The 288358-nt window shown below is 36.9% G+C and overlaps 1 protein-coding gene and 2 non-coding genes across 8 annotated transcripts; 1 reads left to right on the top strand and 2 right to left on the bottom strand.

Moving 5' to 3' along the window:
• The first annotated feature begins 25036 nt into the window (after positions 1 to 25036).
• Positions 25037 to 25143, top strand: LOC129401287 (U6 spliceosomal RNA). Its single transcript, XR_008628218.1, has one exon. It is a non-coding gene; the product is annotated as a U6 spliceosomal RNA (small nuclear RNA).
• A 24549-nt stretch (positions 25144 to 49692) lies between these two features.
• Positions 49693 to 231792, bottom strand: MPDZ (multiple PDZ domain crumbs cell polarity complex component). Of its 6 annotated transcripts, XM_055133721.1 has the most exons (49): positions 231595 to 231792; positions 201862 to 201938; positions 199136 to 199302; positions 176844 to 177053; positions 174300 to 174439; positions 172076 to 172289; positions 171146 to 171274; positions 169152 to 169361; positions 166044 to 166158; positions 165604 to 165692; positions 157139 to 157322; positions 156083 to 156151; positions 154879 to 154994; positions 152336 to 152482; positions 150858 to 151022; positions 147908 to 148090; positions 146479 to 146688; positions 142864 to 142980; positions 139047 to 139214; positions 127791 to 128072; positions 127408 to 127531; positions 120561 to 120759; positions 117217 to 117258; positions 114642 to 114746; positions 110868 to 110960; positions 103774 to 103951; positions 100661 to 100771; positions 95762 to 95860; positions 94979 to 95050; positions 92488 to 92647; positions 87916 to 88112; positions 86229 to 86320; positions 85940 to 86030; positions 82524 to 82604; positions 74628 to 74720; positions 74471 to 74545; positions 72087 to 72261; positions 68690 to 68835; positions 67629 to 67712; positions 66063 to 66256; positions 64526 to 64673; positions 61201 to 61287; positions 59974 to 60061; positions 59082 to 59125; positions 57771 to 57893; positions 56406 to 56510; positions 55242 to 55351; positions 53682 to 53805; positions 49693 to 51096 (listed from the first exon to the last, which is right to left on the bottom strand). In XM_055133721.1, the coding sequence occupies exons 2-49, from the start codon at positions 201875 to 201877 to the stop codon at positions 50950 to 50952; spliced, it is 6318 nt and encodes a 2105-aa protein (XP_054989696.1). In that variant the 5' UTR covers positions 201878 to 201938; positions 231595 to 231792; the 3' UTR covers positions 49693 to 50949. The 6 variants fall into 6 exon arrangements, with proteins under 6 accessions (XP_054989696.1, XP_054989703.1, XP_054989707.1 ...); XM_055133728.1 differs by lacking the exon at positions 117217 to 117258 and having other exon boundaries at positions 156065 to 156151; XM_055133732.1 differs by lacking the exon at positions 117217 to 117258.
• LOC129401452 (U6 spliceosomal RNA) lies at positions 228200 to 228308 on the bottom strand. Its single transcript, XR_008628355.1, has one exon. It is a non-coding gene; the product is annotated as a U6 spliceosomal RNA (small nuclear RNA).
• Positions 231793 to 288358: the final 56566 nt, after the last annotated feature.

Raw genomic sequence — 288358 nt, 5'->3', positions numbered from 1 at the left:
AGTTGATAAACTGAAATCTGTTCTGTTTAGATGAGCAAAACTGTCATTGAGGATTTATATCTTTTTCTGTACAAAGGATGGATTCATTCACCCACTTGGTGACACTAATCTACATACAAGCGCCTATCTGACTTAGAGGAGTATCAGCTGATTCTAACATTGTGTTAGTTAGAAAGGGAAAACAATGTCACACTGATGGGAGAAGAAATTAGATGAAGACTTGACGTTTATTTCTTCTCAATCATACTTCAGAATGATTATAAATCTGACCTAAGGAGAAACTGGAAGGCACCTTTGTGATTTCAGTGGTCTCAGTATTTACATTTCTTTGAGGCTCTTTAGATCAATTTAATGAAAAACACATTAAATCTGAGCCATGGCTCTTTCAGACTATTTATTTGAATTTTTTTGTTTTTTGGCTAGGGAGCCATACCCGGTAAGTGCTCAGAAGCTACTCCAGGCTCTGTGCTTAGGAGTGACTCCTGGTGGTGTTTGGTGTTGGGGATTCGAATCAGGGGTGCAGTCACCACAGCTACATGCAAGGCAAGTTCTCTACCTCCTGTATTATCTCTCTGACCCAAAGCCTGCTTTTATATTAAAAGAAACAGATGTTTATTTAAATTTTGAAAACTTTTATCTTCATTGACCAAAATTTTCATAAGTTCTGGAGCAATATTCTTATTGGTATTTTTTTGTGGAGGGCTAACTCTGAAGCCATGTTCAGGGGAGCAGCGAGGCACTCCCAGTGATACTCAGGCAAGGGGAAAAGATGGTTCAGTGTTCAATGTTCAGGCCCAGCAATGAGCACTGACTTGACCCAGGGATACTGGGAGCCACCAGCTATTTCTGGCTGGTGCTCAGGATTCTTGAGGACCATGCCTTGTGGTGTAGGCAAGTGTTTCTGGGGATCAACCCTGGGATCTTTCTCATTTAGGACATATAACCCTGATATCTGAGCTTTCCCATTTGTTTATCAATATTCTTTGGCTCTAATTAATCTGCGTGTTTTCTGACTTTTTAAAAACTAACATCTCTAGGGGGCCATAGTGATAGTATTGCATATAACGCATTTGTCTCGCGTAGGACTGACCTGGGTTTGATCCCCGACATCCTGTATGGTCCACTGAGCCCTGACAAAAGTGATCTCTGAGCGCAGAACCAAGAGCCAGCCCTTGAACACTGCTGGGTGTGGCCTACAATGCAAAAATAAATAAATAACATCTCTAGTTAAAAATAGTGACTAGCAACCATCTTTGAATAAAGTTGGCTCATTTTCTACTAGTTGAATGAAGAGCTTCTTACATGGGCTACTCTAAGACATGAGACATACTTTCCAGTTTACCAAAGTGCCTTAAGGCACAGGATTGAGTGTATGCACAGAATTATTCATTGTATAAAGTAGCCTCCATGGGAGCTCTGCCACTAACCCAATTTTTTATTTCTGTTATTCAAAAATGCACATTGTTCTTTGGGACTATGTTGAATCTGGAGAATTCCAGTCTGCTCACCTTCAGTTCCTCATAGAAAAGTGATACATCTCCTGGATTTCCTTGTTTAGCAAGCACCACATTTGTCAATCTTTAATAAATTTTGTAACTTAGAGAAAAAAAATCACTTACTTAAAGACTAAAGCCATGAGTTTGCGAATACCCTTGTTGTGTTTACATGATTTATGAAATAAGGGAGAAAAATGGACCTCATGTAATAATCTATCAAACGGATCCCTTGCATCTGTGCCTTTCCTATATATATTGTATTAAAAAATCTAGTATTTTGTATTTTTTAAATTAGGGAAAACAATATATACACTCCAATATAATCAACTAATTTTCACCCAAAGAATAAAAGCAAGTCAAAAAAGAAAGGACAGTCTTTTGCATAGAAATTGGGACATTTGGACAATCAAGAAAAATGGGAATATAGACATACATTTTCTATTCCTTCATAAAAGTACCCTCAAAATGATAATAATCTAAAATATATAAGTATGAATTTTCTGCAAAATAACAATGGAGAACTTTTAGGTAACATTTGAGTTTGGTATTTCTAGATACATAATCAACTGAAAATATAAGAAAAAATAAAAAAAAATTACATTAAAGTACAGAGAGATGATATAGTGGGTAGTGTAGGATGACATTACTTTGTCCTTTCCCTCCTTGCCACAAGTAGCTTGTCCCGGTTTTCCCTGGAGTTTAGGCTTACCCCAGTCACACCCATCAAGGTGTTCCCGAATCTCTCCCATCCCTTTGTTTAGCTATAATCACTTCTCCATGCTCTCTTCCCCAAAATAGTTAATCTGCGGCTTTCCCTTAATCTGACTCTGCTAACTTGTAAGGTCAGAACTTCCTAGGATACTGAATTTATATCATATAAGTTAATATTGCCTTTCTCCTCTTCTTGTGCCTTTTGAATAATTTACTTTAAAGCTATGTCTGTTTTGTATAGACACAAGAAGACAATATTATGTTTTTATAACTTGGGAATTAATTGGCCTTGAATATTATTCCCTCCCGGGCATCTGCTTTCTCCACTTAAGCCTCAGTTGCCCTCAGTTCGTAGCACCCCAAAGCAGGGTCCCCGACGTGGGACGGGAAGGATCCAGGGCAAGAGGTGAGTTATGTGCTACCCTGGCATCGAGATGGGCCTGGCCAAAGTGCCTAATTCTTAACTATAAGTTAAGAGCTTGATCATAGACAAATGCTGTCATGATCCAATAGTAATTATGAGATTGGGACCCTGCCAGGGATAGGAAAGACTGATCTGGCCTGAGCACTGTAGTCTGAGATTGAGATGGCCCCAGGAGAGCAATTCTATAAGCTTTAATGCATCTCTTATTGTGTCCATACAAAATAATTAATATTATGAATTCTTATATGTTTGCTGGCTGAGGAGAAGAGAAACACACTCATGGGACTCCGCCCTTGGGTGGATCCTCCTGCTGAAAGAGAATTAAGTCCTAGGAGAAGCATCCCCTGAGGGAAAGGAACCTTACCCTATTGATGGTGACCACACCTATGTGTACGCCCCAACCCCCTCATGCTGTGGAGATTTAACTAGGCTGTAAGAGTGGGTTGGGGGGCCAGATCCACGGGGGCCAGATCCACGGGCCAGATCCATGGGGGCCAGATCCACAGATCCAGAGAGAGACCGAGAGCCGGGAGAGAAGCAGGGAGAGAGAATGAAATAAACTGATCGAGCAACCAGTCTGGCCTTCTTCCATCCGTCGCCTGCCATCGACCGACAGCACACAGCGATTCCGGGGGAACCGGACACTGGGGGTGAGACAGAGCTGCCCGGAGAGCCCGCGAGTGCGCTCGCCCCTCGGCGAGCCTTAGGTTTTTACAGGTAGGATGCTTTGTCTTACATATGACTGATCAGGGTTCAATCCTCAGCACTCATATGGTACTCTTCCAGGAGTGATGCCTGAGCACAGAGCCAGGAGTAAGCCCTGAGCACTGCTGGGTATGGCCTCAATACAAACTAAAAAGAAACAAAGAAAGAGAAATTTACATTAAAAGAAAAATATTCTGTGCAAGATACTCTGGGGGAATGGTGGTTGGAGCAGAACCGGAAGTATTCAAGGCTTATCCTGAATTCACGCTCAGGGATCACCCAGACAGTTTTTATTGGGGATCAAACCTAGGTTGGCCATGTACAAACAAGCATCTTACCTCTGTATTATATCCTCATATCTCTTCAGCCCGTATACTATTTTCTTTTTTGACCCATTGGGTGTCATACAAAGGTTCAGTGCTAGGGATTCCTCCCTAGCGTGCTTGGGATATTATAAATCAGTGCTGAGGATTGAACCTGGGCCTCCTGCATGCAAAGTCTGAACTTTAGCCTAAAAAGATACTGTTAAGAGAATTGAGAGACAAAGCCCAGTTTGGAAGAAAATATTTGTGAAGTCTATATCTTGGTAATTTACTTGTAGAAACATGTCAAGAACCCATAAAATAAGACAATAAGGAAACAAACAACCCAAGTTAAAAATGGGCAGATATGCCACAAGAATATATACAGATGGAAAATTACCATATGAAAATATGCTCAACATCACTAGAGAAATTGCAAATTAAAACAACAGTATACCACTATACACTTGGAAAGGCTAAAATTCAAAATACTGACAATACCAAATGCTGACACAGGTATGGAATTCTCAGTCATTGCTTATAAGAATACAAAACTCTGTAGCCACTTGGAGAAAAATTTACATTGTCTTACAAAACTAAACATACTCTTACTACATAAACCAACAATCAAATACAGTTGAACTAAAGACTTATATTTATACACGTACACTACAAAAAAAAAATCCGGTTATGAATGTTAGGCAGCTTTTCCACAATCATAAAAAATTTCAAACCAATTTTTTTCAACAGGTAGCAAAGAATAGAGGAATTAATAAATTAGTTGTGGCATATTTGTAAATATTAACCTTTTGGTAGTAACTTTTTTTAAAGAATTCAAACATCTTAACCAAGTGAGAACATAAAAAAAAATCTTTGGCTAAGAGTAAAAACTTATCTAAAAAAATCACATATGGTATGATCTAACTTTACAACATTCAGGAAAAGAAAAGATGATAGAAACAATAAAAAGATGAGTAGCTAAGAAGGCAAGGAGAAAGAGACAAATAGAACAGATACTGGGGACTTTTAGGATGGTGACACTACTCTTTTTTTATGTTATAAATAGTAGATAAATGGCACTTTGCCTGTCAAAGCCCATAGAAGTTTTCAACATAGTGGTCCTTAGTGTAAACTGTGGAGTTCAGCTACTAATACTCCATTGGTTCATTAAATGTAACAAATGAACCACATCTATGCAACTTATTAATAATGGGTGAAAGTATAAGTAATTTGGAAATAGACATACTTGAAAATTGTGTTAACTACTCAAAATAGTTTTAGACATCTGATTCTTCTTCAGAGACCTAAGTCTTGGGTAACTGCCATAATTTAAGAACTTTTTTGTTGGCTATTTTTTTCAGATTATAAGACTATAAGAACATTTTTCTTTTATCTGTATGTAATATTAAAAAAACATAAAATTGTTAAGTCATCAGAACTGAATATTTTTGTCTTTTTGGGTCACACCCAGCAATGCACAGGGGTTACTCCTGATTCATGCACTCAGGAATTGCTCCTGGCAGTGCTCAGGGGACCATATGGGATACTGGCACTCAAACCGAGGTTGGCCGCATGCAAGGCAAACACCCTACCCGCAGTGCTATTGCTCCAGCCCCCAAAACTAAAATTTTTATCTATAAAACTGAGCTTATGTGGCTAGAAGGGGCCCTGGGACACTGATGGGAGGAAGCAGACACTATGGTGATGGGTTTGGTGTTCAAATGATGTATGCATGCAAAGTATAATTCATAGTATTGTAAATTCCAGAATTTCAACAAAGTGATAAAAAATATTTATTTATTTGGGAGGAAAGTTTGTGCCACAACTGGTGGTGTTAAGAGACTATTGCTGTTCCTGGCTCTTTGTTCAGAGTGAGTCCTTATGGTGCTAAAAAATAAGCACTACATTTCCTTCTAATTCCTAGAATGGTGAAAAGTCATTGAGGAAAAGAATTGGACCTGTTATTTAAATTTAGGAAATATAATTTTGGTTTTAAAACAAAATATGTCTACTGAATTATCTGTGAAATAGGGATTCTAAATTTAAAGCTTATGAGCAATAACAATGTTACTACCACATTGCATAGTTTCCCAAAATAAGTGTTGTAACAGATCATCTACATGTTCAGATACTGATTTTTAAAGAGAAATATGTCAGCTTATGGTAATCTCGTTCCTTCCATGTCCACATATAAAAAGGGATGTTTGAGGAAGGAATGGAAATGAGGGATAAGGGGGATGGGAATGAGGAACTCAACAGAGGAAAGTGGCAGAGAAAAAAATAAATTGTGAAAATAAGAAAAAAGAAAGCAATATGCACTTGCATATAAGATATTTCATTTCCACTGAAATGCCATGTAATAATAATACGGCATTATAGATTGGCTTAAAGTATGTTTATAATATGTATGATAACTGTTCAATAGAAAACAAATGATATCCTGCTAACTATAGAAAAAGAACCACTTATAAAACAATTTGGGGTGATCATCTTTGTTGACTTAGTTTAGCTTCAGGGTCAAGCTTACATGTCCTTTGTTCATAAAACTTTCTCATAGAATCTATTCAGACTGAACCACACCTTCTGTACTTTAAGTTGCCCTAGAGTGCATGTTAAATCTATGTACAGAGAACCTTTAGATAAGTGATTTAGAAATGGATTAATCAAACAAAGGGTGTTACCTAGTGCATGCCCGTGGCTGTCTGAAGCACAAGCTAGGGCAGAGAGATTAGGATGCAGCGTTTTTGGGAGTGACTTAACATTTTCTTGCCTAAGAACAGTAGAGGATGTAGGATGTAAGTGAACACAGCACTTCCCTTTGAAGAATGAGAATGGTGTTCAGCCATGGAAGGTATTGGGTATCAGTATCATGTCTACATTGCCTTAATATAAATGTATCCCACTGAATTCTTATAGGTACAACACATATTCATAATTCTAAGTTATCTGAACACCACAGATACCTAAATGTTATTGATACTTGCATTCATTAATAGTATTTGTCTTATTTTTCTTTCAGCAATTAAAGAAAAATTTTCTTCAACCCCAGAAGTACTATGTCATCGCTCATACACCCCCCAATATTTTGCCTCATAATACTAATCATAAAGACTTAAACATAGTCTGTGATGAAGAAATGTTTATATAGAAATTTTACAAATTACTTTAAATTAAATCCAATTATTTGTAACATACTTGTAATTATTTGTAAAAACTGCGAGTATTTATTGTAAATACTTGTTATATTTTTCCTTTTCCTTATTATCACGTTAATTTTATTTTAAAATCAATTCAAAATTCTATCTAAATACGTTTTCTTTTTTATCTCTACTTCCTCCAAATGTGTTACAAATGCTCTCATGTTAATCCTATTCTTTCTACTGTAGAGTTTACATAAATGGCCAGGTATATGAGATGATGGTGTTATACTGTATAATCATTAGAAATTTTTAGAATTGATATATGCTATAGATGAATTCTTAGTTTTACTTTTTAAATTTCATCATTAATTTATATTTGAAATCATGTGAAGTATCTAAAAATAAATTATGAAATCTGACAAAATAACAAAACAGACTATATTAGAGTTACCTTTTCACAACACAATTTGCACATATACTTTAAAAAATCCAAATCGTGTTCTATAGCCTTTAAATTTAGGCTATAAAAATAAAGCTGGAGGGGGCCAGAGTGATAGTACAGTGGGTAGGGCTTTTGCCTTGCATGTAGCCAACCTGGATTCAATGCCCAGCATCCCATATGGTCCCCTGAGCACCCCAGAAGTCCTGAGTACAGAGCGAGAAGTAACCCCTGAGCATCACTAAATGTGACCCCAAAACGAAAGCCAAAAAAAAAAAAATAAACCACACACAGAAAAAAGGCTGGAGAGGTATTACATGGGTAAGGCATGCACTTTGCATGGGCTGACTCAAATTCAATCCCCAGCACCATATGTGTTCCCTTGATCCCCATTCCTTGAGCACAGTAAAGAGTAAGCCCTAAAAACCACCAGGTGGCACCCAACTACTGTCCCCCACCCAAAATCATCATCATCATCATCATCATCATCATCACCATCATCATCATCATCATCATCATCATCATTATCATCATCATCCTGTTGATCACCTAATTTCTCGAGCGGTCTCAGTAACATCTCCATTAATCCTACCCTGAGATTTTAGAAGCCTCTTTTAACTTGTTTTTTCCAATGGTGCCTCATTGGAGGCTCTTTCAGGGTCAGGGAATGACACCCATCATTACTACTGGTTTTGACATATAAATACGGCATGAGGAGTTTGCGAGGCTCTCCCATGTGGGCAGGAAAGTCTCAGTAGCTTGCCAGGTTCTCCCAGAGGGAGAACTAGGCTATAAGATGTCTCGAGGCTGCTTTGTGGGGGCGAGCTTCCAGGAGCTAGGTTTTATAGTCTCTGGATGTTGGCTGTTGGTGGATTACATGGCGCCGTGGCAGTCATGTGGGGTATGACCGCCTAGCTACTGGAAAATGAGGAATCTGGGTGGAAGAGGCCCAATCCCAATCCGAGCAGGCTTGGAGGTCTCACCCCAGATCCGACACACCTGGGTTCCTCTGCCAGTTCCTTCATGTGTGAGGCTAATCCGAGCATGTGGAGAGGGGCAGAAAGTCTCTTGCCTCTGTGCCTGGCTGCTTTCCCCCGGGCCCCTTGGAGCGGGTGGGTTTCAGTTTCTCTCCCCGCCCCTTGCAGAGCTCCCTCAGATGAAGACCTCCAGATCCTAGCCACAGCCATGCTGAAGGCCACTCTCCACACATTTGGACAAACCTCATGCATGAAGGAACCAGCAGAGGAACCCAGGTGTGTGGGATCCTGGGCTGAGACCTCCCTCCAAGCTTGTTGGATCAGAACTGGGCCTCTTTTGCCCAGATTCTCCATTTTCCAGTAGCTAGGCTGTCACACCAAGGGACTGCCCCTGGCACTGTGGAATCCCATCAACGGCCAACATCCAGAGACTATAAAACAAAGCTCCTGGAAGAGGGCATGCAGAAAGTCTCTTGCTCCCCATGCCCACCCAAAATAATGTTAATTGACATAACAGTTGTGGTCCTTTTTATTTGGGGGTGTCCGTACCCAGTTGTGTTCAGGGTTTTTATCTGAGTCTGTCCTCAGACATCATTCCTGGTAGTGCTCAGAGGGCCTTATGGGGTGCTGGTGATCCAACCCTGGCAAGTCAAGTTCCCTACCCACAGTACTATCTCTCTGGCCCTACTTTCCTTCTTTTAAAGGTGATAAAGCAAGCCTATAAGTTACAGAAAATATAAGCCATCACTATATTAAAATCATAGATAATAGTGTAGGGTTGGATTACAGAAGAAAAATGTTTCTACAGCTATCCTAATGACAACAATGTCTGCCGTAATACATTTTCTATACCATGGTTCAGGGTAGAACTCAAACAAATCACAGACTTAAAAATATCAGAGTCTGAGGAGGCTAGGATAACAAGAATTTCCAGGTCAATTATGTGAAAAAAATCTTCAGAAATTTGATTAGGATTCTTCATGAACCTAGGTTTGTATACTACATTGCAACTGCATGAGGTAAAACTCCACAAGCAGAGGCCTTGGAACCCTATAAAAGCAAAGCTCACAGAGGGTTAGAAGACAAGTTTGTCTTACTTTCTTTCTTTCATTTTTTTTTTGTCAGTATGCTAGAATAAAGTCATTGTTGAAATCCTGGGTATTCAAAATTGACTCTAAAAAATATATCTCAATAATAAAGTTAAACTCACTGTAGGGTAAGCTATTAAGAATATCCCACCCCCATGGCAGAGCCTGGCAAGCTACCCATGGCGTATTTAATATACCAAAAACAGTAACAACAAGTCTCACAACGAAGATGTTATTGGTGCCTGCTTGAGCAAATCTATGAACAACGGGCTGTTCATAGATTTGTGCAACAGTGCAACAGGGTAAAAGCAAAGTCTTGATCATGCTTAACAGTGGTAAAAGCAAGACTCAAATTGATATATAATTTACTTAACTGTGGAGTAAGTAACTGATATCTAATTTACTTAATTTAATTTACTTAAATTTCACCAGAGCTTACAAAAAGCAATGAAACAGACAATATTAAAAACAATCTATATCAAAACTTTAAAAATGAAAACTTTAAAAAATGTTGGCAGAATGTCCTGACCCCGCACCAGGCTGTCTTCACTGTGGCACCTCAGAGAGGGGAGAGTTGAGTTTCCCTCCCTTCCCCAAGCAGAACTCAGGCAGCCAAAGATCTCCGGAACCCAGCCACAACCATGCTCAAGGTCACCCTTCACGTTCTTGGACAAGCATCACCCAAGTGTAAACCAGAAGAAAAACCCAGATATGTGGGACCCATGACTGAGATCCCCAAGCCTGCTTGGTTCTGGAGTAGGCGTCCTCCCCTCAGCCCCCTAGTTTTTCAGTAGCTTGGCAGTCACACCCACAAACTGCCCCCCCACCCCACCCCCCCGCAGCGCCCCATGTAATCTCATCAACAGCCAAGATCCAGAGGGTATAAACCAAAGCTCTCAGAAGACATTATTGACACAGAATGTCAATAATGGGCCAGCAAGTAAGATGACACAGAATGTCCCACACAACCTCATACTCTAGCCCGTTTAGGTAGCAAAAGTAACACACATTTGTTTGGTTTTAACATACTTGCTTGTATTCTTTTATATATGGGCTTAAATGGCTTCAGAATGAAATACAACAGCCTTCCCACACTTCCCTCTTATTGTGGTGGGAAGGTGCTTGGAGGAGGGATTGGTGTTTGAATGTTATCTGCAATGAACTAATGTGAACTGTTTTATAAAAATATATAAAATTATAAAAAATAGTTGAGGTTTCTACACATAATACAAAATTACTAGACATGAAAGAAGCACAATAATATAAACCAATGTTAAGAAGGATAAATTAGTACTTAAAACATCCAGAAATGAAAATGGCTATATCAGTAATTTTTTTTTTTTTGCCTTTTTTGGTCACACCCAGTATTGCACAGGGGTTACTCCTGGCTCATGCACTCAGGAATTACTCCTGGCGGTGCTCAGGGGACCATATGGGATGCTGGGATTCGAACCTTGCCTACTGTGCTATCACTTCAGCCCCTATCAGTAAGCTTTTTAAATCTATTACATATATGTTTAATTGAAAAGAAACTTAAGGTAAAAATATGCAGTGCTGTTGCATTGTCATCCTGTTGTTCAATGATTTGCTCAAGCAGGCACCAGTAACGTCTCTATTGTGAGACTTGTTGTTACTGTTTTTGGTATATCGAATATGCCACAGGTAGCTTGCCAGGCTCTGCTGTGCGGGCAGGATACTCTTGCCACAGGTAGCTTGCCAGGCTCTCTGAGAGGGATGGAGGAATTAAACTACCTGGTCGGCCTCGAGCAAGGCAAACGCCCTACCCACTGTGCTATCGCTCCAGTCCAAAATAAAAATACATTAAAAATTAACTTTTTAAAATTGAAAATAGTACTCAAATTTTAAAATTTATTGCTTATGGTTAAAGACAGACATTATAAAACTAAATCACTGTATCACTGTCATCCTGTTGCTCATCGATTTGCTCAAGCGGGCACCAGTAACGTCTCCATGGTAAGACTTGTTGTTAATGTTTTTGGCGTATCGGATATGCCACAGGGAGCTTGCCAGGCTCTCCTGTGCCAGCAAGATATTCTCGATAGCTTGGCAAACTCTCTGAGAGGGGCGGAGGAATCGAACCCAGTCAGCCGCGTGCAAGGCAAATGCCCTACCCGCTGTGCTATCGCTTCAGCCCATAAAACTAAAAACCACTAAAATTAAAGGCAGCCAGAGAAATTTATAATTGAAGCATAAAGAAAATATGGGAAAATGAAATGGCTGGAGTATACTAGTAAATGGTCTAGAGACCTTGAGTTCCAGAAAAAGGGTGGATTATAATAATATAATTCAACAATAAAAACTGATTTTTCCTGTATTTGGTGAAATTTATACACTGAACACATAATGCATTAGACACAGAAAAATACTACTAGACAAAATACAGTTTATCTTCTAAATAATCTAGGAATGTAGGCAGAGACTTCCTTCACCTGCTACAGTAAATAAAAATGTATTAAAATGTTATGCATAAAAAATTAGAGACTGTACCAATGCAAAACATTAGTTTTCACCACCTCAAAATTGTTTAGAAAATATAAAATGTATGGCTCGTAAAAATGTGGTTTATAAATAAATGGGTGTATATCACACCCTAAGTTACTCCTGCAAGTGTGGTGCTGAAGGACTAGGTGCAGCAGGAAATCAAAAGGGGTCAGAGGCCATGCAAGGTAAGATCCTTAGTCCCTGTTCTATCTCTCCAGTCCTGTCCACTTAAGTATTATACACAATGTGCTAGCTAAAAATAGTAAAGAATCACAAAGAAGATTTAAAAATATGTATATAGATTTGGGAAGAAAAAAAAATGAATTACTTCTTACCCTTCACAAATACCTTGACTAGCTATATATAAAACTAAAAGTATAACCATCAAATCCACTAAATATTTTGAAAAATTGACACTAGCATATGACCAGGATTCCTATCACTCCACATACTTGAATACTAATGGAGTGGCCCAATGTCAGTGGTGTTGATAGAACTGAGAAAGGGAGATTGGTGCTACAGTGACAGCCATGGTGGCTCAGGACTAAGGAAAAATAGGTGGTGCACAGTATTTTAAAGACAGAAAAGGCCTCCCAGGACCACGTAGAGGCTCCACATAGAGAAGGGTATAATCCAATAGCCTATGGAGTCTTGGTTATCAGACACAGAGATTTTAGTAACTGCGATCTTGGTAGGTTGAATCCTTCTCCCGCACCTTTAAAGCCCAGGGAAGTATGTGTTTGGTAAATCAGTGACAGTCACAGATAATTCATGCTAGTTCTGATGAAGAATATGGGAATGAGAGCTTTGTGCTCAGATTGGGAAAGGGTCCAGCCACAAAGCAGGACGAGAAAGGGAGGAACATATTCATTTATTTAATTACAAAAATTGAATTAGCATGAATTAGAAAGTTACAAAGACATTTATGATTAATTTCAGGCATATATTATTACAACACCAATTACTTCACCAGTGGCAACCACCTTTCACCAATGTCCCCAGTTTCAAGGGAGGCATTTTATTTTATTATTTGTTTTATTTTTTATTTTAACGAATCACTGTGAGATACAGTTACAAACTTACAAACGTTCATGATTGTGTTTCAGACAAACAATGTTCGAGTGCCCATCCCTCCACCAGTGCCCATTCTCCACCACCAATGTTCCCAGTATCCCTCCCCCCAACCCCACCCCTTCCCACCCACTGCCTCTGTGGCAGGCACATTCCATCTTACTCTCTCTCTCCTTTTGTATGTTATGGTTTGCAATACAAGTACAAAGTGGCCATCATGTTTGGTCCATAGTCTACATTCAGCATGCATCTACCATAAGGGAGGGATTTTAAAACCTTTTACCCAGGGCCTGTGACTGAAAAAAAAAACCCACAGATTCCCCACTTACCCCCCAAAATAAAAAATGAAAAACTACAAACACCTACTACAAATCAAAGTAAATGCTGCAAAGGTTAATTCCTGTGGCAAGAAACAAAAATCTTCAGAAGTAACTCTGAACAACATAAAGTAGGCAGTTCAACAGAAATTGAAAATCCAGGCCAGAGAGACTGTACAGTGGGAAAGATGCTTACTTGCACACAGAGACCTGGGTTTGATCCCTAGCACCACATATGGCCTTCCAAGCCTCGAGTGTAGTCCACAGACAAACCAAAAGGACAAATGTGAATATAATATACCTCTTATGTTAAAAATCAGTGAATTACATAAAATCCACCCAAACATACCAAATGCAGAACAAAATATTGATAATAAAGAAGTTAAGAGAAGACATTCTTGGACTTTTGCTTGCTGCGCCACCATCCAGGTGAGCCTTGCCTCTGGCTGCTACCACTGGGCCTATTTGGGGAAGGGAGGCAGAACTCTTCCCTACCGGGTGGGTCCCAACAGCCTCTACACCCAATCTGAGCCATTGTAAGGGCCCATGCCACAGCTCCTGAAGCTTATGAGGCCATATGACATATCTACTCAACACATTCCATCCTACTCATAATTATTCTTCCTATCATCTGTGAGGATGGGCAAAGAAGATAGAACAATCTCCAATTTAATCCCTCAATATTTTCTAGGGGATGTGGGAGGAGCTACAAAAGATTCACCCCCCAGCACAAGAACACTAGGAAACCAATGGCGAAAGCACACAGAAGCCCATTGAGCTCAATGAGCCAAAACATTATGACTGAAGACATAAACAATGCCAGTAAATCCTCAGTGTCTTTAGTGACATTATGATGTCCTAGGATGTTCGATGACAAAGAAATAATAGTACACACAGATAGTTAGGAAAACACAAGTATGAGAGATGAACTGAAACAAACTACTACAATCAGAAATTACAGAAATAAAGTATCTAGATGACATTAAAAAGTCAATAGAGGGGGCTGGAGCGATGGTACAGTGGGTAGGGCGTTTGCCTTGCACACGGCCGACCAGGGTTCGATTCCTAGCATCCCATATGGTCCCGTGAGCACTGCCAGGCATAATTCCTGAGTGCAGAGCCAGGAGTAACCCCTGTGCATCGCCAGGTGTGACCCAAAAGCAAAAAAAAAAGTCAATAGAAACTCTGAGCACAATAATAACAGAAACTGAGCTAAAAGGATCAAAGGTGAGAATATGAAACCTGCTAGCAAACAGCAGAAGGTGGAAAATTGCCTAAAAAGAAATGAACAGTATTCCAGATAACTATGTGACAAGTTTCAGAGGAACAATACAAAAATCATCAGAGTCCCTGAAGAACAGGAAGGCCAATGTGATAAAAATATTAGTTAAAGAATTATCAGGGGCTGGAGTGATAGCACAGTGGGTAGGGCGTTTGCCTTGCACATGGCCGACCCGGGTTCTAATCCCAGCATCCCATATGGTCTCCTGAGCACTGCCGGGAGTGATTCCTGAGTGCAGAGCCAGGAGTAACCCCTGTGCATCGCCGGGTGTGACCCAAAAAGCAAAAAAAAAAAAAAAAAGAATTATCAGTAAGGCCTTCCCAGAGTTGAGGATGATAGGCACCAAGATCCAAGAAGCCTCAGAGAAAAAAGATCTGATTAGGAAAACTCCAAGACACACTATACTCAAAATGACAAGATATAAAGATAGAGATGAATATTGAGTGCAACAAGAGAAATAAAAGAATTTATATGCAAAGAGAAGCCCACCATATGTACAGCAGATCTGTCAAATGAGACCCTACAAGCCAGAAGAATACGAAAGGATGTAATACAAAAACTCAAAGAAAATAACATCCCACCCAAATAACAAAAATACTCAGTCCAGCTAGATTATCATTCAGAATGGAAGGAACGATCAGAGCTTCAGAGCCAACAATTTAGGGAATTCTTAGACTTGAAACTAGTTTTTCAAAAAATGTTATAAAAGCTTCTTTAAAGGACAGGAGAAACTTTCCATCATATTGCAATGAGCATGGCCCTCACTAATGGAGCACATGGTTGTCCTCTACTACATTAAGAAAGATTAAAAACATCTAACAATTCATTATCACAGTTTGACTTTTGTTGATTTATTTTCTGATAATTCTATTTTTCATTCCTTTAATTTTTTGGACCAGGTAATATGAAAATATTTGTTCTGTGACTGTCAAGGGAGTAGGTAGGGGGTGGAAGAGAAACTGGAGATATTGGGTGTTAGAATGTAATATGCCTGGCACAATTCTACTAGGAACAACTTTGTAAATCATGGTGTCTCCATCAACACTCCTGAAAGAAATTAAGGAAAAAAGTTAAAAAGTGAAGTTTTTCACTTACATTATTTAAATAGTCTGTGTATTTAAAAATTCCAATCTATGTAAAAAACACAATAAAGAAAATAAAAAATTCCAGTAACAGCAAGAAGACCCAATAATATAATGTGATCCAATAATATAATGAGAAAATAATTTTAAGATAACATTTCAATAATTACTTGGTGGAAGAGGATAGAGAAATAATATCTTAGAAAAATAAAGCACCTTATGAGATTAGTCTGATTCTATTAAAAGAAAATATATAAGATTAATACCAGGAAGGGAAATGAGAAAGATGAGATCAGGGAACCCAGTCAAATAAATAATAGCTGAGAAGTTCCAAAAACTAAGGAAAGAATTGATCACAGAAGTCAAGGAAACAGATATAAATTTCTACATGCTGAAAGAGTTAAAGCAGGATATACTACTGATAAGTGATCAATAGTCAATAATATTGGTAATATGTAGAAAACGCAGAGGTAATATGCACAGGCAGTCAAATAGGTTGCCATCATGTTTCTAGTAGAAACTACAAGCAAGAGAACATGCTGATGCATTCTCAATTCTAAAAGGTTAAATGATAGCATAGAATATTCTATCCTGAAAAATTAATATTTAGGTATGATGGACAAAGTCTTTCCCAAATACAAAGGTTAATAGGATTTACCATCACCATATCTTATTGCTTACAAGAAACACAGAAAATAGAACTTTTTCATAAAAAGGAAAAATACACAAAACAATCTACTAAGGAAATAAACAATATGGAATTAGAAAAAATAAACTAGAATAAAATGAAACAAAACAAAAATATTAATGGGGGAATAATTTATTTATTTGTTTGTTTGCTTCCTTGGGCCATAGCCAAGCAGTCCTGAGGGCTTATTCCTGGCTGTGCACTTCTGAATCACTCCTGTTCAACTCAGGTAACCATCAAGAGTGCCAAGGATTAATCTCAGGTTGTCAACATGCAAGGCAAGCACACTGTCTGCTGTACTATCTCTCTAGATCCAAAAAAAATATTTAGTCTGTCAATACCAGAACATAAAAAGAACCCCTGTGTACGTACAGAATGATAACAATTTCATAGTAGCCACTGAACAAAAATCTCAACTGTAAATATTTCGATAAGAAAGACATATTAAAAGAATCACTAGGGAATTTCACCCAAATGAAAAGGTATTTAAGGAAACTTGTAGACAAAGACTGTCAATATAAAAACAATAAAAATACAAGACAGAACTCAAGGAGCTGAATATCATATGCCAATAATCAACAACATAAATATAATTTGTCAGAATGCACTGCTCAGAGAACAGTGTAAGTGTGTTCATAAAAGAATAGATTTCATCTATACTATCCATATAAGAGACATATCCATATTGGATCCAAAGATAAACACATGCAAGAAAGGTTAAATATTTCCAGTGTAAGATATTTCACGTGAATAACAGAGAAGGGCAGAAATTGCTATCCTCATAAATTAACTTTCCACTAAAGATATTTGTGAGTTTCAGACTGACATTATCCAATGGACAAGAAAATAAAACATGAAGAAGAAATAACTGTCATTAACTTGTAGACACCCAGTACAGGTGCATTTAAACATGTAAAATAATTAAAACTAAATGAAGATGCAGAAAACAATAATAGTTGGAGATATGAATACACCAATCACATCACTGAATATTTTCTCAGAAAAATTTTGTCTGTCATCTGTAGCACTGTCGTCCCGTTGTTCATTGATTTGCTCGAGCAGGCACCAGTAAAGTTTCCACTGTGTAACTTGTTACTGTTTTTGTCATATCGAATATGCCAAGGGTAGCTTGCCAGGTTCTGCCATGTGAACGGGATACACTTGGTAGCTTGACGGGCTTTCTGAGAGGGACGAAGGAATCGAAACCCAGTTGGCCGTGTGCAAGACAAATGCCCTACTCGCTGTGCTATTGTTCCATCCCAGACAAAAACATTAACAAGAAAATAATGGTTTTATTTTTTTTTTATTTACAAATATCTATTTATTTATTTATTTTTTATTATTTTTTTTTAAATTTATTTATTTTTAATTAGAGAATCACCGTGAGGGTACAGTTACAGATTTATACACTTTTGTGCTTATACTTCCCTCATACAAAGTTTGGAACCCATCCCTTCACCAGTGCCCATTCTCCACCACCCGTAAACCCAGTGTCCCTCCCACCCTCCCCAATCCCATCTCCCCCCCACCCCACCCTGCCACTGTGGCAAGGCATTCCCTTCTGTTTTCTCTCTCTAATTAGCTGTTGTGGTTTGCAATAAAGGTGTTGAGTGGCCGCTGTGCTCAGTCTCTAGCCCTCATTCAGCCCGCAACTCCCTTCCCCCACATGGCCTTCGACTACAATGTAGTTGGTGATCGCTTCTCTGAGTTGACCTTTCCCCGGAATGTGAGGCCAGCCTCGAAGCCATGGAGTCAACCTCCTGGTACTTATTTCTACAGTTCTTGGGTGTTAGTCTCCCACTCTGTTATTCTATATACCATAGATGAGTGCAATCTTTCTATGTCTGTCTCTCTCTTTCTGACTCATTTCACTCAGCATGAAACTTTTCATGCCCATCCACTTGACTACAAAATTCTTGACCTCCTTTTTTCTAACAGCTGCATAGTATTCCATTGTATAGATGTACCAAAGTTTCCTCAACCAGTCATCCGTTCTGGGGCATTCGGGTTTTTTCCAGATTCTGGCTATTGTAAACAGTGCTGCGATGAACATACATGTGCAGATGTTGTTTCGATTGTACTTTTTTGCCTCTCTGGGATATATTCCCAGCAGTGGTATTGCTGGGTCAAATGGGAATTCAATATCTAATTTTTTGAGAGTCGTCCATATTGTTTTCCAGAAGGGCTGAACCAGTCGGCATTCCCACCAGCAGTGAAGAAGGGTCCCTTTCTCCCCACATCCTCTCCAACAGCGGTTGCTTTTGTTCTTTTGGATGTGTGCTAGTCTCTGTGGTGTGAGGTGGTATCTCAAAGTTGTTTTGATCTGCATCTCTCTGATGATTAGTGATGCAGAGCACTTTTTCATGTGCCTTTTGGCCATTTGTATTTCTTCCTTGGTAAAGTTTCTGTTCATTTCTTCGCCCCATTTTTTGATGGGGTTGGATGTTTTCTTCTTGTAGAGTTCAACCAGTGCTTTATATACCATTGATATCAACCCCTTATCTGATGGGTATTGTGTAAATATCCTTTCCCATTCTGTGGATAGTCTTTGGATTCTGGTCACTGTATCTCTTGCGGTGCAGAAGCTTTTTAGTTTAATGTAGTCCCATTTGTTGATCTCTGTTTTTACTAGATTGCTTAGTTCCGTGTCACGTTTGAAGATACCTTTATCTTCAATATCGTGGAGGGTTTCGCCGACCTTGTCTTCAATGTACCTTATGGTTTGTGGTCTAATGTTGAGGTCTTTAATCCATTTTGATCTGACTTTTGTGCATGGTGTCAGGTCAAGGTCTAAACCCATTTTTTTGCATGTGGTTGTCCAGTTGTGCCAGCACCATTTGTTAAAGAGGCTTTCCTTGCTCCACTTCACATCTCTGGCTCCCTTATCAAAGATTAGATGGTCATACATTTGGGGTTGTGTGTAGGGATATTCCACCCTGTTCCATTGGTCTACGGCTCTGCCTTTGTTCCAGTACCATGCTGTTTTAATTGTTACTGCTTTGTAGTAAAGTTTGAGGTTGGGGATGGTGATGCCTCCCATCATCTTTTTCCCAAGAATTGTTTTAGCTATCCTTGGACGTTTGTTATTCCATATGAATTTTAGGATTGCTTGATCCATTTCTTTGAAGAATGTCATGGGTATACTTATAGGGATCGCATTGAATCTGTATAATGCTTTAGGGAGTATTGCCATTTTGACAACATTGATTCTCCCTATCCACGAGCACGGTATATGTTTCCATTTCCTCATGTCCTCTTTGATTTCATGGAGTAGCGTTATGTAGTTTTCTTTGTAAAGGTCTTTTACTTCCTTGGTTAAGCTGATTCCGAGGTACCTGATTTTCTGGGGCACGATTGTGAATGGGATTGCTTTTTTCATGTCCCTTTCCTCTGCCTCATTGTTTGCATATATGAAGGCCATGGATTTTTGGGTATTGATTTTGTAGCCTGCAACTTTACTGTATAAGTCTATTGTTTCTAAGAGTTTCTTAGTAGAGGTTTTAGGCTTCTCTAGATATAGTATCATGTCGTCTGCAAATAGTGAGAGTTTGATTTCTTCCCTTCCTATCTGGATGCCCTTAATCTCTTTTTCTTGTCTAATAGCTATCGCAAGTACTTCCAGTACTATATTGAAGAGCAGTGGTGAGAGTGGGCATCCTTGTCTTGTGCCTGATCTCAGAGGAAAGGCCCTTAGTTTTTCCCCGTTGAGGATAATGCTTGCCGTAGGCTTGTGATAGATGGCTTCGACTATCTTGAGGAAAGTTCCTCCAAACCCCATTTTGGCGAGGGTTTTCATCATGAAAGGATGTTGGATCTTGTCAAATGCTTTCTCTGCATCTATTGATATGATCATATGGTTTTTATCTTTACTTTTGTTGATATGCTGGATTATGTTGATTGATTTCCGAATGTTAAACCATCCTTGCATCCCTGGGATGAATCCCACTTGGTCGTGATGTATGATCTTTTTGATGAGTTGTTGGATCCTATTTGCTAGTATTTTGTTGAGGATCTTCGCATCGGTGTTCATCAGGGAAATTGGTCTGTAATTTTCTTTCTTAGTGGTGTCTTTGTTTGCTTTGGGTATTAGGGAGATATGTGCTTCATAGAAACTGTTTGGGAGAGTTCCTGTTTTTTCAATTTCCTGGAAAAGTTTGAGGAAAACAGGCAATAGGTCTTCTTTAAATGTTTGGAAGAATTCGCCAGTGAAACCATCTGGGCCTGGGCTTTTGTTTTTGGGGAGGTTTTTGATTACCGTTTCAATTTCCTTAACATTGATGGGTCTATTCAGGTATTCCAGGTCTTCTTTCTTCAGTGTTGGGAGATTATAGGAATCAAGGAATCCATCCATTTCTTTTAGGTTCTCCTTTTTTGTGGCGTAAAGACTTTCAAAGTAGTCTCTAATGATCTTTTGAATCTCACTGGTTTCTGTTATGATGTCCCCCTTTTCATTTCTGATTCGATTTATTAGAGTTTTCTCTCTTTCTTTCTTTGTGAGACTTGCTAGCGGTTTATCAATCTTATTTATTTTCTCAAAGAACCAACTCTTTGTTTCATTGATCTTTCGGATTGTTTTTTTGGTTTCGATGTCATTAATTTCTGCTCTAATTTTTATTATTTCTTTCCTTCGGTCTGGTTTGGGGTCCTTTCTCTGGTCCTTTTCTAGGGTCTTGAGTCGTGAAGTCAAGCTATCTATGTGGATCCTTTCTTCCTTCCTGAGGAATGCTTGGAGAGCTATAAATTTTCCCCTTAACACGGCTTTAGCTGCGTCCCATAGGTTTTGGTAGCTCGTGTCTTCATTCTCATTTGTTTCTAAGTATCTTTTGATTTCTTCCTTGATTTCCTTCTTGACCCATTCATTGTTCAACATGGAATTGTTTAATTTCCAGGTGTTTGATTTGATTTTCCGTATTTGTGGGTGGTTAGCTTCTATCTTCAGCGCATCGTGGTCTGAAAAGATGGTTGATACAATTTCTATTTTTCCGATTCTATTGAGGTATGTTCTGGGGCCCAGTACATGGTCTATTTTTGAAAATGTTCCATGTGCACTGGAAAAGAATGTGTATTCTTTCTTTTTGGGGTGTAAGGCCCTGTATAGGTCTATTAGGCCTCTCTCTTCAATTTCTTCATTCAGAGTCAGTGTTTCCTTGTTGAGTTTTGTTCTTGTGGATCTATCTAGAGGTGATAAGGCCATATTGAAGTCTCCGACTACAATTGTGCTGTTAGTGATGTCCTCTTTGAAGTCTGTTAGGAGTTGTTTTAAATATTTAGCCGGTCGTTTGTTAGGAGCATATACGTTTAAGAGTGTGATTTCTTCCTGTTGTACATATCCCTTGATAAACAGAAAATGACCTTCGCTGTCCCTTTTGATCTTTTTCATCCTGAAATCTATGTTGTCGGATACCAGGATGGCCACTCCAGCTTTTTTAAGGGGGTTGTTTGCTTGGAGGATTGTTTTCCATCCTTTGACTTTGAGTCTATGTTTACTCTGTTTGTTCAGGTGTGTTTCTTGCAGGCAACAGAATGTTGGGTTTAATTTCCGGATCCATTTAGCCACTCTGTGTCTTTTGATAGGTGCATTTAGGCCATTGACATTGAGAGAGATTATTGTGATGTGGTTTTGTGTCATCTTTCTGTGGGATTTGTTGTTCTTATGGGGCTCCTCCTTGTCTTACAGTAGCCCCTTTAGACCTTCTTTCAAGATTGGTTTTGAGTCTATGAAGTTCCTGAGCTGTTGTTTATCCGAGAAATAGTGTATGGTTCCTTCGAGTTTGAGTGAGAGTTTAGCCGGATAAAGTATTCTTGGTGAGGCATTCATTTCGTTGAGTTTTTTCACTATGTCCCACCATTGTCTTCGGGCTCGGAGGGTTTCTTCTGACAGATCGGCCGTAAATCTGAGGGGTGCTCCTTTGTATGTGATTTCCCTCTTTGACCTTGCTACTTGTAGTATTGTGTCTCTATCTACAGCATCCGCCATTCTGACTATGATATGCCTTGGAGTCTTTTTATTTGGGTCTCTTTTTGCTGGCACTCTTCGGACTTCTTGTATCTGGACGCCTGCCTTCTCCAGCTCTGGGAATTTCTTAGTGATGATGTCTTTGACTATGTTTTTTTCATTGGGGTTACTTCCCTGTGGTTCTGGTACTCCAATGATTCTTATGTTGTTCCTCTTGAAGTCATCCCCCAGGGCTCTGATTCGCTCTATAGCCATTTTGAGGTCTTTGGCCATTATTTGTTGCTGTCTGTAAGCTTTCTGCAGCTCATCCTCAAGCTCACTGATTCTGTCTTCGGCTGTAGTCATTCTGCTGTTGAGGGCATCTAGTGAGATTTTTATTTCATCTACCGATTGCTTTATTTGTGAGACTTCGGTTCGTAGGTTTGAAATTTCTGCTCTCATTTCTGCTCTCATTTCTTCCTGTATTTTCTTGGTAGACCGTTCCAGTGCTTGATTCATCTCCTCCCTTAATTTATTGGATGTCTGTTCCATAGTTGCTTGGAGTAGGTCGACTCTCCTCCATATTTCCTCTCTGAATTGTTTATCTGAGAGGTCGTAGATGTTGGGAGACTCTTTTGAGGTTTCTAGTATCTTTTGTTCTCCCTCTCTTGGTGGAGGGGATTTTCGCTGTTTCTTCATATTGTCACGGAAGTGCAGAGTTGGCACCTTGTAGTTATTTATTCCTCTTCCTTTTTGTGGGAAGAAGGGGCTCCGATTGTGCTAAACTTCCCTTATTCACTGATAGCTTTTATAGTGTCAGCCTAAGCTACTGGCTATTTTGCGTAAATGTTTGAGATCGCAAAAGTGAGTTTTCAAAGGAATACACAGTACGGATTGAGCTGAGGTAGCAAAGAATAACTGCGGCCGCCGCTCTGGAAAGAGGCCACGCCCACTTTTAGGCCACGCCCCCTGAGATGAGGACACGCCCCTAAGGAGCAGAGTGGGGATTGGTCAGGATCGGACGGCGGCGGCGGAAAGGTGCCAGGCAGGGGCTTCAGGAGAAGCCCCGAGCCGCGGCGGGCAGGGGCGAAAATAATGGTTTTAAATGAACTTATCAAATGGACTTACTAAACATACATGCAAATTCCCACACCAAAAGGAATGAAGATATTTTAATCAAGCATAAACAGAACACTCTCAAGGATATATTATATGTTGACAAACAAATCAAGTTTCACCTAACTTTTAATTATAACAAGCATCTTTTCTGACCACAATGATATGAAACTAGAAATCAACCACAAAAAGAAAGAAGGAGAGATCTCAAACAAGTTGAGACTTAAGAATTTGCTTCTGAGTGACTCCTATGTCAAGAAACAAATCAAAGGAAAAATTAAACATTACCTCAAGAGCAATAAATATGAGGACCAAAAAATATGAACTATCAGAACCTATGGGATGGGCCAGAGAAACAGTACAACAAGTAGGGTTTACATCAAATGACTGGACGCAACCGCACACGTTGACAAGGGTGCGAGGTAAAGGTTTCCTTATGCACTATTTGGAGGGGATGTAAATTAGTGCAGTCTCTATGAAAAGGGGCTTTCTTCAAAAAACTAAAAAGAGAGATACATGTTACTAGTAATATCTTCTTTTGAAGTTTATCCACAGGAAATGAAAATACAAATTTAAAAAAATATATGCACCCCTCACGGCAGAGCCTGGCAAGCTACCCATGGCGTACTCGATATGCCAAAAATAGTGACAACAACGGTCCTCATTCCCCTGATCCTGAAAGAGCCCCCAATACACCATTGGGCTACACTAGCATGCGACAGGTACGAATGCAGACATTACTGGTGCTCACTTGGGCAAATCGATGAACAATGGGATGGCAGTGATACAGTGATACAGTGATATGCACCCCTATACTTTCAGCATTTATTTTTTATACAAAAGCCAAAGCATAGAAGAATCAAAATAACTATATGCATCATGACTGGATTTTAAAAAACAAAAAGTGATCTAGTCAAGGGAATACTATATATTTATTAAAAAGATAAACTTTGAATTTTGAAACAACATAGACATAAATTGAGCTATTGTGATAAATTAAATAGGTAGGAAAGTGAGCAAAAATTCCTGGATAGGTTTTCTCATATGCAAAATAGAAATAACCAAAGCAAGCAAAACAACAAATCACAGTACAAATTAATCTTAGACTGCAAAAAATATGATGGTTACTGGAGGAATCTGGGAAAGGATTAGAGGAGAAAGGATAGAGGGAATCAATCTGATAAATAAAATCTGCACTATACATTTGGGTGCAGACAGTAAGGCTTATAAAGAATCAAAATTATAAAAAGAATTTATCAGCGAAGAAGCTACTAGAATTAACAAGCATTTTAGTAATTTTGCAGCATACAGAAGCAATATGCAAAAACAATTGCAAATCTATATACTAGTAACCATAAATTGAGGGTTAGAAAATACTACTAAATGAGAAAAGTACCACACACACACAGACACACAGACACACACACACACACGAATAACTTGAACAAATGATGTTAAATACCTTTATGTTGAAAACAGCAAAGATCTTTTTTTTGGAAACCAAAGAAGCATAAATTAAAAATACTTCCTTTGTTGGTGAAAAAAAGCACAATGCTGTTTAGATGGGGAAACATCACAGGGGGATAGGTGCTCTCCTTGAATGTTGTTGACCTATATCTCTCATATACAGCACAGATAGAGCCAGAAGGAGCCCCCAGCAATTCTGGTTGGACCCCCCAAAGCATAATGCTGTAAAGTCATCACTTCATTTTGAAGAAGTATAAAATTGGATTCTTAAATTCACATGAAAATGAAAAGTGTGTGCTCACTTCGACAGCACATATACTAAAATTGGAAAGATACAGAGAAGATTAGCACAGCCCCTGCACAAGGATAACACACAAATACATGAAGCATTCCATATTTTTTAAACTTTGGTACATATATACAATGGAATACTATGCAGCTGTTAGAAAAGATGAAGTCATGACCGTTGCATATAAGTGGATCAACATGGACAGTATCATGCTAAGTGAAATGAGTCAAAAAGAAAGAGACAGACATAGAAAGATCGCACTCATCTGTTGTAACAGAATGGGAGACCAGCACCCAAGAATAGTAGAGATAAGTATCAGGAGGTTGGCTCCATGGCTTGGAAGCTGGCCTCACATGCTGGAGGAAAAGGCAGCTCAGATAGAGAAGGGAACACCGGGTAAAGTGTTTAGAGGACCTGCTTGGATTGGGAGATTGGCGCTGAACGTAGACTATAGATCAAACACAATGGCCACTCAATACCTCTATTGCAAACCACAACACCCAAAAGGAGAGAGAGAACAAAAGGGAATGCCCTGCCACAGAATTGGAGTGGGGTTGGGGGAGATGGAGTGGGGGGGTGGGAGAAATACTGGGATCATTGGTGTGGAGAATGGGCACTGGTGGAGGGATGGGTACTCAGGCATTGTATGACTGAAACAGAAGCACAAAAGTTTGTAAGTCTGTAACTGTACCTCACGGTGATTCACTAATAAAAAAGAAAGAAAAAGAAAAAAAAGAAAATTAAAAGTGCTCAGATTAAAATATCTTTTGTAAGCTAAGAATAAAATTTGGAAGATTAATGATACTATATTTCAGGGCTTATTTTATATCTTAAATATTTGAGACATTGTAACATTAATGTAAATATTAAAATATAACAAAACAAATGCACAAATCTATGGATATAATTTTTACAAAAGTATTCAAAATAATAAAGTGGGTAAAAGATTATTTTGACAAATGGGTCTAGAATGATTGAATATCTATTTTCAAAAATGTGATCTTGGACACATATTTCTCAGAATGTACAAAAATTATTAGATATATTTTCAAAGGTAAAAATTCAAAACTATTAAACCCTTAGAAAAACAACAGCATAAAATATTTGTGGCTCTGTGTTCAACAATGTTCTTTACATATGTACTATATATATATATATATAAGTAAATTAGTTAATTAAAACACCAAAATAAAACTTTTTTCTCTTTGAAAGAAACTGGGGAGAGATTTTAGAGTAAAATACCAACTGTTAGGAAGGTATATAGAGAACTTGATTGTAAATATATATATATATATGTATATATATACATATGAAGAGTATGAAGAGCATTAAAGATTTTGTAAAATAAAGAAGTCATTCTTTTTTTTGCTGTTTTTTTTTGTGGGGGGCCGTACCCGGCAATGCTCAGGAGTTACTCCTGGCTCTGCACTCAGGAATTACTCCTGGCTGTGCTTGGGGGACCATATGGGATGCTGGGAATCGAACCTGGGTAGGGGGTGTGCGAGGGAAATGCCCTACCTGCTGTGCTATCGATCCAGCCCCAGAAATCATTCTTTTTTAATGAACAAAAGAAATCTCAATAGATATCTTACTCTAGGCATACAAAGTCAAAAAACAAATTGCTCTTCAAGAAAATGCAAATTAAACTGTACCCTAAAACCATTTTAAAGTTGATCATAAATGTGTGGCAAAAATATCAAGAAACTGAAATTCTTAAACATTGATGATGAGACTATAAAGTGGCATAGTTTAGAAATTTCTATTACCTAAATTTTCATTCTGAGATTCTACTTTTAGACTTATGCAAGAAAATTAAGTGCTATATGAACACAAAAAAATTTCATGAATATTAGTGTAAGATCTAAAACTAATAGCTAAAAACTAATGTCTATCATAGTGACATAAATTCACTATGTATATCTTCATAATAGCTTACTCTCTAAAAATGGTCATCAATACACATAGATGTTCTTAGAAAACAGACTAAGCAGAAGAAGGCAATCCAAAGGAATTTTTTTGACTTACATAATTTTATGCATATGAAACTCTAATAATTAAAAAAAAAGTAATTGGTTGTGACATTAAGAAGGTCAGTAGACCAAGTGATCACTAGGTGTTTGGGTTCTGAAAATGAACACAAGCACATTTTGGAGAATACTGGGAATGAATAATGCATAGATTTGTCAAAAGCACATCAAGATATGGTTAAATTGGAGACAGTTAATGAATGTAAATTTTGCCTTATTGAAGTTTGAAGTGAGGGAGATTTCTCAAACAGCTGGAGAGCATAACTAGGGCCTGAGTTTGATTTCTGCATGGCTAGGCCGACTGATCACTACAGAGAGTGGCCCTGTGGCCCCCAGCAAAACTGGATATAAAAAACCCCATTGCCAGCCACCAGCACTGAACTGCCAGGGTCTCAGAGCATGGCCAGTATCATCTCCCTGAACACAGCTTAGGAGCTCTTTATTCACGCCTCCACCCTCCTCCCCCCACAAAAGAAACCCAAAGGGGATTCAGTTAGTCTGTTATTTAGTACTACAAACCCTAACTAACCAGAGCACCCATTCAATACAGGAATCTCTATCCCTTTATGGATCTAATACCGCTCAATTTGTCCATCGCTTCAAAAAATGAATTAAAGGCCATCAAAGGAAGGAAAAAAATCTAGAGATGTGCCAGCTTTCTCTCAAAACAGTCATTTATATAACTGAGATTAAAATGTAACTGGCCTTTGCAGCTGAAGCAGATAAAGATCAGGTTTGCTGAAACTTGTTCCGCTGCTCTATAAAATAGCTGCTGTATTATTGGTACTTAATAGGCATGAATCATGGTTCAGCCTTCCTGTTTAAAGACTTGAGCAGAATAGTTGCATTCCAAGCTATAATGATGTGGTTGAGTGCAAGTAGATTCTGTAGGTGCAAGGTGTGTCGGGATTCATGGGATTCACATAATTGTTCCGAAGGAGCAACATGAACCCTTTAAATTGACTTGTGCTTCCACAACCAGATTTAGTCAAATGTATCCCGTTTTTTTCCCTCGTTGGGATGCAAGGCTAAAGTTCTTGCAAAAAGAGTGGGCATGGAGTCAAAGGATATGGCTGAGAGATAGTAAAAGGTTTAAAACACTTGTCTTGGACACAGCCAAACTAGGTTCAATCCCCCAGTAACCTAGAGTTGATCCTTGAGCACAGAGCCAGGAGTAAGAATCTGAGCAATGACAGGTGTGGTTCAAAAGCTTCTCCCCACCCAGAGGAAGGGGGGGGGGATATGTGACTTACCAGAGAGGGGGAGGTATTTTTCTTTTTAGGTACCATGATTTATGATAGGTATCTGTGCAAACAATATCAAAGCCACAACCCCCACTAGAGTCGATCCCCCAACTCATTCAGCATTCTGCCCTCTCCTCCACCATGGTAAGCTCAAAGGTGTGGCTTTTATTCTCTTCCTGTTTATGTGAACTTAGATTTTCAACTAATTTAATTTCCCTCAAGTATAATGAGGATAAGCCTTCCCATCACTTGAGTATTTTTTTTTTTTTGCTTTTTGGGTCACACCCAGAGATGCTCAGGGGTTACTCCTGGCTTTGCACTCAGGAATTGCTCCTGGCAGTGCTTGGACCATATGGGATGCCGGGGATCGAACCCAGGTTGGCCGCGTGCAAGGCAAACGCCCTACCCGCTATGCTATCGCTCTGGCCCCCACTTGAGTATTTTTAAGTATTTAATTGATCTAACATTGATCTGTCCCACTAATGAGGCCAAGTATTTCAGGAGTGACCCCGAGAGCCCCTATGTGAAAAAAGAAAAATAAGATGAGTGTTGAATTTTACACTGTACAGGAGTGAATCAGGCCATCAGTAAATCCTGAGTAAATAGAGGTTGAATAGGAAAATTGTTTTGTGGAAAAAGCTAATGTGCAGGAGGCCACCCAGTAAGAATGCTGTAGATGATAGATGTAGGTGACCATACACCCAATCCAACCCACACGGAAGGGGATTAATGACTATTTCTCTTGAAACAGGCTGGATCTCAAGTCCAACTAGAGGAAATCTTGGCGAAAGTCAGCTAACTTGGAATATTTGCTAAAGGGGATTAAATGCTGGGTTAACTAAGGTCATTCTTACTCTTGCTCAACAGCATTAGGATCGTTTTAGCAAAAATTTATTTAGGGAGAAGAGTATGACTACCTGGTATCCCCTTAGCCCAGCCAACCCCCACAAAAGAACACTCTTCAGTAAATGTTGCCAAATTGAAAAAAAAAATCGTACTCAAATAGAGAAATATTTATAAGATAAACAGAAGTTCTGACTGATTTCTATTTCTGGAAATGCCATTTTACAAACACAGGTCTCCATATTGGAAATTTTAATTTGAAATTTGCCTTAAGGTTTAAAAACTTTTTTTATAAATTCTGATTTAAGAAGATCAAGGTAACTTTTTTTGAGACTAACTTGATATACTTTTTTACGGAAAAAAAAAGAAACCTGTGAGAATGCACTATGGCTGTCTTCCAGAAATTCTCTTTTCAAAATATTTTACTGGATTGCTTTTGTATGACTCACTGTCTCTTAAAAATCACATCCTTATAGTTTACAAGGATTAGTGTAAACGGAACCATTGCATGAGTAATAATAAACTTACACATTAAGAAGAACATTAAACCCAGCCAAGGCAATTTTCATCTGAAAAATTCTTACTGCAATCCAGGGAGACAGCTTCAAGGTCTGAAACACATAGCTTGGATGCAGGAACCCTGAGTTCAATCCAAGCTACCACTGGGTCCCCCTAGCACTACTGGGAGTGACCCCCGGAATTGAGGCTGGAATACTCCATCAGTACTGCCCTCCAAAATGTAAAAACTCTTAATTCAAAACTTTTTTTGGAAATTGCTAGTCAAGCCCTAGGTCACATTCAGAATGAAATCTCTTGCAAATCTCTGAAGTGACTTTGTATAGGGAGGGTAGAACATCAAAACTATTTGCAGGAGTTACACAACAAAATTTTGGAAAAAATATACATGGAATTGTAGAAAATTCATCACTTACAGTGAGAATTGACTACACTCACCCTGAGATAAAGCAATTTACTTGTAATAAATTTGATCTTTGCTTAGACACACACTAGAGAATTTCAGATATTATAACTGTTATCACACTTGCCTCTTGCCTTGCACACAGCCAACCCTGGCTAAATCCCTGGCACCACAAATAGTCTCTTGAGCACTGCCAGAAGTTATCTCTGAGCACAGAATCAGGAGTAAGCCCTGAGTACCACTGGGTGTGGCTCATCCCCCTAAAATGAGTTTCCAGTATATACACTCAGTGACATATATATATATATATGTATATATATATATATATATATATATATATATATATATATTGCTTTTTGGGTCACACCTGGTGATGCACAGGGTCATTCCTGACTATGCACTCAGGATTTACTCCTGTACTCCTGGCGGTGCTCAGGAGACCATATGGGATGCTGGGAATCGAACCTGGGTCAGCCGCGTGCAAGGCAAACACCCTACCCTCTGTGCTATTACTCCAGCCCCAGTGACTTATATTTTGTGAAGCACATTGACTACCTGCTCTACGGTCATACTGTCATTTGGAATAAGTAGTTATGCAAAAGCATTGGGGAATCTCTTACCAAATTTAACAGAATTATCTGTAAAATCAACAGTTTGGCTGAAAATAATTCTCTGTAACATTACATTTTACAAAAAGCAAAGTTACCAGTCCTAAATGCATGCCTACAGAAAATTTAATTTTGTTTAAATTTGTTTAATTTTGTTTTGTTAAAGATACCAGCTAACATTACTTTTGTCTACATTCATAGGAAACTCCATGCACATAATAATGATGACTTAATAGTCAATATTACTGGAAGAAGAAACCAGAAAAACAAAACTTTCATTAGCTATATATTACATATAACTACTTACTGAATAGAACAAAATAAGTACTCATGTAATTCATTTCAACTTTATGTTTAATATGAAGTTTAAAAAAATACAAATCTTACATTTTAACAAAAAGGGTAGTTCTTGTTAAAGTGGGGGGAAAGGAGACAAAAATCATTTTAGAAAGTAATTTTTCAAGCTGGAGAGATAGTAAAAGTAGTAACAGGACGTGATCCTGGTTAGTCCCCTGAATGCTACCAGAAGTGATCCTTGAGCACAGAGCCAGGAATTAGCCTTGAAGACCACTGAGTGTGACTCAAAATATTTTAAAGGTATGAGGTAAGTTTTTTTATTTCTTTTTTTTCTTTTTTTTTCTTTTTAGAGGTAAGTTTTTTTTAATCCCTACTTTCTGGCAATTTTTTGTATATAAAAAAACCTTCATATATAAACACCTTCATATATATAAACACCTTCATATATAATGTCTTATTTAGAATACAAAGAACATGGTTTTATCATTTATATTTTCCAATTTCTGGTTAGTTTTTATGGCATGAGAGATTTTTTTCTTAAGAAACTTATTGAAGAATTAATTGATAGAGTGCTTGGTATTAATTTTCTCAATAAGAATACAAAAAATGCTGTGAGTATGCAGTTTGGAAAAGTAGGTATCTCACATTCTATTTGTACTCAAGCATGCTTATATCTCAAATGATTCTGCGAAAGAGTGAGGTTCTAGTATTTTAGACATGAGAGCAATCCCATTCTGAAGATTTCATTTTGCCAACCAGAATAGAAGCGAGGAACAGGTAAGGTGGGGGGCGGAGGTGGGGCAAGGTGTAGGGAAAGGTAATGGAAAAAGAGGAGGTAGCATGGACCTCCTGCCCTCTAGTGGCTAAACTCCAGGAAAACAAATTTTATGGAGTATCTTTCTTCCCCAAGGTTTTTTTTTTTTTAATTTAAAATAAAGATAAGGTTTTTAATCAATTGAAAGCATTGCCAAGAGTATCAGGGACAACCACATTTTATTTAATCAATGATAGTTTTCATCTGATTATTTTGTTCAGGTCATTAGGGAGAGCACGAGCCACGAACACTATATATTTCAATAAAGCTATGGCTGTAACATTCTCTCTGCCCCCACACTAAAATGTTCAGTTTCATAAGCATAAACCAACATGCCCTATTGCTTCCTTTTTCTTATAAACTTCTTTCTCTTCTACACCTTGAAAACTCAGGAAGTGGGTGGAATCTGGCCCAGTGGTGTCACTGTTGTACTGTCTGTGAGAACACACGAGCCGGCTATGGTTACTGGAACCTAAAGATTATTTGTGGGAGTCACATATTTTAATGTAGGTATAATGTTAGTTAACCTGTAAGATTTATTCTTTAAATTTTTACTAAGATCCGTGATTTACAAAGTTAATGATAGATGAGTATAGCCTTGCAATATTCCAACACCAATCCCACTACCAGAGCCTTGTGGCTAATCCTTAATTTATTACTTCCTAAATTCCCTATAAATGCAACTTACACTTTTTTAACATTCTTACAGTAAACATCTTATTATTCATCATGAATCTAAAGGTATTAATTTCTAATTTATTTTTACTTAATGAATGCCTTTTATAATCACATATGTTCCAACTGACTATATGTGCAGAGTTGCTTCTTTTAAAAAATTTTATTTTATTGAATCATCATGAGATAGTTACAAGCTTTCATGTTTGGGTTACAATCTCACAATGATCAAACACCCATCCCTCCAACAGTGCACATTCCCCACCACCAATATCCCAGGTATACCCCCCTTTCCGACTCTCCCCCTGCTTCCATGGCAGACAATATTCCCCATACTCTCTCTCTACTTTTCGGCATTATGGTTTGCAACACAGACACTGAGAGGTCATCATGTTTGTTCTATTATCTACTTTTGGAATGCATCTCCCATCCCAAAATGGTTTCTCCAGCCATCATTTTCTTAGTGGTCCCTTCTCTATTCCATCTGCCTTCTCCCCTCGACTCATGAAACAGTATTCAAGCATAGTTGCTTTTTAAACATCACAATATATTATCATGAGATGGCTTTTTTTTGGTAACCTATAAATAAAATCACTATTATAGATGCAAGGCCTTTAATGAAGCCTGAGTAGGGAACTTACATCAATAATAAACACAATAGTAATCAAGGCATAATTTTGTTTTATGTAACTGCCCCCAAACTGTGTGCTTGGCAATGATAACAGATTGGTAGGGATATTTCTTTTATATTATCATGAGAAGGGTGGACAAAATTTAAAGCAAATCCAAATAATAAGATTTGAGAAGTGATGAACTTTATGAAAAAATTGCCCATTTGTCACATCCTCCTCTGTCAAATAAAACATTTTATTCATATTCAGGTGGGTCCAGAGGGATAGGATATGGATTAAGGTGTTTCCTTGCATCTGCAGCCCCTGTTGGATCCCTGGAACTGCCAAGCGTCACTCCTTAGCATAAAGCAGGACCATACCTGAGCAGTGCAAAGTGTGGTTAACTCCTACCTCTTGAGGATGGTGGCAAGATACTCAGGCAGTTTCTTGCTAGAAATGTATGTAAGTTTGTACTATGATGATGATCATCCCATTGATCATCAAATTTCTCGACCGGTCTCAGTAACGTCTCTATTCATCCTAGCCCTGAGATTTCAGAAGCCTCTCTTTACTCATCCTTCCCAATGATGCAGCATTAGAGGCTCTTTCAGGGTCTATATATATTAAATTGTAATATATATTAAATTTTTTTGGTTTTGGGGACATATCTACTGTGCTAAGGGACTATACCTGGATCTGTGCTCAGAGTTCAATATTGGTGGTGCTTGGAGACCATATGTGGTACCAGGATTTGAACCAGGGTTGTGGTGGTCACATACAAGGCAAGTGCCTTAAACTTTGTAATATCTCTCCAACCCCTAAATATTAAGTTTAAATGTCTGAACTTTTGAGAAGTCAGTTCAACAAATTAATGGGATAACGAACTATTATTCAATCAACTTCTTTCCCCAAAACTCAAATGTAAGATTAATGTTTATCTAGTTTCCTTTGAAACTATTCCTTGGATGCAAGGAAAATACTGAAGCTGTGTTTGTTACTTTTAAGGAATTATCTGAGTTTGGTTAAAAGGGAAAATCTCTGTGTATGGTGGAGTGGAACATAAGGAAGCAAGGAGCTGGACAGGAAAATATTGAATCATAAAGTTGCGACAGAATAACCTAGGTGTTTGGGGCTGGAGCGATAGCACAGTGGTTGGGCTTTCGCCTTTCATGCGGCTAACCCGAGTTGATTCCTCCGCCCCTCTCAGAGAGCCCGGCAAGCTACTTAGAGTATGGAGCCCGCACAGCAGAGCCTGGCAAGCTACCCGTGTGTATTGGATATGCCAAAAACAGTAACAATAAGGCTCTCAATGAGAGATATTACTGGTGCCCGCTCCAACAAATGAGTTTCCTTTGAATAAACATGCATGGTAAGATTATAAATTATTTAAATATTGACTTGCATTGAAAACATCAGTTTTAATACTGTGTAAATCATTTATGACCAGAAAGTCTTGAGTATTAGTCCCTGTTTTATCAAAGATTGTAGAGAACTTTGAAAGTTGCTCATCTATATTAGTAAGTTATATTGGAGTCTTTCTGAATTTAAAGTATTTAATCTTATGGAAGTCAAGAGTTTGAGATTCTTATTTAGCACCACTTTTGAAATAATATTAAGCCATGTCCAAGCACATGATTAGTGTTGTGATAAAATTTAAGATAGAGAGATGCCAATAATTAGAATCTTAAAATATACCCATGTGCAAGAAATTGCTAAGTAAGAATAGTCTGTTTGGAAACCTTTGACAATTAGAAGGCTAATTTATACAACATACCCTAAACTTCCAGTAGCACCTAGATTATTCTTTTTTTTCTTTTTGGGTCACACCCAGCAATGTATAGGGGTGACTCCTGGCTCTGCACTCATGAATTACTTCTGGCGGTGCTCAGGGGACCATATGGAATGCTGGGAATCGAACCCCGGTTGGCCGCATGCAAGGCAAACGCCCTACCTGCTGTGCTATCACTCCAGCCCCAAACACCTAGGTTATTCTGTCGCAACTTTATGATTCAATATTTTCCTGTCCAGCTCCTTGCTTCCTTGTGCTCCACTCCACCATACACAGAGATTTTTCCTTTTAACCAAACTCAGATAATTCCTTAAAAGTAACAAACACAGCTTCAGTATTTTCCTTGCATCCAATTCCAGTTCAGTTCTTTAAAAACAAAAATTTTTCTTTTTACATAAAGGGGATAAAGTGTATTATGTCCCCCCCATAGGTTAGATCTGCTGTATTTTATGGAGTTAAACATATTCAATGAGACCCAGTCATTTATACCAAATCTCAACATCTGTTGTGGATAAGAATAAATAGCTAAATATTTCTATCAGATAAAAGTCTGGAACAGTACAGGTGTGTTTCCTATAAATGTATTCCTCAGATTCTTAGCCCTACCAAATATTTTTTTTCAAGTAAGTTTGGAATCAAATTTTACACTCAGTGAAGACTTTTACTAAATTACTATATTGACATTATGGCAGAAGTGCTATATAAAGCAAATCTTTTAAATTTTGTTTAACCTCTATGCCAACATCTTATTTTTGGGGGCCTTAGAAGTTTAGTTTTTGAATTAAATAATGCGTCTTTTGAAAAATGCTTTTCTACACATGAAACAGTGAGCTTATGAAGGTGAATTTGGATTAATGATGGATTCTATTTTTTTTACTGTTCCTTGTATTATAGTTACTTTTCCTAAGTATTTAAAATATATATTAGTTCATTAAGTAGGAAAACTTGGCCAAAGATGTGACTCAAGTAGTAGTAAGACTTGCCACCTGTCTATGAGGCTTTGAACTTGATCCCTTCCAGTACTACCATACCCTTGAGAGTGGTTCCACACCCCAAACACCCCTGGATATGCCCCCATACCCAAAAACATACAAAATAGAAACAAAATGAAAAAATAGAGGATATGCACTATGCCTTTAAGTATAGACAATCCAGGAACGTGATGAAGAATGGGTTGTTCCAGAGAAAGGCCTTTTAAACAGAAATTTAACGATCACATTTGGAAAATTTAGGAAGAGCTTTGTTGCAACAAAACTTAGGACTCAATCTAGAAAATATGGGGGCAAGTTCAGCAACTTTAATTTAAATGCTTCAAATTTTAAGCAAAATTTCTACTTATTCTTTATAATTAATTTTTTTTACTGATGAACCATGATTTATAGTTATTTATAGTTGTCTTTTAGGCATGCAATATTTGACAAAACCCACCACTAGTGTCAACTTCCCCCCACTCATGTCCCTAGGTTCCGTGAAGTGGGAAATTTGACATATATTTCAGCAGAGAGAAGCATGAATCAAAAATTGCTAAAAAATTGGTTCAAGAGAGTACTAGTAGTGATACCCAAAGTTCAAGGTAAAGAGATGACACACACTTAGAAGCCAATCAGGATTCATAAAACATGAACACACTTTGCTTCAGGAGTTCTTGAACATGCCCAATAGGTTTCTTCAAAATCTTCACAAGGGACCAGGTATGTAGGTCAAGTGGTAACGGCATATGTGAAGCCCAGAGTTCAGTTCTGGCATGACATTGTCCCCCAATTCCCTGTCAGCACTCTGAGCTTATCATTTCTCAGAGTCACTTATTAAAACAGAACAAAATAAAGAACTCCACAAAATTGTTTTATTTAATCCATTTGGATGTACTCAAGGTTTTCTCAACACTAACAGTCAATATATGCCAACATGGGATTTGTTGGTGTTGCTTATTCGTTTGTTCGGTTTGTCTTGCAGTGCCGAGGATCGAGCATAGCACTTCACAGATGCAGGGTATACTGAGTCACATCCCCAGTTATTATCTAACTTTAAAAGAATACAACATTGGTAGTGCTTAGTTTTAAAGTTAAAGCTCCGAATATTTTAATAGTATTTTATTTTGTAGATGAGGTATGTGAAGGTGAGGAAATATATCTTATAAAACTGTTTACTAAATTTGGCGGTGATGTTTCCTAAGCGTTACTGGGAAGATTCACAGTGGGAAACGGTTTTAGCCTCCAGCACAATTGGGGAGCACATTTATTCTGTCTGTCCATGAAAGTGATTTTACTTCCAGGGTGGCTGCTAAATAGCATTTTTCTTTCCTAAAAAATGGAGTGGTAGACTAAATAAATTTGAACCTGTTACAAAGCATGTTACCAGCTGGTTGCCAGAGCACAGTGGCCCTTCGACCTCCTTCCCAGGCTGGTCGCCAGAGCATGGTGGCCCTTTGGCTGCCTGTCCAGGTCAGCTGTCTGGGCATGGCTCACCTTCACCCCAAGCTTCTCCAACAGCCAGTCCCTGTTTCCAGGCACAGAGGCAGGGAGTACCTGGGCCCGTCCCCAACATAAAACAATTTGGGAAAGAAAGTTGTTAGTGCCTTTTACTCGCACCCCAGCCCTCAGAGCAGCGCTACAAACGTGGGTACCTAGGGGATTTTCTGCCTAACTCTATTGTCAAAGCACAGATTACCTGTCAGTAACCTCAGGAAAAACTGGACATCTCTTTATGTCTATAGTTTCAAAAATTTTTTTTTCAAAAGTACTTTCAATTCAGTTTCTATTGTTTTATTGTGTTTTGGGCTGGAGCAAAAGCACAGTAGGTAGAGCCTTGCACGAGGCTCACCTGGGTTCAATTCCTCCGTACCTCTCGGAGAGCCCGGCAAGCTACCAAGAGTATTCCGCCTGCTCGGCAGAGCCTGGCAAGCTACTCGTGGCATATTCGATATGCCAAAAACAATTACAGCAAGTCTCACAATGGAGACATTACTGGTGCCCGCTCCAGCAAATCAATGAACAACCGGACGATGATGCTACAGTGCGGTACTACAAAGCATCGGTAGAATGGCAAGAGAACATATTTGCTCTGAAATTATGGACTCTACTGTAAGCACCAAAACTGATGTTCAGAATTATAGATGTGTACAGGAGACTATGATAATCTGCATGCCCAGTCCAGCAAAGAGGTGACAAGAAATTAAAACTAAGATTAATCAAAGGTCTATTTTATTCAGAACATTTTGAGATAACAGCAATAAAAATTTTGTGGCAGCCATACTAGAAAAAGTATATCATGTAATATCTGTGTCTAATATTTATGGCATTTGATATTTTGGTAAGAAGTAACATTCATAGACAGGGAAATAACAAAAGCAAGCAGATTACCAAAACAGATCATGGAGATGAGAGACAAGAATATTAAGTTTCAGAAAGGCAGAGCACAAGGGAAGTATGGCTTTGAATCAAGGTATGAGGGTAATCAAGATCACCATATGACTTGAACGGTGCAGAGTCATTCGTTCTGCCTTTGCTACTGCTGAAGACACACAGGGAAAATGATGCTAAAGGCCGGTATAAAATCACAAACATGGCTCTGAGGAAGGCTATTCTTCTTCAAAGAACAAGGGGAGAAAACTATCCCCTTAACATATCGATCTGATCAGATCAGAAGCTAAGAACCAATTAAGGAAGGGTAAAACATGTTCTAAGTTCTACCCTTAACCACTACCCTCCACGTACACAGCTGCTCCGCAACAAAAAATTGAAGCATAAACTATTTGGGAGATGGGAACATCCTCTGTAAGGAGAATTTAAAACTGCATGTGGATAACAGATGTGCCATGGTCCATGCATCTTCCTCCCTTAATTTGGGAGTAAGATATTTCACCAAACCCACCAAAGACACCTAATCTCCCTCCATCAGGAAGGAGGAGTGACAGTGGCTAGTCCTGTGAGAAGGTGGATTTATACAGGTTGATGCTGAAAGAATGAGGTAGATTAAGAACAACACTGGTCAAATCAGCTGGTAGCACAGATCACTCAAAGATAAGGTCCTTGTTCCTCTTTTTCACTTGCATTTTGGTCTTAAAATTGGAAGATTTTTTTTCTCCTAAACCTGAGACTCATTTTTAGGCCTATTTTTCCTTCATTCCTATTCAATAGATAATGTAATTAGAGGGATAGTGTGTAGAAATTGGATTTGATTTAGATAGATATCATCTATTTCCTTTTTCTATAAAACATTTTCTTGTGGAGAAAAATAATTAAGTTCCTTATTTAATTTTGTAAATTTAATTAATTTCAAATTAAGAATTTACATTGCAGGAGGGTTAAAACCATATTTCTTGCATCTACCTAGATACCATATGTTTCCAAGGAAACCATACACTAAACTTAAATACTGGTGATGCCTGCAGAAAAAAGCAGACGTTTCATTTTGCTTGATGTGCCCTACAAGCCTTACACACTTTTTTTTCCTACCCTTTGGGAGTGACAAATACGCATGGATTATCATAATTCTCTGCCTCATTTTCTAAAAGTTAAACAGAAACATTAGAGAAGAATAAAAAAGAAGCATGATGCAAACAAGTACTGGCTCACATTAGGCCTGTTCTTGGTTTTGTTTTTCCCAACTCTGTCCCAAAATGATTCGCTCATTTATTTATAGCTACTGAACACTTAATATATTTAGGACATTTTGTAAATTTTGCTCCCAAATTAAAATTTTAATTAGCCCTGCCTTTTTATTTTTCACGAACTTTAAGGAAGTCTATATTTAGCCTCTGTCTCCAATAGTAGAAAATATTCTGCTCTTTTTAAGTCAGGGTAGGCTGGACTTTTCTCCTTGATATAAACCAATATGCTCCCTCTTTGTTCTGCCTTCTTTTCCTCTCTCTTTTTTCACTGCTTATCAAAACTCTTGTTGCTATCATTTTCTATGTATGTATAGAGCCCATAATGTAAATGAAATCAAGAAATTTATAGCAACCATTTGTTATAAATGGATATACACAATATACAATAATGATAACAAAGGTGGAAAGATCAGATTTAGGTAATCTGGGAGGGGCATTGTTATATAATGGATCTACTGTAAATTGTATGAGATTATATACTAAAATAAAAAATTGTCTACTTCCACGTGCACTTGAAAGAGAATGGGATGCTCTAAAAAATAATGTATTGTTTCTATAAAAATGATTTATTTCTAGGGCTTGATAATACAAGAATGACAGAATATATATTTAGACTGTACTGGCCAGTTTGATAACTTTTAATCAAAACAAGCATAAACGATGACTATATAATAAAAATGATCTATGCTTTAGACCTTTAAATTTTTTCAAATCTATTATGTATTTGACTTTTCAAAATGAGGCTGGAAAATATTATTTTCATGAAGAAATAGGTTTAGAGAAACTATGTATCTGGCCCTAGTAGAGGAAAGATTTATGGCTCCAATAAAGTTTCTCCTTCAAATTTATAATTTTTTCCATAATCCATGTTTAAGTTCTTTATTAACTAAATCTCTATATCCTCTAGTACTTAGAATTCTCATATGGAAACTCAAGGTACTTTTAATAACATGCTTTTGCCCATTATGTAGTTCAAAAATAGAAAATTCCTCTAAGCAGTGAAATTATGGTGTGTACCACACACACACACACACACAAATCTGATTCTCAAGGAAACTTAGTGAAACTCTTCACACTTAGGGGACCAGGGAGATAGTTTAAAGGCTGGAGCACATGCCTTGGACACTTGAGGTCCTGAATTCCAACACTGCCACTGCCTGCCTCTCCTTCCCTCAGAGTACCACTGTGTGAAGCCCTGATGGCTGACCCTGCAGCAATAGTAGAGCACTGAACAGCCAGACAGACCCACATATATAACAAAAAGTGACCCCTGGGACCACTGTGCACTGCTCAGGAGTAACTCCCAATATTTTTCATACTTCAAGCTACCGAAAGTATCTCGCCCACATGGCAGAGCCTGGCAAGCTACCCGTGGCATATTCGATATGCCAAAAACAGTAACAAGTCTCACAATGTAGATGTTACTGGTGCCCACTGGAGCAAATCGATGAGCAACAGGATGACAGTGACAGTTACTACTTCTCATTACAACTTTCACATGAGCAGATCCACCTGCAGATGGTCACTTCTGCAGATATTACAAAGACACATTCTTTGGAACTTCATTATTTTGCTCCCTTTGCTATCTTCAGTGCTTAGGAAACTGAAAAGTATGGCTTCATTTATAAATATCTGTAAAGTTATTTCATTAACAAGTTGGGACTAAGAATGCTTCATAAATTCACTACATCCAGTAAACAAACTTAGAAATTAGGCTTGCATGTGCACTAGATGTCTGCTCTCTGGTTCAAAAAAGCACCACATTCATTATGTGCAAAGAAAAGCACATTGCATTACCCCAAATGCTAGTTTCTATTCTTCCACCCTTAACCCAAATTTCATATTTCAGAATGTTGAAAAACCAGGTCTTCATAGACCTTGAGGCATATTTTACAGTCAAAAAATCATTACTGCTTGGCAGAAGCTCTCTCTAAAAGCAAATTTCCATTTCTTAACTCCTATAAAAGAATATTTCCAGAGTAACAAAAGGCATAACATCCAATTTTCACTTTATTGTTCCTCAACTGATTTATCACTTGAAATATATGGAGTTTATACCACATTTTATGCATTCTGATCTCAGTCCTTCTTTCTAAAAGGTCTTATCTATCTAAACTTATTATTAGTCCTTTTCCTTTTCAAAAAGAAAGGTTAAAAATGAAATTTGTTCAATTTAATACGAATGACTAGAGAGGAAACATTATGTGAGTGACGAACATCACACAATTGCCATTTTACTTTTAAAAACTAGACACTGGGCCGGCGCGATAGTCCAGTGGGTAGGTCGTTTGCCTTGCACGTGGCTAACCCGGGTTTGACCCCCGGCATCCCATATGGCACGGCCAGGAGTAATTCCTGAGTGCAGAGCCAGGAGTAACCACTGAGCATGGCTGGGTATGACCCAAAAGCAAAAAATAAATAAATAAATAAATGAATGAATAAATAAAAACTAGACTCTTACTTAGCTTATGCAAACCTTGATGATAAAACTCTCACTCTGTTTAAATAATTCCCATTCCAAGCATATCTTATTGAAAATATTAAGAAATGGTACATTCACTTCATCTCAATGGGCCTATGAAGATTTCATTCTCCAATAACTGTTTTGTCTTTTACCTCACATTCTAGTAGAAATTATGTGGGAATTTCTAGAATGAAGAAGAAGTTGTTTTTTAAGTCAGAAGATAAATTAATACTAGTATAACATTACTATAGTCTACTTGATCCCTACAGTTTCATTATACGTATTATCTAAATACTTTGTCCATATTTTTTAGTATTAATAATGTCTCTACCATTCATCTAGTACCACCATGTGCAGATATTTCATCTCATCTGACATGGATGGAACTGTGAGGAAAATGTTCTTATTCCCTATAGCCCGGAGAGGCAAAAAAGGTATAGTAGAAATGACATCTGCACTTATATGTTCATTGCAGCTTTGTTTACAATAGACAGAATATGGAAAAAAACGGAGTGCTGGAGAGTAGATGACTAGTAAAAAGAAACTTTGGTACATCTACACAATGGAATAGTATGCAGCTGTTAGAAAAGATGAAGTTATGAAATTTGCATATAAGTGGATCAACATGGAAAGTATCACGTTAAGAGAAATGAGTCAGAGAGAGACAAACATAGAAATATTGCATTCATCTGTGGAATATAAAATAACAGAGTGGGAGAATAACACCCAAGAGTAGTAGAGATAAGGACCAGGAGGTCTGCCCCACAGCTTGGAAACTGTCCTTATATCCTGGGGGAAAAGGCAGCTCAGATTGAGAACAGAACATCCAGTAGAGGATGTTGGGAGGACTCATTCAGGTTGGAAGATGCAAACTGAAAGTAGACTATAGACCGAACATGAGGTCACTCAATACCTCTATTGTAAACTACAACACTCAAAAGGAGAGAAAACAAAAGGGAATGCCCTGCTGCAGAGGCAGGGTGGGGTGGTGGAGGAGGGGGTGGGGGTGGTGTGAGGGATACTGGGAACATTGGTGGAGGAGAATGGGCACTGGTGGAGGGATGGGTAAATGATCACTGTATGAGTGAAATGCAAACACATAAGTTTGTAACTGTACATCACAGTGATTATCTAATAAAAAATTAAAAAAAATGTTCTTACTCCCATTTTACAGGCAAAGAGGTAGAAAATCAGAAAGGTTCGCTTCTTTCTACTTAGAGGCCAAGACAGAATAAGACGCCAGATCACTGAGACTCTGAAGCTCATATTCATGTTCTTTATGCTGTACTTCAGATTAATCTAGAATAGGCTATGATTTACCTTCATGCAAGGAAGCCAAAGTGGGTGTTGTGACACTGCTGGCTTCCTTATATAAAAAACTTTACCCAACATCAACTGCTGGAAAAAAGGGATAACTAGTATTTACACACAAATGGAGATGGATGGGGTAGAAATAATTTCCATTGTATTTCTTTACCCAAATAGGAATAAAAATTGCAAATGTAAATTTTAAACATATAACCACTTTATTTATTAATCTTAAAAATAAAAAAATAAAGTAAATATATCCTTCTTATCTTATAAACAAAACAATCAGTCTTTTCCTTAAAAATGAGCCTGCAACTACTACTATATAAAGTAAACACCTGGCACCAAATCTATTTTGATGGCAACTGGTTCTGAAAGATGATCTGTCCTTTATTCATGAAACATTGGTAACAAATACATGATTAATTTCATAAAAAAGTGTGTACATGAAATACTATGAAACATTAAAATTATTTTCAAAGTAAACTAGAAGCTTGCCTTAATTTTAATTGTGTAGGCATTCAACTGTGAAAAATTCATTTAGTGGGAATTTATCTTTTTTTGTTTGTTTGTTTTTTGTTTTTTGGGTCCACCTAGTGATGCACAGGGGTTGCTCCTGCTTTGAACTCTGGAATTACTTCTGGCAGTGCTCGGGGATCATAAGGGATTCTGGGAATTGAATCTGGGTTGGCCACGTGCAAGGCAAATGCCCGACCGGCTGTACTATTGCTCCAGCCCTGGGAATTTATCTCTTAAATAAAGAAAACCTATTGAGTTTCAAAAAAGTTTAGTGACATCTCTGAAATATACATCAAACCATATTATCCAAGTGCTTAATAATGAAAACATATTTTCTACAGTAGCTGCTTCTTAAGGAATTGAAAAAGTTAAGAGGGGTAACTGATGAATTCAATGAGGATACAGACTGAAAAATCAATTTACTTAGGTTTCTCTCAAAATTTATCTTCTAACTTAATGTGCAATGAGGAAGAAATATAAATTAGATTATTCTCATATGGGTTTGAAAATAATTTTTCTGTAATGAGAATGACATATTTTGCATTCACAAAATACTATATGATCATGACTGTGACAGTAGCTTGTTGTAAAAAATATATATATAAATGTTTAGTTACTTTATCTAGATTACTGGAATTACACTTTTCCCCATAAAAATAAGTAGAGTAGACTATGCTTTGTGTGTATCATGTTGCCTTACTTCAACTTGTCTGGAGCCAGTGACTGAACATATTTTATATCAGTTGAGAGATTTTTATCAGTACACTTAAAGGCAGCGGGGAGCATAATTAGGTATGCCTGCCATCTGCATAGCCCTCCAGGTGCAAGAAGCATTATCTTTATTTAATATTACTACAACATTAATTTTACTCCATTAATTTATGTCATTTGTCCTTTATTTCAAACTCAGGTTGCCAAAACTAAAATAGAGAAGGCGATGACCCAATTCTGGTTTTAGCTAAAGCTTTATAAACAAAATCTTCAACAGCCTCATTAGCAAAGAATACTTTCACGAACAGGAATAGACTGGTTTTCTTTCACATCTTATGAAAGGAATTTATGAACAAAACCTTCTTGATTTTGCTACATTCAAATGTTTTCAAGAAGCACTACATCCTGAGATCATTGTAGGTGGCACTGACAAAACTCCAGGAGCTGATTTTTACAATGAAAGGGGTCTCCGTGGAGTCACTAGCGCCATCCCAACATTTACATTCCTCTCTGGTAAAGGGAACAGCCCTCAAGTCCTGACTCCTGGCAGACAATCATCTTCTCATAGAATTTAATATGATGGCCTTTATTCATCATTATTTTAAATTTATGAAAAATGTTGGATATCCTTTAAAATAGAAAGATTCAACTCCTCTCTAAGCACTTTTAAGTTAAAATTTAAACTACAATAAGGAAAATATTCATTAACAGTAGAGAGATGAGGATGTTGAAATATCATGACGTTCATATGAAAAATAAATGTATATTTGGTATGCTGATTTGCATATATATCAAAAATAGTTACCTTCAAAAGATAGATAACTTTCTTGTTTTCTGAAGAAAAGTATATGTTTACATATGAATTAAAACCGACTCTATGTCTTCTAGGCTATAATATGTACAACTACTACTAGGATTTCTTGGTAGTTTATCTGATACATTGTATCTATTTTTTGTATGTAGTTGTAGCACTGTCTATGTAGCACTGTCATCCCATTGTTGACTGATTTGCTCCAGTGGGCACCAGTAAAGTCTCCATTGTGAGATTTGTTGTTACTGTTTTTAGCATATCAAATACAGCACAGGTAGCTTGCCAAGCTTTGCCATGCGGGCGAGATACTCTCAGTAGCTTGCTGGGCTCTCCGAGAGCGGCGGAGGAATCGAACTACATGGTCAGCCTCATGCAAGGCAAATGCCCTACCCGCTGTGCTATCACTCCAGCTCTTTGTATGTAGTTATCTCATTTAATTTTTCAAAACAAGATAAACTGTGCTAGTTTAATTAATCAGCATAATCTTCAGGCTAACGAAATTCAGGGGCATAGATCTTTCAGTTCTAATACTCTATGACAGACTTAGGTGAGAAATGGACACAAGTAACATAGTAATAGAGAAAAAAGACTATTTTTAAAAATTAACTATGTTTATTTCTAAAAACATGCATCACATGCATGTTAAGGCTGAGCATTGGGAAAAGAAGAAAAAAGATCACCAGGTATTCATATAAGAACCTTCTGAAAAAATTCTTCAATGTTAAACGAGTTGAAGTTGCCTCTTAAAAGTTGCCAAAGGTCTTTGAACGTTGGTACTTTGGTAAAGTTGTTAAGTTCAAGAACTATTTTTTTTATTAATTAGTGAGTCACCATGAGGGTACAGTAACAGATTTACACATATTCGTACTTGTGTTTCCCTCATACAATGTTCGAGCACCCCTTCCTCCACCAGTGTCCATTCTCCATCACCAGTGAACCCAGTATCCCTCCCTCAATAACTATTTTTAATGAGAGATTCTGAGATCTTTCACCAGAAATTTATTTCCTGGCAGAAATTCTTGTATGGGCCGACTACTGAATTTTCAGAACTTGACTAATAAGCATAAATTTAGACAAATAATTCAAGTTTTTCTAATTTACCCTTATCTGTTTTTTTTTTTCTTTTTGGGTCACACTCAGCAATGCTCAGGGTTTACTCCTGGCTCTGCACCCAGGAATTACTCCTGGGTGTGCTCAGGAGACCATGTGGGATTCTGGGAATTGAACCCGGGTCGGCCATGTGCAAGGCAAACATCCTACCCGCTGTGCTATTGTTCCAGCCCCTAATTTACCCATTTCTAATGGGTAATATGAAATACTTAAATTTTGAAGGAAAAAAAAAGGCTGCAATGTCAAGTATTCAAAAATCACTCCAAGGTCATTTGCTTTGCCTAGTTGTCATGCTCTTTCACTTAGACATGCACTTTTTGCCAGCAATATTTTCCTTTTTGCCAACAATATTTTTCTCTTGAGGTAAAAGTGGCCAATTCTGCTTTACAAATAACTCACTTTATAAACAGACAAAGTTAAATATTAATTCCTAAAGGACAAAGTTGAGTAATATCTTTGCACAAATCAAATGCATTACAGAATGCTCATCATTGACATGAAACAACCTAGACGGGTAGTTGAAAGTAGGTGATGATAGTTTTGACATTCCCATATTTAGACCAAAGAAAAAACAAAATAAATGATTTAGTCCTATCGCCTTGCAGACCTCACTAAATCACTGCATGGATGTCTCAGAGCACAAGCCTGCAAACAGATCTAAAGCAGCTTAGTGCAATATTTTTAGATCATGAAAGACCTTCTTCTGCTTCTTCAAGTCTATCAAAATTTACCTTATCAAACATCTTAAAATAAGGGCTAGGGAATGTCATTTAGAAATAGAGCAGTTGTCTTATATATGAAACAGTCTGAGTTTATGAAAAATATTAAAATAATAAGAACTGCTCCTTAACTTTTGTGAATTTTAATCTTTTCATACTTCCAACTCTATCGCTCTCTTGGATTCTACTAACTTTCTACATAAGAGTGTTAGTAGGAATTTTACACAGAGGAGTGTTACTCCTGATGCTACACATTCATCTGCTAAGATAAATACACCATAGCTGTTATTACTAGTAATACTATAATCATTTATTCTAAAAGGGTCACCAAAAAAGGCACCAGAAATGTATGGTATTTTCCAGTGATTTAGTCACATAGCAATTAGATTGAACTTGTTAGGGTGAATCTATCACTGTCACTGTCATCCCGTTTCTCATCGATCTGCTTGAGCGGGCACCAGTAACATTTCCATTGTGAGACTTTTTGTTACTGTTTTTGGCATATCGAATACGCCACGAACAGCTTACCAGGCTCCGCCGTGTGGGCGAGATACTCTCGGTAGCTTGCCAGGCTCTCTGAGAGGGGCGGAGGAATCGAACCCAGATCGTCCACATGCAAGGCAAATGCCCTAGCCGCTAGGCTATTGCTCCAGCCTGGTAAATATATAGTAGCAAGTTATATAAGGAACAGACATTATAATGTTGAAGTCTGGTATTTGTTCAAATACTTCATTCACCCGAGAAAATTTGTATTTCCAGAAAAACAATATAGAAACAAATATAAGAAGTATGTCTTTTCATGCTTCTCTAAAACATTGATTTTTTTTTCCTTTTCTTTCTCTCCTTCCATCTCTGCTATTTCATGTACTTCGAATTCGCTAGTAACAGTACAGAAAGGGAGTTTTCTACAAGTGCTCTTATATATCCCTATGGTAAAAATTACACTTTATTTTTTTGAAATGTTGTTCTTAGAACAACAAGCTTTTTAAATTTCACTGTTTGGAATGATAGAAGTACAATATCCAGGTACGAATAGGGACAAGTTCCTGCAAAGAACCCAATGGAAAAATCCTTCTCTTGTCTTTTGCATCTCCCAGATCCTGGTAGACTTAAGTTTCTTTAGATTTCTCCCCTCCAAGCCCCATCTTTATAGGCCACCTTCTAGTGTCTGTCAGCATTTCCATGTGGTATTTTGGGATTTTTAGTCCTCTGTAATATATCATAACTGACCTCAGTTTCATTTATTCCATTTAAAAGATTGTTTCAAAATAAGGCTGCATCCTGTGCTTTCTAGCAGACATGAATTTGGAGATGTTGCTACTTGTACTAACACAGATCAACCCACTAGGGTGTTCTCCCTGGGGTAATTCCTCTTGCATACTCAAACCAATCAAACAGTTTGTTTGGTTAATTTGTCTCCTTAGAGTCTTGTATGAAATAGTCTCCATAAAAGTCTTAAAATCTTGTGAAAATATATAGAAATGGCAGCTTCCCACAACACTCCATGAGAGGATACTGGTGTATCTTTATAATGGAGTACCATGGTAGTGACCGCTAAGAAGCTGGAATTGTTACTAGGATACACAGTGAATTTTATTATACTTAGTACCTTGAGTGGACACCAGTAATGTCTCCATTGTGAGACTTGATGTTACTGTTTTTGGCATATTGAATACACCACGGGTAGCTTGCCAGGCTCTGCCATGTGGATGGGATATTCCCAGTAGCTTGCCGGGCTCTTTGAGAGGGACAGAGGGATCGAATCTGGGTCAGCTGCGTGCAAGGCAAATGCCCTACCTGCTGTGCTATTGCTCCAGTCCTATTGCTCCAGATAGCACAGCCTTACAAGCTACCCGTTGTGTATTCAATATGCCAAAAACAGTAACAACAAATCTCACAATGGAGACGTTACTGGTGCCTGCTTGAGCAAACTGATGAACAACAGGACAACAGTGCTACAACAGTGCTAAGTACTTAGTATCTCAGTTTATAAGGATTATTTTGCAGCAATGTGTACTTTGTCCAATTGGCATATAATTATGACCACAGAATACTTATATATTTGAACTAGACACAAGTTTTGAAATAGAATAGCCTATATTTTCACTGATGAACATCAGAGGAAATTGATATTTTTATTAACAAATTAGAGCACAACTATAGTATAAGGTTCCCCAACTCTGATCAAAGTAAAACTTTTAGTTCTTTATGTATAGTTTTCATTGACTTTTTTCATCACTGAATCTTATATCCGAATGAATACATACTTTAGATCTTGACTACCCTAAGAATTTGTAATATTTCATTAATGACGTTAGAAAAATATACACAAACATGACACTTTCCATTCTCAGTGTGTGTATTTTCCTCTGGTTGATGAAGTATCTACACATCATTAGAATTAGTAAAATTTTTGGCCTTAAAAACATAGATTTTCATAATCGTGTTGCCCAAAGTTTCTCTAATTGTAACCATGGGCACCATATGCTCGGTTACACATGATAAAAACCCATCATAAATTGTGAATCTTGAACAATATAAAAAAGCTTTTCCCCAGTAAAAAGAACAAACAAAAATGCCTGCTCCTTTATTTGTGCACCATGAAACGTCTTATTTATTCACTTCAATTCTGCATTTACACAAAAGTGCTGTAATAAAATATCTGTACACTACTTCTGTTACAAATATAGATAATATTTAAAGTGACTTTATATATTCTAATGTAGGAGTTTCACGCTCTAAAATGGGAATGAACACATGATAATTCCTCACCAGTTGTCTCAATAAACAGCTCCATCTGTTTCCCCTAGTCTTAAACTATTGTATTATAAGATGCTAATATAAGGCAATGAAACAAAGTTATGTTAATCCCCTTAATTTTCTATCAATTTACTAATGGCACACAACCAAATAATTACTAACACATTGTTTTTTTCCCCTGTCATTAAGATTAATACAAATTGAAAACCAGTTGCACAGTACACTACCACATTTTTTGTACTGCATCAGTTACAACCAGGTCTCAAGATTCTGAGAATCTTCTGTGTTCCTCTAGGTAAACACAGTTGCTTTTTTAGAGAAAGCACAGTTAATACATCACCACTTATTAAAACATGAAATTATTGTACCACAGGTCAAAAAGAAAACAAGTTAAAAAATGAAACAAAAATAAAACAAATTCATTAAAAGATACCTTGATGATGTTAAGACATAGTTTCATATATTTTCCATTTACTCAATCTTAAGAATACATTTTAAGAGTAAAATACATGTGTATATCAAAGGCATGTTTCTTATAGTATCTAAAATCTTTAAATATTATGTAGATTTAAACATCTAGTAGGAAGTTTTTTTTTAGTTAAAACTAGAGAGAGGTGTTCAATCGACAAAACTGACACATTACTATACAAATCAAAGTTTTCTTCTTTATTTTATATTCTCATATCTCATAAATGGTCTTTATTTCAGAAAACCATTTATCTTTGGTTGTTTGGAATTATTTTCCTCTCTCTACTATCCAGTTAAGCTAAGTATATAGCTTTGGTCGTGGTAACTACAAAATATCAAATTTCTTTAAAAGAAAAACTGGATTTACTTATGCAAATAGTCCTCTTTAAGTTAATTGAAAAGCAAGGTAAAAGGAAAAACTGCTAAATTTTTAGTAAAATAAAATAATTTCTAGATGATAAAAACAAACAAAATTAAGGGATTTTCCCCCTCCTTAGGTTTGAAAAGCTCCATTAGAGGCAGCATGGGAAAAGCCATCCACAAAAACAGTTGCATTGTCTTTTCACAGGGATTTGAGTGAGGCGTTGAGCTGGCTCAATTGTGGCAACAAAATCAGGAGAGAACCATCAGAGTGACAGTGCCTTTTGTCCGCTTAAGGATGGCAACAGCTTCTTCATGGGTCACCCCTTCTAGACTCTGTCCATTGACAGCAATGATCTGATCACCCCTTTTGAGACGCCCATCTTCAGAAGCTGCTCCCTGCAATTATAAAGTAGGCTTGTTACTTTGCAAAAAATGCTGCCTTGCAGCTACACAACAGAAAAAAGATCTAAACAAGAATGTAAATTGCTCTGCATGTACACACACATTGCTCTCAATGCTCCACGGGTACTCAACAGCCATTAAGCAATGATGAACATACACAAAGGAGGCCTTTCTCCTAAATGGCTTTAGCATTGCTATTCCAATTTGAGAGAGGCTTTAAGAGTCAATAGATTAGCTGGATGGTTTTTTGACTGTTCGGCACAGCAGTTGGTGGACATTCAAATTAATAAAGAATATTTGGGAATTTGCCTAGTAGGAATGATTTCAGAGTATCCAAAGTTTTTTTAAATTATTATTATTAAGAAATATATGCAGGGGAAAAAAGATAAGGATTAGGCAGGAACAAAAGCAGTTTTTCAAGACAAGGGCATGAGAGCTAGAAACTCGGAGATTTGAAGAAGCTTAAAAGTTCAAGGATATATCAAAGTGAAAGTAAAGTGAAATTTATTAGTTACACAGGCGGGGGGGGGCTTAGGGTGGGGGGGCTAGGGGCGTGGGGGTGTTTGGGGTGTGAGGGGGCGGGGTGGAGCTATACTGGGATTCTTGGTGGTGGAATATGAGCACTGGTGAAGGGATGGGTATTCGAGCATTGTATAACTGAGATTTAAACCTGAAAACTTTGTAACTTTGTAACTTTCCACAATAAAAAATTAAAAAAAAAAAAAAAAGTTCAAGGATAAGAACAAGGCACAAATTCTGCCAGTGCTAACTCCAATTCATCCTGTAGATGTAAAATGGCATTTCAAGATGCCGGGTGCTTTATTTCCCAAGGGTAGATGGGAGTCTTCTGATTCCTTATGGGTTCTAAGAGATGAAGATTAAACAGACACGGCACTGTTGTCTGAAAAAGGACCCTATATTAAGTCATGTTTAGAGTAGCCAATTATGCAATTAAACATGGGATTAAAAATATGAAAAAGTTAATGAGGAATCCATAATGATGGCATCCTTAAAATATGTTCTAACTAGCATGCCTTAAATAAATTGTTTCTAGGCTGTGAAAAAGGACTGCATGACTCTTCTAGTTACTGCAAATGCTGTTTATATTTTTGGACGTACCAATGGCTTAAAGAAATCTCATAAATTAAGCCTATAGCTCAATTGCTCTCAATACAGCATTTTAAACTGTCTAAAATAATCATTATTTTTGAAATAATGGAAACTTCCACAGCTGGGTAATTTAAAAGGGCACAAACCTAATCATAAACTTCTGTATCAAATCTTTTAAAAGATTTTATTTAAGTACTGTTCCTATGCATTGTAAAATTTTGAGATTTTGGATTTTTATCTGTAGGAAATTATGTCTAATTTTGTACCTACAATGGATTAACAATAATTATATGGGTTTAAAATTTTAATGGTTATACCAATGTTGCAATAACTTTATTATGCTAAACATTCTTAAGGTAGAACATATTATTATATTATTATAAGTACATATAATTTTTTTTTTACTGGAATCCCTTGATTTCAAGATTATCCTTTATTGTAGGTAATAGGGCTGCTGGATATTCTTCATGATTTAGTAGTGAATTATTTCTATTTCATTTAAGTAAAATTAAACTTGCAGAATAAATTTTCTAATAATTAATGTGTACAAGCATTTTTACTTCCTTTTTTGTGTTTATTTAATACTTCACAGCAAGAAAAAATTAAAGAAATTATAGAGCCCTGTAACAAGCACATTTAAAATATCCAATTTTCAAATGATTCTATCATATGCCATGTGTTTTCAAGGGAAAAATAGACCTCACTCTCTAAAGTTCACTAATATTTATACATACATAAATATTTGGACTAGAGCTATAGCACAGCTGGTAGGGCTTTTGCCTTGCACAGGACTGACCTAGGTTTGATTCCTCTGTCCCTCTTGGAGAGCCAGGCAAGCTACTGAGAGTATCCTGCCCGCATGGTAGAGCCTGGCAAGTTACCATTCAATATGTGAAAATCAGTAACAACAAGTCTCACAATGGAGATGTTACTGGTGCCCGCTTGAGCAAATCAATGAACAATGGGACGACAGTGCTACAGTGCTATACATACAGGCTGGATCGATAGCACAGTGGGTAGGGCGTTTGCCTTGCATGCGGCTGACCTGGGTTTGATTCCTCCATCCCTCTGGGAGAGCCTGGCAAGGTACTGTGGCGTATTTGATATGTAACAGTAACAACAGTAACAAGTCTCACAATGGAGACATTACTGGTGCCCGATTGAGCAAAAATCAATGAACAATGGGATGACAGTGCTATAGTGCAGTGCAGTATACATACACACATGCACACACACATATTATCATGAGTATCCAGAGAATTTCAACTTGAGCCTATTTTCCTTTAAATACAACTAAGCTTCTCACTGAACAAAAATATTTAATGACCCTTCCATTTGTAATTCAAGAAGAAAATGAAAAATTGCTGACCATTTGGTACCACCTTAGGCCATAAACTAATAAACCTGTTGCTGACCGTTAGTAAGGGATGTTTAGCAGGGAGGAGAGTAGTGGAAATTTGCAAGCTTACCTTTGCAAACACTGTTTTCACATAAATGGGTAAATCTCCATGAGGGCTGCCATATCCTCCAACTATACTGAAGCCTAAGCCTTCTGGTCCTCGGTCTAATGTAATGGACTTACACTGAGGGGGTCTGGAGTGAAGGAAAGGAAAATAAAGAGATTTTAGACAAAAAACAAACAAACAAAAACCATGAGTGTTAGTGTGTGTGGAGTGTGTGTGTGTGTTTGTGTGTGTGTGTTTGTATGCATCTATTAATTTATAAAGTACCAATGATCTGAAATCTACACTTCAATTCTCTGTGTTATGGACAGAGAGTATATTATGGGTATTTTGGGGATGCTTAAATTGGCAGTGCATGCTGTACTCAGTATTTTAAATTTATATAACCTAATAGAATCCTACTTACAATCCTAATTCTGAAACTCAGTTTCCTTAAACTAACATATTAATGGCAAGTTCTCACTGCATAGAAGTCAATTCTTTTTTTAGTTTAAAATGAGAAGACTGGGCTAGAGAGATAGTTTAATGGGTTGAACAGTATGAGTTACATGCTAGAGTCCTGGGTTCAACACCCAACACTGTAAGGGCCCCTGAGCACAACGTTTTGTCCCCATAGCAACGAAACAAAACAAAACAAAACTGGAAGTAGCCCATGAGCACCTATAAGTGTGCCCCCGCCAAAAAAAAAATTAAAATATAAAATAAAGTGAGAAGAATGGGAGTAGAGCTGGCTACGAGATGGAGCTCAGCATTTAAACACTCGCCTTGAATGTGTGTGAGGCCCTGGGTTTGCTCCCAGGGAGAAAAAAATAGATAAAAATCTTAAGAGGCTGAAAAGTCAGGACAACCATGAAATAAATCAGAAACATCAGTGTTTCCAAGTTCAGAAAGAAAAATCACAATGTTATATATAAGCAGTGTGAAACGACATATCAAACTATTTTAAACTTTAAACATACCACCTTTCTTCTCCCCTCCCCATTTTCCATGTTTTATTACTCCAAAGTTAAACCACTTGGTTTTTCTCATATCAAACGGATACTGTGTAGGAAATGCTGAATTTTTCAAAGATCAGACCACACTTGCTCCTTGTCACACAGGTCATTACATCATAAACTAAACTCTCATCACAAAACAACCAACCAACCAAACACTCCCCCCACCCCCGAAAAAAAAAGAAAACCCACCCAAACCCAATAAAACAAAAACCCCAAAAACCTTAAGGCATAAAAGTATGGAAGGCAGTGTATGCATGTCAATCCGTCTATTCACATGAAATAAACCAACCCCCAAACCCACACTACAATCTTTGAGCAGTTTAGAACACTAGTTTTTTGGGGGCCAGAGAGATAGTAGAAGTGGGTCTGGAGCTAGCCAGGCACACGGCTAACCCAGGTTTAATCCCCTGCGCCCTGCCAGGAACACTTCCTGAGTGAAGAACCAGTAGTAAAGTCTGAGCACTGCCAGGTGTGGCCCCTCAAACAAACACTAGCTTGATATACTTCATTTGTAAATTCACATTCATGTAAGTGCTAGGGATGTAAGAAGCTTAATGTGTTAATTTACCCTAAGTCATCCTGAAATATACTGCTTGATGTCAGCCCCGTGAAAGAAAGACTAGAACTGACAGGCTCCTGCTGGCCTGTGACCACGCTCACGTCTCCCCCAGCAACCACCTGTACATAAGAAAAATACAAAAGAAAATACATGATCATGTAGTTAGACTTTAGTAATTCTTTACGAACAGCATGTAAGCTAGCTATTTTATTATCTAACTTAATGATTTCTGTTAACGCAATTCGCAGAAAAAAAAAATTCCATAAGGTCCAGAGACTAACAGAAAAAAGATTCTTCCTTCTCAATTGCACAGATTTCCCTTAAGGTTTTTCAAATATCGCTTCAATATTCAATTGTTACTTTTTAAAGATATTTAGCATACAAGGTAATCACACTTACAATGCTGGCAATTAACAGTTGCTATTGAAAACTTGTGCTTATTCCTGTTTTTAATTTTTTCTTTTGCTTCTTTGATCCACACCCACAGTGCTCAGGGCTTACTCTTGGCTCTGCACTCAGGGATCACACATGGCAGTGCTTGATGTACCATTTATTACTGGGGATCAAACCAGGGTCAGTGTTTGCAAGGCAAGTCCACCACCATTGGTATGATCACTCTGGACCCTGTGCTTTCCTCATAAAGTACAAAATAACAAAGGCATCAGGACAAAATCACTGTCACTGTCATGCCGTTGATCATCAATTTTCTCGAGTGGGCACCAGTAACGTTTCCATTCGTCCTAGTCCTGAGATTTTAGCAGCCTCTCTTTACTCGCTCTTCCCAGCAGTGATGCATTGCAGGCTCTTTCAGGGTAAGGGGAATGAGACCCACCATTGTTACTTTATTTGGGACTTGATTTACTTTTTTAAACAGTCTTAGGGTGTGGCTGCCAATCTACTGGAAAATGGGGGGTCTGGGTCGACGAGGCCCAGTCCTGATCCGAGCAGGCTTGGGTATCTCAGCCCTGGGTCCCACACACATCAGGACAAAATATGACAGAAAAATCTTTCTTATAAGCTTTCTTGGAAGGACTCTCAAATATAGTTATTTGGAATAAAGGTAAATAATAATAACAACAGGAGATTTAATCACATTTATCACTTTACTATCAATGCTTATATGTCTTCAAGCTTCCCTTATTCTGAATAGTGCTTTGGGAAAAAAAATCTTACCTGCATTTCAATGATGCCAGAGGCACTTTTCAGTAAGTTAACTGCTTGGGTGTGAGTCATTCCCTCAGTGGATGTGCCACAGATAGTGACAATTCTATCTCCAACCTTCAAGGCAGACAAAATAACAGTCAGTGACCATGAAGAGTGGGACACCAACCACATCATCATTTTCTTCTCTACTTTCCATCCCACACATACACTGCTCTCAGGAACTGTACTATAACCAATGAAACCACTAACACCCCAAACCAGTAACCACACAAAAGAAGTGGTGATTGATGCCTCTGCAGTGGCTTTCTATTATCTGTAGGGAGACCAGGGGGGTGGCAAGCAGGGAGTCAAGCTCTTCTTTGCTCTTTCATAAGAAACTGCTTCCTATTAAAAGAATAAAATTTTAATATCATTTGGAAACCAAAATTTCTCTGGAAATTTTTATTATACACATTAGAATCGACTCTAATACAAGGGTTGGCAAGGCCAAGTCTGGCCCACTGCTTGTTTTGGTTAATAGAGTTTCGTTGGAAGACAGCCATGCTTATTTGGCGGCTTCCACAGGGCAGAGCTGACGAGTTACAACAGAGACCCATATGTCCCACAAAGTCTAAAATATTCAATATTTGGTCCTTCACAGAAAAGAAAGTCTGACCCTTGTGTTATATGAAACAATTAATTTTTAAGTGTTAGGCAATACTGACTTAGATATCAGTGGGAATTAAAATATTCCTGACATCTATTAACTAAGAGACCATTTAGCTAAGAGGTGGTTCTGTTTTCTGACTCCATTCAATTCATGAGGTCATCCAGATTTTCCTTTACAGAGATCTCAGTGGCATATTCACAGGATATCAGTACTAGATAGCATAAATTCCATCAAAGCATTCAACGTTTGGATGTTTGGCTATTTCCTCAACTTTCAAGTAAGTTTTGTACAGTTTGATAACACTGAATATCATATTTATATTAATTTTTGCAGAAATTGATAATCCAATAAGCCTTTAATTTAATGAAGGTAAATTGATGCCTACACAATGAAATATGCAAGGGACGCATGTCACTTCATACTACTGTATGAAAACAATTTGTAACTGCAATCACTGAGTTTCAAGGTCATAAAAAATTAAAACAAGGAACAACTGCAAATCTTGCCATTCACTCAAGTGCAATTTTTCATACAACAGCCAATTTCCTTCTACGTTTTCTTCATCTTGCATTCATAACAAATCAATGCTTTGATTGAATTTTCTGACAGAGGCACAAACAAGCAGACAATATTAAGAAAAACGGGTGGCCAGATTCAATGGCATGTAAAACTGTTGCTAGATATGTAGGGCTGCTAGGGCTATCAGGACGATTAGCAAAACTTACTCTGAGTTTCTGTGTTTGAGCTGCAACACCGTTAGGGTGCATCATTGCAATAAATATAGGAACATCACCCAGCGGGCTTCCCACTCCTCCAGCAATGCTGATTCCCAGTGAATCTGTGGACCCCTGCCATGAAAGATATTGAATATTTTAGTCAAACTGATATTTTCAATTGGTATTTGTTTTCTTTGGCATAAGATTCCATGAATAACTCTGGTAATTTTTATAGGTATGGTGGTGGGAAAATGAGGCTTCAGAAAACGGCATTATTTTGACACGTATCTTTAACATGACAGAAAAAATAAGCATCTGTTTAGGAAGTAAAATACACTCAATGAAATTCATGTTGTATGACTAATGAGAAGCAGGTAAACTCATTAAGTGAAAAGGCCACACAGTTTGGAATCAGATCTGTGTGCAAAGCCAGAAACCCATTTTTAAAATCCCACAAACCTAGAATTAATGCATGCCTCTCAATCTCTAGATCTTGAATGATAAATATAAATAAAGTCCTCTCACAAAGGACTGTGGTGAATATTAAAATGCAGAGCGATAGCATGAAATGTCTACAGGGGAATTCAGGACGTAGCAAAAAGCCTATTAAACTACAGTTGTTTTTATTTCCTCTCCTATAAAGAGCAAGCTGTTGGAGAAATCTCTTCCAGGAAACTAGGAGCTATCTGTTGAAGGCAAAGTCTTTCCTAGCACTGTAAGTGAGACATCAGGTATTATTCTGAACAGGGTTACATTGATGCCATTTTTGACAACTCAGAATATTCAAATAACATTTGCTATTGTTGTCTTTGTTTTGGGACCACACCACACACAGTGGTGTCTGGGATTTAATTTTGGCTCAGAGCTCTTGGGTGAGTCCCAGTGGTTCGTTTTTTTTTACTTTTTGGGTCACACCTGGTGATGTTCAGGGTTTACTCCTGGCTCTGCACTCAGGAATTACTCCTGGCAGTGCTCGGGGACCATATGGGATGCTGGGAATTGAACCTGGGTCGGCCGCGTGCAAGGCAAACACCCTACCCGCTATGCTATTGCTCCAGCCCAAGTCCCAGTGGTTCTCAAGTAACCATGAGGTGCCAGGTATCAAACTTAGCCTTCCTGTGAGGTACGATCTGGCCTAACAATTTTTTTTAACAAGGACTATGACCAGCAATTTCAACAAGAATTGCACTGTGCTATTTTTACTGTACATATTAAACGTTTTTATGATGATACTATGAGGCAGCTAAACAATAGGAAAATTCATATGTAGATGCATCTTAAATTAACAAAGTTTTTATCATCTTCTCTCGCTTCAGTTACCTTTTTTATTTCAACTGTTCTTAATCCCTGTATTTCAGATGCCACTGTAAAGGTGAAAAAGATGAAAAATAGAGTTATTAAAGAGTTTTTAGGAACATTTAAATTTTAGTCAGCGCCCTAAGAGGATGGGATTAAATATGATACCCTGTTTTCTTCCTTTCTTTGTTTTGTTCTCCTGTTTCAGTTTTTAAGAGGGATGCTCAAGTTAGTAGTGCATGAGATTGAATCTTTCTTTCAAAGGAACTTATTACTGCTCTAGTTGGAAAAATGCACACAACATCCCATTTCTCTTTTCTCATTACAAACATTGATTATATAACTGCATAATCTACTTTGAATGAGTCAAGAACAGAATGTGCTTTGGAGAGAAAGACACATGTGCACAGCTGAAAGGAATAAAGTCATGGATGCATTAAAAAGAATCCATGGACTTACGTGCCTAAATTTCTCGAATATTAGTCACATTGCAAACAGAGCCTGCCATATGGTTAGTTTCCTCAATTTGAACAACTTTCAACCAATGCTCCAAGCCAAAAAGCACTCTGCATCTTGATTTTATGTAATTAAAACACAGGAGGATCATATTAATTTTCTCAATCAAAATTTCTGCAATGTTCATGGAAAAAGAAGGCTTCACTTAATGGCATTTTCTGATTTATTACTGTTACATTAAACAGAGAAAGAAAATAAAAATAAAACGGGAAAGGCTGCTATAAGCACACACTCATTTTATTCAAAATTTTTGCCTACATAATTTTCCCATACAATGGGATATAGGACGATTTGGTGAAAAAAAAAAACAGCTTACAGGTAAATTTTAACAAGTAAAAATCAGTGTTGATGACAAAAGTCAAGATAGTAAATTATGCTTAATATAACAAACCGATCTTACATGCATTCTTCGAGCTACTTTCCAGTGACTCAGATGTACTGGATCCAGAGAGTGGAAAAGTGAATGATGACAGGCTGCCTTCACTCATCTACAAACACATTACAATCATTTCACAAAATTCTGGAAGCAACAATAACCTCTTATTTTTAGAAATTAAATTAGACCATAATTGAATCATGTGATATTTTAATTCCTGTAATGATGCTAAAGAGAGAAATATCTGTTATAGAACAGTGGCATTTGATAATTTGAAGGACAATTTAATCAGCTATTAGCAATTTTCTTTTGAAGGGAGTTGCCTAATGATTTATGAAAGTTAAAATGAAGAGAATGATGAAACTGATTCCAAACTACCTAAAATTTTAGTGGCTTTTCATATCTCACTAAGCTATTCTCTCTAAATTTTAACTGATGCCGTACATAGACTGAGATTTGGAAGCTGCAGAATTAGGACTCCTAATGGGAAACTAATGAAAGCCACCAAAGGCTCAGTAAAGGACTTGAAGAAGGCTGATGAAAATGAGCACGAGAAGACAGAGAAGAGGATCTCACCAAGAAACTAAAAATATATAAATCACACTTTTACTCAAGGTGGTGAGGATATATAGTTCATCCACAAGGAATCTTGTTTGTTTGTTCGTTTTTTTCAGCTGGATACTGGTTGATAAATATTTGTTATAAAATCAATGCTGCTTATGTAGGTTTTAAATATATTAATTGACTTATGAGTTTATGAAAAAGGACGGACAGAAAACCATGTCTAAATTAATTCCTAACAATGATTTACAAATTGGGCTGGAGCGATAGCACAGCGGCTAGGGTGTTGCCTTGAATGTGGCGGACCCGGGTTCAATTCCTCCGTCCCTCTTGGAGAGCCCAGCAAGCTACCGAGAGTATCCCGCTTGCACGGCAGAGCCTGGCAAGCTCCCGATGGCGTATTCGATATGCTAAAAACAGTAACAAGTCTCACAATGGAGACGTTACTGGTGCCCGCTCAACCGAATCGATGAACAACGGGATAACAGTGCTACAGTGCTATAGATTTACAAATCACTTATGTCAATATTCTATTTACCTGTTTTCCCTACCTCGGAGTCTATGCTTCAGTTCCCTGCCAGGCCTTCAGTTCCCTGTACAGGACCTCTGACAGACCCACAATTGAAGCCTCACTGAATACCCTTTTGGCTCAGGGACTGTACCACCCAGAGGAGTTCCTCTGCTACCCACCTGGCTGCTTTGAGAAGGCCTCCTCTCGGAGTGGAATGGACCAGCTTTGATTCTTCCAACTTCCAAAGTTACAGTGCCGAGGGAACACTAGGACAGCAGTTTTTAGAATGATTAAAGAAAGTGCTCTAAACATTTTTCTAGGAATTCACTTTATTCTTCAGAAGTGAGTTCTCAAAACCATATCTGTTTTAAAAAATTCTACAGACAAGACTATTTCCCAGGAGACTTTTATGAAACGTTATAGATAATAAAAATATCAACAGGGAACAACAGCAACACCAAGTGTCTTATTATCTTGTGATGTATATCAAGATTGTTTTCACCAAGGTAAAGAGAAATTAAGAATTAAGCAATTCTCTCACGGAACGTGTTGAGTTAGGAAAGTCAAATGAACTAAGGAACTCAACTTTGAAAAACAAAAACAATAAAATCACCACTACAGCTTATTTTCCCCTTAATGGCAGAGGTTCTCAGATAATTGGGCAAACTCTATTGCTACACTATACCTGAATAGACCTGTTGACACATATTTACATAAATCACACTGCCATTAGTACAAAATAAGAATTAGAGACAACTTCTCTGTGGCCCTTTAAAAACAACCATAGGCATGCAAGAAATGCTTATATAGTCTGTTGTGGATAAAGCACAATGAGGTGGTTGAGATACTTGCTTTTGAAGTGAGATACACTGGTTTAAAGGTAGATGATGTGGTTACTGTGTGAGCTCATACACATCTCTCGTTAAATCTTTTGCTCGGCAATATTAAAATGGAGACCACCAAAAGCCATTCTGATAAAACAATCCTCATACAATGTTTCTGACAGTGTCCAGCATAAGGTAAATATTAGCTACTGGTATCATTATATACTTCTGACGGGATAATGAGGGATGTGTTACTCTTGAATACACTGATCACAGAGCAAGCTCTGAAAGGTCAAAACCTGACATAATTATTCATTAAGCTGTTTTTTTGCTGTTGTTGTTTCAGAGGGGGGATATTTTTTATCAAATATTTCAGGAACCTATCTGTATTTCCAGGTTATTATGTAACTGCAGAATTCAACAAGTTCTATACTGTAATTATATATTATGTAAAGTTAAAACTCTTTCATCTACCCTCAGCATGTGTATTTTAAAACTCAAGGGCACTGTTACTATTAAAATTTTTTAAGATAATTTTTCTATTATAAGGCTATTTATGCTCATCAAAAAAAATCTTGAAAATTAGAAAAAAGAACTTTGTAACTCGTGTAATTAGCTCAATGTTTGTTAATTAAAAATATCATAACATTTTGTTTTTCATAGTTATATCCCTACATGATAAATGATACTCTTAAAATATACTATTATATATGTTCTTCCATGTTGATAACAATTTCATGAACATCATTTTAAACATATGAAATGTATCTTTGCTATATATACTAAAGCATATATCCTGTCAACTTTTAAACTCTGTCTCTCTCTTTCTCTGTCTCTCTCTGTCTCTGTCTCTCTCTCATTTTTGGACTATACCCAGATAAGTGCTTAGTGCTCAAAGACAACTTCTAGCAGTACTCAGGGGAACCACAAACGGTGCTGGGGACTGAATCAAGATCAACTGCACTAAAGACAAATGCCTTAACCTCTGATCCTCTCCAGCTTAAGTTTTCTCTTATAATAATTAACATTGCCATGAACATAGGCACATATGCTTTTGAGGGTAGAGGATTATTTGTGAAAGGATGATTATTTATTTTGGAACCACACCTGGTGGTGCTCAGTGAACCACACCATGCTAGGATGGCAATCAAACCTGGGCGTCCTCACGCAAAGTATTCACTCCACTCCATTGAGCTACCTCTCTGGTCCTATGCAAGGTATTCAAATAAATTATAAAATCAAAGCAAAGAAAGAAGCATAATAGCTAAAATAGAAAATTTATATAATTTTTAAGACTCATATATACTCTCAAACTCATTTTTAAATAATAATTGAACTGGAAGACATGAAACAGTGGAACAGAAAGCCAATAAAATACAGGAGTAAATGAGAGCAGAAATAAGAAAATTACAAACAGAAATGGCATTAATTAAAAATTCAGTAGATGAAATAAAAAACTCCATAGGTTTTTTTGTTAATGGCCCTTAACAGTAGAGTAACAACAGCTGAAAACAAAATCAATGAGGTTGAGTATGAGACACAGAAAACCTCCAGGGTACAGCAAAAGATGGAGAAAATAATTCAAGGCCAGAGCAGAGAACTGTAAGATGGATTCAAGAAAAACAACACAAGAATCACTGGAGTCCCAGAAGGAGGCAACCCCAATGAGACAGTTACAGTTAAAGACAATATTGCAAAAGAATTCCCCAAAGCTGAAGAACGCAAGAATCCTGGTCCAAGAAGCATGAAGGGTACCAGCTAAAAGAGACTGTAATAAAAAGACTAAGACATATCCTAATCAGAATGATGAACTCCATAGATAGAAATACAATACTGAAAGCAGCAAGATCAAAGAAAGAAATGACACAGAAAGGATATCTCTTAGAATCACAGCAGACCTATCAAATGAAACCCTCTGGGCAAGAGTTTAACTTTTAAGGAAATATTTTATATTTTACAATTTATTTAAAAAATAAAAAATGGTTCTGTCTTTCCAACAGAGAATAATTTTTCATTGGGGAAACAACTCTCATAATATAAAATGAGCTTAGAGCTAGAATGATAACCAGGGATGAGGGCATTATATAAGTTTTAAAATAATTCCTCATGGAGCTACTGACAGGAAAATTTGTATCAAATTATTTAATTTCATAAGGACGATCCATTCCCTTTGATTTTAAATGGTAAACTTTGAAGCAGCTCAACAGTTTTCAATCAGACTATTTGGATCAACAATTCTCTTTAGTGGTTCAAAAAGGGGAAAATATACTGTTGGAGAATTAGTACAGGGGCTCGGGAACTTGCCCTGCATATGATCAACCCTGATTGGAATTCCTAGCCGAACGTATCTGAGCACTGACCTGGGTCACCCTTGAGCACAGTGCCATAAGTAGTCCTGAGCAGTGTCAAGTGAAAAAATGGTCAAAATGTTTCTCTTACATTGTCCATTTCTGGAGAAACATTAAGTCACCCCACCTAGCTTGTCCAGAAGTGGATTAAGGAGTAGAAACGAACAGGATCTCAACAGAGCACGATCTACAGAGGTGCACTGTATATCCTTCCCCTGCCCCCATCCCACTTTCTTTATTTCTCCCTCAAGTTTCAAAGAGTGAGAATGAGATCAATGTTACATTCCTTCTACATGATCATGTAATATGATTTTGGGCATTTGAAATTTTACCTTTAGCAAAGCAGCCACAGCTTCCTGGGTGGCATTTCGGACGTTTTCTCCATTCACCATTAATATCTGGTCTCCTTGCATCAGCCTTCCGTCAGTATCTGCTATTCCTCCTTTGACAATGTCTGACACAAATACTCCAGTGTCACTTCTGGAATAGAATTTTGAAGTTTAGAATTATTATTTTCTCAGTTATCACATAGTGTTTAATAAAGGGCAAACTGTTTTTTAAGCTTTATTGAGTGTGTTATTGTCTTCAGCAATATTAGAAGACCATGTGCGGTGCTGGGAACTGAACCTGAATCAGCAAATGATGATAAGGCAAGTGACTAACCCACTGTGCTGTCTCTCTGCCCTCCCCAGAACATATCAAATAAATATATAAATATTTCAATAGGTATATACTGCCAGTAGAAATATCTGGTTTTTTTCTTTTTGCCACCCCTCCCTCCTCTGTCTGCTCAGGGATCACTCCTAGAGATGCTTACAATCCAGTTATGGTGCCAGGGATCTAAGTGGGATGATGAATACAAGGCAAGCACCTCAACCTCCATACTTTCTCTCTGGCTCCAGTGACTATTATTTTCATTTTCATTTTATGCACCATAAAGGTAAATAATGACATAAATTATACTTGAAATATTGTAACTTAATTATTTAAGTTTATTTAAATTTATTTCTGTGATGTCTTTAACTTTGAATTATTACAGGTCAATCTTTCAAAGAGAGATTTATGAGAAATAAATGGATATAATCTTATTCCAACCTTTTATTCATAAACTATAAGTAACTAACAACATCTTATTGATAACTCTGTGCACAAACTTAGTGAAAGCTCTAGTACTTGTTCTCGGGGCCAATAAACGGAATGAGTCATTTCACTCTCTGACCACCGATTTCTTCATCTTTAAAGGAGCTTCAATTTACTATTTTATATACGATTAAGATTACCTGAATATAACTATTTAAATAGATTAAGTGCTGTACACAGGCACCTTCAACAGTTAATCCCTATGCTTTCTGTTCCCTCAGGCATGCTCTCAGTACGCAGATCCTTTTCCTGAGAACATGCTCTACAGCCTTTTAACAGATCAACTATCATTAATCACTTTTAGCTTCAGTTCTGCACCTCTTTTCTCTGTGTGAAGTCCCTCTAGTCAACTTCCCTTGAATATGGTGAAGGGTTCACTTCTGTTTCCATGGCTCCTCCACACAACACACTGTCACTCATCAATGGATCCCTTTGTTTTCAAGGACACATTTAACTTTCATTTACAAAACTGCAGTTCTTGATACTAGGCAGTGTGTCCTATTTTCCACCACTCCCCTGTACCTAACTGATATTCAAAAATTGTCAAATGATTTTTGACTTGTGATTTCAAAAGAGCCCCTGCCACCCATCCATACTGCTTTTTAAAGTTCAATGTTGTTGATGTAATAATTACCTATACACACTAGTAATTAATGAAGATCCTACTCTTGCTAGTGTTCTTTGGAATTCAAATTCAATTTTTTTCTAGAAGGCCGTTTGCAGTCCTACCTTTTACCAACAATACTTAATCCCAGGCCTTTTCCTGGCTTCTTCTGCAGCTCGACAGTGAGGGTATCGCACACGTCCTCCTCTTTGTAAGGAGTCTCATCTCTGTAGAGTGTGAGTCGCACTCTCTGCGGTGTCTGCCTCAGGACATTAATGGCTTCATCATGTGTTGCCTTTCTCAAGTCAATTCCGTTTACCTATAGAGCAACATAACATGACAGTGAGGAATTTGGATAGTTAAAGTGAAGAAAAGGGGAGAAGAAATGGAACAGAGAGAGGAAAAAAAATAAATAAAGATCAACTTCCATAAAGTAGCCCTTTTCTTATTAGTTGTAAAGATCAGACACACTACATCCTCAAATTAGTGAATCTGAAACAGATTTAAAATAATGCATGTGGGAAGAAAGGAATCCTCATAGCCTCATGGTAGTAATCCCAAATGGTTTCACTGATTTGAAAAACAACATGGACATGTTTTAATTTTTTAAAAGTATAAATTGCTTAAATTTATTTCTATTCTTTTAATTGAATAGAAATATGGTAACTTTGTAACCATGAGTTACAAAGTTGCATGTTTCTGCATCTCAGTCATACAATAATAGAACACCCATCCCTCCACCGGTGTACATTTTTTGCCACCAATGTCCCCAATACCTTCTGCTCCCAATCCCAATCCTCACCCTACCTCTAGGGCAATTTCTCTTTTACTCTCTCTCTCTCTCTCTCCTTTTGGGCATTATAGTTTGTAATACAGATACTGAGAGGCCATCATGTTTGGTCCTTCACTTTCCGTGCCTATCTCCCATCCCAAGTGATTCCTCCAACCATCATTGACTTAGTGATCCCTTCTCTATCCCAGCTGCTTTCTCCCCCAGCTCATGAGGCAGGCTACCAACCATGGAGCAATAGTCCTGACTCTTGTCTCTACTGTCCTTGGGTATTAATCTCATATTATGTTATTGTTTAAAACTAATTATTGGTTTTTATATGACCTAATAATCCCACTCTCGGGTATCTCCCTCAAGATCTCCAAAACTGTACTCAGAAAAGACATTTGCACTCCGATGCTCATTACAGACTATTCACGTTAGCCAAAAATCTAGGAATAACTTATCCATGTAACCTGTGTCCAAGAACAGACACTGGATAAAGAAACTATGGTATAAATGCACACACACACACACACACACACTCACATACACGCAGTGGAATTCTACTCAGCTATAAAACAAGATAAAATCATGCAATTTGTTTCTACGTTGATATTGTAGGATATGCTCAGTGAAGTGCACAGTGATTTCTCTCAGGGCTGATCTATAAAATAGAAGCACAGACAGTGGGTCGCAAATGACCAAGGGCAACAGAATCTAAAAACTGATCAATGCACGGGAGCTCACCATCACGGTGAGACTAGGGGAAAGAGGATTAGGGAAGCTGAGGCACTGGCAGTGGCAAATAGCCACTTTGGTGGGGAGTGTGGTTTTGGCATGTTGTACACATAACTGATATTACTGGAAAACTACAAATCACAGTGACTCAAATCAAAACAAAGCACACAGCATTTTGTACCTCCAAAATCTGATCGCCAGCCCAGAGTCTTCCATCTTTACATGCTGCTCCTTCTTCATAAACTTCATGGATAATAATGGCACCCTGAGGGTCCAAACAAAACATACATTGTCAATTTTTCTTTATAGGGAAGGTGAACACAAATGTTCAAAGATAAGGGTATCTTAGACTGGAGCGATAGCACAGCGATTTGGCGGTCGCCTTTCACGCGGCTGACCTGAGTTCAATTCCTCCGCCCCTCTCGGAGAGCCTGGCAAGCTAGAGTATCAAGCCCACGCGGCAGAGCCTGGCAAGCTACCCGTGTGTATTGGATATGCCAAAAACAGTAACAATAAGTCTCTCAATAAGAGACGTTACTGGTGCCTGCTTGAACAAATCGATGAGCAACGGGATGACAGTGACAGTGAAGGGGATCTTAGGGGTCACATGTGTACGGTGGTGGAGCACTTGCCTGGTATGTACAAGGCCTCCAATGATCCCTGGCATTATGGTGTCAAAGGCCCTTTTCTAGAGATTAATGAGGGTTGATTATGACCCCTGGTGTTACATATCAGGATTCAAAGAAATGTAGAACAAGATTTTTTCAAAAAGTGTCAAACTTCTTTCAAATCATAGGGGATTATTTTTAAAAGGTAGAAAACATATGTTATATATGCATGTATATGATAGCTATGTATCACATTTACTACACAGAAATGGAATTATTAGGTTTGAAAAGTACTTCCTTGCTATGTGGGAAATTCTGCCTACAACTTATTAAGTTTTTTCTGGTTCATTTTTATATGGGCTGAATCTAACAACATCTAGACACTAAAAATAAAATTAAAATACAGCAAGGACTGTTGAACTAATAGAGGAGTAGTTTGGACCTAAAGGTCACAATCATGGTGTAAGGGGTTCTTATTGGGTCAGTAGTCTCCAGAAAAATATGTCAATATTCAAATGAATTTTTGATGAGAAACAGGTAACAATGAAGCATGCATTTTTGGAATTCTATTTCACTTCATGAAATGTGAGTGGGTTTTCTCATGTATCTGTAACATCTCTGGGTCCATTCTCACCAGCAGCGTGTCAGATCCCCCAACAATGCTCAGGCCCAGTCCTGTTCGCCCTTTGGAAATCTCAATTGTTGTTTCACAGCCGGGGATAATGGGACAAGTCGCAGGGTCGGAAGCAAAGATTGCTGGTGTTGATGACCTGCTTGCACCTAAAAATAAGTTTTAAATAAAATTTAGCATAAGGAACATTTTATTACATGTCATTGATATCAAATTCACCACACTGGTGCTTCTGGGAGAACAGAGTAGAGAAATAGGCTAAGAATGGTAACAAAGAGACTTGAACTATACCTTAAATATTTTAGTCATATTAAAAAGAATTAGTAACATATGATTAAATTTCCATTACTAATTTTGGGTAACTGTCAGGGGCACAAAATTACTGGTTAAAATGATCTTGCATACTACTTTGTATTTTTTTTTAAGTGACAGTGATTATTTCTTTGTCTTTTTGTTTTGTTTGGGTGTCTTCCTAGTAATTCAAGGGATCCCTACAGTCACACTTACTGGTGCTCAGTAGACCATCTGGTGCCAAAGATTGAACCCATGGCCATGGCAAATAAGATAGGCACTCTAGCCTTTTGGGTTACCGCCACGGTCCAAAAATTGCTAGGTGTTTTATATTTGAACAAGAACAGAGAGTAGGATTGAACCTTTGGTTTCACTTTAATATTCTACATTTCACTGAGCCAAACGTCTTATGAAATTACAGTTTATAAAAAACTCAGAATTGAAGGAATGTGGCATGGACCATAAACATTTAGAAATGATCACAAACACATCGGTATTTATGGTCCTGGTTCTTGCCCTTGAAGGCTTTTCAGGTCTTTGTTTTTCTTCTTTCTCTTATCCTAGACACCTCATCTTATGTAATCAAATCATCTTATGTAATCAAATCTGAGCTTATGTATAGAATGTTAAATGAGACCTGTTTGCAATTTCTTTATTTGTGTCTCACTCTATGTTTTATAAACACAGATATTAAATCCAGGTGCATATATGCCCAGAATTGAATAGATTATGAGAAAACAAGGAGAATGTAATTTCACACCTTGTTTTATGATAATTTTTATATCATATGTTTTATGATATACCCAAAAGCACCCAGCACACAGTATATTTTGGGGAAACTAGGACACTTTATGGTGTAGCTTATGCTTTAGACAAGATGGTCTCTTTTTATGAAATCTAAGACAAATTATTTTCTTGTTTCTGAAATTGTAAGAACAGGTGTGATATATTTTATATTATGTGTTTCCTTAGCATTTTATATTTTCTTAGACAACACTATTTAAGGATAAAGAAAAAATTTAAAAATAAGAAAAATTCCATAATTTTTTAGCACTCAGTAAATTATCCAGTGTTTCAAAATGAATGAACACTTTCATTGGACATGCATTACTTTAAGAGTTTCTTTGCCCAAATTTGTTAACATTTTAAAACTTCTCCTTTCTTAAAATTAGAAGGAAAACAAAACAAAAAATACTGGGCCACAGAGATGGTTCAAAGGGTTAGCACTTGTGTTGCATATTTAAGTCTGTAATTCAACACTTGTTTACTTCATGATACTCAGTGCACTTAAAAAACAAACAAAAATCACAGGAGTGAAAAAAGGAACTGAATATAAATTTAGAGGTCAAAGAGATTTCTTCTGCAATGGTAAATTTAAATATTTATTAAGTATGACTTAATATAACAATGCATGAGTTGTATTGCTTTATTAATGATTTGTGTAATTTTTTAAAAAGGCATTAAAAGCACAATTTTCCTCATTATATAGTATTAACATTTTAATGCGATAATGATACATGAAAATACCATGTGACATACATTCATTGTCCACATACGTTCATTTAATTTTTCCTCTTTATATTCAAAGTAGAGAAAACCGCTGGACTACAGCTGTTACTGACTGGATTCCACGAGACATCAAAAGATCGAGTGGCCGATCACCTATGAGATGGTCAGACTTCTTCATCAAGACCCTGAATGAACAGTTTGAGGCTCTCCTGGACCGAGCAAACGCCACTGGGCTACACTAGCACTCAACAGGGATGAGTGGAGACGTTACTGGCGCCCAGTCAAACAAATCGATGAGGAATGGGATGATAAGTGATACTTTACACTCAAACCACAGAAATCAGATCTATAAATTACAAAGAAATCAAAGGATAATTTTGTTTTGTTCTGTTTTGGGGCCACATCAGGCTGTTTTTTATCTGCTGTACTATCTTTCAGGCCCCAAGACTAACATTTTCAAAACTTTCATTTTGATCATCATTGATCTCTCTGGTAACATGATATCATGGTATCCACTTTACAGAATACAATTTTCAGATTATATATTTATCTATTTAGGATTCTGGGCCACATGTAGGCCCAGGGCCTACTTCTGATCCTGTGCTCAAAGATCACTCCTCATAGGGCTTGGGGTACCAGGGTTAGAATCCATGTTGGTCACAGGCAGGGTTGTGCCCTACTTGATGTACTATCACACCAGCCCCAGAAGTTAAAAATTTTGCACAGTAACAAAAAAATAACTCCATAGTTTGGGGGTTAGGAAATATGCCTTGCATGCAAAAGATCCAAATTCAACTTCTGAGACTATATGACTTCCAGCTCTGTCACAGGTTACTCTGGAAGCTCTCAGAGCACTATTAGGTGCAGTCCTTGCATCCCCTGAGCACCACTCAGGTGGCTCTAGTGGTCCCAGGACTATGAATTATCTGCCTTACTTGTCTGGGAGTGGTCCATGGAACCCTGAATACTGTTTTAGAGGCCAATCCTCCAAATAAATACATAAGTAAATAATGTATCAAATGCCCCTAATTTATAATTCTATACATAGAGTCAGGCTGGATCCATAGCACAGTGGGTAGGGCGTTTGCCTTGCACGTGGCCGACCTCGGTTCGGTTCCTCCGCCCCTCTTGCCCAGCAAGCTAGCGAGAGTATCTTGCCTGCACTGCAGAGCCTGGCAAGCTACCTGCGGTGTATTCGATATGCCAAAAACAGTAACAACAAGTCTCACAATGGAGACGTTACTGGTGCCCGCTTGAGCAAATCGATGAGCAACAGGATGACAGTGATGACAATCACAGTGATACATAGAGTCAAGACATTCACTTCTTGAGAGAACAAAGACAATTACTCCCTTGTTTTGCTATGATGAAACTGAGACTCAGAGTGGCTTCAGGGGTCTTCTAAAGCTTATGGCTAGTTAATGTTCACAGCACAGATTAAGTAATCATCCAGTCCTCTCCCTCTCTTCGGGACCCCCTTTCTCAGAGTATCCTTTCAGCAAGGTTTACTTTTGGTGAAATGCTGAGCTGCAGGAGGGGAAGAGGCTGCTAGACAAGCAGTGGTCTGCAAGATGAACTGCATGAAATTCTGGTGTCTTACTTGGGAAAGCCTCTGGTTCTGGGGAGCCCGAGGGAGGGACTCCTGGAGACTGGGAGCTGCTTCTTTTTTCCCCAGTGGCAGTAGTTGTTGCTGGTGTAAGAGTCTGGGAATCCCGATTCTCGCAACAAATGGTCAGTTTCACAGTCGTCTTTGCTGTTTTCAAGAGGTTAATAAACTGGTAGTGTGTTGGCATAAGAAAAAACAATGTAAAGTCAAATTAATAGACTTAAATAAACCACCACTATACTCACAATTTATTGCCTCTATGGTTGAGAGGAAAGTCTGAGGCAAATTATTTCCCTATTGGGCTTTAAAGGCCAAGAAAGGAGCTTTCCAGTTTCTTTCTAGCTCATCCCAATTCCTGAGATAGTTCAGGACAACAGCTAAAGATTTCTGTCATAAAGATGATTCTGAATATCTTATTATTTTAGTAAATACAGGGATCAAAAAGTTTTATATGTTTAACTTATGTTGTACATTACTTCAGACCTCTACATCCTTAAAATACCTGAGGTATTTAAGAAATACCTAATACTGCAGAGAATCTAAAGCAGCTTACATAGATATTTTTATTTTTATTTTAATTTTTTAATTTTTTAAATTTTATTGAATCACCATGATATAGTTACAAGCTTTCATGTTTGGGTTACAATCTCACAATGATCAAACACCCATCCCTCCACCAGTGCACATTCCCCACTACCAATATCCCAGGTATAACCACCCTTACCCACCCTCCTCCTGCCTCCATGGCAGACAATATTCCCTATACTCTCTCTCTACTTTTGGGCATTATGGTTTGCAACACAGACACTGAGAGGTCATCATATTTGGTACATTATCTACTTTTGGCATGCATCTCCCATCCCAACTGGTTCCTCCAGCCATCATTTTCTTAGTGATCCCTTCTCTATTCCATCTGTTCACAGACATTTTTAACAAAATGGCAATACATACATTAAAAATTGAATAAAGGAAAGTATGCAATAAAAGAACCAATGCAAATAACAAGTTGTACCATTGGAAACATTTATAGACTAAGCATAAAACAAGTATATTTTTTTGGTGTTCATACATCAAAGACATCAAGTGATACCCATAATTGTTGTGATCTTATGTTTTGTTTATTTTCGGCCACATCTGATTGTGCTCAGAGCTGAATACTGTCTCAACATGCAGAAATCAATCCTGGCAGGGCTTGACGGACTATATGCAGTATTGGGGATCATATCAAGGCAGGTGGTACACAAGGCAAAATGCCTTACCTGCTGTACTATCTCTTTCCCCCATTGTGATTATTATGGAGGAGAAAACTCAAATACTAAAGGGCATGTTTGCATGGCCAGAGTCCATCCCCAGCATCAGACGGTTCCCTAAGCATCACCACTGTCTGTGACCCTGGAGACTGCGAGGTGGTATGAGGAAACCCTGGCACCACAGGGTCCAAGCAACCCACATTCTTGGGCACCAAAGCATCAGCCTGGCTGGCCCAGATCCTCAGAAGGACTCCCAGGTCTCCTGGGCACTGCTTGGGAGGCACTGTGCTCAAAAAGAAAAAATAGAATAAAAGAAAAAGCACACAACAAAAAAACCCCACAGACCCAGGTGTTTAACTCAATAATAGTTTTATGTCTAAGTGCTAATATATATATTCATAGTGAATATTTAAGATAGTTAAGGAAGCAAATGTGCATATAAAATATTTTTCTTTGGTCTTAACCTTAACATTGAATGAGCCTTATTCGGTGATTCAATAAAATTCAGTGTATCACTGTCATCCCACTATTCATCAATTTGCCCGACTGGGCACCAGTAACATCTCCATTGTGAAACTTGTTGTTACTGTTTTTGGCATATCAAATACACCACAGGTAGCTTGCCAGGCTCTGCCATGCGGGCAAGATACTCTAGGTAGCTTGCTGGGCTCCTCAAGAGGGGCGGAGGAATCAAACCTGGATCAACTGTGTGCAAGGTAAATGCCCTACCCTCTGTGCTATCGCTCCAGCCCAATAAAATTAAAAAAGAAAAAACAGTCTCAAGTTTTCCTATGACAAAATGAAACCTCTAACTTTCCCAGTGAACACTGAACTTGCTAAGTGAACCTGACACTGGAAATATTTAAACCTATTTAAATATTTAAACATATTTAAATCAGAATATGCTATGATTAAAAGACACTAGAAGTTAAAAATTCAAGAATTTCTAAATAATCCTTTTTTTCTTTTCCTTAAAGATATCTCATTCTCTAATTCTCCATAGCTTTAATTATGTCTGAACATACACATATGCACACACCCCAAATATCATCATCGTCATCACCATCATCATCATTGCCACACTCAAGGACAGGTTTACAGTACCACCTGCTTTCTTTTGGGAAGTACCTTTTCAACAGGATGGCCAACAACAACTTCATCATCTACAGCCAAGATCTGATCTCCAACTTTGAGTCGTCCATCCTAAAAGGGAGATGGAAGATTCTAAGTCATTCTAAAAGAAATCTTCTACCAGTTTCTAACAGTGACAGAGGTGATGCCTCACCTTGGCTGCTACACCATTCTCAGTTAGACTTTTAACGATGACTCCATTGATGGTATCTTCCTCACTGATGGCAATGCCCAAACCCCCTTGATCCTAAAAAATATAAGAAGATTCAGAAAACTCCAAAGAGAATAATTTTATCAAAAAGAAAGAGTATGAATACATAATTTGTGAATGTCACATTTCACTGATGGAAAGAAACTGTAAACATTTTTTGACCTAGTAATTCCACTTTTTTGCATCAACTCCAAGGGTCTCTCTATTCACAAAAGACATCCACATGCCTGTTTCTTGAAGCATTATTCACAAGTCAGAATATGGAAATGACTCAAGTGTCCCGGAACAGGTGACTGGACAAGAAACTGTGGTACATGCACACAATGGAATTCTACTTAGCTATAAGACAAGGCAAAACCATGTAATTTGCTGCTGTGTGTATGGATATGGAGAGTATCATGCTAGAGTGAAATCAGTTAGATGGAGAAGCACAGATACAAATGATCTCTCTCATGGGTAGTATATAAAGAATCTTAGTAAGAGAATTGTTACCAAAGGCAACAAAACCCAACAAAGCTAGTCTATAGAACTGGGCTTGCCATGGGGGCAAGCCATAGAGGACAGATGAGAGTTGAATGGGGGACATCCTGATTATGGATGAGGTTTGGAACATTGTGAGCATGAAACACAGTGCCTAGTTCTTTTTGTGTGTGTGTGTGTGTGTGTGTGTGTGTGTGTGTGTGTGTGTGTTTAAAGTGGGGCCACGGCTGTAGTACAAAGTTAAGTAGGGCATTTGCTCTTCTGTAGCTGACTTGGTTTCTATTTCATATAGTCCCCCAAGCACTGCCAAGAGTAATTCCTGAATGTAGGAAACAGGAGTAACCCCTGAGCTGTGTGTGGTCCAAAATTAAAAAAAAAAAAATAAAAACAATGGAAATCTTCCAAAAGAACTCTTTAAAAAGTTCACTATTACATATATATTTTTATAAGCTTTCAAATTTTTCTTCCCATTAAATATTCAAGTATTCTCACTCCTTCCATATGTCTAAGGATCTCTATTATCTTTAGTACGTACTCCCATCATCACAGAATATGAACTTCAGCAAAACACCCAGAAAATCAAAATGCATTTAATTATTCCATCAACATATATTTGTAAATTTGATTTTGCTTTACAACTGAATGCCATTCAAAGCCAATCAAGATTTGCTCATTCTTTCTGGCCCATAGCTCAGAAATAATCACCACGCCAGACACCTTCAGCCTTTCTGCCACCCTACTTTCTTCTTTCAGCAGACAGACTGCAGTTACTGCTGCATGTCCATTTTAGGGCTGAATATCCAGAGTTGTTTTAATGGGGAACTGTGTGGCTGCAGAGTGAAATGCTCTTGACTGCGTGAAATGATCTACACAGAAAACCTGCCAACGCCAGAGAACTTCAACTACTTTGTTTTCTTTTTCTGAAACCAAATGTTAAAAAATATTACCTTTTTAACTTTAGTGTTTGCTTTAATAAATTAAAATAGGATTTTAAACATTTTCATTCTGGTTAGAGCTAGTAACTTTTTCCATTCTAGCTTCCCTCAAAATAATATAAAACAGGAAAAAAAACTGAAAAGAAAATGGAATCTTTTTATAGTTTCTCCAAAATAAATACATCAGAGTCAAGATTTTCATTATAATTCTAGGACAACACCATGACATGGAGGTAAAGTTGAATTAACCTTTTAAAAATTATCAAAACTGTGTTTTCTGAGGGATATTATTAATTGTTGATGACTCTATTGCTATGCATTACTACCAATGGCCTCCAGATTATCAGTCACATGCTTAAGACAGAGAAAGCGGCATGTTTTCAGGGTGAAAGTTTCTGGGTTCTAATTTAGTTTCAACCTAACTACAGAAATTTGAATACGCTACTGGAAATCTTTAAACCTCAATTTATTTATCTTAAAAAAAGAAAAATAATATTTGCCCACCTACAAAGTTGTTTTTAAATCAAAGATAGCAGAAAGAGCTTGAAAGCTTGATAAATAAATACAAAAGGTTTGTTATTATCTGTATATATACTTGTAACTCTATAGAGTTACAAGTATAATCAAATCTAATTGAGATTTTTTTAATTTGACATTGATTTTGAAACCCAAACCCTGATCTAAATATCAGGGTTAAATAACAGAAAGGCCAACATGCCACAAAACTGACGAGACACCTAGGCCAAATGTAAATAATTTAATTAACTTCTACTTAGAAATAATTACATCAATATTATTTCCCAGGGCCCCAAAAAATATGTGAGTGATACTTTATAACTACAATGACTATAATAAATTTTGAGATTTGTTTCCATTATCATCTCTTCTCTTAACTGAGGTTGGGACAGTATTCTACTACTCAAGGTATTTTTTAGTTGATTACCATTCCCACCCTACTCTTCATAATGGATTTTCATTGCAATATGCACCTCCCCAAACTTCTGTCTGTCTATCTGTTTCTCTGACTAGGTTTTAGGAGGTAGCTTTAAAATATATCCATAGGTCCAGGAAGATAACTCAAAGGGTAGAACTCACATCAATCATGTACATGTCCCTGAGTTTGATCTCTGGTATCTCATGGTCCCCCAAGAAACTTCAGGTGTTCCTTGGTCAATACTTGGTGGAATAAGCACCCTGTTGAGAGGAGGAATCTCAGGGCTGGAGCAATAGCACAGTGGGTAGGGTGGGCGTTTGTCTTGCACACGGCCGACCTGGGTTCAATTCCCAGCATCCCATATGGTCTCCCTGAACACCACCAGGAGTAATTCCTGAGTGCAGAGCCAGGAATAACCCCTGTGCATCTTCAGGTGTGACCCAAAAAAAAAAAAAAAAGAGGAGGAACCTGAGTTTGGGCTGGGTGCAATACTGACTGTAGGAAATAAAATTTAGCACTTGTACTGATGTGTAATTTCACAATGGGATGAAACATAACAGGGCTTCCTACTCAAGCAGTTCCTGCGTGGGAAAAGGCCTCTTGTCAATAGCTATTTGAGCAAGCCACCTTGGTTATGGAACTTGTGGTCGCAGTCCATTCTTCAGATAACCATCACTCTAGTTAGCAATCTGTAGGCAACTGCACACTAGTTTGAGCAAGACTAAATAGCTAAACTGTTCTGATTCTTTATGCATGAAAATACTGTGAAAATACAAAGAAAATAACTAGCATCTATATACTGATAGGTTTTGTGGTAGTCTGAAGACTAGCCTTGGGATAAAGTTGACACTGAAGATGACTGCTCAGAAAGATAGAAAAGACTGATTTTTGGCAATCTGTTGAGCCACAGAATCAACATCTTTTGAAATCTGCTAACAAGTTACCAGAGCTCATAAATCCGTTTTTCTGACTAAGTCTGAAGAAACAGGCTTTTTATTTGCAATAGGCATTGTCAGAATGGGAAAAATAACATCTCAATGCTCAATAGAACTCAATTCTATTTAGCTATTACAAACATAAGCATATAAACATCATCAGACTATGAACTGCTATAAGCAAAGGAGGACGACATATGAGTAAGGATGACAGGGGGACAGAGAGGTAGCTCAATAGACCGACTACATGTTTGGCAAGGAGGCCTGGTTCAATCCCCAGCATGGCTCGGTCTCCTGAGCTACCCTCTGCCTTTCCCAGCACAGAGATGCAAGAAGCCCCCACGCATGTGTGGCACAACACTCCGCTCACATACAAAAATGGATGACAAGGTATAAATCCACCTGTACAGCCTCTTAACTTTTATTTGGTTTTTGGAATACATCAGGCAATGTTCAGAGGCTACTTCTGATTTTTCTAGGTGGTCACTTTTGGGTGTGGTTCAGAGACCGTGTGGTGCCAGGAATCAAGATTTTTTTTCTGTGGGGAACTCTGAACTGGTGCTCACTGAGAACACTTCATTGTGATCCTTTTTTTTGGGGGGGGGTCACACCTGGCAATGCACAGGGGTTTCTCCTGGCTCATGCACTCAGGAATTACTCCTGGTAGTGCTCAGGGAACTGTATGAGATGCTGGGGATTGAGCCCAGGTCAGCGGTGCCCTACCTGTTGTGCTATGGCTCCAGTCCCTCTTCATTGTGATTCTTGGTTAATCTGGTCTACAATTCAACACAAGGGGACAAGAATGAAGGGTGCTTGAACTGTGTGGTAATGGGGACTAGCGGGCAATGCTGGTATAGTTTGGTACCACTTGGGCCATAACTGGAAATGCTCAGAAGCTTGCAGGGAGATACCCAGTGATGCTCAGGAGACCGGGGATTAAAACGGGGTCTATCACATGCATACTTGAGGCTTTCTTATATAACTGTCCAACTTTACATCTCAATTCTGCCTCTTATCAGGAAAAGATCTGAGAAACACTTTTGTAAGCTAGTTATTAAAATAAAATTTACAGACAGTGTAAGAAAATTTAGGGAATATATTGAGGGAGAAGCAAATGCTTAATTAAGCAGTTAGAAAAAAAGTATACAAAAATTAAGTCTGGTATTAAGCCACACTACTAGTAATATCAGGAGAACTCTTTTAAAGTTGGTGGATACCATAAAGTTAAAAAACCTAGGGGCTGGAGTGATAGCACAGAGGGTAGGGTTTGTCTTGCACGCGGCCGACCTGGGTTCGATTCCCAGCATCCCATATGGTCCCCTGAGCACCGCCAGGGATAATTCCTGAGTGCAGAGCCAGGAGTAACCCCTGTGCAGAGCCAAGTGTTACCCAAAAAGCAAAAAAAAAAAAAAAAAAAAAAAAAAAGAAGACCTCAATTGTATTTGAAGAATTTTACCCTATAAAATTATATGGATATGAAATACATTTCTAAAATGTATGTATGTAAGGTAACTAGCTTTTTTTAACACTATTTTCCTAGGGTAAATTTTGATTAAAATAAAGTTTTACTCAAAATATTCTTTTCTGATATATAAAATTAGCACGACAAACATGGAGGGATCAGATTATACACATGACAAATTAGTTGAAACATCTAAAAAGAAACGTAAAAAGAAATTAAAGAAAGCTAGTGAACTTGTCAAGAAAGTTTCTAAGATGTGAAAACAGAACCAGAAATGCCCTATTAATAAAATTTCCATTCTGAGACTATTCTACACTTTTCTACTCTCCTGATCTCAGCTCTTTTACTTTATGCACATGATAAACATAAGCATTCATTTATTCTTACTTCCAAATATTTAGTATGAAGCACCATAAGAGTGAGAATTAATGAGACTATAAGAGCATTCTTCTCTCAATTTAGATTTATAGAAAAGATATCCTCCTGAAGGATATCACAAGACTTACCCTTGAGCTACACAATGTTAAATGACACAAAGACATTTATAGTAAATATTATATACTTTTTTTTTTTGCTTTTTAGGTCACAGCTGGCAACACACAGGGGTCACTCCTGGCTCTGCACTCAGGAATTACCCCTGGTGGTGCTCAGGGGACCATATGGGATATTGGGAATCGAACGTGGGTTGGCCACATGCAAGGCAAACCCCGCACCCCCTGTGCTATCACTCCAGCCCCCACATTATATACTTTTTAATATATTTTTTGTTTGTGGTACTCAGGGCTTACTTCTGGCTCTGTATACAGAGATCCCTTTTGATGGGGCTCAGGGGCTCATATGCAGTGCCAGTATCAAGCCCAGATTGGCTGTGTCCAGGGGCAAGTACATTACCTACATTCCTATCTCTCTGGTCATCAGGCTATTAATATTAATAGAACAGTTGAAATAGATAGAGGTTAAATAAGATAGGTCTTGAGTTACACAGGCCTGAAATAAGCTAAAGGATCATAAGAAAAGTGTTTTAATGAGAAAGAAAAGATGAAGTCTCAAAACTATCTCCAAGGTTTTTTGATTTCCTTAAATACTACTTCATACACTGGAGTAAGGACAACATATCTGATGCTCAACCAGAAGTTGCTATAGGAAATTGAAAATGTAACTTGGGAGGTGAAAGATCAGAGTTTAACTGCAAGCCCTATCATTTTGAGTTATGAGAACTGCTCAAAGTGACAATCTCACAGGGTTCCTCAAAGAAGTAAATTAAGGGACTAGGGCAATAGTACAGTGGGTAGGGGGGTAGGGTGTTTGCCTTGTATGCGACCGACCTGGGTCTCATTTCCAGCAACCCATATGGTCCAGGAGCACCGCCAGGCATAATTCCTGAGTGCAAAGCCAGGAGTAACACCAGGTATGACCCAAAAACAAACAAACAAAAAAACCAAAAAAACAAAGAACCAAACCAGAAAAACCCCCAAAAGAAGTAAATTAAATAGAGTTATAATAAGTTTGGCATTATATTCTTTCAAATGATCAATATTTAAAAGTACAACACAGTATAAATGACAAGGATTTCACATAAGGTATGACTAATATTTGACTATTGGAAGAATTCTCTAATTCCTTGTTTGAGTTTTGTTCAGGATGTCAATAACAAGGTTGATAATACATATATTTTGTGTGTTGCATCACTTGATGCAGCATTTTTTCAAAAGCCTCCTCAAAGAATCTTTTTAAAGTATATTTTTTGGAGAACTCAGAACCTGATAGTGTAAAAATTAATTAAAAATAATGCATTCTACTGTTTTTTTAAAGTTCGCTTATCTAATTCTAATACTATACAGATATAATAAAAAATACTATACAGATGTAAAAGTGTTACATTCCTCATCATTCAGTCAAGGATATCAAGGCCCAAGGAAGGTAAATGACTCCACAAACCCACACTTAACATCACAATTGATTGACTCATTGTCCACTGATTATTAAACGACTCTTAAATTTCCCTTTAGTCACTTAGACTTCCTTCCATAAATGTATTTCTATTAAATCTACATTAAAAAAGAAAACATTCTCAGGGTAATAAAATCTAAAATTCTCCAAATCATTTCCTTCTATAGCAACTCATTTTTGAAATTAATCATCCAACAGAAGGCTAAAGGCAGAGATGAGTTTTTATATTGTAGGAGGAAGAGAATTTTCTCATCAAATTAAATCCCTACAAACCCCCCTCTGATACAAGCAACCCCATGTACAGAAGAAAAATATAAGGACCAAAGACTTAATGTGATCGTATAACTTAATAGGTCACTGTGATGGGAGGAGGACTCCTAAGCACAGAGCCAGGAACAGTTTGTGAGCACACAAGTAGGACCTCCAACCCAGAAAAACCAACCACAAAAATAATTTAAAAAAAATACAAGATAAAACAAATACCTCAATGATGCCCATCAGCGGAAAATCCTAGTTATTTCAAATTTCACTTTTATGAAGGACACAGACTTTAAATTCTTTTTCTAGACTCTTTTAATAACCCTTACAGTAGGTCCTTAGTTAACAAATCTAAAGAAAGTGAATTAAATTCCCTAACTAGGATAGAGGCAGAAAAAGAAAAACTTTGTGTCTAAAAAAAAAATCAAAAGGCAAATAAATGATCAATTAACACGGTTCTTCCTAAATTGCAATAAGGACTGGAATCACTAAGAGAACTTAGCCAAGTGCACAGTGTGGGCTCAACCCAAAAATGTCTTAAGCAGATTAGATGGATCCAGACAACAGTTATTTTTTTTTCTTTTTGGGTCACAACCAGCGATGCACAGGGGTTACTCCTGGCTTTGCACTCAGGAATTACTCCTGATAGTGCTCGGGGGACCATATGGGATGCCAGGGATCGAACCTGGGTTAGCCACGTGCAAGGCAAACACCCTATCCACTGTGCTATTGCTCTGGCCCCGACAACAGCTTTTATATAGATACAAAGATCCTGGGTGATATTCATGTTGGTAACTCTGAGATCATACATATAAGGAAACAGTGAATCATGACACTACTATAAAAGTACTCACTCCATTTTATTTCAATTCAAATCAGCCTTACCTTGGGAAGCTCCAGATACTGCACATTTTTCAATGAACTGAGGTCCATAGCTGCATCAGAAGTAGTGACATTTGGTTCAGCCTGATAGGGGTCAACAAAGAGTAATAAACTTACTTATTTTTGTTTAAATGTAAGAATCACTTAAACATATTTGATATATTCTAATTTATTATTTTGACTTTAACATTTCATGACATTTATTTCATTATACTCTGTTAAGTAATGTTATCTGAAAAAACCTCATTAAAATGAAACAATTCACTTTTTACTACCTTTTTAAAAATATTAATTTTTTAATGAATAATTATGAGATACATAGTTACAAAGCTGTTTATTACCAGGTTTCAGCCATACAGTGTTCCAACATCCATCATTCCACCAGTGTACATTTCCTCCTACAATGTCCCCAGTTTCCCTCCCACAACAGTGGCCCCTCCCCTCCACCCCCCAGCCTGTCTCTATGGCAGGAACTTTCATTCTCTCTCTATATATATGTTAAATAATACTCTTAATATATGCTATTATATATGTTCTTCAATGCTAATAACAATTTTATGAACATCATTTTAAACATATGACATGCAGCTTTGCTATATATACACTAAAATATATATTGTCAACTGCTCTCTCTCTCTCTCTCTCTCTCTCTCTCTCTTTCTCCTTTTGGGAATTACGGTTTGCAATGCTGATACTGACAAGTTGTGATGTTTGTTCTTCTATCAACTTTCAGCACACAGTTACAATCTCCTTTTATTCATCTTAAGCTCATATTCAGAACTTTTCCACATCAAAAGAAAATCCCCATCATAAAACCCTTAGGGGCCAGAGATATAGTACAGAGATGAAGGCATATATACACCTTGCATGGGACAGATTCTGGTTCCATCCCTGGGAGCACATGGGCCACTGAGCATGACTGGATGGAGGCCTAAAGACCCCTAACAACTACTTGGTGTGGCCTTGAAGGCCCCAAGCACTGCAATGAAGGACTATGGACTCCCTATGACCTATGATCCCAAGAGTTCCACATCCTGAGCCTGAGCATTGAACAATGGCCCAGTAGTCCAAGACATTCTGGATCTCTGAACTTACTCAGAACCCTCCACCATAAGACAACCCCCCCCCCCACACACTTTTTTTTTAAAATTTTTTATTAGTGAATCACCGTGAGATAAAGTTACAGACTTACAAGTTTTCATGCTTAGGTTTCAGTCATACAATGACCAAGTGCCCATCCCTATCCCTCTACCAGTGCCCATTTTCCACCACCAATGGTCCCACCATCCCTCCCACCACCCCCACCCTGTACCCTTCACCCCACCCCGCCTCTGTGGCAGGGCATTCCCTTTTGCTCTCTCTCTCTCTCTCTCTCTCTCTCTCTCTCTCTCTCTCTCTCTCTCTCTCTCTCTCTCTCTCTTTGAGTGTTCTGGTTTGCTACAGAGATATTAAGTAGGTATCATGTTCAGTCTGTAGTCTATTTTCAGCCTGTATCTCCCATCCCTAGTGGGCCCGCCTAGCACCCTTTGCTTGGTGATCCCTTCTCTATCAGAGCTGCTTCTTCAACGAGCATGTGAGGCCAGCTTCCAAGTTGTGGAGTAATACTCCTGGTACTCATCTCCACGTACTTATCTCCACTATTCTTGGGTGTTAGTCTCCCATTCTGTTACTTTATGTTCCACAAATGACTGCAATCTTTCTATGTCTGTCCCAGTCTTTCTATGTCTGTCCCTCTCTTTCTGACTCATTTCACTTAACATGATACTTTCCATGCTGATCCACCTATATGCAAGTTTCATGACCATCTTTTCTAACAGCTGCACAGTATTCCATTGACACTCGAGCAACTGACTTCTCTCTCCTAATTTATTTTCTAACATCTGCTCCCTCAAAAAAAAATCAGCAGCAATCTCCTAATTCAGAAGTCCAACACACTCTGTTTTTCATTTTCTGGTTTGATATCTTCACAACACTGAAGCTTGAGGAATTTACTCCTATTAATGGAAAATACTCTCTGCAGCTGCAGGGCAACATATCATCTGGTTCTTCGTCTTCTCTGATCACTCTTTGCTAGCCATTCTCTATATTGTTGAGGCTATAACATTCTGACCTGAGATACCATTTTCTCGTAAACTATCTCTCATAGGCAAAAGTATCAATTTCAGTGGCTATCAAATGCTGCATGTTTATCTATAGGACTTCACCTCTAAATTATATAGTCCAAATATCCAACTGTTTGCCTTCAAATAGGCTTTTCCACTGGCAATGGATCTTTCTGCATTTCTCTAAGCATTTGTTCCTCTTTTTAATTTTTCTAATGTGGTCAAAGCCAATAACCAATGAAATCACCAAGTGAAATACCTAAAAGTCTTTCCTATCTTGTCTGTTCTATTCATACTCCTATTTGCAGCCAAGAACATGCTGAATAGAAGATGGATAACAAGTATTTGTTAGATAAAGTCTCACTCATTTTTCTTTTATGAGTATTTAGTTGGTAACAAAGTTAACTTGTCTTATAAAACTCAGATGTACCCAACTGCAATCTTTTGCATTATTCAAATCCGTATTACAATTCTCTTGATTTACATCAGGGGTTTTCCCTTTCCTTTAACTTAATTTTCCTTCTCTGATTCTTCTCTGCACTACTTCCAGCATTCTTTAAAGTACAATTCTCATACTGCTGAGCTCTCCACTACTATAATGGCCAAATGTCTATCATGTCTCATAAGACCTAACCCTCTCTCCTTTTTCAGAAACCCTTTTCTTACAATTTGTCCATTCTTTGCCCATAACTGTTCAGTATTGTTCTGCAATTTTCAGTTCCATGGATTTTCCAGAGCACCCATACTGGTCCTCACTCTATTCCCTTTATTTGCAATGGTTGTCTCAAATCTATTTCAAACATATGCTTCAGTTCAACCACTCCTGCATTCTTATTCCTACTTTATCTCAAGAGACAGGACAAATCTATCAATAGGCTTTATATAAGGGGCATACTTATTTACATGTGTCTAGATAATAAACTCGTGAGAGCCAAAGTTATGACTTGTTAATCTCTGATATATATATGTAGCACTGTAGCACTATCATCCATTTTTCATAGATTTGCTTGAGCGGGTACTAGTAACATTTCCATTGTGAGACTTATTGTTACTGTGTTTGGCATATCAAATATGCCACGGGTAGCTTGCTAGACTCTGCCATGTGGGCGAGATACTCTTGCCGGACTCTCTGAGAGGGACAAAGGGATTAAACCGGGGTCAGCCTTGTGCAAGGCAAATTGTGTTATCGCTCTAGTCCTTGGCCCTCGCAGCCTCTGAGAGAATTCCTGATATATATAAGTTTTATAATGTTTTCTGGATTAATATTTGATACATCAGTTAAATTTTCCCAGAATAAAAAAAACATGAACTACAGACCTCTTTAATCACAGTATTTTCTGATGTTGCAGTCAAATTTTCTACTGGATTTCCAGGACAAACAGCCATATGATTTAATGCATCTTTATTTCTGAAAGAAAAGGCATTGATCTACCTTATTATAATGGTTCACCTCATTTTAATAATTTCATGTGAAAGATAAGAAATATTATTAATTTCAATAATTCCGAAGTCCTATAATTATAACATTCACACAAAATAATTTCATTCAAAAGTAAACAGAACTGAAAGACTCACAAGTGTCCTGTATACCAGAAAAGATGCTCACCTGATAAAAATTATTTTCACTTTAGATGGGGCACACTTAATGATTGCTGAAGCATTCTGATGACTTCTTCCATATAAAATTTGACCATTTATCTGTGAGGAATAAATACAAGGCTGAAATTTTAATTTCATAACATCTAATCATTCTACCTAGCTAACTAAAAAGCACAGGTGTCTTCCTTTGAAATAATATACATATTATATATCAATACATGTAATTTCCCCTTTTCTCAGAACACAAGCCTAACTTTTATAGTCAATAAAGAAAAACTCATGCTTAAAGGCACTTCAGTAAGCCATACGTGTGATCTGATGTGGACTGTTGGAAAAGAGACACCTCGTGGACCTAAGCAGTAGACAAAGTAATTTCCCAGACACTGATTGGGCTTACAACCTGCTCTGCACAAAGCAAAGGATCAACAGGAAATCTCTGTAGTTATTTATTATCATATTTCCTACTTAAGTTCAAAATGCAAACCCTAGGAATTAATCACTGGGAGAAGCAATGCCAGCAAAGTTAGGATTGAAGCAATAAAATGTGCCTGAGTAATACAATACCTAAAAGAAACACAGCACTCCTTGAGTCCTTTAGCCACAGCTGTCTGAGCTGGCTGATATCACAGAGAAATACACTGGGCCTGAAAAGAGTGTTACAAAGGCAGCAGGAAGGAAGTAGGCTGAGACACTGGCAGTAGTACAGGTGATGCTGCTGGTTGGTATGGAGTTGGAATATTGTAAGCCCGGCATTCTATTATTAAAAAAATTGTACACTGTGGCGCCTAATATTTTTCTAACTTAAAGAAGTTAGAAATAAAAGTAGTAATTATTTTAAGAAAAAGAGGATCCTAGCCTATAGGATGCAAGGACAAACAAAGAAAATGCAGTAAAAAAGGTCATAAAATATTGTGCACAAATTTGTTTAGTGGCTGAGTTAGTGCTTTTGGTACTGGACTTAAACCCATTCAGATCGAAAGTTCCGTGCCAAAAGTAGACTATAGACAGAACATGATGGCCACTCAATGCCTCTATTGCAAACCACAACACCCAAAAGAAGAGAGGGAGCAAAAGGGAATGCCCCACCACAGACGTGGGTGGAGGGGAAGGGGTGGGGGTAGTGGGAGGGATGCTGGGACCATTGGTGGTGGAGAAGGGGCACTGGTGGAGGGATGGGTACTTGATCATTGTATGACTAAAACACAAGCACGAGAGTTTGTAAGCCTGTAACTACCTCACGGTGATTCACTAATAAAAAATTAAAAAAAAATAAAAAAGTTGATGCTCTTGTACTCCACCCCTGGCAGTTCTAGCATTATGAACTCAACTTCTAAAATGTCCACTGGGTCACTCATTACTGGGAAGTGACACATCATTTGGCTCATCAAGAGCCTCTGGTGATAATATAGTGGAAATTTTTTTTCAAAGTGTGCTTTTTATTACTGTCTTGAGGCAAAAATTATTTCTTGTCTTACACAGTTATGGCCTTTAAATGGAAGCTAATAAGAACACAAATTCTACTTAGTTGATGTTTGGCTCAGAGCCAAATTTCCTACAATGTATTAATTTTATTAGGTAACTGATAGTTTTTGTTGTCACCATATGATGCCTGGGTAGACTTTCTGGATCTCCATGATTCCCTTGCATGAATAAAGCAAGAGTTAATTCCATTTTTTTTTAAAATAAGAACTAACCTCTAGAAGCTCGTCTGCTATCTGCAATCGACCGTCTTTCCCAGCTGCTCCATTTGGATCAATTCCCACTATAAAAACGCTCATCTTGGATCGGTCTTTGTTGCCAGCAAGACTGAGGCCCAAACCACTACGACCTTTCTCCAATTCAATCATATGCAGTTCACCAGTTAACGTTCCATATCGTTCTCTGATATACCCTACATACGAGATCAGCAAATATGAAGAGTTAATTCATCCCAAGTGATTTTAAGAAAACAAGCATAGTTTCCTGTCACTAATTTCAGGAACTAATGAACTCTGTTTGTGCAGCTTTTAAAATGAAAAGTCAACTTCTCTATAACTAAAGCAGTAGTGATAAACATATCATGCAAGTTAAAATGACTTTAGAGATATTTTACAGAGAAATCAAATAATCTTCCAATAATCTTGTTATTAGGTTTCATCTAAATCATTCATTTCTTGGAATTATTTTTAACTTGTTTGTTTGTTTTTGGACCACACCCAGCGATGTTCAGAAATTATTCCTGGCAGTGCTAAGGGGGCCATACAGGATGCTGAGGATTGAACCTGGGTTGGTCACATGCAAGGCAAGCACCCTGTACACTATACTATCAATATAACCCCTAAGAATAATATTCAACTTTTGATGCCATTATAATAATTTTACTATTTCAAAGGTATACGTTCCTGCCAGAGGGTATCTTCTACAAAAGAGCTCATTAAGAAGAACAGAAATTATGTCAAGAAAGCAGAGAGATTGCTTTTGGACCCGGCTGTGGAAGGAGTATGATGGAGGGGCCCGAGGGAGCGCCCTCGGACCCCAAGCAGCCCACTGAACTAATTCCGGCATGGGACCAGAGACCCCACGGCGTGCTGAAGCTGTGGGACCCGGGCATCCCCCAATTCTTTTAACCTGTCTCTCTCTCAACTCCTCCCTCCTGAGCACAGCGCAGGGGCCGCGGTTTTCCTGAGCGCAAAACGGAGACGCCGAGCCTCTCTCTAGGTTTCTCCATCTTATGAGCACCATAAAAGGGTAAAAGTTTATAGTGATGTTATTTCTGGTTATACTTTCCCTGGACTTTATACAGAAACCCAAAACCGCGCGACTTAATGTCATCTTAGTATGAGCAATATGTAATGGTTCCTTTCTAATGGGGCGGACTCTTGTGGGAGATCCTAATAGTAAGTCTGTTGCTGAAATATTGAAGGCAATCAAAGTGGTAGCCATCTCACTAGACTGAACTAAGCTATATCCCCACGCCGGCTGAGAAGAAATTTTCTTCTTTCTCGGGAAGAAACGCGGTGTGTCATCAACTACAGTGTGATGTCCATTAAGCAAACAGACCTGGTGGCGTGGGAATGGGATATAAGGGGAAAAATTATGTACAAGGAACAGCGGGACGCTGGTGGAATCTCGAGCCGGAGCCGACACCAGCGCAAGACCGTCGGTTCCAGAGACTGCTTGCAGATACTCTACAAGTCTATCAACTAAGCCAGAGCCCCACGCCTGCTGATGACGGGAAATAACCATCCTTTTCGGTTTTTTTTTCCCTTGTCAGGCAGCGTGGCGATTACTAAAACAGGCGTGAACTCGGTGGCGCGGGGCAAGGGGGAAAAAGAAAAACTATGTAACAAACAGCGGGACTTAATATCTCTATATTCTTAGCAATGGAGAACTATCAAATGCCTCCTTGGCAATAGGACTGCTTTTCTTTTTTGGGGGAAACCCCAACAACGGTAGTGAGTTGTGTGTTGAAACATGGAATGTAATCGAAATAAGGCGTAAACGAAGTGAAACATATCATGTGCAAGGGTTGGGACTGGGGAGGTGGGAGGGGGCGGCAGGTATACTGGGGGGGTTGGTGATGGAAGATGGGCACTGGTGAAGTGAAGGGTGTTTGAGAACTGTATAACCGACATAATCCTGAGAACTATGTAACCCTCCACATGGTGATTCAATAAAATTTAAAAAAAAAAAAATAAAAAAAATAAAAAGCAGGGCAAGCTGGAAAAATAAATAAATAAATAAATAAATAAATAAATAAATAAATGCTTCATTAAATCCTCCAAATGTATCCAGTGTAAAGGATAAACCTTTCCATGAGCAACTACCATACTGATTATTTTGACTATTTAGATAACCTTGTCCATAATTATCTTTTTCTTGGTGAATTTACCATTTTTATGTCAACAAAAAATTAAATGATGTTTTCAAAAAAAAAAAAAAGAAAGCAGAGAGATTAAGATGCTTGTGTTACATGAGACTGACCCCAGTTTAATTCCTAGAACAGGGTCTCCTGAGGACCACCAGAATGATCCCTTAGCATAGAGCCATAATCAAACTATGTGCACTGTCAGGCATGGACCAAACCAACCCACTCTCCCACCTTCCCAAAGAAACACCTAAAACTTATATATAGTAAAAACAAACCTGGAGATAACACTATTAAAAATAAAGGTAATTCATACCTAATATTTTACTAAGATATTAGTTTTATATCAAAAGGGCATTATTTCTACTAAGATATACTTTTTGACTCTTAAGGAGAGCCAGTCTATACTTAGATTTGCCATATGAGTATCAGGAATGATTTCCTGGAATACAGAAACTTTGAGGAATTTGTTGTAACTAGGGTGCAGAAAGTTCAGTTCTGACTAACCAGGAGAAATGGTGTCCAAGATAACTGTTCATGCAAATAACCCCAACTGTAGATAGAGTCAGAAATTTATTTTATCATTTTCAAAGGAAAATAAAACACCCAGGGTATTTGTTTTATTCTGGTCAATGTAAACTTTTCTACTAAGGACATCTACTTTGCCTATCCCATGACACTGGGATAGGCATGGACACTGTTCATGCAGAATAAAGGGAATGGGAGTTCTAGCTGCATCATTACAGCCTGGCATCATTACAGCCAGGACAACTTGATGTGCCGGATCCAGCTTTCAGAAAAATATCTTAAAAGAAATGAGACTACTTATATATCCCTCCTTTATATGTTAGGAGGGTGAGTTTATTTTTTAACTAGACAGGTGGAGTTACACTTAGGTATCAAAGGTCCTGGGGCTGAGTAATGGCCAAGCACAGAGTGAGTATCTGGGAGACCACCCCAGTGGAGGCCAGGCAACCACATCACCTTGGCAGAGTAACAACAACAACAACACAACAAAACACTAACCTTAAGCCATTAAATGATAACGTGGTTTGTTATACAACAACAGAAAAAAAAAACCCTTCTGCTTCATATTTCCCCCAGAATATGTATTTTCTGGCCATGTTTATGAATGAGCAGTACATACTCAATTTTTCAATTTTCACTGAAAGTTAAGAACTGGTATTTATTAAACATCTAAATCTCTTAGAAAATGTTGCTGACTATTATCATACATTCTACATTGTTCTTAGCTACATCCATTTCACAAACTGCTGTTTCCTGATGCCATTTAGAAATCAACAGCATGACTTATACACTCCTTACTTCCTAAAAGCAAAGCTTTCTTAAAGGAAATAAACGTGCATTTTAAAATTTTTCAAAAACTGACAGATTTAGTACTACTGACTAATTTTTTTCCCACATATTCCAGTTAAAAAAAGGCAATTTCTTTAGAAAAACAGAAGCATTGCCATAATCCTAACAGCAGCTATCTCCGGGGACTTCCTATTCTTAGCACTCCTCAGACATTGTCTGATGTGCAGTGAACAACCTAAATAAGAACTGCATTTTGAAAGGAGGAAAAACTACCCGGTTAAAACAGCATGGTGAAATAGCTTTCCGAACAACCAAAGTTTCGATCTAAACAATTATACTGTTGCCATCCAAAAAACAAACAAACAAACAAACAAACAAACCAATAAAGTCAAATGTTGGGCTGGAGTGATAGCACAGCGGGTAGGGCATTTGCTTTGCATGCGGCCGACCCGGGTTCGATTCCCAGCATCCCATATGGTCCCCTGAGCACCACCAGGGGTGATTCCTGAGTGCAGAGCCAGGAGTGACCCCTGTGCATTGCCAGGTGTGACCCAAAAAGCAAAAAAAGAAAAATAATGTCAAATGTTTAAGGCAAAATAAAAACAATTCTATTTGAATAGCTCAGCGGGTAGTGGGATGCCTTGCATGTGGCAACCTGTGTTTGATCTTCAGCACCTCATATAGTCCCTGAAAGCCTGCCAAAAGTGCTCCCTGAATGCAGGGTCAGGAATGAGCACTGAACACAGCTGGGTGTGGTCCCAAAACAACAACAAATATTTTAACGAAGAGGAATTTGAGGCTGAGAGAGAGGCAGTGACTTGGTCACTCACAAGCACAATGTGGCTATCCGGCACTCGTTTTCCCGCAAAGGGAAAACGGGGTTTTCATAGGAATGCGCAATAAAGGAAAGAGAACATGATTTCATGCCTCAAGAATGTGTGCTGTATTCAAGAAAAACAAAGTGTTCCCCCCCCCCCCAGACCAAACTGCAGTATGTGCAAGTAAAGCTGAAACATACTTATTCATCCAGGGCATAAACCTTGAGAAGCCTAGTTCTTTTACTATATCTTAAAATCAAAGTTATTACATAAAGACAACTTACTCCAGTTGTAACCAAACTCATCCTCTTCATCCCCATCTTCTGAGACTTTGCTTGCAGATTGTACACTATCATTATTCATTTCTTCAAATGCTGAAGACAGAGGTGGAGGCACATGGCTCAGTGGAGCTTTTTCTGGCTCTGATTCTGATTGACTGGGTGCCTGTGGGAACAAAAGGAATGCAGTGGGTATGTGCAGTCTAAAAAAGAAAAACTTTAGGAAAAGACATGAGGACAATACCAAATCAAAGCCTGACTTCAAAATACATGACATATAAATAACAGTAAATATAAATATATATATATACATGCAATCTATATGTAATAGACAGGCTATATTGTAGATAGGATTCAGGTAAATTTTAACCACGCTAAAAATAGTTGCCAGGTAATATAATACACTGAACTGCTGTTTGGCATTTGAGGCTCAGGCATTACTCAATTTAAAGGTTTAAATCACTTAACATGAAAAATAGCACAAACTTCCTCTTTTATAAAGCATTTCTCATTCAAAAGTATCATAAATGTACAAGGATCTAGACAAGATTTAGGAATCCATGATGTTTTCCAAAAAATTAAAAACAAACAAAATAGAAATAAAATGACCAAGAAATGAAGTCTCCAACCTTACTTATAAAACTAAATATGAACAAGATTGATTGCTACCTGAATCCTCTCTTCAGATACATCTTTAAAACAATATCCATGAAAGCAAGCATCTTGCATGCACGTTCATCTAGCTTGGGAGCCGCTTGTTAGCACAAAGCACAGAATCAGATGTGAGGGGCTGGTTCTGAGGGACAAAACCACCATTTCCTTGCCAATGTGCTTACATGTGAGAAAGTATGAAAGAATATTTCAAACTAACCCAAACTATGGCATATTCACTGTCATTTGGGACTATACGTTTATTTCAGAAAAAGGGAATTAGTATTATCAAGTTCTTATATTCAAACTATGGAATATCAAGAATTTGAAAGGTCCTAGTTAATGAATTGTTGTTATTAATTTTGGTAGATGAATATTCTAATGACATGAGAAATGTTAAAATTACATGACTGTATTATATCTGTTACTTAATCCAATACATCTTACATTATATCATATTGTCTCCTCATGAAGTTATCCCTAATATCCTGAACATTTTCCTATTTTTTTAACATTTCAACACAAAAATACCTCTGATAAACCTTATTTTACTCAATATGTATATTAAGTAAAATATACTTAATATATGTCTAAAATATGATTCAAATATAGGCATGCTCAAATGTCCAAGACTATTAATTGGTGTTAAGAATCAAAATACTGGGGCTGGAGCGATAGCATAGCGGGTAGGGCATTTGCCTTGCATGCAGCCAACCCAGGTTTAATTCCCAGCATCCCATATGGTCTCCTGAGCACCGCCAGGAGTAATTCCTGAGTGCAAAGCCAGGACTAACCCCTGTACATCACCAGGTGTGACCCAAAAAGCAAAAAAAAAAAAAAAAAAAAAAAAATCGGAATACTGTAAAATGTAACTACTCCTAAAGCTATTTGGCACTCAATATAAATTTTCCTTTATAAAACAGAGAGCATTGTGGAATATTAAACTATGCAAAAATGAGCCTAATAAACATCAATATCATTTTTTCTGGCAAGCACAGGAAGGCTGACTGAAATGTACAAGCAAGAGATTTTTAATTTAATTTACAAATGTGCTATGTTAAATAATCTGACTTACAAACAATTGGCAAGACACAGAAATTACTACCTCAAATACAAATTTCCTTATCTTCTCAAGTGCTGTATCATAAATTTCTCACATTAGCATTGTACAAGTGAAAATGTATAAACAAAAAGTGTCAAAATTTGATCCAACTGCTTTATTAAATAAACTACGGTCAGACATAGGGGAATTCATATTTCAGAGGTTTTATATATATAATAAAAATTATGTCTCTAAACAATGGGAAATGTTAGCAAGCATGAGTTTAAAGTTATATTTATTAAAATGTGGAACAAAATTTAATGTAAACATTTCATAATTTTAATAAAAATATAGATGAAAACCTTAAAGATTTTATTTGCTATAACTATAACTTTTCTAAAAATATTTTTTTCTTAAAAATGAAATATTCTTATCTAAAGAAAACTGTTCAGGAACTTACTTAGGCATAATATTTTTATGCTGTGAGTAAATGAAAATGATGGCCTAACATATCAATTGTCAAACTAATATAAGTCTGTATTTAATAAAGGGGCAGTTAGGTGTACTATGCACTACTTCTAAAACCTTCATTTAGAGTTTCTGGCAGTTCCTAAAATTGACTAAAGAAAATAGAACTCTTTAACAGATATCACTTTGTGGCATTGACAAAAATGCAAAGAGCACTCTAAATCACTCCATGCCATGTATGCATACATCAAGAATAACAGGTTATACACACATGTTAAACACGCACAGCATACTGTAGCAGACCCACTTATTCATGAAAATTTCACACTAACAAACCTTAAATGGTGTGGGAGCAAAAGGGTTAGTTGGGGAACAACGGAAGATAATTCTACTGGAATTCTGTAATTCCTATGGTAACAGAAAATATACTCTTTCAGATATGGCATTTCTGTTTATCCAAATTACAGTAACATGAAAATTTAATGAATATTCATAAAATGTTTTATAAAAGAAATGTTGATAGTTATTCCTCCATTTTTTGGTGACAATTTATACCACATAAGTTCTTGCAAATTTCTGTTTCAATTTTAGATTTATAATCCCATCAGAGTATGAGACTATAGATAGAAAGCCTTTGAGTAAGATACATATTCCTGATTCAGGGACTCCTATGGGCACACATTATGAATATTTAAAAGAATCCTACACATACAATTATTTGTTGAGTAATTAACTCAAGAAAAAAAAAAATTGAAACACCTTATATAATCAAGAGGATCGGAATCAATAAAAGGTTTTAAAGCAATTATGTGTGAAAGCAGTTCATACATCTCACAACAGCCAAAAATTTAAGTATCAGTTAACATAACTCACATCAAAAAAAATAAAAAAGGCAATGAACTTAATTACAATTCTCCCTTACTATATGAAGCATAAAAATCTATATACTCTGACAAGATAGTGAGCTTAACAAAGGATTTGCATGCCCACTCCAAACATACAGTTGTTGGTGGTTGTTTTTTCCTGCCCATATTTCACAAACAGTGAATTGGGACAAAGGCATAGTAGAAACAAAGAGCAAAGCAATCGCAAAAGGGACGCCAATGGGCATTATCCAACCTTGTCAGCGTTGAACTGTAGAGAATCAGCAAATGGGTTAGTGCTGCTGAAGTTGTACTTAGGGTAAAGGTTGTGCGGCAAGGAAGACAAAGGGGATTTCTAAAAGGAAACATAAGAGGCTCTGAGCGCAAAAGGAAGTATTTCAAACAACTCAGTTTTAAGAACAAAGTACTTATTGATTTAAATAACCAAAGTCATATCCTGTGAGATTTATTAATTTATTACATCTTATGCAGTCTGGAAATAAAGGTTAATCTACAGAGATCTGAATCTAACTCTGGTTACAAACAACATAAGAAAGAAGTCTCAAATTTATCTGAAATTTCTTTTATTTTCAATAAATGCATTCATTATCAGAGACAGATGCATATGTATAAATATATATGTAGCCCAATTTATACATTGATGTTTCATGCATATCACTAAGCAATTCAAAATTTAGAGCATATGTTTTATTTATATTTAAAAGCAAATTACGGAGATTTTTATGAAACAGAAAATATTCTATTCCAAAATGCAAAATAAATAACTGCCCATTAATTCATTGGGAACCTTCATTATTCTTATTTCTTACAAAAAAACTTTTTATCCTTTGTAGTATACTAAAATCAACAGTATTTTCTAACTAAAACAGTGGAATCAAACACTTTCAAAAGAAATAAATCACTGAACAGTGGTGTTCTCTATTTGTATCTACTGTCTGTAGAAATAGGAACATAGGTTTATTTCTTTAAATTCCCTAAAATGTTCCCATATCACTAGAGGATTTATGAGTCTTTGTATAACATCTAAAAATCTTAGTTCAGAGGCTTTCTCATGGTTTGTGGCTTGCTTATGATATGCCCTGAGCAAGGGCTGCTCGAGTTGAACATACATATTAAAGGCAGGATCACTGCCAGACAGAATTTAGCATTTTCATAGTTTAAAGGGGGGGAGAAAAAAAAAGCAATTTCCTTAGCACAATAAATTCTTTTCACACCAGTTTTTTCTCTTATTGACTATATCTTTGGGAAAAATGCAGACATCTAAATTCATTTTGGCTTCAATTAAATGTTTGTGTTACTTCTCTCTCTAAAAAAAAAAGTCCTACTGGCAAGCAAGAAGAGAAGGGAGAGGTTGTCATGTGATACCACCAGCATGCGAGAACTCTCTGGAAAGACTCTACCCTACTTCATTCTGCCTGTACTAAAGCTTATGCCACATTACCCTTTCAATCTGCTCTCCTTGCAATGTTTTTCCTACGGAGGGAAGACTGGAAAAAAGAAATGGGCACAATGACATTTCTGCTCATCTCAATTTTCTCTCTGCTTTTCAGTTGAAAATGTCAACTATTACTTTACAAAAGAGATGACAAATGCTAGTATGACCATCTATTAAGGTGGAAGAAATTACTAGGCAGAGATTAAGAATGTATTCTAGCAAAATAATCCAATACTGGGTGAGATGGAGATTCTAAACCTTATACATGAATATTGGTTTTTTAGGTTTTTGCATTTCTCTTATAACTCATAGAACAATGACACAAAACCATACATGGAATACTCAAAGAACACTCTCATTTTTTGTATTAAAATATAGTATTAAAAATATATATAGCTCTATAGGATTAGAATTTGGCCCAGATAGCAGAGTATAAAAGGACAGCTTGAGCATAGCAAATGAAGCAGTAGATCACTGTATTATTAGGAAAAGATGTAGAAACAGACTGCATTTCTTATTAAAAAATCAATGATGAAACTTCTGCTTATAGTTCCGAGGGCTGATAAAAATAGAAATGTTATGAGTCAAGAGAAAGCAGATGGAGGTCAAAAACATTCTCTAGTCCGTATTAATATGGCCTACCCTTTAGTTGATAATACAGTCAGATTAAATTTTGTAAAGGCCATTATTACTTGGTCTACTTCTGGAAAATACTGATTTCTGAATGATCAAAAAGGTGAAGAGTCATGATTATTTCCATAAGGAATTAAAATAACTGAAAAAATCCCAGTTTAAATGCAAAATTAATTCTCATTTCCCAAAGCAAATGCATACATAGAGGAAAAAATTATCTTTCCTCTACTCATCTGAAGTTCTTAGCTGGAATACCTTTGATACAAGACTAACAAGGAAAAAATGGACATATTTAATATAAATTTTAGGTGGTATGGGAGCCTTCCTAAGAAAATGAAAATCTAGGGCCGGAGTGATAGCACAGTGGATAGGGCATTTGCCCTGCACACGACTAACCTGGGTTCAATCCCAGTATCCCATATGGTCCTGTAAGTACCACCAGGAATAATTCCTGAGTGCAGAGCCAGGAGTTACCCTGAGCATTGCCGGGTGTGACCCAAAAAAGAAAAACAAAATTCTAAATCATTCAACGGGAGAGTTTTTATAGTAGGTTTGGGAAAAAATAGAAAATAGTGGGGGAAATGATAGGACAAGAAATAATGAGCTTGAAAGATAGGCCACTTCCCAAAATGTTCAGAACAGACTTTCCCCAAGACACAGCACTCTGGAATATGTATTTTTTTCTGAGGTCAATTAAATCAAGAGAAACTTACCACTGCCTTAACTATCTAGAAGAATGAAAGCTGGAAGTATGATTCAGATTTATTTATTTATTTTTATCAGAAATAAACTTTCCATCAATGAAGCCTATCTATATGGTAGAGCAAACAACTAATTAGAGAGTATCTGGTCTCTGTCACGGGACCTGGTGTGTCTCCTTCCTCTCATTTGGGGCCCGGGCTCCTATGTCATTCCTTCGCTCAGGATACATGACTTCATTTTGTTCTATTTGCTTTGGAATCTAATTCATTTAGATACACCATAGAAAAAGCTATATTGATTATGTTTATCCTTAGAAGAATCAGAAGAAGAAGAGGACATTTTCTTTTCACGTCTACAGTTGAAAGGCAGAAATCAATATTCTAGGGGAAACTCTGCAGGGTCTCTTCATTCTGATTATTTTCTGGGTCTTTTTCCCAGATATAAGGAGGGCGCCCCTCATATAAGGAACTTACATTATGCTACAGGGGAAAGTGGAGAGGTAGAATTCTCCCAGCACTTGCCATTTCTCAAATTATTTCAGTTTGGAATATTTCATCCACCAAGGAGTCGTACTCAGGGTGAGCATTCTTAGACCCTGCTGCATGCATCTTGACTAAACAAACCCTTCCAAGCAAGACTTACCCTGAAATAATTTCTATAAAATTGGGCATTGTTAAACTTCTGATTGTAAAATAGGAATGCTTTTCAGGTGTATGAGAAAATATCTACCTGTCTCATTATATGAATAGCACTGAAAAAAATGTTCGCAGTTTAAGTTTTCCAAAGTAATATTGAGAATCTTATTCAGCATTTTAGTGCATTGTCCTAAATAATTAGAAGTTAGGAATTTAATGTAAAGCCAAAAAAAAAAAAGAGAAACTTATCCTTCACCAAAAAAAAAAAAAATAGCTTTAACTGAACTTAAATAGCCATTTACCAACACTATCAAGCTGTATCTATGTTTAACACAACAAATGGAAACAAAAGTAAAAAAAAGTAGTTATTTAAACAAACTGAATACATTTGAAAAGAATGCAGTATGATACAGCCCTGCCATTTGGCAGATTTTCTCATGTGAATGGATAATTATTACCTAACAATAAAAACTGAATGATAAAAACTGCAGATGTGAGATAACTACTTACACTAAGAACTACTAAATTTACTTCTTATAATGAACCCAGACTGAAGCTACACCTGTCTTGACAACAAAACAGAACAAAACAAATAAAAAATAAAAACCCACAGGTTAAATCTGGCCACTGTGTATTCCAGAACACAGAATATTGACAGGTTTTCTTTTACTGATCTCATCTACAGAGTTGTCTGCTACTTTGTTTCCATCATTCAAACATCAGTACTTTAAGTTTTTTAATTTTGAATGTTAAAATTAAAATGCATTTTACAAACAATTAATTATTTTAAGTGTGAAATGATTCTTTTAGCATCTTTCACATATATGGGCATTTCCTTCTTAAGGAAAGAAGACAGTGGGTGGCTCTGAACTAAAATACAGGAGCAAACCACTGTGAATTTCAAGATATCTAGAAAGCTCCAGAAATGCTATGTTAACTTTTCAGTGAATGTGTATGCTTCTGAAGAACTTTCAAAGGGATGCATCAGCCCACGTGGATTTGAAAACTGCTGCACATAAATGTAACAGTTTTCAGGGATGGGGAGATGCCTCAAAGGAATGAGAACATGCTTTACATGCAAGAATTTCTGTTTCTATCACTGGCACTGCATGGTACCCAAGTACTACCAGCCAAGACCTCTGAGTACCAAGCTGGAAGTTCCTCCCAAGCAAACAGCAATCATGCAATCACTAGTATGCTACTGTATTTATCATTAAAACAAAACTTATTATGTGAGAGCTTAATATCCAGTGTGAGAGACAAATAACTTAAATTATTCTATAAGAGACTTGCAAAAGCTAGGAACTCAGAAATAATATGATTCAAAAAGAAAATGTCACATCATTGGCTGCTCAGAGACTCCAGCTGAGATCAGGGACTAACCTGAATGACTAGCCATATTCCTCCTAACAACTTACATATTTTTGGACTCTAACTAAAACAGCAATGATTATCTATCTACACACTTAGGGCAACCAATGAGTTCAATATGTGTGTGTGTGTGTGTGTGTGTGTTTGTGTGTTTACAACAGACTCCCCCTGTGTATGAAACATGGCAGAGAGATTTCCATAACTGATTTTTATCTGAAAAGCAAGACAAACTTTTAACTGTATTTTGAAATTTTGACTCAGTTTTATCTGTTCATGCAGACAACTTGGCCCTCGATACACTAGAGGCCAAGCTGAACACTGTCGGGAAATGCCTACCTTGCCCTCTGTGTTTGCTTACCCTTGGTCTGTTAATAACGCTCTGTACCATAAAGACTACGGGGTTGCCTGCTTTCCGAATGGCTTCCACAGCTTGTTCGTGGCTGGCATCTCTGAGGTCCATTCCATCCACCTGCAATGGAAGGCCCCAGCTTAACATTTCAAGAAGCTACAGAACAACAGCATAGTTGTGGATCTGGAGTCTTCAGAATCTAGGAGTGATGACCACTGCAAAAACTACTTTAGAATCAAAAACGACTGAGACTATTAGGAGGCTACAGAATCTGAATCTGTGCGGCTGCTTTGTTCTCTCTTACTCTGCATACACATTTATGCCACCAGTAATCAACTGAAAATAATACTCAGCTAAAGGGAAGGTTCTGCCTCTGTTTTACTTATACAAGTAAGTTCCACTACATTAATGATTCAGTGTCATTAAAGAAATAATCTGAGGGGACTGCCTAGCAGAACTATTTTCATCATAAAAATCACCATACACATTTTCCTCTAATTCATCACGGAATGTTTTGCAAAGACAATATGTAGTTGATGCTTTGTGAATTTCTCTTTTTAAAATATGAACAAAGTGCGAATTTTCAGAAAAAAATCAAGTTATGTTAAGGTTAGTTTTACAAAAGGATCTTTGGAGTAAACATGGAAGAAGCTGAAAGCCAAGAAACTGCTTATTAATCTAGTAGTTCTAATTTAAATGGCTGGAAAACAAAGTTGGTTTTGTCGAAATTTATGGACTATAGTTTGCCTTAATGAAGATCAGATTACTTTGTATGTTAATTGAATAGAAAGGAAAAGATTTTTAAAGGCCAAATGCTAATCTTCCCAAAACACAATAATAACACAATTATTATTTTTTCATTTCCAATAATCAAAATATGGGATAACTAAGGTTGTGCATAATTTTGGAAAAATATTATTATATCTCTGAATAGAACATCATCAACTTGAAAATAATATGCATATTTGATTAAAGCCCTCCTTAAGATTGATAAAAAAATCTATCTCAATATAGATTTAAAAATGTTTCTAAATTTAAAAAATAGAAGTTAATATTTTTAAAAGATTTAAAATATTGATAGCATTCTATGATTTGTCCATTAGTAGAAAAATATGTTAAAAAATGCTACAAAATACGTTATAACAAATAAAAGAACGTTAAATCTTTTTGCCAAGTCCTAAGAATGCCACAGTGAGAATAAAGTTCTCTGACTATCACTCTCTACTCATCTAGTCTCATAGTGTATTCATACTCATCTAGTCTACCCATACATTTTCAGAAACTCAGCAGAGACATGTTTCAAAATCCCCAGAATTACATAGGTCTAAGCCTTCTGTTTAACAAATATACCCCTGTACATAGGATATTCAATAAACCATTACTGTTACACATAGCATTTTCTAACATACAGTAAAAATATTTTCAGTTTGAAAAAGGTATTTAAACCCCCTCAATATAAACAGCATTTAGGTACAAATGAGTAAGCCTTTCTAGGAGCAATTACAAATAATACTATTTCTACTTAGGCAAAAGGTGTTTAAGAGTGAAGTATAAATTAAATAAATTTCCTGGTGAAATTCTGAAAGCAGAATTTTAGATAGTACTATAAGTCTTTAAAAAGGGGCTAAGTTAGTATCTAGTGAAAAGTAATGATACACTAGGCTAGAGATACAGTATATACAGATATAAATTTAAACACATGCCCTGCATGCAGCAGACTATGAGTATATCTCGGGGACCCAAAGGTCCCCAGAGCACCAATAGGGTGTAACCCATGGTACTACCGGTACTGAGACTGACCTACCATATGGTCAGCTGAGAATCATGGGAAGAAACCCCTGAACACCTCTGGGAGACACCCTCACCACTCAAGGCAAAAAAGGATGGACATGAGAGGACAGTAAAAAGTTATCCTTTTTCCTTCTATATGGAAAAAGCAACAGGTAGGGTTCCTGATTTCTCTTCAAGTCCCAATCTTCTTAATCTCTCAATGACATCCAATAAAAGATGAATTTCCTGAATGTTTATTTTATAATGTTGAACTATTAAGTCTTCATACATACAGTTAAGGTTTTTTCATGTGAAAGCTAGGTAGATTTAGAAAATGAGAGACTTCATTTAATTGCCACTATAGTAATAAAACAACTATTTCTACTGGAAATCTGTCTCTTAGTCTAGTCTGTTAGTCTTGGCAACTCAGCAAATTCAATTCAATCCCTGGCAACAGCCTGCCTGGGGCAGGTAACCCATTCTTTTGTCTCTGAGCCAAAACCATGATAATCTTGATCAAATTTCAAATATTCTCAAACTACTTGATTACCTGCAAACTGCATCTTACTGAGAGGGAGAGGCAATGATCATCCTATGAGTTGCCAGAGCTTAGTATAGAATACCCAGACTGCAATGGCTGCTCCAGGAAAATAGGAATATTTCTTGTGTAAAGAGTGTGACTCTTACAGAAAGCTATTTAAAATATTAAATATTTGCTTTGCATTTAGGATTTGTTTCAATTTAATAAAAATGCTTCTATCTCAAGTTACATATGTATACATATACATATATATAATTACATACACACATATACACACAACTTGTGCGCATTCATATGCACACATATATAAAGCCACACAGTCCTCAGTGATGAACAGGAAAAGTACTGAGATAAAGAAAAATACAAGGGAAATAGTTATAGAAATTGTACCAAGGCTCAGCGTAAAAGATTTTACCAAAATGATTTGCTTGGAAAGGAAATATCTCCAATAATATACATCTACAGTAAAAATAATATATATTTATAATAAAATGATAATTACTTCTTAAAATAAAACCTCATTAAAAACTTAATTATGATACACATGACTTTTGAACATGTGTATGTACTTTTATACAGTTTAATTTAAAACTGATTAGTTTAGTCTTTAAATCAAGATACATATAACCAAACACCCACTGAAGAGAAAAATTCTGAATGAAATTAAAACACTACGAAAGGAGAGTTTTTAACCACAAATATGTTTTACTCTAATATATGGTGAATTAACCAATTAAATGATGATGATGATTTTCTAAGGAAAGCTCAAACAGATGAAAACATTTCGCACAGAGGGTTCAATAGTGGGTACCTCCACTATTCTATCTCCGGGTTTCAAGGTTCCATTCTTGCCAGCTGGACTATCTTCAAGAACGTGTTTGATGAAAATGCCCCTCATCACTTCGCCATTGCTTAGACGACTCCCCATCCCTCGTCCACCAACAATGCTGATGCCCAAGGACTTGCTTGGTTCTCGCCAAAGTTCAACCCTACAAAAAATAAAATTTTAAACTTTAAAAAAATGTACGAGCAAAACATCATAACAATGGAGTTGGCAGTAGTTTCTTGATTCTGACATCAGAGACACAGGAACAAAAGCAAAAACAGACAAAGTATATTTAAACAAAAATCTAAAAGTGTTGCATACCAAAAGATACTATGACAGGTGCTTACTTTGCATGAAACCATTTCTAGTTAAATCTCCTGAAACATTTATACTTTTCTGAGTGCAGCCAGGAGTTTTACTGAGCACAAAGCCTAAGAAGTCCCAGAACAACACCAGGTTATGTCATTCCCCACTGAACCCCCAACACACACAAAAGAAAAAAAAAGAAGAAAAAGAAAAATATATACTAGCAGTAAACGGGCAACCCACAGAGAGGGGAAAGTTAGTTGTAAATAACATCTGATAAGAGATTAATGTCTGAAATATTTAGAAAACCCCTCAAAGTCAACCACAATAACGTAAACGACCCATTGAAAATGGGCAAAATACTTATTTCTCTAACCATCAATAAACTGAGTGAAGAGATGATACAGTGGGTAATGCACTAGTTTTCCATGCAGATACACAGGTTCAGCTCCTGGGACTACATTATGTTTCCCATATTCCTGACAGGAGTGATTCCTGAGCAATGCCAGTTGTGGCCAAAGAAACAAAGAAAATGGACACCACAAATAGCACATGAAAAATTACTGAACATCACAATTATGTAAATATTAATAAAAACCATGAGATACCAATGTATGCTCTTTAGGGTGGCTACTGTATATTTTTTAAATTGTTGGTGGGAAGAAGATGAAAAAAAACTTGTACAGAACTGGGACCCTTGTTTTATTGCCTATATACTTTGTTGGTAGCCATGTGAAATGTTGCAATCACTATCAAAAACAGTATGGAAGGGGCTGGAGCAATAGCCTAGCGGGTAGGGCGTTTGCCTTGCACGCGGCAGACCTGGGATCGAATCCCAGCATCCCATATGGTCCCCCGAGCACTGCCCGCAGTAATTCCTGAGTGGATGAGCCAGGAATAACCCCTGTGCATCACCGGGTGTGACCCAAAAACCAAAAAAAAAAAAAAAAAAAACAGTATGGAAGTTTCTCAAAACTTAAAGTAGAATTATTAGACTGATCTGCAATTCGACTTCTGGGTATATACCAAAGAATAATCTAAGTAGCACTTAAAAACAAAGATGCACATGGTTATTATTATTATTAATATTATTATCATTATTATTATATAACTAATATATTAATATCATTAATGGTAAATTTAAAAGCAAAATTAAAAATTAAAAACAAAGATGTACAATCTTATTATTATAATTATTAATACATATTAATATTATTCATGGTAACCAATAGGTAGAGGCACTCCAAGTATCCATGGACAGATGAGTAGATGAACAATTTAGTATATCCATAGGACAAAATATTATTCAACTTGAAGATGAAGGAAAGTTCTGACACAGGGTGCTACAAATATGAAGTTTTAAAATATTATGGTATGTGAAATAAAGCACAAAAAACAGCATCATTCCACATACAAGATGTAACTAGTATATTCAAATCCACAGATACAGAAAGGGGAATGATGACTGCTGCAAGACATCAGGAGTGGAGGAAATGAGGAGTTACAATGTAATAATACAGAATTTCAATTCTGTTGAATGAAGAAAATTCTGTAGTTCAAGGGTGGTGATGGTTACATTAACAATATGACTATGCTACTTGCATGCATGCTGAAAAACAGTTCAAATTGTTTTAAATAAAGAAACTTTAAAAATTCAGTGGAACAAGCTACACACTTATCTTTTTGCTGATATGATTTGCTCAATTTATTAAGATTTTCCTAGTAGCAAAACAAAATCATTTCAAATACTTTACAAATTACATGTAATGCAGGAATTACTGCACACGTTAATCAAGAAATCAAGCAATCTCTGAATACTTGGTAGCTTCTTAGGACTCGAAATTAAGAGAATAAACATTATTAAGTATACTATGTTGGACTCTTCCTTGGAAATCTCTGATTATGTGTATCTGCAGAGTCAGAATTATGAGGAAAAGGGAGGATAAGATTCTGGATGTTCTGATTCAACTACCACCTTCCCCAACTTATTTTGTATGAATCTTTGTTTTCCTCTTTCCACTCCACTGACCACATCATCTTGTTGCTGTTACCTAAATTCATCGGGAAGGTTTTCCAACCTTAGGGTCCTGCCACTTGCTGTATCCTCTGTGTTGCAAGCACTTCCCCATCCACATAGTAAACCCAGAAACTCAGCTATAACTGCAAATAGCTGTAACAGTTACAAGTAAATCCCATAATTTCTTGTGAAAAGGCTAGGTGATAAGAACAAGGTGATTTGTAATAAATTATTTGGCCAAAATGAGGATAGAAATCAGGAACCTGGAGGACAACAAATATGCCAAGAAGACAGTTGTAAAACAGACTAATGAGACTTTAATCTGCTCCATGCAGATAAAAGAAGTACTTGGACATTCAATAGTACTCTAGCACTGTTGTCCTGTTGCTCATCGATCTGCTCGAGGGAGCACCAATAATGTCTCCATTATGAGACTTGTTGTTACTGTTTTTGGCATATCTAACATGCTACGGGGAGCTTGCCAGGTTCTGCCATGCGGGCAGGATACTCTCGGCAGCTTGCTGGGCTCTCTGAAAGGGGCCGAGGAATTGAACCCGGGTCAGCCGCATGAAAGGCAAACACCCTCCCCGCTGGACTATCGCTCTGGCCCTGGACATTCAATAGAAGAAAACGTGATATAACATGCCCTCAGAGGTGAGAGCTGAGGATTTCTCAGAGAGGAGATAAGGTCTGAGGTAGATTTTGATGCAATGAGGAAAATCCCAGTCATAAAAAAGCTGGAATTAAAGCACACCATGGATGGAATTAGACGCCAAGCAGCTAGTCTGATGGTGATAGATGACACACTTCTTCCTTTGGGGAGGTATTTTTTTTTTTTTAATTGAAATCTGTAGTTCTAGAAATTATACCTTTTTTCTTTGAAAGAATCTCATCAGGACTTTTTTGTTTAACAAATTTGTATTAATAGTTTAAACTAATTAACTCCATACTCATAATTTTCTTCACTTTAGGAATTATATGAAACAGTATCCCTCATTTCTTAAAGCTATTTCTTAGGTAAAATAGTAAAAACCAAAATCAACACCATAGTAAATGAGTGTTGAAAGAATATTGGAATGAACTCCTAAATTCTTTTCTTAAAGGAAAAATAAATTAATAAAATAACATATGTCTGAGGGTATTTATAGCTGGCACTACCTTAGAAAATGCTTCTAATGATTTCTCCAGTAATAAGAATAACATCATCATCAAACCTTTATTGTATTTATTCTGTGCTTGGCATTGTTCTCTATACTTTCATCTAATTCTTACTTTATCCAAATGAGGTGGACAGTCTTACTAGTAACATTTTATAAATAGGAAAGAGGTTAAACCATCTTTGGATGATAGCACCATACATTCCATATAGGGTTAGTACAGAGAAAAGACAGATTTTAATACACTCTCTAAAAGAAAGGCTGCAACTAAATGAAACATTGGAAAATATAAACAAAGTCAAAGCTGTCAAAATTACCACAATTTAGAAATACAATTAGTTATATGCTGAACATTAGACAGTAGCCATTTGAATGAAAGTAACGAAAGGAGAACTGTAACTTTTTTTAGATATATCTTGCTTCAAGTTAATTTAGCAGAAAAAAAACAACTTCCTTACAATATATATGTATGTGTAACATGTTACTACATATACTATATATATAATATATATATATATATATATATGAGTGTGTATGTACATGTGTGTGTGTGTTTTAAAGTAAAATTTAGAAAACTAAAGGTAAAATACAGCTCAAAGATCAGGCTGTCTGAGAGCTAACCCAGAATCCCAAATCCAAGGTATGCTCTTTTGCTAATAAATAATTGTATCACCTTCAGGAACTTAATTTTTCTCTTTGTACTTTTTTTCAGCTGTAAAATAGGGCCAATAAGAATCTCAATATTAGAGTTACAGGGGAGATTAAATTAATGAATAAATTAAAGCATAAAAGATTTGTCACATAGTAAATCTTCTACTACATAGTATAATATGATAATTATGATTACTGTGATAAAGTGAGCAAGATAAAAAATTCAAACACTATAACAATAAGGAAAATTCTTTTTATATTACATATTGCTTATTAAGGCAAGAAAACATTTTCTATCCCTTAGAATGAAAAAAGGTATTTTAATTATCATATCATCTCCGAGCTAACAAGAATGAGCTAAAGAGAAACTCATATACGGGAAATAACTCAATGAGCTGAGCACATGTTTTACATGCAGGAGCCCTTGATTTGATCTTTAGCACCATATGGCCCCCAAACACTGCCAAGAGTGACCCCTGGCACAAAGCAAATATCAGCATCTAAGCATGGACAGAGTATTGCTTCCAAATTTATAAGTTATCCTTAAAGCATTTGGTTGACAACTTCTTAAAAAGCCAGAAAAATTTATCTAGAAGACAGCAAGTCTAATTCTAGACAAATACTTTGATAAATTTTCTTAAGTATAAGGAAATAGATATATTTACTGTACAAAACAATATAATAATGAATGACTACTAACCACTCAAATATCAGCCTGGGATAAACTACAGAACATTTGTATACTGAAATGTAAAACAATAAATACATCAAATGACTAAGGTCTTCATATATCAGTATGATGGATCTACAAAATACTGAACTGAGAGAAAGAAATCTATACAATGATTTATACATTATGATACTGATTCTGTGCATGCAGATAACATGCAAAGTAATTGATTAGTAAAATGTAAATTTGCTAATAGTATATTAGCGAATAAATCTTGCTAAAACCCATGATTATTTGAGTAAGCATCATAATATTCTATGACCTTTCATCTCAAGATACTTAGTTTTTCTATGTTAGTGAATGCAATATATATACATGTGTGTATATATGTTAATATGTGTATACTTACTATTGTATATATATATGTGTACATTTATATAAAAAGGTCAATGGCAGTAAGTTATGCATCAATAGCAACAAGTTTTTCTAGGCTCTGCAGTAATATGAACAAAATTACAAAGACATCCAATACAATCCATTTTAAAAAATAAAAATTATAAACCATAACAACAAAATCCCAGAAAACAGCAGAGTTCTGTCAGTGTTCTGCAACTTGATGCCATTTTTCAAAAGGATAAGACTGAATCCTCTCTAGTTTATTAAGTCCATTTCAGATAAAATACCTGATAACTAACCGAGATTGGAAAAGTTGTTTTAGAAAAGTTAGAATTCAAATATGCCTCTATTTATTCAAAACATTTCATATATTGCCTTCCCAAAACTCCTTTTTCTCCATACTATTTTATTTATTTACTAATTTATTTATTTTATTTTTAAAATTAATTTATTCTTTTATTGAATCACCATGTGGGAAGTTATAAAGCTTTCAGGTTTAAGTCTCAGTTATACAATGCTTGAACACCATCCCTTCACCAGTGCACATATTCCACCTCCAAGAATCACAGTATACCTCCCCCCTCCCCCCACCTCCCCCGCCCCCCACTGGACCTGTGTAACTGATAAATTTCACTTTACTTTTACTTTACTTTGATTACATTCAATATTTCAATTAATTTATTTTTATTAATTTTATCTTTTCCTTTTATATGACTTTTTCTACACACTATTTTATTCATTTACTTATGTTTATTTTATCTTTTTTCTTTTCATGCTATAGACAACAATATTTAGATTTATCACAGTGAAAAAAAAAGCTACAAAATAATTCCATGGATTTTACATTTGCTAAATTAAAAAGAAGAGAACATCACATGGCATATTTTTCTCTGCAGATCCAGCATTTATATTTTGTTCCTACTGTAGAAAATAGTGGATAGAGACAGCAATTTCTGCAAAAGTCTATGCAGCTTATGAAAGATTTCAAATCTAAAAGTCATTTTAGAAGACTGGTTTTTTATGAAAGAAAAAATATTTTCCAAAGTGTTTAAATGGTATGGCTACAAACTCAAGTTCATTTATGCTCAAGGAAAATAAGTATCAAATATATTACATTTCCTAAGAGCAGAAATGATTTCTTTTGAGCATTTTATTTATTCACTACAGAATTTTTTTTTCTAATTGCAACTCGACATTACTTAGTGGAGTGTGCAATGGATATTTATAATTTATGTACAATTTATACTTAATATAACATACCTTATACTTTTCTTTAATTATTTTGTTTCTCTACATCTTCCCTCTCTAAGTAAATTATCGCTTCTTGAAGGCTTGGTTATGTTTTACATTTATCTGTTCTCAAAATTACTAGCCTGGGTTGATAATCTGAACTCATTAAACCGTTAAGATTGATTTTATTCGGCATGAACAGGAAAACATGGCTTATTGTTGCTTGATGATTATATATGACCACAATTAGGAGTCATGCTTTCTATTATAAATGGAATTGGTACTACATAAATCAAGGTTAAAATAGCCATAGCATGTGATTTTAAAATGATCATATACACGTAAGTTTTGAATACACATGTCTGAATATCTGGTCTCTAAAAGTGCCAGAGAAGATTTAAATTAACATCTGGTGGTCAACCTAAGAGAGCATTCTACAGAAAATGTTATCCATTCCATTTCCCAAGCACAATGTTCTCTAACTAACTTTACTGAATCCCCTACTATGTGCCCAAAGCCTGTGTGAGACAACTGTTTACCACGCTACATATGAAGAAATGGGAGGTAACTTGCTCCAATTTGTAATTCAGCAATTAAAAGTACACCTTCCTATCTGTAAACTGAGTAAAAAGTGGACAGAAACAGTCCTTACCGCCTGGGTTGATTCCAATTGCTGTATGTTGCATTTTGAAGTTCACTTTCTTCTCCCTCTCCTTCCTCTCGCTCTGGAAGTTCTGGAATGTCTCTGTTAAAGAGTTACAAAGTAAGAATTCCAAAATAAAGTTAAGTCCTTGCAAGAGTAGAAGTATTTTTATTGTTAACTGGAATCAATTGAATACTTCATTATTCCTAGCACATTTGTGTTAGGAATACATGTATAACACTTTACATTAAGGGGAAAGGAAGATCCATTATTTTATATAATTAAAACTTTGCCTAAAATCTAACATAATTTGATATGGAATGTCTGAAAAATACAGGTCTTGTCAAATCGTTCCTGTGTATTGAAATACAGTGGAAAAACAGAGACGATTGCAAAACAGAACTTAAATAGGAGAATTCAACAAGTATTTTATATATATATATACATATATATACATATATATGTATATATATACATATATATATACATATATATGTATATATATATCTGTAAAAGAAGTTAGGGGTATTGTGCAGATTTTAAGCTTATACAACCTGTGTTAGAACCCTGTCCTGCAAGAACTTTTCAAGAATGTCAAGTACAGTTTCCTAATGTGGATGGAATATTGCTTTCCCCACAACATTTCTTAAAGTGCTGAGATCAATTCCCAGGGCCTCATGTATGTGATGCATAGGCTTTGCCACTGACACATTTCTGATCAATTCCCTCCAGCTTCTAACGAGAGATGAAAATGTTTGTGCTTCAGTTAGTGTCTATAGAGATTGGTCAGATACAGACGACTTCATATGAAATAGTTTAAGTGTACCCATGTTTGAGTGTCCTTACACTGTTAGCAAAATTTTAAGAGAAATATGTCAGAATACTCCTTTAAAAATAACCAAAGATAAAATTTGTGAGTCAATAAAGGATGCTGTTGTTTTTTACAAATACTGAAAAAATAAAGAAAACATATGCTCAAATGTTATTTATTCTCTACTGATAGGAATATCAAACTATTTTCACAATCTTCAATCTCTGAGATCAGAAGTCATCTAATCTAATAATCCATCTGTGTTTGATGTGTTTCCAGATAGTTTTGGCAAGCAAATACCCAGATTCTTCTTGAACTCATTTATTCTTTGAGTTGAATGTTAGAGGTTTTTCCCCCCCCAGACATTAAAAGAAGACCTAGGCACCAGACAGAAAGTATAGGCATTAAGGCACATGCCTTGCAAATCAACCTGGTTTGATTGCCAGTACTGCATGATCTGTACCAGTACCAGCCACTGCCAAATGTAGCCCCAGTGGGCCCCTGCAGTATACCATCTTTGGATCTTAGAACTGAACTGTCCAGCCTGCTGGGCAAATAGGTTTGGGAGTGGCCCCAGCCCCTAGAACACCATTTGGGAGGAACACCCTTGTGCCCCCTGCACAAACTCCCCCCCACAATCCCTGCAAAGGAAATCTATCTGCTTCTTGATCTTACCTACTAGCTGTTTATTTAAATTCCTCTCCAGTCTAAAATGAGATACAACACTCTGAATGATGCTAGTCTGAGGATTCAAACCTAACACTAGAATAGAACGAATTGGAAATGAATAATTTTTAAAAAAGGCTTTTAAAAAATAATGTTAATCACTTAGGAGGTAAATATAAATTAAAGTCATGATGAGGTATTTCACATTGATGATAACTAATTAAATAAAAAAGAAGTCCAGGAACAAAAGATGGAAAGGGTGTGATGAAAAGGAACAGGTTTTGTTTGATTTTTTTTAAATCACCCTGAGATACAGTTACAAAGCTCTCATGTTTGAGTTTCAGTCATACAAGGATTGAACACCCATCCCTCCACCAGTGCATTATTTTCTACCACCAACATCCCCAGTATCCCGCCCCCCCTTCCACCGCTACAATCCCAACCCTCTCCCTGCCTCTATGGCAGAAAATTTTCCCCATATTCTCTCTCTACTTTGGGGCATTATGGTTTGCAATGTAAATACTGAGAGGCTATCACGTTTGGTCCTTTATCTATTTTCAGCACACGTCTCCCGTCCTGAAACATCCCTCCAACCATCATTGACTTAGTGATCCCTTCTCTATTCCAGCTGCCTTCTCCCCTAGCTCATGAGGCAGGCCTCCAACCATGGAGCACTATTCCTGGCCCTCGTCTCTACTGTCCTTGAGTGTCAGTCTCATATTATGTTATTTTATATTCCACAAACGAGTGCAGTCAATCTATGTCTGTCTCTCTCTTTCTGACTCATTAAACTTGGAGTGTTGTATGAATGTAAATTGGTGCTGCCTCTACACAAAACAGTACATAGATTCCATAAAAACTAAAACTAAACAGCCCATATGATACAACAATACCACTCCCAGGCATTTATCCAAATAAATATGAAAACAGATGTCAATTTATTCAAATGATAAAAACACTAATTTGAGATATTTTCACCCTATGTTCATAGAAACATTATTCATAATACTGAATCAACATAAAATTATAAGTAAATAAGGAAGTTGTGGTATATTTACACAATGGAATATTATTCTGCCATTTAAAGAAGTGAAATTGGTCTTTTGGGACAAAATGGATAGAATTTAAGTGATTATACTAAGTGTAAATAAAAAGTAAATGAAAGACTTATTGGATGACATCACTTATATGTGGAATATGAATATTTTAAGCAAATCAACTGACAACAAACAAGAAAACTAACTGCTATACTTGGTGAAAATTCAGGATGGTTATGAGAGGGAAAGAAGGAGAGGAATGAACTTAAGTGTTCCTTTGCTTGTGGGATGGCACTGAAACTCTGTAGTGGATATGGTGAGTTATATACACATATGGATAGTGAAATTATGTAGTATTATTAATCAATGATAATTTATTTTAAATACCTGTTTTCTCCCTTGATGCATGAGAGAGAAACATTTCTTAAAATTTTTAAAGACTTTACCTTGTTTTTATATTGTTTTGGGGCTGGAGCTATAGCACAGCGGTAGGGCATTCTACCTTTCACAAGGCCAACCTGGGTTCGATTGCTCCGCCCCTCTCTGAGAGAGCCCGGCAAGCTACTAAGAGTATTTGGCCTATAAGGCAGAGACTGGCAAGCTACCCGTGGCATATTCAACATGCCAAAAACAGTAACAAACAAGTCTCACAATGGAGACATTACTGGTGCCCGCTCAAGCAGATCGATGAGCAGTGACAGTGACATTGTTTTGGAGTATTTGGGGGAAGGGGACACTCAGCAGTGCTTGGAGGACCATATGTATCAAGGACTTTTAATAGGCATACATGATTTGTTTATGTAAGTATAACAAGACATTCAGCTTAACATTGCCCTCCCAATAAAATGTAATCTTTACAATGTATCATATATTAATAAAGAAATAAATAAAATTTCTAATTAAAAAAATTAAATAGGAAAGAGCACGATAAAACACAATAGAAATTTCAAATACCAGGAAATTAAGGGGACAATGGTCATATCTGGTGTAAATTTCCAAATTCACTCTGTTAAAAGTATTGTATTACATGATATAAAGATGATTTTAATTTCTTGATCTGATTTTTGATATATGTTCTAAATTTTCTACACTTGCAATTTAAATGAAAATGTTAATTGTTTTCAAAAATAGGGGTAAAGGGAGAGAGAGTTTTTAAAAATCTTCAAACAGGAAAAAGAACTCAGTCTTTTCTATTGGTCTATGGCTCCTGAATTCTAAATTCAAAAATATTATTTATAATTTGTTATATAATTAATCCACTGTAATTACCTGCCAGTGTATGAAGAAAAAATATCGAGGGCCATTATTCCCCCTGATTGTTGTCCAAAGCTTATTCTGAACTCTTCCAAATGTTCTGCAGGCACATACGTAATTCTGGAACAAAACAATATCCATGAAAGCAAAGAAATCAAAGTTGACTGTTAAAAAAAACTTCCAAAATACAGAAATAAAATTATGCTTTCCATTCCACTCTGCATTGTCACAGAACATATTTTAATCAATTTACTAGTCAGAAAGTCTAATCTTCAGAAGAATAAGGTACTGTATGGGCAAAATGGGCAACAAAATTTAAATTTTAAAATGCTACTGACCAACTTTATGCTTACCAATAATCACATGGTTGAATAAGGGTGCACTGTCCTGGAATTAGGGACTAATGATTTTTAAAAGCTATAACTATAAATCTCGAAACACAATTATCAGTATTATATCAATTATGCAGACTTTTAGATTTTTTAATGGAACCAAAATAGACATTCTCTAAATTAGACTCTACTATCCCAAATTATTTTATCTGCTTCCACAATAAATGATATATATTAACAATGATCATAACACTATTAAGTTGGGAGCTCCCAAGTTTGAAGTTAAGCAATTATAAGTTTATGAAGACACATTTTTTGTGACAAATTTTTAGAGGTCCATTTTGACTTCAGACTTCAAAAATAACTCTACTACTTACGTTGGTCACATGTAATTTCAACAATTTCAACTGCATGACTACTATGGAAGACAAGAAGTCACATGCTAAGTTAAAGGTATAATACTTAAAAAATAATACTTTGAAAATCATATTTACTGTATAGCCATAAGGCTATACGGTTGTTACTACTTTTTCAAGCAGTCTGTTCCAAGACACCCAAATAATTGAGTGAAGTAAGAGAAATTCTACAAATAATACATGAAGGATCAGCGAGGTTATACAACTGAAAAAAAAAGTACTCATTAAAACTGCACAAGATCATGAAGATTCCTGAAAGATATACTTATAACTTACCCATAGAGACAATAAATATTAAAGCCTTAGCAGTGGAGATCAGAATCTAGAATAAAAACTATACAAATGACATGACTGTGTGCAGAGGATATACAAATTTAGATACTGGCTAGTACAGAAAAAGCATTTACTCTGTGAGATCATCTGAGTATTGAGTCAGAATATATATTTCTGTTACTCATAAGTAGGAGATAGGAGGGCAAGTCAGTACCAGTGAATTTCCAAATCCCTAATCACAAAAAAGGCTTTCACTTTTTTTTGGGGGGGGTCTGTTTTAAGCTGAGAATCATGATACAAATGTAGGGAAGTGCGACAGCTTATTTACTCTTAACACTGAGCAGATTATATGGACCCTTGGACATTTCTTTTTTAATACTTTCACCTACATCAAAGATCATGAACTGAAGCCAAAAACCAATTCACTGTATTTAAGGTAGGGCTGAGAAAGAAAGTTATATTCTAATTCTAGCCCTACTTTTCTATAGGTAAATAAATATTTTACCTATAAAAATACCATCTTTCTGGTGGTAAAAAAAATACATGGAATAATAAACGTGAACTTATCCTTCAAAAATAGCCAGAAATATGTAACTCATTATGCTGTTAAGATTGTATTTACAAAATGAAAAAAATAAATATGCAAAAAACTTTATTTAGAAAATACTGTTCAAGGAAACTAGTATTATTTCTGAAGATTCAGTAAAGGTAAAAAATCATATAAATAAGATATTGAGGAAAAATCAGGGCAAACGTATAACTAGAAAGTCAGAATACAACAGCAAAAATTATAATAACCAGTTTAAAGCAATTAATTTTAATTGATTTGAAAAAGAAAACATGTTTCTGCCACAAAGTTGAAAATCTGTACATTTGTTTCAATTTATTTTTCTTTTTATCTAGAGTATGGGGGGACAGGAGGAAGAGAAACTAGACATATTTTCAGATACTTTAGGTAACCATGAGAAAGAGGGAAAAGGCATAATTTTACTCAACGTAGACCGCAAAACCACCAATACAAGCATCCCACAATGCAGTAGCACATACAGAGAAATTCAAAAACACATCTGGTAACAAGACTATATATAAGAAAATCTCTAAATCATCCACAAAGCAGACCGAAATTGGTTATGAAACTGCATTAAGCGTACTGAAACAGCTAATTTGTGAACTGTATTAAAATCTGTTAAATGTAAACTAACGTTTGTTATTCATAGAGTGAAAGAAAAAATTCCAGCATTAGTGATGCTGAAATATATTATTATTAATCCAGAGATTGATCCTGTACATGCAAACAGGATCATCCCTTTACAAAGGCGCCTGAAAGCACAGCAGTTGCAATTTATGATTTTCAAATGAGTTGACGATTATCAGTGCAAAGTGAAAATACACTCTCACTGCTCTTTTAAGGATCTGTGTTCTTACAGAAAGGGGGTGAGGGCAAAATATACCCATTAAATCTATATCAGTATCAATCTTTACACTGGGACATTACAAAAGCATGAAATGGTTTTCACAGACAAGTTGTAACGTACAGCCATAATGAGCTTTTGAATCACCGATACTCACACATAAAAGGGGGCTCGATCGTCAGCAGGTGCTGTAGAAAATCTAGAATGTGAAGCATACGCCGCAGCATCTTTTTACAATGGTGTTAACAAATGTCAATGTCTTGTGCTGAATGTGAGATGCATACATATGTAGTTAAAAGTGGGTGCTCCTGGTTGTTTTTTTCCCCTTTCCACCTCCCTCCCGTCTACACCTCCCCCAGAAAAGCATCTGCTCTTTACTGATGTCTATAGCAGTGATTATTAACAAGCATGGAAAAATGTAACTGCAATCAATCTTTTATTCCTTGATCAGGAATTCATCCCACATTTTAGGTTAAGGCAGGTGAATTCTGATTCAGCGTAGTAATTATCTGGCAGATGTTAGAAGCAGCTGCTGCTAAGCGCAAAGCCCTGGCTATTATTACAGAAATATAAGAGCTCCTGGCAAGGTGGAGTGAGAAGTGAAACAGAATGCATTCTGGTGAGGCTTCACATCTGGTATTCCATAGAAAATAATGAAACCTGGAACTTAAACGGGCTGTTCTTGAACTCTTAAAACTCAAATTATCTACACAGGCATGCATGAAGGCCCTCACAAAATTCCTAACTATCTATCATAAATAGCAAAATAAAAATCTAGTGCCTTGTCTCAATAAGCAATACTTTTCCTAGCACTAATCAAATGATCTAACAAACTTTTATAGCCATTTTAAAGTCCCTCCAATATATTCTTCCATCAATACCCTAGATTAACTAGGGTTCATAACAAGGAATAATAAAAAGATCTGGATGGAGCCTAGGCTTTACAAAGCTAAATGAGCTAGAAACAACATTATGGCTTTGCTAGGAGTATTGCAGGGACTAGACTCCTTCGGGGAGGATTACTCACATTCTCACATAGCTTTCAAGGTCATAACATCCCTCCGCTCCACACACACACACACACACACACACACACACACACACACACACACACACACACACACACACGTGTAATTAAAAGCATCAAAGCCAAAAGTACTCCAGGCAGAATGCAGAGAATCTGGTGCTCAGCTTAGCTCTAGTCAAACTGAATGGCAATTTGTTTGATTATTTAATACATTAATTTTTCCTTTAAAATGGATACTGGATTCTAATTTCTTTCTACCATTTATCCGATCCAATTAATAAAATTGTAACTAGCTGAATCATAGGATATTTTTTAAAAATATGGTGTCTGGCTAATATTTATATGTGTGGGGGGATGTATACTCACACACGTGAGGATTTAAGTGAGTATATAAAACCTATTGATGAATTGATTTTAAAGGTTCTAGAATTCTTATTCCCATAACGTAAAATACAACAGTAAATTTTTCCTCCTGGGATCCTGACGTGATTATTTATGAAACTAGATGTGTAGATAACCTTCAAGATCATAATAATTCTGCTTTTACATGAGTAGTTAAATTCTGATACTTATTGGGATTGGGAAAACCAGTCTGACAACATACTTGACAACTTTTCGAGAGTTTGGTTTTTAGATAGGAAATATTGATCCCTAATCAAAATTATCTTAGTTTTGGCTACCTATTAGATTCAGTCATGTCAAGATAAAATCAAGCACCAAATTGTGTGTTCAGTGTGTTAGAGGACTTATGGGAAGAAAACATACATCAATGTGCATGACATAAAACATGGATTATCATACAGTAAATCAAATAATTACTGTCTACCCAAAGCTTATACTACATCTTAGCTACAAGAGCTTAATTCTTAAAATAAAGACTCTCTACAAGAATCTGTATCATTCATTTTTAAGCAACAGAAGTAGACTCTAGTCTATTGGTCAGGAAAATACACAAGTTTCTCTTTTTCTTAGTGTAGTAACAAAATTATGCTGCCATTACATGATCTATCTTTTCCATTATAAAAAGTTTTAAAAGTATACAAAAGCCCATTAGAAAAATTTCACCTTGTAATAATCTTTTTTATAAAGAAACAGAAAAATCCATTATAAATGTTATATTTCTGCTTTTTATTGATAGAAGGAAGATTTTATTGTAATATAGTTTTTCTTGCCAAAGCTCTAGAAATATAAACTTTACCAAAGAGTAACATAGAATATAGCTGCATAAGCATTAAGACAGAAGTCTTCCATAATAGTAATTAGTAATTCAATCTTTTCCCAAGCTTCTTATTTTACTTTTTTATTTCTTATTTGTACATTAGATGCAAATGTTCAATAATTAATTTATATCAAATAAGTTTCATTATAAAATTATTTATCAATTTTTATGTTGGTTCAATATTTAGTGATCAAACCACACATAAAGCACATTTTTAGCACATCATGGAATATTTTAAGTATTTTCTTATATTGAATATAACCTCCAATCAGATCATTGCAATATATCGGTGAATTATCTTCAGTCATGATGCAATGCAAAGGGTAAACGACAGATCTGTGCCATCTTTTCTATGGCTGGTCTTTAAAAAAAAACTGGCAAAGTTCTAGGATTCGTACAGCTAAATCAGTGGTACACGAATGTATTGAGGCCAATCCAAACTTCTCTATAAAACTTTAAAAGAAGAGGTACTGCACAGGAAATACAGGGGGTGGTGCATGCTTTGCATGTTACCTTCTCTGCTTAGATTCCCAGCACCACTGAGTTTACCTCTGAGCATAATCTTTCAGCTCAGTCCTGGAGGCTCCCATGAGTAATACTGGGGTAATTTCTCATACAGCAGGGCCAGAACAGCACCGAAACCTTAGGAACCCCCCATTGGAACATCCACCCTTTAGCCAAGCATCACTGAGAGGGTTTGCTAAGTCTCCTGAGCATTGCTTGAGAACCCCCAACCGACCCACCACAAATGCAGAAATTATTAAAGAATCAAAATTCGATAAAGAAAATACAATATTGTTTCTAAATATTGAAGCATTTTTGAAAGTATTAAAAAATGGCTCTACTACAATCAAGAACTACTCAAGAATAGTGAAATTCTTAAGTGATTATTACAGAAATGTGTGGTTATTTCCTTGGAGGAGCCTCATAGTCAGTGCTCAGAGGCCCAGGAATAATATCCCAGCCATATTAAGACAACAGGCTAAAAAGCTCAACATGAGACGATCCATGAGATGTGATGCCACTTGAACCTAGTGCTGTCGGGAACCACCAACACTACACCCATTAGTGACTGGAAGGTCAAGTATATTGCCAGGGATCTAACTTGGGTAGTAGTATATGCAAAGCATGTGCCTCTGACAGCTGAGTTCTATTCCAATTCCATAACAGTAACATATTTATATACTGAAAAAGTCTAATTAATGAATTGGAACCCGTATTTTCTGTGGAAAATGGGATTCCAGATGATACTTACTTAATGTCAGGTCCAATGAGAGAATGCCTTCGCAACATGGCTCGTGCCTGAGCATTGGTTAAACTGATGGTAGATTCTTCATTAATAGAAAAGATGCAGTCGCCAACAGAAATCCTGCCATCTCTACTAATTGCACCGCCATGAATAATGCTTCGAACGATCATCCCCAAGCCATCTTTGTTAGCACTTACTGTCATCCCTATGGTAAAAGAGGAATACAGAAATGTATTAAGCATATGATTTTCAATTGCACTTAAGAATCAGTAGGAATCATACATTAATGAATAGGAATAAATGTTATAGGCAAAAAATACAACTGAAAACAAAGGAAAACATTTTTATAATAGAAAAAATGGGAGTGAATTTTGAAAGGTTTGTAAAATTTTAACTAAAGTTAGTACTATCAGTGGGTCATGACAGTGTGGTATATATACACAATGGAATACTATGCAGCTGTAAAGTTGGTGAAATCATGCAATTTGCTGCATGAATGGAACTGGAAGTTATCCTGTTAAATGAAGTAAGCCAGAAAAACAAACAAAGCATGATATCACTTACAGGTTATATTTAGAGTAACTGGATGAAAGATGTAATGTTTTAATAGGGGGGATGCCTAGATCATCCTCGGTCCCAGAATATAGAGGAGTGGGGAAGAAATAAGAGTGAAGGGGAAACGGTGAAGAGATAGATGAGAAGCGACAGAACAGAGGTTAAGGGGATGCAGGCACATCAGTGGTGTAAGGAATGACAGAGCTAAGTATCCAAACCACAGAGTCAATGGCCCTCAAATCACAAGACTCAAACTTAAGTAACCAAACTTAGACGATGCCTGTCAAGAATGGCAGGCTGGGGCGGGGGAAGAAGGGGGTAGAAAAGGAACCTGGGAACATGGCGGAGAGAAGTTAATGCTGATGGCAGGATTGGTAATGACACATTTTATGTCATTACCATAAAACTCAACTAGTAATAACTTTGTATCTCACTGAACTTTTATAAAATCAAATGTGGAAAAAAAATTAAGTTAGTGCACACTAAATCCACTGATGAAATAGGTCAACACAGTAGGGTACTAATATAACCTGGGCTATTAGAGGTGTTACCCCTTAAGTAAAAGACTCTTCCAGGGAGAGCATTTTGACAATATCATGCAACTCCTTAACATCAATAGAATTTGTATGCAAAAAGAGAATAAATGAAAATATAAATAGAAAGTCCATGAATTAAGAAACTCTCTGCTCTTACATTATTGTTAGATCAGATGATTTTCTCATGAAGCATATATTTAGTATATGCTTATTAGGAGTTAAGTACTCTGCTGACTGCTTGAAATAAAAATATAAAACCCCGAATTCCTAACACAAGAATATTCCATTATGCCTGGTGCCTAAATCACAGAGCCTAAATAGCTATTGACTGTTGAACTGAACTGATGTGAATTTAATTCTAATCTATTCCAAAATTATTTCCAAATCTGATTTTCTATAAGCAGCATGTCAAATATGCTCCTGCTCTCCTCCCTCACCAAGTTCCCTGAGTGACTCATAGGCAATGCAATTTTAGTAAGTATAAAGCAGAACTTCCAAGTCTCACCCCCACTCTGTTACTCATTTGTCTCAAAGCACAAATGTTGGAGTACTTCTGATTCCTACCTCTCTGTCTCAGCTCTGAAGTTCAATCAATCACCACATTCTGTTATGTCTCTCTCCAAAATGCAGCTTCAGTCTATTCAAGCCTCTCCAGTTCCATCCTAATGCCAGAATAGCATAGAATTTCTCTAGCCTCCCTTTTTGAAACAGCCTTCTGTCTGATATCTACGTATCCAGTGCTGTCTTTTCCAATGCATCCTCTCACTGCAGAGTGCTCATTCACAAAAGATAAAATAGGGGCAGGAAAATACTACGGCGGGTAAAGTTGCTTGCTCTGTATGCAGTCAACCTGGATTTGATCCCTGACACCATATAGTCTCCCAATCCCTACCAGGAGTGATACCTGAAGAATGATTCCTGTAGAACCAGGAGTATGCCCTGATAGCCAGTTATGATCTGCTGCCCCCCCCCACACACACACTTCCAGTGCCACATACACACACCCTCAGAAAAGGATATAACATTACAACTTATTGGCAGCTTATATTTTGATTTACAAACCACCTACAACACACCCTGCAGACAGGGTGATTTGTGGCCCGTTTATCCCAGTATTCATCTACTCCTGGCCATGCCCTCAGGAGTTCCTCTAGGTGGTGCTCAGGGGACCATTTGGGATGCTAGGGATCAAACCCAGGTAGGCTGCAGGTAAGGCAAATGCCCTAACTGCTGTACTATTGCTCCAGCTCCAAACCCTGTCTCTGCAGTAATTCCTTTCCATTTTTCAGTCATAAAATAAAAAAGCATTCCTATCCTCACTCTATTCCAAAAATATAAAAAACTTTTGAATTTTCTTCGCATGAGGTAAATTCACCCAAATCAAAAGTAAAAGTTTTCTCAATAAAGATTATACAATTAATCAAGATAAGGTGTAAAATACTTGTAAGAAATTTGGGAAAAACTACAAATTTATTTATGAGTAAAGGATGACTTTTTAAATATTAATTCTAATTATACCAAATTGAACATTATACATTATACTTTAAATACTTTAAAGAACAAGAATGACTAATTTTTTTTCTGGCATAAAGTTTAAGGCATAAGTGAGTCATCCAGGCTCCTACTCACTACTTTCTAAGTGATAAAATGAGCCACTAACAAATGTACATGCATATTTAAGATTCAATTATTCTTATTTATATTGTAATTTTTAAAAACAGCTCTACTTACCATACACCAACAAATTTAGAAACGAAATCATCCTAGGAATGTTTCTTGTGAGTTAAGAGGCTGAGTTTGAATTTTTCAATAGGATTTCCCCACTGCAGTTCCCCCCCTAAAGACCTACCAAACTATTACTGTACTAGCGTGTACAACTATCAAACAAAATGTAACTCAGCAGTCCATAGTGGGGATGCAACCACTGGTTCTCATCTGCACCACGCAATCTACAAGAAAGCTAGCTAAACGCATGAGACAGAACACTATTATTTATGGTCCATATTATAATGAATTAATTTTATTAGCATATCAAAACAAAGTGACATTCATAGTATATATATTTAAATGCTCTGTTCTGCCAAATCAAAGCTATACAGACTTTTAAAATCCAAATGCAAATCTTTGGAATCAAAATGAAGTCTGGTATTATAGCAATATAACTATACATTTAAGTAACTCAAGCCCTGAATACATTTTCTGAAATATGAGAGCAGAAGATAAACAAGAAGGTACTTATACTTTCACAAGGCAACTTTTTTAAAAAAAACTAATGGTTTTGTGGTTTTATAAGTAAATGCATCTTTATCATTATGTAAATAAGAATTTTTCTACTTTAATCTTGCAATTGAACTGCTGATGTTTAAAAGAATTGTCTAACAGTACAGAAATCAAGAATATTTCAATATTTCACCTTAGAGTCCTTCCTCCAAAGACTCATTCATTTTTATGTATCCTTAAATGAAAACATAAAAGTAAGGGTGGAGAAAAACCATCTGTCTAACAAAAAATAAACAAATGAAGTATATGTGTGTATGCAGTTAAATAATTTGCTTTTAAAAGGATGGAAATTCTGGCACTTAAACAACATGGATAAATTTTGAAGACATTTTGTTAAGTAAAATAAGCCAGTTACAGAATTATACATATTTTGGTATAGTTTCACTTATGCAGTAAGTTAAAATTTACAGAAAAAATAGTGCATTGATGAGATTTTAGAAGCTTAAGAGAGACAGAAATGGGGAACTATTATTTTACTTGCATAATAAAGATGGAACTAATAGTGTTAATTGAGATACATAAAATATTCTAGAGATGGGGGATGGGGTAGGGACAAATGCCCAACCATGGAAATGTCACAGACATGTGACAAAGAAGTGGTGAAAATGATAAAAAATTTTATGCATCTTGTGCCACATTAAAATGTCTAATATTCTGAGATACGAACAGAAAAACTTTTCATATGATTATTTCAACAGATAAAAGAAATATTTGATAAAATTCAGCAATCTCATCTGTGACATGGCTCGGTAGCAGTGCACATGGCTTTCATGTGAGAGGCCCTTGGGTTAATCTCCGGTAGCACTGCAGCACTGTCATAGCACTGTCATCCTGTTATTCACTGATTTGCTCAGCGGGCACTGGTAATGTCTCCATTGTGAGACTTGTTGTTACTGTTTTTGGCATATCGAATATGCCATGAGTAGCTTGCCAGGCTCTCTTAGAGGGATGGAGAAATCGAACCTGGGTTGGCCTCGTGCAAGGCAAATGCCCTACCCTCTGTGCTACTGCTCCAGCCCTGTAAAAAATTCTCAATAAAAAAAATTCTCAAGAAAATTAAGCTTTCTCTTAACCAACTAAAAATAGTTGAGTAAATCAAAGTCGGTAATCATTGCAAATGTGCTCAAACCACAGCTCTTACCAGGCCTCCTAACTTCTCCAATCTAATTTATCCACTTGTGACTGGAGTGATAGCGCAGCAGGTAGGGTGACTTCCTTGCATGAGGCCGACCTGGGTTCGATTCCTCCATCCCTTTCGGAGAGCCCGGCAAGCTACCAAGAGTATCCCACTCACATTGCAGAGCCTGGCAAGCTACCTGTGGTGTATTCGATATGCCCAAAACAGTAACAGTAAGTCTCATAACGGAGACGTTACCTGTGCCCGCTCGAGCAAATTGATGAACAATGGGATGGCAGTGCTACAGTGTTCTAGTACAAGAATGATCTCGAAACACAAGTTTTAGGAAGTCATTCGTAGACTCTATGGCAGGAGGATGCTATGACAGAATCCCTTGTCATGCACAGGAATCCATTCAGCAACTGTCTGCCACTGACTATGCCTTTAACCTTCACTCAAATGTTGCCCAATATCATACCAAACTTATCCATACCAAACAAGTTTCAGCAATGTTTCATATTTCATTATCTTAATTCTAACATCTTCCAAATTATTCAAATTCTTCATCTATGTGGCAAAATTTTATTTTCTTTCATGAACAAAAGTGTCTGTTCTTTAAAATCTTTTAAAACTCCTTCAGCACTTTTTCTCTTAAGCGTAGTATCAGCATATAAAATATTTCAATATATTAAGATTTTGTCAGTTGATCAGCTTCTGCTTTCTCTTTTTCACTAATAATAAGGAAATGATTCTAGCATGGTATCCATGCAAATCGGTTCAGCTATACAAAACAATATGTGATAGTTGATTAAATACACTAAAAGAGTCTCTCATATGGGTTTCACAAATTATGTTCTGAATTTGCTGGAAAGAACAGTTTCTATGGCCAAATACAAAACCTATAACCTCTTCTTAGATATTTACAATGCATAAGCAAGCATTAAAGATATTCAGAAGTCATGTTAATAGAAGCTTGTCCCAAATACACTACATTCTATATTTTCAAACTTAGCATCAAGTTCAAACTTCGATTAACAATCCTAAACTAATCTTCTAACTAGCATATTTTCAGAAACTGTGCATCTGCAAATGAAATATTTCTGATATGCCAAGATAGCAATATTAGTCTCATAATTAATATTTTAGGGAGTATTATATATTGAAGGCTTGTATTATAAAAATAATGTACCAAACTATGTGCAAGAAGAAAATTTTCTATTACAATTATTCATTTCAATACTGTTGATAACACTCACTTACCACCAAATGTAGACTGGACTCCCACCCAAAAAGTAAACACACTGGACTCCTTGCCCAAGTCTCAAATTTCACAAAAAAATAAGAACATGCCATAAGATATCAATGTAAAATTATTGGCAAGTTACACCAAAGAAGGAACAAGATCTCTGAGGTAGAGCAAATGAGAACTGTTCAAACACCCTATTCATCAGCACCAATCACATCAAGAAAGAGGAGTCACTCGGTTGCTTAATGCAAAAAACAAAATCCAAATCAAATGTGCTCTGCTTGATGTAATTGAGTTATTAAATGTAATTATTAGCATTTTATTTCTACTATCACATGGATTTTTTTCTGTTAATATTCAGGATATTATACATTTATGTGCTATTATGCTATTATTATGTGCTAGCTTACCCAGAAAGGATATTCAGGATATTATACATTTCTAGTGTGGCACAAAATACAGAAATGAATTTTCCCAGATTTACTATTTTTAAGTATACATTTCTTTGACAGTAACCTATTTTCTTGGCTGGCCATTCATCACAATTTCTTTTTGACAAATTCAGAAATTTTTATGATTACTAATCAGCTCCTACCCTTTCTGGGTAAGCTAGCACATAATAATTCTAACACAAGGAAAGAAATACTGAATAATTTGCATTTGTATTTTGGTGATAGTACACCTGGCTACCTTCATGTCAGTAAATGAATGAAATTAAATACGAACTGACTTATGAATAATTTGTAATATTCAAAGAAACTAATAATTTGCTTTTCTAAAGAATTTAGAATTTCAAATTGCTGACTTTACATTTTCTGAAAATTCCTTTTCTGATTTGGCATTTCATATTACAAACAATTCATATGTCTTTTATATAAAATTTCAATAAGACTTTTTAAAAGGTAAGAAAGTGAGAAATTTAAGCTAGCCAGAAGGAAACAAAGCTGTTAACCATTTCAGGGAAAAATAAGTATATAAAAAGAGAAATCACAGAAAATATAAGAAAATTGATAACATCTGTTTTCCGTTCTACAGCCAAAAGTATTGAAACCCTGTTCAACAGTTCATCTTGGCAAGTAGACTAAGAGGGAACGTATATGTGGAAAATAAGGAACTTACCCAGGCTAGAATTGCCTTTTGCTATGGTAATAGTTCTCTCAAAAGATTCCTCGGATACATTTTGAAGCATATCACACTCAGCAGTAGAAGACAAGGAGTTCTGTTGGATTAAAAACTCAGAGCCCTGCCAGAAAGGGGAAAAATGCTGAATGACACAGAACAGAAAACTAAACTTTGGAGTCCGATTTCAACATCGCTCAAACTCTCTAACTGATAGCATTTTATTCAGCAAGCACCTCTAATCAAAACAAGTCCATAGGTTGCTTTCTGAAAATCTCTCTACCGGGAAAACTGGCACTCAATGGGAGATTAACCAAAGTATCCTAACACATCACTAGCCCCAACTTCATCCTAGTCTGTAATATACATCTTTAAGGTACTACCTTTCCAGATAAATCAGGTAGTAAGGAAGAAGCAAATTCTGAGCTGGATATAGCTTCATTTGGCAGGTGAGATTCGGCCCATGCTCTTGTGCTTTCGCATTCATACTGATCAAGAGACTGCACAGGTGTATAATCACTTATGGGAAACCCAGAAGCAGGTGCCAGGCCCAGGTCAACAGAAGACAGATTGTCATCCTGTCTTTGCAGGAGATTCTGAGTGTACAGTTCCTCCAAGGACATGTGCAGATCGAGTACTGGATCAGGAGAAGTTTCAGCAATATCCTGATAAAGGAAAAAATATGAGAGAAATTTTTGGCGCATGAAACAATTATAATTTTAATTAGAAATGATGAATAGTTGGGTATATCTATCTCCCTGAGAACATAAAGGTACGTGCATCTCTTCAAATGTGCTTTAATATCAAATAGAATTTCATATTTCTTGGCTTGCTCACTTCTAGTAGATTGATGAAGCACAATGAACTAATATCAAAAATAATCCTATGTATAAAACATAAAATTACAGAGAAGTCATTTTATAATATTTGTGAGTATGTAAAATGTTACAATTCAAAGTTCTAATCTATTACTAACACTGTAATAACTTCTTAACTTTTCAAGATGGATCAGCCTAAATGTAATAGATTATATAAATTGATGGCTAAAAGACCTATAGTACAATTTGAAATATTTGTATTTCCTCCTAAGGGAAAAAACAACAGAAAAGATCAACATAACTGTCACTGTGGTTTGTATTCTTCATTTGTACTGAGGTAAAGCTGACATTCCAATAAGAGGTTGGCTCTTATTTCAATTAGAATCAAATTCATAAAACTGCTGAATCTGGGGCTGGAGCAATAGCACAGCCAGTAGGGTGTTGGCCTTGCACACAACCGACCCGGGGTCGATTCCCAGCATCCCATATGTTCCCCCGAGCACCGCCACAAGTAATTCCTGAGTGCAGAGCTAGCAGTAACCTCTGAGCATTGCCGGGTGTTACCCAAAAAGCAAAAAAATAAAAACAAACAAACAAAACTGCTGAATCATCTTTGGAGGTATGTGAAGTCCCAATACAAAATTTCTGGTTGTCTGATTTTTCTTAAGTGTAGACTAAAACACAATACAATTCTATTATTAGTCATCACACTTTCATATTTAAAATAAGTATTCAGCTATGTTATCAATGTGCTATAGACATCAAACTGGTGACCATACTAATATGAGAAGCATCGGCATGAAACCAGCACGCCCTTCAGTGAAAACTACTGAAGACTCCACTGAGTGCCTAGAAGACCAGGATTGCCCACCCCAAATCTTCCTTTTGGGCACAGGCATTGGCCAACTCTTTGTCCATGGAATAATAAAATAAAGTTGGCTAGTTAAAAAAAAAAAAGAATGATGACCAGCTGGCTTCCTGTGGAGATCTTGCAATGCCCTCAGTGCTGGTGTGAGCCTTCTGTGTATGTGTAGTGACTCCCACAAGCAATTAGTCAGTACTTAGATTTCTACTTGGACCCAGGGCCAAACCCAGTGTGGGTCCCCTTCCCCTCCCCACTCTCCCATGCTGTCAGTGGGATGTCAGAGTCCACTACAATTGCCCTGGACAGCCTGGGGCTGCAGAAAGACCCAACAGCGCTGGCCAACCCACAGAGAACCAGCCAGGGTAAGCACAAAGCAAATCTGGCATTTGAGGGTCCAGATGCAAGTGTGTGGGAAATAGATGAGTACTTAACAGTTTCTCGGTCACCTTGCTAACATTGATAAAGTTACTCATATTACAAGTTTTGGTCTCGACTCTCCCTAATAAAATAATCTTTCAAGATTCAACATCTATTTGGAATATGATATCATTACACAAAAATTCTAAACTTTGAACTTTGTAATTTCATGTGAGACTTTGAAAGAACAAAAAATTTTAAATAATGACCAGAATCGCATTAAATATATTTGTAAGACCACTCTTTGTGAGATATTAGAGAAAAATGTATATCATTATTTGTTACTAAAAAAGCATTAGCAACAGCAATAATAGTTCCTATTATTATGAAACAAGATCAAATAAAGATATTATGTGGTTCAGATTCATAAAAATCATCAAAAGTAAATTACTTCATTCATTTATTCCTGTATTTTATTGGATGTTGGAACAACAGCACAGCAGGTAGGGCATTTGCCTTCCAAGAAGCCGACCCAAGTTCGATTCCTCCACCCCTCTTGCCGGGCTACCGGCAAGCTACCAAGAGTATCCCACCCACACAGCACAGCCTGGCAAGCTCCCCGTGGCGTATTTGATGTGCCCAAAACAGTAACAAGTCTCACAATGGAGACATTACTGGTGCCCGCTTGAGCAAATTGATGAGCAACGGGATGACAGCGATACAGTGATATAGTCCATCCCACTGTTAGAAAATTCTTTCAAAAGACATTTTTTGGTAGGTATTTATGAAGAACAGAAAGGCATATCATTCACATGATTTTAGGAAAATTTTTCATAAACATTCCATTAGATACAACAGAAAGAACCACTAATGCAGATTTTCAAGCCGTGTTTTACTAACAATCTGTGTACATCACAGAACCTTGATGGGCTTTAAATTTCCATTTTTTTTTAAGTTTTAAAATTCTATTGTTTTATGTGAACACATCTGTCCTATTGCAACACCTATATCAGATCATATTTGAGTTTAAGGCAAGAAATTGTGTCATAGACTGTGGCAGACTGTATCACTTTTAAAAAATTTTTGTAACGAGATCTCCCAGGTTCTGCTAAGCGGACTCCAGGGACCAGAAGAGACAGGGTTGCTTGAGTGTTTTGGCACTGGGGACCATCCCAGCAGTGCTTAAGGGTCTCGGGGGCAATATTCAGCAATTTCCGGACCTTGGCAGCTACATCAGTGATATTCAGGAGGTCATATGGTGCTAGAAATCGGTGCACTATGTTAAACCCCTACATATGTCAACTTTATCTTCAATTCTTTGTTGTTAAGTTTTTAATTTTTATTTAATTAAAGAATCATGACTTACAAAATTATTGAGAGTTGAATTTTAGGCGTATAATATTTCAACACCAATCCCACCACCAGTCTCAACTTCCCTTCACCAATGTCCCCATACTCCACCCTATCCCAAGCTCCCGTCTCACCTGCCACCTTGACAGGCACATTACAAAGTTTGGTGGTATAGCTGGGATTTCACATTTTCATTGTTGCTGAGTGTTTTCTTTGAGCTCTACTGCTCATTTGTTGACATTATTTTAAGTATCAATTCAGTATAAGGGCTGAAGAAAAAACACAGCAGGCAGGATGCTTGCCTTGGATGTGGCCAACCTGGGTTCTATCCTGACACCCCATATGTCTTCCCAGTCTGGCCAAAAGTGGTCCCTGAGTGCAGAATAAGGAGTAAGCCCTCAGCAACACCAAAAATGGCCCCCAAACAAACCAAAATAAATAGAAAATCACAATAAATGTTAATTTAAAAACAGATCTAAAACAAAATCATTTTCTTAACAACTAAAAGGTAACTTTATATCTCCTGTGACGGCTCTTGGGAGGCTGTAGTGAGAGTACAGCGGGTAGGGCGCTTGCTCTGCACACGGAAGACCAGGGTTTACTCCCTGGCAGGCCACATGGTTCCCCGAGGACCTGAAGGAGAGAACCCTGAATGCAGAGCCACAACCAAGCCCTAAGCACCACCAGATGTGCCACCGAACCACAAAACAAAAAGTTCTTTATAAAAAATATGTACTTTTTTTTTTAACTTATTTTGGTATCTGGAAGGTGCATAGGGCTTACTCCGATTCTCTACTAAGGGATTACTCTTCGTGGTACTCAGGGGACCATACGTGGTGTTGGGGGTTCAAACTGGGTTGGCCTGCATTGCAAGGCAAGTGTACCTTAAGCTCTGCACTGTTTCTTTGACCCTTTATTCAAAGGTGGTTTGCTTTCACTTGTTCTGGTCATTGACACATTATGTGAATGTCAAGTCTTTATGATATATGTGAAAAGAATATTGGCAGCCGATCAATTGTGTTTTGAATTTCTATAAGCCATACATATATATATATATAAAATAGATTATTTATATAATCAAGACTTCCTTGCATAACATTCTATGGGATCTTTATCAAATTTACCATATATTTTTGCTTATAGGATTTATATATTGCTTTAAATAAATAAATATATTTTTTCCTCATTTTGAGTTTTTTAAAATTTTTTATTAGTGAATCACCGTGAGGTACAGTTACAAACTTATGAACTTTCATGTTTGCATTTCAGTTATACAGTGATAATTTACTCATCCCTCCATCAGTGGCCATTCTCCTCCACCAATGTTTCCAGTATCCCTCCCACCACCCCCACCGCATCCTCCACCACCCCACGCTGCCTCTGTGGGAGCATTCCCTTTTTGTTCTCTCATTTTAGGTGTTGTAGTTTACAATAGAGGTACTGACTGGCCTTCATGTTCAGTCTGTAGTCTACTTTCGGCACTCATCTTTCAACCTGAATGGGTCCTCCCAACATCCTCTACTTAGTATTCCCTTCTCTATCTCAGCTGCCTTTTCCCCAGCATATAAGGACAGTTTCCAAGCTGTTGGGCATACCACCTGGTCCTTATCTCTCCTACTCTTGGGTGTTAGTCTCCCACACTGTTACTTTATATTCCACAGATAAGTGTGATATATCTATGTCTGTTTCTCTCTTTCTGACTCATTTCACTTAGCATGATACTTTCCATGATGATTCACTTATATGCAAATTCCATGACTTCATCATTTCTAACAGCTGCATAGTATTCCATTTTGTAGATGTACCAAAGTTTCTTTAAGCAGTCATCTGTTTTTGGGCACTCGTTTTTTCCCCAGATTTTGGCAATTGTAAACAGTGCTGCAATGAACATACAAATGCAGATGTCATTCTCTATACCTTTTTGCCTCCGCGGGATATATTCCCAGGAGTGGTATTGCTGGGTCAAATGGAAGCTCAGTTTCTAGTTTTTTTGAGAAATGTCCATATTGTTTTCCAAAAGGGCTAAACCAGTTGGCATTCCCACCAGCACTGAAGGAGGGTCCCTATCTCCCCACATCCGCGCCAACACTGGTTGCCTTTGTTCTCTTGGATGTGGGCCAGTCTCTGTGGTGTGAAATGATATCTCACTGTTGTTTTAATCTGCATCTCCCTGATGATTAGTGATACAGAGAATTTTCTCATGTGTCTTTGAGCCATTCGGATTTCTTCTTTGAGAAAATTTCTGTTCATTTCCACTTCCCATTTTCTGATGGCGCTGAACGTTTTCTTGTAGAGTTCAACCAGTGCCTTGTAAATCCTTGATATCAACCCCTTATCAGATGGGTATTGGGCGAATATCCTTTCCCATTCTGTAGACTGTCTTTGTATTTTGGTCACTATATAAATATATTTTATGTTCTTCAGTATAAAGCAGATTGTTTCTAGTATTTTCCTTCTGTTTTATAAATGCTTGATTTTGGAATCCAATTTTAAGCCCAATTAGAATTTATTTTAGGTTATTATATAAGAGTATAATGTCCTTTCATTTATTTCCCTCAATAGGTAATCAATAAATTTCTCTTACAGACTGAATGCACTGTATTTCTTTAAGAAAGTTATCATCCCTATAGAATTATCAATATTGAAACATTTGAGGAAAGCATTAATGTTATTCAAGTAAGAAAGAGGGTTAGATTCCCCAGGAAAAAATAATAGAATGTTCTGATTCTTTGTACGCCTGAAACCTAGTTATCTATCAATTACATAATCGCCCCAAAAGGTTTCATACTGCATAGTATTAAAACCTGCACAATAACCTATCAGGTAATTTACCCATTTTTTATTATTTATTTGAAAATTAGCGATGTGTTTAACTACATAACATTAATTTCTGAATTACTACATTCATCACAGTAAGTAGGAAAAAATCCTCTTGCCAAGCCTCAAATAAAGATAACAAAACTGCTTTTCATTAGAAAAAGAGGTCAAGTCAACCATGTTATCCAGGGTTTATTGTAAGCCTTATAACAGGAATTCCCGTGCATTATTCATGAATGAATTAACACAGACACTTAGAGAAGAAACAGCTACTCAACAACAGAGCAGACAACATACGCCTACTTCAGAAATGTTTCTGGTTGCTGAAGAACCACCTGAGATTTATATATAAAGACTTATGGATCTGAAACCAAACAGTTTTTCATCCATAAAATGTCCAAAAATAACTATAATTTTCTGGTGTAAGTTGGTATCTACACTGACATCTGTAAAAAACACACATTAATATGCTCCATTTGATATTCTTGTTTTCATGGTAAGATGGTGATGATGTATTAAAAAAATCAAATATATTTGAAAAGTGACCAGTTTCTTAAGCATAATGAGTGAGTTAAAGTTACATTTGGATAAATTATTTACTTAGGCAATCTTTTTACATAGAACATCTGCACACTCAACTATTTACTAGATATTCTGTTTTCAATAACCTATTACAGAAGTCTTGTTTTTTTCAAAAGTATATTCTTGCATACTGTAAAACTATGCTATTATATATACACTAAACTATAAAAGTATACTGTTATATACTCAAAAGTATACTAATATATACCACCAAGCACTGCCAAATGTGACCATAATGCCTCCTCCACCCCCCAAAATGCATCAACCATAGAAATCATTTACGTATTTATTGGAGGAGATTGGGCCACAACCAGCAGTGTTTAAAGCTTACTCTGGCTCTGTTCAGAGATCACTTCTGGAATTGCCAGAGACTGAATTATACTGGGATCTCCCATATGATCTCTCCAGCCTTGTTAAGCTCACCCTGCTAAGCCTCTGACCCCATTTATTGGTTGCTTTTGTGCCACAGAAGGAAAAATATACAAAAGCGTATTCTCTCACAATACCATATTAGTCTTTTAAACAAAACATTTAGTCTATAAGTTTTAGATTTTGGAACCACACCTATTTGTGCTCACGGGAATCTCTTGGACCATATGAGAAGCCAGGTATGGAACTAGGGTCGATTATAAGCAAACACCCTACCTACTCTATTATTTCTCTAACTACAAAATCTTTTAACGCATTTTAGCTTAAAAAATTTCTGTATTTTATTCTCTTGTTAACTAATAATTAAAACTTAAAAGATGAAATTTAAAGATTAATGAAAATATATACTGCACTGTCATGTCTCTTGCCCCCTCACCTGGCTGTCCTCACCGGGGCCCCTCGGAAGGGGGTGGGTTGAGTTTCCCTCCCCGCCCCAAGCAGAGCCCCATCAGCTGAAGACCTCTGGTACCTAGTCACAGCCATGCTCAAGGCCTCTCTCCACACATTCGGATGAGCCTCACTCATGAATGAACTGACAGAGGAACCCAGGTGTGTGGGACCCAGGGCTGAGGTCTCCAAGCCTGCTCATATTGAGACTGGGCCTCTTCCACCCAGATCCCCCATTTTCTAGCAGTTAGGTGGTCAAACCCAGAAACTGCCCCCGGAACCGTGTAATCCAATCAATGGCCAAGATCCAGAGACTAAAAAACCAAGCTCCTGGAAGCTTGTGGCCTCGACATCTTATAGCCGAGTTCTCCCTCTTAGAGAACCTGGCAAGCTACTGAGAGTTTCCTGCCTGCATGGGAGACCCTGGCAAACTCCCCATGGTGTATTTATGTGCTAAAACCAGTAACAATGATGGGTCTCATTCCCCTGACCCTGAAAGAGCCTCCAATGAGGCACTGCTGGGAAGGATGAGTAAAGAGGCTTCTAAAATCTCAGGGCTAGGACAAATGGAGACATAACTGAGACCACTCGAGAAAATCGCGATCAATGGGATGATGATGATGATGACAATGAATGAAAGAATAAAACTAAGAATCAACTCAATAAAGTGGGCTGGAGCGATAATACAGTGGGCAGGGTTCTTGCCTTGCAATCAGCCAACTAGAGTTTGATGCCAGGCATCCAATATGGTCCCCCATGTCCTGCTAGGAGTGATTCAGGTGGGATTCAAAGTCTGAGTATGATGAAGTGTCCTGAGCAGAGAGGCAGGAACAAACACTGAGCAATATTAATCTGCACTCCTTAAAAAAAAAAAACTCAAAAGTAATGACAGGAAAACTGGCTTCTTGCCCTTTATTTCTTAAATAATATTGATTTATAAGGTAGATTTTAGGAGTAGATACCTCTTCATTTTGTGTGTTACCAAACATACCTACTACCCAAGCACTAGTATCCCTAAACCATATTTTGGCTCTATTGTCTTCAAATCCTCTTTTTAAAGACAATAGAAGTTAAATCCAAAGACTGCCTGAATTCATCTAAATGCCATAGAAGCAAATATATTTCACATTCTTCAGTAGTGGTCATCTACCTTAAATCCTTACATGATAACTAGTCAAATGAAGGGGGTAGGGGAACCTTCCCTTCAAAAAATAATGAGCCCCAAATGGGAGAAATTTGTGCAAGAATCCCCCCCATCTTCTATAGCCTTTAATGATGTAAGTTGCTGTCCAGATCCAGATTCTGCCCTTACAGGATGGTTCTGAGACCTATGTGGACATGACTAAGTCAGAGGACCACTCATCAAGGTAGGGAGAGGATAAACTGTTGCATGCTTGTTTCTACTGTTTTCAAGATTAGTACGTATTTAGCAGAGCTAGGAACACAAAGGGTCCCTGAGATCTTCGCAATCTAGTTTATCTTTCCTTCAAATCACTGCAAAAGCTTCTTTGTTTTCCTGGAATATCCATAGGTATTTTCTGCAATACATATCATACTCTTTAACATTATCTAATAAAGAATTCTTATGTATGCTTATATTACTTTGTAAAAAGGGCTGGAGAGAGAGTAGAGCAGGCAAGGCATCTGCCTTGCACATGGCTGACCCAAGTTTGATCCACAGCATTACACAGAGCCAGGAGAAAGCCCTAAGCACCACCAGGTGTGGCCCAAAAACCAAAAATGAGATAAAGAAGAAAAAGAAAAAGAAAAAAAAGTATAAATTGCGTATCAAACTGCCATCCTGTCTTCCAAAAAAAAAGAACATATATTAAAAATACATTAAAATAAATATAACAGAACCTATTTAAAATGTATTTACACTCAATTTTCTAGAAACTATTTAGGTATAAAAAGATGCCAACAAAAAAATATACTGCAGAGACTTACTATGATGCAGGAACAGTCCTACTTTCTAAGAAAATAGAAAACACACAGGAGTTTTACAATGTGTTCTAAAATACCCTCATTAATGTCTTCTTTGTTGTTTTATAGTTTAAATATTTCAGTTGATAGACCAGCGTGCCAAAATTTCAACAAAAGAGTAAATTGCTTGTGTGGGAAAAAAAAATAAGTGGTGGTTGGGGGAGGGGGGCAAACAGACTTCAGTAAGCCAATATGTTGCACTGCATACAGCCAGCATTTGCCCTGTAAAATATATGCTTCTCAGTATGCAGATTGTGTAATCCCTTTAAGTAACAATTACTAAATTAAACAATGCAATCTGTCCCACTGGCAAGAAGCGAGCCATGCTGTGGATTAGGAGATTCCATTAGGAGATGAACTCAGCTTCCAGCCCGAGGCCAGTAAAGTCTGAACACATTCCAGACAGGACACAGTCAGACAGACAGTCTCAGGTGTCATGAGAGGAGCAGCTGCTCCATTCAAGATTATACCTTGCAAACCAATTCAAGGAGATTGCCCAGCATCTTTTGCAAAGATAACAGGTGCACCTTGAACATTAAAAAAAAAAATGCTTTCAAAATATTCTGGCAAAAAACTTACTTGCTAATCAGGAAAAGAGGAAAAGTGTGCTAGATCTATAGAAGTATATTTCCAAACTTGCTAGTGAACATAGATTCCTGTCATCAAATTCACTTCATATGGAAAACAAATCCACAATATTTTTAAGAATTATGATCTAGCCTTTTTCATTTTGATCTTTGTTTACTTATGGTATATTTTCCACAAAGCAAAATAAATGAAGTATATCCATGAATGAACTTTATCCATGAATGAACTTTATGCCCAGATTTAATAAGCATTAACAATTTGCCAAATATTCTTCAATTCTTCCTTTTCCTGAAAATGATTTCATGGATTAGAGATAATAGCTAAATTGCCAGGTTTCCCTATTTTATAGAAAATAATTTCTTTCCTAAAATTGAGAAGTTCCATTCTCATATGTTTTTAAAGATATGTAAACTCATGAATACACACTCATCAAAAAAACCAATAAATTGCTTTCTATATTAATTTCTAGAAAAAAATAAACAAGTTTAGCAATAACAAAGTGAAAATGGTCAAAATACATAAGGAGACAATTATGAAAGCAAAAATCAAATGCTCGGGGCTGGAGCCATAGCACAGCGAGTAGGGCATTTGCCTTGCACGAGGCTGACCCAGGTTCGATTCTGAGCAAACCATATGGTCCCTTGAGCACTGCCAGGAGTGATTCCTGAGTGCAAAGCCAGGAGTAACCCTTGGTGTGACCCAAAAAAACAAAAAAGCAAAAAAAAAACCCAAATGCTTAACATACAAAAAATGTGTTAAACCTCATTAGCATTGTCAGGAACCACACATTAAAACAACTGCTAGTCCATACACACAGAAAGAACAGGTTAAAAAATTACTTATTAAAAATTATTTATCTTGTCACAGAAATGTATAGGTTATTTAATGCAAATAATTTATTTCTAAGATATAACTGGAACACATTTGTCAAATAGTAACAATACTTCATTCATACTGATGTCCTAAACATACCTTGCCACTTAACAGTGATTTCTAAGTAAAGCATTTTTGTCATTATTTTATATAAAAACATGAGACAATACTAAGTATAACATAACTAATAAACTGTACATTAATTCAATAAATATTTTACTACCCAATTTTGCATAAAAATCAATATAAATAAATTAAGAAAATAGCCATAATTTTTCATGACTAGACACAGCTGAAAATGCAATGAAAAATATTTTCATTAATTTATTTTTACAGGAAAATCTAACCAAAGCTCTGTATCTTTCTGTCACTCTGTGTCACAGAACAGATATTTGAATAGTTCCTAAGAATCAGAAAGATACCTAATTTACATTACCAAATTGAAATAATATTTTAATATGATAATGAACCCATGGCTAGAGAAAGAAACCTGGCTTTGTAATATGTTACTTTTATAAATTCCAAAAAAATGACCTCTAAAATATTTTACATGCAGTTCTCCCATAATTCGATTGATCTTTCCTGTATACCTTTGGAGGAGAAGACGGAAGGGAAGGACCATAGTTCAGGCCATCACTACATGCACTGCCATGAAGAGATAAGATAGAAGCCTGGGTAGAGTAGATGCTGCCATTATCGGGAGAGTACTGAGACTCAAATGTAGATTCATCTGCTAAATCAGCATCATTTGTGTCCACCTAGAAATAAAAGTATCAAACATTAGCGGGGATATCTATTTTATTACATATATATGTATATACATATATTAATCTACACTTGAGATCTTTGTCAATTCTATTTTCTGCCTGATCATTTCACTCTCTTCAATCAATATATTAGAAACTGCATAAATAGAACTAGGACAGACTGGCCCCTGTAGCAGAGAGTATTGAACTTGAAAGTGGATTTTATCCATCAGCAAAAGGGCTAAAGGTTAAAAACTGATGAAAGGCTTTAAATTTACATTTAAGCAGACTGTATTTAAGGAAACTATATATATTTTTTTTCAGTTCAAATAATTAAAAAAAAAAACTGGCTCAACTTCTAGAATTTTACTATACAACAAATGAGTCACCACTTTTTCTACTCAAAACTAACTTGTTCAACAAAGCAATTAGATACTTATTTATTTATAAATTTCATTAATAAATATTTTATTTACAGTATTTTAAATAGATTTTAAATATCTCAAATTTGAAGCCAGTATAATAGCACATCAGTTAGGGCTCTTGTCTTCCACATAGTTGATCCAGGTTTGATTCCTGATATACCATATGGTTCCCCCCACCCCCACCATGCCCAAGTCCACCAGGACTGAGCCTTAAGCACAGAGTCAAGAATAAGCCCTACGCACTGCTGGATCTGCTCCCAAACTTTAAATAAAATCTTAAAATTTCAGATCGGTATCTTTCTGGTGATTACCAGAAACCAAAATGAAATTCTGTGACTTCATGCTAAAATTATATAAACAACTACAGGATCTTATAACGATGCAATAATTAAGCTAGGTTATAAATTTTACTGCTTAAAATTAACATAGACAGCAGAGATAGAAAATTTCATAACATACTATCTATTGATCTTATTACTATCTATGGTGACAGAACCAACTAAAATAAATTAAGTCATATGAATATGTCTGAATATCTTATTGCAATTCATTCAGTTACACCTCAACAAAGAACTGACTACACTATCATTTTCTATTTTCAGCAGTTATTCTCTGGCTAAAGGGGAAAATATGTTTACTTTTAGTGGTTTCAACTCAACTCAATGTTTGATAGAAGTTATAATTTTATATTATATGAGGCCATTTTTGCAAAACTTAGGTAAACAAAGGGACCATCCTAAAGTGACCCTTTCTAGTTAGTGGTAAATTTAATAATAAGTTATGACACAAAGGCTTATCCTACATAATATTTTATGTAGAACAATCTTAGTCACAGTACTCACATTTGTTCTCTACCTATTTATTGATTCAAATAAAATTCCTTATGATAAATATTTACTTTAAGTAACATTCAATCAACTTTAATACCTGTATCCAAAGAATTTTTGAAGAGATTCTAATCACAAATCCATGTAATTAGTGTCAAGATGAAAACACAGAATCCAGAGAATATGAATAACTAACACAAGACTACATAGCTCTTTGGTGAAAAGAACAATATACCCCTATTATACTAAAAGGCTAAGCTCACAGAAAAAAACTAACCTTTTGGTTGGCATTCACTTTAGAAAATTCAGTAAACTCATGTAAATTCTAGGGAGAAAGAGTTTCTTGAGTCATTCCTACAGATTTGTGTCCTGCAAAATACTTTTTTAAAGTTTGTAGTGGTTGGTAACTGCTAAAAATGTTATGCCATATGTTTATAGTTCAGAACGTTATAAACTAATGAGTCTTGAAGTGTTAACCAAATGCCATGTAGAATACAGTTAAGTGTAGTTCCTAGTATGCAAAGTATTAAAAAGTGAAAATATTACCTTTGATAATATACACCAAAATCTTCACAAATGGCTATTTGAAAAACTGACAATTTAAGATTGTTAACAGGAAAGTCTTAAATAACTGCCCAATAATTTAAGATTTCCAAAATCAATGACATACTTAATATTCTTCATTAACATGCTAACAATTAGTTTTTAAAACGTAAAGGAGAATTTCACAATTTTAAAATCTTTCTCTAGTTCAATACCATTATATCAAATAGTTACTAAACAGTCATACAGTTATTTAGTGACACTGGACAATTCTTGCTGACAAAGCAGTTAGACTAGAAATCTTTCTGGTAAGGATAATGGAAATAAAATATGCAAAATTTATGCTGTATAAATATCATGTGTATATTTATACTAGATATTTCATTTTAAATTTTAATTGTTAACATAGCATTATTCTATCAAACAATTAGAGCAGGAACTGTGTATTTACTCATCAAAGACTTGAAATGCTCCCAAAACATACTTATTCTAATAAATATCTATCATATAGAAATAATATTAAGTTTAAAAATTACCAGTAAATCAGTGATATTTGCATATATGTATTATAAAAAATTTTTTATCAATTGTATACATTCCAAATCAGTAAACAAAATCAATGTAATTTTAACACTATGAATATATGATAAATATATATTCCCTTAAAAAATTATCAAAAGCAGAGACAGGAAGCTGTCTAAAAGGTTGGCAGTGCATGCTCTCATGCACAGCCAGCACTGCACAGTCCCTCAAGCATCACCAGGAGTCACTACTGACCACTAAGTTGGGAGTAGCCCCCAACTACTACTGGTTGTGTCCCCTCCCAAAATAAGACACACAAAAATGTTGACTTGTTACTGAATTCTAAAAATGTATATATATTCCAACTAGATACCCAAGTTGGAAGTTAGAGCAGTTCTTATTAAAATAAGTCATTAGAACCTAACAGAAAATAAGTTCTCCAGCTACTTTTTCTTATGATCGAAAGATTAATGTTCTTTGTTGGAATATTCATTGCTAACTAAACTGTTTCCCATAAGTCAAAACACAGTTTACACATATATGAAGGTTTTTCTTCCAGCTTTTAACTATGATCATCACTAGCATTGAAAAAACAAGGCTGGAGAGACAGTACAGGGATTGAGGTGCTTGCCTTGAATGCAGCTGACGCTTCTTCAATTCCCAGCACTGTATTACTGAGGTCAAGGGACTTTCCTTGCACACAGCCAGTCCAAGCCTGATCCCCAGAACTACATACGGTCTACCAAGAAACACCCGGAGTGATCCCTGAGCACAGAATTAGGAGTAAGCCTTGCCCAGTATAGCTCAATCTCCCACTGCTCCCCACCCCCAACTCTGAAGAAAAAAAAAACAAAACATGTATTTTTCATCTTGGAGAGTCACCCAGATCTCAACCTGAGATCTGTACTTTCGGACACGTGGACATGTGAAGAAGTGCTCTTCTTCTTCCTCTCTCTTTCTCTCTCTACTCTCTCTTCTTTCCTCCCTCTCCATATTCTCTAAATACTACTATTTTGCTTAACTATAAAAGAAAATGTCTCATTTTTAAAAGAACAATGATCAAAACTTTAGTTAAGACTGTAGATATTTTTTTGCTGTTGCCTTCGGGCCACACTAACCAGAGGTCACGGACAGCTCCAAGTATGCTCCCCAGGGTTCACCCCTAAGAGTGTTAGGCTTAGGCGGGGGCCATGTAACTACAGGGTTCAAATTCACACCTCCTGTACACAAAAGATGCATAGGTACCCTTAGAGATATCTCCCCAGCCCCAGAAAATACTTTTAAAGGCAAAACTAAGATACATAAGATTTCTGAAAAAGAGCTTGATAAGACACAGTCACTAACCAGAGCCAAGTCAGCCCTGAAGAGGGCTTTGTCAGCCAGCCCTTCCTTCTCGCAAGAGTGTGGCAGGTAGAAAAAGGAATCTTCCTTAGCAGAAATATAACCTTCTTCTGGTGAAAGCTGCAGGGAAGAATGAAGCTCAGTGTTTGAGGATGAGTTCATGAAAAACAGAAACAGAGAAAAGGGAAGGAATGGGAGGGGAGAGGAGAGGTAAAATGGTAGTTTTCAAATGAGACCATAACATGAAAGGTGGGTACAGAGCATTATAAATATTCATATTTAACTTTATTATCTGTTAAGACACAGGAGGACATTTCCTCAATAACAAATCATCTGTTAAACGAGAACTCATTTAACTCATTGCTTTATTTTTTTAGAGTATTCCCGAAATTCCCTGCTCAACCACAACCCCTTAATGCACTCACTCTAAATGAACATTTTAGATGTTTACCTTTAGAAGTAGTGTTTGACTTTTTGAAACTTAAGTCTTTCTAGTTTTATCAGATTTATGTGTCTGATTTATAAACTTAGTTTTTTTAACCTCATAAAATATTGTTTTTATGTCTTGTTCTTTCAATCAACATTGCTTCATCCCATACTAAATTTTTATCGCTGTATTGTGAACATGTATTTTATTTGTGCATTCTCTACTCCAGGTACATTTGCTTAGTTTCCAGTTTTTACATGACATTTCTAGACTTTTTAGATGCTATATCTGTCAAAATATATTAAAATCTAATATCAGACAGAAGAGGCATCATCCAGTGTTTAGACATGAAGTCTCATTACTATTACCTAGTAAGTTTTTTGTGCATTTAGCTATGCAATCTTTGGTAGCTGCAAAGCTCTAGGAACTTTTCACTTGATATTCAAATATGTTTATTCAGTTTATCCCAAATTGAAATGAATAAAATGGAGTTAAATTCAGTAATCAAACATTTTTTTGTTGCTTTAAGCCATGGTCATAATATATCTTCTGAGCTACTTTACTTTTAAATACCCACACTTGTATGGGCAGAAATCAGAAAGGTCTCACTCTAAATGAACATTTTAGATGTTTAGGTTTCTTGTCTGAACAAGTAATTGCTTTCTCATGCAAATTTCTACACTTTACATATCTTAAAGGAGATTATGGAGTACTGAAATAATTTAGTAATGATAATTTTTAAGGGATTTTATTTGAAAATTAAGTAGTTTTCAATAGATTTGAAAATTATTCCAGAAAGAAAAGCATCCATGGGTAAAAAGAAACACTTTGGAAATGATGTGGTTTTAAAACCCTATAAAAAGTATTCCAGATTAAAAGATTAAACAGTCTCCTGCCTCTTGTAATTTAAAGAAAATTACAGCCAAAGAGAAAAAAATGTCCCGAAGCCTATCAAATAGCTGACTTCACTCCTTTTGAATTGCTGCATTTGCTTTTTCCAGGGCACAGTAACAAAATAATATAATTATAAATTGCAGCAGCTGTTGTTCAAAAACTTGCTGGTCCTTACACTGCTTTGAAAATCTTATGATACTTTTTGTGATTTGTGTTGATTTTTTCCTAGCACTCCAAGTTTGAGACATGAAATACTAGTCCTTTTTTTATTGCTGATAGATAAATGACATAAAATTTATTCATTTCTGGCATACAATATGATGCAACATTTGCATTTCACAATAATGTATTGTCAAATAATTATGACAATAAGTATTAATAACATACAGAATTATTCTTCTCATTAAATATTAACTATTTTTAAAATCATAATAATTTTCTGGTGAATTTTATCTTGCAAAGATTCTGGATAAATAATAAGATAAATGACAACTTATCAGTAGTAAAACATGAAAAAATCAAGGAAAAATATTAAAAACAGAAATTAACAACTCTCTCATCCCTTACTAGACTAATAAGAAAGTAATTTACTCGGCAAGGAATATTAGTGAAACCTACAATGAAGTCTCCTCACTTACATTGGTTTTAAGAAGGGAAAAGACAATTCTGCATGTACACAATCTGTTTGAATTGCAGTCCTAAGCTATTACAGCCTTGCATACACTAAAAGAAAAATCTAAAACTTTTACTCCAAAATCAAATAAAATGGATTATGTATTTCATTTTTTGCCTGTGTCATCAACTTATATGGGCAATACCAACAAAAGAAGTATTATAGGAGAAAAAGTTCCTGCAGATCAGTTCAATAGTAAACTTTCAATTCAAAGAAGTTATTTATCATATACAACACTGTGTATTTTAAAGCTGGGAACTTTAAATGCATTTTATAAAAATTCATTGTGGAACTACCTAGGGAAAAATTACAGCTTCGAACAACTATTAAGGGTTTTCTTTAAGAATAGTAATGATAACTTATCAAGTCATATTTGCCATTTGTCTTTATCTAACAGAAAGATCAGAACCAAATAAATGGCCAATCTTAATAAATGTGTAAAATCCTGTATAATCTATATTTACACTGAAATTTTATTTATATTGATCCTCTTATAATTTATACAAACCTGGTTTGATTTCAAGTTATCTAGTAATCATTATATTAATCTAATTTCTTTATTAATTATTGTATTAATCATTACTACATTAATTGGAGTATTCAGATTACTATGATTACTATGAATTTTATAGTAAGCCACTAAGTATTTCTTTTTTTGACAGTTTGTCATCTTCTTTTACAAATATTTTCAGTAAGTTATTAAAATTATGATCATATGAAAAGAGCACAAATAATATTAAAATATTTATAAAGCTTCATATTTGAAATAAATTCTTTCACAAGTCAACAAATCTGCTTGGTGCTTATACAAATATATCTATTTGCTCGTTTATCTTAAGAAAAGGTGTATTTGCCCTTTAAGTTATGTTTATACATGAAAAAGCATAAATATAGGGACTTCTAGCACATTTTGCAATTCAGTGACAAGTGCTATGCTGAAATTGGCATACAAAAAAATAGTACTATTATGTATCATGAATTATTTTTGATACTCTAGTGGTTGAGATGGATCTTTTCCCTCACAAACTGATGAACTCACTAGGGAAAGTTTAATTTCCCGATCTGAAATAGACAACAAATGAAGTCCATAGAATGTAGAAAGTAAGTAATTCAAACAGAGATTCTACTTTATTCCACTTTAATGAAAGATATATGACATAGATCCACTATTGGTCATTAATTCTACTAATTTCTCTATACCTACTATACTGATTGGATATTTCTGTGAAAATATTTGATTCTATATTTATCCTAAACTTATTTTTTTGCATGAAAGTGTCAAAAGTGAAGCAGCAAGTTAGAAATTTATTTCCCAAATCCTTGGATGCTTTGCTCTTCTTTGTGATTTAAAATTAAAATGATTCAAAATTAAGCCTTTATAATAACAGTCAATATTCACACTGAGGAAAAGGACAAAATGTCCTGATTCAGCCAAATGAGTCTAGCTAATGTTAGAGCACATGTTTCACATGTATAAGGCTCTGGATTCAATCTTTGGCAGTAGAAAAACAAAACAATAGAAAAATAATATGATTCAGTCAGGAGTATGCCTATAGCTAATATTAAGTCTAAAGAAATTCTGTTAGCAAATATAAAAGGAAATTGATCAAATCCAAATTCTTACAGGTAATGGCTTGGCAACTCCTATTTTCACAGTCCCCGATGGCGCACCCTTCAGTGCCTGCACAGCTTCTTCTAGACTGCTGTTTTCCAAGTTCACATCATTTACAAACATGAGTCGATCTCCGGGCAGAAGCCGGCCATCCTTTTCAGCAATGCCACCAGGCACCAACGAGCGAATTACAATCACAGTACTTGCGGGGTCGATTGGATCCTAGCAGAATGGAAAAGGAAAGAAATGGCAGCTCCTTTTAAAAATGAAAAAATCTGTTTAAAGGTTACCTGTCCTGAAATGTAACAAATGAGTAATTCTTTCAATAGGCTTTTAAAATATTCTTACAATGCATAAAGTTTATTTTCATTTTAGAATATTTAGGAGGAATTTACTTTATGCTATCCTCATTTTCCATTATTTTTGAGTAGACCACTTAACTTGTACAGATAATTTAAAAATTATGTCAATTTTGATAAATTGACAACTTCTATGATTACCATCTAAAGCTAAAATAACCCAGTGTATTAGTTAGAAATAGTAGCATATGTCAAGCAGAATATAATTATAAAAAAATCAGAAGATATAACAAATCTGAGTAGATGTGAATATGCTATGTAGATGTAGAGACTGGTTTTTTTTTTTTTAATTTTAACTGTATTTTTTGTTGCCGTGCCAAGAATTGAGCCCAGGGTCTCACATATGTCCTGCCACTGGAATATGTCCCTGATCCTGGATCCACCTTTTTAAAAGATGTAATATACGTGAATTTGGTGGTAGTAGTGTTTTCAGTTACAGAAGAACTTTAATATTAAAATAAGGTTTCAGTATTAGACTCCATGAAGAATACAACTCCCTAAAGTCATCTGAGATGACTTTCTGGCTCATTATTAATTAAAAAGGAGCAACAGCTGTGCCCTATCAGACAAGCTTTAGTGTTTCCTTGGTTACTCATCACACAAAACAATGCACGGTAAGAATATAGGCCACACTTGACCACTTCAAGCTTATTCATTATTAAATCAAATGATAGTGATACTAGAATGTATAATATATCCAGTTCTAAGTCTATTATTCAATTAAAAAAAAGATTAAGTCTAACACTTCTGTCACTGCACTTGAAACAGGGACAATGAGTTTAGAGCACAAGAATAAAAAATAATTTAGATAGATATACTCCCAGAATGATAAAAAACAAAGGCATATTGCTGTGTTGCCCTAAAAAGTATTCTTCCTGCTCTTAATTTTCCAATAGCTAAAATATGACCTTCATGAACTTAACATTAAAAATTATTTGATAATTCAGTGACATAAATCGTCAAAGATTTACTAGAAACATGAGCCTTTGATGAGTATATAATGTATTGTCTGAATATTGCTATCAATAATAAACTTTAGCATGTCATGTTTAAAAACAATGTTAAAAATAGGAAGCATTTACCTGATAATCTAAAATGCTAAATCCAAGTCCTTTGTTCCCTTTCTCCAGCTCGATGTACTGAACATCAGCCTCCCACATGGCCAAAGGTCCTTGAACTTCTGCATCCTGATCCACATCCGTCATCACCAGTACAGGATCCTCTGTCTCCGAGGACCCAATGAATTCGCCAAGATCTATGTGAGGCTGCATAACAGACCAGGCAGCTCTTATTTCAAAAACACTAGTTTAGCAGAAAAACATTCTGACACTATTAAGACAAGTAAGATTCTTTAGCATCTGTCCAGAACAAAATACTCTCATGTAAAAGTATAAAGCCTTTCAAAGTTAAGATAATAGTTAGTAGACATTGTTAAATCAAAAGAAATTTCAAACTTATGACAGAAATTCAAGTGTGTAATTCTGCATCAACTGTGAAAACTATACAACAGTTTTATCTGAGATGAGTGAGTTTTACCTTTTTCATCAGTGTTAAATAATATTTGCAGTAAAAAACAAATAATAAATAAAGCTATTTTTATATTGAAGGAAAACTCTTAAATAAAATTCAAGAGGAAATGGCTATATGTAAAAGGTTTGTAGTCTGTGCAAACAAGCATATTGGCATAATGTTGTGTATTATACACATGATAATTTTCATTGATCAATGAACACACATAGTGGCAAGACAGATTTCAGGTCAGATTGACCTGGGCTTGAACCTGCCTCAGTGATTTCTTGTCTGTCTTGCCTTAAGCAATATTGTTAAACTGGGATTCGTAGTTCACATCTTGTGGAATTTCTGAGGATTAAATGAGGTACATTATAAAACATAGCACTATAGCACTGTTGCCTTGTTGTTCACTGATTTGCTCTAGTGGGCACCAGTAACGTCTCCATTGTGAGGCTTATTATTACTGTTTTTGGCATATCAAATATGCCATGGGTACGCCACAGAGCTTGCCAGGCTCTGCCATGTGGGTGCGATACTATTGGTAGCTTGCCAGGCTTTCTGAGAGGGATGGAGGAATCAAACCCAGATTGGCTGTATGCAAGGCTGTATGCAATTTTGTGTATATCACAAAAATAGGGATTCAAAAAAATTAGCTTCTATCAGTTAAAAAATGAGTCTATGTTTATTATCAGCTTTGATAATGTATACATATACATAAATGATTTAGGAAAGACATTATTTTTGATTCTGAGATACTAATTTGCACCCTGTCTTTACTTTTAATCAATTATTTCTCAGCCTAAGAGCAAATATGTACACTGATTTTGGTCTGTTGATATCACTTATGAAAAGTGCTAGACTTCAAGTTCTACATATTTTCAAGAATATGCTTTAATCTTACTAAATTTTAATTGAAGTTAACACTGCATTATAATATGACATAAGCTTCAATTGTGGATCTCTAAAAAAAGAACATAGGTATGCTACATAAAGCTCACCATTAACAGTCCAGGTCTATTTTTCAACTATATCTGTTCCCTTTGTCCCAACTGTACTGATTCTCTTCCCTCTTCTCTTCAGGTAACTTAATTGGTAATATAGTCCAAAGTCTGTAATAGTGTTGGTGACTCTCCTTTTTTTTCTCTACATACCACAATGAGTAAAACCATGGATTTATCTTTCTCTATCTGGCTTATTCACTAAGCTGAGCAATTCCCCTATCACTTTTTCCCAAGAAGGCTTAATCACCCACAGTCGGTCCTGGGACTATCCAGAAAGGGGGGAGTAGCTGCAGGTGCATTAGGAAATGATATCTATTTGGTGGCTCAAAAAATTTAATTTCCAAGATCATTGGACATTTTTTTTCTGAAAAGGAGGTGGTTACTTAGTTAAGTAAGCTAAGTTAAGAAACTTTGCTCTGGATCCAACCATGATGGATGCAGTTCCATGGTTTCCATTGTTTTCCAGACCCAGCTCAGGATTTACTCTTGGCTCTTTCTTCAGGTATCATTCCTGAAGGGCGCAGGGGACCTTAATAAGGAAAGCCCGGGATCAAACCCGGTTTGGCCACATGCAATGCAAATGTCCTACCTACTGTTTCAGCCATTATGGTTTTGTTTTGCTTTAATTCTATTTTTTTTAATGGGGACCACTCCAAGTAGTGTGCAGAACTGCAGTGAATTTTTATTCTGTCAGTCATGGTGATTAGAATACCACAGGTTTATTCTAATCACCTAAATTAATATTAAACTGCACATTCAATTACTCAAACTTTAAAACTTATTGTAATTACTAACTCTTTTATCCTAATATTACCTCATTTTGTGTATTATATCTTAATTATTATTTGGTTAAACCATATTTATACAAAGTCTAAAGTTTAACTTTATATATCCATTTGACTCTCAGAAATATTTATAAGCTCATCTTCTTGACAATTTGATATAAATGAAAAATGAATGAGCAAAAATATAGTGGTTTTTTGTAATAATAGTAATCAGCATATACTCTGATAGCTAATATTATGGAACCAAATATCTCACATTAACAGATACAGGCTGCAAATATAATTATGTGTTCATCTATGTTTTAGATACTGCTACTTATATTTTAGCCATTGCCCCAGTAATTGAGCTGAGTAGGAAATGTAAATACCTCCCTTCCCATGTATGCCACCAATACAGTCATTCTTTGCATCAATTATCTCCTTGTAAAGTGTGTAAAAAAGGCAATATCTTATTTAACCCACAGAGCAGTCCTCTAAGGTAGGTCTCATGACCTACATTTTATAGAGGAGAAAACCAAGATTCATGTGCCAGGCCTCAAGTCACAGAGCTTGAACCACAGGTTTCCTTCCAAACTGACATCTACCTGACTTCAATACCTGTTCCACAATTCATGGGCTCGGAGAGGAAGTCAAATGCCAAATAATACCCGGCAGATATAGTAAACATTTTAAAACTACTTTGACTTCCTTCAACATTCAGACTATTTTCATTCTCATACACACAGTTTTGATACCTTTTCTGTTATTTCAATATCACTTAAGTCTAGACTCTCAAATTCTGACTGTGCAGAGGCGGGGACAGTTCGGCGACAGCACACCATCGTCACTTCTATCGGCAGTTCCTTTAAAATGTTCACCACGTCTTGGTGATTTTCTCCAAGCAAATTTATTCTGTTCACCTGTGGGAAAAGGTAAGTTGTGGAAGAAACAACAACATTTCATAATATGAAAACATTTTTCACTAAATATATAGCACATATGTAGATCTAAATTAGATATAAAATTCACTGTGTCAATTACCATCACTCTGCTGTGTTCAGAACTGCAGCCAGATCAGACCACGAAGGAAAATTAATTTACATGCATGTTTAGTGTTTTCTATAATTGGATCTTCTAAAGTACCCAAAGAATGCTACTTTTCATTGATAGGCCAATGCAATAGTTTAGAAAAGAAGCAATAACAAGAATATTCTCAAAGGATAGGGAAGCTTATTTTAAAAATCGTCATGTTAGGACTACGGAGATACTATAGGTGCTTGTCTTGCACATGGCAGACTAGGGTTCGATCACCAGCACCAAATAATATGGTCCTCCAAACACTTTTAGGAGTGATCCCTGAGCACAAAGTCAGAATTAAGCCCTGAACACTACTTGGTATGACCCCCAAAATTTTAAATAATAAACTTTAACATAATTATTACCTAAAACACATAACTGTTTGTAGGTAATAATTGTATTAAATTTAGCACAGCGGGTAGGGTGTTTGCCTTGCACGCAGCCGATCTTGATTCGATTCCTCCGTCCCTCTCGGACAGCCTGGCAAGCTACCGAGAGTATCCTGCCTGCACGGCAGAGCCTGGTGAGCTCCCCATGGCATATTCGATATTCCAAAAACAGTAACAACAAGTCTCACAATGAAGATATTACTGGTGCCCACTCGAGCAAATCGATGAGCATCAGGAGGACAGTGCTACAGACAGTGCTACTTAACACAACAGAAATGGGAAAGGGCATATACTACATGTTATAATGCTTTTGAAAGTGTGAGAGGTATATGTCAAGATTTATTTATTCATTAAAAAAATCAAAGAAAGATGACACAGGATCCGATATAACAGTAGTTACCAGAAGAAAGGTAATGAAAACTAAGTGGCAGAGACATAATAAAATATTCGCTAAGAATTTTTGTATTCTGAAAAAATTCTAACTATATAAATGTTTCAGCTATCCAGAATATCGAATGTTTTAAAAATGCTTAAAGAAACTTTTTATTATTCTCTGGTGCTAAAAAGAAATGCTGCCATGAAATCAGGTGTAAAGATCAATGCACATGCAGATTCAAAAATTCTGCTTTGTTTGGATTTTTATTTATATCTTTCCCAAATTCCCTTTGGGGGGGAAACTTAAAATAAGAACTTACTTATCACCATATTAAGCCTCCCGCAGCCTTTCAGAATTTTATTTAAGGGGTGGGGGTGGCACAGCTCCTTACTTCTAACAGTTCATCTCCACTGAAAAGCTTCCCACTGTGTCCAACAGGACCTTCCGGCAGAACCGATCGGATAAAATGATGTCCCACTGTTGCTTCCAGACTTATCCCCAACCCACTGCTCTCACTGAACTTTCTCACATGCGCCACCTAAAAGGAAAAAAAAATATCATCACAATAATTCTAACAATTTTCATATTTTCTTCTTGTTTTAAAAATTTTCTTCTTATGCATATTTTTAGTTTAACTCAAAATCATCAAGTTTCCTACTAAAGCTTCATAAACTGTACTGAGGGGCTGGACAGAGGACAGAAGGTAGAGTGCTTGCCTTACATATATCCAAGCTGGGCTCAATCCCTGGCATCACATAGGAATCCCTGATGATGGCCAGGCTGGGAGTAATCCTTGAGGGCAGAGGGCAGAGGCAGGAGTAAACCCTGAGTAGTGCTGGGTATGACCTGCCCTCCCCCGCCCCCGCAAAAAAAAAAATAATAAGTGTACTGAGATGTTGGAAGGCTTATAGAAGTTTGCTCTGAAAGAGCACCAATATCTATCAGTTTAATGAAATCTATACATATAAAAAGGAAGCAGCCCCAATCCAGGACACTGCAGTGCCCACAGATGCTGATAACAGATGAAAAACAGTCAAAACTACAGAAGAAAAAAACAATCACAAATTTGAGCACAAACAACAGTATAGAAAAGATGAACACTTAACAAATACAATAAAAATAAATAAAAGATGAACACCTAGTATTTAGTATGTGCTAGAGGTTATGTTAATCCCATTACATAGATGATCTCATTTGCTTCTTATAAATAGTTATAATTTTCATCTTGCTTTCCAAATTAGGAAAATGAAGTTTAGAGAGGTTATCTTAACCAATATCTCACAGCATGTAAAAAGCTTAGATCTTAAACAATCTCAGCTACCCCATATTCCTGACCACAAGCAGTAGTGAGACCACACTGGTCTTTAAACGTAAAGACCAAAACTTCCAACAGGAGCATAAGTTTCTTATTTGCCTCTACTACACTAAATAATGAAGAATGTTAGGAAGCCACCCGTTTTTGCATACAATTCAATCAGTTTAATGTTAAAATCATAAAATACATTACAGATGATCTAATCCATTCCCCTTATTTTACAATTAAGGAAATCGTTGTTCAATCTTAAAAGAGCACTTTTCATATCATAAAATAGTATGTGTAGGCTACTCTCAGACGCTGTATAATTTGACTTTGAAATCTGATGATATTTGGAATCTTTCTCATTTCTTTAAACCCAATTTAGGTATAACTTCCTCTAAGCAGCTCTCCAAATCCCCACTGATAAGGTCCACCAATCCTTTTTTATTATACCACTCAGTCTATGACAACGTTTATACTATATATATACATAGCAAACAATTTAAATTCACATCTATGTCTTATTTATGTTTGATGTCAGCAAATGAATGTCTTAAGTTATTTATTACAGCAAACTTCTACTCTGAACAGTTTAGTGGGAGCTTTGCTACTGAGAAACAATGATGTGGGGAGCGATTAGAAGTTCACAGGATCAGATGTGACCTCTGGGACAAAACAAAGTTTCAAAGGATCCCTTCACCATTCACCACAGTGCAGTTATGCTTATCAGTCACATTAACTTCACCCTTTCTACTTTTCATGCTAAATTAACTACTGTTAAACTGGACTTACAACAATTTAAAATGGCAATAGCAGTTATATTTACTTGTTCTTTAATGGTTGGTTAATCATCCAGAGTGTTTTTCACAAGATCATTGTCATGAATACTAATATAACCCTAATAAAATTATTTGGCACCAAGAACCCCCAAATGCTAGCTGTCATAAATATTATGTCATTTGTTATATTCTAACTCCTCTAATATAGACTCACTTGAATATAAAAAATATGAAATATTCTACCTAATCTAGCATTTTTTTCTTATGAAATTTGCTATGTAAATGAAAAAATTCCTAATTGGTTTTAAATTCATTGAACCTCTTTTGTAGGATAGAAGATCACAAGTGTTATACTAGCCAGCAAATAATTAACAAACAAAGTATTAACTACTATGGTATGGCATATATGATACTATAAAATGCATGCATATATAGACTAAATATGGAAATAAATGTAAGCACAATAAAATTGAAATGGGTAAAAGTACTTCTGCAATTCTGTATATAAATAAATTCTATAATTCTATTTTGACTTTCTATATCTCATATTTAGGAATCAGGGAAAAAAATTTGATCCACATACCATACAATACTGCCAAAAATATTAAAATATAGGTGAATTAGGGGCTAGGGGCTTCAATCCATTTGATTTATTTTTTTCTTTAGTTACATCTAACTTTTCCCAATCTGAAATTTTTATTACCTGATTCTTTTATATTAAAGGCTTCAAAAAAATCCCTGGGCATGTTCTACCTCTCTGGGACTGTTTGTGATGGCCATCTTTATTATTAAAATTAAAAAATTTTCTGCTCAAATGAATTTACTAGTTAAAAATGAAAGAAGGGTAAGTTAACATACCACTATTTCATAATTAATTCCCATAATTCTTTGCCACTTTGTCAGCAGGGCAGCTTCCTGTTGTTGCTGTTGTACTTCTTCTATTTCATCTATCTCAGCTGACAGCAAAGGGTATTCTGAAAAAGTGAAGTGACTCAGAAGGACAAAGATAAAAATCAGATTATCTCACTCTTGGTGAAGTCTATAGAAACAAATCTAGGAAACAGACAGTGATCAATGAAAAATTTGAGATATGCTAACAGAGCTGAAAAGCTACAGGGAGAGGGTGGGGTCAGGGAAGGAAGCTAGGAAAGTGGTAAAGAGATACTGCCACTCTGGTGGTGAGTATGTTGTTGCAGAATTGTAAGCCTAGAACATGGCTATTAGTACTATTATAAATCACTATAGCTCAATAAATGATTTGATTAAAAATAAAAACAAGTCCCACCAGTAAAATCAGCATGAAAATTAAATCACAAGAACCACAAACATTTAAAAATAAATAAACAAAAGAATAGAATGAAGTAAAAAATTTTAGCAGAAAACAAACTTCACCAACTTTGAAGGAATCAGTCACAAAAAAAATGTCAGTCTTTGAGTTTTGATGATTAGGGGATTTGAACTGCCAAAGTGCCTAAAGTAATGACAAATAACCTGCATGCAGCTCGATAAATTTCAGTTTTTTAATTAAAAAATGTTCCTGCACTGGAGCAGTCATACAGTGGGTAGGATGCTTGGCTTGAACGTGATAGACCTGAGTCTGATATCTTGGACCATATATGGTTCCCAAGCACTGACAGGGGACCTGAGTGCAGAGCTAGAAGTAAGCCTTGAGCACTGCCAGGTGACCTTTCCGAGGCAGAAACAAAAACAAAAACATTTTCATCTTCTAGAGTAATTAATCAAAAATAAATATAAATATGCATAAAATATGTATTAGCATCTCTTTTAAAAAGTAATTCTACTGGGGCTGGAGTGATAGCACAGGGATAAGGATCTTGCCAACACAAACAGAGGTCAGTCCCTGGTATCCCTTATGGTTCCCTGAGCACTGCCAGGAGTGATTCCTGAATGCAAAGCCAGGAGTAACATCTTAGCATGTCTGGGGGTGGTCAAAAAACAAAGTAAGTAATAAACAATGTAACCCTTAGACTTCATCACATTAGTAAAATTATTTATCTACAAAATTAATGGTGAACATAATAACCTGGTTCTGGGCGTTTACCTTCTTCGATTGGTAATATGCTGGTATTTCTCCTCAAAGATAAAGAATCTTCTTCCTTCTCAAAATTTTCTTAAAAATGAAAACAGTTCAAGAGTGTTAAACCTTTAACATAACCAGGCAACTGAGTTTTTCTAACCCCTATATACTATGTGGCTGCTAGGTTATAATTTGTATTTATTGGCAAACTTTTCAGTAATTGTGTTATGTAAAGGAGTATTTTCTATGAATGAGACAAAAAAGTGGCATCTCCTATGATCAGTCTCTCTCTCTCCAAGAAACACAGTAAATAGTAAAAGGCAGGAATTTCAGAATGAACAACAGTTTTAGAAAGACAACAGCATTTTAAAGACAAAAGTCTGACTTTTATCTATTACTCCATATGCCCCAGATACATGTGTATTTTCTCAATTTTCAGAATTACTTGTACGTAAATGCCGAATGAACGATATTTCTATTTTTAATTCATTTGCAGGAAGAGGTAGCTGGGGCGACAGCCAGCAGAGCTCAGGGCTTTCTCGTGGAGCTCTGCTAAGGGATCATTCTTGACCAAGCTGGGGATATTATACACAGTACTTAGAAGTGGTGATCAAACCCATGTCAGCTGTGCTCAATACAAGTGCCCTACCCACTGCACTATTTCTCAGCCCCATGATTGACATTTCAAAAGTAGCAAGTAGTAGAAATTAGAATTAATGTTTTTCAATGAAAGCTGGGCACTTCAAGATTTCACTGTTCTCACATAAATAACCCAGTGTCAACACTGGGACGAGTAAACATGACAGTGACTTCCAAGTGGTACAATCAGAAAGACACATGTAGTTCCCAACTAAGAAATGGATAAAATTGGATAGGATAAAATAGAATATAAAGCTTTGATTCTGATTTTATAATTAATGGCACGTTACTGGTTCTGGTAATCCCAAATTAATTTACTTCCTTGTCCTCAGTTCCCTAAAGGGTAAAAAGCATTTTTCTTCAAAATGATTATTTCAAAATTAGAAAAGTACTCTAAGCAATGCAAGTGTGTAACTGAAAGCCAGAGTTATCTGCCATTACCATTGCTTATGCCTGCACTGAGGGGAGACAAGACCACCTCTCTCGTGCTGTCTTCCCTTGCTGTGAGCTCAGCCTCCGGCTTCGGCCCTCTCCTCATCAGAGTCAGGTGCACAGTCTGCCCTGTGTGCCGCAACACCTCAACTGCTTGTTGGTTGGTAAAACCCTGAAGGTTTGTGCCATCAACCTGTGATCAGAACAAAATGAATAAAAACCTAAATGGAGATTTGGACTTTGCTGAACATGACGCACTATTTGTAAATACTGACTATAATGACACACATCTCACACACAGCTTCTACTACATGGTCTTAGTTATTTGGAAATAATGCATTTCCAATCAATTGGTATATAAGGAAATTACCGGGTTAGTACTTACTGATTGGTCAGGTGAAAATAATGAAGAATAATAGACCCCTAATAAAAGGGTCAGCAATGATAACCTGACATGTGTTTAAGGAATAGCTGAGCCACATCCTGGGGTGCTGGGGAAATAGTGTAATGGTTAAGGCACACTTTGTTTTTCAGGTAACTGATGCCAATGAAATCCCTGGCACTGCATATGGCCCCTTGAAATACAGACACACACACATACATACATATACATGTATGTATTTTTTTCATTACTCAAATCACAGAAATAGTACCAGCACAAAAGAAATGCTTATAACAAAATAATCATGCACTTTTAAGTCTAGACTTAAAAGCCTAGGCTTAGCTCAGATTCCTCAGAAACTTTTTCTGTAACATTAGAATAATGAGGCATAATTTTCCATGGAACTTTGTACCAGAAACATTCAGGGCCAGCATTAGTCTAGATGAAATGAGAAAGTGATTTAAAACAAGAAAAGAACAAGCTTCCACAGAGTCAGTTTCTGTTCTGTACAACCATATCCATGCTACATCTGATTCAAAGGTAGCAAAACAAAAACCAGAGCCCTGGCAGCTCTGGTCACCCATTATGTCTGCAAGGGACCTAAGACTTAGATTCAGATTCAGTATACAATGAACAAGAGCATGGTAGAACTAGATGCAATCGCAGACTATTACCTAGAAGTTATCTCAAGAAGGGATTTAATGTGGTCATAATGCACAGGACACAAATACAATCAACAAGAACAATTAAACAAGGGAAAATCCTAGTTGTAACAATTTGCAAATCCCATTTCCATAGCACACTCATTCCAGATGGCGAAGCCTTACTATGTTAAATGGAGAACTGAGTCTATTAACAAAATCACATAATACCATGGACAATAAAGACTCCTTTCCTTATTTATATGCTTAGTTAATAATTTTTATCAGCTAAAATGAGATACTGCTTTAGTCATTGATGTTAGTATCTTAATTCGAAGAGTGAGTGATTTTTTTATCTTTAAAAATTCTTATAACTATTTAATTAAAGAACTGAGATTTAATGAGTGGATGATTTTAGCTAATGACAAGTCTGAACAACATTAATAAAACAGAAATCTTGCATCAAACAATTCTTTTTATTTGTTTTTGGGTCACATCCAGGAATGCTTAGGGCTTACTCCTGGGTCTGTGTTCAGACCTTACTCCTGGCAGGCTCAGGGGGCTCATGTGTGGTGCTGGGGATTGAACCCAAGTAGGCCTGTGCAAGGCAAATCACCTACCTCCTGCTCTATCACTCTGACCCACATCAAACGATTACTAAATAAAGTACCAATATGTAAAGGGGGAGAGAAAATCGACAGATGGAACCATTAATTCTGCCCTTTTATGTCTGCAGTAAAACCCTTCAGGCCCACAGAGCATACTTTGTAAAACTAGAATCATGTAATCAAAGTTTTTCAATATTCTAAACACAGTACCATCTCAAACTGGTGAGAATAATTTCTTAATATTCTCACACCTCAATAACTAAAAAAAAATTAAGTATAGCTCCAAAATGCTGTGGCCAAAACAAAAATTAAACAAACTAAAGACTACAGTTGTAACAAACTAACCAGTTTAAAGAACTTTACCACCAGTATCTGCCGAGTCCACAAGATGGTAGTATTTCATACAAAGTTAATGGATGATCGGAAGCATTACTGCATTTCCCCAGTGAGTTCAAGGGAATTCTAACTCTGAAGATACTTGATTTTATTTTTTATTTTTTTCCTTTTTGGGTCACACCTGATGATGCACAGGGGTTAGTCCTGGCTCTGCACTCAGGAATTACTCCAGGTGGTGCTCAGGGGACCATATGGGATGCTGGGAATTGAACCCGGGTCAGCTGCGTGCAAGGCAAACACCCTACCTGCTGTGCTATAGCTCCATCCCTGAAATACTTGATTTTTAAAAAATTAAATTCATTCAAAATTCAGAACATTGGGCTTGGAGAGACAGCACAGGTGCCCTGCATACAGGAAGTTGCCTCTGCTGCTCCTGCATTGCAAGATTACTTTGAGCATCACCAGGAACAACCCCCAAATACAAAGCCAGGAATAGTCCAGTTGGGTGTGGTTCCAAAGCAAATACAAAATATCACACTTGTTAGAGTGGGGAAAAGTGATTTTATTAAAAAAAAAACACTTCACTAATTATATACTCAAAAGTACTAACACCTTTGAGTATATAATCACTATGTGCAGGCCTTGCCTAAGCAAATTAATTTCAGATTCCAATTATGAAGGATTAAAGATAATGACAGTCTGGAGAGAAGCAAATGTGAAACTCTGTCAAAATTATAATCACCTTAGATCTTCAATAAATATTTTCTTAATTAACTACACTAAATTAAGGTGGCAAAAATCATATCAGGTTTCTTAAATACTCATTTGATATTACAAAAATTACAGAAGAGAAGTTTCCTTAATTCAATGTGTGGGTGAAGAAACTGAATGATGAATGGGGCTGGGTGGGGATATGTGACTGGTCAGTGGTCGAGTCCTGAATTAGATCTTTTCAATGAAGGAAGAAAAGAAGGGAATGAGGAAGGATGGGAAAGAGGGAGGAACTAAGTCAGAATGAGAAGGCAAAACTAGATGATTCCATTCAGATGTAGAGTACAATAAAAGCAGCTGAAGAGATACTATAGGGGTTAAGGTACTTGCACTGTGCACAGCAGACTTGGGTTTTATCCATGAATGGCATGTGGTTCCCAGCACACCACAGGAGTGGTCCCTGAGCACAGAGCCAGGATCAAAACTGGGTGTCCCTCCACTCGTGCTAAAACAGGAGAGCAAATCAAAAGAAAACAAACTCTATCTTCCAAACTAAGATTAACAAAATATGGAAATGACAAAAGTATGGAAGAGGTATGACAGCTGTAGTGAAAGGATAGTAGTACTTGGTGTCTGGCATGATGTAGGAATATTGCATCCCAAAAACTTACACAATATTATAAACTAATATAACATCAATAATAATAAATATTAAAAGGAAGTTTGCTAAGTGGTTAAACACAGTTATAAAATCAACAATAAACAATAAAAATAATATTAAAAGGAAGTTTGTTAAGTGGTTAAACATAGTTATAAAATCAATAATTCTATACATAAGTAAAAACCCAAGAGACTTTAAAACATGTGCACACAAAACCTGGTACACTTATGGTCTCATTGGCATTATTCACAATACCCCTCAAATGGAAATAATACAATACTCATCAGTTGAAGAATGGATAAATAAAATGTGGTCTCTTCATATAAAAAGTATTTAGAAATAAAAATTTTAAATAAGAAGAAATAAAAATAAAGACAAAAATAAGAAAACTATCCTCATTCCATAGGATGAATTTCAAAAATATTATGATAAACAGAACAAGCCATTCATGAAAGGTCACAATTTTGTGAAACATTCAAAATAGGTAAATTTATTAAGATATAAACAAAACTGGTGATTACCTAGGCTTGGGAGGAAAAGGGAATTATAGACTATCTACTACTGGATATGGGTTTTCTTTAAAAGCATAATAAAAATGTTCAAAAAATGTGTTATGAATGAATTGCCTGGTATGTTAATTTTAGCTCATGCTGATTTTTAATAACATTTTATAATAGAGCCAAAATATAGCTTAGAAAGAAAAGGAGTAGTTATCCTATAAATTTTTAATTCAGAATAAGATTAGGATTTAGAGTCTATATATGCATTGATTTATTCTCTCCTCTCAAACTCTCCCTCATAAAATAAAAATGTGGTAAATTTAATTGAATGGTAAATCTAAGATACAGTGAGGAAAGCTGATTTATAGTATATAATCAGAACATGTAGTAACAGCAACTTTTAAAACAAATTTATTTTAAAAATAAGTGAAAGGGCTGACCTCACAGTTTGCATACTGGAGGCCTGGGTTCAATCCCTGGGGCCACATGGCCCCTCCAGCACTGCTGGAAGCAGCTACCAGGTGCAGTCAGGTGTAGCCCCTGAGCATCACTTGAAGTGGGCCAAAGAAAATGTGTATTTAAAGAAGCAACAGGCATAATTAAATGTTCTATACAATTAAGCCTAAGAAGTCCAAGAAGCCCAATATGCAAACAAATGACAGAAATGAAGAACACATCTATAAAATGGTGTATACTATATTAGAAAACAACCATCTTAAGTAATTTTTGTCTTTGTATCTTGGTCATTTATTTATTTTTATTTATTTACTTTTTATTTTTTTGCATCACTGTGAGATAGTTACATGCTTTCATGTTTGGGTTACTATCACACAACGAACAAACACCCATCCCTCAACCAGTGCACATTCCCCACCACCAATATCCCTGGTATACCCCATTCCCACCCTCCCCCTGCCTCCATGGCAGACAATATTCTCCACACTCTCTCTAATTTTGGGCATTATGGCTTGCAACACAGACACTGAGAGTTCATCATGTTTGGTCCGTTATCTACTTGTGGTACACATCTGCCATCCCGACTGGTTCCTCCAGCCATCATTTTCTTAGTGATCCCTTCTTTATTCCATCTGCCTTCTCCTCTCCACTCATGAAGCAGGCTTCCAGCTATGGGGCAATCCCCCTGGCCCTTGTATCTACTGTCCTTGGGTGTCAGCCTCATGTGATGTTATTTTATACTCCACAAATGAGTGCAGTCCTTCTATGTCTGTCCCTCTCTTTCTGACTCATTTCACTTAGCATGATAATTCTCCACGTCTATCCATTTATAAGCAAATTTCATGACTTCATGTCTCCTAAAGAGGCATAGTATTCCATTGTGTAGATGTACCAAAGTTTCTTTAGCCCATCACCTGTTCTAGGGCCCTTGGGTTGTTACCAGATTTTGGCTATTGTGAACAGTGCTGCAATGAACATATATGTACAAATGTCATTGCTACTGTGCTTTTTTGCATCCTCAGGAGATATTCCCAGAAGTGGTATTGCGGAGTCATATGGAAGCTCAATTTCTTGTTGTTGAAGGACTGTCCATATTGTTTTCCAGAAAGGCTGGGTCAATTGGCATTCCCACCATCAGTGAAAGAGCGTCCCTTTTTCACCACATCCACTCCAGCACTGGTTGCTTTTGTTCTTTAGAATGTGTGCCAGTCTCTGTGGTGTGAGATGATATCTCATTGTTGTTTTCATTTGCACCTCCCTGATGACTAGGGATGTGGAGCATTTTTTCATGTGCATTTTGGCCATTTGTATTTCTTTTTTGAGGAAACGTCTGTTCATTTCTTCTCCCTCCCCATTTTTTAAGGGGTTGGAGGTTTTTTCCTTGTACATTTCTACTAGTGTCTTGTATATCCTGGATATTTATCCCTTACCAGATGGGTATTGGGTAAATATTCTTTCCCATTCTGTGGGCTCTTTCTGTATTTTGGCCACTGTTTCTTTTGAAGTGCAGAATCTTCTTAGTCTGATGTAGTCCCATTTGTTTATGTTTGCTTCCACTTACATGGTCAGATGCTTTTAGCTTCAATGTCATGGAGAGTTCTGCCTACATTTTCCTCTATGTGCCTTATAGATTCATGTCTAATATTGAGGCCTTTAATCCATTTTGATCTGACTTTTGTGCCTGACATTAGACAGAGGTCAGAGTTCATTTTTTTGCAGGCAGCTATCCAGTTTTCCCAGCATCACTTGTTAAAAAGGCTTTCCTTGTTCCACTTCACATTTCTTGCTCCTTTGTCAAAGATTAAGTGGCCACCTATTTGGGAGTCTGTGACAGAATATTCAACTCTGTTCCTTTTGACTGCAGGTCTGGTTCTAGCCCAATACCATGCTGGTATTAATTACTACTGCCTTGTAGTAGAGTTTGAAGTTGAGGAAGGTGATGATACCCATCTTCTTTTTTCCCAAGGACTACTTTAGCTATCCGTGGGGTTTATTGTTCCATATGAATTTCAGGAGTGTTTTGTCTATTTCTATGAAAAATATCATGGGTTCCTGATAGGGACTGCATTAAATCTGTAGAGTTCTTTGGGCAGTATTGCCATTTTGATAATGTTAATTCTCCCTATCCATGATGTGTATCCATTTCCTAGTTTTTCTTTTATTTCTTGAAGTAGTGTTCTGTAATTTTCCTTGTATAGGTCCTTTACCTCTTTGGTTAAGCTGATTGCAAGGTACTTGATTTTCTTAGGTACTATTGTGAACTGGATTTTTTTTTAAATATCTCTTTCTTCTCTTTCATTATTTGTATATAAGAAAGCCATGGACTTTTGGGTGTTGATTTTGTAGCCTGCCACTTTACTATATCAACTTATTGTTTCTAGGAGATTTTCTGTAGAGTCTTTTTCTTAAAAATTTTTTAAGGGTACAAATTCATAGTGTTAATTATATTAGCATAGTAGTGTAATATATCTCCTTAACTTTTTCATCTTACAAAGGTAAAATTATGTATGTATTAAACAAGTACTCCATTCCCATCTAGCCTGTCCTTTAAAACAATTCTACTTTAAGTTTCTATGAGTTTTGACTAGTTTAGATGCCATCCATAAGTAAAATGATTTTAGTCCTTTTAACTTATACTTTGATAAATGTTCACAAACTCATCCATGTTTAATATGTGGTTGATGTTTTCTGTCACTAAATAATATTCTACTTAAGGTCTATAAAACATTTTGCATATTTATCTATCATTGGGCTGGAGCTATAGTGCAGTGGGTAGGGCATTTGCCTTACACGTGGCTGACCGGGGTTTGATTCCCCCGCCCCTCTTGGAGAGCCTGGCAAGCTATCGAGAGTATATTGCCTGCACAGCAGAATCTGGCAAGCTACCCATGGCATATTCAATATGCCAAAAAGAGTAACAAGTCTCACAATGGAGATGTTACTGGTGCCTGCTCAAGCAAATTGATGAACAATGGGATGACAGTGATACAGTGATACAGTGATCTATCATGAGCATTTGGGTTTATTCCTCATCTTTGTTAATGAAAAGAAACACTGGCATCAAAGAAACACCAAAAAATCCTCTATATTACATTTTTATTAGGACCAAGAAAAGCAAAAATAAACACTTGCTAGTATAAAACAGTATTCCCTAAGATTTGACTCAAAAATTCTTAGTGTGTATTTAGAGGTAAAAATAAATCATGACTAAAAAAGACTAGGTAACAATGAAGTAAATAGAAATCCAGGACTATATTTTTCATTGACCAATGAGAATCCCTAAAATACAAAGTTGTAGGCAGGTTTTCCTAAATTTGAGTGGGGAAATCTTAATGCAGAGTATTGGATTCACATTCTGAAATGTAGGTAGGTGGTTGTTAGGTAGTTTCTACTGAACATTGAATTAAAATTTTATATTGATGCATACTTCCAGAGAGATAAATGCTCAATATAGTGATTCTACTATAATAACAACAATGAATTTATCTAAGTAAGAGGGACTGGATCCTTTAACTTTATTCATGTATATCACTGGAGCTGAAAGCACTCAGGAAATAAAGTATCTCAAATTCAGATTAAAATATAAGAAAGGGTATATAGTATATAGGCTTTTTCTTTGAGGTGTCTGCAAAGAAAACATATAAAAATGATACTAATGCAACAATTCATTAAAACCAAATATATACAAAAGGAATTGAAGAAAAAAAGTTATGGGTCAGGAAGTTGGCTCAGTAGCAGAGCACATGCCTTGCATATATCTCAGGCTCTGCAACAAGAACAGTGAAAAGAAAAAAATCCTGCTTTTTTTTTTTATAATGTATCAGTAAAGATTTATTTCACTTCACAAAGTAACAATATTGGTGAGTATAATGAAAGCCTCAATTCAACAAAGAAAAATTAAGTTATTACAAACCTAATAGTATCTCTTAAAACTAAATGAACTATAGGGGCCAGAGAGAGTAAAAAGGGGAAGTCTCTTGCCTTGCAAGTGGTCAACCCAAATTCAATCCCCACATGGTACACTGTGCCCTCCCAGGAGTGATCCCTGAGTGAGGAAGCCAGATGTAAGCCCTGATCACCACTGAGTGTGTCCCCCAAACCAAACCAAAGAACAAAGTGAAATACAAATGCATCTCCACTCTGAAAAATAGCAAAGCTGTCACCAAATGTGTTACTTACAGCTATAATCTGGTCTCCAATTTGGATTCTTCCATCATGTTCCACAGCGCTGCTCTTCGTAATGCTTTTCACAAAGATTCCTGAAGGTTCTAAGATTGAAATAGGTAGTATTTTACTATTCACAATTGCATTTAAGTAACAGGATCCTACTAGCTCTAAGCAAAAATTACTGTTTTTTAATAAATATGAATTGACAAGCCATAAAAAAAACAACAGTCAAAATTTAAGCTCAAGGATATGACAATGGTTTTGTCTCTCTTAAAAGGAGTATTGGTAAGTCAAATTCATTTATTCCTAGGTAACATTTCAGATTATCCATCTGAAAATATTTTACAGTTTTCATTCATATAAAAATATAATTAACATTTTATATTTTACAAGATAAAGATATTGGAGGCAATTATAATGATAAGAAAATGCTAACAGTGTTTAAAACCTACCTAATTTTTTATCTCCAATGTAGCCAGCAATGGTAATTCCTAATCCTTGGATATTTTTAGTGAGTTCTACATCAAATGTCTCACTTTCTTCACTTTTCTGAGTAGACGCATCAACCTAAAATAAATATACAAGGAAATAAAAATATAAATAAGCAGTTTCAAAGAACACTACTAGAAAATTGTAGTATAAACTATCCCTTTGATCTTAAAAACAGGAATTGAACATTACTTATTTTTTTACTCAAGACAGTAAGCAGGAAAGTTGAGTCTCCACTTGTGAGAAAAATACATTTTTATACTTGTATATAAAAATCTTAAAAAATAAGTAGCTTCCTGTTAACAATTTTTTCCAGTTATGGCTCATCTGCATTTTCATAGAAGTTAGAAGGTAGAAAGAACTTGTCTTTTGAGTTCTGATCAACAAGTATATACTTCTTTATTATTCTTGATTTGGAGGCTACACTTCAGAATGTTCCAGGCCTCCTAAATTGGTGCTTGGGGGTTGCTCCTGGCATTGCTCAGAGGACCACGCTGTGCTGGGGGCAGAAGCCAGGCTTCCAGCATGTATAGTGTGCACTGAGTCTATTTGAGCTATGTCACCAGTCCCTCTCAGAGAAACACCTTTAAATTGCTTCTGCTACTTAAATTTTCCATATGTTGCTTCACTCAATTGTCTATCGAGAATAAGAAATCTAGCTAACTTACTAGTTTTTATGTCAGAAAGCATTTCCCTGTCTTAATCCATATGACTTTTCAGAACAACTCTAATATAGGTATTCTGATTAAAATTCAATCAAAATTTTTCTCTGAAAGAGTTGACAGTCATAACTTTTTCCAAGGACAAAGAGCAGGAGTCAATCAGGAAAGAATTCAAATGTAGGTAGCCTGATTGCACAGATTCTGCTTATATTGCAGTGTGTACAATTCCAAGTAGAAGTGAGGAGTCAGCATGTTCATTTAAGACATGCTACTATTATTTTTATAAGTTGATGGTTGATACTGGGTTGGAGCGATAGCACAGCAGTAGGGCATTTGCCTTGCATGTGGCTGACCCGGGTTTGATTCCTCAGCTCCTCTCAAATACCGAGAGTATCTTGACCGCATGGCAGAGCCTGGCAAGCTACCAGTGGTGTACTCAAATATGCCAAAAACAGTAACAACAAATCTCAAAATGGAGATGTTACTGGTGCGCACTCAAGCAAATTGATGAGCAAAGGGATGACAATGACAGTGATAGTGATGGTTGATACTAAAATACTAAAATATTTTAGTATTAAATATATTATGCATACTAAAATATGCATTAACGTTCGATAGTCCAGATACAGTATCATCGAATGATGATTATCTTGAAAGCCAATTAAATGGCCCATAGAGTTATTTACAATTATCCTTGGTTTTGTAACTTTAGTCTTAAAGTATGACTTCTGTAATTGATTTTCATCATAATCCTAGAATGATGATAGACTGAAAGCAGGTTTTTTCTAACAAAAAGAACTGCATGAAGTATTGCTATTAACTAGAATGAAAGGCAAAGACCCTGAGTTGGATTGGTGCAGTAAATTATCAATAACCTTCATATTATTTACTAGCACAGTGTCAGCAGATTTCACAGAGAGACCTAAGAACATCACAACCAAATGGAATCCTTGGGTTTGAATGGGTATGTAGGTTGGGGATGGCTGGTGAGGTTTTCTAATTTTTCTTAAAAGATTTTTACTATATCTTATTGATAGTTCCCCTAACTGATATATAATTTTATAGTAAAGTTAGACATTTTTTTCATTGCACTAAATTATCTGTGCAAACTTAGCAAAAGTTGAAAGTTTAGATAATTACAAGAAAATGACAGGATGAAATCTGCTTCAATTGAAACAAATGTGTTTTCTATTTTTAATAAGACTTATGCGAGTGCTATTTTAGAGGGTGGCAATTTGACTATCGAATGGTTTTAAAAGGGGCACAGGCTTCAAAAATGATGATATGCACAGAATAGATATTTTCTAAGCTTTCAATTATATCAAGTGGTTTTCGGTACAGCATTCATTTATATATTGCTGAATAAAATGTTTTGTTTACCAGAAAGAATGCCATTTAAATACTTTCATAAATAAGCTTTATTTATTTCTCTTTGCAAAAATAGCAACCAAATTTAATTCTATGAACAACAGAATCATGAAATTTTCAACTGTTCTGATAAGTTTTTTAAAGGCTATGTAGAGAAGTTTAGAATATTTTTAAAAAGACTTGTAGTAACTGAATAGGAAGTAAGTTTAACATAAAAATTATGTAGATTCTTTTAGATCTGTGAAAAAAGGAATGCAGAACTTGCATTTGTTATGTCCTGTCTAGAAATCTATTGGAATTTTCTTAAATATGTAAGTTTTCTAGATAAAATAATTTTGTTGTTATTTTTATCCATTACAGTCTTGAGACCTGAAATATCTAAAATAACCACCACACATTCTACAAATTTGTAAGTGTTCAAGCTTTCTGTATATTGTTAAGAACAATTATAGAATGCTTATCATTATGCACGAAATTTTGTTACAATCCAAGAAGTGTAACTTCTTAAAAAATTTAAGCTGCTGGACCAAGAATAAGAACTCATTAAAAATATGATGTTAGATGACATACCTAAAATAATAATACTCAAACTTTTACTATGTTTTTATTCATCACCCACCCCCTTAGTAAACCTATTCCTACTATCTTGTCCAAAAAAGAAACACTAAAAGTAAACTGTTGAAAGGGAATGATAGGAACATAGAACTAAACATCTTATTACCATTAGTGAAACATTCTAGTACCATTAGTGTAATTAAAAAAAAATTATCCATATTTCAATACACTGTTCTTATAAATGTTATTTTTTAAAAAATATGCAACAGCAATCTAGGATTTTAAGCAAGCTATTTTTAACTGTGATTCAAGTTATTCTTAATTTAAAAATATTAGTAATACTGAAATATTTTGGTACTTGAATTGTATTTCGTTTTTATCACAAATATATGGGCATTAGTAAGTTTAGATTAAAAAACAATACATGACAGCTTATCTATGAGCTATTTTCTATAAATCCTCTATGATCTGTTTTTACCTACTTACCCGCATCTCTGATGTAGAAGATGACGATGAAGAAAGGGTCATACCTAAAGAAGTGGGGGCTGCTGGTTCTTCTATGGCACCTCTTGCAATCATTAATTTAACTCTATTTCCACATTGCCTGAGGACTTGTGCTACTTGTTCACTGCTCATTCCTGCTAGATCTGTTTCACCGATCTTTAAAATGTGATCACCACTGCATAATCGCCCATGCTGTATAAACAGAGTTTGGCAAGTTGGGAATTATTATTTTAGCTTCATGAGAGAAATCTTGAATGAGAGAAATAAAACACAATAAAATTTGGCATAAAATGCATTGTCAATCAGAGAATACTGAACCTGTGACTGCAATCTTAACAGTCTTTTAAAGTACCCTAAGATCACATGGTACTCGGGATATCTGGGGATATATTCAATGGTGCTGGCAGTCCATTACAGCTATATCTGCCGTGCTGGATGGTGGTGGAGACATGAAGTACCCGAAACTGAACACAAAGCCTCTCACATGCTATGCATGTGCTCTGGAATGCGTGCTACCTCCCTAGCCCTCACTGACTTCCATCCAGAATATTCAAAAGTACCTCTGAATTTTTTGAGGTCAAAGAAACAACAGATAAAATTCCAAGTACAATGAAAATACATATTACTCATATTATGGACTGGAGCGATTTCACAGCAGGTAGGGTATTTGCCTTGCATGCAGCTAACCTGGGTTCAATTTCTCCAATCCTCTCAGAGAGCCTGGCAAGCTACCAAGAATATCCTGCCCACACAGCAGAGCCTGGCAAGCTCCCCATGGTGTATTCTATATGCCAAAAACAATACAATAAGGGGCCGGAGCGATAGCACAGCGGGTAGGGCGTTTGCCTTGCACGCGGCTGACCCGGGTTCGATCCCCGGCATCCCATATGGTCCCCCAAGCACTGCCAGGAGTAATTCCTGAGTGCAAAGCCAGGAGTAACCCCTGAGCATCGCTGGGTGTGACCCAAAAAGCAAAAAAAAAAACAAAAACAAAAAACAGTACAATAAGTCTCACAGTGGAGACGTTACTGGTGCCCGCTGGAGCAAATCGTTGAACAATGGGCCAACAGCTATACAGTGCTACTCAAATTATGGTATGAACTATAAGACATCACTGAATACTAACATTTTCTGTCTTGTCATTTCAATTATTTATGTTCTGGAGTCGGAAATCACAATAGAGACCCTTGAGGTCTACCTGTATAGACAGAGGTCAGGCTCCAGTTGTTAGTGGTTGAGGTGATTAGGTCTCTCTCCTGCACTTTATCTTGAAGCACAGTGGAATGTACATACTCAGCGACAGGCCTGCTGGGTGTTACTTCATGGCCTGTCTGGCTAATTGCTAAGTTTAAGGATTCAAGGAGGCATCAGTCTCCTGGCTGGAAGAAAGGGTGCGTGCTTTCAAGGCAGCGTGGCTAAATGACTGGATGAGGAGTGGACCTGTAATGCAATTGCCACCAGATGTAGAGCACCACAGAGGTAGGGGACAGCTGGCAAAGGAATATGTACCTGTCAGCACGGTGCAGCTGGCTCACTGGGTGCACGTCTTTACCAATCCAACTGCCCACCCATTTCAGGGACACAGTCCGTGGGTCTTATAGATCATTGACTATAATTTCAGTCATGTTTTAAATTTTTTTTAATTTTCAGAAATAATTTGTGGTTTGGGGGTCACACTCAATGATGCTCATGAACATCACTTCTGGCAGTGCTGGGGACCATACACAGTGCTGGAGATGGAACCAGGGTTGGGTATGGGTATGTTTGTTGGCAGTGCTTTAATTCCTGTATAGCTATATCTTTTAAGAAATATTTCTCCTCAGATACAAGAAAACACTTCAAATAATCCAGAAAAACAGAAGACACTAGTATAGCTTTGTTATTATGTAAGGTCACAGCCCCTCTTTTCCTAACTGAAAATATAAAACAATTTTATTTATCGAAAACAGTATGCGTGTCCTCTTGGAGTAGCTTACCTGATCTGCTACACCTCCTGGCAGAATTGTTTTTACTATCACACCAGTTGCTTTTCCTCCTACAATGCCAAATCCAAGACCTGATCCATCATTTACCAACTCAATAGTCTCCACATGCTGCCAGTGAACCTGGGGGGTGGGGAGTGAGGGGGAGAAAGCTCCTATATGAATCTTCAAACATTTTGAAAAAACTAATTATCACAGTTTCAGTTTTTGTGATAACTTGGTCATGGTTTTAAAACAGTGGTCTTAGACCAGTGCTAATCTGTAGGTACAGAAAAACTGAAAATCAATGGTCTACTACAGTGGTTATAACTACCTGTGGACTGGTATGTAGACAGGTGCTGGCCCATAGATGTTAAAAGGCTGAAAAATGCCATTTCAAATTACATACTTCAGACATTAAATGATCCTAAAAATGTCCCATTGATTTTCTACACTTCTAACAGGTTGTTATTGCTATTGACATAACCACTCTTTCAATCAGTATTGTCATTACAGTGACCATCTTTAACCAGTTAAAATAATTACTGATTTGCTAGATCCTTTATAGAATTTCCACCCAAATGAAAAAGATGAAGGAAAAAATTATTACCTGCTAACAATATATTCTACCTGATCCTATCTTTTAGGGTTCTAAATTAGAGGCTTTCTTAGTCACTGACAGCTAACTGTAACAATATAACTCTGTAACGTACAAAGCAAGAACAAAACCACCTATTTCTATAGTCAATTTTATTAAAAGACTATTTTTTAAAGAGAGTTGTCAAGTAAAACAAATGAGACAAAGATAAAAAAGGGTTTTAGAAACGAGACCCTTGAGCATTAAATAACAAATATTCCAAGAAGCCTTCATGAACTGGAAACTGGTAGACAAGCAAAAGGAACTAGAAAATTATGTACCGTTTCCTTTGAAAATCCTATACCCACCGGATTAGAATGAGCTGAAATCGTGCTGGCTGCAGAAGGAGAACGGGAAACTATCGGGCTGATGAGCTGAGGCAAGGAGCCTCTGGCAATAATTAGCTGGACATTATCTTTGGCTTTCTGCAGGATGCTGATAGCCTGCTGATGGGTAATTGTCTGATCAAGTGCTTGCCCATTGATAGCGAGGATCTGATCAGTTTCCTTCAATCTTCCATCTCTACCAAAGTGAAAAATAGGGTAAAATATATTTGACAATTCTCAAGTAAACGAGTACTTTGGGGCATATTTTTGAGGTTGTGAATTCCCTTCTTTTGGTATATACTTGTTTCATTGCAACCTCCCAAGCTGCTCCCCATGGGTGCCGGAGGCCATCCCAGCAATACTTAGCCATTGTATCTGGCAGTTCGGTGCTAGGGGCAGTCAATATGGTTCTGCTCAAGCCATGTGATGCCAGAAACCATCAGATCTATATGGAGTTGCTCCGGGACACCAAGGCTACACCAGGTGACATCCAGGGATATCCAGAGATACACTCAGCTATGTCCAGGCCATATGATGTCAAGGATGAACACAGGTCAGGCATATGCTGAACCCTAAGCCCTGTACCATCTCCTCAGATACTTGATCTCATTTTCTAGGTTTTATCTTTTCCCCACCATTCCTCCTTTACAACGTACCCTGACCTTAGCCCTAATTTTTTAATGTCCATACTTTTCTAGCTTTTTTTTTTCCTGTAGCACTAATTTTTAAAATATTTGATTTAACATACATCAAACAACCCTTCAGGTTAAAGGGCTCCTTTTCTTTTCAGCTACCCATGAAATCAAAACATTATACCTTGGATGTTCTTAACTTCTACAAATAATAGCAAAGATGTATATTTTTACTGGTTGATCTGGGCCACTGTCACTGTCACTGTCATTCTGCTGCTCATCGATTTGCTCGAGCAGGCACCAGTAATAACGTCTCCATTGTGAGACTTGCTGTTACTGTCTTTGCCATATCCAATACGCATGGGTAGCTTGCCAGGCTTTGCCGTGTGGGCGAGATACTCTAGGTAGCTTGCCTGGTTCTCTGACAGGGTTGGAGGAATCGAACCCGAGTCGGGCTCATGCAAGGCAAATGCCCTACCCGCTGTGCTATCACTCCAACTGGGTTGATTTGGGTACGGTAAAAAATATTCTAAATTATCACTGGCCAATTTTCTATTTTACTCTAAACCAATAGTATAAATTTCATCAAGCTGGGCGCATAGCTCAAATTGTGCAGACAAGTATGTGTGAGAATCTGGGTCTGATCCCAGCACTGAACTGGGTGCTACACTGCACTGAGAGGTCCTCACAACATAAAAAAAAAAAAAAAAAAAAAAAAAAAAAACACTGGGCTGGAGCAATAGCACAGCGGGTAAGGTGTTTGCCTTGCATGCGGCCGACCCGGGTTCAATTCCCAGCATCCCATATGATCCCCTGAGCACTGCCAGGAGTAATTCCTGAGTGCATGAGCCAGGAGTAACCCCTGTGCATCGCCGGGTGTGACCCCAAAAGCAAAAAAACCTAAGCAACAAAGGTTCATTTATTAACAATAAAAATAAATTTTTACTCATTTATTTCCTTGTGAAAAGATAATAATTATAGCTACATTTAAAAAGTTACTCTCCTGTCAAAGGACTTGTTTCTTTTTGTAACATTAACAATTTATAAAATTTGGTAATGACAGACTATATTCCTTTCTGTGTGTCTGTTAATTTTTATTTGCCTAAATTCTTCCAACATGATCAACTCAGTGTTATTTTGTTGGTTTGGGGGCCAGGCCCAGCAATGCTCAGGGGTTAGTCCTGGCTCTTGCATTTTGAATCGCTCCTTTTGGTGCTCAGGGACAATATGGGATGCTGGGGATTGAACCCAGGTTAGCAAGCTTCTTACTATACTGTACTATCTCTCTCACCCCTGGTCAATACTCTCTGAATGTGGAATCAAAAACAAAGAGGAGCCAGAGAGATAGCCTAGGAGGGAAGAGCTAGCCTGGTCTGTGCTCAATCCTGGTTCCACTTCAGCCCAAACTGCAGGACTCAGCACCACATATGGTGTCCTGAGCACTGCCTGGGGAGGCTCCTAAACAAAGAGCCAGGTATAGTCACTGAGCACTTCTGGGTATGGCCCAATCCCCCCACACCCTCCCCCAAAGTGTTTTAAAATATAAGAGAAACAGAAGACACTGACAGTCTCACCTGTGAGCCACGCTGCCCTCCTGGATCTCCTGCACAAATATCCCCAGTTCTCCCCTGTTGTCACTCCTTAGACCCACAACACTAAATCCAAGGCCCCCACACGGAGGCTTGAGAAGCTCAAAAACTTCAACATGGCGTCCCTGTTTAGAAAAGAAAATGCAAGAAACAAAACTAAATATCAATTTTGAAAGGAAAAGTCCTCCTAACATGTATCACTTTAAGAAATTGGGAAAAGAATTTTGAATATAAGATTTACAATCTTCATTCACTATACTTTTTTTTTCTGGGGGGAGAGCAGAAAAAAAAATCTGAAATTTATTTTCAAGAGACAGACAGCATCAGCAGATAAAATAACTGCTGGGTTTCCTATAGATCATACATTCACAAGGCATTATGAGCTTGACAGGGAGGAAGGTAGCCCCCATGTCTGTAACAGCATCACTGTAAATCCAGAATGAAAGGCACAACTTAAAAATATTTCTTTCAGAAAGTGATCCCTCTGATTCAGGTGCAATAACCGAGAGAAACTTGGGGGGACATCCTTAACATACATTGACAGGACAGGACCTCTCCATCTGCGGGCTGCTGTCTCTCTCCTTCCTTATCAAACCACAAGAGCAACTTTTCATCGATTGATTCAGAGTATGGGTATAAAATGGGGTTTAAAAAATGTTGCAACTGAGCTTCTACTAACACGGCTCCAGTACAAGGGACTGGGACATCTCCAAACTGCGCGACCGTGTATGGCTCCGCCACCCCTGAGCAACCATTATCCCAGAGGCATAGAAATAGAAACCAACCTCAGAAACGCAGGGACTGCCAGCAGATATACTCCTGGACTCTGAATTAAGCTATGGCTCCATGCAGCCCCGGGAGGGGAAGGGTTTCTGTCCCTTGGCCTTTTCCCTCCTGGACAGCATGGCGACCACCACTGTTCAGAACCAATTGGACAGAGAGGTAGGAGTGTGCAGTGATGGGACGGGATGCATGGGGAATCTTGCGATGGGGGAGGCAGAACCGGCCCTGCCTCCTGCCCAAATGAGACCCCGAGTGGTTGCCCATGTACAGCTCCTCTGCTCCTGAACAGCCATGATCCCAGCGCCACAGAAACCAATCTCGGAATGCAGCGGCTGTTTGCAGAAATACCTCTGGACTTAATACCAGAATTCCAAATCTGGGCAGCCGCTTTCGCGACTGTGAAACATCTTATGCTTTTTGTTACCAACAATAGAAAACATATAATCTAATGATGCCATTCTAACAGGTCTGACTGTTGGGGGGAAAACTTCAAATAATGATAGTGAGTTTCTATCAAAAATTGAATGTAATCAAAGTAAGGAAAGAGTAAAGTGAAAATAAAAAAAAAAGAGTAAAGAGAAAATCATCTGCCACACAGGGGAGTGGGAGGGGTTGTATGCTGGGGTTATTGGTGGTGGAACATGTGCACTGGTGAAGGGATGGGTGTTTGAGCATAGTATGACTGAGACTCGATCCTAAAAGCCCTGTAACTGTTCTCACGGTGACCCAATTAAAAATAAAATAATAAAAAAAAGTGTCGCAAAACCTTGCCAACATTCAGCAGGTCAGCTCTGAGGTTTAAGATGGGGTCCAGGAACACTTTGGCAGTCATTGAAAAGGTAAGAGAACTAAGATTAGAAACTTGAAAAATAAATGCTGTAGATAAATTAAAGCTTTCACTCCTAGGCCTTGGCCGGCTTCTCCTTCATAGTTTCATGCAATTGGGGGTTGGGGGAGGAAAATCTCCCTCCATCCTGGGCTTTGGGTCACACCCAGGAAATGTATGGGGGCTGGGCACTGTCAAAAGCCCATCTGCGATTTCATTGTACTTTAATCTGAATAATATTTTGGAATATAACACACAAGAGTGAAATAATAATGAAGCAAAGAGAAAAGGGATTAAAGAAATGGGGTAGGAGAGGGTTGGCTCAATTATTATAGTAATGGCCTTAAAAGCACGGGACTGTAAATTTAATACCTGACACTACCCACATCTACCACGTTAGATGCTGGCAGCTTTGCTGTTTGTGAACCCTGATGCCACATGCAACTGGTGCACCACAGCCAGATGTGTCCAACCACTACAGTTAAAGGGTGGCACAAACGCAATGAAAGAAGAATAGTACAGGCAAACTACAGTCAGCACAGGAGCTCAACAACTCAAGAGTGTGACTCCTGGTAAGCATGGTGGCTGAGTGTTTAGAAAGCAACCATACACATATGCCATCACTGGTTATCACAAAATCAACAGAAGGGAGGGGCGATGGGGAGGGAAAGAAAGAGAGCCAATGAAGGAAGGAAGCAAGACAGGATGAAAGAAATCACTGAATCCTTCTGAAGTGGCTGCACAATTTTACAATTATTAAGAAAGAAAAATCTGAACCAACCAAAGCTGCATAAAATCTATCTTATTCTGTTTCAGATATTGAAAATATCACTGTATCCCTTAAAATATCTATCACACTTCATTACACTTCTGAGACATTTTATAGTCCATCCTTAACTAATAGAAAAAGATGTTCTTACCTGTGCCATATTTTTGATCAGTTGATCAAATTCATCAGAAGCAAGTTTTGCATTGAGATGTGAAGTACCAAATCCTGTAAGTGCCTCCATAGTCCCATTATTTTGGGATGATAAATGTATTTCATTTTGTAGAGTGGGAACTGCAGCTTGGCTGAGATGTGAAATGTGGGCATAGTCAGCATTTGAATTTGTAGAAGCTGCACTGTTTACCTAAGAGTAATTTGGAGATGATGAACAACTGTGACATTTCATAAATCATTTCAAAGCAAACATCACCAAAAGGCATTAAAAACTGATATCAAAATGTTCAGAGACTTCAGTTAGGCAACTCTATATCAAGACATTAATTTCTGGATGAGAGAGATAGCTCAAAAATTAGGGGCACAGGCCTTATATGAATAAGATGCCAAAATTCAACCCCTAGTACTGTTCCTTATAATGCTGGATATAGCCCTGGAAGTCTCCAAAAACCATCAAGGTGTGGGATACTGGTCCTTAGTACAATGGGCCCAAGCAGAGTCACATCACTGGGCACAAGCACTCACCCTACTTGCTGAGGATCTCCAGGAGTGACCTCTAGACACCTGAGCGCTGCTCAGGGGAAAAGTAGTTCATTTCAAGAAGAAAAATTTTAGGGACTGGAAATATAATACAGGAGCTAAGGTGTTTGCCCTGTTTGACTGACAGTTTTAATCTCCATCACCACGAAACCATTTGATGGTCCCCTGAGCCTCACCAGGAGTGATATCTGAGCCCACAGCCAGGAGAAAACCCTGAGTGCCACCCAGTGTAGCCCCAAAACAAATAAAAAGACAAATGTGCAGAAATATTCTAGTAATAGCTAAAGATACATAAACAATATGCTAAACACGGTATACCTATTAATTGGAAGAATAACTCCAACATACCCATATCACACTCTCTTAAATGAAAAAGGCTAGCTATTAAACAAAATACATGGCTGGACATAATGTGCTTTCAACAAAACATGCTAATATGTGTGTTAAATAACTCTCAGAGTATGCATCAGAAACAAACATTGTCCAATTCCCCCTGAGAAACAGGATTCAACTTCATCTTTCCCAGGGATAGATCTAATTTTTATCTCTAGCTCGAAGGAAGTAATACCTAAATGTTTATAATATTTCAAATGATTTCTTTGATACACAGGGTGAGTTTCAATACCATATAAGAACAAATTCTGAGGCTAAATAATATCACATGTGCAACCAATCAGCCAATAATAATTATCAAATAAGACCAAATAAAACCTCTTAAAACCAAGCCTAGAGGAGCTTCTGGGGTTGACAATACTCTCAGGGTTTCTGGGCTAAGAACACTTCCTGAGAAAAATAAAAGCTTCACATTAAGAAGCCTGTCTTCTTTAAGACAGATTCATATGCCACTTCCTTGGGTTGATTTTTCCTCATATCCTTGTTCTTTTTTTTCTTTTTTTAAAATTTATTTATTTTTAATTAGTGAGTCACAGTGAGGGTACAGTTACAGATTCACATATTTTCGTGCTTGTTTTTCCCTCATGCAATGTTTAAGAGCCCATCCCTCCACCAGTGTCCATTCTCCACCACCAATGAACCCAGTATCCCTCCCACCCACAGCCCCATCCCCCCCACCCCACCCCGCCTCTGTGGCAGGGCATTCCAATTTATATCCTTGTTCTATAATAGACTACATTAAAAAATACAACAGCTTTCTGTAATTTCTACGGGTCCTTCTTGTTAATTATTTTAGTTCAGCATGGTTTTAAAAATGCCCTGAATTCTCAGCTTTTGTAAAAAAGTGACAGTGGTCTTGTATGGACTCGTCTCTCCAATTACATACTTGCAACATAAGGTCCTTGCTGTGTGTTTGCAAGTTTTGGACAGAAATGGCAGTCTGGAGGATTGTACCTTCAAACCTCCCTGTCTGGTTCACATCAGGTAGAAAAATGTAAGCAGTAACTAACAACAGAAATTCTGTTTTGGAAAAAATGTATCATAATTATTGTGTATGCTTGCTATAAGGTATACAAATTAAAGGCAACTACTTAGTAAAACAGCACCATCAGTCCTAATTTGATATTTCTACATCAAAGTTATTTTTGGATCAACAACCCATCTCCTGCATTCACCATCCACAGAGCTCCCGGTGTCTCTATCACTTCATGACTTTACCACTACAATTACCCACCCTTAAGCATTCCTCAGACTGTCAAGCTGCTTCCTCTAGGAACCAGATCTTCCTTCTCTGAATAATTTATATGCTCCCTTCTTCATTTCAGTCAGGTGTGCTCAATGACACCTTCAAAGAATCTCTTTCTGACAACCCTATTTGAGAAAGTACCACACCATGTACCTTACCCTCAGTGACCTTACCCTCACCTGTTTTTCCTTTTCTTGGCCTTTGTTTTTTTCTTTTTTGTTTTTTGGGTCGTATCCAGCAGGGTTCAGGGATCATTCCTGGCAACGCTTGGAAGAGAAGTGGTATAAGGGCGTCTGGTGCACTAAAGACAAGTGCCCTAACCCTTGTACAATCTCTTTGGCTTCCCTGCCTCATTTCATTTAAGTTGCTCATTGCTACTTGATACAAACCCTAGCACCATGGATCTTGCATTTCAATTTGTGAAGGCAGACTAGAATACAGAATTCTCTAGTGGGGAATCTGACTCATCTATTCTACAACATCTTCTTTTTCTGAAGAGTGTTTTCCACCAACATGGTGTCCAATATACATTTGCAGAATAAATGCTTATCCGTTAATTAAGAATTTTCTCTGCTTTAAACTCACAATAACCCTTAAAGAATCTTAATTTCTATTTTACAGACATTAGTTAAAGAGCTTCCACTAACAAAAACAAACAAAAAAATATTTCACATCGCTAATTCATGCCTAAGAATTTTCTACCTCAAAAATAAAACAGAAAATTTACTTAAAATTAAAGCATTATATTGACTATCATTTAAAATCCTGAGTCATGTTGACTTCAATACACCCCATGAGCAGGAAATACACCACCACTCATGGTGAAGCAGATGCAAAATGGAACTTGTGACATGCTGAAGACCCCAGACACCAGATAGGAAAAAATCGGACTTTGGCTACGACTGTGGTAAGTCAGAATGAACAAATCACAAAACTTCAAGAATAGTCTACCTGATCCCTAACTGTAAAGACAGGAATAAGCCCGGAGCACAGCCGAGTGTGCCTCCACCCACACACAAAAAAGAATAGTCTAGCTAAATGCAAATAATGGGAAATTACAATCTCCACAATTATTAAAGACAAGGTATGAAAACACCCAGCACAAGGATATAGAGCTAGAGCAAATAATAGCACTGTTGTAGCACTGTGGTCCCTTTGTTCATCGATTGCTCAAGCGGGCACCAGTAATGTCTCCATTGTGAGACTTTTTGTTACTGCTTTTGGCATATCAAATACATCACGGGTAGCTTGCCAGGCTCTGCCATGTGGGCGGGATACTCTCAGTAGCTTGCCGGGCTCTCTGAGAGGGACGGAGGAATTGAACTCGGGTCAGCCGCATGCAAGGCAAACACCCTACCCGCTGTGCTACCACTCCAGTCCCGGTGCTACCGATCCAGTCCAAATAATACAACATTATTTGGAGCAAATAATCCAGAGCAAACAATATAACATGAAAATTATATGCATGCCTAATATAGCATGCTCTAATTTGCTAAGATTTAATCAATATATATGACCCCCATCTCTTTTCACAACTTCCAGTCTACATGTAAAAGAAAAAGTTACATAGATTATACATTTTAAAATTAATTCATTCAGGGACCAGAGTGTTGTTACAGCTGGCAGGGTGCTTGCCTTTCATAGAGCTGACCACACATTATCCCTCAGGAGGAGCACAGAGCCAGGTAAACCATGAGCACTGCTGGGTCTGGCCAAAAACACGAACCAAAATAATCATTCATTCTCATTATATATAAAAAGGTTTATTTTTAACTTGTAAGGCATACCCATAGGAAAAAAGCATAGGGGCATCTTTGATTTTTTTATTAAAATGACTTCCTGAATTATAACCTCCTTCAGGAACATAAATTAATCTCATTTACCCCGAAGGACCTATTGCTATAGACACAGTATAAGAAAACAAGACTCCATATTAATTTATAGAATATATAAAAATAAAACAGATGAAAACACATTTCTTATGAATTTTTATATACAAATAAACAATCTGTGAATTTACGGAAGTTGCCAGTAAATGAGCAAGAGTCACCAAATAATTATCTGTTCTCTGTTTAACTTCTGGCAGAGTATTTCATCTAAAATAATTTATGATCATTGGTAAATAAACATATAGTAATGTAATTTATGGCTCTTAATTAGTGCTAATACCTAAAACATAAATAAGAATCACTTAAATTATTCATCTGTAAATGTATTTTTTTAAAGACAGAATAAAACACCTAGTTATTTAGAACTATCATGGAATTTTAAATATATGTAGAATTAAAGGACATCATAACTACACAAACAAAGGCACTGGGTAAATGGGGTTGAAGTATTATTATATTTCTTGTGTTTTCTAGGAATAAAACAGTGCTAATTAAAGAAAATGAAGGAATTTAAGAGTACATATATCTGACAAAAAAGCAATATATGTCTAAGAAACCTCAAAAATAAAGACACGGAGACTGTTAATTGAAGAAGTTATAGTGATGGCAAATAATATGAATGACTTGACATTATTATCATTAGAGAAATGTGAATTAAAATTTTTAAGAAATTGTTAAATAACTTTCAGATTATTTTAGAATACCAAATGCTGATGAGGAGACGGGAAAGCTTTCTCAATTACTGCCAACAGGAATGCAAAAGCAGCAGAGCTCCTCTGAAAAACAGTAGGACCTTTGCTTAAACAAAACAAAACACCCAAACTAAATAGGAATTTATCATATATCTCATCTGTTGCACTCCTAAAGATTTACTATATGAAATATCTAAACCCATGTCAACACATATTCTTAGCAGCTTTACCTATAAGCATAAAAAATAAAAACAAAAGTGTTCAAAATCTTTGTGTATTTGTATATATATATTTATAAATAAACAATGAAGCTTATATAACAGTAAAACAAAACAATAAACAAAACAATAATTTGGATGCATTAGAAACATTTTATTATTGGGATTGCATTGATTCTGCATAATGCTTTGGGGAGTATTGCCATTTTGACAATGTTAATTCTCCCAATCCATGAGCAGGGGATATTTTTCTATTTCCTTGTTCCTCTTTTATTTCGTGAAGTAGCACTTGTAGTTTTCTTTGTACAAGTCCTCTTCCTCCTTAGTTAAGCTGATTGCAAGGTACTTGATTTTCTGAGGCATGATTGTGAACGGGATTGAATTTCATGTCACTTTCTTTTCTCTCATTATTTGCATATAGAAAAGCCATGGACTTTTGGGTATTTATTTTATAGCCTGCAACTTTATTATACAAGTCTATTATTTCTAGGAGTTTCTTGTTAGAGACTTTAGAGTTCTCTAAATATAGTATCATATCACCTGCGAATAGTGAGCGCTTGATTTCTTCCTTTCCTATTTGAAAGCCCTTAATATATTTCTTTGCCTAACCACTATTTCAAGTACTTCCAGTACTATATTGAACAGAAATGGTGAAAGTGGGCATCCTTATCTCGTCCTTGATCTTAGATGGAAGGCTCTTAGCTTTTCCCCATTGAGGATTATGCTTGCCATAGGCTTGTGACATTCTTCAAAGAAATGGAGCAAACACTCCTGAAATTCATATGCAACAATACACCCCAACAAACAGGTAAAGTAATCCTTGGGAAAAAGAAGATGGGAGGCATCACCTTCCCCAACCTCAAACTCTACTACAAAGCGGTAATAATTAAACCAGCATGGTACAGAAAAAAGGCAGAGTCGCAGACTAATGGAACAGAGTGTAATATCCTGACACACCCCTCAAACATATGATTATCTAATCTTTGATAAGGAAGCAAGAAATATGAAGTGGAGCAAGGAAAGCCTCATTAACAAATGGTGCTGGCAAAACTGGACAGCTACATGCCAAAAAATGGGCTCAGATGTCTATCTAACGCCATGCACAAAAGTTAGAACAAAATGGATTAAAGACCTCAACATCATACTAGAACCCATAAGGTACATTGAAGACACGATATTGAAACTAAAGGTATCTTCGAAGATGACACATCACTGGCCAAGCAAGTGGAAACAGAGATAAACAAATGGGACTATCTTAAACTAAGAAGCTTTTGCACCTCAAAAGAAACAAGGACTAAAATACAAAAACAGTCTACAGAACAGGAAAGAATATTCACCCAATACCCATCTGATATGGGGTTGATATCAAGGATATGCAAGGCACTGGTTGAACTCTACAAGAAGAAAACATCCAACCCCATCAGAAAATGGAGCGATGAAATGAACAAAAACTCTCTGAATGAAGAAATCTGAATGGCCAAAAGGCACATGAAAAAATGTTCCTCATCACTAATCATGAGGGAGATGCAGATCAAAACAACAATGAGATACCATCTCACACCATAGAGACTGGCCCACATCCAAAAGAACAAAAGCAAGCAGTGCTGGAACGGATGTGGGGAGAAAGGGACGCTCCTTCTCTGCTGGTGGGAATGTCAACTGGTTCAGCCCTTTTGCAAAAACAGTATGGGCTATTCTAAAAAAAAAAGAAATTGAGTTCCCATTTGACCCAGTAATACCACTTCTGGGAATATACCCCAGAAAGGCAAAAAAGTATAGGAAAAATAAAATCTCCACTTGTATGTTCATTGCTGCACTGTATACAATAGCCAAAATCTGGGAAAAAACCTGCATGCCCAAGAACAGATGACTGGTTAAAGAAACATCTACACAATGGAATACTATGTACCATCTACAACTGGTACATCTACACAATGGAATACTATGCAGCTGTTAGAAAAGATGAAGTCATAAAATTTGCATATCAGTGGATCAACATGGAAAGTATCATGTTAAGTTTAAGTATCAGTAAAGTTAAACAACTTTAAAGAAATAAACAACTTTAAAGAATCATGAAATGAGTCAGAAAGAGAGGGATAGACACAGAAAGGTCACACTCATATGTGGAATATAAACAGAGTGGGAGACTAACACCCAAGAATAGCAGAGATAAGGACTAGGAGTTTTGCCCCATGGCTTGGAAGCTGGCCTCACATGCTGGGGGAAAATATATCTCAGATAGAGAAGGAAACAGCAAGTAAAGGGTGTTTGGAGGGTCTGCTAGGTTTGGGAGATGCATGCGAAATGTAGACTATAGATTGAACACAATGGTCACTGAATGCCTCTATTGCAAACCGGTACTGGTAACGTCTCCATTGTGAGACTTGTTGTTACTGTTTGTGGCATATCAAATATGCCATGGGTAGCTTGCCACAACACCCAAAAGAAGAGAGAGAACAAAAGGAAATGCCCTGACACAGAGTCGGGGAGGGAATGGGGGGGACTTTCGGAGGGATACTAGGATCACTGGTGGTGGAGAATGGACACTGGTGGAGGGATGGGTACTGAATCATTGTATGACTGACACACAAACACGAAAGTTTTTAAGTATGTAACTGTAACTCACAGTGATTCACTATTAATAAAAATATAAAAAAACACATTGAATTGAGTGAAATAAACAACTTTAAAGAATCGTGTATATTATTACTCTATTTTTAAAACATGCTTGATATGATAAATTATAAAAATAAAAAAGTTTTTCAATGGTGAGGGATGGTTTGAGGAAAAGGGTAAATATAATGATAAAGCAGAGCAAAAGAGAAATCTTGGGGATAAAATACATCAGGACTTTGATTATGTGATGGTCAGATAAACCAGTACAAATGAAAAAATATTCAGAAATATAAATGTTAAGTTTTTGATAGCATAAACATTGTCTCATGCATTTAAGTTTAATCCAGTAGATTATTTTAAATTTAAGTAAATTCAATTAACCTGCTATAAAAATATAGAAGTATTGACGTCATATGCTTCATCTATCCCTTTTGAATTAACTAAATAGGAATTTAATACTATTGATTCTACTTTAAGGACTCATGTCACTATTTCCAGAATGCCTGAATTATTGTCTACGATAATGAACATTTATTCAAGGATGTAACTGAGTGCAGAAGCCTTTTGTGTAAGGCCCTAGGTTTTATCCTTGTCAAGGCAGGAAAGAAGATTGCTCAGAATCATGAGGAATTATCTAATGCAAATTAATATAAATTATCTAACCCTACTTTGTGATCCTCTTATTTTGGCGTATTTTTACTGCATAGCAAGAAGAATGAGATGACTCAAATGCCTATATATAATTAATGGATGGTAGGTATATCACTTAAAAGCTAAAATATATTTTATCTGTATTTAAACAAGGAGAATGACAAGTACTTCCATTATCCAAGTTTGGGTATTTTTAAAAATTATAAATACATATTGGTAACTTAATTTCCTTTTTTGTTATTTCTTAACATAATGAGAAATAAGAAATAAAGCACTCTCTGGGGAATTTGCCATAACAGGTGCACCTCATAGAAATGCAGACTGGTTTTTAATCTGCACCTTGTCTTTTTTTTTCTTTCAACGCAATAAAAGTGCTTATTTTCTTGTGAATTTACAAAAATGCTGCAAAACGCTCTCTGGAACTGATCCCAAATATAAAATGCAAAGATGGATAGAATGCTGAGAGTATTCATAAAATATTGCACCTAAAATGGTAGCAATCACAGGAGGAAAAAATGTATAAATAATAGGACTCCATTTCAAGTTTGAAACCAAGGGAGGCCTCCTTTTCCATAAATCTTTCAGTGAAATACTGATTAGAGCACAACTCTGATGCATTATTGAACAGGCAAACCCTTGCACAGTAATTGATGGTGGCACTCTGATTTAATGATCTTTATTTTTAAAGCTAATTAAAGAAATTGAGTTGCATGTTCAAAGGGGATTAATTTAATGTGACGACATTTATTGGACATAAAGTAGCTCACAGCTCCTGAACTAAACAAGATATAAAAAGGAACAGCAAGTGACAGAGGGAGGAAACATGTTTAGATGAAACAGTCTTACATTTTCTATGAGATCTTTCTTTTATTAAAATATTTATTGATTCTCTCAAATGTCTAAGACATTGGGTTCCAGAGATTAGATAGCAATTAAAGACACAAAATTATTTACATAACCACTAATATGTTAGAGATGCTATCAAATGAGCTCACCAGACTCTTGACTCACTGACTGAGATAAAATTTGTATCTTTGCAATTATCAATTCCTGAATAGCAAGGTGGAACTATTTAAAAGTGATCTAGGACCGGCAAAACAATTTGTAGATATTCTTAAAAGTGTCATTAACTATCACTGGATTGATTATAAATTTAAAATGAGGGCTGGAGAGATAGTACAGCAGGTAGGGAGACTTCCTTGCATGTGGCTGACCTGGGTTCAATCCCAAGTATTACATAAGGTCTCTCAGTAGTAAGCCCTGAATGTGCAATGAAGGGAGGGAGGGATGGGGGAAAGGTTGAAGAAGGAGGAAGGAAGGATACTTATCCAATTCATAGGGAACTCAACAATGGTTTTCAACTAGTGCCATTGTAGAAATTTCCTACCAGTCTTTGAAAAAATTATTGTCATTTAACACAGCAGTTACAATTGCTGATCCTCAGAAGACTGCCCCTCTGTAAGTTACAAAATTTGCAAATCACTGGTAGCACAATGATGAGTACTCTATAAGGAAAATATGAAAAAGATTCAGCTCCACTCTGACCAATTTCTTACAATATATATAAAAACTTAGTAAGGAGAAAATAATTTTAACCTAAAACTGTTTTATTTTCATTACTATCATTGCACAAATTTTACCGTTACTAATAAAATTGTTAAACAAAAGTAAAATTATTTAAGACATCCTCTGATTTTTTACTGAAAATCCAATTAAATACAGCAAGCTCTTAAAAATTATGTCAATTTTTAAATTTTACCGTTTAAGAGCCAATCTTTGTATTATTATTATTACTGGACAAGAATTATCTCGATTATAAAAAAGCAACAAATTATTTGCAGAACCTCTAATCCAGGTGCTGAATAGTTTATTCCCCACTTGTACAAGTTCTAGATGAAATAGTAAAGATAATCAAATTTAATTTTATTAAATATTTACTCCCAAGAGCATGACCTTTTAATAGTTTGTGTTTCAAAATAGGAAATAAACATTAAGGGCTTCTTTAGTACAACAAAATTCAATGTAGTTAGAGAAAGAAGCACTATTGTTTGATTTTTAAGATGAATGAGATACTAATTTCAAGAACACTGTGTTACTTGAAAAAAATGACTGGAAATTAAAAAAAAATGATTATACTAACTTGGTATATGGCAGACATTTCTCGAAAATAATACAGTCAGCCTGTCACTTCAAGGAAAACAGCTGACAGTAATTGTTGCCAATTGTAAAAATTGAGTTTTCAATTAGAATTTTGGAAAACTTGTACCTGCCACCATGAGTGTGACACCTTCCCATAATTTAAATATTCTGCTGATAAGACTGTAAGTAATATTAGCAAGTGTAACTTTTTTATATTATATAATGAATGTGAAGTATAATTTTTCAAACGTTCCAGATGACCAATGTGAAACAAATTTATGCACTGGTAAAAATAAAAAAAATTCAAAGCACAGGATAGACATATTTTACTACAAATAGAATGTAAAAGACTCACTGATTTGGCTTTAGATTCCACATCCAATCTTACTTTAGATTAAGTTAGGACCTAAATTTAAAACTACCAGAATTTTGGAGCACTGTCAAAAAAGAATATACACAATTTTCTTTAAAGGCTATACTCTTTATCCTTGCTACATACTTGCATGAGGTCAAATTTTCTCAAATTAAACACAAATGAAAACAATAATGAGATGTCACCTTACCCTAGTGAGATTTGTACATATGAAAACTAGTAAGAACCACCATTGCTAGTAGGAGTTAGGGGGAATGGAACTGTCATCCACTGTTGGTAGGTACTCCTTTAGTTTGGAGACTTCTGTAGCACTGCAGCACTGTCCTCCCATTGTCCATCAAGTTGCTTGAGCGGGCACCGTAATGTTTCCATTGTGAGACTTGTTGTTACTGTTTTTGGCATAACAAATACGCCATGGGTAACTTGCCAGGCTCTGCCATGCTGGCAGGATACTCTCCAAAGCTTGCCAGCTTCTCCGAGAGGGATGGTGCAATAGAACCTGGGTCAGCTGCATTCAGGGCAAACGTCTTACCCGCTGTGCTATTGCTCCAGCCCTTTGGAGACTCCATAAACAAAGAACTGGGCTTCCATTAAGATCCAGCAATTCCACTTCCTGGCATCTACCCCAAGGTTCCCAAATCACTATTTCAAAAAGATATCCGTGCTCCCTAGGCTTATTAGTGCTCTCTAGTGCTATTGAAAACAGCTAAGTTTTTTTTTTTTTTGGAAACAACTCAAGTGTCCAAGATAATATGAATGAATAAAGGAACTGTGGTATTTACGATGCAACACCATTCAGCCGTAAAGTTAAAAAAAAAAAAAAAGGAAACCATGCACTTCACTCCTCTGAGTGAACTGTCAGCAGAAGGAAATGATCTCTCTCGTACATGGAGTATAAAGTAACATGGTTAGGAAATAAAAACTGACCCATGGTAACTGTCCCCGAGAGTCAGCCTAGAGAACTGGCTGTCAAGGAAGTGCAGTCCTGGAGTCAGAGGAGTTTTTGAGACACTGATGATGGGATACTGACACTGGTGGGGGTGTGGTATTATAACTTTGTATGCCTGGAACTCTATTGTTAAACAATATTTTTAATCACAATGCTTAAAAGTTGGAGAAAAATTTACTCTCCAATTATATTTCATCTTCTATTAGACCATGTTAAAGACATATGCAAAAACTATGTAATTCTATTCTTACTGTGCTTTAAATATAATGGCTCTATTACTACTACTTTTTAATGAGTTCATGTTTAGCTATTTCTCAATTTTAACTGATTACACACCTGATAAATAATGGTAGATAAAACCTGCACTTCAAGCCCATGTTCTCCCTTGACGATATATCTCATTTGCTTCTCTTTATGGATCTTTACTTGCTTTTTGCTTATTCTTTACTTGCTTGTTTGCTCTCTCTTGAACATGTATCCAGTTCCTTCCCCTGCTTCACAACTTTCTAAACAAGTTTCATTCAGTAAAAACTATGTCTGTTAAAACAAACAAAACACACCTGGGCAGGATTTTCAACAGGGTGAAGCAGATGTTTTGAAGCTGGAGACTGGGATAGATCCCTAGTACCAAACTGTTCCACAAGAAACATACTAGAAGTAACCCTTGAGCACTACTGGGTGTGGTCCCCCCAAACAACCAAAAACATTTACACACACACACACACACATATTCATTTTAGGGAATAACTTTCTAAGATCTTCTACTGACCAATATTAATTCTGGAGGGCAAATCTGGATTGTAGCTGACTCCAAATCCTACTAGACAACAGTTGAGATCAGATAATCATAACTAAGGTGTCAAATCACCAAGTTATCGTTAAATTATTCTCATTACAGTGTCTAAGAGGACAGTGAAACAAAAAATGACATCTCTGATGATTAAGACCTAGACTTAAGTCAGCCTGCCTTCATTCAAGTACCAGATCTACCACTTAATCACTCTGTGCCTATAATGGACTATCTATAAAGTGAGAAAAACAGTATTAACAGCATTACAGCATTGCTGCAATTATAAAATGGGTAACTATATTTTGTGACACACAGTAAGAATTTATCACATGTTAAGTGCTATGACCTTTTCCATATGACTATTAAGCACTTGTATCTTCAAAATAAACAGCTATTTGACTAGATTTATTTATATTAAGAATAGTTCTTAGGCAAAGAAAGATGAAGCACTACTATATATTAGTTCTGAATATTTAATAATACATTTACTGAGTTTGGATAAAGAATCACATTACACATAATCAGAAGGTAAAGATGCTAAAAGATGGATATAGCATATACTTTATCCCAAACCTAGTAACAAGCCTACAAACAAACCTGAAATACAGTTATTTCTAAAAACATTTTTATGACAGTTAAGAACAAATGAGAAATGAAGAATATACACTACAGTCTAGGCATGTGTGTTGATATGCATTGGCAGAATGTCTTGTCTTTATTTAAATTTCAACAATTCTGTGCTTTCATAGCAAAACTCCCAAGGGTAAACATTTAAACTAGGTAGCTTGAACAAAAGACAAGACTCTTATCAAAGGATGCTGACAAGATTATGATCAAAGGATATTTTTTAAAAAGGTATCAAATTAAGTAAATTAATATATTGTGAATGAAAAATGGCAATTTAAAAATGTAAAACTTAGACAAACAATATGTTAGATTTTTACAGCATTTTTCCTATCAGCCCCATATTTCTAGAAGACAAATAAAACCGATTCGCTACTCACAGTCTGCTTAGGGAAAACTAAAAATAAAGCAATACTTTGCAGACAAGTATAAATATATGGAAATGGGAGCATGAAGATTGATGTTACTTTGCCATACTGCCACTTCATTCTACTATTATCTTAAAATATTCATTTACTTTAAAATCGTGTATAATTATAAAGAAACCAGAACTGACGTTCTGGTTCATATTTGAAAGGCCCTCTGACTAAAATCTGGGGGTAGGTGCAAGAGTGGCAGTTCCTGAGACTGAGCACAGGCTTAGTATGCTGGACCCCCATGCAAAGGTCTGAGTAGCCCCTGAACACCTTTGGGTGTGGCCTCAAAATAAAGGGGAGATAGTATTTAGGGTAGCACCGTAGCACAGTCGTCCCGTTGTTCATTGACTTACTCGAGTGGGCAGCAGTAACGTCTCCATTGTGAGACTCGTTGTTACTGTTTTTGGCATATTGAATACACCATGGGCAGCTTGCCACACTCTGCCATGCAGGAGGGATACTCTTGGTAGCTTGCCAGGCTCTCCCAGAGAGATGGAGGAATCGAACCTGGGTCAGCCACGTGTAAGGCAAACACCCTACCCACCATGCTATCACTCCGCCCCATTTAACTTAACTCTGTCACTGTATCACTGTCATCTCTTTGTTCATCGATTTGCTCGAGCGGGCACCAGTAATATCTCCATTGTGAGACTTGTTCTTACTGTTTTTGGCATATAGAATATGCCACAGATAGCTTGCCAGGCTTTGCCATGCAGATGGGATACTCTTGGTAGCTTGCCAGGCTCTCTGAGAGGGACGGAGGAATTGAACCCGGGTCGGCCACATGCAAGGCAAACACCCTATGATTTCAAGATAGTAAAATCATTTTAAGTATATTTCCCTTTAGAAATGTTGTTACTTGTTTCAGAGAATTTTTTCCCCCAATTTATTTGATCCTTTATATTAGAGAACTAAGGGTTTACAAAGAGTACGAAAAATGTTGGTGGGACCAGGAAAATACTAGTCTGACCTGATTCAGTTCCCATCATTCATGCTCTCTCCGCCAGCAGCCACCACCTGTCCCAGCTCAGCATCCCCCAGGCCTGGCCACACTGCATCCTCGACCTTCACACTGACACAAGCCTGACCAGGAGCCCTTCCTTCCCCAACAAAAATATATAACAAGAAAAATTGTTAAATATTATTTAGTTATGCAAATGTATATTTCCTCCCAAACCTACCACATAATACACACACAAAAAATATACATTTAGTGAGACAGATGTATATTTTTTCTCCTAAAGCTAACAATGAGGGCCATATTAAGTCACATAATCCCAGTAAACCCTAATTTCCTCATTGGAAGATTAAAACTCATAAAACTGACACCTAGTAGGGCTGGAGTGATAGTACAGTGAGTAGTGCATGCAGCTGACAAGGGTTCAATTCCCAGCATCCCATATGATACTCTGAGCACTGCCAGGAGTGATTCCTGAGTATAGAGCCATGAGTAAACCCTGAGCATCACCGGATGTGCCCCCCTCAAAAAAAAAAAAAAACCCAAATCTGACACCTCATAAAAGAAAACAAAATCCACAGAACAGAAACGGGTTATAAGTACTGTTGCTACCGCTATAGCTTCAAATATTTCAACCTAAATGAGCTGTTTTTGTGGGACCAGGTTGAAAGGACTTAAGCAACACTGGGCAGTGCTTTTGGGCTACTCCCAGCTCTGTACTCAGGAGTCACTTCCGGAGGTCCTCAGGGTACCATGTGGAGTTAGGAATCAAACCAGGATTGAGTGCAGGCTGGACAAGCACCTTAGCACTTGTATGCTTCTTCGTCTTCAAAGGTTCTTAAAATTCTTCAGTTAAAATTTTTCATTTAGGTTTTATCCAGTAAATTTCACATTTTCCCTCTGTTGCAAAGACCATTAACTTTGTCACAAAAACACCATACAATTAGCACCATTTGCTGTTTTAGACACATGCATACCCAATAGCAAGATGGTGTTGCATTTTAATCCAGCACTGTATAAAAAGCTTGAATACTGCCTTCTTGCCCAAGATAAAACAAGAAGTTTAGTCCCTTCAAAAGCACTATATTTACAAACTTTTAGTTAAAGGAACAAACATTTAAAAGCTGTTATTGTACCAAAAATAACGTATTTGAAATTCCTACAGTAAATAAACTTTATGGTAAATGTAAAAACAGAACCATCCCTTTCTCTTTAAACTTCTCCTAGATAATGTACGTTAAAGTCTGGAGAAATCTGCTTTACTGTTAAGCAATCTCAATATTCTATCACAAAAGTAAAACCCTTTCATGGTAAGAAAAAATTCTTTCATTTTCAAAAGCAACTTCAACTAGGTAAAAATTGCACTTAATTTTCTGGTGACTTATTTGTTTATTTGGTTTGTTTTAGCCACACGCCAGGGAGTGCTGAAAAGCTATGTGGTGCTGGGGATTGAACCTGGGACTTCTGCATGCAAACCGTGTGCTTTAGCCCTTCAAGCAATTTCTCCAGCCCCTTCCTTTATTTTTTTAATAATCCCTGAAAATGATCAAAGTATATTTTCCTTTCTTCTGTACACTGCCCCTCACCTCATCCCATGCTCCCAGTGGATACCCTGTCATAACTTAGCGTTAGCATTCTCAGAAGACAGCAATTGTTCTTCCTCTACCAAAAAGGTGAACCATCTTCATTTTAGTCTCAAATTAGAAAATATAGAGAAGCATTATGTTTGTCATTTACATAATTTTTAAAGTTTTTTAAAAATTTTACAAACTTTTTTAATGTTAAGAAAACAGATACTTCTATCTAGCCTTTTATATACGAATTAAATAAAGCAACAAACATCCTTCTGATTGCCAATATCTAAACAGAGCAACAAAATTCTCAGTTAGCAAAACTCACTTTTGCAACTTTTTCCACTCTGGAGAGGCCCTGGTTGTCTCTTGAACATGAGTCTCTCTCTCCCTCTCTTTCTCTTCCTCTTTCTCCCTCTCTCCCACTCTCTTCCCCTATGTCTCCCTCTCTGTCTTTTTCTCCCCTCCCATTTATCTAAGTAAATTTATTTCAATAAAAATAATTTTCTAAAAATATTCTCACTTTTCCATCTATCTAAATATTATAAAAAGTATGAATCCCAGTTCTTTCAGTTCTCATTTATAGGCTCTTACTTTCTTGTTGATGTTCTGTCTAGTTGATCTCTCCAACCAAGAGGCAAGATGGTATAAAGGCTCCTACTACTATGTTGTCGTTCCTGCCAATATATCTCCTATGTCAATAAACAAAGGTTAGACAAATAGCTCCAGTTATTGTTTGTCTGAAAATGTTTCTATTGTTCCTTCAAATCTGAGTGACAATCTTGAAGGGTGAGGGTTCTTGGTGGATGATTCTTTTTACTTAGCTTGAATATATCTACATACTTTACTTGCCTGGAGAGTTTCATTTGATAAATCTGATGTGAATCTTATGTTTGTTTATTTTTATCCCTCACACGTGAGTCCCTACTTTCCCCTTCATTCTTTGTATCTATGTCTTCAGGTCTTGACAATTTAATTACAATGTGACTTGGAGCTATTTCTTTTGGATTTATTTTGATTGGCACTCATTGGGTCTCCTGGAGCAACATATGAGTCTCTTCCTTCAGACTGCGGAAGTTCTCAGCTATTATTTCTTTAACAATTCTTCCTCTGTCCCTCTCCTCTCCTTCTGCAATTCCTGTGATTCTGATGAGGAGTTTCATGGTTTGATCAGCAACATCTCTTAAATGTGCCTCATCTCCTTCTGATTTATTTTCTTCTATTCCACTTCATTGAGAGAGCTATGTATCTTGTATTTAAGGTTACTGTTTCTATTTTCATCTTCATCTATTCTGCTACTGAAACTTGCTACTATATTCTTTAGCTGATTTCTCCCAAATGAGTTCTTCCATTTTTTTTCCATCATACTCTCTTCCGGCTTATTGATTCTGTCCTCATAGTTTCAAAATCATTTAACTTTGAGAGGAGTATAGTTCTAAAGTCTTTGGGCAGTATGAAAAGATCTGATAGAGTTGATGATCTTCCTGGAATTTTGTCACCATTCATTCATTCATTCATTGATGTAATTGAATTCCTTTTTTTTTTCCCATTGTTCCTGGCACTCTGCAGGGGCAAAGGATGGAGGAGCAGCCCCAAGCAACTATCCAATAACTTTCTGTGCTTCTCCGGTGGGATGCTGGTCCACTGAGTTCATGGGTACCTCTGCAGTCCAGCTCAGTGCTCCCCAGGGTTGGGGGTCTGAGGGATGAGCAGGATGGAACCCTCGAAGTCAACCTGCTATCATCAGGGTGGGGGGATGGCCTGCTTGTGTGTTCATGCTGTAGGGTGCTTCTGCCTCAGCACTTTTAATATCAAAATCATTCACGGATCTTCCAATCTGGTCTCTGTTACCACATATTTTTTTAATGACAATTTGTAAACACTAATCCTAAATCGATAATCTTAACACAATTTTCAAATAAAAATGTTTCATAGTTAAAGCACATTTAAATTAGTGCCTCTGGTCAACATATCACTAGAGTCCATCAGAAACACAGCTCTATGTATAGACTGGATTAGAGAAACATCATACAACAAGTATGCAAATTCAATATTCTTGTGGCTGACAAGTTTCTTACTAAACTGTTAACATGTTTATTTGCCCTACAATAGCTGGATTTTTGTCATGAATACACATTAAACCCTGCAGTTATTAGCTGTGATGACTAGGTGACAGTGAGGACACTACTCGAGAATTTGCATTTGACAGATCATTAACATACAGTCACAGTTCTTTTTTTTTTCTCTTCACTTAAACAGGAATCATGCAATGAAAGTGAACTGGAGCTATTAGAGATTATTCAGGTTTAATAGCACACATCCTTTTAGCTGGCGGGTTAGAACAATACACAATGTGGCAGAGTTAAACAGAGGCATCAATTATACTCTCAAACCTGTTAATATTTTTGACAATATTTAAATAGCACATCCCCTCAGGGCATGGCTCTCTTGCCCTCTCAGTTACACACCTGACAAGTGTTTAATTTGCCAAAGGGAAACACTTTGATTTCTAAGGGCACTCTTAATACTGAAGAAGCAAACTGGAGAGAATTGAACATTATTGAAAAAAGTAATTAGAAGAATCAGAGGAGGGAAAAAAAATTGTAGACTTAATTCAACATGGCATATGAACATCTGTCATTAATGAAACACTAAGATCATATATACCAGTACGATGCATAAACCTCAGGCTATTCCATTCACTGTCTAAAAGATTTCACTATACTGTCTAAAAGACAAGCAGATTAAAAAGGTGAAGGAATATCAAAGGGATCAAATTTTCCAGGAATACAAAAAAAGAGAGAAACAGTGACTTAAACCTCTCATGCATAAAAAATTATATATTTAAAAATAATTTAGTTTTAAGATAATTAAAATGCTAATAGCTAATTAAACTTGTATAGATATCCACTTAAAAACAACACAAATTTGTGGCTAGAGCGATAGCACAGCAGGTAGGACGTTTCCCCTGCATGCGACCAACCTGGGTTCGATTCCCAGCATCCCATATGGCCCCCTGAGCACCGCCAGGAGTAATTCCTGAGTGCAAAGCCAGGAGTAACCCCTGTGCATCACAGGGTGTGACCCAAAAGAAAAAAAACCCAAAAATTTCAGTCCTAAAGTAATTAAATATTGAATTATTAAATTAAGAAATTAGAAGTTGGAAATTGCATAGAAAGTTTGAATATAAGATAAATTTAGAATATTTTTATTTAATCCTCACAAAACAATGAAACAGAATTAGAAAATAAGGGAGACTAAAGTTAGGAAGAGTTAAAAAACTGAGCCACTAGAAATGGCTTTAACAGAAACTAAATTCTTAATGTTGTACATGCAAACATTGATTTATAATAATAAACACCTAAAACATGTTATAATGCTATGCTGCTTCGAGTTTTAAACTCTGAAGTGACGCAGAGGGATACCTGATAAATGAGAATGAAATGCAACGATGAAAGTACAAATTAGACTGATGTGACCCTAAGCCACAAAATGCAAGCAGCAATCAGATGTTAGAAGGGGCAAACAACAGCAAATCCCCTAGAGTTTCCAGAAGGAACCAAGTCCTATAAGAACATGTATTTTTAAAGCCTCTCTGTCTTATTCAGATATCTGACCTTTGAAACTTTAAAATAATAAATCTGCATTGTTATAAAAAAAATAAAAGCAGGGTGGGCGAAGAACTAAAAAGCTCAGTGTTGGAGCACATGCCTTGAATGAATGAGGCTCTAGGTTGGATCCATTTGTTTACACCATCATCATCATCACTGTCATCACTGTCATCCCATTGTTCATTGATTTGCTCGAGCAGCACAAGTAACATCTCCAAATGAGACTTCTTGTTACTGTGTTTGGCATATCAAATACACCATGGGTAGCTTACCAGGCTCTGCCATGTAGGCGAGATACTCTCTGTAGTTTGCCAGGCATTCTGAGAGGGGCAGAGGAATCGAACCCGGGTCGGCCTCGTGCAAGACAAACACCCTACTGGCTGTGCTATCACTCTAGCTCTTGTTTGCACCACCAACAGAAAATTAAAAACAGACTAATTCACACTCTTCCCACCCCCAGCACCTGGTAAAAAGAAGCTTAGCAGCTAATAACCAAATATTGGTCTTTATCATCGTGGGGAAAAATAAGATGTGAGACAGGCTGCAGTTAAAAAAAAAAAAAAAGGAGCAAAGGCCAAAGGAAGCCAGGAAAATTAAGTGTGAGGCCTACTCAAACAAACAAGTCCTTTACCCTCTACATTGTTGTCATAAGAAAGATGTTGAATTTAATTGGGTTTGGTTCCTTTCAGGTCAATTTTTTTTCTCCTATTGAAGACATAGATAAAGAAATTATAAAATTTTATAAGATATGCCACGAAATCCACAAATCTTACAACTGACTTTGTCTAAAAATATAATAGGCACTGGCCATTATAAATAATATTACACTAAACAGTTTCAGATAATAAGGCTAGGGGCTGGAACGATAGCACAGTGGGTAGGGTGTTTGTCTTGCACGTGGTCAACCCGGGTTCGATTCCCAGTACCCCATATTTTCCCCTGAGCATGGCCAAGAGTTAATTCCTGAGTGCATGAGCCAGGAGTAACCCCTGTGTATCACCAGGTGTGACCCAAAAAAATCCAAAAAAAAAAGGCTCAATAATACTAGACTCAATCAAGTTCTAAATATAGTTCAGCTAATCACATGGGACACTAACAGTTTAAACTCCATATTCAACTTCTCTTTGGAAATGGTAAAACATTCTCCATGAATAGATTTATGTATCCTTTCTTCAGACAACGTAAGTAGAAAGCACTATTTCAAATGCAATATACTGGCTAGAAGAAAAATTGTTGATAATTGTCTCACACGACTAGTAGTTCTACTTGCTAATTTTCTATTTGTCTCAAAAATTTCCTCTCATTCTAAGATATTTTCACATAATGCAATAAGTGGAGAAGACATCTGTTAAAACTTCACACTGTCTGAAAAACCATATAATTTTGCACATAAGTATGATTAGATGCAGAATACTGGTTTCTCCAAAAGATAAGCTCTTCTGAAAGTGAGTATCTAAACTTGATTGTCTTAATAAATTGCAAAGGGAAAACAACTACATATTCTTAAGATCCTGAAGTAAAAATTCACTATAGATAAATATTTTTAAAGATATTCTTGATTTGTTTATTGACTATTTGATTATATAGGTTAAGAACTTACATGGCATTACATTAATTCTTTCTATATTATTACTCTTCTATCTCATTTGGCACTTTTGTCTTCACTTGGAACTGTTCTTTCACTGAATTATGAAACTAGTCTTCAAGTTTCATTTTTAACCGTAGAAGGCAGTTTATTTGCTAGCATGTCATCCATAACCATAAAATTAATGCTAAAAATATTAGAATGAGAAGTAACTTGGACTAATGCATAATTGACTTCAAACCTTGTGAGAATAATAACCATTTTAAAATGTTTTTTTTAAACCTGAGAAATGGTGTGTAAATTAAGTAAGTTCAAAGAACATCTGACTTCAGTTTTTATTCTGTCATTGTGATATGCTTCAATTTTAATATAAATGCTAGGACTCTTTAATGCTCACAATTTTTACAGGAAAAAAAACCCACAGTGTTACATTTAGAAGTTCTAATGTTTATCACCATCTGATGCTGTCATGGAAGCAATTGCTACTTACACTCTCTTAAGAAGTGAGAATTGCAATTCCTCTAACTGATGACAATGTAATTATTCCTTCTACTGTCAAAATAGAGGTGATTTCCCTTCCTCACACACATGATTACACATGCAAATCCAGGCTTATCTAAAATCTTGTAAGAGTACTAAAAATCTGAATCTGAATGAGCAAGACCACATAAACAATGAGCCTTCGTGATGATAGAACCCAAAACTATAGCCATCCACCCTAAACATATTTTTATCATCCCCTCTCCTTTAGGACTCATTCTTCAGCAGCCACACAGCTTTCAACACAATGTCATATCATCTGCAACATACAGCAACAACCATTACAAAAATAACTAGTGAGGGGAAGCCACAGTGAATCTGAATGTCTCCTTTGGAGGTTTAAATTACTTCATTAACTATTCATTAACAGTTACAAAAATCAGCCTTTCAGAAATATACGATGAGCCTTTTGGCACATCTATGCCATGCCATGAACATCTAGAGTAGGTGAAAGATGGTCTGAGAGTCTACCTGGTCTTTGAGCTGTTGTACAGAAGTCTGAAGGTTCAGAATCTGACTGAAGAGAGGGCTCTGCAAGACTGACTTGAGCAGGTTCAGTTTATCTTCATTTGCTATGTCTCCACGTTCTCGAAGTTTGGCTTGTAAGCGCTCTGCTGCCTGTAGAGCCCGATTCTTGTCTACACCAAAAAGTAGCATTAGTCAATAAGAAGGTTCAAATCAAAAGACATACACCAACCCGTGATTTTTAAAATACTAAAACTACTCCTTTTTTAGAACAGAAAATTGACTGGAATCTGAGGGAAGGTCAGTAAATGTGACTACAAATATATTGGTTAAACCTTGAGATCTAGTAAGAAAATCACACAACTTGAAAACAAAGAACTGGTTATAGCATATGCTACGTGCAGCAATTTTTTGTAAAGTACAGAAATGAATACAGACGAATACCTGAAGTACAATATCAATTACTTAAGCTTCACTGTTATATTGTTATATTTACTAAAAAACAAACACCGAAATCTGGCAGTGCTGATATTTTCAATGTAGAAAAACTTATTTATATATAAATTCTTCATATCATTTACAAATAAGTATATATAAATAACTGGTCAGTAATACATAAAAAAATGAAAATTTAATAGAATAAGGAATAATGTATATTATACATGAGAATTCAGAGTATATTAGAATAATGCATATTCTCTTAAAAACTGCTTTTTATGGGCTGGAGAAATAGTAAAGGGTTAACGCACCTGCTCTGCACCTGGTCAATCTGGGTTCAATCCCTGACAATACATACAAACCCCCAGCAAGCACCACCAGGAGTAATCCCTGAGCACAGAGATAGGAGTAAACCCCAGAGCACAGCCAGTAATGACCTCCCACCAAAAAAAAAAAAAAAAAAAAAAAACAGCAAAATCTCTACAGTTTAATGTCTTTCCTCGATGTTAAATGTTAAATAGCACATCTACATATTTATCAAATCAATATCATTCAAACATTTATTAATCACCTTATGCATTTCAGAATCTTAAATGTGAATACTCTGAATAGTGCATCCCAGTACAAACAGCATCCTACATGCATGCTTCCATCATTTAGTGAGTTTGTACCACAAATAACCCTCAAACAGCCACACTGAGATAAGGTGAAATCAAGTTGTTTGTTTGCTTGCTTTTTTAAACAAAAATAACATACATTTAATTATATCTACAGTATTGGAAGTGTAGCTCAGCACTAGAGCTCTTGCCTTATATGTGACAGACCCCTTTGCTCTCTGCTTTCTTATGAGGAACTTCTCTGGCAGACTAGTAGTTGTTATGATGTGTGGCATTAGTACAAAATTGGTGATAAAAGAAATAGCATTCTTGTGTTTTCATTACCAGTAAAGGACTTGGAACAAAAATTAAAGTATGAGTCCCAAGGTCAGGAAACAGTTCCTTTTCCTTCCCCTGCCACGCCCTCTAACTCCACCCCTGAAAATTTCCAGCTGCCACGGCAGCAACAAAGATCACTGGGGCACCGGAGTAAGAGAGGGAAAGGGTATAAGATGAGATACAATGAGGGACTGGCTCTACCAGAATTGATATATCTGAAAATAACTACATCAACCAGTTTGTCTAAAACAAAGAGCACAGCAAAGCACAATTAGTGCCTGAGCATGGCAAATGCGGTTGTTTGAATCTAAACTGCATCATACAGAAATAAAGCTAGATTTAATCATTTCAGTCAGACATTTGTGGGGTTACGTGCTACTGCTATCTTATCAACTTAAAAGCAGTGCACATTAGTAATTTACCTATCACAAATAAAGTAAGAAACACAGGCAACGGTCTTCTTTCAGCAATAAAAATACTAAGTTTTCAAATGAGTTCCAAAAACAATCATTGTAAAATTGTAGTCAATAAACAAGAATTGGATTTACAATAGTCTTCATTAAAACCTATCAATGGCAGACTATATCATATACTTCTAACTCGTGGTCACAAATGATGAGATCTTTCTCTTAAATAACATTTTAGATGAAATTCCCAAATGCAGAAACACATTACCCTAGTGCTAAAGGACAAGAACTTTTCAAAGGTAACTACATTTAAGTTGCTTTTGTAAAAAAAAAAAAAAAAAGAGTTGGAGTGATACTCAGCGGTGCTCATGGCATACCTCTTGCTCTGTGCTTAGTGGCAGGGCTCAGGATGCTCTATGCCGTGCCCAGGATCGAACCAGGACCAGCCGTATGCAATATCAGTGCCTTGCTTGCTTTACTCTCCTCCGGTCCCCAAAAGGTAACTACAGGCAGAATCATTTTCTGCATAACTTACCATATTTCAAAGATACAAATGGAAAAGAAGACAAATTTCGCATGTTTTAATATGTTGATTGATTTCGCAGGGTGGCCTTCCCAGCAGGTATCAGGAAAGCTGGAGACCGCTCCCAGCGATACCAGGCCATCAAGGCTGCAGGATGCTTGGTTCAAAGCTAGGGCCCAGCAGTGCAGTGCCGCTCAGGCTCGGCACTGCTGCTGGAGACCACAGAGCTACCCCTGCAGTGCTCGGGGACATGCAGGGCTCCCCCCTCAGTGTTCAAGAGCCTCCAAGGCTACCCCCTAGGGGGGCCATGCACTGCCAGGGATCAAATCAAGATTCCACACACACACAAAACATGTGCCCCTGAAACCTAAGCAATGTCCCCAACTCATTTCATTTCTCATACAAGTAACCGGGAAAGACAGGTCTTACCTATAGTTTCGAACATTTTCTTTTCAAAGTTCAGTGTTGTTCTCTAGAATGATTATGAAGAGCAACTCTATGGAAGTCTGGAGAGAAACAAAATGGAATGGAACGGTTAGGTTTTCTCAAAACTTTAACACTTACTGCTACTTTAATTCCTTTGATCCCGGAAAACGATCCTTGGAAATCTAATTGAAGATAATTTTCTTTATAGATCAAAAGGTGATCACTTTAAAATGTACTATAAATTATCTTATATCTGCAGATATGTGCATGGTAAGATAAAAAGTGGAATCTACTTTAAATAAGTAGATTTTGTGGCAAGTGGCAAGTATTTCTTTAAGCAATTAATACACATCACTCGAACTTGAACTGATTCAAAGATTCTTATTAGAGTGAGGAGCTTCATCAGTTCTGCATGAGATATTCTATGGGTAAAACAAAAGTCAAAAGTGTAATATGTAGAGATCAGAGCTATCGTACAGTGGATGGGATGCTTGCCTAGCACACAGCTGACTCGTATGGTACCCTGAGCCCAGTCAGAAATGATCCCTGAGCACAGAACCAGAACTAAGCCTTGAGTCCCACTGGGTGTGGTGAGAAAAAAAATGTGTGACATGTGACCCTGTCTTTTTTCATGCTAACATTCTTAACTGGCTATATAAAACACACACAATAATTAGAAAATGAATGCGACACTTCACACAGCATGTGAATCACTAAAAGATAATACATTATCACAGACCCCCAACAAAATAAATGAACAAACATAGTGTGAAACGGAAGATATTTCAAAGGATTTCAAAATAACTTCCTAGAGTGTTTTCTTCTTTCCAAGTCATAAAACCTCTCAAATTCTTCAACAGATACCGTCTTTCTCTGAAAATTATCTAGAACCTTTTAAAGTGCTGACTACACAGAGGGCCCAGAAATAGCTCAGTGTTGAAGCAGCTGCTTTGCGGGCACGAGGTCACCAGTTCAATTCCCAGCACCACTCCACATGCTAAATGCAACCCTGCTCTTTGTCATTTGTGATTCCTGGCACCACAACCAACTGTACAGCTTCAGATACACCACAATCAAGTAAGAGAGCACAGTAACTCTAAAATCTTGAGTGCTCTGGGGTAGCCTAAGTCAACACAGCCTTAATCTTTTGGATTAAGGATCCTATCCTTAACCTGTCCCCAAATTTGCCATAAATGTTTCCATACTGACCAGAGGCTTCCAAAACTTCTTTGGCCTACCATCCTATTTTTCTGTTTTGTTCTAGGGCCACTAATGGTAGTGCTCAGGGCTTACTTTTGGCTCTGTGCTCAGGGATCACTCCTGGAGAGGGTGGGGCTCAGGATACCAAATATGGTACTGGGATCAATCCCAGGTTGTCTGCATGCAAGGCAGGTGTCCTTGCCCACTGTACTGTCTCTCCAGCTCATACTACTCAAATTTCAGGGGGAAAATTACTCAGCAGTCTGCTTCCCCCACCCTGCCCTACCTCAGAAATATTTCTTCTTTAAGCACACAGCATAAAGCACCCTACAATCACACTGGAGGCTACTACTGCCCCCTCCTCATCATTAAAGCACCCCAGGCTGATTATCCACCCTGGGAAAAACTATCTTAGTCTTTCTCTGCAAAGACCCGGAGTCATTGGCGAGTTCATCAGTCACTCCTTCAGAGAGAAAAGATTTCACACCACATGAGAGGGTTTCTCCAAGAAGAAACAGGTTGCCTTTTGTTACCTCTTAACAGAAAAAAGCTTTAGGGAAATGGTAGAATGTTTATGAAATGATGCATAGATTACCAATGCTTGCAATTAATAGTAAATAATCACAGTATTTATTGACCCCAGTTTAGAATGCACTTTCAAAAACACAAAATCCAGGGACTTGCGCAATTGTACAGCGGGCCGATGCTCGTCTTGCCTTGCACACTGTCCACACAGCCCATATGGTCCACTGAGCTCCACCAGGAGTAAGTGTTGAGTGTCACCATATGTGGAAAAAAAAATAGCCCCACAAATTTCAAAATGAATAATTATATCATTCAAATACTGACATGTGTTGGTGTCAAGAAGATAGGTCACAGGTTCTAATTTGGAGTTAAAACCTAAATAAGGGTATGAGAAGGTTGCATATCACTTGAACTTTAACTTGTTAACAAAAAAAAACTTTCTTATTGGCTATATTGTGATTAATACAACAAATAAAGTATACCAATTTCCAGCTTCAATATAACTCCTGAGAGTAAAATACATACTCTCGCTTATTGCTGAGACAATATAAATGAGCACTCCAGTGCAAAATATTACTATGGTATTTATGAAAAAAAAACATGTGGTATTAAAAATAAACTGATATTTTAACATTCATATTTACTGGTGGCGATAGCACAGCAGTAGGGCGTTTGCCTTGCACATGGTTGACCCAGGTTTGATTCCTCCGCCCCTCTCAGAGAGCCTGGCAAGCTACTGGGAGTATCTCGCCCACATGGCAGAGCCTGGCAAGCTACCTGTGGCGTATTTGATATGCCAAAAAAAAAAAAGTAACAACTCTCACAATGGAGATGTTACTGGTGCCTGCTCAAGCAAATCGATGAACAATGAGATGACAGTGACAGTGACAGTGACATGTTTACTGGTATGCTAACATGATGGGGAGGGGGCAGAAGTAGCCTACGGTGTGGTTGGGTATGCTTTATATTGCTTTCTTAAAAAAGGAGTATTTCTGAGGTATGGCAGACTGGGGGGAATGAATTATTGAGTAATCCCCCCCTTGAAATTTGGGTGGTATGGGCTGGAGAGAGAGTACAGTGGGTAAGGACACTTGCCTTGCATGCAGACAACCTGGGATTGATCCCAAGAACCATATTTGGTGCTCTAAACCCACTACTTTTTCTGAACTTGAAACTAGTTATAAATAAATGATATACATAAAGTTTAAAAAGATAAATTAATCCTATTCTCCTGCCCTTATAAAACACAAACTCAGAAAGACTGGCAAAATACTATTAGAAACTCCTATTAGAAAATTTTCTCCTAACAAATAAAAGATGCCCAAATTTGAGAAAGCTCAGGCCTATAAAATATAGGTAATTAGACCGCCCAAAGGAAGCATAAGAATAATGAAAGGGCACAGGCAAAGGGTATCAATGATATGAATTAAAATCATTACCAGACTATTCGCTAACCATATGCCCTTGCAAAGTCACTCTTTTTTCTGAACTTGAAACTAATAAATAAATGATATACATAAAGTTTGAAAAGATAATGTACACAAATGTCTGATATACAGAAAAAAAAATGAGTCCTCTTCTCTTGCCCTTTTAAAACATAAACTCAGAAAGACTGACAATTTAGGACAGGGAGAGGAAAGCAGCCTCCAGACGGAGAGGTGCCCTGAGTGGTGAGGATTCTAAAGAGGGAGAGACTGAACGTCCTTTTTCTCTCTATGCTCTACTGCTTCTTATATTATTTCTCCATTTTCCAGATCAAACAAACAGAACAAGAGAGGCTGTTCACAAAGCTCGTAAGCCAAAGAAATTAGACTTGCATCCAACTCTGCCTGAATTGAAACCCACACAACCACATATTTTCCACATTGTCTAGCAAAAAAAAATAAATAAATAAAATCACATGATGGAAATAGAATCGAAATTTTAAAAAAAAGAAAGAAAGAAAACTGCAATACAACATATTAAATTTCTGCAAAATGTTTAATTCAAATGAACAGTGCATGTTTAGAAGAGCATCAATTATTTCTGCAAGCTTTGCAAAGACACTAGTAGTGGAATTCCAAGGTGGGAGGAGGGAACTGAAAAGATTACTTGTACTTCATTTCTTTTTTAAAAAATATTATCACATCAATATCCAGTTGCCAAATTTAGCCGATAAATAAATCAGAATACCAAGTTAAGTTTGAATTCCATATAAATGAATCATTCTTTAATAGACATGGGCCACACTAAGGGTTGCTGGGACATGAGGCGAGGGCAACAACCAGGGAATCTTGGCCAGGCAACACAGGCCTGACAGCACAGTGCTTGGGTGAGGCAGTACGAACTCAGGGACACCAGACCACAGGAAGTGATGTAATCAAACGCATGGCTTCACACATGCTATTTAAGCTATCTTCCCAGCATTAACTTTTTAGTTTTTATTGGTAAAAAGATGGGTGTTGGACCATTGTATGACTGAAACCTAATCATGAACAGCTTTGTAATGCTCTACCTTATAGTGATTCAATAAAAATAAAAATTATTTTAAAAAATTTAGTGTGTATACAGACCATTCAATACCACAAGCATACTTATGCTAAACACTAATTTTTATTACCTAAAATTCAATGTTAATGGATCAGTTATTATTATATCTGGTATATATATCATATAAAATCTTAAAAATTAAATCTTTACGAACATTTTAAATGTGAGACATTTATGCTTCCTGTTAAATTTTAATATGACAGAGTTATCAAATCCTTGAGAAATATCTGAAAATTTTAGCTGAGGCCATATGGCATTCTAACAACTGATAACACTATTCTCAATTGGGAATAAAAATCAAACAGGAGACTATATTTTGAAACAGGAACTGATTGATGATATCGTTTCACTTTTTAACAAGATGTACTGCTACTGCGTAGGCACCACTTCTATGTAGTAAGAGTCAGTGCTTGAAATATAAAACAAATCACTGTACCCAATACAGGGTATATGGTAACTAACAAGCACAAATATGTCTTATGCTAAAAATAGCTCTACTAAGAGAAACTGTCCCAAATGCATACAATTTTCTTGTTATCTTAAACAATTCTGACTGCAAAAGGAATATAACATTACAAGACTTTGGTTTGTAACTTGTCAAAGCCACACTGCATCTGTTACTGCATTTAAATTTAGCATTTGTCTTGTTAATAGCACTACCTGCAGTTAGCAAAGGCAAGGTGACAATCATCTGCAAGTGATTGTCAGAAAGTCATTTGACCATGACAGTAATACTTATATCTTCAGTAATCATTTATATTCCAGGAGCACGTTACTGAACTATTGCTCAAAAAAAAATATCATTCTTTAGTGGAAAACATCACACTACCCACCAACATCATGCTGTCACCCATGAGAAAACAGTTATTTTAGCATCTGTTCCTTTGAACTTTTCCCTCACTTTCATAGGATTGGTCAGAAAAGCATTTGTGAAAGTATTTTTATTTTCCAGTTGACATTTATGCATCTTACAAATTCCTTCAATAATAATAGAATTTCTTAATTTTATTTTGCTCAATCAAATCAAAGAAAATCCAGTATCAAGGAAACTTTTCTTTATAAAATATTTCAAATACTAATTGATAGTCTTGCCCTTTCTTTATAATGCAAAAAATATAAAAATTCTGCAAACCATAAAAAAATGCTGAAGAAGTCATAGGTTAAAAAAAGGAACTCAAATTCAACAATTTTCTAGTTCAACACCATACACGGGGTGCCTGTATGACTGTGTGCTAATGGGATACAGAGAAATGAGGACAGAGTCTGGAAACGAAGACTACAAGAAAAACAAGTAAACAAAATTCAAGATGGAAAAAAAGGGCCAACTAACCTGAACTGAAGAATTAGGAAAAGCTTCCAAATGGTGAACCCCTGCATTAGTTCTAAAGAACAGGCAGAAGTTATAGCAGAAGTGACAGAATATCTTCCCAAACAGAGGTCAGAATATATCTCACCTTCAAAGCTCTATAAATAGCCTCTCAGACCTTAAGACTGCAATAAAAAAGGGGAAAAAAACATGGTAAAAGATGTGGCTCTAGTAGAGTCCTATACATTATTATTTTAAAAAATTAATACTAAATTTTGAAGTTTATTTTGGTACAGTGCCAGAGCCAAACTTTGTTTTAGAAAGATCACTCTGGTAAAGGTGTCAAAGAGCTACAAAAAGAACCAATAGAAAATGGGACTAAGAAGAATAATACATCAGAGGCACTTTCAATAGTAGAGTCAAACATATAAAAGAATAAAAATGGAAGAATGATTCAAAAATGAGTCGAGAGCTAGGATAATAAAGTTTGATACTATAGGAGGAAGATGAGTCTAAGATGAAACTCGTCTTTCCCACTTTAGTTAGTACCAACCAGATGGTACTACTCACAGAAGACAGAGAATGCAAAAAGAGAAACACAGCAGTGGTGAAACTGTTTAAGAAATAAATATATGTCTGCACCAAGAGTTTAATCAGCTGAGTTACCGGATCTTAGGATTCTTCATCAGACCTAATGTCGTGTTGAAACTCTAATCTTCCTCCTGTCTCCGCTCTGAGAAACTGCTAAGCCAGTAGCTACAATGCCTTCAAGTCAACAAATAAACAAACAAAAAGGGGGCGGAGCGCAAGGCTGGGAGAGGGGAGGGACCAAAATTGCTGGGAAAAGGCCACTCAAACAAATCCCACACCAAAGCCAGCCTCCTGATTGTCCTGTGATGTGCTGCGGGAAGAAGAAACCAGATATAAGGGGTATAGGGCGTTTGCCTTACACGAGGCCGACCCGGGTTCAATTCCTCCATCCCTCTCGGAGAGCCCAGCAAGCTACTAAGAGTATCCCGCAGCTTGGCAGAGCCTGGCAAGCTACGGGTGGCATATTTGATATGCCAAAAATAGTAACAACTAGTCTCACAATGGAGACCTTACTGGTGCCTGCTGGAGCAAATCAAAGAACAATGTCATGACAGTGATACAGTGCCTTGTCTGCAAGCCCCGAGAAACACTCTCTAGAATAGAGAGAAAGCTTTATTCACCTCCATTCTTTTATATGAGGGGAAAGGGGGCTGAGAGAGGTGGGCACACCTTTCAGCGCTATGTCTGGCTACCTTCAGCTCCTGCTCAGTGCTCCAAGGTTGTTCCAAGTAATGCTCTGGAAAACAAGTGGTACCAGAGGTCAAACCCAAGCTCCAACAAGAAAAACATGTGCCCTAACCCCTTGAGCCATCTCCCCAGTCCCCTAAACCTTTCTTAGGACACTTCCCACAAACATATAATGTGTGACATTATAGACTATAAAATCATGTTTGATATTATATGCAATGTTCTACCTTTTTCAGGATCAGGATGCATATTTCTGCTGGGGAAGAATTATGTAGCACCTGTGCATTTTGCCACCAAAGCATCTGACCAAAATAAAAAAAAAAAGAAAAGAAAAAGAAATCTGACACTGCCTCTCCAAGTTTGAGTTCTAAGTTTTTTTTTCCCTGAAAAATCTCTATAATATATAAAGCACAATTGTTCACTGATGACTATATAGACCACTTTCCAGAGATGGTGAAGGTAAATTAGGTTATATGGGTATGGTTCTAATCAGAAAGACTGGCTAGTTTACAGTAAGAATTTCCTCTCCCCTACTACCTCCCCATTTCATCTTCCTTCCTTCCTTTCTTCCTTGCTTTCTTCCTTCATTCTTTTTTCCTTCTTTTCCTTCCTTCCTCCCTTCCCTTTCTTTTCCTTTATTTCCTTCTTTTTTTCTTCCCTCTCCTTCTGTCCCACTCCTCTTCATCCCTTCTCCTTTCTCTCCTCATTATTCTTTCTCTAGATCCATATGCAAATAAACAGGAAAGACCAGGTGAATATACAGTCAGAAATTGGCTATCCACAGACCACGAATATCACCCTCATCAGCAGAAACTAATATTGGACTTAGAGTCTCTTAAAACTGTCACGAAATAGATTTTTGCTCTTTCAAGCACTGAGTCTATGGAATTTGTTAAATTAGTCTAAAGTGACAGATTTCAACCTTACCACCATCAAGTGTATCAAGTTGTCTGCTACCACACACACAACTTCTGTGAAGCCCTTCTTCTCCAACCACAATTAAGAATACAGATTTGAGCTGCCCATGCAAGAGAACCTAAATGTTTACCTAAAAGTAAGACTGGAAAGTCTTAGCTTGAGAACTGAAGAAGATAAATACTAATTAGTGGTGGAGTTAACCTTGAAAGGACTGGAAGATCATGAGTGAAGAATAAAGAGGCAAAGATGGGATACATGCAAATTGTAGTTACAAAAGAGCAAAACGAATCCACTCATAGAGTGAGGAATGAATATAGATGACATTTAAAAAGGCATCCATTAGTGCAATGCTTGCCTTGCACACGTGAGACCTGGATTCAATCTCCATCACTGCTAAATAAATAAAATTGAGAGGTAGGTACTACTTAGACCCAACACAATCAGTGAGAAGGAACAGAGTTATTGGCCCCTGAGGCTACTCATTGATATCCAGTATTCTAGAGAACTTCATTTTGACAAACATAATTTTTATGAGGCTAGGCTTGTTCCATTCAAACATACTTATTGCAACAGTGTCCCTTCCTTAGCATTTATCATACCCTATATCCCAACCTCCTCAAGAATTCTTGCTGAAAAGGTACCCTTTCTACTTTATTTCATCTAGATATTCTATTTTCAATAAGGAGTTGAGTGAGTTTACAAAAATAATCTTATGGAACCAGTAAAAAAAGTAAGAAGTAAGACTCCTATAATATAGTTATAACAGGAAGAAAAAAAGGTACAATGAGGCTACTATTGTGGTAGGTGAATTAAATACCATAAAACCAGTTTTTATCGAAGACTCAAAAAACCACCAGGTTTCAATCAAAGAAAACAAAAAGCCTCGATTGAAAAAGGAATGTGTGCTCTGACAAGGATTCATACTATGAATGAAACCATGGCAACTGTGAACAACATTTGCAAATAATGAAAATATTTCTGGCTAAAATTCCAGTCATAGGAGAACAAAAATACTTTTACTTCAAATTCCACTAGAAAAATAATCCAAATATGTATGTTAAAAATGTTAAGCATGACAATAAAAAAGTAGAAATGAACCCCACAACTAATAAACCAGGAGGGTCAAAAGGTATTTTAGCAATAGTCAAGCAATTTAAAACATGATGGGAACAATGAAAAAAAAAATAAAGGAAAATATGCAATAAAATCCCCACAAAATAAATGTCCTAAAATAAATCTGAATTTAGTATCCATAATAATTATGAATAGGGTAAATTATTAAAGATAGATCATAAAAAATCTCAAAATTGAAATTATTATTTGAAAAATACTGGTTGAAATTTTCATTTTTTAAATACAAGGGATATACTAAATGTAAATGTGTATGTGTATTTTTGTCACCATCAAATTCAAAATGTAAACACCTTAACATCAATTACAGTATTATTACATTTTTAGGATGGAAATATGGAAATGATAGCCTCAGATTAAAGAGTTAGTTAAATAGAACTTGAGAGAGAAAAATAGCCCAGATTTTAGAGGATGGGAAGATGGGGAGATGGAGTCTTTCTTTGCATTCAGACACCCTGAGTTCTCCCCCTGGCACCATATACTCTCCAAGCACAGTCAGGTGTGGACCACCATAAAGGGAAACTATAGTTTACTCTATTTTTAAATGAAATCAATTCATACTGTAAGTTATACACATACATAAAAATTAATAGGGATGTTATGTTTATGTATAAGATGGTAAAATGTCTGGTACTTGCTTCTAAAAATTGGAAGGGAACAGAAAAACCAAGATTAGTCATGAAACAATGGCTGCTACTGAATGAATATTATATGAGAAGTGACTGTGACGATGATTCAATGTAATATTAATTTTCATAAATAATTAAAAAATAAGAGACTCATAGTAAACAAATAAAAATTTTGGTAACTGGGGCCAAAGTACAGCAAGTAGGATGCTTGCCTTGTACACTATCCACCCCGGGATCTATCCCTGGCACTCTCTATGGTCCCCAAGTTAGACAGGTGTGATCCTAAGGGCAGAGTCAAGAATAAGTACTGGGCACTGCTGGGTGTGGCACAAAAACAAACAGAAACTACCAACTAAAAACAACAACAAAAACAATTTAGTAACTAATTTTGGAGATTTGGACTGGGATGATCATTTACTTCATGATTCACAATTTTTTTTTTCAAATCCTAACAGCCTTCCTCTGCAAAATAAGAACTTTGCCTCAAACTCATAAATTGTCTGGAAAAAATATTACTGGTAACTGCTAAAGAAATAATTTCATCAGGAATTCACTTAATTCCAGAAAAATGAAATCAATTACTATGAAGACATTTCTTCTAAAATTAGTACATGTCATTTTTATTTTTATAATTAAAAACAAATTCTTACTCTGATTCCTTACTGGATACACTGCTTCTTATTATGCCAAGATGTTTTAGATAAAAGCCCCAGAAACGAATGCTTAGTATCCAATTCACAATTCCACATGAGAGCAAACAATGCAGGAAGGGAGAACTGTTGCTGTTCTACTTCTGAACATACAGTGCAGAAAAAACAAAAACAAAAAAAACTACCTTTGAGAATGGTGGGACTAGCTATACAGTTCAAATACATAGATCAGTTTTAAGTGAAACAAACCTATCTGTCATCATGTATATTCAAATGACAGTTCAATATACTGAAGTCACCTAATACAAATAAGCTAATATGGTGAAATAGTATGCGCATTCACCAATGGTAGATACATATAAATCAAAAATCACTGCTTTAAATAAGAATTCACATATTCCAAATGAATTTTTGTGAAAATGTTAACTTCATATATTTTCCTGGAATTTCCTAATAGAAAGGGAACTACTATAAAAAAGATAAAACTGAATGTACATATGTAATGTACACATTAAGATATTTAATTATTCATTATATACCTAAAACCCTATTAGAAACAGTTTTGTAAAGCAAGCTGTCTAAATAAAAAAATTTAAATACATTTGAAAAAAAGAGGAAGAAAGATATTGTATTACTGCTTTATTTGTACAAGAAAGAAGTGTATATACACTAGTAAACATGTTCATCAAATTTATCGTGGTTTTAAAAGTTACTTCTTAATTTAAGTCTATTGGCCATAATTGGTTCATTACTCTTTCAAATATAGGCATGTTCTTTCCTTAACTACGGTTTCTCTATGGCGCATAGTTATATTTACCAGATTTGAATTTCACTCTTGAAATATGCGTTCAAATTTTATTTTATGATGCTTTTAAGTTCCCTTACTTACCACATACATCCAACTTTGAAGTCAATTCTAAAATTGAAAGAAACGTGAAAAACAAATAGCTCAGGGACATACTGAAGCTCACTGAGGTAGTTACATAAGGAATCAGTGATGAATCTAAAATTAGAACTGACACTGATATTACCCAATAGATAATTTGAAAAATAAAACTTAGAGTTTAAAAAATTGAGGCTGGAGCAATATCACAATGGGTGTGTTTGCCTTGCAGGTGGCCAGGCCAGGTTCGATTCCCAACATCCCATATGGTCCCCTGAGCACTGCCAGGAGTAATTCTTGAGTGCAGAGCCAGGAGTAACCCCTGTGCATCGCCAGCTGTGACCCCAAGAGAAAAAAAATACATACATGTACTAAAAATCAGTTCTGCTTGCACTCCATTGGAGTATATGTACTTCTTTCCTACTGTCATGACTCATAATTTCTTTTAAAAGTAAATAAATAAGCAATATAAACACACAGGAAACATTTCAACACCTAAATCGGGGCACCAGTTTTTACTTCTTTTCCTTCTACAATGTTCTCTCTTAGCACATACCTTGGCCTTCTCTTTAATACTATCAACTCACACAGAATATAGTGACCAAGATTTAGAATCTTCTGAGAACAGAAGTTAGCTTCTGTTCTCCCACTCCCTGCTTAGAAGCAGAGGGATTTTGGTTGTGAGAGAGTTTTCAATATTAAGGAACAAGACTCAACAGGCCAAGAATTCTTCTTGGACAGAACGAGGCAGGGAGATTCCTCAGAGGGTTGCCCTTGCAGGTGAACAACTAAACGCCGGACTCCAGAGACAGCTGGCCACTTATGAAGCACTCACTACAGCCACGTAATTTTCTTGGGGGAAGGCAAAACTGTGTAGAAGGATTAAATTTGTGTCACACAATTCTCTGGTGTGATTTGGTAACAAACTCTCCAGAGAAATTACTTTGGTCCCTGCCCTTTTGCCTGCTTGAAATGAGGCAATCCTCCAGTGAGCGCCAGCAGACGTGTCCTTGGTACTTAGAAAACGCAGGGATACTAACTCAAAGTGTCCCCGTGGGACTTTGAAACACAGCCAGCAGCTGCTACGTGTTAGGAATTATCAACGGCAGGAGGAGCGACAGTGGAGAAGGTCTGTGTCATTTCTCATCTGCCCTCCCAGACAGGATTTTGTGAGACCTCAGACAGTTCTGTAGCAGAGCAGTAAGTGGCTTTGTCAGTTGTGAATGAATGGTTGCTTAGGGTAAAGCCGGAACTGATACTGAATAGAGATGAGCTTTCTAAGACAGACAAAAATTCAGAACCGAGAGGTTGGACAGTAACCAGAATTACATAATCATATTCTTTGCAACTCACCTCCCCACACCAATTACCTCCGATTTATGCTCTTCACCCAAAGTCATTGCTAGGATTTTTCCTTCTAACTTTTAAAATAATTCTACTTTCAATATTTTTCTATTATCGTTCTAGTTTTTTCTCCCAATATGGAATACATATTTTTTTTTAATAAAACTGGCAGAGTGTTGTCTATCATAACCTTTATATGGTTATCACCAGTTTGTCTTTTTTTTTTTTCCTTGTTTTTTGTTTCATTTTTATTTGCTTTGGGAGTCACACCTGGCTGTGCTCAGGGCTTATTCCTGGTTCTGCACTCAGGGACAACTCCTAGTGGGCTTGAGGGACCACACGGGGTGCCAGGGATCAAACTTTGGTCTACCATATGCAAGGCTGTACTATCAATTCAGCTTCAGGAATTTTAAGTACTATAGATGATTACATACTTCTGCCCTTCCCCATCGGTCTGCCACTCCAAATTTCACTGTAGCTTTGATAACTTCCCTTTGTGGAATAGAAATCTGGATAGGAATAAAGATAAAATTCACAAATTTTATTCAGAACAGGGCAGGCCCACATTTCTAAGAAATACTCTGAAAATACATATGAGGCTTATATATATTTGAGACCACACTATGCTTGGGGTCGGTAGCAGTCAAAACCGCCTGTGGTTTAGCTCCAGCTATGAAAAAAAGAAATACCACGCAAGTTCTTAGAATGGCTCATACCAAATCACGTTATCTCCTTTCCCTGAGCTCATAATATAATACTTTTCATCGACCAATTTAGAAACCTTTAATCTCACCAGAACAAGAAATCAACATTTCAAAACTTAATGCTTTGTAATTTCAAGTATTATATTTAAGAAAATAGAAAAATCTGTGAGCCTTTATTCTTTCATGCATACCTTGATAATAACACATTTTAAAGATGTAGAAGTAGTCAAAGAGATCAACTTTCTCAAGGTCAAGTAACTCAGACCTTTTTTGAAGCAAAGATATTTATACAGCCTTTATTTGGTATGTGGGAGTACTGAATATTCAACATCCTAAACCTTCACAATTTTATGGAAGTTTCAGCCAACAGTGATTTAATTAAGCTATAAGAAAACTAGAGGGAAAGAAAAAAATAATAAACCTTTCTCAATCATACTAATTGTCTTCTCTAGCTAAATTCTCTAACAAATTGTTTAATTTTCCATATTATCTACTGTCACTGTCACTGTCACTTTCATCCCATTGTTCATTGATTTACTCGAGTGGGCACCAGTAACGTCTCAATTTTCCCAGACCTGAGATTTTAGCAGCCTCTCCTTACTCGTATTTCCCAACAATGGAGGCTCTACTAAGGAAAAAAAAAAAAAAACAGCAACTTTATCCTCCAGGTACAAATTAACTGCTAAAAACCCCTTCAAAAAGAAAAATTACCAACTACATATTCAATCTTAGGTAGTCTAAAAAGTAGGTTTGATTTGATTCCACAAAATAAAGTAACACATTTTTTAGAATTTAAGAATGCTATCACATGTGGGTATGATGCCGCCAATAGATCAACATATACCTGTGGGATGAGTGCATCAGCAGCTTGGTGGTGCCTTCAGGCTTCCTGACACCCCAAAATTGCTAGTATGCCTTTGCCCAAACCCCAACAAGTTAGGACCAAGTTTACCAAGAAATTACACAGCCAAAAGTTAGGTATGTGGGATCTATGCCCACAAACCACCTCCAGCTTAGCTATAAAAGCTCATTTCTTGGTCTTATCTCAGAAACCATAAAGAAATATCAAAAGAGACCAAAAGCCACAATTAATCTCGGACCTGTGCATGGCTGAACAGACTGGGGTAAATCAGAGGGGGGCAGGTTGGCCTGTGCCAGCCCAAGCAGAGCCCCCAGCAGTCACTTGCTTCAACAATCCAAAATCACCACCATACCCTCAACCTGACTTCACCATCTCAGGGTGGACCTCACCAAGACATAATCTGCTGAAAATTTGGGTATGCGGGTCTGTGACTGAAATCTCCAGGCTTTCATGGAGTTGGAGTGGGATATCTCCCCCCCACTTCCCAACACACATGGAAGCACTGGCACTCACCCCTACGAACATCCAGGGCACCGCAGATGGAGCAGGTGCAACTTCCCTGCCTACTCCAAATGGAATCCCAGCGACCAAGAGCTTCCACAAGCAAGGCCCAGGTATGCATGTTCCAGACTAAATCTCCATGCCGCATGGCAGCAGAGGCACCCGGCTGTCCCTGCCCGGCTCCCCGACTATTCATTGGCCTGGCTGTCACACGGATAATGTGCCTCCAGGCACCATCTTAGCGCACCAACAGCCCTGGTCCACAGAACGCCCAATGAATCCCAAAATGGATTAATGCTCTATAGAAATGGTTTTGGAACCCAAATCTAGGATTCCAGAAACATGCAGTTGCGACACCTAAGATATTCAAAATGAGCAATGGACAATAAATGATCTAGCATCTGCCCCTGGCAGGCAGGCTTGAATGGTGATGTGAAAATTCAAGCAAAACATAATGCCCCAAAGTAGAGAGAGAGTATTGGGGAAATTGCCTGTAATAGAGGCAGGGGGAGGACTGGGATGCAGGGGGTGGGGGGTGGGGGATATTCTGGAGACGTGGTGGTGGAAAATGTGCACTGGCAGAGGGATGGGTGTTTCATCATTGTATGGCTGCATCTTGAACATGAAAGCTTTGTAACTGTATTTCATGGTGATTCAATTTTTAAAAAAAGTAATGTGGAGGTGGAGTTTATGTCCAATTCAAACAGTTCAATCAATGGCTGAATAAACAGCAGTACTCCTACATTTAAAAAAAAATACTATCACAACCATTTTAACTATGCCTAACAACTGATTTGTATAGCACCTTCTATAACAACTCTTCCAATAATTATCTTCATAAGTGACAATTTAAAGGCAATAAAATTGTAATACTTTCTCTGTTTAGAAAGAAACTATCTATGAATTACCTTTTATGTATTGTCTAAACCACAGAATATGTGCCTTGCACACAAAAACTTCACTCAATTTCAACAACTTCCCTTAATTCCAGTTCCATAGGAAATGAATTTTAATACTTTCAGGTTAAAAAAAGGCAGCCTGGTATAAGAAATGTTTAAATCACGCAATTTGTTGCCGCATGGATAGAACTGGAAGATACCATGTTGAATGAAGCAAACCGGAAGAAGGATAAACAAAGGATGATATCACTTATATATGTGGTACTTAGAGTAACTGGATGAGGAAATGTATGGTGTGAGGAGAGGATTACTAAATCACCCTTGTCCTCAGAGTACAGAGAGAAGGAAAGAAATAGAGTGAAGGGGAAGGGGAGAAGCGACAGATGACAAGCAACAGAAAAAGGGTCAAGAGGACCCACACATATTGGTGTTGTTAAAAAAAGGATAAAGCTAACTATCCAAACTACAGAGTTAACAACACTGAAGTCACAAGATCCAAACTTTAATAACCAAATTTAAAAGGTGTCTGTCAAAATGGTAGTCTGGGATTCGGGTGGGAGGTGTAGAAAAAGAAATCGGGAATACTGGTAGAGGGAATTTGACACTGGTGTGGGACTGGTGATAGAACATTGTATGTAAAAACCCTAACTATGAAAAACTTTGTAATACATGGTGCTTTAATGAAATAGAATCTTGAGGGAAAAAGCTTTAAATAAAAGATGATGGCTCTGAAAAGAATGCAGCTTGAAAAGATGAATTTTTGTCCCCTATATTCATGAAGTTTACAAGTAATAGAATATTAAGGTCAAATAAAGTCTAAAGAACATCAGGTTCTTTTTACCAAAACACAGTTTTTTTATTCTAGTAATACTTCAGGAAGAAATACAGATCACAATCAAACAGGCCCATCACCTTAGCTTTCTGAGCTGCCAGGCTGTTTTATTATTTTCTCTGGTAAGAACATTGTGCCTTGTCACTACTTGTGAGGTGATTGTTAAGTCATTTAACTTCTCTGAATCATTGCTGTAAGGTGGGCATTAACAATAATGCAAAGTGCCTGGAAATAATAAACATATAGAGGAAATAACAATTACAATGAAACCTTTTATTCCAGGAATTAATTTGTTGCTTCGAATTTGGTATTAGATTCACCAGGTTAATCAAAACAGTAGTTTCTTAGCACAAATGAAAAATGGTAATCTGTAAGTTAGACATGGATACTTAGGCTGTGTCTTAACCTATGCAGTTAAATTGACAGGCTTGCGACATCTCCTTTCACACGACTGAAAATATGCATGCATTTGTATCCTTGAGTTACACAAAAGTCACCCTCTAGAATAACTCGAAAGAGAAGACATCAACCCAACAATTTTAAATTCCAATCTTCAGCTTAGTCTAAGAACTGATACTTTAAAGAATAAAACTTTCTACCTAAGAAAATGGAGAGGGAACATCTATTACGATGGTCTATAATGTATGGTAAAACACAGATTAATGGGAAGAGGAAAGGGACAAAATAATAACCAGGTGAGAGATATGAAAAGAATTAAAAGCTGGAGAAAGAAAAGACAGTTTAGAAAATCCTCAGAAAATTTCTCAGCATATCACCACGCTGACAGGAGGTGGAGCAGAGTTCTGTCTGAGGTCACAGACAGACAGGAAGAATGGAATCACTTTCAAAGTGGAATCTAAGTCTAGGAAATAATGTCAACTCTATCTTCCTTCATTCACCAAGTAGCCAAATACAGTAAGAGTTATTAAGTCTGGGTCACTTTTCATATGTTAATAAAGTATTATGACAAAGAATGGCTGTTACTGCCCACAGATTAGGAATAATTATTTACCCAATATCCATCTGACCAGGGGTTAGTACCCAAGACATATAAGGCATTGGTAGAACTTTACAAGAAAAAAATATCCAACCCCATTAAAAAGTGGGGAGAAGAAATAAGCAGAAACCCTCAAAGAAGAAATACAAATGGCCAAAAGACACATGAAAAAATACTCTACATTGCTAATCATCAGGAAGCTGCAAATCAAAACAATCTCACAGCACAGGAACTGGCACAAATCAAAAATAACAAGAGCAACCAGTGCTGGCATAGATGCGAGAGAAAGGAACTCTCCTTTATTGTTTGTGGGACAGCCAACTGGTCCAGCCTTTTTGGAAACCACTATAGACAGTCCTCATAAAACTAGTTTCCATAAGACCCATCAGTTCCACTTCTAGGCCCAAAAGTGCACGGCAGAAATGCCATTTGCACTTCTATTTTCATCACAGCTCTATTCACAATAGCCAGAATCTGGAAACAACCCCAATTCCCAAGAACAGATGACTGGTTAAAGACACTATAGTTCATCTACCCAATGGAATAATACACAGTTCTTAGGAAAAGTGAAGTTATAAAATTCACTTACAAATGGATAGACATGGAGAGCATCATGCTGAGTGAAGTGAGTCAGAAGGAGAGAGACAGATACAGAGTGACTGCACTCATGTGTGGGATATGAAAAAAAAAAATAATATGAAACGAATACCCAAGGACGGTAGAAACAAGGGTCAGGAGGGTTGGTCCACAGTTACAAGTTAGCCTCAAGTGCTGTGGAAGAAGGTAGTTGGGATAGAGAAGAACCACTATGACAAAGACAGCTGGAAATCATCACTCTGATAAGAACTATGTGCTGAAAATAGGTAAAGGAACAAGATAGAAACAAAATGGGTAAAGGAGGGATGGTTGTTGGAATATTGTATGACTGAACGCCTACCATGAACAGCTTTGTAACTGTGTATCACATAGTGTTTCAATAAAAAAATTAAAAAGAAATAATTTTTAAATGAAAAAAACAGAATGGTTGCTGTTTCCTAAATTTTAAGCAAAAGCCACCATTTCTTTTAAGTTTATAAACATCCAACAGATTTAAAAAAAATGCTGCATTATTTCAGCAAGTTTTAAATAATCATTTCCCTTGATACTGCACAAAGATAGATTTTGCATGATTCTTCTATTCACATTTAACTATGTACATTCATGTCTAACTTTTATTAATACTGTGTTACTAATCTATTTGATAAAGCGATTGTATTTTTGTAAATTTCAGGACCCATGGATCTATTTCTACCTGGATCATCTGACAACACAGAAGAAAGATAAGCACTTACTAGCTGAGGGTTTTGTTTTGTTTTCTCTAATGTAGGAGCACTGCTATTTTTTCAGCCATTGGTTTAACTAGCTGAGTTCTTGATTTAATGGAAAACTGTAGTAGTTTACAGGACAAAGTAAGGTGTTTGCCTCCATGAGTATGGAAATGAATTCTATCAACATGAGCCAGAAAGAATTTGGAATTTTGATATGTGAATCATCCCAAAGGATATGCAACTTAGAGGATAAAAGGGGGGGCGGGGCAGGATATAGGAAGCACATTTGCTGAAGCAATGAAATGCCTCCAAATAAAGGAGAACATTGCATGATAGTGGTCCCAATGGCTGAGTCAGCAAACTGACCTGGAGCTAAAGCACTGTGTCCATGGCCTGAATGGATGTGCTGATAGGGGCAAGTGGTGGGAGACAAGCAGAGGGGCAAGTGGTGGGAGACAGTTAATTACTAAAACGTGTTTTCTGGAAAAATAAATATTAGTTTTTCAAGAAGAGAACTAATGCTAATAAAAACAAACAACCCCCAAACAAAAACAAACAAAACTCCCCAGGCAACAGACTGTTAAGAACAACCTTATCAGAAGATAATGTGATTTAAGCCAGGGTTAAAAGAAGAAGAAGAAGGCACAAAGACATTCAGAAGAAGGAATCAAAAGAATTTAGTGGTGGGGGCCAGAGAGATATAGTACATGTAGGGGAAGGACAGGTGGGAAGCGGGGAGAGGGGGTGGGGAGAAGGGCACTTGCTGAAATGCAAATGACCCACTTTTGATCCCCAGTATAGCACATGGTCACCAAGGCCCAGCAGTGATTTCTGAGCACAAGCCCAAGAGTGAGCCCAGTAAAGCAGGATGCAGGTAGCATCTGATGAGAAATGACTAAAGAGAAATGACACCAAGCCTGACTGCCAGGTCTGTCCTAAAGATGGTCTCCCACAAGTCAGGAGCCTTCACATCCCAATAAGGTATATAAACTCAGACAAAGGGCTGGAGTGATAGCACAGCGGGTAGGGCGTTTGCCTTGCATGCAGCTGACCCGGGTTCGATTCCCAGCATCCCATATGGTCCCCTGACACCACCAAGGGTAATTCCTGAGGGCAGAGCCAGGAGTGACCCCTGTGCATCGCCGGGAGTGACCCAAAAAGAAAAAAAAAAAAAGCACGGGTCTTTTACTCTGGAGTTAGAGCCTTCTTGTCCCTTCTCTGCAAGTATCCTGCTTCTCTAGTGGACTTTCCTGAGCCTCTTACTGTCTCCGTGAAGGCTTTCACAAACTCATAGCTCCTGCTCACCAGTCCCAATAAGGTACTATTTGATCTAAGGTGAAAAGACTTGGAGGTATGAAAAGAAAAAACAACTGTCTGCTAAGTGTTGCTAAAAATAAAGATAAAGAAGATTCACTTTAAAAAAATGGGTGCAGGTAAAAAAGGAGAACTAAGGTTGAAACTATGCGAAATCTGAATATTAAAAACAAAGTAGGAGTACAAACCTGCTAACCTAGTTACCCAGAATCACTGCAAGTGACCCCTGGGCAACCTTGGGACTTCATGGAAAGCCCTCTAAAAACAGTATGATTATTAATAAATTAAAAATAACAACTGTGGAACTGTGTTGGGTTACAGATATGCATGGTACAGGGGTTAGGGTGTACATATTGCATCCACTCAAATAGGTTCAATCCCAGGCACCACCTGGCTTTCCAAGCATCACTAGGTGCAGCACTGGACACCCCCATGAACCAATGGGGGGGCCCCGGTGATGGCCAGCAGTGCAGAGCCTGGGCAGAAAAGCATCCTCACACCTTAGCATTGAACTGCTTGCTCAGTTGGCTCAATATTACCGGCCCCTGAGTACTACTTGGGGCACCCAAAAATAAATGAGGATAGCATAATATGGAAAATTTATCTCTGTAGTGAATACTAACCAGAAGTAAAGACCTTCATCTTCATCAGTCTAAATGAGTAGTGTTCATAGAGCATTCACTAGGGTCAACACACTAAGCAAGGTATGTTTCTGATGGATTTAGCTTATACTAAGTGTTATTTGATGTCACTTTGATTCTGACACAATTGTGAAAACAAGTCATTTATGGAAAATTACATTAATAAAGTCTAGAAAACAATGAAGATGACAATATGTTGAACATCAATCATCTGTGAGATAATCTGAAAATCCTAGCTAGTGTAGTCAAAAACATGCCAGCAAGCTCTAAGATCATAAAGCCTTTTTTTTTAATGAGGGGAAAATGCACTATAATATATATTTTTATTTATATATATAAATATATATTATATATATATATAACTGGCTTAATCTGCTCTTTTTAAACCAAAAAAAAAAATTCACCTCTGGATCTTCTGCTACTTGAATCCATATACACTGAAGAAATTTAACTTTGTGAGCTAAAACAAAAGCTGTATTTTTCATAGGGAGAAACTATATTCCTCTGACAGAAAACAGGTAACAGCAAAGCTTGTCAATATGAGATGGTCTACACAACTGAGAGAGAATACCTGGAGAAAAGTCAGCGAAAAAGATGGCAACTTATATTTTGTAGGCAAGATTCCAACTAGCTCAAATGAGGAAAAAATATGCATAAGGAATTCTAAATTAATACAAATCTCTCTGAATGCAAACCTGAGCCACATAAGATAAATAAGCACAGTACAATTCAATTCCCCAAATACTAAGTCATGGGCAATTGTAATATACTATTTAGTTAAAAGCTATACCTCCTTAAGACTCACTAGGGTAATCTTGACAACTGGCATTTTCTCTCTGAAAATATTTATTTTTATTCTTTTGCAACATACATAACTATTTGCTTATTAACTGTTCTACTATTTAATATTCATAAACTCCATTTTACTATAGTATTCGGAGAACTTAATGAAATTATGATGATTATAAACTTTCCTTGTTTAATAAGAAAGCATTTCTCCCTTAGATAGCATTGTTTTGAGTTTTGGCTACTTTCTGTTGCTATGTTGTTGTTGCTGCTGCTGCCGTTTGCCACTTAATTTCAATTAAGTGGCCAGAAAATAGAAAACAATAAAAAATTATTAAAAATTTAATAAGTCTGAATGATTCCAGCAAGCATAATATGTTCCACAAAATTATGATCTACCCAATTCTTATTATTTTATGATACAGAATATAACACATATTGAACGGCAAATATTAAGTTATCTTTTTTTATCCAGTTCACTATATGACTATCACAAATATTTTTCAAAAGCTGTGACAGATACAACTATCATTTTTGAAAAAGTATGTAAGCAAGGCAGAAAATTAGGCATGCAGTCTGAATATAAAACTTTGGACTCAATACTAAAATTATTTTCCAATTATATTCTTCAGATGATAGGATACAAAAGAATTTCTCAGGGAGCTGGAGAGATAGTACAGTGGGTAAGGAGCCTGGCCTGCCTGCAGCAGACTGGGTTAGATACCCGGCATCTCATATAGTTCCCTGAGTGCAAGCAGAACCAGGGCAATCCCTGAGCATTGCCGGGTATGCCCCAAAAAAGGGTGGAGAAAGAAGAAAAAGAAGGACAAAGAGAAGAAGGAAAAGGAGAGGAGGAGGAGGCAGAGAAAAGGGCAAAAATATCCTCATTATTCACCTTTTTCCTTTTACTTAATTACCTAAAACCTTTCAAAATTATAAAAGTTCAAATATCCTTACTTCATCATTATCAATTGCTTTTCTAAAAATATGTTTTAAATATTTTGAAATTCCCTGCAACTGTGAGGAAGGACATTTCAAATAAATTCCCCAATAGGGGCATGAATTTAGAGATGACAACAATTTCAAAAGTCCAACACACATAGCTGGAACCAAAAGCAACACACTACAAAACAGTGGACAAGCTAATCGAAAATTCTACATCATGAAAAAAAAAATCCTGAATAGTTTAACCGTACAATAAAATGGTATGCAGAATTAAACAGTAATTAGCTATGAATCTAGGCAACATGGATAAATCCCCCAAAACAGACGAAATTCAACTAAAAGGGAAGCCATCCTCTATGGCTCTGTTTATCTGAAGCTCCAGAGACCTTTAGAGCATAAAAGATCACAAAGCAGCTCATGGAAGTGGGCAGTGGACAGGTAGGAGAGGCAGCAAAGCAGCATAAGGAAAAGTGTTGGGGGTTATGGATAAATTTACTATCTGGACTATCTAGACTGCTGGAATAGTTTCACAGGGGCCAAAATACAATACACTGTACTCTTTATCAATTTATCAAGTCCATTATAAACCATGCCTCAACGGAAAAAAAAAATAACAATCCCTTCTCCTCCTACAGAGTGAAGCGTGAATATGTTGAATTTAGCAAGTAAGAACTGTTCACTGAACGTAATGACACTGGCCTGAGAACAATGATGCAGGACCAGAAGATGTTTATTCTTTTGTTCTCCTACCTTAGCTGAAAAAACAGATTTAAAATTTGGAGACTCAATATACTTAGCAATTATATCACAAAAAAAGAAGAATTCCACTGCTATACTTTTCTGGAAAGGAATCAGCTAAGTGCACTTACTATTAGAAATTCATAGATGTAGCAGTGTATCATGACAGTTTTCTTAAGTTAGTGATGTCTTATAAGCCAAAGGACAAAGTTCCTTGGGAATTTTCAAAACCCAGCTCCCTGTCTATGACCTGCATACCTTTAAAACATGCTATTTACTGTTACTTTTTTTTTTCTATGAACAAGGTAATCAATGTTATAAGTATCTTACATATTCCACTACGAAGATGTAAAATTTGAAGAGGAGGGTAAGTGGCCAAGTATCATAAATCGGGCCAAAGAGAAAGAACAGGAGTTAGGGCAGATGCTGTGCACGTAACTGGTCTCAGTCCCAGCAAGCCTAATTCCATCCTACACGGGTCAATGGGCAGAGTCCTAACGGGGCCCTGCACACTCAAAAGGAGGGGTAGCCCGGGTAACCCCAGCATGGCAGGGCCTGCGCACCCTGGCATACTCGGGCCCTCTCACTCATCCACTAATCCACTTGGCTAAAAGCAGCCTCCAGGTCTCCTGAATAATGCTTTGGGGACTCTACCTTCCCCCTCCCAAAAAAAGAAATGTATCTCAAAGCATACTCATCAACATTAAATCAACACCTTAAAAAAAGTTTTTCCTTCAGATTTTGGTGGTTTTCGGTGTTTTTTTTAATTGTTTTTTTTTTGGGGGGGAGGGGAGCTAATGATTTTTTCCTTTCTTACAAGAGTTTCTTTTTTCACTTTCCCCTCATGTATTTATTTATAGCACCTTAGATCTGGAGGTACTGAACTACAGGAACATAACAACAATAAAGGATGTTTCCCTAGGTATAAACAAAACTAAAAGGAAGATGAAGATAAGAACTGCCTATACCAAAAAAAAAAAAAAAAATGACCATTGAAGGCCAGAAGAAAAAGTCCAAGAATTTCCGTCTATTTTTCCTTTTTCCCAGCTGAAGCTGATCCACACCTAGCAGTCCTGGTCGGGGATACGGTCAAGACGTAGGGCCTCTGCGAGAGGTACTGGGAGAAGGACAGAGCTGGTGGAGTGGGGACCAGGACTGCAAGTTCACATATGTGCTACCACTTGAACCAAATTACATGAGTTACAGGCCTGGCCTGTGTTTGATTTTTTAAATAGAGGGCTAAAATTGAACAGCTTTAATTAAAAAATGTAGTCAACACCTAAAGTTTCTATTATTATTCCAATAATGTGGATTTATATTTTGATCTTGTTTATTTCCAAAAGGGAGCAGAAATCTATGGGGAGGGGCCGGGATTTTGCCAGTGCTGAGATCTGACTTAAAGGATGTATTTTGCTGCCTGACTGCATCGTCATCATAAGATGTTAGTCACGGTCACTGTCACTGTCATCCTCGTTGCTCACTGATTTGCTTGAGTGGACACCAGTAACATCCATTGTGAGAATTGTTGGTAAGATGTTAGTAGCACTAATATTTTACCTTTGCCAAGTTTAATATTGCGTCTTTAAGAAATAGTAGAGGAAATATTTTGAGAAAATTAATGCTTTTATGAAACACTTAGACAACGAATCCTCAGTTTAGAAGGATGGGCAATTTCCCAGTGAACACCAGAAAATAGAAAACAAGTGGACTCGGGCCAAAAATAAAAGACCTTTTCCCTCAAATAGCTGTTTCCTTTCTTCTCACACATCAAATTACCACATTAATGCTTAGGCAACCATATCAGCCTCATATTTGATCTCCTTTCCTAGTGCTTTCTTCAAAGTTTCATCCATTTACCACCTCAGCAGGTCTTTAAGAACTTTGTAGTAAACTGAGCTGTGTCTCTCCCAACCCCCCCGATTACTCCCCAAAAATATACATCTAAAACGTAATTCAGTTAAAATGAAGGCACTAGAATGGGTTCTCTGTATGAATAGTGTCCATATAAGATCAAGATGAGACCTGCAGAGAAACACCAGGTTTCATGGGCTGCCTATAAATTTTCTTATGTTAATCTCTATTTCAAATGATCAGAACTTTTACTACACGTGAAACTTTTCTGTTCTTTCTTGTGTGTCCATTTTTTCCAACTATGAAAGCAAAACTCCACCCAAGAGGAGAGAGAACAAAAGGGAATGCCCTGCCGCAGAAGCAGGGTGGGGTGGTGGGGGATTGGGGGGGGGTGGCGAGAGAGGGATACTGGGATCATTGGTGGAGGTGAATGGGCACTGGTGGAGGGATGGGTAAATGATCACTGTATGAGAGAAATGCAAACACAAAAGTTCATAAATTTGTAACTGTACATCACAGTGATTCTCTAATAAAAAAATGTGAAAAAAATCCTCCAGAATTGTATTATTTATTTCCTGTTGGTCCATTGTCCAACCCAGGACAACATCCAAATCCATCTACTGCTACCTCCCATATAAGTGACTGCCTCAGAGACTCTCAGGAAATACATCACAGGAAGGCAAGGCCTTATTTAATTTTAACAAAGATTTCCTTTCTGAGAAGTAACAGTTTAACTCCTCATACTAACCCACACCCTTTATAACTACTCGATAGTTTTTACACCAACTTTTTACTACTAGACAATTCACCTGACAATATTTATACAGTGTTTTCCTATTCAAGATGCTGAATTGAAAATAGCACACCTTTCTTTTCATAAATATGGAGCTGATTATGTAACAGTGTAACTATATCAAATGAAATTCTACGTTAGTTTCAATGTGCTTTTTCAAGAATATATATTGGTTAGGAAATATTAGGATATATTAGATGTTCCCAAACTTATTTATATTCACTGCCCCCCTTTATAGAAATAATTACTCGATGCACCCCCCCAATCCATCATCTTTAAGTAAAAAAAAATAGGAAGCACCCCACAATTGCGCCAAAGGATTCCGTGATTCCCTGGGTTGTTCAGTGTTCCTCAAAAGTATTTGGTACACTTCAGAGAGTACCAACGTGGGTACTCTAGAAAATACTGATCTATATCTAACATTAACCTCTCCTGAGAAATAATAAATTGCCACTTTATTTTTAAGTACAATATCTTTCTCTTTATGTTGATTGCTGGATGTGTTGTTTGCTCTAGCATATATAAAAAGCATTTCCACACCAATCAATGGTACTGGAGGTGTTTTGTTTTGTTTTGTTTTTTAATTTCACAGAAGTAATGTGCCTATTTAGAAATATACACAATGAAACATGCATGCTATTCAACCCAGGTCTAACGTCTCAGACTACAAAATACAAAAATCTTCTTTTAATTTTCTGTTCAGATTTTATTTGAAATATAATTAAATTAATTAAATTTCATTAAGATCATCAAAATATTAAAATTAAATTAAAATCACGGAGTAATGGAATGTTTCTCGAATTTGCATGCCATCTTTACAGAGGGACCATGTTAATCTCCTCTATATTATTCCAATTATAATTCTTGTGCTGCCAAAATCTTAACCCCAATCTAAACAATAGATCCATTTCATTGTAAAGGACACCACCAACTCCAACCCCAATCATTTCAGGTGTTAAAAACCAATGCAAAAATATACTTTTTTTTCTTTTTGGGTCATACCTGGCAATGCACAGGGGTTACTCCTGGCTCTGCACTCAGGAATCACCCCTGGCGGTGCTCAGGAGACCATATGGGATGCTGGGAATCGAACCCGGGTCGGCTGCGTGCAAGGCAAACGCCCTACCTGCTGTGCTATTGCTCCAGCCCCTATACTCTAACCTTTTCAGGAACCCTTTAGCATTCTCCAACTCCAAGTTAAGATTTAGTAAACTCTCGGAGCCTGTCTTCCACATAAAATATGTGTGTATACATAGATGTAATATGTATATTGTATACACATTAATATATATTATATATAGCATGTGGCATATATAACATATGGACTACCATATGTATTATTATATTGTTATATAATATATAGTATATGTAGCATTTTAAAGGTGTCTCAAATACCAAAAATGTCTTTAATAGCAAATAGAGATATTCTGCAAGACTGGAATTCGGAGCACAACGAAATCTGTAGGTATCACCTATATCTTCTCAACCTTTGATTACAAGAGATCGAGGAGAGTGGTAGAGAATGAATGAAAATCCAAGGGATGACAAGAATTACCCAATGGGAAACAAAGAGAAAATGAACACATGTAAAGAGTTAGGAAATGAGGTAGGAAAGGAGTGGAAATGAATTTAAGGGGCCTCTAAAACTAATTTTGCTAAGTGACATCTGTAGAAAGGAATCCCTAAGTCATGATTCTCTTCACCAAAATGAATAAAAAATTGTAATTGTCAATTCTGCTCAGGTCACAGGCAATGATAAATAGTAGTCACTAGAACTGATTCGATCAGGAACACCTTGCAATATGGCTATCAATAGTAAGCAGACATAAACATTTCACTTCTGCCCATCAGAAATCCACCTGTATACTACTTTTTTTTGTTTAATGGAGAAAGACACCAAAAGGTTAGGGAAACCTTTGGAGAGTGAAGCTTAAGAAAAAGAACATTCAAACAGCTCTCATACCGAGAAAAAGTGCAAATTTGGAGATTTTCGTAAATAGGCCCTAAAATACAATGTTAAACAATGCAACTGTCACAAGAGTAGTAGTCAAGCAATTCTTAAAGCCTGGTCCTCATCTATAACTTGTGTGGTTGGCAACATAGGCAGTTGGCAATTTTTTCTGTAGAGTAAGATAGTAAATACTTAGGAGTCTAAGGATATAAATTTTTGTCCCACCTACAACTCATCTTTGCCACTATAGCTGTAAAAGAAGCCACAGAAAATGAAAATGCGATACAGCAGCTTAAAACTGTAGTTGTGATCCAATCAAATTTAATTCAAAGACTGTAAAATTTGGATTTCAATTTTCACAAGTTGGAATTTTTTTCCAATTTTTCAGTATTTAAAAATGTGTAAAGAATATTTAGTTCTAAACTTCACGGGTGATTACATGCTGCAACAGTTGGTTATCCTCCTCCTCTCACCACACACACACACACACACACACACACACAGACAGAGTTCTTACATTTACCATCCTTTGCTTTCAAGATCCTTAACATGAATAGTTGAGAGAGTCCAATGTACACCCACCCTTGTGTGAAAAAAACAATCAAATCAACAGGGGAAATTTATCAGACAAGAAATTCCTCCCATCACTCTGCAGTCCACGCCCCTGCCTCAGCAAAGGCACAACGTGGATGGAGAGTCTTCCACTGTATCTAAAGTCAAAGGCAAAAAGCTTGAAGTTTACCTAAATGCTACCCTATCTAAAGCAGAGCCACACAGATGGTGATTCGACCTTCGTGGAGTTGAGTCATTTATTCCCAAACAGAACATGTAAGAAAAACAAAAATAAAAACAAAACTCCCAAGTCCCACACCATCAGCCGCCGCCCCCCTTCCACACCAAGGGTTCGACTACAGCAGTCCACCAAAGCTGGATGACAGTCTGGCCACATTTTCTGTCTAGCACCTCCTGAAAGAACGAGGAGAGGTTTCCTCCTTAAGTCTTGGTCCTCCTATCTGATGATAGGGCTGAAACTCTAGCCTCCACCCACACCCTCCCAGCTCAGGCACGTAGTATAGTGCCAGCTCGGCTCCCTCCCGAGCGCAGCTACTCACTCCAGCAGCCCCAGTGCTGATGATGGAAGGAGAGGCTACTCCGCCCCCCCATTCCCGACCACTGCTCCAGCGCGACCCCCACTCGCCCACGCCAGCCCCTCCTCGCCGCAATCCTGCTGGGATTACTATACAATGTAGGAGGGAGGAGGGGGAGGAGGAGAATGGATTGAATGCTTTTTGAAGAGAACAGGAGCAAGAATTCATATCCTCACCCATTACCCACCACCCCCACCACCCCAACAGCACACATACACACAGACCCCAAGACACAAAGCCACACACACACACACACACACACACACACACACACACACACGCACACAGTCCGCAAGACACAAAGCATCTCGCGAACTGAGCTTCCCGGGGCACATCCGGTATTCCGGGGCTGCAAAACAGCAGACAAAGGCTCCCCCATCGCCGCGAAGGGGAGTGGAAAGGGATGACGGGGGACGCAAAAAGCAAAATGCTCCCACCAACGAGAGCTACGGATACAAGGGCCAGGAAGGAGCCACGGGGATGGAGGTCGCCAGGCGGGAAGGCAGGTACCAAAGAGTGGCGCGTTGGGGGCTCCCAGCCGCCGTCTAGGCGAGATGCCTGTCTGGGGGCATTCTCTCCACCCCCACACCGCACAGCTCAGCACCGCGTAATCAGGGGCGGGGGGATCGCAGGGATGACGGCGAGGGGAGGGTGTCCAGCCGGGAGCGCGGCCCCTCCAGCGCCCAGCAACAGGCTCTCGTTTGCAGCGCGGCGCCCAGTCCCCGGCTCCCGTGCCGGGCACCCTTACTCCGCCCTCCCCTGAGAGGGGGAAAGAACAACTTTTAAACCGTTCCGATTACGCAGCAGCCAAGAGGGGATGGGTGCACCCGAGGCTGCGACGACAGAGACTCGAGCTCAGGGACTTTGCGAGCTGCAAAGGAAACTTCTAGGCCCCTTCCTTGGAAAGAGTCGGACGCACAGCGGCTGCCCCGCACCGCCCGGCCGCGCAGGCTGGGACAAGGGCACGGTGCCCGCCGGCCGCCCGCCCCGCGCTGTCCCCCGACCGGCGCGCGCGTGGGGGGGTGTCGCGGGGGCGCGCTCCAGCCTCCCGGCCCGGGCCCCGGCTCCGCTTACCCGGCTGGCGGCGGCCGCCTGGGGAGCCGGGGGTCGCCGGGCACTCGGGAAGGCTCGTCTCGCCCACGCTCGCTTTCGTCGCTTCGGCGGCGGCAATGGCCGGACGCGGAGCCTGGGGGGCGGGGGGGAAATGCGCGCCCCGACCGGGAAACTTAATCCCGCCCGCAGCCGGCAGCCCGACGCCTGGCTCCCGCTCGCCGCGCCCCCTCCCCCGCGCCGCACTTGCGCCAAGCCGGGCCGCCCGGGCTGCCGGGCTGCGTGACGCCTGCGGCCAGCGGGCGCGCCTCGGCCAATCAGGGGGCGCGGCCCAGCCTGCGGGGCCCGGGTTTGAACCGGGTGGCTGCGGGCACTCGGCCTGGGACGTGGTCACTGGGCGCTGATCGGTTGCCAGAGGAGGCAGACGGTGTCCCGTTACTTTTCAACGCCGGATAGCAAAGGATGGTAATTCTGGACCAGTCACACACCACCACTCCCCCCTTCTCCCACACCACCCCCCCCCCCCGTGCAATTTTGGGAATATACGTGTTCTAAAAATATCATTTGCGCCTGTGAAATTCCAATTTCTCTGATGATGCTTCATGTTTCTTTACTGACTCTGACAACCTGTGGGAATTGGTAGTTTCTAGTTCAGGGGACGTGTGTGTGTGTGTGTGTGTGTGTGTGTGTGTGTGTGTGTGTGTGTGTGTGTGTGTGTGTGTGTGTCTTATGAATGGTATGCCATGTTAAAGTAGAAGGGGATGGTGTACAAAAGCGCTCTAGTGAAGATGCATGGAGTAGTTACTAGAAGAACGGTTGAATGTTTCTAAGTAACTTTTAGCACCTCAGTAAGCATCCTTAGACCTATGATCCAATCATAGAAATAAGCATGAAAGGATTTAAAATATGCAGAAAGGTAAAAAACACTGCAGTTTTGTTTCGTGACACTGTCTCTGATATCTTTATTTTCTGAATCTCATGAATCTTTTCTATAAATAAAATTGGAGAGAAGGGACCAATATGACAATAATAGTTATAAATGATCACTCTGGACAAGAACTGAGTGTTGAAAGGTAAAGGGATATACATGGTAGCCTTTCAGTATCTGTATTATAAACTATAATGCCCAAAAGGGCAGAGGGAGAGAGATGAGAGAGAGGGAGAGGGAGAGGGAGAGAGAGAGAGAGGGTCTGCCATGGCAAAGGGGAAGGGGGAAGGGTGTGGAGACTGGGGACATTGGTGGTGGAAAATGAAAACTGGTGAACTGATCGTGTTGAAACATTATAAACTGAAACACAATCATGAACAGCCTTGAAACTGTATCTCACTGTGATTCAATTAAAAAGAAATTTTATAAAAAATTAAAAATAAAAAAGAAAATTACGCTTTCAAATATATTTTGGTTACTCAGAATTACAGTTTAAAATATGATACATATAAAAGACTTTAAGATATTGCATAAAAGTTCTGTTTTTCTGTGACCAACTCATAATTATTTTCTGATTGGCTATGAAAATATACAACTAGATTTCTCCAATACTCACCAAATATTTGAAAGCACAGTCTAAAACCATGCAAGTCTTTAATGGGAAACCAAGTTGAACTCCATTTCTCTTTTACTTACTGCCTTCCTGTGTATCTTTCCTCCCCACATCTAGCAGTGCTGCCATTCCTGGCGATGCTAGGAGCCTGGGGATGCAGACAATAAAATAAGGACCTAATACATGTTAGACATGTGCTGGTCAACCATGGGAGCCATGTCCCTCCTGGGTCCCAGGTTGGTGATTTTGCAGGCACATTTTCAAAAAAACAGAAAAATAGGTGATTGGCCTGCAAAAGATTTGGGATAAAGTGAGCTCAGTGGTCTACAAGAAGCCTTTATCATTGGGAAAGGTCCCCTATGTTTTCACAAAGGTGGACAGCTATTACCCCTCCCCCACACAGAAAAATAAAAGTACTGATGAGATTTCTTCAAACACTGAGATTTATCGCCTCTTCTTTTTTATTTTGTTTTGTTTTGTTATATTGTTTCTAATTCAAAATTAAGTGAGGGTGAAAGGGAAATAGCATCCCAGATTATCTTTCCCTTTGCTTTTTCAGCACTTCTCTATTTTGTATAATCTTCCCATTAGCGCTCTCCAGTTTGAGGAGGGGTGAGAGAAGAAGGAAGGGTGAAACAGGGAGAGAGAAAAAACATTTCCTTTTCTTATTAATTTTTTTTTATTTTGCAAAGTAGTTCACAATGTGTGATTACATATTCGAAGACCAATCCCACCACCATATTTCTGATGTTCCCATCCCAAACCCCAACCCCTGCCTCAAAGCAGAACCGAAATAATATATTTTCTATTTGTTGATGATGATGATTTGTTATGAAAAAGTGCTGAAAATGCTACAAAATGTTCCTTAGAGGAAAGAATGTGAAGATTGTTGTATTTCACTCAGGGGCCATTAAGGTCTTCTATAAGAGATCACTAACATGTTAAAGGTTGAGCCTTATATGCTTATATATATATATGTATATATATATGTGTGTGTGTATGTGTATGTATGTATGTATATATATATGTATGTATAAGTCTGTCATCCCGTTGCTCATCGATTAGTTTGAGCAGGCACCAGTAACGTCTCTCATTGAAAGACTTATTGTTACTGTTTTTGGCATATCCAATATACACGGGTAGCTTGCCAGGCTCTGCCGCCCGGGCTCCATAACTCTCGGTAGCTTGCCAGGCTCTCTGAGAGGGGCGAGGGAATCGAACTCTGGTCGGCTGCGTGAAAGGCGAATGCCCAACCGCTGTGCTATCACTCCAGCCCATATGTATATATACATATGTATGTAAAAATATATTTCCCTCTAAGACTGGTTGTCTGCTATTTTGAACCCCATCAAATGTGGTGCGATACTTCTGGAGTATGGGCAGGGTGGGTGGTATAAAGTGTTGTATTCGAGGCCATGGGGTCCTGGAATAGGTTCGTTCTTGGGTGAGGCTCAGCCCCAGCATGTGAAAAACACCTGTGAGCGTGGCAGTGGTTGAGTTCTGGAGTTTTTTGGCTGCCAGGGCTGGGTCCTTGGGACGAGGAGGGGGTCTCACCCGCCCTCCTCCAATGAAACAGCCTAGCATGGGGTCCAGCGGCATGGCTATGGCGAGTGTCATCAAGGGAGAAAACACTTCTTTGCAGTTTATCTCATTTCCTTTTTCTTGAAATCCCTCTACATCCTGGCTTCCAGCCCCACCGTTTCACCAGGTGGAGTCTTTCTTGCTAGGGGTGTTGATGACTTCCCTCCACTTCAATCTAATGGATGCGTTCCTCTTCGCGTATTCCCTGACCTATCAAAGGCATGTACAGTTGGTGAACGTTCTCCTATGGAAGCATCTCCACCCCCTATATTGGTACTACCATGGATATTAATTACTACTCTGGATCAGTTAGCAAAGTGCCCACTTGAAACAATACTATATCAGAAGACTATATATGTATATGTATATATATATATGTGTGTGTGTATATATATATATATATACACACACACATATATATTGACGATGTTTCTTCAGATTAGTTCTACTACAAAATCACAAAACATTTGGGGAGTATTCTATATAAGTGTCTTAATATGCAATATTATCTTCCATTTGTCCGAAGACAGAAGACCCTAAATCCTGTTTGAGTGGGAATCACGCCAGCTCATGTTTAGGAATTTCTCTCACCTCTGTGCTAAGGTTTCACTCCTGCAGGGTTCAGGAAACTGTTTATGGTGCTGAATAAACTTCTCGGGCACTTTAATAAATAAACAAAGCAAGCACCTTAAGCTCTCTATTATCTAACCAACAAGAGGATCCTATTTTATATATTTATATATTTAGTGGTAAGCACACTGAGTGGTGCTCAGGACTGACTTCTATCTCTGCATTCAGAGATCACCCTTGGCAGGGCTCAGAGATCCATATGTGTTGCCTGCTGGTGACCAAATTTTAGTTGGCTGTGTGCAAGGCAAGCACCCTACCCACTCTAGGGTACCACTGTACTATCGCTCCTACCCCAGAAGTTCCTAAATATTATGGAAACAGTATGTCAGTGCGATGTATTGCTCTGGTTTATGACTATTTTTAAGTTGAAGTAAAATCTTCCAGAAGTAACCAAAGTCTAAAACTGATAACAAAGAATCTCTCTACAGGAATCCTTTTCTAAGGACTAAGTGACTTTGGGGGAGCTCTAATTGTAGCATCATAGACTATTTCCATACCATTAACCAACTGTGACTCTTAATAATAATGCTTCATTTAAGTGCAAACTAGATGGCATATTTTTGTCTCCCTCTGCCAAAGGGCTCCCAGATAGATGACAAGCAGGCGCTACTGATTTATTACATTTTTTGGAAAGATTTTCGCATTCTGTTTACTGGCTGACTGACTTTATGATTTCAATTGGCATTTAGGGTCCTTGGGGTATGAATGCATTTTTTTGCCACTTTGATGTTGAAAACGAGAGATAATTTTTAACTCTGTTTTCCTCCATGGAAAACAGGGAAGATTTTTTGAAAAACAAAAGGATAAAAGACATGATGATAAATACGTGTGTATTTAGAGAAGAGCTGTTGGGGGGAGGGACTGGCTAAGAGAGAATCTCAGGTATGCGAAAAATGTAAGAATTCTCTCCTGAGTACACATTGAATAATCTGTCTCTCTTCACATAACAAACTGTTTCCAGAAGAATAGAAGCACCCAAACCGACCCTGTATTAGGTGGGATCTCATCTCTCTAAGGGAAATGGAACCACTGGCATTGGGAGGTTATGACCTTTGGACTTAGAATTCATTATCTTTTGTTCCCTAAGAATTCTGATGTGGTAAGGAAATCCAGGAGAAGGGATTGGCACCAGGTTATTTTAGAGGAAAAATGCATCTAAATGCTATCCCAGAATCTCTGAATTAAGTTTATGTAAGCTAGAGTGAAGTGTTCTAATCTCTCTTATAAAATATTTATTTTGCACTATTCATTCTCTCAGGGTGTAGTTAGTCCTCCAAACAAACATCAGGAAAAACAAGAGGTAACAATAATGAGAAATGCTGTTCAAGTTGCACAGTCCTTTTCCTCCTATGTCATAGTAAAGAAAATAATCTGGGATTTTGGAGACCATGAGTCACTGAATCAATATTACTTAGAAGCTATTCCATTTCTTGCAGTTCCATTTGTAGAAGATTCATACGATTCTCCTTTAGTGTTCACATTAGTTTGAATTAGTTTTTGCAATTAAAACTTTTATTGGTGATTAAAGCTGTTATTTGCAATTAAAACTTTCAAACTAAAAAAGATAATACATTTAAGCTATTAATAGAGACTTCATAACTACTTATAAGTTTGCAAATATCTAATTTTGAAGGAAAAATTCACAGTGGAGTTTGGGGGGATCATGTATTACTGGAAATCAAACCTTAGAGCTTATGTGCTTAGCAAAATATGTGCTCCAAAACAGTTGATTTGTTATTGATACCAAAATTTGGGCTTGCCTTACCTGTACCCTGGGGTCTAGGTCCGCTCACAGAAATATTCTGTCTGGTGTCAAGGTCCCACATTCAGTCCAAGTCCTGGCAATAAAATAGCTCGGGACAGTGGTGCTAGAATCTACCAGGAACATCAAGTTACTCTGAGAAAAATTAGAGCTATGCCTGCCAGTGATAGGAAGAGAGCCAGCAATGTGGTGCTGTCAATTGAAAATTTCATTTTTTTTCAAAAATGATTGAAGCAAAGTGTCATCAATTTCTAGTATGCCTCATTATAAATTAATGTCTGTGTTTACTAGATGAAATTTCCCACTAAAGAGCACACCAAAATTTCTCCAGTTGTTGGAAGTTGTTTCAAAAAATTAAGAATATAATGAAGGTAAAAGTTTCTATCGGTGAAACTGACTGAAAAATATCAACTCTGTCTGTTCTCATGGCAAGCATAAATTTAAGGATGGAAGATGAACTCTGAAGATCAGATTTTCTTAGTCATTGGAAGCCTCCCTTAATTATCATTCAGTTTAGTCCAGTGTCTATGTTGCTTTTTTGTTGACACTAAAGGTGTTTGGTTAAGGTACTTGTTGTTCACATGGCAGGCATTAGTTTGATCCCTGACACCACATTTGGTCCTACAATCACCACCAGGAATGATCCCTGAATACAAAACAAGAATTAAGGTCTGAGTACAGCCATGGATGGTCCAATCCCCACCCCTTATCTCCCATGAAACCCCAAAACAAATCTTATCTTAAATTGTCTCCCTGAAAAATCAGTTGATTATTGATATTCTGATCTGTTTACAATGAGACAGTAAAAGGCACCTGGGGGCTTTTTACACATGGAAAGGTTTGTCTAATACATCATTTCAAAAGCCACATCACTACACAAAAGGCTTCTAAATTCCCAAGTGAGGAAACATTTGCTGAGAGCCTTGTGATATAGATAGAAAGGACACTTCTGGCTGTTTGGGACTTCAAAGAATTCTGCATGAAATCCCTCTCCCCCTCCCCCTTCCCTTCCCTCCCCCTTCTCCTTCCCCTTTCTCTCTCCCTCTCCCTCCCCCTCTCTCTCTGTAGGCACATGTATGTGATAGTAGTGAGGATGGAAATATTGGTTGCTCCAGTCTCCAGCTTTCACAACTAACATTTCCTTCCTCTCTCCCATAGTACCTGATATTTCAATGTTCCCAGCTTCTCTGTAGTTTTAATGGAGAGCTGACTCCATCCTCAGTTATACTACCTTTGTTCCTGTGAGAGTGCTTCTCAAACTACCTGTAAAGGGTAAGAATTTGTGTTTTTTAATTTATAGTTACTGAGGAATTGCCAACTAATGAACCTAAAATGAGTAAGAAAATGACTTAATGTTTGTATGTTGTGTCAATGTTAAATTGCTCTAAATATTTTTAAATAAACTAAATAAAACTTTAGTTTATTTGAGACAAGGTGCAGACCACATGGGGAACAGTTCTTCAGGGCCTAGTTACTCTAACTGTGGTTCATAAACCAGAAAAAAAAAAAATCCTATCACTTGGAAATCATTGAAAATGCAGAATCTAGGGTAATACTCCAGATTCAGTGAATCAGAATCTTTGTTTTAAGCAGATTTCCAGATGATTTCTAGGTACATTAAAATTCTTAGGCAATTACTGCTTTTTCATCTATTTTTTTTTGGGGGGGTGATGGTGTTTGTTTTAGTTATTTGTCATTATGAAATGCCTCACTCTCCCTAAGCAGGAAGAGTTTTCTTCTGAGCATTTGAGGGTTGTATCTCCTCACTTGGATACAGATCCTCTATGAAGACTTCAGGTTTTATCAACCACTATTATTTTGTTTATGTCATTCATCTTCTTAAATTATTGCCATCCCTCACCCTCAGCTAGAATGTAAGGTGCGAAGGGGAGATCTCATTTGTCTCTTTCTGATCCTTTTTGCCTATTGGTCTATTGGTGTAGGGTACACATCACTGCTAATGCTGTTTACTCTCTTTCCCTTAAAAAAAATTCTTTTTTTTTTTTTCTTAGACCACAGGTGGCCGTATTCAGGGATCATCCCTGGAAAGACTCAGGGGACTATGTCAGCAGATGCAGTGCTAAGTCACCAGATGCAATGCCAGCAATTGAATCTGATTCAGCCCAAATCAGCCCAAGTCAGCCCAGGTCAGCTGTATGCAGGGTAAGTGGCTTCCTTACCCTCTGTAAGGCTTTTGTTTACTTTCTGTCCAAGCGCTAATGCCTCAAGGCACCAAGTGCTTTCTGTGTATGTGTGTGTGTGTGTGTGTGTGTGTGTGTGTGTGTGTCACTGTGACGTTGTCACGAAAGCCCAACCCAAACTAGCTTATAAAGGAGAAAGTATGCTGAGTTATGTAACAAGAACAGTCCAACTTGGGCATTGTTTACAGGCATAATCCAGTCCACACTCTGGGCCCTTTCCTGTCTGGTTCTCTCAGCTCTGCCTGTATCTCCGTTACAGCCTTATATCCACACTAGGACCGAGAGAGACACGGCAGTGACTAGCCAGCTCTAACCTTTACAGGGAACCGTGTGCAGAGATCATCGGGGGCAGTTGCTCTCTATTAAAGAGCTAGTATGAACTTCTGTTCCCTTGAGGCTGGAGTGAGTGTACAGCAGATACAGCATTTGGCTGGCACTCAGCCTCTGTAGTTGACCCCAGTTTTATCCCTGGCACTACATACAGTACCCTGAGCACCTCAGGGAATGATTCCAGAGCTCAGAGCCTGGAGTAAATTCTGGGCACTGCTGAGTGTGGACAAAAAAAAACAAACCTCACTTAACATTCCTTACATTAAATTGGTTTCTTCTGTTTTTCTAAATACATACACAGACAGGTATGATAATGGTATAATTACAAAAATAATATATGTATATATACATATATCCACACAGGCAGAGCCTGGCAAGCTACCCGTGGCATATTTGATATGCCAAAAACTGTAATGATAGGGCTCATTCCCCTGACCCTGAAAGAGCTTCCAATCATTGGGAAAGACGAGTAAGGAGAGGCTGCTAAAATCTCAGGGCTGGGGTGAATAGAGTTAAATAGAGTAAATCGATGAGCAATGGGATGAGAGTGACACTGATCCAGGGATATACATATATACATATTTTTAGTGTAGATTTCAATAAGTATTGATCATAACATACATCTATAGAGACACCAACCAAAACACCATATAAAATATTCACAACATCCAGAAAGTTGCTTGCTTGCTTTCCAGCTAATAAGAACTGTGTCTTGCCATGACATATAGACAAAAAGAAAAATACAGAATATTGATCCTGATTTCAACTTAAATGGATACATATCATTTAATAATTTACATTAGTATTTGAGTTTTTAATATTGTATAGAATGTTTATTTTAATTATGAGAAATTTGAGGGTTATCCCACTTTAAATATTTGTGCTTGAGGTGTGAACTACACTCACCTCTCTTCCGTCTCCCTGGTTGTAGCTGTCTAGTCCACAAACCTCTTTCTGTTTCTCTAACTATGTCTCTCTTACAGTATGAACTCTGCATATGTTCTTTTCACATGATGGTCTTATAATGGCAGAACTTACATGGCAGTTGAAAAGCACCCAGAATAAGAAAAGAGGAAAATCTACATTTCCTGGAAGAGAGAGGAGGTTTGATCATGCTATATGCTGGAATACAGAAATGAACAGTGATAAAACAAGTGTTGGCTGTTTAAAAGGGAAAAGACTTGATTTAGAAAATCCCAGATTTCATAGGAAGAATGCACCAAAGTTGGTTAGCTTTTGCCTTATTTGTATAGATATCTTCTTCTTTTACACTTCGCGTGTAGTGATATATGGCCACAGGAAAGCCCCCCTTCCTAACCTTGATTTCAAAATTAAGTTTTGAAAGTTGCACCATGGGGTCTGAAATAATTCAGTAATTTAGACCACCTGTCTTTCAAACTGGAGCTGAAAATTTGATCTCTGCATGTTATTTGCACCTGGCAGCTCTGCTGTCAACAATCCCCAACAGCAAAAAATTTTACCAGTTAGGTGGTAGTCAAGTGTATATGAAGCCTAGCAAGCATCCTACATGAAGCTTACAATGAAGCTTGAGAATCAAGATGAGGAAGTGCAAGCCTTGGCCAGCAGCCATGTGAGCACGGAAGCCAGAGTGTGCATGAGCAATAGAACTAGAGTGTGATCCACTCTCAGCAAAGACATGTACAAGAACCAGAACTAAAGAATGTGACCCCAAAATACTGCAGTAGCTATGAGGTTGGGCAATTCAGCCTCATATGCAATTGTAGCAAGAATATTTAGTTCTATATGTGTGACCTAGTCAATGCAACCACAACAAAGAGAAGAGAAGGGGAAAACTTTTAATTAAGGAAAAAAAGTCCTTTGAGGCTAACTTTACTAGAATGCACTGCACTAGAATGCACTTATGATCTGATTAGCGATAAATATTTATTGATTTTTATTTGTTTGGGGACGACACCCAGAGCAGTAGTTCATCAGGTAGGGCTTTGCTTTGTACACATCTGACCCAGGCTCAATAACTGTCACCCTGTATTCTACTTTGCCAGGAGTGAACCATGAACACAGAGCCAGGATTAGCTGTGAGCACCGCTGGATATGGTCCAAAAAATACAACAAATAAATAAATTAAACATCAAGAGTTAGAGCAGGAGCCCAAGGTCAATTTTTGGCATGACATGGCACCCAAAGTACTGTCCAAACTAGCTGAGAGTAGCCCTGAGCACCAACTAGTGTGGCAAAAAAGTAGATAAAAATACCTTATTTAGTATTTGTTATTAATAGGATATCATAAGGGTAATTCTGCTGATACTATAGTCTTGCTGGATCTTGATTGGGATCTTCATACATCTGTGGCCAGGTCAGGTTGGATGACCCAATTCACATTGCTGAGAAATGGCAGCAAGTATTATGGCAAGGGGTTATGGGTATGAAGAGAGGAATAACAGGGGTCTTTTATGTAATCAATTTATAATAAAATAATGAAAAATATGTGTCTACATTTGCAGGGACAAAATGTCATATTGGGAAATATACCTATTTAAATATTTTATTGGAAACAAGAAAATATTTTTAAATGAATTAGCTAAGCACTCAAGATTGTTCGAAGCATGTTTATTGAATATTCCAAAACAAAATAGGGAAAAATAAAAAAATGTGAGAGAGAGAAAATGAACATAACCGTATCAGTTTCAGTGTTTTAAGTTTGTACATGGAAAAGCAAATCTCATGTTAAGATAGACACCCTGCTGAAAAGGAGAAAATATTTGCACACAAACTTAAAGAAAAAAGAATAAATACACAAGATATGTAAAGCATAAGAAGCTCATTAACAACAAGAAAAAAATTATCACAAACTGGAGAGAGGAACAGACACTTCCCTTAAGAGGACATGTGAACAGTCCATAGGCATATATAATAAAAATATTCTTTGTCTCATATTATCAGGGAGACAGCAAAATGAGATAGCATCTCATACCAGTGAGAATGACTTATATCCAAAAGACTGGGAACAATCAGTGTGGTGAGAGATGTGGTGAGAGAGGTATCTTTATTCACTCTTGGTGAGAATGTCATCTGATTCAGCCTCTATGGAAAACAATATGGAGACTTCTCAAAAAAACTAATAAAGTTTCTATTTTACCAAGTTATTCCACTTCTTGCCATTTATTCTATTAACACACACACAAATTCAAAAATTTATGCACACCTGTGTCACTGCAGTGCTTAATACAGTGTATAGAAATGACTCATGTGTCCAATGACAGATGAATGTATAAGAAAGTTATCTGCAAGGGAAACTTTTGCAGCATTGAGGAAAGATGAAATATTGCAGTTTGCGCTACCTTGAATGGAACTGAAAGATATCGTGCTTAATGAGATAAGTCAGAGGGAAAATTAGAAATACTAGATAATCTCACGTACCTGTGTACAATAGGAAAATAGACATTTCTAATAAATAGCTATATTTTGGCCTAGAATTATACAAGTCAGATTACCAAGAGGGAAAGGGGAAAGTGGGAGGATGAAGAGTTGGTCTAGAGGTAACAGAGAGTAGTTTTAAAGGATATTGGTAACTTTGGTGGTGAGGTATGGGTAACTGGCAGTTAACACTATTAGAACCATGTTAACTAACTACAATAATAATTTTTAAATGACAATACATTTCGCACACACATAAATAAGATCAATATACCAGTAAAAAAGGTAATAAAAATACCAGTAGACGTAACACAAAGTGAAAGAGAATTACTGAAGATATTAAAAATATTAATGAGCATTGCAAAAATTATATGCTGAAACAACCAATCCTATGAAAAATAAAAATGCCAGAAAAGTAATATAGCCAAAATATAGAAAATTCTTTATTAAATATGTAATCTTGAGATATAATTCCTTCAAGATTAATAAACAAATATATTATCCAATTTGTGACTTACCACAATTATGGTACTTCATAGTAATAGTAATAAAACATATATTATAAAAATAATAAAATATGCATAAATAAAATTAATAAAATTGAATAGAAAAAATACAATATGCTCACTATTTGAAATAATATGATCATTTGCCAAGAAAAGTGAAATTAGGGCGTAATTTTCAATACTTAAAAAACAAATTCTTATACAATCTAAGACATGTTTATATATGTAAAATTATACACTTATGCACATTTATTACATATACATTTGTATATGTATTTGAGAACTGTAATAAGAGAATATGAAGAAAGTTAATGTTTTTTTTCAAAGTAGTCATAGTTTAGGGGAAACCATGCTGAAATAAAACTGAAAGAATAAAATGCCGGGCACTGGAGCAATAGCACAGCGGGTAGGGTGTTTGCCTTGCATGCGGCCGACCCGGGTTCGATTCCCAGCATCCCATATGGTCCCCTGAGCACCGCCAGGGGTAATTCCTGAGTGCAGAGCCAGGAGCAACCCCTGTGCATCGCCGGGTGTGACCCAAAAGCAAAAAAAAAAAAAAAAAAAAAGAATAAAATGTCATAATAATTGCTCTACTAAATCCAAATCTGAATTATACTTTATAAAGCAATAATATTTTAATTTTAGGATATAATCCTTTCTACAAACAAAAATATTTGCACCATATAGAACATAAATTTATTTATATATTGTACTTGGACAAAAATAATTTGCTGTATTTTTCTTATTTCAACTACAATCTGGGCTGGAGTGATAGCACAGCGGGTAGGGCATTTGCCTTGCACACAGCCCACCCAGGTTCGATTCCTCCACCCCTCTCAGAGAGCCCGGCAAGCTACCAAGAGTATCTTGCCAGCACAGCAGAACCTGGCAGGCTACCTGTGGCATATTCGATATGCCAAAAACAGTAACAAGTCTCACAGTGGAGATGTTACTGGTGCCTCTCGCGCAAATCAATGAGCAACGGGATGACAGTCATACAGTGACAACTATAATCTAGGTAGTCATAACAGTGCTAAGCTTAATGGGATCAATATTTAAAATTATTGCACCCCTTCCACCAACAAAGTGCCCATAATGCTCCACTACTGCCCCTATGTCTCTTCTAGTCTTCTCTTCTTTTCCTTCCCTTCTCTGTTGTTTGGTAAATTTTTCTGTATTCCAGTGCTAAGGGTTTGCCATGGCTCAGTACGTTGTCTATGTTCTTCTTTTGATTCTATATTACATAGGTGAGTGATATTATTTAGTATTTGTCCTTCTCCCTCTGACTTATTTCACTTAACATGATTCAGTCACATTACAGCAAACTTCAGGATTTCATTTTTCTTACAGCTGTATAGCTTTCTGTTGTCTATATATTCCACAACTTATAGTATCATTTTCTGCCATTGGGTATTTGTGTTGATATCACATTGTGGCTACTAGACTAAGTGATGCAATGAACATGAGTGTGCATGTGTCTTCTTATAGACATCTACACCAAACACAACACCATTACTTTCAAAACATATGTACATTTGCTATATTATTTATAATAATATAATATATTGCAATATAATAATATATAATATATGTGATATATAATTATATATAAATTTAAAGCAAAGTAGGGGAACATTCAGCCTGTGGCCCATTTTAGACCTATAAAATCAAGTTATCCTCCCCTACAAAGGAGGGACAGATTCAAATGCTTCTTATGGGTTGCCTAGAGCCCATATGCTCTTCTTGTGTGATTAGCAAATGATGTTAAATTTATCTAAGTGGATGTTGCCAGAAAAAAGTTCCCTACCGCTGTTTTATAATGTTACAACATATTATAATCGATAGCAAATTATAAATGATATTGAGAATTCTTGGGTGGACCTAAAATAAATTTCTCACTGTAGTACAGAAGCTGTTTTGATTCAAGTTCCATATTGTCTCTAAACTGTAATGATTAAGCTTCTAGATTAAAATGTCAACAGACTTACTCAGAAACAGGATCCAAAGCCCCATACAATGACTAAAAAAATCCTCACTGATTTATCCATATCATTAACTGCAAAATCAATATACTGCTCTCCTACTAAAGATTAGGAAAAACACAAAGCCTTTATCTCTGGATTGTTTTGAAGATGCACATTGCATCATTTTACTTGAAGACTTTCATAAACCAATTTTAAAAATATCAGATTAATAATAGAGTTTATTTGTTAGCATATGTATACACATGTGTATATGTGTGTATGTATATATATAATTATATAATATATATAATATAATATATATAATTTTTGCCATGTCTGGCAGTGCTCAGGGGCTGTTCTCAGCTCCAGTGGTATTTGTCAGGAATGAAACGCAGGAGTCCACATACAAAGCATGCATTCAGCCCTTTGAGCTATCTTTCCAGCCTTACTAGAGTTTCTTTATATCACTAGCTATCTTTCCAGCCTTACTAGAGTTTCTTTAGATCACTCCTGTTCTTAATTAGCTATTTTTCTAGTTTATAGGCCACAGTCAGAAGTGTTCAGGGCTTACTCATTTTTTAAAATTGAATCACTGTGATATAAACAGTTACAAAGTTTGATGATTGAGTTTCAGTCATATGTTTCCAACACCCAACCCTTCACCAGCTTACATTTCTCACCACCAATGCCCTCAGTTTACCTCCTTCTATCCTTCCCCGAGTCCACCTCTATGGCAGGTACTTTTCTTCTTTTTTCCTTCCTCACTCTCCCACCCATTCTCATTATCTCTTTTGTTAAAAACATTATGGTTTGCAAAACAGATACTGAAAGATTATCATGTGTATTACTTTACCTCCTTTCAGCACTCAGTTCTTATCCAGAGCAGTCATTTCCAACTATCATTGTCATAGTGTCCCTTATTTTTCTGAACTGTCCTCCCCCGACCCTCATTTGTGGCAAGTTTCTAAGCATGGACCCATCCTTCCAGCCCTCTCTTCTACTGTCTTTGGGTATTAGTCTCATATTGTCACTGTATCACTGTCAACCCGTTGTTCATCGATTTTCTCAAGCGGGCACAGTAACATCTCCATTCGCCATAGCCCTGAGATTTTAGCAGCCTCTCTTTACTTCTTTACTCATCCTTCCCAGGGTGCCACATTGGAGGCTCTTTCAGGGCCAGGGGAATGAGACCCATTGTTGTTACTGTTTTTGGCATATCCACGGAGCATGCTAGACTCTGCCGTGTGGGCAGGATACTCTCCATAGCTTATCAAGTTCTCCAAGAGGGAGAACAGACTACAAGAGGTTGCATGACCGCATATGCAGCCATGCGCTTCCAGGAACTTTGTTTATAGTCTCTGGATGTTGGCCGTTGATTACACTGGAAAATGGAGGATCTGGGTGGAGGAGGCCCAATCCTGATCTGAGCAGCTTAGAGATCTCAGCCCGGGGTCCCGCACATCTGGGTTCCTCTTCCAGTTCCTTCATGCTTGAGGCTCGTCCGAATGTGTGGGGAGTGCCTTGAGAATGGCTGTGGTGGGTTCCGGAGGTCTTCAGCTATGGGGGCTCTGCTCAGGGCAGGGAGAGAAACTTAACCCGCCCCCCTCCAAGGGGCCCAGGTGAAGACAGCTAGGCTTGGAGGCAAGAGACTCTGTAGACCATTCACATCAATGAAACCTTTGCCAATCTGGCTGAAGCTCCATACGTTGCTGATCAAAGGGCTCATGAAGCTGTGGAAATGCGTGCCAAGTAGAGAGAAAGATGGCCCAAAAACAAAAGAAGAAACGTGAAGAGAAGCTTACAGAAATGACCCAGAAAGCCAGGGAGAGAAGAGCTGGCATCAAAACCTACATTGACAAAGAAGATGCACAGTGGTTCAATAAAATTTAAAAAAAGAAAAAGAGAATGGAGAGGCACGTAAGAGAGATGAAATCTGGCATGACAGTATCATACTATCTTTTTTTTTTGTATATCCTACAATCATTCAGTATCTGTACCTCTGCCTCTGACTCATTTCACTCAGCGTGATGTACTCCATGTCATCCATGTATAAGCAAATATTGGGACTTCATTTTTCCTGGTGTCTGAGTGGTATCCCATTTTGTATGTGTACCATAATTTCTTTATCCTGTCACCTGTTATCTAGCACTGGAGTTGTTTCCAAATTCTGACTATTGAGAATAGTTCTGCAATGAACATAGCAGTGCAAATGTTTTTTATGTATTGTGTTTTTGGGCCTTAGGGTATATTATCATTTCTGGGTCATGTGGAAGTTCAATTTCTAGTTTTTTGAGGGATTTCCATATTTTTTTTCAAAAGGACTGGATGAGTTGGCATTCCCACCAAAACTGAATGAAAGTTCCTCCCCGCACATGTATCAGCATTGGATGTTCTTGTTCTTTTTGATGTGTGCCAGTCTCTAAGATGTGAGATATCTCATTGTTTTGATTTACATTTCCCTGAATAATTAATGAAGTATAGCTTTTTTTTAATGCATCTTTGGACATTTGTATTTCTTTTTAGAGAAAGTTTCTGTTCATTTCTTCTCATTTTTTGCTGGGGTCAGATGTTTTTTCTTGTTAAATTCTACCAGATTAATATCTTGGATATTAATCTTTTATCAGATAAGTGTTGTATACTTAATTTTTCCTGTTCTGTGGGCTGCCTTTGAATCCTGGTCACCATTTTTTTTAAGGTGAAGAGGATACTTTTCTTTTTTAAATTTTATTAAATCACCATGAGATAGTTACAAGCTTTCATTTTGGGTTACAATCTCACAATGGTCAAACACCCATCCCTCCACCAGTGCACGTTCCCTACCACCAGTATTCCAGGAATACCCCCCCTCTCCCACCCTCCCCCTGCCTTAAGGCAGACAATATTCCCCATACTCTCTACTCTTGGTCATTATAGCTTGCAACACAGGCACTGAGAGGTCATCATGTTTGGTCCATTATCTACTTTCGGCATGCATCTGCCATTCCAACTGGTTCCTCCAGCCATCATTTTCTTAGTGATCCCTTCTCTATTCCATCTTCCTTCTCCCCTCTGCTCATGAAGCAGTCTTCCAGCTATGCGGCAATCCCCCTGGCCCTTGTATCTACTGTCCTTGGGTGTCAGCCTCATGTGATGCTACCCTACACTCCACAAATGAGTGCAGTCCCTCTATGTCTGTCCCTCTCTGCCTCATTTCACTTAGCATGATACTCTCCATGTTTACCCATTTATAAACAAATTTCATAACTTCATATCCACTAACAGCTGCATAGTATTTCATTGTGTAGATGTACCAAAGTTTCTTTAACCAGTCATCTGTTATACGGCACTCGGGTTGTTTCCATATTTTGGCTATTGTGAACAGTTCTGCAATGAATATATAGGTACAGATGTCATTTCTACTGTGCTCTTTTGCATCCTTGGGATATATTCCCAGATGTGGTATTGCGGGGTCATATGGAAGCTCAATTTCTAGTTTTTGAAGGATTGTCCATATTGTTTTCTAGAAAGGCCGGACCAGTTGGCATTCCCACCAACAGTGAAGGAGTGTCCCTTTTTCCCCACATCCACGCCAGCATTGGTTGCTTTTGTTCTTTTGAATGTGTGCCAGTCTCTGTGGTGTGAAATGGTATCTCATTGCTGTTTTGATTTGCATCTCCCTGATGACTAGGAATGTGGAGCATTTGCCTTTTGGCCATTTGTATTTCTTTTTTGAGGAAACTTCTGTTCATTTATTCTCCCCATTTTTTGATGGGGTTGGAGGTTTTTTTCTTATACAATTCTACAAGTGTCTTGTATATCCTGGATATTATCCCCTTATCAGATGGGTATTGGGTAAATATTCTTTCCCATTCTGTGGGTTCTTTCTGTATTTTGGTCACTGTTTCTTTTGAAGTGCAAAAGCTTCTTAGTTTGATGTAGTCCCATTTGTTTATGTTTGCTCCCACTTGCATGGTCAGTGCTGTTTTGTCCTTGAAGATACTTTTAGCTTCAATGTCATGGAGAGTTCTGCCTATATTTTTAATGTGAAGATGATTCTTAGTGTCATTTCATTTGTTTATCTTTGTTTTTACTTGTTGATAAAGGGTGTTTCATCCTTGAAGATGCCTTTAGCTTCAGTGTCATGGAAGGTTCTGCTTACTTTTTCCTCTATGCACTCAGGAATTACTCCTGGCGGTTCTCAGGGGACCATATGGGATGCTGGGAATCGAACCCGGGTTGGCCACGTGCAAGGCAAATGCCCTACCCGCCGTGCTATTGCTCCAGCCCCCTGATATTAAAATCTTTAACCCATTTTGGTCTGATTTTTGTGCAAGGCATTAGAAAGAGGTCGAGTTATTTTTCGCACACAGCTGACCATTATCCCCAGCACCACTTGAAGAGACTTTTCTTACTCTACTTCATAATTCTTGCTCCTTTATCAAATATTAAGTGATCATATAATTGAGTGTCAGGCTACTCAACTATGCTCCATTGATTGGAAGATCTGTCTTCATTACAATACCTTGTTGTTTTAATTACTACCACTTTTTTAGTATAGTTGGAGGTTGGGGAAGGTGCCACCCAGCCATTTCCCCCCAAGGATTGCTTTAGCTATTCATGGGGGTTTATTGTTTCATATGAATTTCTGTGATTTCTATTGTGATATCTCCTCTTTCAGTTTTGATTCAGTTAATTAAGGTTCTCTCTCTTTGTGAGTCTTGCTAGTGCTGTATTAATCTTGTTTATTTATTCAAAGAAACATCGCTTTGTTTCATTGATCTTTTAAATTGTTTTGGGGGATTCCAACTTGTAAATATCTGCTCTATGTTTTATTATTTTCTTCCTCCTGCCTGGTTTGCAGTTCTTTGTTGGTCATTTTCCAAGATCTTATACTGCGAAGTCAAGTTATTTATGTGGGCTCTTTCTTCCTTTCTTATGAACGCTTGCAGAGTTATAACCTTTCCTCTAAACACTGCTCTTGCTGTGTCCTCGTGCTCATTTGTTTCCAGGAATCTGTTGATTTGCTCTTTGACTTCCTCTCTAACCCAATGATTGTTCAATAGTGAGCTGTTCAGTTTCCAAGTGTTTGATTTTATTCTCCATTTTTGTGTGTGATTAACTTCTATTTTCAGTGCATCATGGTCTAAAAAGATAGTTGACATGATTTCTATAGTCTTAATTTTTATAGGTATGTTTTGTGGCCCAGCATGTGGTATATATTGGAGAATGTTCCATGTTCACTGGATAAGAATGTGTATTCAGCTTTCGGGAGAAGAAAATTCCTGTATATATCAACTAACCCTCCCTCTTCCATTTCTTCCTTCAAAGTCAGTATTTCCTTGCTGAATTTTAGTCTTGTTGATCTATCAAGGAGCTATAGAGCAATGTTGAAGTCTCCAACTACTACTGTATTGCCACTTCAATGTCCTCCTTGAAGTCTATTAGCAGTTGTTTTAAGTATTCTGCTGGTTCCTGATTGGGTACATGTACATTTAGGAGTGTAATTTCTTCCTGATGTACATATCCCTTGATTATCAAGAAGTGACCTTTTCTGTCTCTTCTAACTTTTCTCAGCCTGAAATCAATGTCGTCTGATACTAGTACAGCCACCCCAATCTTTTGAAGGAGATGTTTGCTTGAAGAATTGGTTTCCAGCCTTTGACTTTGAGTCAGTGTTTGCTCTCATAATTCAAATGTGTTTCTTATAGACAGCAGAAAGTTGGATTCAATTTTTTAATTTATTTTGCTTCTCTGTGTCTCTTAATCTGGGTGTTGAGACCATTGGCATCGAGAATTATTATCGTCATGGGGTTTTGTGGCATCTTTCTTGAGAAGTTTGTTGTGTCTGTGGGGTTTGTCTTTCCTTACAGTAGAACCTTCAGTTCTTCTTTCAAAGTTAGTTTTGAATCTATGAAGTTCCTGAACTGTTGTTTATCATTAAGTTGTATATAATTCCTTCAAATCTTAATGGGAGACTAGCTGGGTAATTTCATTAAGTTATTTTTTACTATATTCCACTATTGAACTCAGACCCAGAGGATTTCATTTGATAGGTCTGTTATAAATCTTAAGGACCCTCCTTTGTATGTAATTTCCTTCTTTGATCTTACTGCTTTCAGTATTGTATTTATATCATTCATTTTTATCAATTCTGATTAGAATATGTCTTGAAGTCTTTTTATTAGGGTTTCTTTTATCTGGTACTCTTTGGGCTTCCTGCATCTGAATGCCTGCATTCTTTCTCAAGATTTAGGAAGTTTCCAGCAATGATATCTGTGTTTGTTATTTTCTCAGAGGAAATAATGTCACTTTTTTTTTACATCTGGGACTCTGATGATTCTTATGTTGTTTATCTTGAATTATCCCAAAGTTCTCTTGTCTGCCATTAACTTATTTTGAGGTCATTTTCCATCTTCTGATCTTGCCTGGAGGTTTCCTGCACCTCATCTTCAAGTTCACTGATTCTGTCTTCAGTTACTGTTCCTCTATTATTGAAGGTATCCATTGAGTTTTTATTTCACCTACATTTTTTAATAATGCCATTTCTGCTTGCAATTTTCTTATTTCTGCCCTTAAACCTCCCTTTTTTTTCTTCTTTTTTCTTCTTCCCCTTTTGTTTTATTGGATGTCTGTTCTACTGTTTTTTAGAGATCATTAAACATCCTTACCATTTTGTCTCTGAATTCTTGATCAGAGAGATTATATAGATGGATATTTTTTGTTAAGGTTTCAGAGCTTCTCTCTTGATCTACTTTTCATGGTGGGGCTTTGTGCCATTTCTCCATGGTGCCTGTGGTAGTCTGTAAGTGACACTTTCCAGGATACTATCAGTGTCCTCCGCTTCATGACCAGGAAGATCTCTGGGGGAAATCGGTGGTGGTGGTCTGATCTTTCCCTGTCAAAGATATTCCTTTCAATTTGACATTTCTGTGTAATTGCATAGAGTCTCGTGCTTTCTTTGTCCTAGACTTACTGCCACTCTTTAATTAGGTTTGTATTGCTTCTTGTCCTTACAATTCTCTTGTGGGTTTTGGGGAACTGCTGACTGTAGTAGGGTAGCTAGGCTGCCCTAGTGAAAGTTCAGTATAAGAGGTCAAGGTGTGGATCTTGTGGGTTATGCAGGGGGAGTGACTCTGTCAGCAGCTGCCCTCTCAGAAAACCATGTCCACCACTGTTGAGACCTGTGGGAGGACCTAAACATTAGTGGCATTTAGGGTCTGTCACAGTATATGGTTTGAATTCCACCACTGACTTTTGACTTGATCGCAGGAAAATTCCCACAGGAAATTCATGTGGGAAGACCTTCCATGAGGCACCTGCACTGGAAAAGCTTCTTCCTACTGGGTCATTCATGCTGAGAGGGCAACCACCATGCTTGTAGCACCTCAAAAAATCACCTCTTAATAGGGTCAATAAGGCCAGATAATCTCATGAATGGTCATGATCCAGAGACTCATTGTCCTTCTCTTTCAAAAGAGAGCATAAAACGACTCACCATAGCCATGCCACCATATCCTGTGCCAGGTTGTTTTATTCAGGCCAACCCAGAGGGCAGCCACTGAGTTCCCCTTCCCACCCCAAGGACCCAGCCTCGGCAGCTGAAAATCTCCGGAACTCAACCTCCGCTATGCTCACGGATGCTGTTCACACTCTCGAACCAAGCCTCATCCACAAGTAAACTATCCTTGGACATCTCATACCTCACACCACTCATACTCCAAGAGTAGCACACCACATTTGATGGGATTTAAAGTAGAATGCAACAAATCTTAGAGGGAAGTATATTTTTACAGATATATATAATATAAAAATATATATTCACATATATATATAAATAACCATGCAAGGTTCAACTTTAAGAAAATATTAGCTATTAATCTATTATAGAAGGGATTAAGGTCCTTGGGTGAAATACAACAATCTTCACACACTCTCCTCTGAGGAAGAAGTACTTTATTTTCCAAAGTTTAGGTTTTGGGCAACTGAGAAGAAAATGCCAAAGAGGTTTAGTTAACTATACACCTTCAGTTACCAGAGCATTACCCTCACCTCCATGTCCCAGGGTTTCCAATTTATATGCAGTCTGGACAAATGCTGTGTTCTAAGTAAGGATAAATGAACACTAAATCAAAGTGTTGCATATTTTGAATTTGAGAATCCTCATCTCTGTGGAAGCTACTGTGATTTATCTGTTAATAAAGTCATCATAAGGAGCTAAGACGCAGATGAACTGTGGTCACTGGGATTTTAAAAGGGAAGGAAATGGGGAATAAAATTGGGGAGAAAGGATTTATTCTGTGTATGAGTGACTCAGAAAATCTTTGAATATTCATTGCTCCAAGATCAATTTTATTCTGCATAGGCTATCAAAGAGTTGTTAACTTTAAAAATGGAAGAATGTATATTTTCTAAAAATTTAAGGCAGCTGACATTTGAATTCACAGGAATATAGACTCATACAGTATATATCTGATATATAATGTGCATTAGATGTAAATTTATAAATGCACAATTTACTTCATGTAAGTGTGACCCAGGTAACATGGAACTTTGCAGAGACAAGACAAGAGTGGGATATGAACTTTTAAGATCTTTCACGTCACAGAGCTGGGATTTAAGGTTTTAGGACAAGGGTTTTCAGTAAATTACTTCTCTCACTTAAATACTTAAATACTTTTATAACATCGGCATCTTTAGAGATTGTTTTGGTTCTACTATAGAAAGTATTTTCAAAGGGGGTAAGAATGAAGACAGGGAGAACATTATGAATAGGTTAGAATAACTGAGTATATACTAAATTTAAGGCATGTGCTAAACTCTGCATGAATTATTGGATATCAGCGAAGAGACTGTTGCAGTAAATTTAGTAATATATAAGAAGGTAGAGATAATGGGGAGAGGAGTTATGTTAGACGTGCTGAAAATATAAAATTTGCAGGAAATTGATGCATTATCAATATGTTGGAATGTGAGCAGGGTGATGATGGATTTGAAACTTAAGGGGAAGTGAGAAGAGAATGACATCTATGTTTCCAGTTTGGGGGCATTAAACTGTGAATGTCCAGGAACAGCAGGGAGGAGATAAAATGGAAGAAATCAATAAATTAAGCTTTGGAGACTTTAAATTTGAAATCTCTTTGAGAATTCAAGGAAAGCTGTCAAATAGCTGACAAAATCATACCATAGTGTTGACAGTAAGTTATGTGCAAGAGAGATGTTCTCATCTTAGGAAACTGTTTTGTCCTTAGTGGGAGTTTTGTAAGCTCTGTCTGATCTTTGGTGACAAATAGAACGGTTTTCCAATAGTCTTGTTCAGTCTTCTATTATTCATCTTGAAGAATCTGTAGAATTCAATGTTGAAAAAAAAGTTAAGGAAGTTGATGTGTTAGATGGCTCATGATATTTATAGACACAGTACTCTTGCAGAAAATGTTCTTATGTTCATACCATGTAAGTTAAATGCATTAGGAAGTTGATGGTAATATACAATGTATTTTTCTACACAGTACTGATATTATCAAACCACTTTGTATTTTAGTTCTCATAACAGACCTAAAATGATTTTACTTGTTGGCATTTTAAAGATTAGAAAATAAATTTAAGCAGATAATAGAAGATCTAACATTGTTACTAAGTAACAGTTTGGTTGGAGATTTAAAAATAAATATTATATATTTGGATGGGATTTGAAGCAACTGGTATTACTTTCAGGTACTATTCAGAGCCTTATCATTATGCAGACTAATTATTATTTATCTATATACTTACAGTTGTGACTATAATTTATGATTTTCTCATTTTTTGTATATATACATATTGTACAAATTTGCTTTTAAAAATGTTCTTGTGCTCTTGAAGATATGTTTCTTCCCTATCTCTACAAATAACAATTTTTAGGTTTATGACCATCTATTATTTCCAGCTAGATTTTACTAATGGACAGTCAGGAAAAGGGTAAGACCACTTTTATTCTTTCTCTTTTGAGTAACAACAGGCAGTGCCTCAACATCTGGTAATTCTTACTTTCTCTCGATGGACCATTCATTCAGGGGAAGAAACAAATGTCCATCCTTCTAGTTCTTCAGCTCTGGTAGAACTGCTTTACTTCTTTGTTTTCTTCTTATATATACTTGAAGCTCTGTCATACTTGCCTACATTGATTAAAAAAAAATTGAATTGTTTCCTTTTGGTTAACATTGAACTAAGCTGAATAATGGGTTTCTTACTAAATATTCAGCAACTGATTTTCAGACAATGAATAAGAAAAATCTTATGGGTAAAAAATATCTAGAAGTTTTAAATAAAAAAAAGTATGTGCGAAGAATATAAACTTCTGCCTACTTTTGACCCAGATACACTTTCTGTCTTGTTTTCATTTCAAGCAACTTTAAGGGATGAAGTTACTTTTTGCTTTCAGGCCTAAGAAAAGGCTTGCTAAATGATATTGGTTTTTCCCATATTGAGAGTTCTTCCTCTGTAATGCAACCTCTTGCTGGATCAAGCTTTCAATTAGGCCAATGGCGTCATTCTCATGGGACATGTAAAGTCAAGTACTCAACACCAATATATAGTATCATGATTAATAAATCCTCAGGTGTCTTTTGTCTTCTGTCAACATCCATGAAACATTAATAGGATAACATAACAGTCCATAAGTCAGGGGTAATCAAACACCGGTCTCAACTGTGGGAAAGTGCATTGCAGCTAGATATGACCAGCTATCTAATTTCTGGCCAAGGGAAATGTAAGTAGAACATTCTGGATGAAACTGCAGAAAGGTCCCTAAAAGAAGACGGATGACCAGGGTATACTTTTGGAAGTTATTTTGCTTCTTCTTTTCTATTGTCAGAGAATAGTAAGATGCATAGACATCTAGTAGTTATCTTAGGCCATGTGGCAACCTTGAAAACAAATAACTATGTTTGGAAAGGCAGAACAGAAAGGGAAGATTAGGTCTAGTGAAATTTGTAGAATTTTTATTCTTATTTTGCCTTCCTTAACTAAAGATAAATTTAAATTTATTTCAAATTATCTTTACAAAGATAATCTAATAGTCTGTTATAATCCTTAGGGCTCTCCTGCTTTCAGAATTGTTATAGAATTTTTATATTTTATATTTGTTGTAGTATATATTATATAAATACCTAATAAATGTCATTGTTTTTATGTGACTCAAAAGAAATTCACAATTTATGAGAAGTAATTCACAGAGCATCAAAAGACAGATAAATAAACAAACAAACAAACAAATAAACAAATAAATAAATAAAACCTTAAACAAGTGATTAGCCAAAATGGTAATCGAAGCATCTATTGGATTTTTATCTGGACCCTACCCAATCACTTTAACTAGACAAAGTTAATTTTTAAAACAATTTTATATTTTATCTTCTGGATAAGATTTATTTGGAGAAGGTTTTTATCTCATCAGAAAGTTTAAAAGGTCAAAGAGGTAATATAGAGTGTAAGGCACAAGTTTTAAAATTACTTTGTTAGAGAAATAGCTTATAAAGCATCATCCATGATATGCTATTATGTGAGATTGAAATTAGTAAACTTTATCTTAAGTTTACATCTTGGAATTCATTTGACTTTTTTGGTAATTATATTTGCAAGAATAGAAAATTAGTTTTAGCTGTGATGAAATGTGTTTTGGCAATCCTAGTGCATGGATTTCCATTTGTAAGTAATTTTAAAAGGTCATATTCTTCCCTGAGTACACATTTGAAGTACCTATTATTACTACTCTACTTTATGCATTAGTATCTTGGGAAGAATATGTCCCCTAATGCAGAACCAGGGATTACAATATTATCATTTGTGTGTGTGTGGTTTTTTTTAACAGCTAACAGGACTCTATAATTACAGCACATTAAGATACTTTTACTATTGAAAAAAAAATCATATTGCAATTGCTTCAGTTTTACCAGAGTAAGCACAGAAGAATCTCCAATAAAATATATGAAGTTCTAGAGAAACACAAAATATGTTCAGATACTATGTTGAAATAGGATTTGATACTATTTTACTTCAATATAGTTAGGTATCTATTTCTTTTGAAAAGATATATGAAGTAAGGAGAGTTGGAAAGAGGTCAGACAGAATATTAAATTTTACTTTAAAAACACCAAGATGGAGACCACAGAGATATATAGTACAGAGGTTAAACTTTCTTGGACAGATCCCTGAACACAGCAACAGGAATAATCCCTGTCCACAGTTGCATGTAGCCATCTGCACCCTACCTACCTCCCATCCCCAGTAAAAAAAAAAAAAAAAAAAAAAAAAGAAACACCAAGATGTCTTAGGGTGAAAAAAGTGTTTCAAAACTACATTGTTTTAAAAATTGGTCTCAGTCACAGTAATAAAATTTCTCATCTACATAACAAGCCATTCACACTAGCTATTTTCTTTCAATGAAAGATTGTATAGCACAATGACTCACGCTAGCAACTGGCTGAGACTAAGTAGTAGACTGAACCGCTTCAATTCAAAATATTGAATAACCGTTATGACAAGTGCACTAGGGAAATGAGGGAGAAGAGATTTAAAAAGTCTTTATTGGGGCGAGTGTCAGAGTCATGTGGCATAAAAATAATGTTTGTGGCCATCACTGAAATAATCCGCTAATTTTTTCTTACTTCTGGTTGGTCCACTTGGCTTACATTAGGTTTTCACAAGTGTTAAAAGGAACAATTTTTTTTTCTGTTGTGGAAAAGTTAAGAACTATACTATTTTACTTAAACTGTAGTAGGATGATCACCAAGATACACAAAACCCAAACCACAGTTCCTAGTGTCAGTAAAAGAAAAATCAAGGAATTGCACCAAAATCTCATGACCATGTATTAATGCTATAGAGTATGTATTAGAACGAATGCCATGCAGGAAAACTTCTACTGTGACTTTCATGATGTATCAATCATCTTTTACATGGCATAAATATTTTTCCCAAGATAGAAGTTTCTTCCATCTTCGCAGTGAAGCACACTAATTATAAACAAACATCGATCAGTAAAATTTAAGATTATAAAATCAGCATCTCAAACGCCACCTCTTCCCTATGTGCAAAGATAGTAAATGTTATCGAAGAAAATATCCCACTTATAAATTCAAAAGAAAGTATAAACAAAAAAAACTGTTACTTGACATACATATGACATTTTAAAAATCAGAGATATATTTTCATGTTAAATAAGAAGATTCAGGAGACAGTTAGATAGCTCAAAGGGATTACATGATTTAACTCCAGCTCTATCACCTTATTTAAATTTTTACAATTCCTGGAGCACACAGCCACAAATGTGGCCATGCAACATCTTTTTGCCACTGATGTACCAAGAGTAGTATACCACATTTGATTGGGTATAAAGTATAAGTATAAGTAAAGTAAAGTATAAGTATAAGTCAACCGATTTTGGTATATATATATATACACACACACACATATATACATATATGTATACAGACACATATATGTATATACAGTAATATACATGCATATACATGTATATATATGTACATATATATATATAAGAACACAAGGCTCAACCTATATCAACATGTTAGTGATCTCTTATACAGTGGCTCCAAGGTCAGATACAGCAATTTTCACACACTTTCTTCTAAGGAAACCTTTTTTGGATTATTTTTATCAGATTTTCATAACAAGCAATACAAAATAAATAATTTAACATCTTCCTTTGGGGCAGGCTTGGGTAGTGGAGGTAAAATTCAAAATAATGGTGGGGGGAATGTGTAATGGTGGTGGAATTTGTTGGATATCAACCCTAAGTGCCTGCCGTGGGACTAAGATGGAACCTGGGAGAGTGGCAAAGCTACCCAGCATGGAAATGAGATATTCTAGCATGCTCTTGATCCAATCTGTTACAGGACCCCCATAGGGAAGGACAAACTGAACTGGCCTGAGGACTTAGTCTGGGATTTACGGTAAAAGCCTTGCTTGCTCTCAGCCTAGAGAACTAAGTGTTGGGATCTTTGTCTCTTACTGTGTTTATCCAAACAACTGCAAGTATTGATAACTTATACAACTAAAGGGAAAGATCAAAGCAATGTAAATGTCCCTGGGAGACATAGTGTCTTCTTGAGTTGATCTCCCCAAGAGAATTTCCTTTGCCAAATGTTTATCTATGTAAATGACCGATCAAGCCTATGTCCTTACCTCAACCCCTTTTCAGTTTTTTTATATGTTTGCTAACAACTCTGCATTAAAGGGACCATTTTCACCATCAGGCTGTGGTCCCTGTCTCCCTGTCTTTCTGACTTTCTGTTGGGGAGCCCTGGGGAGGTGGGGAGAGGGTAAGGAGGCTCAGAGCCACCGAATGCAATGTGCATCTCAGCAGTAGCCCCCATGATTTACTTTGTGAACTCACAGAATTGGTGTTGAAATATTGAATGTAATAAATTATTCTGAACAATTTTATACAAATAAAACTTAAAAAAGGAGAAAAGGAAATGCATGCTTTGCTCATGGAATCCTCTGGCTCAATAAACCCTGGCGTTGCTGGGAGTGAAACCCTCCAAAAACTTTTTAAAAACCAACTCAGCATGTTAGTCACTGTTCATGAATCAAAAATTTAAAGATGTGTCTAAGAAAGAATTATAAAAGTCATATAAATTTCTAGTGAGAATTCAAAAACTTTTGATGCATATATTGAAGGAAAATTATGTAAAACTTTTTATCATGTTTGATAAAGGTACATATTTTCTTCTATTCATGAGTCCTTCTTAGAGTCAGGGGAAATGGATAGGAACATGTACAAAGTCATAAATTCAAAATTCAAGAGGTGACTGTAGCAAATTCCAGAAGATGGAAAATTGCAAAACCACTAGATTAATATCTCAGATTTGAGGTCTGTTGGCACCAGATACTTCTGAAAATGGGAGTAAAAGTATGATAAAATAGTGGAGTGTACTGAAACTATCCTTGATATTAGACTCCCCAGTCTCTTCACTCATTCCACAGAGCTGGATTGTTGCTTCAACATTATAGCAGAGGAGAGGTGGTTGACCCTTAGGCAACGGTAAAGCCAATTACAGTCTTGGAATATTGAACCAATTACTGGGAATCAGGAAACAGCAATGAAAATAATACTATTAAGGACTGAAAATGTTAATGTTAAAACCTAATATTCTCTTTAATTTTGCTCCTGTGTATGAAGTAAAATACATTATATAAGGTACTATCATTTTTTTCATTAGTTACAAAAAACTATTGGAAGGAAACCAGATTGGGTGTATGTGATTATAGTGTAGTTTATGTAGATGATGACTTAGGAGGCTCTGTGTATTACCTAAACCAAAATAAACCACTTTTATTTCAACGTAAGTAGGAAAGGAAGAAGGACTATTTTAGCTTAGGTTTCCCAAGATACCTATACTCTTAAATGAAGATTAACTAGTAGTTGGTTAATCAGGGAATGTTCCTGGGAACCACAGATATGGGAGGAGAGGAAGGGGAAGGATGCAGACTGGAGAGACAATTGGGGTAACTCAAACTTAGAGCACAGGAGATCAGAAGCAGGGTTTGTCGCCTCAGAGGTATGCTGCAGTATGACAAGAGGATTGTGTGTCCATGCCTCTGTACTGATCTCTAACAGAGTGTAGGTTTTTCCCAAGAGGCAGGCCATCGCTCTGAGGAAGTTTCTTTCTGTAGGGGACAACTTCCAGTAGCTCTCTGCAGCTGAAGACTGCTGGCTCCTTGCTGCAGAAGAACTTCAGTTTCATTGTTATAGAAGCACGGACTAGATTACAGTGCAGTGAATCACACACACACTTGGCATGTACACAAATTTTCTATGAGTAATTTAAAGTCAAATCATCACCAAGTCTCAAAGGCTTATTGAAATGAAGCCTTGTACTTAAAGTCAATTTCAGTGTGAGACCTATGCTCCCAATAGAAAAAATATTCCCTGCAATATCACTAACTTTTGCAGACGGAGCATTGCAAATCATACATTAACTCTTAAAGCTCAGAGTAATATCATTTTTCTAACGTTTTGTAGGTTAAAACATGTCACATGACTAAGTTAAATTTCATAAAGTAAAACTATACAATACCTCCATGATCTATTTATTACCCTAACTCAAGGACCGATATTTATACATATATAGATATTTTTGCATACCAATAATACAGGATGGAGTGATAGCACAGCGGTTGGGCGTTCACCTTTCTCACGGCCGACCCAAGTTCAATTCCTCTGCCCCTCTCGGAGAGCCCAGCAAGCTACCGAGAGTATCAAGCCCGTGCAGCAGAGCCTGGCAAGCTACACGTGCATATTGAATATGCCAAAAACAGTAACAATAATTCTCTCAATGAGAGACGTTACTGGTGCTCGCTCGAACAAATCGATGAGCAATGGGATGACAGTGACAGTGACCAATAATACATATATGTATATATTCAATTCATTATTTCAAAGGTTGAATAAATTAAGTAGGATGTCTCTCCTGCTTTGTGTGGTATTAGGCAGATTTACTGTGGTGACTATATAAAATCAAGAATAAGTCAAAGATGCAGCTAAGACAGGACCACTCCCCTTATTTGGAAGTTTAGTGTTAGCTCTTGATTGGACCACCTTGGTTTGGTAGTTCATATTCAGTAGGCTAGGTTGGGTTTCCTCACATAGAAATAAGAACTCTTCAAATGAAGTTATCAGGCCTCTTAAGGACTCTCTTTGCAAGGCCGTTACTCCTGTTGCACTTAGTCCACATTCAAGGTAAAGGAAGTAGATAGGGTTGGAAGAATGGCAACATCATTAGAGGCCTTCTACTACCTTCTAAAATGAAGAGGAAAATAGGATGTTTTGTGAATGATCATCAAGTATTTGAGAAAAGCCTTGAACTTGAGACAAGCATAAACACATAAAGAGTCAATTTGAGAGAAAACATAGAGGGGCTGGAGCAATAGTACAGCAGGTAGAGCATTTGCCTTGCCTGCGGCTGAACCGGGTTTGATTCCCAGCATCCCAGCACCGCCAGGGGTGATTCCTGAATGCAGAGCCAGGAGTAACCCCTGTGCATTGCCAGGTGTGACCCAAAAAGCAAAAAAAAAAAGAAGAAGAAGAAGAAAAAGAAAACGTAGAGAGAAGGTTAACAAAAACAAACAAAAAAAAACATTTAAAATTGATAGGAAAAATAATTTCCAATATTTTAAATAAAATATAGTTTGGGACCTGGAGAACATGAGTCAAAAGGCTGAAGTGAATGCTTTGCGTGTAGGAGTTCCAGATTCCATCCCTGGCAACACATGATCACCAGCATACTAAGCCAAGAAGAAACCCTGAGCACTGCTCTATATGATTTCCAAACCAAAGGAGCACAATCATGAGAGTATTGCCCAATATATACATAAGTATTCTCTGACCTTACATCAGAAATTTTGAAAAATGGTTTGGAAAACTTTCTAGGTGAATATGATGCAAATCCTGATTTGGTAAGCTCTACTTTGGCCGTGATCTTAGCAAGGAGCTATGATTTTTGATAGAGATTCTAATGAGCTCATCTTTCAAATTCAGATAGAAGCAATAACTCATGTGCTATTACACTTCTCCACTTTTCTTCTTTGGGTAGGAGGAAGATTTTTATCTGATCTAAGTATGAAGTAGTGATGATGCATGTGGAAAGGAATTCATCACTATGTATAAAAACAAAAACCAAAAGACGAGAATAAATTCAGGATTTTATTAAATTTTCATATCTGATAACTCCAAAGTTGCCTTAGTCTTAGACATTCTGTGTTCAGTTTTAGTTCTACTTTTTACTCTTTCATTTCCCTCACCCTCCTTTTGTACTCCCAAAAATTGCCACATCGTAATTCAGAAACAAGAGACTTAAAAAATTAAAGAATGATGATTTACAAAGTATAGATAGTTGAGTTTTAGGCATATAGTATTTCAACATCAATTCAACCACCAGTGTCAAAATCCCTCTACCAATCTTCCCATATTCCCTTCCCACCCGACACTGTCTGCTACTTTGACCAGCATCTTGACAGGTGCTTACAGCTTAGATTTCATGTTTTCAGTGTTGAGTCTGTGCTTTGGATATATAGCTATACCACTCTCCCACATCACCAGGTTAGTCAAGTCCCAACTCCTATCTCTCCATTTCCCCATTACTTCTTTTGCTGATTTTCTTCCTCTGTCCTTGATTTCTTTCCTTCTTGGTCCTTCTTCATAAATTCTGCAGGAAAGGAAGTAAAAGGCTTTTCTAAACTTTTCAAGGAATAGAAACCAACACACACATCTTATAACTTTTGATGACAAAGGGCTATTGAATTATGGTTCAAGTAATTCAAAGCAATTTATACTTAAGTGAAATATAAGTTTAAAGGTGACATTTCCCCTCACCTAACTTTGGATGGGTGGTTTCAGGGCCACTTGAGTTTATTTTTAAAATATTAAATATTTTGAAAAATATTAAAATATTAGCCAAGTCAGTTTTATTTTGATCATTCTAGGAATAATAAGCATCATTTAAAATGAAAACCTTAATAATAAACTAAGAATTTTTCTAGAAGTTACATATCTTACAGAAAGAAGAGGAATATAACACTTCAGTACCTTAAAAGTATATTTAAAAAACATGATTTGTACAGGGCATATTCTCTGGACTGACTGTGTGGTTATAAAACAATAAGAAAATTGAAAAAAAAACACATTTCTTGCTCCTGGTGCTGATGAAGCTACTGTGATCTCACTTCCTCTTGCCATGGAAAACCCAAAAATCGTGTTCAAATATTTAAAGTCCACATGCAGAGTTAGAAAGGTGATGACCCAATGAGTAACTGGGAAAGTTACATGTGGAGATTAGAAGAAAATTTTCTCAAGGATGAAAACTTGAAAGCTCTGATAGAATATTTAAAGGAAGTATTAAAAATAAGAATAACAAAATGACCCACATTTATCAATGGCTTAAAATTTGCTGATTACAACAGTGCTTTAGTTTTGAAGATTGTATATACCTACTGAATCCTGAGCTGGGCTCTGGAAAACCTACAGAGAGCTGCAGCATGCCAGCACCTCCTCCTCCTCCTCCTCCTCCTCCTCCTCCTCCTCCTCCTCCTCCTCCTCCTCATCCTCATCCTCCTCCACACCCCCTCATCCATCTCCTTCTTCTTTCACTCCTCTTCCTTTTTTCTCCAAGAGAAATGTCACAACAACTGAAGGTGTTTCAGGCTCACCTATTGGCCAACTCAAGCTAGAACCTCAGAACTTCCTCTGCATGATACTCGGGTTTTAAACAAAACAATGACTTCAAAATAAAATCAAGAAAAAAACTGCCTGCATTTCTAAGAATCAGGGCTCATAACTTTCTGGAATGCCATTTTCAGCTAGTGATATGGAGTCAATAGGTATTTATGACTTTTCAATCAGAACATTCTGCACACCCATCTTTAGCAGTTGCGATTGGTGCTCAGGTGATAAAATATTGAAAGGAGAAATTTATTCATGGATAATCAGAACTTTCACTTGAACAAAGAGCTCAGAAATAGTCAATATAGAAAGCATTAATAATGGTTAAGACATTTTACCAAAAAAATGAGTATTTTAGAAGAATAGCAACTAAAACTGAGAATTGAAGAACTTTGTAAGAAGTTCCATTAATTAGTGGAACCTTCCGAGAACTATCCAAGAGATCTTTAACCTTCAACCTGAAGTTAATTCAGCACGTATGTGGCCAAGCCCTGTCTCCCAGCAGGAATAGAGAGTTGCAATGCTTCTTGTAGTCAGTTAGAGGACTGCAGACAACATGGGAGAGAAACCTATAGAAGAAACTCCTGTGGTTATTCTTTTGGCAAATGCTGTCCCTGTTGCTTTGGTAGTTGTGGGTGTCAGCCAGGATATAATTTCTTCTGTCCCTTTGACATCTCACTCAGTGACAGAGATAATATTTGCAGTGACTTCCAACCATGCTTGATGTGTGAATAATAGTATTTGTGACTTCAAGACACAGAGCAGAGGTAAAAGGACATTTGTTAACACGAGTTCTTTTGGTTTTGTTTTGTTTTGTTGTTGGTTTTTTAAATATTATTATATTTTATTGGGTAATCTAGATAAAAATTAGTCTAAACATATGTGCATACATGATTATATACAACAACATATGATACATTTATATATAAGAATATGTAACTTATCATGACAAAATATTTAGAATGATTATAACATTCTTTTTTTTCACTTTATTTTATTCTTTAATTAGTGAGTCACCATGAGGGTACAGATGCAGATTCACACATTTTTGAGCTTGTTTCTTTCTCATACAATGTTCGCAAACACATCCCTCCACCAGTGCTCATTCTCCACCACCAGTAAACCCAGTATCCCTCCCACCCCCCAATCCCATCTCCCCTCACCCCCACCCTGCCTCTGTGATAGGGTATTCCCTTTTGATCTCTCTCTCTCTCTCCAATTGGGTGTTGTAACACGAGTTCTTTTCACACCGTTCCATATACAACTCTGTGAATGGTCCAGGGTACACTATCTAAAATGCAGTCATCACCTACTGTGCACAAAAAACAATAGTTTGATTTTATCTTTATGTGCTTCAGGCTACTATATTCCTGATAGTTCTGATGATAAAGGTGAATGGACATCTCTAGATTAAAGTGAAAACGCATCTGAAAAACAAACACAATACATATTAAAATGCAGAGGATAAATTTCTACATACCTTTCTCATAAATTTCAGGAATTATAAGGCTAAAGTGATAGTACAGTGGGTAGAGTGCTTGTCTTGCAGGCAGCTGACCCAGGTTCAATCCTGGCATCAACATGGTCTCCTAAGCACCAACAGCAGTAATTTCTGAGCACAGAGCCAGAAGAGAAGTAAACTTACCATTTCTTCAATTATATTTCTTTCTGACTTCTGTATTTAGAGTCTACAGAATTGAAAACCTATGCAATTAATATTGTTCTTATGTGATCATGCTACAAATAGATTTTAAAATCTGGAATTTATATCAATTGATAATTCAAATATTTTACAGCTGTTATATGTAATTCTAAAAAATATCATTTTGGGTTGTTTTTTGGATTATACCCAGCTGTCCTGAAGGATTGCTACTGGCTCTATGCTCAGGGATCATTTTGGATGGTGGTCAGGGGACCATATATGGTGCTGGGTGGGGGTTGAACACAGGTCTGCTGCATGCAAAGCAAGCAGATTACCTATTGTATTGTCTATCCACATTCTACAATAACATTTTCAAGCATGCTTTTCACTTCAGCTTCTAGGAACAGATCTCATTATCAGAGGTGGGGAATGTCCAAAATGCAGGCTGTCTGAGGACATGAAAGTGGTCTGGCCCTGGTAAATGAGAGCACAGACACATATACTTCTCATTAGCTGCCCACAACCTGTGTGCCTATATTGTAGGGTCCATGAGTGATGTTATAAGTACCTAAGAGGCCTTCAGAAGAACAAAACGTTCCCGCATCCTCTTGAATTACAGTGAAATTTTTTGCACAATATATCCAGGGGATAAAAGGAATGCATACTATTTATGGATGCTTATGTTTTTGGTGCCAAGTGCTTGAAATTTTAGAATCATAACTAATATAATTGCCTTATCATTGACATAGGAAACTAGAATTTTAGTACAGCATTTATAATTATCAAAACATATTCTTTTTTTTTTTTTTTTGCTTTTTGGGTCATACCCTGCTATGCACAGGGGTTATTCCTGGCTCTGCACTCAGGGATTACGCCTGGTGGTGCTCAGAGGACCATATGGGATGCTGGGAATTGAACTCGGGTCGGCTGCCTACAAGGTAAATGCCCTGCCCTCTGTGCTATCGTTCCAGCCTTCAAATATTCCATATTTGAGAAGAGATCAGTGGCATTAGAAATGTTATTGTGAACAGTTATTTATTTTATTTTTCTTTAATTATCATCCCATTTAACTTTCTATTCCCCAGCTAAGCACACTGGCATTTTAGAATTCTGTTCTTACAAAAAACTGCTTTATAGTCTCTTCTATATGTTCTTTCTTTCTTTTGTCCTCTTTCTCCCTCTCTTTCTCTCTTTCTCTATTTCTTTCTCTTTCATTCTTTCTCCCTTTCCTTGTCCTTCCTTCCTTATTTCCTTCTTTCTCCTTTTCCTATTTCTCCCTCCCTCCCTCCCTCCCTCCCTCCCTCCCTCCCTCCCTCCCTCCTTTCCTTCCTTCCTTCCTTCCTTCCTTCCTTCCTTCCTTCCTTCCTTCCTTCCTTCCTTCCTTCCTTCCTTCCTTCCTTCCTTCCTTCCTTCCTTCCTTCCTTCCTTCCTTCCTTCCTTCCTTCCTCTCTACAACTGGCTGTGTTCAGGATTTACTTCTGGCTCTATGCTCAGGAATCTCTCCGGGCAGGTTTCAGGGACCATGTATGGTGCTGAGGATTGTACTTGGATCAGCAGCAAGTAAGGTGAGTGTTCTAACCTCTGTTGTATTTTTCAGGTATCCTCCATTTTTTTTCCTTTCCAGTTCTTTTTTGTTATATCGAGCTAAAAAATCCAAGTGTGAGAACATAGAGTATAGTAGAAGCCAGTGTTACTGAATGAACTCATTAAAGTCAAGTGGGAATTGCAAACTCTAAAAATTAAAACATCTGAACATCTGTTAAGACTCAATCTGTGTTTCTCTGAGAAAAATAATAAATCTGATCAAATCAGTGTAGCATCTCAAAAGAATAAACAAAGGAGCTTGATAAGTAAAAATTAATTTGGCAGATGGTTCAATAAGATCTGGAACAATTCATTGAAAGTTTGCTTAATTTCCTTTGAAGAGTAAATATAAAGAAAGTTCCCAAGCAACAATAAAGTAGAACAGAGAAATCTCATTTACCACTAACATAAGAGATAGAAAATTACTTAAAAAATCCCTGTATGTAAAGAAATGTCAATCAACTAGCATGTATGTATACCAACAATATTTTCAAAAATAAATCTTTATCTTAGAGGCACTTTGAATTATAAAGTTATTTCTAATTTAGTTCCAGGCATACAATGTTCCAGCACCAATCCCACTACCAGTGAAACTTCCCTATACTGGCAAACTTTTTGAGTTATGAATAAAAGAGAAATGTTGTTAGAAGTTCTTGTACTTTGTTGTTTTTTGTCTGGTGGGGGAATTGGAGGGGACCACACTGCATAGTACTGAGAGCATAGTTCTGGTTTTGTACCCCGGGAGACCTTATGTGTTGCTGAGGATTGAACCTGATCAGCTACATGCAAAGCAAACATTTTAACCCCTGAACTATGTCCAGTGCCTTATTTTGTTCTTTTTTTGTTTTTTTAGCCCCTCATGCACTTTTGGCCACATTCTCAGTGCTCAGGACTTACTCCTGGCTTTATACTCATGTATCAATCCTTGCAGTGCTCAGGAATCCATATGTGGTGCTGGTGACTGAACCCTGATTGACTTGAGTGCAAGGCAAGTCCTTAATCATTATGCATATCTTTGACCCCAATAAAGTTTTTTATTAATTTAAATTTCATTTTTGCAACCTTTTTTCTTAGTAGTAAATTCATAGATCCCCTTTCACTTGTATCTCTCTTTTTTGCATATTTTTTACTTCTACTTAGACTTGCAAAATGAAAAAAGTCAGAACTTGTTAAAAAGTCAAGTTTTGATAGGATATAAATTACACATATGTGAAAAAGAATTTTGTGTATGAACAGCATATTTAACTCATTCCTAGACAAGGAATGGTCAAACTTTTTTCTCATATTTATTCTTCTTACTGAAGATTCAAATATTAAGGTGTTATTTCTTGTTCTTCTGAATTCCTAGTTTTTCTCATATGGTGGAAAGTTTTATTTTACTTTGGGTTGTTTATTTGTTTGTTTTGGTTGAGAGTCACACCTTGTTTGCTCAGTTGTTATTCCTGGTTCTGTACTCAGGAATTACTCTTGACACTTGGGCACCATATGGGATGCCAGAGATTGAATCCAGGTCAGCACCCTACCTGCTGTACTATTTTTCCAGGCCCCTGGAGGCAAATTTTAATTTGGTAAACAAATCTTAATAGTGCTTTATATTAGGGAATATGATTTCACTGCTGATACTGTGTTTCCCTAAATTAATCCACAGTAACGTGTCAGATATTAAGTTTGTCAAAACTGGCCCCAACACTTTGGAATTGTGAGCTATCACCTCCATGCTTAACAGCATCTTACCCAGTCATTCCCCTTTCACTTCTAAGTAGAACACTCAAGGAAGTAAGGGATACTTACAAAATTTCCTTTGACCTCCGATTTTATTCTGCATGCTATTGGATGCTGCAAATAAACTTGTTTGGTGTCCAGTTTCAAAGCCATCTGGCTTGAACTCACAGCTATAGATTCATCAAATATATATGGAAACCATCTGGAAACAAAGGCCTGATAATTTATGTTTGCATCTAAAAGAATTACTCAGAAATAAATTTTCAAAGGTGGTAAACAACTTGTACATCAATAACTTAAAAGTATTAAAATAATTGGAGGACATATATTCCTTGCTTATGGATTAGAAGGATTACCATTGTCAAAATGTCCACTTAACCCAAAACTTTATATAAAAAATTATGCAATCTCTATGAAAATCCCAAATCATTCCTAAGGGAAATAGATGAATGTTACGGAATTTCATATGAAATAACAAAATACTGTCAGGTACCATCTTAATGGCCTCTTTCAACCATGTAGATAGAAGAGCTTGTGGAAATCTATTGAATCTTATTATCCAGAGGGCAAATTTAATGACCCAGGGGGCAAATTTGTAAGATATGTGGTGTGTAAATGAACTTACTATATATTTACAGAGACATATACTCCAAACAATGGAATGTACATTCAAGTGCTCATGGAGCATTCTCAAGGAAAAACCATATGCTGGGATAGAAATAAATTTTCAGTAAATTAATGAAAACGAAAATCACTTCAAAAAAACAACCAAAGTTAAATAGGGGAAAATCATAAATTTATAGTGTATAAATAACATGCTACTGAACAACTATTGTGCCAATGAAATTTTTAAAATACCTGGAGATGAATGGAAATGAAGACTTAATTTATCACAACCTATTGGAGTGGAGGAGGCTGAACAGAGAGGACAGGGATGAAAGTGCTTGCCTTGCACACAGTAAACCCTGGTTCAAATCCTGGAACTGCCTTTGGCCCCTGAGCACTGTCAACAGTGATCTTTGAGCACAGAACAAAGAGTAAATCCTAAGTACTCCTGGAAGGGGCCTAACCTTTCCCCCCAAACAACAACAGCATCAACAATAATACCTTTGGAAAATAGAAGGCACCTAAAAGAGAAGTTTAGACTGCAGGCCCACCTAAGGAAATAATCACACATTTGAAAACATTTAGGTTATCTCTAAAATATTTTTTTGTCATAGACATTTCTCTTTCTTACTATTCTCTTAATAGTATTCACTTTGTATTTTACTACCTACCACCTTAATATTTTTGGTGTGTTATTATTTTAATTTAATTTATATTTTTGAACTTTAATTTTATAGTTAAAATATCTGTCTCAATAAGGGCTAGAGAGTGTAGGAGGTAAGGCACCTTCCTTGTATATTCCTGACCCTGTTCAATCCCTTGCACACTGTATGTTCCCTTATAGCTCTTTGAGAATACCAGGAGAAATCCCTGAAAGCAGAGCAAAGAGTGATACCTAAGTATGGCAGAGTGGGGCCCTCATACAAACAAAAAAACCCAAAAATTCTGTTTCAGCCAATGAAAATCAGTCTGTGGATTCAACCCTCAGAAATGTTTTTCCCAGGGCCGTGGGGAAGGTGTTCAATGAAATGTAGTGAAGAGCTAATGGAACTTTGGTAATGATGATGTGTGGTACATATGTTTGAAAAAATAAAACACATGAAATTGTACCCTTAAAATATACAAGGTTGTATAACATAAGATAATCTGAAAATGAAAGTTATAGGATGTAAACATTTAAAGTGTTTACAACATTTTAAATGTTTGAAATGAGAGTTTTAAAAATCTGTCTCATATTTCAGAATATACTAAAGTGTCTATGGTGAATTTTCCCATTTTGAAAATAAAATGCTGATTCTCCTTTCCTTTTTCTTCTTCACCTAGCTTCCTTCTCCTCTGAAGGTCTCAATCTAAATGTTTTAAACAGAAGGAGATAATTAGAGAAATGAGTTTTAATAAAACCTTCAAGTGCTTGTCATAGTGGTCAGAGAAAAATTAGTAATGCCCAACATGAGGGAACATTGTATGTAAATGTAAAAGCCTTAATATAATAATTAGGACATTATACATTTTTGGTCAATGATAAATACGTAACACATTGTGTTAGGCATGTAGTATTCCATCACCAATCCCACCACCAATGTCAATTTCCTTCCTGGCATCTCTAGCCACATTGACAGGCACATTTCAAAATTTTGTGGTTGTAGTTTAGGTCTCTTGTTTTCAGTGTTGTTGAGTCATGTTTTAGTTATATAACTATACCACTCTCCCACATCACCTGTATGTCTAAGGCCCCTGACCCTTATTCCCCCATTAATTCCCTTTCTCATTTATTCCCCTCTTTGATTTCTTCCCTTCTCTAACCTTCTCCTGCCTATACTCTGGAGTCAAGAGAATCTAGAAAACCTCCATTTACTATATTGCAATAGCACTGTAGCTCTGTAGCCCTGTCATCCCATTTTTATCAATTTGCTCAAGTGGGCACCAGTAACTTTTCCATTGTGAGACTTGTTGTTACTGTTTTTGGCATATCAAATGTGCCACGAGTAGCTTGCCAGGCTCTGCCATGTGGGCGGGATACTCTCCGTAGCTTGCCGGGCTCTCTGAGAGGGGCGGAGGAATCGAACCTGAGTTGACCTCATTGAAGGCAAACGCTCTACCTGCTGGGCTGTCAATCCAGTCCTTTTTTTAACGATAGCAAAAAAAAAGGATGTATTATTGTGAGAGACTGGGTAGTAGCTAAGAACACAGATTTATTATTACACATTTCTGGTTTAGAGTTACTATTTTTCCACTTTCTAATTGTGTGATCTTGAATAAGTAACTTTATGCCCTTGAATTTTCAGAGTTACTATTTATGAAATGGACAAAATACTAATAACCTATTTTTGTTTTGAAAATTATATAAAACCATGAATATAAAGAGTGTGCACACCTAAGTGATGATAATGTCTAGGAGATAATAAATTCTCATTATTTCTTCATCTCAGTGATAGTAATTGATGGATTATGATATTCAATTAGGTGTTTGCTCATTTGTTTGCATTTTGGGATACATCTGCTGGTGGTCAGGGCTTACTTCTGCTTCTGTGCTCACGCCTAGTGGTGCTCTGGGAGCCAAATACAGTGTGGGGGATCAAATCAGAGTCATTTTAGTGCAAGGCAAGAGTCTTATCCCTTCATATCTCTCCAGTCCCTTAATCAGTTTATAGACTTAATAACTTTAATGTATAAATATAAATATAAAATATGCTTGTGATCATTTATCAGAAAATAAAAAAGTGCCATCTAAATGCCAAATGGTCTATCTGTGGGTTCTGAAAAGCCTCAAAGTTCTTGGGGATCAGAGGCACATTAACACACATGGCCTTATTCAGATATTCATTTTCAACACCAGCTTGGGGCAAGGCTACAGCTGTAAGTTATGCATATAGTGGGTGGGAGAAACCAGAGGTAGGTGGGGAAGACTGATCTGGGTAGGAGGTAGGCTGATTGCCAGATTCCCCAGGGTGATAGAGAAAGCTTTTTATTATAATTTAATAGAAAGTCTTTTGCCAAAAATGTTTCCATAAATAAATACAAATGTTGCTTCTTGTTGAAAAATGCAAATCAGATGGTTTCAATGTTTTAAAGCTTACTTGAAATACCTTAGAAAATAAGCACAAACATTTATGTGTGTATATATATAATATGTATATATAATATGTATACACACATTGAAATGTATACCAAATTAGGCACATCGAAAATGTTTTATAAACGGGTATAATAGTCCCCCACCAGCATCCTGACATCAGCCAGAAATTAAAATAAAGTAATGGAACCCTGGAAGCGCTGCAGGAATTTTCATCACCACAGCAAGTATTCATCAGCCCATTTTTAAAGGTTGTATTTAAATAATCACAGTCCCAAACAGACAGAAACAAACATCTGGTCCGTCTGACTGAATCACTCCAATTCCAAATATTAATATCTAGTTAAGGTGTATCAAAGTAATCTTGGGCATATTACACATGCCATATCTGATCCAAAGTCTGACTGTTTAGACCAAATTGAGCTGACCTGATCTTTATTTTCTACTGCAGAGGCAAGAATTATAGAGCTAGTGGAGAACTAGGACGTTGCTGTAAATTACAGAGACTTGGTGGTTAGGCTAAAGTATGATCATCTAGAATGCAGTGGTACTCTTTCAAAATTAGATGATTTGCATCAATGATAAGTAGATACAATTTACTTTAGTAGAGCATTCCTAACACAATTCAAATACTTCATTTCTAAAGAATGTGTTTCTGGGAACGCCAGAATGTATTTTAAAGTTCTTGGCTGTAGCAAATTAAAATTGCCAAATACAATGTAGATTAATGGTAGATTTCATATTTAAATTAGGGAATAAATGATAATTTATTATATTTTGTAAAGAAATAAAGAATTGTTATCAATAACAACCTCAATGATGATCATTATTGTTTCATGGCTTATAAATCTTACTTTAAAAATACAAAATAATAAACCCAAGAAGACATTGACATCACTCAGTAAATTGATGGTGATGATTCAGGTAAATGGTAAAGTTGGGAGTTGATAGCAGATAATCACATTCTGTCTTAATAAAAGAATTTCTTTTCCTGTTGGGGAGACATTTGTTTTTAACGGAATGATATACTTAGTTAGCAACATGTTATAGCCCTTGGGTATGTAATTTATGTAACTATCTCATAATCTGACCTTGAATAAGTGCTGCTTCTATTTTTTTTTTTTTACCCTTTCTGGTTTTGGGGCTGGAGTGATAGTGCAGTGGGTAGGGCATTCACCTTGCACTAGGCCGACCCGGGTTTGATTCCTCCACCCCTCTCAGAGAGCACGGCAAGCTACCAAGAGTATCTTGTCTTCACGGCAGGGCCTGGCAAGCTACCCGTGGTATATTTGATATGCCAAAAATAGTAACAACAAGTCTCACAATGGAGATGTTACTGATGCCTACTCAAGCAAATCGATGAACAAGGGGACGACAGTGACGGTGACAGTTTTTGAGCTCAATGGTGCTCAGGGCTTGTCCTGGCACAGTGCTAGGGATCGCTCCTAAGTATGCATTCAAGTGAAACACACTTGAGTAACAGACTAGATACTTTACTGCAACAAAGTTGGGAAATTAACTCAATAATTTAATTATCGAAGTAGCAAATTTTAACTCTCTTCAGAACCTCAGAATGGTAACTGAAAAATCATTTGTGGTACTTATATCTTGAGTTAAGCTTATCAAGCATGGTGCTAGGTGGTAGAGATGAATGGAGTAGGACTGCTTTGTAAGAACTTGTGATGATAAATAAAACAAAGTGGGACATTGCATGCTTGCCCACTCCTAGAAACCAGGGCACATGTTATGAATGTCCTTAGGGGTCATTTTGTGCCTTTGGTACTGAAGTCAATTAACATTTTTGTGAAAGTTGGAATTAATATTTGCAGCTAAATATTGGAAGCAGCAGCATGTTTTATAGGTAGAGACACAACACTGGAGGAAGTTGATTTCTATGAATACCATGGAGATAGATGATGAAGGATGGTGGTAAGAAAGGAAAAAAAGAGCTATAGGGGGTCAAGGCTGGATCTGGGAACAGAAATCAACCCTAGAATTACTGGGAGCTTTAATTCTTACAAGGAACATGGAAAATCAGAAGTGGAAAGCTCTGGGATAAAGACTCAGACGTGAAAGAGGCATTGTATACTACGCTTTTAGGTGAACATCGGATCTTTTTGCAGGATCTGTGTCTAACATATATCCATATGTATAAAAACAATTGTGAAGATGATTGCAGAATGTTATGAGCAGGCAAGCACAACAGTTCGAGGGCCAGAGGCACTTCACATAAACAGGACACACAAGCACAACAGTTCTCAGCCTGAGCTGTACATTAGTCACCAGGAACTCTAAACAGAAGTAAATGCAAAGCTCTGACCTTAAGTTCTAAACTAATTGACCAAGATGGGGCCAGGCATTGACAATTTATTCTTTTCTAATTAATAAACTATGCTTTAATGCATCTCTTGGCAGAAAATGCATCGATTTCCTTTATGTACTTCATTTCCCCCACTAGCAGTTTCCTACTCTTTATATCTGGGACTACATATGTACATTTGTAAGGATCAATGAACCTACCATGGCAATATCATTATCACTCAAAGTTCTTAGGGCATATTAGAACTCTTGCTTGGCCTTATATGTTCTATAGGGTTTGGAAAACATATATTGGTGTGTTATGAAGATTGGCAGTTTTTGAAAGGTTCTCTTGGTGAATTAGCAGTATGATGCCACAAAAACAGCATGATATGTACAAAGTACGATGCTGCCAGCTAAATTTCAGTTTCATTATGCAGTTTCATTATGCATAGGAAACTTTAATGCTTAGGCAAAATCAGACTACTTCTGGAATTTGTAGACATAGTGATCACAGCTAGAAAGCTGTTACAGAAGATAGAATGTTTTTGTTTTTGTTGTTTGTTTATTGTACACTCAACAGTGTTCAGGGCTTACTCTTGGCTTTGTGTTCAGGGATCACAGTGCGTAGGGAACGAGATGGGGTACCTGAGGATAGAACCCAGGTCAGTAGTGTGCAAAGTAAATGTCCTACCTACTGCTGTACTCTCTTCAGCCTCTAATTATTTATTTTTCATGGATGGAATGTTTCTGATAATCACTGGGACAGAATTCAATGGATGGTACTTACCAATAACAAAATTATGCATCTTGACAAGATATTTGAAACAATATAGATTTTGTTTAGATTGATTACTACTTGGTCAAGGCACATTGTCTTAAGCAAAGTATCTAATTTCTCTAAAAGTAAATAAATAAAACAGAAGCAGTAGCAACACTTCTAGCAGTAGTAGAGTGGTGGAATGATCAGGAAAACCTTCTTAGACTTTTATTAACTTATCTACCTTTGTAAAGAGAGGGAGGTAGGGTTTGAGGAGATACATATGATGGCAGAGATTACCACTAGTACTTGGCTAATGAAAAGTGTGGCCAGAATGAAGAGAGGGCTCATAGTATTTGGGGAGGATTTGCAAAGTTTAGGTCTTAAAAATTATTACAAATTTTCAGATACCAGGTGAGCAAGAAAAGAGCATAGTGTCCATGTGGAATATATAGATCACATCTAGAAGCTCTCAGAAATAGCAGTTTTGTGCACCATCTTATAAATCTGCAGTTCATGTAAAAGCTTTCTAGCCCCTTAATTTTCTCCTCAATTTGTCAGAAACACCATCTCTCATGGGTATCTTGGTTAAGAAGAAACATCTGGTTTTGTATGAGCATAAATGAAGTGATTTTTGACAATCTGTTACCAACCAAAAGAGTGTATTTTTATATTATATTTAACAAAAATAACATAAGTGGTTGTGTGCCAAATCTTTACTCTGTTAAAGAATTTTTATACACACATACATATTATATATATATAATTTGCTGCTACTGAATTGATTTAATTTAAAAACAACAAGAAATTGCTGTAGATGGTGGATTCAGGACCTGGGAATAAAAGTATGGAGTAATGAGATTATTTTAAAACATCTTTAAGAATTAGAAGTGCCTCATTACCAGTAGGTGTCACTGCAGGCATTAAACTCAGTCTTTGTTTCTTAAGAACGTGGTCCCATAAATGTTGGTGTTATTTAACTGGAAGAACAGTTAAGATAGGCATAAAAAATATTTATTCTGAAAAGCAATATATTTTATCATGGTCATGAACTTGTAAAAACATTGTCTTAAGGAAGCTCAAGCATACACTTTAAATGGGCTTACTTAATACAATATACAGCACAAGTAATAGACTCTTATGAGGTTTAAAGATTATGTACAGTGGGTTTTTCAAGTTAAGATAAGGATTTCTTTTTAGAGTTACTATATAAAATTTTATTTATACAACTAATTTCATAAAAATCCATAGAACCAATTGCTGCCTTTAAATTCTTTGGTCAATTGACATGCTTTCTCCTTATTCTTATTTTCTTTGAGAAGGAAAAGAAATTTAGGATTTGAATTTAAATTATAAGACCCTTTTTTGGGTTTCTTTGGCGTGTTAAGTATATTAGCCTACTATCAGAAGGTTCAAATCACTGTCTTCTATAGAAACACATTTCAGTGGCTTCAAAGCACCTTGCATCAAGAAACACTGGCCATAACAAAACAGAGATCTCTATTTCATTTTCTACCTTGGTTTTAGAGTTGATTCATTAGTGCAGTCCTGCTGGCATTGCTGAGTTCAACTTTTGAACAGAGAATTCTCAATAGAAATCTTTGCACTTTGAAATTAATTTGCCTGCTGGAGGTGCTGGTGGTTTTTATTTATGCATAATTTAAAGACTAGGTGTGTTAATGTGCCCCTAGCGACTATTTCATTGGCTCCATTTTACAAATTGAAACTGATGGTGGCGGTTGTGGTGCTTTTCAAGTGTGACTTGGGGGCAATCTAATTTACCTAAGCTGTTCAAAGGTGAACTCAATCTTTTTAATCATAAATTAGAAATCTACTCCAGTTTTCAAATCAGAAACAGCACAAATTACATATCTGCAGGCCACAATGATTCTAGACCCTACCCTACCTCTGTTGATTTCATCAGGATTGACGAGACATTCCCAGACATCCTGCGTTTTAACATGTCCCTGTAATACCTAAAGATTTTAGGAACATTATGTAGCTTTATGCTCCACGTGTACAAATTGGAACTTTGGAAGCCTTTTTCCTTTGGAAATCCATCGTTGAGATTTTTATTTCTCTCTTAGACATTAGACTCTTAAAATGAAGACTCAACTAATGGGAGGGAAAAAAAGATAGTCAAACGTGTGAAAACAAATTATTGCCTTTGTAGTTTTTGTAGAAGCATTCTTGTTAAGTTCAATGCATAGTTACTTCCTGGAAATTGGAAAAGGCCAATTTTCCAAATACTCTAAAATTTACATCTGCATTAATTTGAACTTCAGAAATCAAGAACATGACCCATATCCTAGGGAAAGATTTACATTTATAGATAGTTTCTCTAACTAATAATTTTATATGATTGCCTCTTATCTATCTTATCTTAATTTCACTAATTACTCAATTTTTCAACTCAGACTGTGTGGATTTCTTTATAATAAAAATGGCAAACTTTCTTTAAAAGTTGTACTTGAAATCTTTCAATTAAATTCTAAACTAGTAAGAAAAAATATCATTTGAAGATTTATGAAATTCTTCTGAATGAAAATGCCACTTCTCTAAACACTGCATGAAGTTTCAATAGAATAAGAAGTGGGCAAAAGCACATATTTGTTATTTAGACTTACATATCATCAAATGGATACAGGAGAAGTACATTATTTTGAATTTAGATTTTGGCTTAAACTATGTTTATCTCTTTGGCATATGGATAGGTTTAGTCACTACAATCTGTCATCTCAGAAAAGAGGTAAGCAATAATTTAATTTGGAAGCCATGCATTTTCCAAATGACCAACTAAAATTTCTGTCTAGCTTCTTTTAGAAATGAAACACCAGATACCATACTACTTAAGTGACCAAGACACAATTATTCACTGAAACAATGGCAAAGTTAAAACTAGTATTCATTTGGTCTCTTTTGGTCTTCCAATTTTACTTCAACTATGGGAAATCTGTATTTTTAAATGCTTATGTGACTATAATATAATACATGAATATTACCACCAGTTAGCTATAATAGAAAATTGGTTTGAAGTAAGATAGATATGGATTTAAATTTTTAGCCTCCACTTGCTAGATATGAAAACTTGGAAAAATTACTCATTTTACTAGATCTTAGTAATGTCTTTGTAAAGTTTTTATGAGAACCAAATGAGAGGTCTTGGAAAATGAAATTTTTAAACTCAAAACAAATGTTAATTTTTTTCTTTTTTTAACTGCACAAAAGCCATAATGAACCTTGAGATTTTTCACTGACTCTCCCCATTTAGTAATATTTCACTGATTAAAGTAGGAGTATCAGGAGTCAAGTGTAAAGAACTTCACATTCTCTGCATTTTGTAAAAATTGTACACACTTAGAATTATATATCTATATAAATATATAAAAAATAAAAATCAAAGTTTATAAAGATCTAAAGTTTCTTAAAGTTCAAGTGTATAATTTTGAAATAGGCAGACATTTTGCTTCATATTGATCTGAATCTAGTTTATGTATCTAGATTAAAAAGTCAGACCTGTTTATGTATTCCTAGACTTAAAATCTTAACCTCAGTAAATCCTGGTGACTGATTATATAAAAATTTTAATACTTGAGCTCTTAATATTAAAGAATAGCATTAAAACAATAGTCTCCTTTATAAAAAATAGACTTTTCCCCTAAATTATTTTATTTAGTTTTAAAATTTAAAGAAACATCTCTATAATTGCATGAATTAAAAAAAAAACTTTTATTAGTAAATCACCATGAAGTACAGTTACAGACTTACAGACTTTCGTACTTGTGTTTTAGTCATACAACGATCAAGTACCCATCCCTCCACCAGTGCCCATTTTCCATCACCAATGGTCCCAGCATCCCTCCCACCACCCCCACCTCGTCCTCCACACCCCACCCCACCTCTGTGGCAGGGCATTCCCTTTTGCTCTCTCTAATTGGATGAATTTTTGCTACTTCTCCCTAAGAATATTTACATGAACAAGATTGATAGCACTTGATTTTTTGACTTCAGTTAAAAAAATCATTCATTGTGTTGTTTTCAATATTTAATACATTCACAAAATCATTTAAAAGGATGGCTATGATAGACTCATAACATACATTTTATTTTAAGAATATGAAGATCCCATACAGATCATGCCAAAGGAAAGCAATGTTATTTCTATTCCCATTAATCTTCAAACTTTCCTATCAATTTTAGGTCCAAGCGACTTAGCTAATACACTTTCCATCAATGGACACTAAATCGTTTTCATATGTATACTATGGAAATGAAAGATTATTCTTGGGCAGTAGTAGAACTTTGTGGGAAGTTAAAAGTTTCTATTTCTTCCCTTTGAGACAAACCAAGGACTCTGAGAACTTACATCAGCTGTCTTTTTGTTTTCGCGCCTTTCTCCAATATTTCATTCTACCAGTAACTGAAAATTAAGCATATCATAATTATATCTTTAAACATAGACATGATCAAATTGAACAGAGTTCAATAAGTAATTTTATAATACAAGTATAGCAATTAAATGATCTCTAAACTTTTTCCCAGGTGTGATATTATCAGAGAGTTTGTTCACCTGTACATAGCTTTTTACAAACACTTCAGGAAAAGCTTGTTGAACCAATATAGACTGAATATGCAGATGTTTTTCACCATATGGTCAAACAGCTGGATATTTGGCATAGATTTTCAGTTTTGAAAGGTGTTTAATTTTTTTGAAGATACTCTCTGCATCTGAACTTCTGATTTAGTTCCAGAAAGGTAGAGTGGTATTGTTAACTGCTCTCTAAGGAATATAGTTTACCCAATCCATACAAAATTAACAGATCAGAAAAGCTTTCGGTCACTTTTCATTATCTTTTAATTGTGAGCAACAAAAGTTAGTACTGAAACAGTATCATTATTTGTTGTTGCCATTCTGCACATCTGCTCTCTTTATTTCTTACTCATCATTGTAGCACCACATCTACAGAAATGGGAATCTGGCTTGTATTAACAAAAATGAGAGAAACCTGTGTGGTAATAAGAAGGTAGCCCACCTCACACTTAACAGTAGTTGTAAGGTTCAAATACCTTAAAGGCTTTTTCCTTTATGTCGAAATTCTTTTTCTGGTACACATAAACAGGCCCGCATACCAAAAACATATAGTCATTGGCTACATTCACTAGACGAGAATTGGGCCTTCAGCCATACCACCAACAGACTGCAAATTTACAATGAAGAGTCAGGCCAGTTTTTCTCTGGATAAGTTAACTCTGAAATATCAAGTCAGGAAAGTAACAGGATGTCAAAATAAATAAATTCCAGAGACCTGAAGTCTTTAAGATATAATCATATTCTACAGCTCCAGACTGAAAGGGTTCCACAGGCAGTGGCCTCCATCTTTGCTAAGCTAATTTTTTGCAGACAAAATCTAATTCATGTAACCTCTCTTAGTAGGGTCATCTTTAAGCTGGATTTTGTTGCTCTACATTCAGATTCCTTTTAAGAGTGATTAAAAAGAAAATTTTTAAATTAGTAATTTTTCCTTAATTTTAGAAATTGGTAATTATGTTTGCTTTGTCTACCAATAATGTATCTTCTATTCCTCTTGTTGTGATACATATTTTATTCCCTATCCTATGCTACTCTTTCATGCTCATATTCTCTCCTAATTCTCCTTCTAGGAAAATCTTTACAGAGATTCATTTGCTAGATATGTAACTCTCCCTGAAACTCAGGTTCTTAACTATAATTATTTATAATTTATTTCGCCAGTTCTTAAAAACTGGACCACCAAACTGAAATTATTAGAGAGATAGTGAACATAATATATAAAACTTTTTTTCTAATCATTTTAGATTTTTTTTCAAAAAAATGCATTTTGATACAATCTGAGTTTGACCCCAGAGATTGTCCTCACTATGGTACTAAATATTTAAATGCACTAAATTAAACTACACCAAATCTGTCTGAAAGAATAGCTTAACTCTGCTAATGTATCAGCCAAATCATTCTTCTCATTTTTGCCATTAATATTCCATGTCCTAAGCTTTGCTCTGAAAGAAGAGCAATACTCTATAGATTGTCTACCTATAACACTGGTCTTCCTTTGAATGCTGTCTACAACTTTCTGCCAGCTGACTTATTAAAAGCTGCTAGTGTGGTAACTTTAACTAATGTTCAGTGAATTAATGTACAGTTGCTTTCTGAGGATGATTCAGACCTTGGTTCAACATTCAATTCCTTTGCCAAATTATCCCAAAGACTGTTAGGTGAATTCCAGTTGAATTGGCTCTCAGTTTACACATCCCTTCTAACACACTGTTTTCCCTGCCTGCAATGCCTTACCTATAATATTTATCTGGAATTTGAAGCAGTTTAAGTTTTTCTGAAACTTATGACTTTCAACAATGACCTTCTATCTTATGTGTCTATAAACATGTATGTCTCATGCACATAAATTGAATATTTCTAGGATTCCTAGTGGAGTAGACACAAAGGATGCCTCTACATAACCAAGAAGTCCTTGTCCTAATCTCCAGAACCTTTTACTATGTTACCTTACAAGGAAAAAGGGACTCTGAATGTGATTAAGATTCAGGCTTTTGAAATGGAGAGATTAAGTTGGATTATCTGGAAGGGCCTAATCTAATTACATGGACTGTTAAAAGTGATGAATCTTTTCCAAATTCAGTGAGACACATGAGATAGACAGGTCAAGGTGACCTGTCTTTGCTGGCTTTGAAAATAGAAGGTGGCCAGGTGGAATATGATCCTTAAGAAGGCTGGAATGGCAAGGAAGTGAATTCTGCCTGGAGCAGAGCTCCAGGTCTTGCTGCAACCTTGATTTTAGCACAGTGAGATTCCTTTCAGACCTTTGAGCTCCACAACTGTAAAGTAATAAATTTGTGTTCTCTCAGTTGCTTAAATTTGTTGTAAATCCTCCCAACAGCAAGAAAAGACAAACACAATAGAGTTCATATCTTAATTGACTAAGATTAAAATAAAGGAATAGAAATGTAATTTTTTAAAAAAGTGGGCTCTCTTACTATGCTAGGAGATGAGCCGAGGTCAATTTATGGAAATAGTCAAAAGGTGTGGCCTGATGGTCTGGTACTTAGTCCAAGTGATGAGATACAACTTGGGTCCAGCAGTGCTGGGAGCTATCCGGACCACATACAATAGTGCTTAAGGGGCCTTGTGGTGCCAGGGATTAAACCTGGAGTTTCATCATAGAAGGCAAGCATTCCATTCTTGGAAGCTCTCTTGGAAGCTTTCTCCCTTTCTCCGGAAATGTATTTCTTCTTCAGTTCCCTTCCATTGGTTAGCCTTTATCTAAAGAAACACAGATATTTATGAAAATTGCAAATGACATGAGAGTAAAGGACAAGTGTGAAAATAAAATCCTAATTAAATACTACATACTTTTGGAAAAAATGTTTTTTATTCTGAAACCCAATGGCTGAAGAATATCAAAAACTTTCCAGAACTTTCTTTTTAGAGAATATTTCTCCTAAAATACCTTTCCTCTTAAGATCTGAATCCCTCCATGATTTGGCATACCACTTGCATCTCTGATGACTTTTGTACTACAAATTAAAATGTAAGCATAAGCTAATATATCTTCTGTTCTTTTAATAAGTTTCATTTGTATCACTTGTCATCCCATTGCTCATTGGTTTGCTTGAGTGGGTGCCTGTAACGTCTCTATTTGTCCCTGTCACATGCTACTGTAGCCCAATGGCATCTGTTTGCTCTAGAACATGAAAAGCATCAAACAGTTCATTCGGGGTCTTGACAATAAGTTTAGAGATAGAAAATCCCAGAGGTTAATCTTAAGTATTTAATAAAATTTTCAAGTATCTAGGAATTTTTTCTTTCTCCTCAACCATCCTCAGCAATTTGCATTTCTCATTAGGTTTGTATGGGAATAAATGATTACTTGAACTCTAGATTTCCAGCTTTTAAAGTCAGGAAGGTAATGAGACTACTTTCTTAAATGAGGTGTATCTTGTATTTTATTAGAAAAATATTCCTAGAAGTGTACTCATTTGTGGAGTATAGAATAACTCACATGAGGCTGACACCCAAGGGCAGTAGATACAAGGGCCAGGAGGATTTTCCTATAGCTGGAAGCCTGCTTCATGAGAAGAGGGGAGAAGGCAGATGGAATAGAGAAGGGAACACTAAGAAAATGATGCCTGGAGGAATCAGTCGGGATGGGAGATGTGTGCCGAAAGTAGATAGTGGACCAAACATGATGACCTCTCAGTATCTGTGTTGCAGTCCATGATGCCGAGAAGTAGAGAGAGAATATGGGGAATATTGTCGGCCATGGAGGCAGGGGGAGGATGGGAAAGGAGGAGGTATACCGGGGATATTGGTGGTGGGGAATGTGCACTGGTTGGAGGGATGGGTGTTTTATCATTGTGAGATTGTAACCCAAACATGAAAGCTTGTAACTATCTCATGGTGATTCAATAAAATTGTCAGTCATGTCACTGTCATCCCATTGCTCATAGATTTGTTCGAGCGGGCACCAGTAACATCTCTCATTGAGAGACTTATTGTTACTGTTTTTGGCATATGCAACAGCCTGGGTAGCTTGCCAGGCTCTGCCACATGGGCTCAATACTCTCAGTAGCTTGCCGGGCTCTCTGAGAGGGGCGGAGGAATCGAACTTGGATCGGCCATGTGAAAGGCGAACGCCCAACCGCTGTGCTATTGCTCTGAAAAAAAAGAAAAATATTCCTAGAAGCAACTCATCCTCTACCTCACCATTAAGATTATTCTACCTTCTATGGAAGGTCAGGATTAGATAGGTCACATAGGCTATATGCAGCTTGAAGTAATACCTGGAGATATTCAACTATGATATATCAGGGAATTTCCACATAATGTAGAAGGTAGACTGTTAAGAACCGGAAGAGGATGTTATCCAGTAGGTTTACAAATAAATAAAGAACTTGTGACTTTAGTGTAGTAGCCCCAAGATCTGGTGGCTTTCTTATGCCATGTAACCTGAATGAAGTTCATTGAGCACTGAATTTCAGATGTTTTTAAAATTTGAAAATTGGTGTAACGAACAGAGTGCCATTCAAAGAAAGTGACAGCACATGTTGCTGTTAAACTGTTATTTCAAATTCATCCTCCCTCCCTCTCTCCTTCCCACCCTCCCTCCCTCTCTCCCTCCCTTCCTTCCTTCTTTTCTTCCTTTCTTACTTCCTTCCTTCCTTGGATTTTTTTGGTTTTGATTTTGGCCACATTTGATGGTGATCCCTGTCAACTTCCAAAAAAGTGCTCAGAGGTTGCTCCAGGTGGTACTCGGGGAATCATGCAGTGTCAAGGATCAAAGTCTGAGCTGCTCCCATATGCACAACATACCTAATAATCCTTTGAAACATGTTCCCAACACAAATACATTTGTTAATTTCAAATTAAGGTCTAATATATTTTTCACTAACTTTTTGCATTTTTTGTTTGTTTTTTTATTTCATTTATTTATTTTCTAAGATCCTCTATTTTCTTGGCCTAATTTTTTCTCACACTTTTTACATGACAAAAGTGAGCACGCACCTACAAGCTTGCATGCAATTTAAAGATCAGGAATCTTTGGGTAGTTCATGCTTGCACACACACACACACACACACACACACTCACACACACACACACTCACACACACACACACTGCCCCCAACCCAGCAACAAAAAATCTCATAAAGTTGTTGGGCAGTGTGAAACTTCATCATGTAGTTTTATAATCAAATTTGTCTTTTAGTCATTATGTTACCTCGGGACAAGGACAAAATGTTTATAGTGAGGGGTAGAATGCTCAGTTAGTGAAAGGACTCTTTTAAGAATGAACCTTTCTCCCTCGTGTCACCAGCATACCTCCATGCAGTTTTGTAAATGAGCTTTTGGCGATTGCTGAGTAGTAAGTTCCCGAGTTTAAATTTTACCATTTATTGGCATCCAACAGAGTAGTTTTATTTGGAAATACACTTGGAAAGGATTCCAGAGAGCACAGGCAGCATTAATTGTACTCTAGTTTGGGAGATTTTCACCTTTTCTGTGCTCTGTAACTAGCTGGAATTCTTCCAAATGTAATTTAGACTTACCACGAACTTTAGGGGTTTATTTTCTTTTTTTGATTTTAATGTGGGGAGTGATTTTAAAAAGTTAACTTGTACTCATTATTCTAAATTATGCTTTTGCCTCTGTTTTTCTTACTTTCAAGCACCTTCTAGCTCTTATATATCGTCTTTTAATAATGGTGATATTTTATCATTGGTTTTTTTGAGGTATTTTAAAAATCTGTATAATTCATGAATTGGGGTTCACCCCCCTGGACGATTTACTAATTCTATCATATGCTCCCATAAGAAATATCTACTACCCTGTCTTTTATTTAAATTACAATAGTAAATATCTGAATTATTAACATCCCAATTTGTGCTCTTTTATTCCAAAAAAAAGGATCAGAGAAACTCTTATAGTGAACTCATTAAGGAAAACCAGGAGTTTATTCAGACAGAAATTTTATTTTCTAAAATAATAAAAAATTAGTAATATTCTATGTACAACCTAATAACTATCTACATGTTATGAAGAGGTAACATATATTACAATCAATTAGTTGTTCATAATTTACACAAACATGCCAGATATATCTCATGGTCTTCTGATTAAATTTTCTAATATGAACAATTATTTTATTGTTGTGAGAGGGTCATTATCCTCTAGGAACAAAATGAGATAAGATTGATATTAGCACATCAGATTATTGATATGAATTCTCATTTTGTTTATATGTATCAAAGTTTTAATGATAAATGTTGTTAGATTTGCATTGAATGTTTTGAATTTAAGAATCTTGCCATGAAAAATTAGAGGAAGAGAGGTATAAAGTTATAAAACGACACTGTCTTTTTAAAAGTACCTGTTTTGGTGGGCAGAAGGGCATCAAGTATATCAAGTAATACAGCCAGTTAGAACAGAAGACTAAGTCAAGGACCCCTGTAGAATGCATCTGGTGAGAGTCAAACTTGACAGAGTAGTGGGAAGGCTGAAACTTAAGTGAAATATCCCTATTCTGTGTCACCAGACATTGAAGTCCCAGTGTTGATAGCATGGCAAGCTGATGGTGAGGCAGGTGATACAAATAGGATTAACTGCTCTATCTGTTCTAGATTCTATGTTATAAGTAGATTCAATGTAAGGACAATAAACCTTGCTGTATAGAAGTAGGGAATTGCAGTTCAACTAAGATTTGTTGGGCACTAAGTTTGGAATTTTATATATATGATAGCAATAGTTATATAGGACAGTCCTATATAGTGTAACTGCAAGTAGAGTGCTGTTGAGTAAAGCTGCCTCAGATATACTGTCTACTGTCTACTGTAATACCATTGCTCATCGATTTGTTCAAGCGGCCACCAGTAACGTCTCTCATTGAGAGACTTATTGTTACTGTTTTTGGCATATCCCATACGCACAGGTAGCTTGCCAGGCTCTGCCGGGCGGGCTCGATACTCTCGGTAGCTTGCCAGGCTTTTCGAGAGGGGTGGAGGAATCGAACTCGGGTCAGCCACATGAAAGGCGAACACCCAACCGCTGTGCCATCGCCTCAGATATAAACTCACTTTTGTCCACTTACTTACCATATGACTTTGGTGAGGTTATCTAAGAGTTTTATTATCACCTCATTATGAATAATAAGACAGCATTGATGCAACTATAAAATGAGTTCATTTATCATTTCCACATCATTGATGAAGAAACAGTGCTTTGGGGGTAAAATACTTACTTTTAGTCATATACATCGCTTAGTAAGTGGTATAATTGGGTATTGGACTTTTTGAAGCCTACTTGGGTTGATATTTCTTCTCCAGTCTTTCTATTCAAAGTATCGCAATATTAGCTTCACCTGGGAGCTTGCTAGAAAAGCAGAATCTTGCCTGAGCACCATCCCCTGAGCCACCCTCCAGCACCGCTCCCAGTTTTCTCCCTTTCCCAG

The sequence above is a fragment of the Sorex araneus genome, chromosome 1 (assembly GCF_027595985.1).
Source record: "Sorex araneus isolate mSorAra2 chromosome 1, mSorAra2.pri, whole genome shotgun sequence".
In the NCBI taxonomy this organism is placed as follows: Eukaryota; Metazoa; Chordata; class Mammalia; order Eulipotyphla; family Soricidae; genus Sorex; species Sorex araneus.
This window is presented reverse-complemented; position numbering and strand designations above follow the sequence as displayed.

Excerpts from the sequence above, each read along its gene's own strand:
- MPDZ (XM_055133721.1), bottom strand. Across the intron at positions 95,861-100,660 it reads GCGTTATTAACAGACCAAGG|AAATCCCCTTTGTCTTCCTT; the intron begins GTAAGCAAACAC and ends GTTTCCTTTTAG. Across the intron at positions 72,262-74,470 it reads TTGGCCATCCTGTTGAAAAG|TTTATTAACCTCTTGAAAAC; the intron begins GTACTTCCCAAA and ends ACACACTACCAG.